We start from the raw sequence: 285,724 nt of genomic DNA, 5'->3' as shown, positions 1-285,724 counted from the left end.
GCTTCTGTCAGGCAGAGCTGCACCCCCAGTACCCCACCCACCAGTTATTGGGAGCTGCTGGGGGAGAGATGGAAAGGGGGGGGTAAACAGGAAAGTGGAGAGAACTTGCGGCGTAACACAGCACTGTGAGAGACGTGAACTGTGTGTGTGTGTGTGTGTGTGTGTGTGTACATGTCACACAGCCTGTCTGTGTGTGTGTGTGTGTGTGTGTGTGTGTGTGTGTACATGTCACACAGCCTGTGTGTGTGTGTGTGTGTGTGTGTGTGTGTGTGTGTGTGTGTGTGTGTGTGTGTGCGCGTGTATTGACAAGAAACCATATCCGGGCACTAAGTGCCTGGGGGGGGGCAGCACAACAATATGCAGACAGGAGCTGGGGTCCATAATTAAGCATGGCTGCCGCCGGTTTAAAGAGTCTGCATTTACAGCCCTTTATGCCCCAACCCCACGCCCAGTCTAGGATGAGCAATAGCTGTGGTCCGGCGGCAGCCAGGGACGATCTGCCCCAGAGCGACGGCACGTGTGATGCCTGCGAGCCGGACGAGGCGCAGCCAGCGGAACAACTCTGCCGTCTCTGCGGCTTCGCATTCTGCGGTGTCCATGCCAACCAGCACCAGCGCAGCATGCAGCATGTCCTCGAAGCCTATGCCCCACCCATGGTAGATGGTGCCAACGTGGAGGCGGGGGCCAGCGGCGGGTCCCCAGAGGATGGTCCCCCGGAAGGCGGAGGGAGGCACCGGGATCCGGTGACGGTGGAACGCCTGCGATGCAAGATGCATGGCCACGAAGGGTCGCTGTACTGCAAACCGGATGAGAAGATCATCTGCGTGGTGTGTGCCGTGCAGGGCGAGCACCAAGACCACGAGATCATCACACTGCGGGAGGCTTACGTGTGGCAGAGGGTGAGCACAAGCACCCCTGCACTTCCTGCTAACATTTGCTACTAACATTTACTGTTCCCTTAGGAGGCCAGCAGGGGGCATAGCAGTTAGAGACACATACTCATATCCTGAAATTTCCTTATTTAAGTCCTATAAAGGGCCTTTGCTGTACTGTATAACAGACACTTAACATAAATCAGACCATTAAAATCTCCAACTGTATAAATGTGTAAGATTAATGCATGAAGTTGGTCCAGATAAAAGCATCATTTAATCATTGAAATCTAGGAGGGCAGCCCCCTGTCTTAATTTACCACAGAATGTCACGCATCCGCTTAAGAACTTGGACACAAGAATAGATTTGTGTTTCCGAAGAGGATATATCTGCAGAGCTGAACAGTGGATGGTTCACTGCTCATTCCAGGCATCCCTGCTCACTTTTCTGATTACCAGTACTGCAAAGGGACAATAAAAGAGCTCTCTAAATGACTATAGGAATGTATTCATAATAGGGCATGTTCTATTGGTTAGCATTCAATAGCACTGCGGTACAATGATTTTTATTTAAACTGCAAGTGGGGAAAATGATGCTAGTTCATTGTCATCTTGATAAAGCTCTTATAAAACTGTGTAAATGTTGGGAAAATCTTATAATGGAGCTACATCAAAGATCTGCAGGCTGGGAAACATTAAAATACCCAAAATATCTCTGAAAGGCTCTGATGTTTCCCAGAAATAAAATGTTGCTGCACTGAGTATTTTTAGAATCAGATGGTAGCGTGTGTCCTGTGATGGACCAGCTTCCCATCTCAGGTCCCTCAGCAACCTGACATACGTTTTCCAGTTCATGATGCCCCCACAACAAAGGAACAGTTATGGAAGATGGATGGATGGATGATTGGTTGGTTGGTTGAGTAGATCTGAAGGGTATTCTCAGAATGCATTCTACTTTCTAGCGCATTAGTGGAATTATGGTTTCTATGAGTCAGTAACAAGAGGGGCTGGCCCATGTGACGAAAATTAGAGGGGTAGGGGGCGGAGCCGAGGTGTCAGGGGGTCAGACATTGAGGGCTGCTGAATTGATAATGTTCTCCCTCTCACTTCTTCTGCAGAGCAAGGCCGGAGTCGACCTGGTGGGCAGTACCCATGAGATGGCAGAGAAGATCAAGTCCAAATGGACCAGTCCAGAAGTAAGCGAGATCTATCTGGGTCACCTGGGGAGCGGTGGGGGGGGGGGGGTGGTTTCCTTGGAAACCGTCCTTCCCACCGCCTGGCGAAGGTCATAATGCAGGATATGTTACCTCATCAGTATGAAAATAACGAGCGTGTGATAGCAGCTAATTACACCCCAGAGCTTTTGTCTTCCTATGCTGTGACGGGCAGCTCTTCACGCAGGCTGGTGAAAATCAGGGCACGGGATAACGCGCCGAACTCCTGCATGCAGTATCCGCAGCGGCTGATGAACTCAGGCAGGCACATTTAAAGCAGCTGCCCTGTGGGGCACACAGACTGCCCGCCAAGCGTAAATGAGCTTCGGGGCTGCCCGCCGCGCCACTGAGGTGAATCGGGGCCACCGACGCCGGTCCCCGGCCCATCTGTCGGTCTGACGGCTTCCGGAGCACTTAGCATCGGCGCCGCTGAGCGCCATCATAAGGCCCTGCGCCCTTCCTGTGGCAGGGAGCGGGGAGGCACATGGTCAGACTGTCAGGGGCTGGGGAGCCCACTTGGCACCAGTCCCCGGAAGCTGACGGGCCTTTCAGGGCATAGCTAATGAAGATTCAAGGGGAATTGGGCTATTGGAAAGCACGGAGTGGCTCGCTTCTGGCTTTTACAGTCATGATGGTCACTATAAATCCATCATGGCTGATTTCTCGCATTATATACCCGTCATCTGCCCCGTGTGGGGAGCACAGCAGGGAAGGACAGTCACACGAGTGTGAGTAATGCGGATCAGCGTATAAGTGACTAATTGCAGCATCCGGTGAAGGTAGCATGTGCTCAGAGAATGTGGTAGCTATACTGACGCAGGATGGCTGCTTCAAAATTGAATACTTTAATCTCCCGGGGGTGGGGCGGGCGGGGGGGGGGGGGGGTCGGGATTTAAGCCCTTTCTATCACGATTGAATGTCACAGAATATTAACATGCATGGGGGTAGCTGGGTACCCACTGGCACAGGGAAGATCTCGTCACGTTGCTTTTGTTTGCTTTTCTGTATAGATTTTGTGCGGGGGGGGGGGGAGAAGGTCAGCCTATGCCCCATTTACTCATTAGGCTCCAAATGCTTAATTAGGCCCCAAACCTCAGGACTGAATGCTTAAACGAGGCCCCCTATCTGCACTGGGGGCCCCTCCTCTTCTCCCCCAGCAGATTTCTGCACGGTTGGACATTCAGGCAATTGGCCTCCATCAATATTTAATGCCTGACCGATGGGTTAAGAAACACAGAGTCTAAGTAATATTTCAAAGCCCCATCCCCCCCCTCCCCCCCCCCGGCTGCCCCAGTTTGTTTGCCAAGGCTTCCTTTAAATGTACATTTTTTTGAGCACTTGTGCGAGTAAAGCATTAAGCTGCATAGAGAGCTGATTGAAGACATTACAGTCAGCATACACAAAAGTGTGCAGGAGCCCCCCAGGAGTGTTCAGGGTTAGGGCCGTGAAAAATATGTAGAAATTTCCAAGTCTCTTTGGATTTTCTCCGTTACATTTTATATAGTTACCAATGACTTTTTTATTATTACTTACGAGTTTGCTGGGCACTCCCCAGCACCTAGGGGGATGGTCACTGCAACCTGTCTCTTTGCTGAATATATATTTTTCTGTTTTCTTCAGCAGTTTTGCAGTACAAAGAAAAAGTAATATTATGAATGTTCCATCTCAGTGCTTTGAAATCGAGCTAATCTGATTGGTAGTGTAAGTAAAATGGGTGGAAATAACATTTTCCAGTGTTTGAAGGGCATTTGCATTGAAGGAAGCTTTGGTTTTTATGGAGAGACATCAGCGATTGAAGCTGCTGTTTCACTCTTGGTTCCACTGATGTATTTTCATAAATAGATCAGTGGAACATGTCGCATGTTCTGCTTTATAGGTAAAGAACATGTTCTCCTCTCCTGTTTAATTTCTGTCTGCTAAAGTCATATGTCACTATGTCCTTTTTGTGTAATCCACCCCTGCAATTCAGTGATACGAAGCTTTATTTAGTATTTATTTACCATTTATTTACCTTTTTCACATATCCCACCCTTGGTTTCCTTCGACACACACACACACACACACACACACACACACACACACACACATGTAGGGTATACCTATTCTTATGGGGCCCGCTCATTCAGTTCTATGAGAAAAATGCTAACGCTAACTATGACAACCAACCTGCCCTAACCATAAGTAACCAAGCAAAATACAAGAGTTTTTGCATTTTTAGTTATTTCATAGCAGTCACTGATTTTTATAAAATAGAGTTTTCCCTTATGGGAAAAATTGATATTTATCATGTTATGGGGATATTTTGTCCCCATAAGGATAGGTATACCTGCTCACACACACACACACACACACACACTCACACACACACACACACACACACACACACACACACACACACACACACACACACACACACACACACACACACACACACACATATACAGAGTTGAAAGCAAAGCTTGGGCTCTGAGCACATTGCCAGGCCTTATATTCAGCCCCCCTGCAGCATTCTGGGTAAGGGTTAAAGGCCCTGCTCAAGGGACAGGTGGAGATGGAACTATTCTGCCTAACCTGCTAAGCCGCACCCCTCCCCCGGGGTAGAATCAGCCCCGCCTTCGTGCCGCACTTCCTCTGAAGCCCCTCCAGCGCATCACCCTTCATACGCTCCTGTTGCTTGGCACTGGCATTAAAAAAATGTAATTTGCTTCTCTGTTATTTTGTCGTTTATTTTGGGCTCGTGGGAAAGAGTATGTTTGAGTGTTTATACTCAGCCACGCTCCCGCTTCTGCCGACTGTGTGTGAGTGTGTGGGTGTTAATGTGTGGGTGTCGGTCTGTATCGCAGGGCCACTCATCCCCACCGCACCAGGCCCCTGCTCCTACTCTAGTCTTTGTTCCCCCTGACCCCGCCCACATCCAGCTTCCATGTAAATGAGGTCACTTCTCTCCTGTAACCCATCCCCCCCCGCCCCCATCTCCCAGGCCCGGATTTTACCCAGCTGCGTTAGATTCAGGGCATATGAAAATATTAATGTGAATGTGGCTTTGAGGTGTGGCAGGAATCGGAGGAGAGATGGAGGAAGGAGCAGCCAGCAGTGGGAGACTGGGCATAATGGGGGTGCTGGTGGGCCGGTCCAAACAGACTGGGGGTGGGCTGTCCAGCTGCCCTGTTGGAATATTGGTGCCAGTGGGGAGGCCAGACGATGTGTCTCTGCCAGTGGACGTCTCTCTCACCGTTGCTGCCAGCCCATAATTTATCACGCCCCATTCCTGGCCAAGCTGTTTAGACAATAGAAATGTTTCCTTTCTATTTATAAAGGAAGACAAAGAAGAATGACAGGTCTCTATTTTTTTTTTGCCAGATGACTGTATGGGAATTACACTATACGATCGCCCCCCCCCCCCCACCCCGTCTGGCAAGTGTGCCATCCAGCATTCCTCGATTTAGACGTGACAGCACACAGCGAAAGGGGAGAGGCAGAACCGTCAACGGGAAATGTTGCTCGCCCCAGTTGCCAAGAATATAACTTTTGCCTCATAGAGGTAACTCTCTTAGGTGTCACCTTTGAGTGGGTCAGAGCCAAACGAGGTACTCAAGGGAGCTCATAAATTGGATAAAAGGTGAATGTTACTGCTGGTTACATCGGCCTAAAACTTAAACAGATGGCTGCGCTCAACCAAAGACTCTGGTGTCTCAATTTACGAGCTCAATGGCACCTCAAAGAACTTAGGGACTCAAAAAAAAAATCCAATTAGACCACATTTCAGCGGCTCAGAAATATGTTGCAAAGAAGCCGCATCTGTTTTCTCCTTATTTCTGTCCATTTCTGCTTCCCTCCTCCTCCACTTTTCCACCAAGCTCCATCCCTTTCTTCCCATGATGTCTCCCTGTGTCTTTGATATCCTGCAACCTAAATATCATTTCAGCTTTATTAGCTAGTAATCACAATTTACCAGGCAGTTACACTCGACTGCTTGATCCTCTTTACCTCTGTGGTATATGTTAGAACATACATAAGAACAAAAGAAGTTTACAAATGAGAGGAGCCCATTCGGCCCATCAAGCTCATTCGGGCAGAACTCAACTAATAGCTCACAGTTGTTAAAATCTTATCTAGCTCTGATTTAAAGGAACCCAGGGTTTTAGCTTGCACTGCACTAACCGGAAAACTATTCCATACTCTAACTGCATGCAGTGTAAAGAAATGCTTCCTCAAATCCAGTTTAAAATGTTCTTCTGCTAATTTCCACCTATCTAGTATTTAAACTAATATTGAAGTGACTATTTAGTTAATCAGCATTCACAACTGTTAAAATCTTATATCCCTAGATCATGCCCCTCCTCATAACCTTCATACCTTATATAAACGGAAGGTTGTTGGTTTGAATCCCATGGCTGATAGCGTAATCATATCATTACTAAGCAAAGGCCTTCACCTTGACAGCTGCCCCAGGAGTTCCGGAAAAATGGCTAACACTGTACTCTAACCCCAGGCTTCTCTCTTGCCTGAGTGGGTGTGTGTCTCACGATATGCCAAAGGATTCCTATGTAGCTGTGCTCAGGATCATATTAACTTGTTGACACACCATGTTGAGAATTACAGTGAACATAAGATGGCAGAGCTCAAGGTGGTTGCATTTTCAGGAGTTTCACGCTCATTCATTTCTTCCTCGATTTCGAAACCCTGCTTTGAAGTGAATCCAGATATGCAGCCGTTTCTATGTACCACCAGTTGGGGGCTTGGATCCCACTTATGCTTCGTGTGTGGGGGGAGGTTTGCATGTTTTCACCGTATTGTGTGACATTTCTGTTCACTGGTTTCCTCCAGCAGTCCAAAGACATGCAGTTAGGCTAATTATCATTTCTAAATTGTTCGTAGCCCTTGAGTTTGCATCTCTCCTGAGATGAACTGGCATCCCGTCATGGGTACACCCTCCTTATGCCCTATGCTGTCTGTGATAAACTCCAGCCCCCCTGTCACCCTGAATTGCAATGTTTCCCAGCCCAGTCCTCAGTGACGCACAAAAAGTCCACACTTTTGATCCCTCCGAGCCTATTAGGAGCTGGACGGGAGCAAAAACGTGGGCCGTCTGCAGGTCCCCGAGGACCAGATTGAGAAACATTTGATAACAGGTAAGAAGGTGCATGAATGTCTAAAAGGGACATAAACTTCTATGTAAGATATACCGGCACCTTCTGATGACTACTGAAAATTCTGTTTCCACATGTTATGGAAGGGACAATTTACGCAAATTACAGACTGTGCCAACCTAATTGGTCTCCCATTAGTATTCATTTTAATCGCCATGTGTCCTTCCTGGATGTGCAATTTACATATATATTAACTACAAACCATATCGCTGCAAAGTTTTGTTTCTGTCTTTTGTTCTGAATGGATTTTTTTTTTAAAAGCTAATGGTGCGTGCGATTGCCTTCCTCCGTTTTGATTTGTTATCTGAAACGAAAGACGGCACCATCATTTGAAAGAGACCTGATCTGGATTGTTTAAAGAAGGTTTCCTTATGCAAACAGATAGTGTATGTGTGCGTGTGTCTGTATATATACAGTATATGCATATATGTGTATAAAATGAAAACTCAACCAGAACCCTTTGTTCTGGGCTTCTGCTGCAGATCCGTGGCATTGAATAATTGAGGACATCCTGCAGCAAATTCCTCGAACATGTTCCCGTCACCTCCTATGAGAGCACCTACAAAATAAATAACAGACTTACTTCACTATCGGTCAAAATCGGGGAAGCTTTGCCATTAGAATTCTTGCTTTCAGAGAAGGATTAGAATTCATTTTGATGGATAAAGGAATTAATTCAAAGGCTGATTCTTCTAATCTTTCCAGGGGATTATTCCATGGAGCATTTTATTTCAAACAGTTTGTCTCTGTGTAGTTTTCTCTCTGTTTTTCTCTTTCTCATTTCTGACACATTCAGGAATTAGTTCTGGTTTAGCGACCGCTTTATGCTAAGTTTTGTCGGCGTTTTGTTTTCTGTGGATAAACTCTTACACTCTCCTTTTCCTTAAAAATGTACACGAATGTGGTGTGAGCGATTGTCGGTGGGGTGACAGCGAAAATCTGCAAATAAAAAAGGCAACTGACGACACAGCGGGAAGCTGTAGAACTTCAAGTGCTGTGCTGATGGCTCGTTTTGGAGGAGACGTGGCAGTAACGCATTTTGGGTGACTTCCCACAGATGAGCACGGAGCAGCTGGAGGAGTATGTGAACCAGCAGTTTGACGAGCTACACAGGCTGGTCCGACTGGAGGAGAAGCGGACGCTGCACCTGGTGGACCTGAAGGAGGCCTTCCTGACAGCGCAGGCCGCCGAGAAGATCGCGGAGATCACGGTGCACACGGAGCGGCTGCAGGAAGAGATGGCCTCCATCACTCAGCAGCTCGGGGCTCTGGATCAGGCGGAGGGCGCCCAGGGAGCCGTGGTGAGGCCCGTCGACTCATCTCTACTCAGGAACGACGGCCCAATAATTTTTGAAAGATCTCGTGATCTTTCATGTCCACGTCACTTGTGTCTAAACCGAAGGGATCCATTCATGGATGTTGGTTCTGGTAGAATCTGGTAGAACCACCAGACAAGCAGCAAGTAAAGTTAAAACGGGCAGAAAATAGAGTAGAACTGGGAGTAACTGATATTCCTCATTAGCTTAGCAGTTTTCGCAAACATGCAGGCTGCCCCGATTGGTGCACCATTCGTTTACTCACACAACCGGATAAAAAAAGACCCCCACAGCTCATTTTTCACTGTCAAGAAACCGGGTGGCATCTTTGGTCTTTGCTGAGGGAAGCCGGTTGTGTCGACATTGACTGAGAAATAGCAATAGTTTATCAGGCCAAGACATGAGTTCCCCGCTCAGTGGGAAAAGAAGCTCTTAATTGAATGCCTGGGGTGTTCTTCGTTCTAGATGGGCAGACGATGTTTAGCCTGAGGTGGGCCGGTTTTCACATACTGCTTCCTGTCAGGACTAAACCTGAGGGGCAAAGTTAGGACACAGGGACATTCGCCGCCTTCTTTAGTGCTGACACCATGCGCGTCTTTAATGTGAGTTCGGGGAATTTTGAGCCTCGTTTTACTAAATAAATTATTAGTCAACCGAAAGTGTTGCGAGCCACCGGGACCGTTTGTAATTCTCATGGGCTTTTATGTGCTGAAGCATCAGATGTATAATTACAGCCATTATGCAATCGAATGCCCCGTTTGCTAATTAAACTCTGAGGCTTATTTAGTCATGGGAATGTCTTAGATTGGTTTGTTTTTAGGCAAGCTGTAAAAAAAATGAAGTTTCTGTTTTTAATAGGGGAGTATTATATCACAGGGTGATGATGCTGCACGATATGGTGAGAAAATGTTTATGACGCCAACCCCCAAAGGAGACTTAAAGGCAATGGCCCAGCTGCGAGCATGACCCCATCACGCATTTATTACTGGAATTCATAGTCCTCCATTTGTCCTAGTTAATCTGCACACCCGTCATTAAATCGATGGAGGGTGCGGATAGGAGGTATGCAGTGTCTGTGTTACCATGCGTGGTCTCTGTCCGGATAGCCCGTAATTAGAGCACAAATCTGTCCCTGAGATTTCGTTCCTCTAATTAAGATGCACCGCTGACCCCCCCCCACCCCCACAGGATGGCAAACCTGGCCCACCTTTACCCTCAAATTAAATTCAGAGAGAGTCCACCGGTCAGAGGGCCTCTTGCTCGTGTCTCAGCTCTGAGAACGTGCATCTCTTGTGACGGTTGGCCATAAAACTGCCCGCCCAAAAATGATGACACCGGGGGCCTTTGAAGACATTTCTGTCAGTACTTTATTGCACGGTTTAAAAGGTTGTGACAGCATGAATCTATTTAGCGTGGCTCGTGTTTCGTTTCAGCTCCGTTTAGTATGACTGTCACCGTGTTTTGATCGTTGGCGTGAAGCTGAAATGTTTTTCTTTTTTTGTTTCTCTCTCGCTTTCAGGCAGATCCCCAGCCAAGGCCGAGGTAAGTCTGCTCAGGGTCACATGGTCACATGGTCACATGGTGCACCAGGCACCACACGCTTCCTCTGGGATAGTAGAGCTACTTGCCCCACTGTCAGAGGGACTCTGACACGTCCTTAAATTAGGGGGCAGCTCAGCTTCTCCTTGTCTGTGTGGTGATTACTAAGGACAGACTCAGCCTCCAGCGGGTTGTGGTTTGTTTATCTCCAGCTTTAGCAAATCTGCTAATTTCTATTAGATCTCTTCCTAAGTTCGGATATGCTTCGCCACTGAATGTGTGATTGTCTGTGTGTGTGTCCGCATCTACGTGCTGCCGTGACCGTTTGTGACCTGGCTTTTTTGTACAGATGATCTTAGTTGGTCATGATGATGACCTCAGCGGCCATATTGCAACGACTTTTTGACAGGGACCAAAGACCGGCCGGCACTTTCCATGATTTGTGCCAGTGCCGATGTCCCCGGTCAGGTTGTGCAAAAGCCGTAGATGTCCCCATTTTCCTTGTGGCACTCAGCTTTTCCGCGAGGGTCCTTCTGGGAGGTTCACTACTGCTGCTACCTCCTGCTATTTTGTGCGGCAATGGAGGATGGTGGCCTAGTTCATTGTCATTGTTCTACATTGTGCGACCTCGCATTCCCTACATGCATCAGTAGAATTTAAAGGTGCTCCATTGTGGGTATTAGATAAACTAGACTGAGAGAGAAAATGTTTCACAAAGGAAAATGTTGTGATTGGAAAATGTTATGATGTAAATATTTTGAAAGAGGTACATGATAAATAAATGCTTTATTTGCTATTTGCATAAGTTTGAGTACATGTACATTCAGGGATTCTTTGCCAATCCCATCTTGCTCATCATAGCATGGGGGTCACAGGACAGATTTAACCAATGTGTAACACCCCTGGAGCTGGGGGTTATGTGCATTTCTCAAGACCCCATGGTCTTGTGACTGTTCTGCTGCGGCTGGGACTCGAACTGGCAATCTTCTGATGACAGGAACAGAAACATAGCAGACTGAGCCACTCGCCACCCCCTACTGGTGAATGCTCAGATGACACTGCTGGTATTAGAGGTTGACCCTACCTGATGTCCCATCCCCCTTTAGAAAATGCAGACATACTGTACGTAAATCAAGAGAGATTTTTGTGCATGTGGCTCCGCAGAGGGATTCATGGCCATCTGAGTGCTGGGGATGTGGGCAGCACAGGCTGAGGATGAGAGGCCTGGCCAGCCGTTGATGTCCAGTCTGTAAAGTGATTACAAAGCGGGATGGATAATCACCCCCTTGGTGTAGGATAAGCAGGACTCCTGTCCACCCCCCCCAGCACCCCGGATGGCCCGTAAGCTGTAGCTGTGCAGGCAGGTTGGCATGATAGAGAGAGAGGATATACCACGCTTATCCTCTGGCGTCGTCTTAGGCTTTAACCCCCTCCCTGGTGGTCCTGGAAAGATGAGCAGGTGACTTTTGCAAACAGATTCTCCTCCGAAAATGAAAATCCCCCCCCCCCCCAGGCACATCGATACCACTTCCAGCCTGTTTCTGCCCGCAGGGCCCTGCTCTGGAGACATCGATTTGGAAAATCATACCCCCCCCCCTCCCTTCCGTACTGAGTGACTGGTCAGCTCCTTTAATTTGGAGGGTACTGAAGCAGATCGATGGGTGGGGGGCGGGGTGGGTGTCTATTTCGCAAAGGGCATCTTTGTGAAAAGAGCTTCTTGGTAAGAGGTGGGGGTGCATTAACATGGAGACAAAGCTTGTGTTTCACACAGATGAATCTGATATGCTACCAGGAGACCAGGCAAGAATAGGACTCTTACAGGAAATGACTGGATCTCATGCTGGTTTCTTTTACCAGCGCCTGAGCCAGAGAAGATAACAGATCTGTGTCTGGGATTCTTCTCGCCACAATGCATGCGTGTTCGGCCGGTAGCCGTGAGCAGAGATCGACGTGCCTGCGGGGCCGCATTGTACACGTCGGTTGCCACTCCACTCCACTGTCGCCTCTGTTTCCTGCCTGGAACCAGACTGGTTCCCGGCAAGGAGAGCGAAAACCAGCCAGAGCAGAGCTTATCGGTCAAGCCAGAGCTCAGGTCCAAGGAATTTGTGCAGCGAAAATAAAGCAATAAATGTTTTGAACCAAAGCAAATGATTTATATTATGGAAACATTTTGAAATGACACAGGTGGAGTTAGTTATTGATTATCTGTCTGCGTGCGCTTTCTAATCTGTTACATAGGCTGGGTGAATCGATGCCAGTCTTGCATTCTCCCCCGGTAATGGTGATAGCTAAGGAGTCTCTTACCCCAGCCCCCAAACCGAGGGGGAGGGAAAATCAGAGGTTACTACCCTGCGGAGGATCCAGGATCCTTGAGGCGAGGAGAGGGCCTCGTTTCACGCCCGGCTCCCTCTTACCTCACTCCCGGCTGCTCATCGAGCTCCTTGTTAGCATACCTCGCCCCACCAGGCTGGCGTCGCGCTCTGGCCGCACTGCACAAAACAAGCCTGGTGGGGGCGCCACTCTGGCGGGCGGCGACTCGCGAGGAAATCCCTCAGATGTGACCGCTCCGGTGATGACTGCGGCCCAAGCGGGGTGTAAGGTGCAGGTGACTGAGCGGAGTAAATCTGCTAAGCAAGCAAATTATGGGATGTAATGGCTGTAATGTGATAACGCACATCCAATTAAAATGCTGGTCTGGTTTATCGCTGCTGTCAGAGTAGAGAGCGCGGATTCATTCACTGCTTCTTTTTACTCAGCCACACTTAAATGCCATGATTTTAGGGCTGCAGACTAGAGGCTGAGGGTGTCACAGTGCATCGCTGTGTACAGCATGGGGGCCTGTATTTATTCCTGGCTGTATTTTTCAGGCTGTATCCGTGGATACCCCACCGGCCTGCCCCCTCTCGGTGACACTAAAGCCAGAATACACCCCCCCCCCCCCCCCCCCCAGCAACCCCTACCACAGCCTGCTTCCAGCATCCATTTGTCCTTGAGAGGGTTGCACAGATGGCCTGAATGGAGGCAAGGGTGTGGGAGGGTATATGGGGTAAACGAGTGTGTGTGAGTGCATGTGAGTGTGAGTGTGTGTGTGTGTGTGTGTGTGTGTGTGTGTGTGTGTATAGTCAGGCAGAGCCCAAGAATCGGCAGGAGGTTGGATTTCCTCTAATGAAAAATTTACTCTCCCCCAGGAGAGGATCGTTGTTCTTATCTGTCCCCCCCCATTTCTCTGTGTGCCGGTCTGTGAGTGTGGTGGGGGGGCTATAAATGCAGGCCTTGGCATAATCAGCACGCTTGTTTAATAATTTAGCAGCCCCTGCGTGAGTGGAAGCATGAGTAGGTCTCCTATGTGTTTCAGGCCTGGGGGGTCAGCTTCAGCTCACCATTCGATTTGGCGAAACTCCGGACCTGCAGGTGTCAGATTCTGCAGCGCACACACACACACACACACACACATGCACACACAAACACGCAAGCAGACATGCGCACACACACAGATATGGATAGATGACATGCATGCATGCAGACATGCACACAAATGCACACCACAGACACGCATGACACACAGACCTCCTGCTGTGGCCTGAAGCAGGGACGTCAGTCTTCTGTAATCACAGCAAATTGCAAAGTAACAGTCTACCTGCAAAAGGATGAAGAGGCCTATTTTAATGCCAATATCCCCGCATTCTGCATCCGCCGTCATACTGACCTCCATTATCATCCCCTAAAAAGCCCTTTCATCACCACCATGCCACTGTGTGAATTTGTGACTTTATTTAAATTTGATGGCTCTTCATCGCTGTATTATGTAGATATTTCATCCTTTAAAGATGTTCAGTGGAATAAGAAAAAAGTCATTTTACTGCAAGAAAGCTTTTGATAGTTAATTTAGGAGTTGTCATAGCAACTGAAGTAATGCACATTTAGTGTTTTGCCCGCTTGATGATGATTCCACTGGATTTCAACAACAGAAGATTCATACACAGGCTTACTGTTGAATGTGCACCTGGGTGACAATCAAGGGATTTACCCTCTACAGTACATAAATGCTGTCTGTGACCTAAAACCCCAACCCTAACTGTAGTCTCAACTTTAACCCCAACCTTAGTCTTAGTTCCAGTCCTAAACCTATTCCCAATCCTAACCCTAACTCCAGTGACGGATCCTGGTAAAAGCAAGATGGGCAATTGGGCGGGGTGTCATCTTAGAGTACCGACCTTAAACCTCAGGGCCGGTCAATCCTATAGGCGACATAAGCGCCACTTAGGGCACAATACCTCTGCGGGGGCGCTGACTTGCAGACATTTTCACTTTGTCTTGGACTGGGGGCGCCCCCCCCCCCATTTCCAGTGAAGTAGTTGGCTCAGGTTCCAAATGCAAGATACAACAAGTAACCATAAATTGCACGATAATTTCCCTAGTTTTATGCTAGGGGATCGATAAATATCTATTTAATTTTCCAATAGCCCTTTTAACCCCCAACTCTAGTCTAATTGTAATCGCCCACTTCTATGTCAGAGGGAAGTCTAACATTACTGTCAAAGGCACCATGTGTGTTGAGGGCCATTGGAACTGAGGCCAGGTTGCTTGTGGGCGAGAGCTAGAGAGAGAGAGAGATGTGATCATGTCCTTAGATGGAGACCAGCAGGTCTGACGCCACACTTACCGCGTATCCTATAAGCTCTTAAACACCACAAGATGGAGGATGCAGAGACCTCGGCAGTGCTATTAGCGGGAATTAGCGACATAAATAAACTGCTTTTCTATGCAGTCAATAGAGGCGGTACAATTCAGCAATAGACTTCCAAGACTGTTGGGGGGTTGGGTACTTAAAACATTAGAATTCATTTGCTCGATCCTTTTTTTTTTGTGCGCTATACCTTAAATGGTGCGTCAGGATGGGTACATGCAAAGAAAAAAAATGGGCTTCAAGGTGTGCCTGGGCTGGAGAGAAGCTGGACCGCAGGCGGAGGGAGGAAAGGGATGATTTGCATTCAGCACGTGTGATAGAAGGCAGAGGACTGTAAAATAGCATGATAGTGTCTGGGACCATGCATCACACAGCCATACATTGTGCCAGGCGGCTGTGATAAGTCAGGCCCTGTCAGCAGGCTCTGCTGGGCCCCACGGTCTGAATATCGCAGTCTTGCAGTGTGCTGCACCGCTGTGATGACCTCGCATTTCCCTGCGTGTCTGTCACAACATAATATAATATCAGCTGCTATAACGGCAGGGCCACGGTTCTGCCGGTTTCTGTGGGTTTTCCTCGGGTTCTCTGGAGCAGTGCCGACGTTTTGAAAAGAGAAGCAGAGGTGCATCGCCATCTCGAAATCCCCCATAGCGTGTTCCCGCTCTGCTAGCACCCCGTCCTGGGACACACTCCAGGCTTACTGCGACCTTGCATTCACTAATGCTAATGGAAAATGGATGGATATTATAACTATTTTATCATTCGCCATTGGATATTCTTTAAAAGTCAGAACACAGGGTAGCATGGTCTGCCTTAAAGAGTGTGAGGGAAATCAGGCAGGGCAGATCTCTGCAGTCCTGACCACAGCTTGGTACAACAATGCTTCTTCATCTTTCTGCCTCTCAGCTCCTCAATTTCCATGCTTCTCCACCTCACTGTCTTTCTCCCTCCCTGTCCCTCCACCTTAACACCTCTCTCTCTTGCTGTTTCTCCTCCTTGCCTCCTCCCCGTCTCTCTGCCTTTCACATCCCCCTCAACTATTTCTCCTCCTTGCCTCCTCCCTGTTTCTCTACCTTAACACATACCCCTCAACTGTTTCTCCTCCTCGCCTCCTCCCCGTCTCTCTGCCTTTCACATCTCCCCCTCAACTGTTTCTCCTCCTCGCCTCCTCCCCGTCTCTCTGCCTTTCACGTCTCCCCCTCATTACCCCTCCTCCTTGCCTCCTTCCTCCCTGTCTCTCTGCCTTAACACGTCTCCCCCACCATTTCTCCGCCTCATCTCCTCCCTGTTTCTCTGCCTTAACACGTCTCCCCCTCATTGCTTCTCCTCCTTGCCTCCTCCCTATCTCTCTGCCTTGACACGTCCCCCCAACTCTTTGTCCTCATTGCCTCCTTCCTCCCTGTCTCTCTCCCTTTCACATGTCTCCCCCCAATGCTTCTCCACCTCATCTCCTCCCTGTCTCTCCGCCTTAACACCTCTCCCCCTTGCTGTTTCCTTTCCCGGCGAAGTTACGGTTGTGCCATTTTGCCAGCGGCAATTCCTGCAGTGCTTCTGTCTCTGATTTATTCTGAGCCACTTTGTCTCAAAGAATAATTCCATGGCTAAAAAAAGAAATAACCGGAATGGGGAGGCGAATGGATCGCATTTTCCTCAAAGAACACTGGAAGGGGGCAGCAGGCAGAGCTGTGTGAGTGAGAGCAGTCTCCATGCTTTTGGAGAAGCAGAAGATTCGGTAAACTAAGCTTTTTCACCTCCCACAGGAAGTGGATTTTTTAGAGCCTGTGAAGCCAGCAAAGCGAATCTGACTTCCCAGCTCTGTACTGATGTAAACGCTGAGCATATCAGACAGGCCTGTCTAGGTCCTAATTGATTTGAGGCTGGCCGGCCACGTTTGTAGAGGCCCGAGTGCATGCTTTAAAGGCAATGTGAGCAGAGGCAGTCGGTTAGCTCGATGTGGGCGTCACTGCAATGGACTGTCGTGTCTGGCTGGTCATGGTGTGTGGGAAAGAGGGGATTGCTTAATAGCAGGTGACAGGTTTGGTAGCGGAAAGAGAGCAAGCAGGAACAGGGGGATAAGAAAGAGAGTGAAATGATTGTTACACACACACATGTTGGTGTACCTATCTAAATGGGGACCGTCTATTATTTCTATGGGGAAAACCCTAATCCCAATCACAACACCCTTAACCTCTACCCATCCCTAACCTTAACCATTAGTAACCGACCCAAATACAAGACTTTTGGCTTTTTTACTTTTTTGATTGCATTCACTGATTTTTATAAAACTGAGGTTATCCAAATGGGGACCTCAAAAGATTTCCCCGAAAGTAGGGAAATTTCAGGTTTTACTACACTTTGGGGATAATGTAGTTTTCAAATGTGATCTATGTAACCCCCCCCCCACACACACACACACACACACCAGGGCTGTTCTATTATGTCTCTGGATTTTCCCAGAATGCCCTGTTCACCTTTGGGTGCTGGTCAGCTAATCACCCCAGTGTGAAGTAACCACGCCAAGCTGCTGCTCGCTGGGTGGTGTCCCCAATACCCGCCCTCCATCCATCGCACGAGTGACAGCGAGCGACATCAGCCCCCCCCCCCCACTGCTGTACATCACAGTCAGGTGTGACCCGAGACTGCATATAAATTCATGCACTCCCCGCGTTACATGACAGTTAGCGCTCAGAAGGCCTGCTTGGCTAAGTGTCCGTGTGATGTTGAGCATCGACTGCAGTTCTGCTGTTGCCGCACGTGCCGAGGAGCGCCGTATAGAGGTCTGTAAGGATTCGAGGGGGTGATGTTGGGGAGGGGGGGTGCTGGGGAGTGGTAAATGCCAAGATTCATTGCGGGTGATGAATCTGATGGCCTGCCAAAAAAAAAGAAAAAAGAAGATTAAAAATCACATCAGCAGTGTGAAATCGCACCCATACATCTCATTTCCTGGTTTGCGCTGTGTGGCTGGAAACCGTTGCCGTGGTTACGCAACGGCCAGGACCGGCGAGAGCCGCCTGGTGCCAGCGGTACCGCACAGATGTCCGCTTGCGGGAAAATGTTGCGGCGGCCATGTTTAATTCAGTAGAGCCGCGACAGGCTCCCCGCATCCCCCGGCATCCGTGTGCCCCCTCGGCCTCTGCCGCCTCCCAGCTTTCCGTCAGGGTTCCCAATCCTCTGGAAACAACCTTGGGAGGAAGCTAGATAGAGAGTGGAGGTCGCATCTCATTACGGCTGCTGTCAAACTGGAGTCAGAGTGGTTGGCGAGCACAGAGGCACCCCGGGATCCGGGTGCTTTATTGTTTCAATCTGGTTTTCATATTGTTTCTCGGGGGGGAGGGGTGGGCTGGGTGGCATCGAGGGGTCGTTTCATTACTAGCTATGGCTCGGGGGGACCCCCGTTATATATCATAAAACAGCGAATCTCCCTTCCAACTTATGATGAAATCTAAGAGGTGGGAGTATCACCCGCAGGACTGGGGAGACTGGGGATGACTGGTGTTTTAACAGATGCATTGCTGAGCATAAAGCTTCAATAGGCAGCCAGCCCTCAGGACCCACCCAGTTTCTTGTTCCACTTCTCCCGGATCATTGGACACCTGAGGTCACCCGAGAGTCGGATTCGGAATGGTGTTATCGTGGCAGTGTATTCTGCATAGGGAATGCGCTCACCAGCGTGGGCCGGTCCTGGATGAGAACAAGAAGGCTCAGAAACATGGTCCACACCAGCCTGTTTCGTTGAAGGTTGTAGGAACAGAGTTAGGTAATTCAGGTCTAGAGACTAAAAGTCCAGATCGGGATTTTGTTTCAGCCAACCAGTTGATTACTCTATGACTCTTTATGCTCAACTAGTTGGTTGCAACAAAATCCGGGTCTGGATTTTTACTCTCTGGACCTGAATTACCCAACTCTGGGTAGGAATAACATGATGCATATCAGTTTCTTATGGCCTTTTTCTCCCTGAGGTGTCACAGGTAACCATTAGACAGACCCGCTGGTACCTGGGCATGGAAAGGACCTCGTCTCCCGGGAAAAGTAGCCACAGTCAAGGCATGGCTGTGCATAATCTGTCACTGAGGGAAGTGGAGCCAGCTGATTTTGCAAAAGTTCAGTGTGTCCCTGGATCAGCAAGGGAGGGGCTTGCATTCCACGTCTTTAACCAATCACAGACTTCATTATTTCATTACATGACATCATCTTATTAGTCCATGTTTTTCTCATTTTTAAACTTAACACATCCAGCCATCAAACGGTGGGGGGGGGGGCTGTGGCTCAGTGGACTAAGCCTCAGTGTCTGTGATCAGAACATTCAGTTCAAGCCTTGTTGTTGTTATTCATATTATTATATTACAAATCTTCATAAAACAGAAAACACTGGTTTTAATTAATGTGGTGATGTCATACAACGAAGGCTGTGATTGGTTAAAGAAATGCAGTGCAAGCCCCTCCCTTTTTGACCCAGGGATGCGTCAAACTGAGGAAAATCAGGAGGTGCAGAGGTGGTAGGAGATGTTTGATTCCACAGCTAAGAACTGATGTCCTGGTGCCAGTTTAGACTTTGAGACGCCCACTGGGACATTGTCTTCTTTTATTATCAGTGTCACTCAGTAGAGCAGTGACACTTCACGCAGAATGAAATGAAGCTTTATCTTTAGGCACAACCTGTTCTAACCTTTCTGGAGGGGAAGGTTTCTGAGGTGCTGTTCTAGCAGTGAGAGAGTTGGAACACACTGTTCAAAATGTTCAAAATATCTCTTATCCCATATGCTACAGTCCTGCACCTTTGGGTTAGACGATCAAGGTCTATGAGATTTTGATTTGGTAGCACGTAAGGATGTGATTTCTGGATTCTGAATGAATGCCGGAATCATTTTTAATGTTTTTTTATTATTATTATAATTATTATTATTTCCCAGTGGGGAACAATTCACATTATCGTTCTTGCCAGGTCAAATGTCACAGGATGCAAGACATTTTGCTCTAGTCTAAAGACAACTGGCTTCCAGCTAGTGCCGCAATCTGTTCATATGTGACAAATAATCAGGCTGAGTCAGATGTGATTTAAATCTCTTCAAATAACGCTCATTCTGATTGGCTGGCTCTTATTATCTCTGTGTGTGGCTTGTCAGTCATGTTTTCCTATATTAATTAGCATTTAGCATAATCTGAATTCTGCATGCAAATTAATTCGGCGGTAATGGCAAGTATAATTAGGCGAAGCTGGTTTTCCTCAATCAGCCTTTAGTGTATTTCTTTTTTGAATCCACTTTAAGGATTTGGTCATTAATTGCTGACTAACGACTCTGGAGAAAATAGGTAGCTGGCCTAGCCGCTGTGGGGTGATTTATCATGACGTGCGTGTGTCTGCAGGCGGGACCTATCCAGCTGCACACTCATGCTTTCCAGTCAAACACCACGGCTCACGTGCTGCCTGGCATGCACAAGATTTTAATTTCACACCCAAATTAATAAGCGATTTATTATTAATTCCTGTCTGAGCAGCACCGTTCCTCAATTACCCACCGGCGACAGCGATTGTGTAATCAGTAAACGCAGTCGTGTTCAAATGACTTGGTTGGGTGACACTGGTATCCGAATCAGCTAATTCTACAAACGCGTGACACACTGCGGGTCCTTTGGATGGGGGGGGGGGGGGGGGGGGGGGGCATGGGCTTGAGGGAAATGGGAATAGCAGCCGGAGACAGAGGTCCTGGCCCAGCTCTCAGCCAGCGCTAAGCGTGACCACAAACGCTACACTCCGGAGCGCTGATTAAATGTACAAAATCCTGCCACGTGGAAATGCTCTTGTGGCATTTCACACACAGCACAGACCCCGTCACTCTCGCTTCTTAGATAGAGCCCCGTGATACATACAGTACCAGTTAAAAGTTTGGTTACGCTAAGCCACATACAAAGGAGAATGATAGTGTCGCATCACGTGACCTGGTCACCTGACCTAAACACAGTAGAAAATGTTTTGGAGGAATTTTACCAGAGAGTGAAGGAAAAGCGGTCAATGAGAGCTCAGCATATATGTGGGACCTCCTTCAGGACAGCTGAAAAAGCCCAGGAGGCCACCTCATGAACTGGTGTTGAGGAGAGAGTAGGATCAGCCAGTCCCAGGAATAATTGGGGTTAAGGGCCTTGCTCAAGGGCCTAATGGTGGGATCACTCTGCTGACCCAGGGATTTGAACTGGCAACCTTCTGAATCCAAACCCAGAGAGCTGCCCCCTCTTGGTCACCGATCTGTTTTTATGGCATCCTGGATGGCGGATAATCTCTCCACCCCAAATTATTTACCCCGGTTTCATCAGTCGCGTCTGCATCTTTAACACAAACGAATGCAGTAAGGGATTGGTGTGATATGAACGTTTGGCAGAGACTGGTTTGGCTTTGCAATAAGGTCACGCATGAATTCAGGCAGGCTGGCATCTGGGAGCTGATAAAACAGACTCGGGTGCCAAATTAAAGTGATAGAGTGTAAAAAAAGGTGCACTGGTGGATAATGAAGAGTGACTGCAGTTGCTTTCTGTACCTGCTGGTTGGACGGATGCCTGACAGCAGGGCCAGTTGCGAAAATTTCACCTTATCAGTTATTAACACAGGAATACATTCCCTCCTGATACAGCCCTGATTCAGACTCCTATCCGCCTGAGCTGCTCCCCAACTATACCTTTTTGCACTGCATTTTTGCTGTTTCAGCTCGTGGGAGTTTTACTTACACAAAAATGCTCCGAGGACAGAATGAAAACTGATTGGATCAGAGAAATAACCAATCAGATTGCAGAAGAGGTGAGCCCAAGCAACTAGAGGATGCAGGACCAAGATGTCTAATTGGTTGGCCTCCTTTAGTTGCTTGGATCCACCTGCTCTACAATGTCATCGGTTATCTCTCTGGACTAATGATTTTTCGTTCTGCTCTCAGAACATTTTCGTGGAAGTAGAACTCCTGTGAGCTCCCATTTTCAGCCATGGTGTGATCGGGGCCGAGGTGCAGCGGGGAGGCAGGTGTCTCTGAATATATCTGTCTGCCATTGAGGTATCGCCACGCTGGAAAGTCATTCTGAGAACTGCTATTTTTGCTTGAAGTCAGAAGCTTCTGAGGGAATCTTAGAAAGGGAACTGATCTATAAATGACACAGAACTTCAAAGAATTTCCATATCTCTTGTGTGCCCTGATCAATCTTGGCCCCCCTGCCCCCAATAACATCCACCCCTTATATTCACATTTGTTACACATCGTTCCCTCTCTGAGGATTCGAGTGGTGCAGTAATCCCCCCCCTCCCATCCCTATTTTTTTCTTCTTCCCCAATTCCGTCCGCAGCAAATTCATAATGGGTGCATTTCTCGGACTACAAAGAGTTCTGGGAATGGCTGGGGGGCCTGGGGCGAGCCGGCAGAGGAAGGGGCTGTTTCCGAGCTGCTCCGTTGCTGCCGGCGTTTGCTAGATGAAAGCATAGCAGCTGCGTCTGCCAGCTTGGGTCCCGTGGGTCTGCACGCAATTTGTGCCACTCAGATGTGTAGACGTGTGCCCGTCGGGCCCCTGGAGGCCACAGGCCTGCCTGCACGGCGCCCCCCCACTGCCACAGCAGAGGCACCGCACCCCCAGACCAAACTGTCCAGCAGAAGGAAGCCACAGGTCTACGCTCATTAGTTGGTAAAAATTATGTAAATAAGCATGACACCAATGAGGGGGATAACAGGCAGCCTATGGGGACGCTTCAGTAGCCATTAGCGATATTTTCTCCCTGCAGCTCAGTCACAGGAAACGGGCCTGAGTGATTGTGACGGAATAAGGTGATGGAGCCCCGAAATCCCCCAATTACCCATAATGGCTGATTGCCTTGCAACTCGGCAAATGAGCTTTTTTGTATTCAACCTTTCCACAAGGTGGTCGCCCCCCTCCCCCTTCCACATGTGTGCGTGGGATGGCCCCCACAGGGGCAGACTGCCACGCCTCTGTCAGCAAAAGCGATGATTGGCTTTGCGGCCACAGCAAGGAAAATGCAATGTGCCCACCTACTTCAAACATGTCAGTCCCCCCCCCCATCTCTGCACCTGACCAGGCCTAATAGGCGATCCCAGAGCCCTAGTTCAGTTGCCTTGTCACTCACTGGGTGCAGTCAGAGCCTCCCAGAACAGGAAATAATTGGCCTTCTTAAATAAGAGATAAAGTGCATTAAAGGTGATTAATAAGTAATAGCAGTGGAGAATGCGGGCCTGCAGCAGCTCCCCAGCCCACTTAGCAAACAGCGGCTCCCTGAGATGCTCAGGTGCGGGGGGGGGGGGGGGGGGCTTCCTCCTGCGCATCGCCATCTCTGAGGTTCTGTTTTAGCTTCGGAGCTGCTCCGCTTCTCCATCGCCCGGCTTCCTGCTGAAGTTGCCTGGGTATCACCTGCCCTACAGCTTCATCCACAACTGCAAACCACAAAGAAGGGCTTTTTTTAAAGTAACGCCTTTTTTTAAAAAGAAAAAGGTGTGATACTTTGAGAAATTAGCACAGAGGGCTCATGCTTTAAAAAGATTTAAATTGGTGCTGTGAAAATGAGGCTCCGCCCAGCATCGATTGAGCTGTGAAGTACTTTCATATTAGAGATTTTTTTGGGGGGGGCTGAAGTGGTTTAAAAAAAGCCATTTTTTCCTCTTACAGTCGATTGTGCCTCTCTACAGAAAATAGCACTTAAATATAAGCTCCTTAGAAAAAAAATCACAAAATATTCACAGACATCGTCTTTTTTTTTCCTTCTCTTTTGTGTTTTGTGCCAGAGGGAAAAAAAGCAGGTCTGCAGGCGCGTCCTGATTACTGTTCTGCCCCCCCTCCCCCCCAAGTCGCTGAAGTGCGTCGCAGAGGGTTCCGTGAGCACAGCAGTGTGCTAATGCACTGTGTTGCCATTACAGCAACGTCACATTGCATATGGCTACAACCCAATTCCCGGGTGTCACTGATGCTTAACTCTCTGTACTGTCTGTCCACCCGGATGTCCACAAAACTGCAATGTCCTTCATTCTTTAACAGTGTGGAAAATAGCGGCAGTTTTTCATATGTGTTTATCACTCAAGGGAAATTCTGCGATAGAACAAGAAGTTCATAGTAAGAAAGAATAGGTGTGGACACGGGGGAGGGGGGGTTGGGTGCAATCAGGTGACTGGGACATCAAATCCCTTGAGCAGAACCTTGTTATGTCTCACAGAGGGAAACAAGAAGTTAGGTTGCCTTCTGGCAGAGGTGAGAGATGGACTGATTTCACAAGTGGGGGATTGTTTTTGTCATCCGGTTACTATGCAAATTCACAGTCAGAAAGATGACAGACAAGAAGACAGTAGGCTGGTGCTGGAAAGTTATTATGAAGCCTCAACAGGAAAGAGAAAGAAAAAGAAAGGAAGTAAATATAGAATCGATTCTCCCTGACTAATTCTGTGTGTCTGTGTGCGTCTGTGAGAGAGATGGAATTACTTCATTGCATAACTAAACATTTTTTCCCCTCTTCATTCAGACCGGAAGTCAGACAACAACCACCAGGGAACTTCGACGACGACAGGCCGGGTTCCTTCATGGGACATGCCCCGTGACCGCGAGCTGGGCCCCCTTTTCCCTACCTCGCCCTTAGCCGAGGACTCAGACCCGAGACCCTCCTGGATGTCATTGGGCTTGCTGGGATTCTTTGTTCTTTTACTGGTGAAACTGAACTGCGTACATGCAAATATCAGCAGGCTTAGTTTTTGGGTGGGGCAGGGTGTTCATATACATACCACTGAAGGAGAAAGAATATAGAGTCTTCAGTATTTTGTGAGACGTCTTTGTCTTATAAGGTGTAAATGTGTAATATTAAAAGCAATCGTCTCCAAATGAAATCAAGCTGCACTAGAAAATATTTGTGACCTAAAGAAGGCCACAGAGCACCCCCCCCCATTCAATTTCTAACAGAAAACATGGGGGATTAGCCTTAAATGTGTGTGACTTAGTTCAGTCCACATCCCACCTGCTATGGCTGTAATTATTTCCCAAGAACACAGCATGGGATCCCAGAATCCTGCTGTCTCTTCTGATATATCTGCCCTTCCATCAGCCCTGGATGTGTTACAGATGACTGGATACGGGGTCCAAATCAGCCAATTTATCTGCTGTGGGGCTCAAGCCTAGCTTTACATCCCAGCCGTAGTCTTGGGACGTTCCTCATCGCTAACATCCTTCCAGGTGGGCAGAATTCACATGCTTGCATTCATACTTCCACATGAAGCTTGCACTTGGCAGGGGGGTGAATTTTACTGTGGTTATGATGGTGTTAATTACTGGGGTTTCCTCATTCAGAACGACGTGATTTTCTTGATATTTTATTGAGCTATAACTGGAGGCCAGTCTCCCCGAGGATTATTGGAGTTTTGCTTTTTTCCCAACATGTCTGGTCACCGTGACTCCACTGTGTCACTGTGCCACTGATTGTGTCCTCGGGGTGCGATGCTGAGGTGTGTGTCTGCAGTTTGTTTTATTGTTTTAATGTTTATCACTGTTGAATCAATGCCTTACCTTTTATTTTGGTTCTTTTCGTGATTTTCTATTTTGAAATGGCCGTAGAGGTGGTTATTTTTAACACGGTTAAATCTGATCCCTGCGAAATCTAATAACTGTTTGACCTATTTTGAATGCAGCTCAGAAGCACAGCATTAATATGTGACTTGAATATTAACGTTATGATTTGAATAGCAGGCATGAAATCTTCTGTCATTTCGGGGGGGGGGGGGGGGTTTGACAGCAACACTGTGTGTTGCCCGTATTTTTGTGTTTATGTCTTTGGAGAGTGTAACAAAAACGAATCTCTGTACATGTTTTCTATGCAGCCATAACTCAGTGTTTCCCAACCCGGTCCCTGGGGACCCCCAGACGGTTCGTGTTTTTGCTCCCTCCCAGTTCCCTGCCAGAGAGTCCACATTTTTTCTCATCGTTCCATCACTGAGCAAAAACGTGGACTGTTTAGGGGTCCCAGGACCAGATTGACAAACACTGGGCCAAGAATGAATGTAAAAAGTAAATAAAGTTAAGGTAAACACAGTCCCTAACAGCTGGCTGAATTTTGTCCAGAAGCCAGATCCACAGGATACAGACAAACTCACTTACAGAGCCTTAACTCTTGGAATGACTGGGTTATTTATTCCTGCTTTTCACCGTTTCATCCCTGAGGTTTTGGCCGGCCATTTTCCACTCCAGAATGGGACAGCCAAAAGGATCATGGGATACAGGGACGAATGGGACAGCCAAAGAATCATGGGATACAGGGAGGAATGGGACAGCCAAACAGTCATGGGATTCAGGGACGAATGGGACAGCCAAAAGGATCTTGGGATACAAGGACGAATGGGACAGCCAAAAGGATCATGGGATACAAGGACGAATGGGACAGCCAAAAGGATCATGGGATACAAGGACGAATGGGACAGCCAAAAGGATCATGGGATACAAGGACGAATGGGACAGCCAAAAGGATCATGGGATACAGAAGAGAATGGGACAGCCAAAAGGATCATGGGATACAGAAGAGAATGGGACAGCCAAAAGGATCATGGAATACAGGGGCGAATGGGACAGCCAAAAGGATCATGGGATATAAGGACGAATGGGACAGCCAAAAGGATCATGGGATACAGGGACGAATGGGACAGCCAAAGGGATCATGGGATACAGAAGACAATGGGACAGCCAAAAGGATCATGGAATACAGGGATGAATGGGACAGTCAAAAGGATCATGGAATACAGGGACGACTGGGACAGCCAAAAGGATCATGGGATACAGAAGAGAATGGGACAGCCAAAAGGATCATGGGATACAAGGATGAATGGGACAGTCAAAAGGATCATGGGATACAGGGACGAATGGGACAGCCAAAAGGATCATGGGATACAAGGACGACTGGGACAGCCAAAAGGATCATGGGATACAGAAGAGAATGGGACAGCCAAAAGGATCATGGGATACAGGGACGAATGGGACAGTCAAAAGGATCATGAGATACAGGGACGAATGGGACAGCCAAAAGGATCATGGCATACAGGAACGAAATAAAGTACATGGAAATTTGTTTGGGACAGCCGATGATAGTGGCTTAACCAAATACTGGAGAGATGCCAAATGGGGTACTGGATCATACTGTACATGGGCAACAGGGACACTCATCGTCCCCATCGCGTCAGTTTGGAATTACTGGGGCGCCAGAGAAAAACGCATTTGATCCTTTATATGGAACAGAAGTAAGGGAATGGTGAACTCATCACCTGATCTCTCCCCATTCAAAGCCCCCCACCCCCCCCCGCCCACTTCAGATACATTACATGTGAGAGATCACAGAAGCAGATTTCAGTCATGTTCATTGGGTCCCGGCAGACGGCTGCTGGAAAGCCTGAGAGATCACCAAAGAAGCATCTTTGTTCTGCTCCAGCCTGCTTCCTGTCCACCAGGACTCCGTTCAGACGACAGATCACGAGAACTGTCATGCTCACAAGACACTTTTTAAGCACTGGGGGATTCTCAGCACTATTCCCACACTTTAATGAATGTCTAATCCGGCAGTGTTTCTCCGGGTTCGATCGCCTCCCGCCCTGTAGTAGCGGCGGCTATGGGCCCCTGGGCTGCTGGTCTCGCAGACTGGTTCTGTCTGCAGAAGAAACCCCCAGACACGCCACCATCCCCAACCCGTCGTCTTCATCCATCGATCTACTCCCATCAAAAGGGCAATAATGAGCCTTCAGGAAATGAACGGACCAAACGACTTGGGAGGAAATGAGGAGGACGACTGATGGTCTGATGTTCTTTAATAGAGCTGCACCCCCCTCCCCAAACACACACACCCTGCAGTTAGTTACCCCAGATCACAGTACCAATGCACACCTTCTGTCTCTACACCTTGATACTCGGACATAGCCCCGGGCAATCACAAGGCGCAATTTGTGTATCTGCGTTGACAGAAACTAATTGTTCTGTGGGCCCTAAGATTAAATTAAGTACGTGACGGGGGTGTGAGTGGCTTAATGGCTTTGATTACCATAGTCAATGTCTCCTCTGCCTGTACTGAAGGATTTTATTAGTCGCTCATCTGACAGTGAGAAGCTCATTGAACTTCATGATGGGCTACGGTCAGGTCAAGGCCGAGAGGAACAGCTGAGAGTTTCACAGAACTATTTTTACTCTATCACGTACTCTGTTACTCCACCACACTATCACAACTGTATTGTGTATGCTTGTGTACTGTGTATGTATGTGAAACTGTCGCTATCATACACAGCAAAGATTTACATGCCTGTTCATTGTGAAGTAAACGTGAAGCCACACAATAAATGCCCTCCTTATAACCCCCCACACACACACACACGCACACACACCCAAAGGCCATCTCGCATTCGCTCCCTCGTTTTCCTCTCTCGCCCTCATATCTCTGTCCGCATGCCTCAGCCGGCAGACCTCCACTCAGATCAATTCTCCCACGGCCCTATCCCCATTTAGGTTCTACCCGAGTCATTGATTTTTCCCCTCTTCTTGTCCTCTATCTTTCCATACACCTCTCTGTCAGTCCAACCTTTTTCATTTCTGTTTGGTACCTCAGCCCCCCTCACAAGGAGCGTGACGATTAATCAGCGAGGATGGCGATGGCTCCGGGCATGGTTCAGGCTGAATGTAGATGCCGTCGGAGTGCACTCTCACATGCTGCCGTTAAAGTCCTTGGCGTTACACTCCATAGGGCATTTGGCCCTGGGTCTGAAATGTAGATAAAGCGCATTTTTCATCCACAGATCGTAAGCAAGGTCACAAGCGCCGTGCAGAAAAGCTGGTTCTTGAAATTATTACGTATAGAAATGATTAACCATCTGCTTTCTGGGCCCACATGGTGACATGGTGAGCAACCCTGGTACCTCACGCCTCTGGGACTGGAAGCCCCCCACCTCTGCTCTGGGAGTGCCGGGTTTGCATGTTATCCCTTGTGAGATTCCTCTAAGTAGTGAAAGGAGTGAGGTTCCCTCCTGCTGCTCAAAGACATGCAGCTAGGCTAAGTGGAACCTCTGAGTTGCCCTTAAAGTATAATTCTGTGTGTGTGTGTGTGTGTGTGTGTGTGTGTGGGTGTGGGGTGTGGCGGGGGGTGGGGTACAGTTTCCACATTGTGAGAAACAAATGTACCCATAAATTGGTAAAACCTGTTCCTTTTTAGCGTTTGGGGACATTTCTCAAATATTTTTCAAGTCCCTACAATAAACATCAATTTTATTAGTTAAGGTTAGGGCTGGATTAGGATTAATGGAGAGTCCCACAGTGACTGAGGAATATACGAACTCTGTGTGTGTATGTGCCCAGCAATGGACCGGTATCCCATCCAGGGTGTCCCCTAGCCTTGTGCCCCCTGATGCCAGCAATAGGTTACAGTTGTGACCTTGACCAGGACAATAGGATGGATGGACCTGCTATCTGGTTGTGCAGATGCTTCCCTGCCAGACAATGTAGCAGCAGAAGTTTTACTAAAAGTAAAATCCATCCATCTCACCCAGCACAGGGTCAGGGGGGGCTGGAACCTGTACCCAGACGCATAAGGCGCAAAGTAGGGGGCACCCTGTATGGGAATTCATTGGGGGGGGCATACAATGAGCTATTTGGAGACATCTGTCCACCTAACTGGATGTTTCTGGGCTACATATGGAAACTGAAAAAGCAGGAAGAAACCCAGTTGGGATTCAGACCCACTATCCTAGCGGTGCGAGGCTGAAGTGCTGCTCACTATGCTACATTAACTCTCTGTCAAGCACAGAGCAGAGTATAAAATACCACATCATGTCTTAAAAGCTTTAGACGGACTCACTGTGATGCATCATGGAAATATTCTTTCCACTTATACTTCACCCCAATTAATTTCTACACAAGATGCTGGCTGTTTCACTGCCAAGTTTCTGTTTTATGGAATAACTCAAGTGCCCATGTCTGGGATTCAATCAAGCCTACAGTCAAATCCGACCTATTTAGTTTCTCCTAAAGGTGGCAGTTGGAGTCTAGATACTGCCTACAGGGCAAATAGTGATTCAGGCTGTCGGTGTGGTCATCCCGACGTTAAATGCATTCACATCTAATAGCCATTCCCTGCTGTTCTGACCGCCTCTGGTCTCCCTCACGGTTGAGTCTATCCTCTAACTTATATCTTTTTTTATTATATATTACTTTTCTCAGCCTATTCCGTGGCATACTTAGTCAGCTTATTACTTGAGGGTAACCTGAACTACTTACCAGAAAAACACTTTTCTGCTTTTCATTTTCCCTCCTGCTTGGGGCCATCTATCCATGACCTAATATATCATTGGCCGAGGCTGCTGTCCCTCATCCCAGAGCTAGATCACCGCACCATGGCTGGTCACCCAATCGTGATTGCCCGTGTCATTTTCATTCATTTTTTGGTACGTCATCTATTACTGTGTTACTGCTTTTATACACACATTTCCCAGACGTTTTTGGTTTTAGATTCCACCCAGATAAAAATGTAGCTGATCTGCTAAAACTTGCTTACATAAATGCAATATACTAAATAAAGTTTTACCTGACAAGTGAGAGTAACATTACAGACTCCAGATAAGACGCAAGGCCAAGGTCTCCTAAGGTTCCCTCTATTCCTCTAGACCTGATGGAGCTCAGACTTGCTATAGCATAAAGTATCTATGATTTAATAACGCTCTCTGTGAAAGGGTGGGGTGTAGGTGGAGAAGTGGGAGGCTTCTTTAGATGTGGTAGAGCAGTTCATGTGGGAATGGATGAGTAGGTTCCTGTAGGCATTGAGTAGGTGATGGTAGCATGAACCTATAGATTTCCTTAGGCATGTAGGAGAAGAAGCTGCGAATGATGATGGGCAGGCCCTGTCAGTGCACTGACAGGGGACACGGACATGACACCAGACTAGTGAGCGCACATGAGATGACTGTCATTCTGTGTGTAAGAGTGGGCAAGGCATGACAGTCGATGCAAGGAAACGGCGCAGTACTGACAAGCTGGGAATGCTGCGGATCCATCTCCCGATCTCCATGTTTTGTCAGCTTGACTGTGCGTGGTGCTGGCTTCTCCGTAACCAGGTCTGCTCCATATCCGGGTGGAAATCATGGATTATTTAAGACGTTTATGCACATTTAATAGGGCAGCAGGTAGCATAATGGGGACGAACAAGGACTCGTAACCTCGAGGTTGCCGGTTGAAGGCGTCTGCTTCCTGAACTTAATCTGCATCACCAGTGAAATCCCTCGGTTAGTCCAAATTTTGGGGTGCATGAGATACAAAGCTAAGTAACTAACTTTTAATTTATCAAGAGAAAAACTCCACTAGCATCCTCCGCAATGCTTTGCATCCCCTGCTTCCAAGCTTACCCTGTGATGGATGTGTGGCGTGGAAGATGAATGGATGGATGGATTAAGGACCCTGTAGAAAACACTGCGCTAAACTGCTTCTGCAAGGTTAAATCTCCGCTAATCTTCCATTTTCCAGGAGGACGCACAAAGCGAGGGCAGTCGTTTGCTGCCTGGCTGACTGCCCCGATGGCAGATGTCCCGCCATGTGAGTCCCTCCTGCATGAGTATCCGTCAGGCTAGGTAGCCCCACCCTCCGCCATCAGCCCTTAGCCAATCACGTGGCTTGCTGTGTCGATCGCCCGCCTCCTGCTTCTTTGTGAACTGCCGTGTCCATGGCAATAGACTCCCAGTGTAGGCCATTAATACTACCTCCCTTGCCGAAAACAACTCTTTAGGGTTCTGCTCCAGCGCACTGTAGATTAAGTTTTGCTTTGTCCGTCTCTCATCCCTCCCTATTTCTGTTAGAATAGATATCACAGACTTGAGTAACCATCTCACTGAAATCCCACCTTCATTAACCTTTCTGTTAATTGCCTCCCTGCGATAAAAAAGACACAAGCTGCCGAAAAGGGCAAAGCAATAATTTTGGAAGCGATTCAGGCGCGATTATAGCATAGCCTTGTATGATTTAAGTTTCTATGTTCTCTATGAGGTAATATAATTTTCTGGTTTGCTAATTTCCATATCATGCACCCAACTCTCCGAGTGGTTTGTAACATCCCCATGGAAACAGGCATCACCAAAATCACATGTTGGGAAGGGGGGCATCCTTGATTGAACATATTCTCAGCTGTTGTTCCTGCACAGTGCATATCTGCAGTATTGATCGCAGCCAAAGAGAGTTTTGGAAAGCATCTGATCGATGAATCTGCAGACCAACAGGCAATATTTTTATGGGTATGTAAACCAACATGCATCCATCCTTCGTTTTGTTTCTACAGCAGGTGCGTAGTGGCTCATTCTTATCTTAGTTCTGCTGCCAGGATCACAACGAGCAAGCCGTAATTAACAGCGTAATTATGGAGTCACCACCTCTCGACGCTGGTCCCATCTGGACGCAAGGCATGGTGATTTCCCAGGAATAAAGGATGGGGGACCGATCCACAGCAGTCTGCCTTTTTGAGGCAGCAGGCTGTCAAGCAAATGGAGAAATGCCGTAAGACCTTAAATAGTCACACTAACATCGCAGGCTCACGTCCGTGTTGAACAAGACACAACTCTACTGAATAGCGTGAGCGTCAATAGTGCCAAGCTAACCCTGACATTCAGTGGCCATGGTGGACAGCAGGAAGAGGATCAGCCAAAGTCTTTGCCACTAAATGGCTAATTGTTCTGCTAATTATCTGTTTAACTCTGAGATAAAACCTTAGCCTGCCTGTAAAGCTGACTGAACACAAATAGCCTATTATCCCTAGCTGGGCTTGGGCCCATATAACTGCCGCCACAGCTACATCTACAAAGGATCCCCTCAGAAACTTGCTTGTTCCTCTGCGCTCCTGTATGACATATAAAAAGTACATATCGGTATCATTAGTGATATAGAGCAGGCTGTTATTGTACAACAGCAAATCAGAGAACTCATCGAAATGCACAGCATACCTTGTGGAATCGTGTGTATTAGCTGATCATTCTGACAACCAGCTGTATCAGATCTATCTAATTTAATTTTATCTTCATTAAAATAATTATTGCAGCCAGCTGTACCGCAATAACAACTGAAGAAATTTGTGAATTTATTCCAGGTTACCCCATCCTTGTTCCCTATTGAAACAAGCTCCACCCACATAATTCTACAATTGTATTTCTAAGTTTTATTATAATTCTATAATTCTAACTCCTACTTCCCCTAGTAGATATGGTCTACCAGGTACTCCAAGGAACCTGGCAGGCACCAGGACTAACAAAGCGAGGGATCGGGCAGGAATGTTCCTGCTATTTGAGACTTTACTGCCTCTAGCCATTCTCTTCCTGCTGCTCAACGGCGGCGCGTCCGACAGAAACCTGCCGAGCGGCATACATGGTGACTCAGCACGGTTTCTCTTAACTCCAAGAACCTTTCTTCTGATTCCCCGTGGCGCTGGGGAGAAAGGATCTTCTCGATGACCCCTTGATACAGGTCTGGCGTGAGTGGGCAGCATCCAGCCTGCATACCGCCCACACACTTCCCCACCAAGGACCCCCACCCGAAAGGCTCTCTCTTGCGGGGTGACCTCGCAGGATCACTCCGCCTGCTCCAATCCCACGCTCACCGTACGCTAAAAGGCTTCTAGGCAGGCAGATGGCAACCATGCAGCAGTCTGGCTGATCCAGCCAACCTCCGAGAAAAAGAGGCGCGTATCACCGGGGCCTCGTCTAGCAAACAACCACTCGGTCCTATATCTGAATGATTCATCTAGAGCAGATCCAGGCCCCAAGCCTGATTATCCTGGAAGTATTTCAGAATATGTTTTAATCAGCGCTTAATTGACACCTAGAACACCCGGTGAGGCGATTCACTTTCCAATTTATCACATCAGCAACACGGCAGAATGGAACGCAAATCAATATTCCTGGCGTTCTGCTTGGAGAACGTCGGAAAAAAAGGGGTCCTCTTTGCTTTGAAAGCATTCGGAATGGCAGTGCTTTTTTTGGGGGGGGGGGTCGGCTCCAGGCTGAAACAAAAAAAAAAACCCAGAAAACTCAATCTCCTTTAATTGCCACATTCATTTTTCACAGGTCGCTTCAAGCCTGGCTTTCGGAGAGCTGAGCGGTTTCCAGACAACTGGAAGAATAGGGTGACGAGATCGCTTAACGTCACGGCACTGCTGAAGAGGGCAGCGTCTCCCCCCTCGTTTACTTTTAAGACGGTAGCGATAAAAACGCTCAGTCTATTAAGGCGGCTATTCTGTATGATGGGTCAGGCAGGAGGCGTGTAGTCATGCTAATTGGTCTTGTGATATAAGGTCATTCCCATCAGGGGTTCATGTATTACGGACATGACTCAACAAGAAGGGCCCCCACTTTCGATCCAGTCATACTAATAGGATTAAAGGGGCTTCTGTGCCAATCTAAGGTCTAGTTTAGGGGTTAGTGGTAACACTGCAGTCCTCATTATTGTCAGGACGAGAGTAACATCAGAGCAAAGTGTTCATTTTCGCTTGTTTTCAGTATTTCTCTGTTCCAACCAAAGGATGTTTCCATCGGAGCACCAGGGGCGATGAAAGCTCCACTGTTTTTGTACTACCCATCCGGTGGGGGGTGGGGGAGGGGGCAGGAAACCATAAGAGGCCATTGGTCAACCCCCCCCTCCCTCGTGGATGGAAAAACAAATAAAGTAAATAACCAGTATATGTATGAAAAAAACAAATGTGGTCCAGATAGCTGAGGCAGTTAGGACAGGTATCTTTATTGATTCGAGCAGGTTCTTCTTGTCTGGCATGTTCTGTTGACCCCCATGTGCATAGGGTGGAGGTGTACAACCCCCCCTGCAACTTCCCTGCTGTGCAATCCTAAGACCGTGGCCTTTACTGAAGGTCTCTGCAGGTCGGTGGCTTCAGTAGAGCCTGTTGGGGTGGATCACAAGGAGCTTGGGCTGACTGGGCTTTGAGGAGCAGTAATCTTGCTAAGCTAGTGAACATTCAAGCCCAGGGTGAACGGAAGACTGTAGCTTAGTGAACACTAGGCTAATTCCTCTCCGTATGATCAAACCCCCACCCCCTATATATAATGGCCCCTTCTCTTTTCTGCTGACACGGACCTCGGGGCAGCGTGTGTCCGTCTGCTCTCTGGTCAGCTCTCCAGGTTTCTCTCAGCTTGCAGTCATGGAATGGTGAAGGGGCGGTGATCCACTAGAGACTGGGGAACACCTAAATGATCAAAGAAACCCAGTTTAGCCCCCCCAAAATTCCCAAAGGCACAATACTCCAGTAGGACACTAGGGGCACTGTGTGGGATAAGCTCATATTGACAAATAGGAAACGTCGCTCTGCTGGTCTTGCTGCCCATCTGTACTTCTTCCATATCCGTCAGACTAGAAGCCATCTGTGAGCACAATGACACCTGCTCGCCGCAATCCTCAGCTGTTTAAGGCAGCCTTTGTTAAAATGCAACAAATCAGCGCTTAACTGGGAAACGTTTTTGCAGGAGCTGACAGCCAAACATTTTTACAGAGTTCGCTGCAGAGGCATTAGCGTCTATCTCCTGCCTGTATCTATTTTGGAAGAGCGGCAATGACTGGGAGAGCAAGAAAAAGAAGAAAATTGATTTATCTATTAAATAATCGCTCTGTGAGGCACAAAGGGTGGAAAGATGTGCTGGAAGGCGGCCAGTGGGGGCGCTACCTCTGCTGAACAATGGTATGGAGCGGGACATGATGCTTTTGATTCAGAAGTAATTGTCTTTCCACCTACTGACATTTACTTGCTTAAAGAGGCTTATCTTTCCCGGTATGCAGTATACTTGTAGCAAAGGAAAGTAGCAGCACTTTCAAGGGTCTTTTGTTAATTCTGTGTTTTATGTTTTCCCAGGATGCATTGCAACCAGGGCCTGTCAATCCTATAGGTGACAGAGGCAGCTCCAAAATGTTGACTTGCCAGTCAGTTTCACTTTGCCTCAGATAGGGGGCGCCGGTGGTAATTCTGACATAGGCTAGGATCGAAAGTGACTGTAAGACTGTCAGTGCTGGGTCATTTGTGGAGAACCCACGTTTCACAAACTTCCGAGGGACCCAGCGCTGGTGCCAGAGGGCTGCAGCCTGGGCAAGTTCTGTAGCTGTTGTTAATCAAATAAGACCCTCAAAGCTGAAAGGCCCAATTCGTTCAAAGAAATAATTATTTCAGTCAGGTACTTTATACTCGGGCAGAATGAACCAAAAGAAATCTAAATGTACACTGATTGACCGGGACTGAGGATTTGTGTCTTTTGCCTTTTGATGAACAGATAACGATTTCGCAAAAATCTCTCCTGTTAAAATGAATAATAGCATTCATCTAATTTAGCCAGTACATTTTTGATAAGTCAAAGAATTCGTCATTTTAATCGTTCCTCAGTCCCAGCCAAACCAGGTAGGCTGACAGCTGTAGCAATATGTTTTATGTTGGACTTGGCACAAGTCAACCACCTAGCTTATCTGAGGTAGCCGAACACGTAGGTAGAGACTATGTATCATACAAAACGAAGAACATATAAAAAGTACATATCGGTATCATTAGTGCTATAGAGCAGGCTGTCATTGTACAACGGCAAATCAGCAAACTCATCTAAATGCACAGCATACCTTGTGGAAACGTATATATTAGCTGGTCATTCTGACAAGGAGCTGTATCAGATCTGTCTAATTTAATTTTATCTTCATAATATTCATAATTGCAACCAGCTATATTGCAATAACAACTGAAGAATTCTGCCAATTTATTCCAGGTTACCCAGGAATCCTTGTCGCCTATTGAAACAAACTCCATCCACAGAATTCTACAAACTAAGGCCATTATTTGGTTTCCCCACCCATTCAGTTGACCGTCATGGGCATATTAGAGTTTAATGGGGTTTAATGAGACCGTGTGTTGGCCAACAGTTGCATAGAATGCATTTGTCACTCATGAAAAGGCTAATTAGGTCCTTAATTCTCTCTCTTTATAGATGGCACAGGCTAATTGATGGGTATAATAGCAGATAGCTCTTCTCATTTCCCACTTTGAACTGGACTGTTTATTTTTTCAGTGTACAAAAATAGCTTTACCAGTCCGTGAGAAACCATTGACTGAGATAATTTGCACAACTGTCTGCACTCATATATGATAAGGCTTCCCCATGTCAAAATGTCTGGTAGGGCATTTTGGGTGGTTTGTTTTACTTTGTGTGACTTCAAAGGAGTACATCCATCCATCCATTCATCCATCCATCCATCCATCCATCCATCCATCCATCCATTCATTCATTCATCCATCCATCCATCCATCCATCTTCTAACTGCTAATCCTGGTCACTGTCACAGGGAGCCTGGACTCTATTCCCACCAGCACAGGGGCACAAGGCTGGGGAGACCATGAACCGGATGTCAGTTCATCACGCCCAGAAACATAGATTAACATGCTATTGTTTATAGATGCCTGGCAATCGAACTCCTTGTCTTTGGTATTCCATCCATCCATAACCTGCACCTGCTTGTCCTATTCAAAAAGCTACAGGCACAAAGCTGGTATTAAACCAGGATGGGCAACCAACCCATTGCAGGGCACACTCACACACCTATGGGCAACTCTAGCACACTTCAGTAATGTTTCTGACTGTGGGGGGAAACCACAGTACCCAGAGGGAACCCCCCCCCCCCAACAACACCTGGAAAACATGCAAACCCCACAGACATGGAAACATGTCAGAGATCCGAACCCTGAGATGTGAGGTAAACGTGCCAACCACCAGCCCCCACACTGCTCCTGTCTTTATGCTTATTAAGATCAATTAGCAGAGAGATACAGAATCATCGACAGCATTTTTACTTTCTATTCTGTTTTTAATATGAAAATAATATTTTTCCTCCTTTGGTGAGTCTTTGCGGTGGTGGCAGCAAAGTCCACCCCCACTGGTCAGAGTTGGAGCTAGAAATCGATTTTCTGGTTTGTGAAGAAGACCGACATCAAATTCATGCGGAAATTCAGGGCCTGAGATCTCTGCTCATCCTCCACGACTGTCTGCCTTGTAAAGGGTTTGGTAGGAATATCAGATTTTCAGGCTGAAGCATCTGCCACCACAAACTGCACACTGCAGGGGAACGCTGTGATTATGGGATGGTGGCCATTGCGGGGAGTTACTTAATTTACAAAGTACTTGCTAGGCAACAAGAACATCTCCAAAAGTGGAGCAATAGACTTCTTCCCTCTACTGTAGGAAGGGCAATAGTTTTTGAGCCAAGTGCCTGCAGCTGTTTCTGTAAATACTTATGAACACCTTTGAATATATCATCCAGAAATAAATGATTTAACACCAAAGACTGGAGAACACATTGGGGAAATGAGAGCGTTCAATTAATTCACACTCTGCGGACAATGGTTGCAGAACATAACGGAAGGCGAGAGCTTGAACAGTGGTTGAGCTTTTAATTACTATGTTAAAAAGAAACACCGCGAGCACTGCACGACACACCGCGCGACTGTGCACTTTGATCCCATCGGCAGCACTCGGGATCCGGATGAGGCGCGGCGCTGACCGAATATGACAAAGGTTTTTCTCCGCCGACTGGGGGCTGCAGCGGCCGCTGCCACAAGCCTCCGCCTCTTGGTGCGCGAACACGATCCCTGTCCCTTCCCCCCTCCGCCATCCCCAGCCTCTTCTCCACGCCTCCCCCCATGCATGACCCTGGCTCCGTACGCCTGTCCCAGTGAAGCTCCGCTCCTTCATGCAAGTAACTTCAAAACTTTGCCTAAAGGAAGAGGGAGAAAAAAAACAAAAAGCGATCAAAAAGGGGGATCTGAGGGCTTTATTTCTTCGTCCAACCCTCACTGTAGGCCTGCGGTGGGGTGGACCCGGAGCAGGCCGAAACTTAAGGATGTGGATCTGCTATCTCCTGCTGAGTTCGGGATCGTTATCCAGCTTTGTCGGTAGGTCTGGAAACCTGGCTTCTCCTTCGCCGCTTTTCCAAGGGACGCGCTTACAAAGCAGCTGCTTCAGTTGTTGCCGATTGAACATATAAACGTGTTATTTATTTACACTAATGACTGAAAACACCGGCAGCGACTCTTTGTCCGGATTATGGAACATCTGAGATGTATATCATTCGTGTTGTGACTCCTGCTTGCTTTCTGTTTTTCTTTGATCTAAAGTTTAATAGACACTTTTTTAGATATAGATCGATGTGTAACTGTTGGTGTTTAGTGTGCAAAAGTCTCGTGATGATGTGCAACAGACAATTGGCAAACATAAACCAGGCATTAGTTCCCGTGTTTGAAATGTGCTTTGCGAGGGGACGTGGAAAGGAGCGGAGATGATCGGTGGGTGTGTGTTTGTGTGTGTGGGGAGGGGGGGGATCGTTGACAGGGCAGGGGTGGTGACAAGTCAATCTGTCCCGTAGCCTTGCCTGTAAGTCGGGGGCCTTGGATAGGTTGAAGACATATTTTTTAGCGCTGACGCGAAGAGTGAGAAGGACAGACTTGGGTTGCCTGTATTTATTTATTGAATAAGATTTTATGTCAGCTCTTACATTTGCGCAATTTACAAGTTTAGATGCACGCTATGTTTAAACAGAGTAAGTTGACACGTCTGTGAATGCATTTTACATTTTTGTTTTGCATTGCATTTATTAACACTAATTTGTAGAGAAACTATGATGTAGGGTTGTTGAACTGGTGAATAATTAAGGCGGATTTCTGGGCGAAAATGGCAACTGAGAGGTTGTGTGGGGGTGTCATATATATGTATATATTATTTTTTATTTTATTTAACTTTTTTTTGGTTACGTATGGTTAAGGTTAAGACTGGGTAGGGGTTAAGGGTTTACGTTTGTTTTGGATATTGAGGGGGATGAGGTATCCACCCATTTAGCGGGAGATGTGATTATGGGGGGGGGGGGCGTGTTGTATTGGACAGTTTTGATTATTGGGGGGTTACAACCCATGGGTGGTATTAGAGTTTTTAACCTAGAAATGAATGAAGATTCCCCATATAGATATGAATACAAACGTGTGTGTTTGTGCCTGCAATGGAATGAGTGTGTTGCTTTTCCTGGCATCCAAACGGTGATCGTAACACGCCCCCCCATACACACACACACCCAGCCATTGCTTTGAGGTATGGTTGAGTATTTAGATGACAGGTTGATAGTTTTACGTTAACATTGACTAAGTGTGCATCGACTCTCACGTGCTATAGTCACGCGACTGTCACACATCGTTCGCAAATTCAGCAACCGACAGCCTGTATTTATTAAAACGGGCGTGCGCGTTTCTCTTTCCGCACAGGCAAATTTATGTGTTGTCCGTCATCATTGTACCACATTCGGCAAATCCTTCCCTTATCTGTAATAATCAGAACTGTAATGAAGCTCCCGTTAAACATGTAGTATTCCGTAATCCAGATAAGTCTGTCGTTTATCAGCGTGGGAATCAGTGATGGGATTTGATGGCTGGGGGGAATGTTGTCCGGTGCCAGTTACGTGACACATACACACTTTTAATAGTTGTTGCGCATCAATAATATTCGTTTCTGAGCCTGATTGAAGATAAGGAGACTAAGTAGTCCGAATAATTTCACACTGACGACAGGTAGCCGTGATGTGCAGGGCCTCTGTTTGTCTGGCTCTGCTGTTTCCGAGAGTGTGACCAAAATATTAAGCGATTTAAAGTGCAAAATTCAAATTATAGAAGTTTTGCATTAACAACGTTCCCGGCATACACTGAGCTGAATGAAACAGACTGAGGGTGCATTTCTTAGTACAACAGCACGTGCTTGATACTGATAATAACTGCATGTCTGTTATTTTAAATCAGATGAGTATGACAGAGACTCAGATTTGGCTGTGTGTTTTTATTCACTGTGCACAGGGGCAGCTGGTAGCGGGGGCCTTGCTAGGGCTTTTATACAAAATGTTTTTACCCCCCCTCCCCAGTTAAATGAATATTAGTTAGTTAAGTACTGTAAAGTATAGGCCCCCTTTACACACCTATCATGTACATCAGCGGTGCTTGGATCAGTGGTTGGTGTTCCTAGGTACAAAAGAGGGATAGGAGGTGCCAAGCTCTCATCATCATTTGGTCAGGCCAAGGGGGGGGGGGGGGGGGAGTGCCAGGGTATTTTTGTCTGTGGGTGCCGGGAGTTTATCACTCAAAACAGCACGGCAAAGTCAGATTTGCACTGCGCTCTCATTTCCAAAGTTATGGCTGTGCAATTATTATGCTTTTTGTAGCCAGTTATAAATCTTTATGGATCCTTTTCCCGCTCAATAAGATATCTGTAATCCTCTCTCCTGAGGAGTTATCTCTCTGCACAGGTATGCTGGCCGCCAGGCAGCCGTGAGTCTCCATTCTGGTATCTGAATTATCACCGCTGGTCTCTTAGGTCAGGGTTTCCCAACCCGGTCCTTGGGGACCCACAGACGGCTCAGGTTTTTGCTTCCCCCAGCTCCCTGCCAGAAAGTCAAAATTTTTTCCCTACCAGGAAATACGAAAGAGCATAAACGTGGGGTGTCTGTGGATCCCTGAGGACTAGATTGGAAATACCTTAGCTAGGCACATGCCACATTTCCATGGGAAATGCTCAAACTGGTGCCCGTCCTCCCAAAAAGGCCAGCCTGAGATGGTATTAGACATCAGCTGACAGATGAAACAAATGCATTGATCAGATTATAAAGGATGGGAGGAGGACTGTGGCAAGCTGTTCACGTCATGCAGAGGCGGTCTGATCCAGTGCGGTCCGGTCAAGCCAAGCCCATTTAATCCAAACAAGGTGTGGTTTCCGGGAGGCAAAACATATGTAACAGCACACTGCCCACCAGGGATTCTCAGCATCCTTACTGGAGTAATACGACTGCATTTTTAACTAGAACGTTTCAGCAGCCCTCTATTTCAGAAATAAGAGTGGCCTTCAAAGTGATTAAATATTGACTGATTGAAGGCAGCTGTCCTCCCGGCGCAACCCGCTGGACGCCCATGACTTTATTGAACTGCTCTAAGCTTCTCTGTAATTACAGTCATGGTGCTGCCCAGCATGCAAGCTGTAGTCTGCACTGGACCTGCTCTGTCTTTGAGGGTCTGCACCTGGACTGCCTTGTCCTTGGGAGTCTGCACCTGGACTGCCCTGTCCTTGGGGGTCTGCACCTGGACTGCCCTGTCCTTGGGAGTCTGCACCTGGACTGCCTTGTCCTTGGGGGTCTGCACCTGGACTGCCCTGTCCTTGGGGGTCTGCACCTGGACTGCCCTGTCCTTGGGAGTCTGCACCTGGACTGCCCTGTCCTTGGGAGTCTGTACTGGGATGTTCCTGTCCTCTGGGGTCTGCAATGGAACTGTCCTGGACCTGGTAGCCTGCACTGGTACTGTCCTGTGTTCCATGGTCTGTGCTGCCTTGTTGGTCTGCACTGAGGACTATTCCAGGCCTGGTGACTTGCACTGGGACTCTTCAGGGCCTGGTGGTCTGCACTGGGATTGTCTCCATCCTGGTGGTCTGCACCGGGACAGCCCTGTACCTATTGGTCTGCACCGGGACAACCCTGTACCTATTGGTCTGCACCGGGACAGCCCTGTACCTATTGGTATGTACTAGGGCTGTCACTTTTTAATCAATATTCCAACATTTGTTCAAACATAGTGTGAAAAATTCACATTCAAACTATAATTAACCCATGCGAAATATAGTGTCACCATAGCTTATAAGCGCATTAGAACCTATCATTTAGGTTTATGCTTATTAGTTCATTAATTCTGTCAATACAGTCACTATTAGTAACGTAAAACTGTTGCAGGCTGGTAATAAAATACTGAAAACAATGATTATGTGTTGTGTTTATTTGAGGGGGCGTCTTAGATATTCAAATATATTTGAATGATTAGTGTGACATTTAGTTTGCTCTGGGACAGCCCTGTGCCTATTGGTCTGCTCTGGGACAGCCCTGTGCCTATTGGTCTGCTCTGGGACAGCCCTGTGCCTATTGGTCTGCTCTGGGACAGCCCTGTGCCTATTGGTCTGCTCTGGGACAGCCCTGTGCCTATTTGTCTGCTCTGGGGCAGTTCTCTGCCTATTGGTCTGTTCTGGGACAATGCTGTGCCAGTTGGTCTGTTCTGGGACAATGCTGTGCCTATTGGTCTGCTCTGGGGCAGCCCTCTGCCTATTGGTCTGCTCTGGGGCAGCCCTCTGCCTATTGGTCTGCTCTGGGGCAGTCCTCTGCCTATTGGTCTGCTCTGGGACAGCGCTGTGCCTATTGGTCTGCTCTGGGGCAGTCCTCTGCCTGTTGGTCTGTTCTGGGGCAGTCCTCTGCCTATTTGTCTGCTCTGGGGCAGTTCTCTGCCTATTGGTCTGTTCTGGGACAATGCTGTGCCAGTTGGTCTGTTCTGGGACAATGCTGTGCCTATTGGTCTGCTCTGGGGCAGTCCTCTGCCTATTGGTCTGCTCTGGGGCAGCCCTCTGCCTATTGGTCTGCTCTGGGGCAGTCCTCTGCCTATTGGTCTGCTCTGGGGCAGTCCTCTGCCTATTGGTCTGCTCTGGGACAGCGCTGTGCCTATTGGTCTGCTCTGGGGCAGTCCTCTGCCTGTTGGTCTGTTCTGGGGCAGTCCTCTGCCTGTTGGTCTGTTCTGGGGCAGTCCTCTGCCTTTTGGTCTGTTCTGGGACAATGCTGTGCCAGTTGGTCTGTTCTGGGACAATGCTGTGCCTATTGGTCTGCTCTGGGGCAGTCCTCTGCCTATTGGTCTGCTCTGGGACAGCGCTGTGCCTATTGGTCTGCTTTGGGGCAGTCCTCTGCCTATTGGTCTGCTCTGGGACAGTGCTGTGCCTATTGGTCTGCTTTGGGGCAGTCCTCTGCCTATTGGTCTGTTCTGGGACAGTGCTGTGCCTATTGGTCTGCTTTGGGGCAGTCCTCTGCTTATTGGTCTGCTCTGGGACAGTGCTGTGCCTATTGGTCTGCTTTGGGGCAGTCCTCTGCTTATTGGTCTGCTCTGGGACAGTGCTGTGCCTATTGGTCTGTTCTGGGGCAGTCCTCTACCCTTTGGTCTGTTCTGGGACAGCGCTGTGCCTATTGGTCTGCTCTGGGGCAGTCCTCTGCCTATTGGTCTGCTCTGGGACAGTGCTGTGCCTATTGGTCTGCTTTGGGGCAGTCCTCTGCCTATTGGTCTGCTCTGGGACAGCGCTGTGCCTATTGGTCTGTTCTGGGGCAGTCCTCTACCCTTTGGTCTGTTCTGGGACAGCGCTGTGCCTGTTGGTCTACACCAGCACCGTCCTGGGAATGGTAGCTTAATAATCTTCTTCACTAGTGGGCATCTTTCATAAAATAGTTTTTGTTGACATTAGCGGAGGCATGTGTCCAGAGGGCCATCTTTGTTCAACCCCCCCCCCCCCCCTTCCTCTCATCCTTGATTCCTGGTTTTGCGAATGTAAATGAACCCCTCCTACCCCCCCCCCCCCCTTCCTCTGAGGGGTGATGGCCAGGACAGCCAGGTTCCTGGTGACTGCAGTAATGCTAAAACCATTTTCAGAATCACATGTTCGACGGGGGGTTGGAGAGGGGGCAGCGTTGCTGGAACTCACAATGCAGAGGTGTTTCTCAGAACCTGCGCTCCTGCCCACCAGACCAGAGATTGGTCACGTCGTCCACGCAAGCAGCCCTGTGCACTGTGGGACACATCAGGGCTTTCCAAGCGAGAATTTAGTTTGTTAAAAGAACGTTAAATATTTTATTATTTGAGCACTTTAGTTTTATGTTTATTTTAAGTTCTCTGAGTGCTGTGGGGGAAACACTGGAAGGCCATCTCTCTGCCCACTGAGGATGCGTGTCCTCCGCTTTCGTGAGCTAAATATACAGCCCCCTCCCCAGTAAGAGTATATATACAAATCACTGTAGCACTGCTGCTAGTTCCCTTGGGGGGGGGGCAATGTGAAAAAGAAACAATTAGAAATTACATTAGATATAAATGACACTTTATTTGACTCTAAGTAGATTTGGGATTTTGCCCCATTCTTTAGTAATGAATTAATGATAGGATGTTGCTTCAATAATGTCTGTAGGGATGTTACTTTCACAAAGATCCACTGTCTTCAGCAGCTGATTACCGCCCACTGTAGATGCAGATTTATATGTAGATATAGATCTTCCAGAAGATCCAGGTCTGGAAGCAGTGGCTCTTTGTGTACGATCTAGCTGCGTTCACAAAATGACAGGCCCAAACAGCAGTACGGATTATGCAGTTGCTTGCTGAAAGGCAGTTTATTAACAGCTCGGCTAATTACTTGCGCTTCAGATAATAACCCGGCAGTAATGCTTGTAAAAATAAAATGAAAGGAAAAAAGACATGCGGATGCAAGCAGATCTTCTAGTCTTGCTTGGAGACAGACACGACTTGCACCCTTGGGATTCTGCTGAACTCGCAGGTCAGAAACGACCCCAGTGACCTAAAATGCCCTGGGGGTGTTTATAAAATATACAGTGCATTTTGCTTTGTGCTTGTTTTGTTTGATTCGCTTAGAGGAACATTAGGAAGGTTTATGGAAATTAAAGCAGTATAGCGACAGGGATTTCTCAGAAAAGATTTTATATTTGTATTTTTAATTATGGTTTTCTCTCCTAGTCTCTTATTCTCTTCAGGCCTCACATTGATCTTCTGTTATCCCTCGATTTGTTTATTGAAATGGAAAAACCTAAATGTATATATGCCTCAAAAGCAGCACCCGAATCTTAATCATCCCATCATCCAATTATGCGTCAATGGAAAATTGTTGTTGCCACACAGTTGATAGATGACAATAATTTGCTGGCAGCAGTGCCCCCGGTAAAGCCGGCCTTGCCGAAGATCTTATGTCTGAGATTTACCCGGTATCCCAGTGTGGAGCGGATCCCCGGCATCACACCTCTCCCGGGGAGGCAGGTCCATTGGCCTCCGGCACCAGAATTCCCTGTGAAATTACACCTTTAGCAGAGGAGATAAAGCAGCAGTTCAGAGGCTTGGACAGACCTGCCCCCCCCCACCTATCTGTTTTCAGTGAGAGTTTGCAGTATGTTTAACTCTGAGTTTTATTGCAGCTACAGTTCTAGCTGTATTCCTGTATTGTTTGTTGAGGTGAGAGCTGTAGTCTCATGTTTGAGCAGAACTTTAAAGATAGTAGCTACCAAGAGTAAATCTCTGTTGTCTTGAGTAGTATTTTGTTTATGTCTGGAGTTTGGAAAGGCATGACCATCACTCATCAATCAGCCGGTTCTCGTTCGTCCAGAGGGGTGATTTCCTGAGAGATGCTGGTCACTTTCTGTTTTTTTTCCTCTCTCTTCTTGTGGCTCAGGGGACAGGAATAAGCCACGCCCATCCTGAGCTCACAGACCCAAGGCTCTGTGATGCTGGGAGAGAGGTGACTGAATCAGACCTACATCCCATGCTTGGGTGGTGATGCTCGAGGCAGGACCTGGCTCTCTCTGCCCACTCCTCTCTCCCTTGTCCTGTTCAGTCATCCTCTTCGCGAGCCTGGTCTCTCTGGCTCCTGTCCCTGCCCACACCTCGCTCTTCAAAGAGCACTTTGCTGTCCTCCATGATATTCAAATTGCACCATAATTCCTTTAATGAGTCCTGTCGACTGAGGATCCAAGAGTCCCGCTCGTTAAGATTCATCTCCCTGGCATTTCGGCACCTGAGTGCTAGGTAACAGAGTCTCTCCTGGTAGGCCAGATGGAAATTGGGGAGGATGGATGGCTGGTCTCATTAATTAGACGGGCTGTACTGGGCTCTGTTATCCGGTTCTCGTACTGGCAGCACTGTCAGGCATTGTAATTGGGTTAGCCTCTGTGCCCTGCTAATGAGAATCTGCAAACTGGAGTCTTAGGAAAAGTTATGGACCAGGCTGCTCATGCTAATGGCTCAGAACTTCCAGTGCAGTCGTGGTTGGGAGCGTGACTCAGGCGCAGTGCACGTCCCCAGTGTTCCGGCGTCCATTCCACGGGTTCCACGGGCTTCATAGTAAATAAGCTCAGACGTTCCGGCTTTGTGACCCTGTGTCGCATGGCCGCATGCAGGATCGATGGCTAGACGGCCAGGTGGTTGCAGGGGCGTATTCCTGGCACCTGCAAAGCATGTGTGCAGTATGAGCTGCGCGCACGCTCCTGCTCCGAGAGAAATGCCCAAGCCGGCAGGTTTAATTAATCACACTCGCTGATGAGTTGCGGGAGTTTCACTGCAGTTTATATACGTTTCCCCCGTGCTGAAGGAGATGAATGGATGCAGCGTGAGCTTAGATTTTCTGCGCTGCCTCCCTCTTGTAATGCTTGGCCCTTTGTGTTGCGCGGGATTGAGGCCAGGCTCATCATGACTCCCCGTCACTCTCGCAGACACTCTGGCATCAAAAGGAAATCACAGCCACCCTCAGCGGCGCCAGTGCGGCCCGTCTAAAGCTTTAGGGTTAATGAAAATGCACCAGTCTCGCAGCCAGCAGAACCCTGGTTTTGCAGGGCAGCAGTAACTAAGGCGCACTGGTGAGCATTCAGCCGCCAGAACTGGTTGATAGGAGTGGTGTTTTGGATCTGTGATGTCCCTTTAGGGTTGCACGGTGCCCCTGTGGATAGTCGCTTCAGTGCTGGTCTGTTTAAGGCATCACGTATTATTTTAAACTTTAAATTTGACAGGCAGCCAGACTTGTGAGACAGATTTTAATTTTAGGATCCTATGATTGCGCGGTGGGTAGCAACGTAGACTCTCACACTTCCTTGCTTATGGTTTTGATTTCTTCCCGGTTCTGCGTAATTGGAGTTCGTTCTGTCTGTGTTTCCTTGTAGCATGTTGTCATAGTGACAGGCAGAGCTGGGGGGGGGGGGGTGCCTGAGCTTTTAAGTCCGTGACATCTGATCATCACCCAGGTTCCCTCAGGAAGGGCTTGGGCGGGGCAGTAGGCTGTGTTAGAGGGATCCACGGTAACAGAAAATGTTGCGTGCGTCGATCGCTAGGGAGGCCCGTGTCTCCTGACAGCAGTGAGGAAGTGTGAGGCTCCTTAACTAACCAGGGGGTAAGACTGACCCCCCTGTTGGCCTCGCTCTGCTCTCACAAGGTCCTCTATAAATCCTCATTAGGATTTGAAGACTACCCCCCCCCCATACTTTCTGGCCCCCTCCCTGTCGGTTCTCTCATCTGGACCAGTATTATTCAGTATTTTTATCCTAAAAAAGGTGTAATTCTTCATGTCGACTTATTTCGGGCTGCGCTGCGTGTATGATGGTTGTAGTCGGGAGGCTGTGGTTTGTCGTTGCGATAATTTAGGATGTAGCCGGGTCGTTCGCCGGTGACAATGACAGAGGAAGATAGCCTCTGGATGGACGCATATACCCAGTGGTTGCGAGGACAGTATTAAGCTGATTATCTAACTAATCAGCTTAATGCGGGGGTGGGGGAGGGGTGGCAGTACTGGATGGGGGCAGTTAGGAGAAACTGTAAATCACGTCCCAGAGCGAAAGGAGCGCGAGAAAGAGAGGCAGGGAATGAAACGTGCAGCTCAGCCCCGTGTGGCTTTGAAGCTGTGCCGTCCATCTAGAATTAAAGAGTGTTATTCTGCTGAAAAGCACAGGAAACCTGCTGGCCCCCACAGTAAATAAAAGCAGGCCGCTTTGGTGCTTTGCCAGGGGCAGCTCATTTGCAGAAAGGCCCAATCCAGTAATGCCACCGATGTTTCGCCACTCATTATCTCAGAAAGGTCAGCCGCTCGCTAAGCGGGGGAGAGTCACAACAGACGCCCGCTGCTTCGGACGGACTGGTTCCCCCTTTCCGCCTTTCAGCGGGCATTACAAAGCAAGCGCTTTTCACTCTTTCTGCTTTTTCTGTGATTTTTTTTTCCCTACCATCTGTGAAGGGAGTCGGCCGCGAGTCCCTCCTCTGAAGTGAAAATCCCGAAATAAAACTGGGAAATCGATCTAAATCCCACATGTTTCCGGTTCTTAAATGAAGCACGACAGAGTAAACAAAATAAGCTCCTCTGATTGGCCGTGATACCCACATGTAATTTAAATAATGATCCCAGGTGCGGACACTGGTCATCAGCCAGTGCGCACAAGCAGTTCAACAATTAACAATAAAATATTTAACCGAAAGCAGCATAATTGGTATGCATTTTGTACTGCTGAATGAATTATGAGGCTCCATATGCAAATGAATTCATTAAAACTTAACAAGTCAGCGCTTGTTAAGTTAGTTGTTCATGTGAAAAGTCCACCAATTATTCCGGCTTTGTGGCCCCCAGCCCCTTGAGGCCCCATTTTATCTGCCAAATCTTTTGTGACTTGCTCTCAAGGTCGGGGGGGGGGGGGGGGGGGGGGATGGTGTGTGTGCGGTTTGCTGTGACCCCCACCTATGTCCGTTTCTCTCTGGCAGCCCTGTGGGACCACCCGGCACACTGACACACTGACAGGTCCCCCCCCCCCCCCCCCCCCCAACAGCCTCCTCAGTTCAAAACTACATTTATAACAATCTGCTGCAGAACCATGAAAAGACCAGAAGGTGGAGCAGCAGTTGAGGCACCAGAAATCCCAGAGAAGCTGCTGTATTCAAGTACTTCATGTGAATTATATCAGTGCAGGTGTGACTCTCCACCCCCACCGAACAGTTGTGTAATTGTGTAATTAAAGTGCCACCCCTTTGTCATTTGTCCTTGGTGGAGGTGGAGGTCACTCCGTCTTTCGCAGAAGGGTGTTGCGCTTTTACGGGAAGCCAGGGTTCGCTCCCTCATCCACAGAAGGACTTCCTGTTTCTAAGAGGAGGTGGAGGTTGATCCCTGTACTGCTGAAGGGCATTGTTTCTAAGGGAAGGTGGAGGTCCAAGGGTGTAGATCTATTAAAAACATTACAAGGGAACAAATCATCTCCAATCACTTCCCCTCCCTATACACACAGGGTTCTTTCAAAATCATGGTAAAGACTTGTCTCTACCCCCCATACCCAGTCCATGCCCTTGTGGAGGTTGCTCCTTCCTCTACTCAAAAGGCATCCCATTTCTAAGAGAAGGCTGTTCCCTCCACCACCGAAGGGAGTTGTGTTTCTACAGGCAAGTCTAGGTTGCTCCTGTATTCCACGCCCCGCCAAGGTCAACAACTCCGCTCTTCATCACTATGATTTATTTGATTTGCTTATTAAAATCTTTTCTGCCTGGGGATCTGCAGATTTAATTGTTTTCCTTGGATCCTCAGAAGAGCTTGTTAGAGCAGATCTTTTTGTGCACGGAGCAAAAACACCTGCCAAGCTGTTAGTATGTAAATTTAAGGCAATCGTAATGTAAATCTGAACTGCAAGCAGTGTAACTGTGTCCGGGGTGTCATATCACACACACACCCGGCGATAGGTTCCACTGTAAACGATTTGTCATCTGTTAGTCATTCCTTGCACATGGCCCAAAAAAACATCTGCGATCTTAACTCTGGAATTTTGGTTATAAAGCACTTTTTCACTTTTTTTTGTGTTAAAAGGTCCTGCTTCAAACAAAGTAACCCCTCCCTCCATAACCCTGTGTTCTGTAGCAGCCTTTGCAGCGTCAGGCTGTTAAGTGAACTAATTAACCCAGCCTATTAAAATTAGAGAACTGAAACGTTGGACGTTACTTGGTTGACACCATGGCTTGATTAACAGTGGGTTTTTATTTATTTTTTGTCACGCAGAGTTACCTCACCGTGCGCCATGCAGTTACCAGCCACTTGTCTCTGTGTCTTTAATGGGATATGTGATGTTGGGGGGGGGGGGGGGGGGGGGCGTGGGAGGCTGTTCCCTTTAGCTCTGATCACCTTAGAAATGTCAGCCTTTGAGGCAGGGGTGTGACACATACTGTGTGGTGACATTTCTGCAAAGTCGCATTTCCTGCTCTTCATTCCAGCACATAATTTAATGAATTACGGGTAAAATGTTCCGCAGAAAGCCGAAGTGAAATGAACGCTCGCGGGAAAGGGGTGGTGTTCGTGACGATGGTTGATATTTTTTTTTGGCCTGTGTGCAGCTGAGTGGGTTTTGGGTCTCTCTGTCCATCTGGGTCGAATCCTGTTGCTGGCAGAGTAATCAAATCACCGTTAGACTTTTAACCTTAACAGCTCCTGGCGTGATGGATGCTATTACCTGCAGTAGTGATCAGGATTGGAGAACAAGTAGCATTTTTGTAATTTATAAAGTCATTGCATATTTGAATTTTTCTAACATGAATAGAAGTGATGTATTCTAACATGAATAGAAGTGATGTATTTTACTACTTAGTATATTTAATCAGTGAAAATTATCCCACATTGCAAAATAATAGGTTTTAAGCAAAAAATTTTAAAACTGTCTAAAATCCGAATTGGAGATATGGTTTGTTATACTTGACAGTTTTTACTTAGATATTTTAAGATTTTTAAGTATTTGGCAATCCTTGTCAATTTGGCAACATCGGTGGGCATTTTGCAAGAGAGACGGCACGCGTGGCCGGGATGCTCGAGGGCCCACATCACCGGGAGGGCCGGCGTCGCCCAGAGGGCCCGCATGGTCGGGATGACCGAGGGCCCACATCACCGGGAGGGCCGGCGTCACCCAGAGGGCCCGCATGGTCGGGATGACCGAGGGCCCACATCACCGGGAGGACCCGCTTTGCCGGGAGGGCCCACGTTGCCGGGATGACCGATTGTATCTGTATTGTATCTATATCCTTGTATCTGAGTCTGTGTCTCTGGTAGCCACACCCACTGACTTGGCCATTATCTATTATTCATCCTCCAAAGGCAAAAAGCCTTTAAAAGCTTTTACGGGGGGTTTGGGGCGAGTATTCATAGAAGGGTGTAAATAGTGTATTGATCATCGCTTATTATGCAGTCTATTTATGTCTGTCTGCAGGGTCACCTTGATGTGTCTATGGGGAGATATTTGTTGTTGCTGGTGTGACTGGGAGTGGTGGGGATGGAGGGGTGGCTTATGAAGAAACAGAAGTTACTGGTATTAGGGGGGGGGGTGCAGAGAGCACTCTTAAAAACCTGAGTCCTTAGGGAAGGAATGACTGACATCCGCTGCTGGGGTTCAGCAGATGGAGGGGGGGTGGGCTGTTTGTTATTCTAGGAGAGTAAAGAATAACAAGCCAAAGGACCAGGCTGGTTCTGTAAGGGGGCCTGCAGGCTGTCAGTGACGGACCTTCTTTAAACATGTGAATAAAACGAGCAGAGATGAGCGGCCAGGCTCGGTGGGGGGGGGGGGGGGGGGTGAGTAAGGGAGAGGGAGGTCACCTGTCTGCGTGACCCGTCGTTCGCCAGCATCAGCAGCAGGAGAGCATCGCCAAGGCATTCGTCTCTCGCTCTGCTGCGGATCCCTGCCGCAAGCCCCTTCTGTCTTTTCTGCTTCGCTTTGAGGCCCCAGACGCTGGAAAATCGCTTTCCTGCGTCATGTGTAGAAAATTATGCTCCTCGATGCAGGGGCTCTTAACAGGAGATAAAGTAACAGAACACAGATGCCGGGCTGCTTGCTTCACAGGGAAGACCAAAAAGAAAAAGAAAAAATCTAATTGTCGCGCGTTTCCAGGCAGACGAATGTGGAGCTCAGTTTAGACTGAGGATGTGCATTGGTGCATTATGTGTGTGAGGTGCATTGACAGAGCATGCTAGAACATGGCTAACCCCAAGGCCTATGCTAGGGCATCGCTAACCCCACGGCCTATGCTAGGGCATCGCTAACGCCACGGCCTATGCTAGGACATTGGTAAACCCCACGGCCTATGCTAGGGCATCGCTAACCCCACGGCCTATGCTAGGGCATCGCTAACCCCACGGCCTATGCTAGGGCATTGGTAAACCCCACGGCCTATGCTAGGGCATCGCTAACCCCACGGCCTATGGTAGGGCATCGCTAAACCCCGCGGCCTATGCTAGGGCATCGCTAACCCCAAGGCCTATGCTAGGGCATCGCTAACCCCACTGCCTATGCTAGGGCATCGCTAAACCCCACGGCCTATGTTAGGGCATCGCTAAACCCCACGGCCTATGTTAGGGCATCGCTAAACCCCACGGCCTATGCTAGGGCATCGCTAAACCCCACGGCCTATGCTAGGGCATCGCTAAACCCCACGGCCTATGCTAGGCTCTAATTCGCTAAAATGCTACAGGCTACAACGCATGCACACATGGACAAGCACACAGACCGCATTGTCCGTTTGCGACTGCAGCGGCCCGAATACGACTCACCTTCGGGGGCTCTGATGGAATTAAGCTGTCAAGTGAAACCACAAGAAGGATTTGCCATGGCCCCACGCCCAGCGTACTGGGGACAAAAAGGTCATATTAAGGGTACTTGGACACGGGTGGTTCCCCTTCTCAACGGTTGTTTCTGACTTGGAGATTGTCATCATCGGGGTGGGGGGGGTTGCATGTCATTCTCCCATGCTGTCCCTTCTTTGGTTTTGGTGGGCCCGCCTTAGGTGTATAAGCCCACCCCTTCTAGCTTATGGCATTTTTGGGAAGACAGATTGAATGCCGCCCCCCCTAGCATACAGGGACAGTCAGTACGAGCAAGTTCTACTTGGACCACCTGCTGTCCTCGAACTATACGGGCAGATCGACAGATTGGCAGATGGACAGAATGTCCCGGAAACCTGCCTCTCAGCTCGCCGTGTTCAAGCAGATCACGCAACAGCGGGAACGAGGCGAGCCGTCACTGTGGGCCGTGCTGAATGCGCACGGTACACAGAAACTGTTGGTGCCCTTGGCTCCAGGAATGGCTCTGGAAAGAGGTCGGCTGTCAGGGGAGGTATTGAATAAGCGTGTAAGCGGGTCTTGCTGCAGCTGGTCGCTCACAGGGGGAAGCTAATTCTGAATTCTAACACGACGCAAGCTCTCCTCGAACCTTCCAGCACAACATATCGAATCCAGTGCCGTCAGACACCATCTTCTGCTGTGCGGGAGCGTTCGGCCCACAGTAACTACGAGGTAGTCATGTAATTCGATTTAATCTGCTGTGATCTCCGTCCCGCAGTGTAACAAAAGCAGAGATACGACCCTCATGCCGCTCGGCCCACGCTCACACGTAAATGGGGATGCTTATTCACCAGAAGATCTCTCCTGACTCCTATCAAGTGGCCTCCTCGCTCAGTGAAGGACCCTCCTGGGGAACCTTCAGCCAGCGTCGTCACTGTAACGCTTTCATAATGTCCACAGAAACGCCCCCGGGAACAGCAGAGGCGAGATGGGAAAGACTGAGAGTGACTCCAGCCACTCATAAGATGCCCTGACAGTTATCATAAACTGCCCAGAGCTGTTATGACTTGTTTCATCTGAAATGTTATGGGCAGATCAGTGGGCGCTGGCGGAGGTGGGCTGTAGCTTCCTGTCCTCAGGAGATGGCCGTTGGGAGTCCCTGAAGTCAAACTCCAGTGAACTGCAGGTCCACTTAGCGTGAGAGAGATGGCACCGGTTTATATTTGCGTCCCTGTTTATCTTGTAGGTCTTCAATGACAGCTGCTCCTTTAATCGTAATTCTGATGCCATGAATCTTCTGACTTCTGGCATCCTAACAGGTATGTGTTGAGGGTGAGAGCACTGTGAAAGCACGGCTGTAGCCATGGCAGCTGAATGGCACGCTGGCATGCGTGGCTGCCATTCTGCCTCTTAGAGAGCTACAGCTTAGGGAATAAGCTTCAGAAAGGGCTGGTTTTCACTGGACCCATTCCTGAAGCACAGAGCATATTACTGCCATTTTGTACTGATCGCCTAGCATCCATCCACAATTTTCCATACCTGCTTGTCCCGAAAGCTACGGGCACAAACTAGGGAGTAACCCAGGATGGGGCACCAACCCATTACAGGGAACTCTCACACACACCTCCAGTTCTCCCATCTCTTGTCTTTCCTTCCCATTGATGGACAGAAGCTGAGCATTTGTAGTCGATCAGTTTTTTTAGCCCTATAAAAAAAATTAATTATCCAGATGTGAATTATCTCGTTTTTTTCTTTTGTTTAGATCAAATAACGTATTTGTTTAGCCTCTCGGGATTTTCTGTAAAAGATATTTGTGTGCAAGGCGACTGGGAGATTAAATGGGGGCTGAAATGCATGCTGGGTAACCCAAGCCTGTTTTCGTAATAAATTATGGAGACGATATTCTGCTCACGGAGATGATTTCAGACTCCAGCATTACTGCTCACCTTAGACCTCTTGACGTTGTAACCAGACGACTAAATTGATTTTTTTTTGTCCGTTTTCATCACAGATGGGGGGGGGGGGGGGGATAGAGGATCCAGTGAGTAACTCAATGAGTTATAGTGCGGAACTTTCTGTGCAGATAAGCAGTGACAGCAGCAGATAAGGCATTAAAGTGATGCCAGCCGTGGGACGCCCCCTGCTGTCTTCTTTGAGCTATTGCAAAAGCAGCCACCCCGAACCTCACCCCTCGGCATGTAGGAGGCGCTGTGCCGAAAGGCACCTTCTTAGAATAATTACCTCACCTTGTAAGGATGAATAAATTATCTAGTGAAACAGAATCGCCTTGTGAGCGGTGGAGCAGAACTGGCGCCGAGATCTATCTCAGTGTCGTGCTCGCACGTCCTGCCGTGCTAATATAGGAACCTAAGAAATCTATTTAATTTATTCTCAGATTCAGTTTTACTTTATTACAAATTCTTTTTTTCAGATTTATTTTTGATCCATTTTGCATTTAAATTTTTTACAAGCTGAAGAACCGGACAAAATGAGCCTTTAAGGAGACACAGGTCTTGTAGTCTTTAGAATATGATGCATTGTGCTCTGTCTGTTTTGCCTATAACCCTAACCCTTATAAGCAGATAAGATAAGATCTCAGGTAAATACCAGGAACAGGTGTTACTCATCAGATGCCAGGTACTGGATAGTAGCTCTCCAGGACCGGAGTTGGAGACCCCTGATTTAAGCATATAAAGTGGGTCAGGCAGCATTCTGTGTATTCATATTAGAGGTTTGAGTCACAGTCAGGTTGAATAAAAGCACCGGACGAGTTCAGGTCGCCTGTGGATGGACGTGCACATCACTGGTTCTTACACCGCAATGGAGACATGATTAGAGGGGCATTCTTGTAAATGTTTGGACCACCTGGGATGTGCCCTGAGTTCCTGAGGTGCAAATGAGCCTTATGGAAGCTACATCCTTGCACTTGGCCAGATTTGGCTGTGGCAGATTCCGTCCTACTAAAAAAAGTCTCCAGTCATGCCTGCTGCAAGGACCTTTTACACCATCTTGAGAATCACAAAATGTAGAAAAAAAGTCATGGGTTTAGAATGTCAGCCCAATATCCGCAAATTTCAGTGTTTATAAGTAAACACCATTTTCATGCCTTGAATCCGCAATTCTGTCCGCATTTTCCACATCCCAGAAATCATTGGGCCCTAATAGTGCCAGTTTCCTCACACAGCCCAAAAACTCCATGAATTGCCCATCGTGTGTGTGACTGTCAAAGGAGTCCCTCCTACTTGTGCCCTGTATTTTCTGGGATTGGCTCCCTTGTCTTTCTGTCCCTGTACTAGATTAGCCCTTAATTGTCACCGTATGTTTGAAATCACCTTTGTGGACTTTAAGGACATCAGAGGCTTCAGCTTTTCACCAGCTGGAAAGTGACTGTCCCACTTTGAACAGACACTGTCCTGGAGTGACGCTGACTCCAAGGGATTTGGCCAGATTTCAGGGAACATTACGTGAAGCCTGATGTAGAAAGAGTGTAGATTAAAAATTAAAACAAAGGGCTTTCCTTGGAAGTAGTAGTTGCTCAGATCTTACTAGTGTACTCCTCCTCAGACTTGAGTATTCTTCTGCAAACTGGAGGATTTTATTCCAGAAGTGTTATCATCTCTGAGAAGAGTGCCAGGTGTGTGGAGTAATTGATCTCCCCAGGGATTAGAAAGCGGAGCGTGCTGGTGAAATCATTTCTCCAACCCAGGAAAGTGTCTGTGAGTGTTGTGTCTTGGGAAATGGGGGCATTAAACCAAAGATTGTCTGTTATGGTATTTGTGTTCTTCTGCGTACCGTTGTGTGTGTGTGTATGGAGGGGGGAAGGGCTGTGGGGCGTGGCTCCTTCAGTAAAAAAGTCATGGGCGAGATCCCAAGTACAAGGAGATTAAACCATGGGGAAGGACTTTGTGAAGAGCTCACCAATTAGATGCATCTTGTTTTAGTGCAAGGAAATGAGATCTTTATTATGTAGATAATTGTATGATAGCAGGGAGAATGCTAGCACTCGTGAATCGTTGTTTCAAGCTGCCATTTTGGACAAACACACAGGGTAGGTGTTTAAATGCAGGGAATTATGGCATCTCTGATGCTGGCTGAAGACTCACACCTGCTTTTCCCTGCTTCCTGTCAATCAGCTAGATGTAGGCAGGGGACTGGTCAGTGTTGAGGGGGCGGGTCCTGGCCGGGCATTACCATAGGCTGTTGGTGGACGAGCTGCTCCAGTGACTGTCCGTCCAGCCCACCTGCTAGGCGCTAACTTTACCTTGAGCTGCTGCTGTATCACCAAGCGATCAGGTTCAGCATTAATACCAGCATCTACCGGTATTTCACTGCCCGGCCCCTCCCCCATCTCAGTTTCAATAGGGTGGACTGAAAGAGATAGACAGAGAGGCTGATTGTAGCAGGCCACCAGGGCGGCGCTGTAACAGAGGGCAGCTGTGGTGTGTATGGTTGTGCTCACAAGAGCGTGGGTGTTTCCTGCAGCAGGATTGGAGGTGGTGGAGCCGTACTCTACGATAAATGCATGTGTGTGAGTCATGTTCTGGTGACTTGTGTCTCTATCCAGCACGGACTTGTGTCACACTTCTCTGTGCACCTGTGCGGGTGCCTGTGGGGGTTTTAATGCTTTTCTCTCCCCCACCCCACAGATAGCCAGCTGCTTCCCGGAAACAACTTCACCGCGGAGTGCAACATCCCGGGTAACTTCATGTGCGGTGATGGGAAGTGTGTCCCAGGGAGCTATCAGTGCAACGGTCAGCCCGACTGCTTGGACAGGAGCGACGAGAGGAGCTGCCGTGAGTGTCTCCCCCCTGCAGGAATTCTCTGGAAAGTCCTAAGTCTTACCCCCCCCCCCCCCCCCCCCCACTCCTCGGTTCTTCCGGTCTCATCCGTGCCCTGTCTCTGCCTGTCCACGCCCAGCTCTCAGAAACTCCCGGTTTGATATATGGTTCCAATTACAGTGCCTGTAGATGGTCCCTTGTTGGGTGGGGGAGGGGGGGGGCTTCCACTCTGTACTCACTGTGTCTTTTTAATGATCGTTTGAGGCCCTGCACACCTTGCCTGGGGGGTGTTGCATCTCACACACACGACACCCTACAATCTTGTTCTTTCTGCTGGGTCTGCCTCAAGCAGGAGGAGGGGCTTGCTTTCTTTGTGGGGCTCCTCAATGTTTAAAGTGGTGGGGGGGGGGGGCTTTATTGTGGTCTGGGTCCTACCAGTTCACCAGGGAAAGCAACATTTCCAGCCTCCCCTCCCAGGCGCCTACAGCCTTTTGGTCTTCATACACAGGTGTGATCTGTCCTGTTCGTAAGTCATGTGGTTGTACTGGAGACCTCTGTTGGTCTTTTGTGTGCATTTGATTGGACGGTTGACTGGGGGTAGAATGACGAGAGGCTGTTATGGGGAACCCACTCAGACAGCAGGAACGTTTTACCTCGAGGCCTTCTGCCTCCGTTCCCCCAGGGGGCTCCACTTTGCAGTTCGCCGTCATCCTGGCCTGCATTCCATCCCGATATCCCTGAGGGAAGACCGATATTCCCCTCAAATGTCCCATCTCCCAGATACAGACAGTTCTGTGTCCTTGACCACTGTCCAATATCCCTTATGGTGGTCTGAAATAATTGAAAGCAGTTCATTTTTTTCCAGTCTAAGATCCCGCTGTTCCATTAAAAGCCCTTGGATCGGATCCCACAGCAGTTACAGTGGCCAGCAAATGTGATACTGTTGCAAACACTGTGAGTTTAGTCTGTGACTGCCTCAATTAGCCAGTCAATCTGTGTGTGGTTCACTGTTTGCAAACCATTCACATAGGAAGAGAGCAAAAATGGAAAGGGCTGGGAGACATAAAAGGTGTCCTACTCAGGTCCAATGCGTGTACCCCCCCCCCGTGAGATCCACCCTTGGTTCGCTCCATGGCTTGGACAATAGTGCCGGCTCTGAGTGCTTTTAACGCTGCTTTAAGTGACTCGTATCACTGTTTGAATCCTGCACATACCTAATTAAGCAGGGAAAGCAGCATTTCCAGCCCCCCTCCCAGTTTGTCAGTCTTATTATTCTTTATTCTTCTTCCAATTATTCCCTTGCATTCTGGTCTTTTATATATGTACTGTAAGATACTGAATGCCATTGTGGTCTTTTATATGTGTAAGATACTGGATGCCTACATTTCCTGTGGGATCAATAAAGGTCCTATCTGTCTGTCAAGCTCTGTCTCTCTGTCTGCCTGTCTGTCTGTCTCTCAGCCAGTCACTCGGTAATCGCTGCACCCTCCGGAACATTCTGCTGTATTCAAAGGGATATCTGCACATTATTATGGAGGTAGATCAGAGGCCCCATAGCAGCGTTCGTGACTTACTGCCATTTTCATGGCTGAGCCCGTCCAGTTAAGGACGCCGGCTAGAAACCCGATCGCACGTTAGTTACTGGTTTACTGCCGTCGAGGAGACCACCCAACCCCAGCTTCATGAAATATCCAGGTGGATGAAGGAGCTCTGCATACAATCATTAGCTCAGCAGCAAAACAAAGAATGTTAATATTGTTTTTTGCTTACTGGACGCTTTTCTGTCTATAGGGATTGGCACTGTGCGCATTTTGCTCCAGGTGGGAAGGTGCACAGGTTCACATGATGAGGGTAGAAGGAAGTAAGGGGTCTGTATGAGGGTCTGTATGAAGGTCTGTATGAGGGTCTGTATGAATATAACAGATGAGGCAGAAATGCAGGTACAGGACAGAACAGGCGGCTCTAAATCACATTTAGGAGGCTCTAGCCACTATACTTTTATCTCAGCATCCCTGAAATAATATTTTTATAATCCATTTATCTGTTTGTCTTGTATTTTTGTATACACATTTCAAACCCAAAATGTGGCCAATTTTCGGGGTCCTCAGATGGGAGCGGGAGCTGTAGCTGTAAGGTCTGTTCTGTTGGGGGGGGGGAAACAAAGAGGTGTGTTGTATTATCAGGGCCTGGGTCACCTGACCCTGTCCCACCCCAGGACATCCTCTCCCTCCCAACCTGTGTGGTGTTTGGTGTAGGAGGTCATGCGTGTTTACCTGAGTCTCTGAGGTTGTATCTGGTTGCCTCGCGGTCAGCAATGGACATCATCAATGCCCCCCCCCCCCCCCCCCCCCCCCCCAGCGAGATGGAATGATTTCACGGCTTTGCTCATGTCATCTTCCTAAGAACTACATTATTTATGTTTTCTGCAGCCTGCATGCAGACGTGTTATGGTCTAATTAGTGCTGGTGTGGGTGGGGGGGGTGTGGGGGTCAGGTCAGAGAGCACTATGTTTACGGTGCCATCAGAACACACAGCGTTCGCAGGGCTAGTTGCCATGGCGGGGGGGGAGGGGGGGCTGGCCTGTCTCTCCTCTGCCCCGGGGGAGCCTCCCACCTGGCCCAGCTGTGCAGATAAACGAGCCTATTTCCCAACACCGGTCCCCCAGCCTGTTTCCAGGGAACGCTTTAGGGTGGCATGCCAACGAGGTGGTTAGAGGAGAGGAAAGGCAGCCATTTGCAATCTCTGTTTGCTCATCGAGGGCTTATGTGAGACGGGACATGCGAGGCAGAAAAGTGTGTTCAAGCCCAGCCGTGACTGAATAGTCACGTCTGTGGACCCTTGAGCAAGGCCTTTAACCCCCAGCTCTATGGGCACCACTGCCAGTGGCTGGCAAGTTTGCTCACACCTACATGTGTGTCACGGAGAGCAAGGTGGCTAGGCAGAAAGAGGATTTCCTCACCAAGATCTGTTAATATTGTTATTAAATATCAAGTGACTGCATCCTCAGTTTCTCCCTCTGTCCTGACGTGTGCTTCAGTGTCCTTAGGATTGAGGAGGATGGCGCTGTGGCTAAATAGTCAGGAGAGATTCTGTCCTATGGACAGGAATGAGGAGCCACATGATTGGATGAGGTTTTCCTCCCTCCGGCATTGATTGGACAGCTGCTTACACTGTAATTAATGGCAATAAGCAGCCATGACGCATCGAATGGGCCGTGTTTACTGCACAGCCGAAGACGGCAGGTAAGACCCGAGCAAAATGGGGAAGAACTTACTGAAGCATGACGATGCCTCACGTTTATAGTGGCCATGAAAACCATTCGCTCAAAGCAGGTCCATTACAAAGCACTTAATGATGTAGTTAACAGCCAGAGAGGCTCGCCGTGTGAGAGGCTAGCTGATCCCGTGGTATTTTAGCCAAGACTTTATTTTCCCTCTTTTCACTGTCAAAACTCGCTCATCGGATGAAAGTTACCTTTTCTGAAATATTTGTGCAAACGGAGCATTAATGGGTGGCCGAACGTTGCTGGCCAAAACCCAAAACCATGCGGAGTTGATTGGGGTGGGGTGCAGCATTGTGTCACACCTGCATTTCAAAGGTCGGGCCATCCTTTAAAATGGGGTGATTGATTGCTTTTGTCTTGCTGACTCTGCTCAGCCTGTCTCTGTGGCCACTGTCCTTACATCCGAGTGCCATTAGCTATTGATGGTATTTCAGAATACAGGATCAGAGGGTGCATTCAGCCCGGCGCCTTGCTTGCCTCTCCCTGGCTTCCTGCACAGCGCTGAGCTCCTGTATCACCTACTTGTCCAGGTCGATCCTTGATGGTGGTGCTGGTGAAAAATGACAGGGGGGGGTCAGTGCCAAGCTCCCCAGCAAATTCCCTTTTGACTTCTTATCCTCCAAACAGCGCCCCCTAGTGTTATGAGCTGGAAGCTTTTGTCGCACCCAGACTTGTCGGTCCCCCCCCCACCCCCCGCTCCGTCGGGTTCGGGAAGCCGCAGCAGGATGTGAGCCTGGAGGCATTCTGACAGTGACACAGAGAAGAGAAGAGAGAAGAGGGAAGAGGTGACATCTGTAAACAACATTCGACTGTAACGGAAAATGCCTGGAATGAAATTAAACATGGAGGAAATAACAAAACTATTGAGCGTCTATAAATTTGAATAAACTTATGTAGACGTGTGATTGTCAAGGTCAGCTGTGGTGGCTGGTACCCGGTAATCAGTCATACGCAGGGCTGTCCTTTGTCGAACATGGCTGAGCTCACTGGCTGGGGGCCTTTTTCCATGGCTCTCCTTGGTCCTGCGAGGCCACAGCGCTCGCGGGTGTTTTTTCCCCACTTTCCTCAGTGTCAGTACCAAGGGTGGGTGGGGGGGGGGAGCTGCATTGATTTAATTAGTCCAGCAGCGTCCTTAAGCGACCAGACAGAAAATCGACGCGCGCAGCGGCTGGCCTGCGGCCGCTGAATCGTTTCACGTGTGGGACCAAAAAGCGACAATCATGTCCGGTGACTTCCGTCCCGTCCAGCTGCCCGCCAGCTTTATGCAAGTGGGCAGCAGGTCCCCTGCGACCCTAACTAGGGGGGTCACACATGTTTTGGGTCTGGGAGTAGGAGGGGGGTGCGTCCCAGGGCGGGAGATCTGCCTATTCAGTGCTGCCACACAAAGGAAAAACAGCGTAACTGCATCCCTCCAGCACGGCCGGGCACAACCCAGGATGGGACACCGACCCACCGCAGCACATGTTCACACACCATTCATACATAGTCACACATGGACAATTTGGCCTGGCATGTTTTTGGGCTGTGGGGGGAAACCAGAGAACATGTAGGATGGTATAAGCAGGTCTGTGTATCCAGGTGAGATCAAGTGACCTTTGCGGAGGAATAACACGGTAATTAATATTTCCACACATATTCTTAAGGCTTGTCTGTCATTCCATTTTCACTAGAGGTTTTACAACATAACATTCCATTATTTATGATTAGTTTCGCTTGTGTCGTGTTTGTCTGGATGCGTACACAGTACCTGGCATTTCAGTAGCGTGGAAAGGGCCTCCACACATCCTCTGAAGTTTTCTGCGAGCCAGACCTGACACAGAAGTTGTGAGCTGGGCCCAAACGCTCGGCGGGAGAGTGAGGCTGGGTCTGTGGAGCTTGAGTTCACTGACACAGCTTTTTAAAATTCAGAGCCCCTTCCCGCTTCATGCTCAGTGGAAGGGAGTCGACGTTATGCTAAGCAGGCTAAAATGCTCTGCTGTTTTTATGCATGCGGGGGGGGGGGGGGGATTGACAGGGTGCACTTCAATCCCTTTTCGTTACGTCTGGCACGATTTGTCGTGCTTAACGCCTCCTTGAGAGAGGCTGTTTCATCTGCGCTTTTGGGCAGGTCTGGTGCCGGCGGGTATGCGCGCGTCGGCCCGAAAGTGGAGAACCTGCGGGAATTAGCGGTAACCGCCCCAACCGCAGACTCAGGGCTGTTTCCGCTCCCCCCCCACCTGCGACTTTCTCATGAAGCGTGACACGAGGAGCCATGCAGCCGTGTGTCTCTGCACCAAGCCTGTAGCCCATTGTCGTATCCTTTGCATGGTATCTGCTTTCTGGCGGTTCACTGACTTTTTAAAGCTCTTGCAGGCTCCTGCATTCCCCCCCCCCCCCCCCGACAGGGCAGTTTGTTGATGGCTTCGCGCTGGGGAACCCCCCAGCATGGAGCAACATGGGGTCTTAACACAAGCAGTACAAGGAAGGCAGACAAACTATAGCAGGCCTGCCTCCTGCCAGCCATACAGCCATTATCGGTCCTGTAATCACCTTCACCCCCCCCCGGACCCTCATAATTGTGTCTTGTCCCCTGGTCCCCCAGCCCCGCCTGCCTGAGGCAGAAGTCTCCCTTCTTGTATATCCACCTGACTGTATCCCCCAGTCTATAATCGCATCCCCCCACCCGGTCCGGTCCAGTCCGGCCTTAACCTGTCCCCGGTTCCCTAATTATGTCCTGCCTCCTCTCCGCAGCCAAGCTGAGATCCAAGTGCGCATCCACGTTCTTCGCCTGTGCCAACGGCGAGCACTGCATCATTGGCCGCTTCCGCTGCAACGGCTTCATCGACTGTCCGGACGGCAGCGATGAGGAGAACTGCAGTGAGTTGGCCGACAGTGCCCCCAGGTTGCGGGGGGCCACTATAAGGGCAGAGTGTGATTCTACTCGGGGCATGTGACAGGAAGCACAGGGATTGTAATGGGATTGTGGGTAACACAAGACTGTGAGCACAGACTGGCTCTGCTCCATTGTCCCTGGGAGCGTCAGTCCCTCCTTTCATCTAATTTGGAAGGTTCTGTGTCTGCCCCGTGGTCTCGCCGGGCAGCTTTATAGCTGCGATCTCATTTCCCCAAGTGAGCTTGGGAAGCGGATTCAGGTGGGGGGCTGTGACAGCGGCAGATACCCCCGCCCCCACCCTGACACCGCGTCCTCTCCCCATGCAGCGGCTAACCCTCTGGTGTGCTCCGCCACCCGCTTCCACTGCCACAACGGGCGCTGTGTCGATCGCAGTTTCCTATGCAACGGCCAGGACAACTGCCTGGACAACAGCGATGAGGAGGAATGCCACACCACACCCGGTGCGTAGATACGTGCACACACACACGCATACGCACACACACACTCCCTGCACCTGTGATCTACTGAGAGGAATGAATTCATTGTTACTGGAAAATGTAATGTCGCTTTGCCAAACTGAATGCCAAATTCAGGTGGTCTGAATGAAATGTTTTAAACTTTAAACGTGCTGTTCCCTCCGGCTGTCTTGCAGCTCCGTGTTTTATGGCTGCGTCATGCAGACGCTGGCTTTACGGTTACCTTGTTCCTGTCTGTCTGCGATAGTGTACAGTACTGTAAGTCTTAGGCAGTCAAAGGAAATGTTGAAAGCTATTTATCTTGGTAGTAAGGGTGTATTTGCTCAGAGGAAAAAAAACACAGTTTAACTTTAAAACATATGCAAAAAAAAAACAGTAACACAATTAAAAACTAACAGGTATTTCTTCTGTTGTCCAAAAAGTTCACTGATGTCTTGCTGGACGGCTAGATGGACACCGCTTCAGTTCCCAAACCTCCCCTCAGGGGGACCTCAGCCGTTCCATGTTTTTATTAAAGTTCACAAGCAGCTGACGTAATGAATAAACATAATATGTTAAATTACTCAATGAGATATTAATTAGTCATTCGAGGCATATTAGTGGTCGAGTCAGAAACTGCATGTGCATATCGGTTGCTCCATGAAGGTACTGTAGTAACTTTAGCAGATGTTTTGAAACGGCTTAGCTGACACACTTTGAGAGGCATAATATCGTTTTACACCAACAGGCAGATCATTCAAACGTCGTTTTTATTGACTGACTATTTGCGCCGCGCTGTAAATTGCCGAGTAGGCATGAACCCTGAGCATTAAGGCACTAGCATCCAGATGTAGATGCCTTATAACTAGTTCCTGTGCCACTGCAAACTTTCCGTGAAAATTTCAGTCCCTCCTTTGTCAGGGAGAGCTTGGATGCAGCACGCCGCGCGCCTACCTCCCTCTGCTCCATCCCGCTCTGGTCTGGCCCGGCCTGGCCCTGTGCTAATCGCAGGCATGCTGTCAGGGGCTGATAAGAGGCACGAGCTCTGATAAGCTACCTGAGCCGCGCCCCGTCTCCGTCGCTCCTCTCTGAAGGCCCCAAATCTCTGCTATCCTCCTGCAGCAGCCCAGTGCTGTTGGAGACCCTCTGGTAATTAAACCTCGCCACACCGTCAGCCCCTTAATGCTGAAGTTTGCGGTTTCTGTGGGGTGATTAATTCAGCCCGTAGCACCTTGGGATGGAATGGGGGGGGGGGGGCTGTTCTACTCCTCCTTTACTTTCCCCTCGCTTGAGTGACGCTGACTTGCCGTCTCCTGGAGGCTCCAGGCCAGTGAGTTCAGAGGACTTCGGTGGAGACGCTGATGTTTGATGGTGGAAAAGGGTCCACTTCCCTTGTGCATTGAAGATGTGTCATTTGTCCTCTGATTGGTGACATCTGATGCATTAGTTATGGATCAGAATCTAGGCTTTGTGTGTGTGTGTGTGTGGGGGGGGGGGGGGGTTAAAAATGGTCCCCACAAGGGGAAACTCAGTTTTAGAAAAATCTATGAATGCAATCAAAAAAATAAAAATGCCAAAAGTCTTGTATTTTGTTTGGTTACATATGGTTAATGTTTGGCCTGGGTAGGGGTTAGGGTCATCATATGGCGAGTCCCCATAAAGATATGAATACATGGACTGTGTGTGTGTGTGTGTGTGTGTGTGTGTGTGTGTGTGTGTGTGTGTGAGAGAGTGTGACCGTCTTTCACGCCTCGTCAGGGGCATGATGAGCATGCTGCGGCGAGGGACTCCAGTCACAGACGCCAACCTGCCATCAGTTACCCTCAGCGTCTCGGCATTGGTTTGGCAGCTAGAGCGGCGCCGGCGAGCACGTCACCGACGGGCAGTCCATCGGTTTTCACGTCTGTGGCTCGTTGAGGAGCAGCCGTGTTTCCTTCTGTGCCGTCGCACACTTTGCTGGTCCCGAGGAGCCGGAGATGCTCGCTGCGTATACTGCAGCATAAGGAGCCGCTGTGGAGCCTCATCCATCATTGGCGGCCAGCTGGCCTGCAAGCGCGAAAGCGGGCCTGTCCCCAAACCTAGGATGGGCCGGCCTCCCCAGCACATTCTAAATGGGCTCTGAAACGCCCTTGAAGTTCTGCTCCAGCTCTTCTACAGCCCAGAACACTTTTATGATGTATGCGTGTGTGTCTTTGCGCGTGCTTCTGCCTGCTGCGTGCGATTGTGAGTCTTTGCTCTCCCCACTGGCATAGACCCGCCCCCCCAGTCTTCATCAAAGGGTTAAATAGGGCCATCCGAGCGTGTGGGCGGATGGGGTGAACTGGCAGCCCTGCCCCCCCCCGGGGGGGAGGGATGCGTTGGCCCCTGTTCTTTAGCGTGTCACGCGCCCCCAAACCCTGAACTAGGCCAGGTTGTTCAGCTCCCACAATCACTCCCGCCTCCCTACTGGTGTGTAACCATGGCGATGGTGGCCAAGTGGCAACCTACTAGCCCAGCGACCCGTGGTGGAATTTCAGCCAGGACAAAAGAGCCAGTGTTCCCAGGCCGCCCCCCTGCCCCCTGGAGAGACCTTGGCTGGCGTTGGGGCTGAGATCACTGCGGAGGCACTGAACACCTCACCTCCTGACATCCCAGAGACTGCAGAGTGCGGCACTTTCCCGCTCCGAGGGCTCCGTCTCCTGCTAATTCCTCCTCCAGTGTATCCATGGATGCGTTTTCCGGAAATGTGCACGTAGGCGTGGCTTCATGTCAAGTGGGCGGAGATTGGCTCACATCACTCTCCCTCTCTCTTCCTGTCACTCTCTCTCACTCTGTTCCCATCTGTACATGGAGTTGTGTGGCACAGACGCAGAGGCCACAGGAGTGCGAATACCCTGGCAGATTCAAGGGGCCCAGCGCTATAGGGGCCCTTGAATACAGCAATTTATAACTTAGGGGGACATGGTAAATTTGATCATCAGGGGAAGGCATCCCGTGCTTCTTCATAAAGTGGCAACCCAAGGCCCAAGGTGACATTTTGCCTTGGGGGGGCCTGGAGTGTCTCGGTACGCCCCTGCACAGAGGTGGCGCCAGTGGTGATCGGGGCCCCCCCTGAACTTCTACAGAACAGAAGATCCTTTTTTTCTGTTCGCCTTTGGCTGTCAGGACATGCATCATTTATTGTAGCAGCGCAGGCAGACGGTGCAGAACATGGCTCAGCACTGCAGAGCAGAACATCTGCGGTACAGCAGCGTAGCCCCAAAAAACCTCTCCTGATGCCAGTCGGTCTGACGGAAAGACTGTCAGTCTGCTGACGCCGATGTCGAAAGCGCGAGCGAGCTGAGGGAGGCCCGTGCCGGGCTGCGGTGGAGGGCACAGGCTCTCTGGTGGTGACGAGTGGACACTGCAGGGTCCGGGCGTGAAATGGCATCCACTCATTTACGCAGCGATAAAGGCTGCGACGCTTTAAGTGCCGCTGCTCCTCACTCCGCGGCTGACATAAGTAGCGGAGCGTTTATCGGGTCTCCAGTGAGCCTGTTTATCTCACTCCGCCATGTTTCATTTCTTAAGCATTCCTACATGAAGTAAGGAGCAAGAATTTTATTTTAATACGGAACCAGCCGACCATACAGTGTTTATCCAGTATAGGTTGGGGGGGGGGGGGGGGGGGGGGGGATGTTGGAGCCAGTTTCAGGAAACTCATGGCAATTTTTAGGATGGGATGCCAGTCTATCATAGGGGAATTTAGAGGAATGTTTTTGGTATCTGGAAGGAAGGCCATGCAAACTCTACCCATCCAGTGGGGCCAGGAGTCAGACTTCAAGTCGCTGGAGATGCCCAGTGCTGCTGAGCCTAACTGTGGTCTTTGGACCCCAAGATGACCCTGGAGTCCCGAGAGGAACAGAACATACACACACTCCCCGAGCAGAGCAGAGGTGTGCTTTATTACAGTCAGCCTGCAATAATATTTCTGTCTTGCTTCATTTACATTGATCATTATACCATAGCAGGGGCGAGAGGAGAAGGTCAGCTGCAAACGTGTGTTGAACCATTAAATTTATTGTTGGTTTAGTGCTGACTGATAGCATGGGCAGCTCTGCGCCATAGTGAGGAATTTCATTTGGAGACCTGGGCTCTGGTGACTCGGAGAGCTTTGCAGACCCACCAGTCAGGGGGTAAACGAGCACGGGGGTGAGAGAAAGACGCACAGGGAGGCGTCATCGTTGTTGTGTTCCAGGGCGCAAAATGGAAAACGGGCAGGAGGGTGGGGCGTCCAATGAAAAGTGAAGGCCGGGGGAGGCTGGGGGGGGGGGGGGGTGACATCCAATGAAAAGTGAAAGCTGGGGGGAGGGAGGGGTGTGATGTCCAATGAAAAGTGATGGCTAGGGGGAGGTGTCCAATGAAAAGTGAAGGCTGGGGGGAGGGAGGGGTGTGGTGTCCAATGAAATATGTTGGCTGGAGGGAGGTGTCCAATGAAAAGTGAAGAATGGGGGGAGGTGAGGAGGAGCAAAGCTAATGAAGGAAGTGAAGAGCAGCCAAAAACCAACACCATCACTGACCCTATTTCTGGTGTCCTACTTCTAACATTTCCTCTGCTCAGTGCTCATTGGCTAACTGTGCCGCATCCCGGAATGCCCCACCTGGCTGGAGCTCAGCCATAGCGCCGTGCTGCCTGCCCGACAGTCGTGCCGCAGCGGCCTCTTACTGCCGTTTCCGCACGCCTTCCCCGAAGATCCCGCCTAGCGCTTTGCTCCGAGACATGACGCGTAAGCCGCTTGAAGTGGTAATTCCGGACGGCTCCCACAGAGACTTTATTTTTATCCGTCTCTCCCCTGTCTGCCTCCCTTTCCGCTCCTCCGATGCTCTGTCGGTTTTCCGTCTCCGGAAGCACGGCAGAGCCGCGTCTTCCATCTCCGCTCTTCTTCCCCGACCTTCCCGCTAGGCTCTGTCTCTTGGCCTCATTCCGGTTCTGTTTTCATCGAGCCCATCACCCTCCAGCTCCCATTGGCCAGACCGGGCTCCCCATGCGGAAAGCATGTTGGCTGCAGGTTTCACATGCAAGTGACACACCAAGAGGAGAAGAACGAGGTCGACCATCTGTAGCTGACACGACTTCGGTCCGCAGAGCTCATCCAGCTTCATGGAAAGCGCCGACAGGCAGCAGGGTAGTCGAATGGGCTGGCAGTCTGCAAACTGCTAACGTCCCTACAGGTCTGACCCTGGTGGACGTCAGCAAACCTCTAGCTGTGAATGAGGGACCCATAAAGCATCACGATAGCTGCTTGAATAAATCTGTCGGTTGTCCCTGTGCTAAATTAACTTCTAAAGTTTCAATGCATTGGACACTTATGCTGCAGCAGTGAACATGGATTGTGTTGGTTGCCGTAAATATTCCCGGACCAGCTTCTCACCCCCCACTACTGAGGCCGTGGCCAGCATGGCGTCCGCAACTCACTTAAAGGTAGGACTGTTTATCCAGATTGTTGTGGTGGCAGTTGTCTAGTTTTGGAGCTATCTGCTATAGAAATGTCAGGTACAACAGGAGTGAATGGTATTATTTCTGTGGTGATTAAGCACCAAATAATATATCAGGAAAAATTCAACAGCAATGCCTCTTATCAGAAATCTTGATCCGGTTACTCAAGATAATCCGTAGACTTTGTAGTGAGCAGTTTAATGTAGGAACTATTGACTTTCTGCTGAACTCCACACACCAACTGTATCCCTGCGCAGCACTTAGCACCGAGGCCTTTGTGCCCTGATGTTAACGTCAACGGAGTCCTGTTTTCCTGAGCGCTAACATTAGGTAGCTTAGTGGTGACGAGGTAGCCCTACAGCTACTAATGGTAGCAGGTCAAATCCAGCCGTTTGAGACATAAATACTGGGCCCCAATTTCGGAAGATCTGGCTGTTGCATTCTGATGAAGACTCAGTGAGAGCGGGAGGGTGGATGCTGGACTGGTTGATGTGATCTTTGGCTTCCAGATGTCAGGGCTGTAACAGTCCACAGTGAACACCCCCCTCCATGACCTCTCACACTCTTTAGGTGCCTTGGGTTGAGTTGGGACTATTCTAAATCCACCCTTATCTACGTGATTCCAAGCGGACATGTGTCCATTCTGGCCGGAGGCGGTGTGCCAATGTCTAGTGGTGTCTTCTTAATGTGCCTTTTAGTTACTCCGCTGCCCCCTAAACTGTCTCCTTACACCCCCTCCTATTGCTAAGCTTCCCCCACAAAACCACCATCAATGCAGTCAAGGAACTGGACTCTGAAACCCAAACATCTCCTCAAAGACCATGCTCGAGGCGCACCGAGTCTCTGTGGCATCTTCGAGACGACACTCCCGGGTCAATTAAACGGGCTATTTGTGTTGAGGCTCATTATGGGATGTTTCTGAGTATGCCACAGGGCCCCCTGACTCACAGAGGCTGCATTGTTCTGAGACGCAAGGCGGTTAAAGTGTCATCTCCTTTGTGGAGAGTTTGTGCTCCATGCCGGTGTGAGGAAAGCCGTTTTGAAAGGGGCCAGCGGAGGAGAGGAGGGTGGGATTTCGGGGTGTGACCCACTCTGCTAGGTAGGACCTCATTCACACCCGCTCTCATCCGCAGGATCTTTCAGGAGAAGCGACGGGGGGCTAAATTAAGGGCAGGAGACGAGGGAGATGTAATGGGCACATTGGACGCCCCCACCCCCCCCACGCTTCACTGTTCAACAGAGCAAGTCTGAGAAGGGGCTGATTATCTCTAAAGTTAAATACCATCCTCCTCCTTTTCAGGTTACAGAAAGTAATGATCTGGCTTTGCTGGGAAACGCCCCCGAACGCCAGTCACCAGTCACCAGTCGCCTTTGGTGTTTCCCTTGTGCTGAGCACATCTTTTAAAAAGGACTTATAGACAATTTATTACAAAGGAAACAAAGGGAAATTAAAATCACTGAAACTGTCAAACGGTTCTTCTGATGTGGCCGGGTGGGAGGCTTTCAGGCCTGCTAGTACTCCAAGGCTGCGGGTCGGGTGGGTGGGGGGGGGGCGGTGGGGGTAGGTTGGGAGGTAAGTTTCTTAATACTGTTTCATGAAAACAGCTTCTCTAATACTCTAATTATAACTGTTTGTGGCAGCCTTTGGTGGCGAGAATGTGACGTGTTTTGAAAAACGCTGAAAAATGCTCCTGGCGAATTGATGATAATTGTAATGGCGATTTAAGTTGAATTATTCACGTGAAAGCGGTTCAGCGAGGAGTGGGTGTTTGTTGTGCCGTACTTTAACCCACCGGTACGCTTCGCAGGCCTGGTAAGTAGCCTGGTCAAACCTTTTCAATCCTGGCTCAGAGTGGAAGCCTTGGTGTCCTTCAGGTTTACTCTTTTTTTTTTTGCTCTCAGCATGCACGCACATGTTAATCCCCTCGCCCCTCTTCTGTCACCCACGGACACCCACCTAAAGGCCAGAATATGTTGACCTACCCCCTCCACTCCCAGTTGCCACAGAAACCACTCACCCCCTTTTGCATGTCCCGTGATTATCTCATCTTCAAAGCTGCTCCACAGTCCTCCCTTGAACTATGACCCTGCGCTACCCACCCCCCCCCCCCCCCCCCAGAAAGAACTTTCAGCTGCCCTTGAAAGAATTTATAATTCCCAGTCAATGCCATACCATCTTTGGAAACCAACTGAATTATTTGGCAGTTTGATCACTCTGTGGTTAAAAAAAGTTTTTTATTTTTAATCACCTGCTACAAAATTTATTTAAACACAGCTGTAGTCTTGAAATTCCTGCACTGCAGACTGCTGCCAATGTTGACTGGCAACACCCCCCCAACAATGAGGCCACTTTGTCGACTTCTATGCACAAAAACCAAGGAGATAATGGCCCAGGCCAAGCCTGACAAGCTATTATAAGGGAGCCAAACATGTTGGATGGAGCGCGACAACCTCTCACGATCTCAGTACTGAGTGTGTGTACTCTATGGCGCCCCCTGGAGATAAAGTGTGGGATAACATGCATCTGGCAAGGAGTCGGAGTGCAGTAGGCCAGAAATGATATCGGACCATGGTACGAAATGGGTGGCAGATTTCCTGAGCTAGCGGCTGGGGGTCCGGGTTGTGTATATAAATCAAGACCTGGTTCGGAAGGCATATTATAAAGCCTAGCTTCACAGCCCACAGTCCCACTGACATCCTGAATGGGAGCCTGTGGGTAAGGGGTGGGGGAAGTTGGCCTCAGCCTTGTTTATCTGGGATGGTTTAACCAAAGGGGGTGAGGAAGGAGTAATTCAAGGGGAGGATTTCAGTAAAAAAAATAGCATGTCATACTGCCCCCTGCTGGGGTCATTCATATTTGCCTGTTTTTGTAATATGTTTTTTTCCCTTTGATTTGTCTGTCACTGCAGTGACACATGTGATTGCGTGTACGAGTTCACGCTTATCATCTGTGGCAGCAAAGCAGCAGATTAAAAGATTAAAGATTAAAAGTCATCCTTTCATCCGTCCTTATATCTATTCATCCGCGACCACTGACGTTGGTTACCGTCATGGGAAAAGAGAAGTCAGCTGTATTGATTTCTAGAAGATATATGCTAAAAATCTCGGCAAAATAATCCCCCGTATTCGAAATGGGTCCTTTGAACTGTCATGCTTTTGCACAAGTTTAAAAAAAATGTTTCAATATTTGTCAAATTCATTCTCAGTGGATAATTGAATCTCCACGGACAACAGAAAGGCACCTGGCAAAGCCTGCGGTTTCCCACAATTCACCTGAATGCGATCACGCCCTCGAAACAAGACAAACACCTTCCATCGTTTTGTCTGTCCAGCAGGGGTGGGAAGAAAGTCGCATGCCTGCCGTTCATGCACATTCTTGGCCCTGACGACCAGTGGGGAGTTTCACTCAAATGTTTGTATCTCAGCAACCAGGCACCATGGTGTGCTGCAATTAAAGTTCATCCCCAGTTGAACTGAAGCAGGGTCCCACAGCCGTCCTGTAAAGCGGATTCTTATTCCGTGCCTGGGTCACGGCAACACATTTCCATCTGGGACATTGTTTAGGCTTTCTCTGTCTTTGCAGGGGGGGCTTCATCGATTCATAAGTTTAGTTCCCTTCAGTACCACGTGTGTGGCCTCTCTGAGCTAGTTCTGTGCAGGGGAATACGGCGATAAAATGGGGGTGGGGGGTCATGGGCAGAGTGTTCACTGAGACACCCAGCTCTCCATCCTCTTGCCGCATGGAATCTGTTTGTTTATTTTTTAAGTAATTTATTCTTGTTTTTTAATTGTTATTTTCCTCCTCAAGGAACCTTAGTGTTTATTTCTTTGGGGGGAGATTTCCAAACAGCAGTGAATGGAAGTGAAGGAAATTTCCGAGAGCGTGTCCGTCAGGGCCGAGTCGGTTGCTGGCCGTCGCAGAGAACCTCATAGGTAAACAAAGGCTGAGCCACAGCAGGTGGGGGCTGGCCTTTGGTCTACTGGGAGGGGGGGGGACAGCGGAGATAGAGTAGGGCTGGCCTGACGCCTTCATCTCCCCACCCCCAAATGAAACCCCCCAGGAGGAGTGCTGCAGTGTATTTCAGATCTGGCAGGGTTTAGCAGAGTGGGGTGTGTGGGGCGCCTTTACGGGGCAGCAGGTCGACGTGGCACCCGCGTTCCAGCCCCCCCCACGGGCAGCCAATTTACAGGGTCGGAGACTGAAACTGCGGGCTCCAGGACTGTGATAAAATCCTATTCTTTTGACATGGTGGGGGGGGGGGGCATTTTTTGGGAAAATTAATTTTATAAAAATCTGTGAATGCAATCAAAAAACTAAAACTGCCAAGACTTGTTTGGTTACTTCTGTTTAAGGTTAGGACTTGGTGGGGGGTTACGGTCGTCATTGTTGGGATTAGGGTTTTTCATATAGAAATGAATGGAGAGTCCCCAGAAAGGTGTGAATACAAATGTGTGTGTATGTGTGTGTGTTGCTGGAGAGCCCTTATCTGTGTGTGCAGATGTGTGACAGAGCTACGCTGAGCAGGTAGAGCAGAATCACGCCGGATGGGATCGGAGCCACATGAAATCCTGCGGGGTTATAAAATATCCTGCTGTTTAAAGGAGCAGCACAGGCCTGTGATCTGCACCAGGGCAGTGATGTGACTTGGAATCAGAAACAGACAGAGAGAAACGGAGACAGAGCGCAGGGCCCAATCTGCGGGATTTCCGCCTGAGGGGATTCCGGCGCTCTGCTTATCAGCCCTGCGATGTTTTAAAGATCGCCATCCTCGGCACGTAACGTGGCAAAGCGATCGGCATGATCTGATTTCCCCAATGTCATTACGGCCTCCAACCTCTGCCAGCAGAGTTGCGTTCTGCTCACTGGGATAGATCCCAGGGCGGGACGGGATGGGGTGGGGCAGGGTGAGTGGGTGTGATACTTACCCTCCCTTTGTCCCATACCCAGCTGGAACCAGCTCATAATTAGGCCTTGTGGCCACGGGGCGACCACCACCATTCAGAGAGGCTCTTTCATTGGCTGGCCAGGCCAAGCGGGCAGGGGAAGGCGGGGCATGGCCTGCTGCTGGCCCTGGTCGTGGGGTCAGGTTCACAACAGGTTGCCATGGATACAGCGCTCCCTGTTGGGCTTCTGCATGCCCTGACACAAGGCACCATTTAGGGTTGCACCCTCCCCCCCACCAAGACAAAAGGATACACCGTATGGGCATAAAAAGGCGGTGCTCCCAACTGCCCCCACCCCTGGCTTCCGGGTGAGCGAAAGGACACAGCGCTCGCAAGCATCCTGGGCCCCCAGAGGATGGTGAAGCCATTCTTGTTAATTGTGTGCTTCCTGTGGGGGGGGGTATGTTTTTCACTGACCCGAGATTGTGGTGGGGGGGAGGTAACAAGGGCATTCCTCTGTCCCCACAGCGGCTGCACCTGGGTAGCCATGTCATTCTCACGGTCACACACTGTCCTTCTGTACTCGCAGGTGAGGAGCCAGTGCGGGTGACAGTGCGGGTGACAGTGCGGGTGACAGTGCCCCACTGTCGTCTGACAGGACGTAGCTCTTACCCCCCTCCCCCTCGTTCTTTTTGCAGAGGCTCCCAGGCAGGACTTTGTGACGCTGGACTACCGACTGCGCTACTACCCCAGCATCACGTACGCCGTCATCGGCAGCGCTGTCATCTTCGTCCTTGTGGTGGCGCTGTTGGCCCTGGTGCTGCACCACCAGCGGAAGCGCAGTATGCTGATCCCGCGCGCCGTTCGGCCCCGGGGGGCACCAGCAGCCGCTGCTCCTGTCCCGCCTCGTCATTCTGGACCGGGCCCACGCCCCGGGCCTTTCGCCGACCTCCGGCATGTTCAGCAGCCGCCCCAGCCTCCACCTGCTCTCCAGCGCCCTCTACCCTGCGGGGCACCCCATGGACTCCCCGCCCTCCTACTCCCAGGCCGTGCTGGACGTCAGGTACAGCCCCCTGACTCACTTCATTATTACCCCCCCACCTCCCCTGGCTATACTGGACATTTAAAGCTTTTGCAAAAACGATAACCCAGTCGAGTTATTATCGGAGGAATTAAGTGCCTTTTTTGGGTGCAATTTCATACTCGTTCCCAGAGTTTTACGGCTCCGTCTAATGAAAGGGATATAAGGAGCCCCCCTCACTTTTCTTAATCCTATCAGGACATTTTCCATTAGCTGCGTTTTTTTTTTCTAGAACATTCTAAACCCCCCAATCTACCTCTTCTCGCTACCTGCAGCCGCCCCCCCTGGTTCGACCTCCCGCCTCCACCCTATCACCCTGACGAGGATTCTCCACCCCAGAGGGGTCTTCCCCAGTACGAGGCCCGCTCAGCCCCACCCGCCGAGTCCATCCATCCAGAGAGGACCCCGGCCAGCCCCAGGGAGCAGTCGGATCAGCTGTAATCCGCTCTGCTGTTGCCTGTGCATGAACATCAGGTCCAACTGGGCCAGTCAACATGGAGCTCCGTTTGGAGCTCCTGCTTCTTCTTCTGGGGGATTCTATGGAGAACAGCATCACCCCTGCTTCTCTGCATGTATCGAAATGCTCTTCCCCCAGCGGAGGATGGGTGAAGCCGCCACACCTCACTGACGTTGGAGTACACCCACATGCTGCTCCGTACGAACCCCGGCAACATGTACTCCCGAGGTACGCTTGGTAGGGTGATGCGCCACTAACACCCTTCTCCAGCAGAGGGCACTCTAGCGCACTTTCAGTGTATAAGCTCAACATGTAGCTCTTTATCGACTGGAATGTGTGTTTTCAGTATGATTTCAGATATTTTTACTAGTTTTTCACTAGTATTTTTACCAATGTTTTCACTGCTTACAATATGACCATCGGGGAAGATGGTGGTGCAGGAGGTAGTGCTATGTCCGGCAACCATCGGGTCGCAGGTTCGAGCCCTGATTCCTCCTGTCCCCATCAAAGTGTCTTTGAGCAAGACACTGAACCCCAAATTGCTCCCGGTGAGCAGGTTGGCACCTTGCATGGCAGCCTCTGCCACCGGTGTATGGATGGGTGTATGAATGGGTGAATGTGAGGCATGAATTGTAAAGTGCTTTGAGTACTCGTAGGAGTAGAAAAGCGCTATATAAATGCAGTCCATTTACCATTTATGACAATATGATGTGTAAAAAATGTAATGTTTGTGTAAGTATGTACATATATGTATATTCTTATGTATATATGGTGATTCCACAGATAAAGTAATATTGATGTAAGTAATACGGAATCTGAAGGTATTTAAAGAAGGGTTTATGACTCCATATGAGTGCATGTGGTAAAATACTCAGGAGTTTGGTCTGGTCCCAGAAACTTGCCTGTTAATTTTCACTCCCATTGGCCTGCAAGGCAACAGTGCCTCCTAGTGGCACTGGATGGAAATAGTGCCACAAGGAGACAGGTCATGTTGTCCATGATGCCTCCTGACACTTTCTGCTTCTGCGTTTGCTGTTCTCATGATCCTTGTGTCGGAGCCCTGCCTTGAGCTGCGGGGAGTTCTACCGACTTTTAAACTGGAGTACAAGCTTAGAGGAGCTGCTTGCCAAGGATTGTATGGGGGGGAGGGCCAATCGTAGGGCCCAATTGCATTGATCCTCAGTAAGGCTAAAAAATATTAGATGGTACATTAGGGCGGAGCTTAATGCTCCCCCCCTTCTATGATGTCATAAGCGGGAGGAGGCGTATCCCTTATTCTGACTGGTCGAGAGGTTATCTCCACATAACATACATGCTTAAACCATGTGTTGTCGATAGGGGCCATATGGTTTGGGGAGATAAGGGTTGCCGTTAAACTTTAATAGAATAAAATGCATTACATGTATTTATTTATATGTTATTTTTAATTACGTTTTTAAGGAATAATAAAACATATGGCAGGATGAATACAAGCTAGCGCATACACGTCCAGCGGGGGTCCGTCCGGCCGTAGCCACGGGTTGTTAGGAGTAGGCACAAGCGCTACGGCGTATTTTAAAAGAAGAAAGCACCAAAATGTTTTAAAGAAGAAAAACTTTAGCGTTATTTTTTTAAAAAAAGAAAGAAAAGCAGGCGGAATTTAAACAAGTACAAACATGCCGAACGAAACACTGTCAGAGGAGCAAATGCTGAGTTTAAACAAGCACAAGCGAAACCAAATTAACATACAACATGTCGTTTTAAAAGAAGAAAGCATTCTTTCTTCCAACATGTTAAAAGAAGAAAACCTTTAGCGGTATTTACCAGTGTTTTATTTCGTTGTTAGGTTGAAGAAAGCATTTTAACCAGGAAGCTTTTAGGAGGAATAACCTTTAAGTCCGACGGTAGCTAAAAGGCAAAATGAGCGAGTCCCGCAGCTCTGGTACGTGTGACCTGATTGAACAATGCGGCTGAAATGATTGTCCGAGACTGCCCCGATCTTGCGCATGCGCACTCATGCAGACACCCCATTTCAAAATGGCGGCACCAATGGGGCCACTTGTTGCCCTTTTATTTCAAATAAGAACCTTTAACCATAACGTTTTTTAAGTAATGAAACGGCCAATGTGTTATTTAAAATAAAACATCCTAAGCAATTCGACAACAAGAATCAAGGAATAGCGTGGGCAATCCTTCTTAAAATGACCCGCTCTCTCTCCATGTCACGCTTGTGCGTAAACGATCCCCACACAACACTATCTTTTATTGAAAACAGCTGAGGCAAGTAGTTTTCTGAATTTTAAAGTGTGTATAAAATAAGTATAAAATGTTTTATAAAGCATATAGCCAACGATAATTAATAAAGAATTTAAGCATAATATCCCACACGTACCCCAGCCTATAGCTGGTAGAAATGGCTCCATCCTGGGGCCTACAAGATAAAAGCATATGGCACCAAATTGGAATAAATAGTCTTTAAAAGAAGAAAATACATTACATAAATTTATTAATGCGATTTTTGAAGTATGTTTTAAGGCATAATAAAATTTTAAACAATTTTAACAGGGTCACCGGACGCATCAAGCTTTTCTAGTTAGAAAAGAAAGAGGGTATGGCAGTTTTAAATGGTAAAGGTAGTAGTTATGGATCGTAGTTAAAGGGGTATTCTTTAAACAAAATGCACTATTTTATATCGCACAAGCGTACAACCAAGGGTTGGCCTTTAGAGTTTTATAATCAAACTCAGTCAAAAAACACCAGACATATATTGTTTACATTTTTACGGATTTTTAAGAGTCTTGACCGAATAAAGCCTTAGCTATTTTAATAAAAACATTTTTTTTCAGTAAATGGTTGTTCATGTTCATGTGCACAAACACACACACACCAGTGGTCTGGGCCTTTAGAGTTTAACTTTCGGTCGGTTAAAGTATAGGGCCATGATGTGTAGGCAGGAGGTCCCTGGGTCAAGCCTCACAGAGTAGTACCTTTTATTGCTGTGACGTCACCCGGCAGATCATCATAATGAAGCCTTAAGGGTTGGTGGGTCAGAGGATGGAGGGTGGCGTGACACTCAGAGTGACCATGCCCATGATGGAGGAGGTCCCCGGTTTGAGCCCCAGGCAGGGCAGTATCTGTTTTTGTGTCACATAACTCGGCAGATCATCATCATGAACCCTTAATGATCGGCGGTTGATGGATGGATGGTGGCGCGACACGCTGAGTGATTGTGCTTTCAATCAGAAGATCCCTGGTTCGAATCATGGGTAGGGCAGTATCTGTTTTTGCATCACATCACTCGGCAGATCATCATCATGAACCCTTCCAGTCCATCAGTCCATGGATGGATGGTGGCGTGATGCGCTGAGTGACCGTGTCTGTGTTCAAGGAGGGCCCTGATACAAGCCTCGGCAGAGTAGTATCTTTCATTTCCGTCGCGTCACCCGGCAGATCATTTTCTTGAAGCCTTAAGGGTTACGGCGTCAGAGGATTGACATTGGCACGTCACACTGAGCAACCGTTTCTGCAATCAGTTGGTCCCTGGTTCGAGCCTCGGCAGAGTCGTATCCTTTATTTCCGTCGCGTCACCCGGCAGATCATTACCTTGAACCTTTAAGGGTCAGTTGATCAGAAGATGGAGGGTGGCGCAACACACAGAGCGACCGTGTTTGCGACCCGGCGATTGCTGGTTCAAGTCTCGGCGAAGTAGTAGCTTTTATTTCCATCGCGTCACCCGGCAGGTCATTATAGTGAACCCTTTAGTGTTGGTGGGTCAGAGGATCGAGGGTGGCACGACACACAGAGCGACTGTGTTTGTGATCCGGAGGTCACTGGTTTGAGTCTCGGTGGAGTCGTAGCTTTTATTTCCATCGCGTCACCCGGCAGGTCATTATAGTGAACCCTTAAGTGCTGAAAAGTCACAGGATGGAGGGTGGTGCAACACACTGAGTGACGGTGCCTGCAGTCAAGAGGTCTCTGGTTCGAGCCTCGGCAGAGTAGTATCTTTTATTTCCGTCGCGTCAACTGGCAGATCATTTTCTTGAACCCTTTAGTGTTGGTGAGTTAGAGGATCGAGGGTGACGTGACACACAGAGCGACCGTGTTTGCGATCCGGAGGTTGCTGGTTCGAGTCTCGGCGGAGTAGTAGCTTTTATTTCCATCGCGTCACCCGGCAGGTCATTATAGTGAACCCTTAAGTGCTGAGGGGTCAGAGGATGGAGGGTGGCACGACACACTGAGCAACCGGGCTTATAATCAAGAGGTCCCAGGTTCGAGCCTCAGCAGAGTAGTAGCTTTTATTTCCATCGCATCACCCGGCAGGTCATTATAGTGAACCCTTAAGTGCAGATGGGTCCGAGGATGGAGGGTGGTGCAACGCACTGAGTGACCGTGTCTGCGATCGAGGAAGTCCGCGGTCTGAGTCTCGGCAGAGCCGTATCTTTTATTTCCGTCGCGTCAATCGGCAGATCATTTTCTTGAACCCTTAAGGGCTTGTTGGTCAGAGGTTGGATGGTGGCGCGACACACTGAGCGACCATGTCTGTGATCGAGGAGGTCCCCGGTTCAAACCACGGCAGAGTAGTATCCTTTATTTCCGTCACGTCACCCGACAGATCATTATCTTGAAGCCTTAAGGGTTACGGCGTCAGAGGATGGAGGGTGGCACGTCACACTGAGCAACCGTGCCTGCAATCAGTAGGTCCCTGGTTCAAGCCTTACAGAGTAGTCACTTTTATTGCCGTCACGTTACCAGGCAGATCATCATAATGAAGCCTTAAGGATTGGAGAATTGGAGGATTGGAGGGTTGGGGGATGGTGCAACACACAGAGATGACCATGCCGGCGATGGAAAAGGTCCCCGGTTTGAGCCCGAGGCTAAGCAGTATCTGCTTTTGCGTCACGTCACCCGGCAGATCATCATAATGAAGCCTTAAGAGTTGTTGGGTCACAGGGTGGAGGGTGGTGCAACACAATGAGTGACCGTGCCTGCAATCAGGAGATCGCTGGTTCATGCGCAGCCTTGGCAGAAGAGATAGGCGGTATGTGTGTGTATCCTTTATTTGGCAAGATAGGGAAAAAGAACATATATGCGAAAAACAGTGCATCAAAGCAGTGGTGGTGAGTGGCGCTGCAGGCTAAACCACTGTATCTGTGAGCAGCAGGTTGCTGGTTCAAGCCTATCCTTGACAGAAGAGATAGGTGGTACGTGTGTGATTCCCTTATTTGGCAAGAGAGGGAAAAAAAATACATATATACGAAAAACAGCGCACAAACATGGGTGGTGAGTGGCACTGCAGGCTAAACCACTGTATCTGTGACCAGCAGGTTGCTGGTTCAAGATCAGCCTTGGCAGAAGATATAGGTGGTGCGTGTGTGAATCCTTTATTTGGCAAGACAGGGAAAAAAAGACATATATACAAAAAACAGCATCCAAGTAGGAGTGTTGAGTGGTGCTGCAGGCTAAGCCTCTGCATCTGTGATCAGAAGGTTGCTGGTTCGAATCCAGCATCAGCAGAGTAGCCACAGCAATGGAGGAGGGGTCACTGAGATGGAGGAGGGACCACAGAGATGGAGGCAGGGCCACAGAGAGACAAGTGGGACATGAGAGCAAATCGCGCAAAAAAATTTTTTTTTTTCTCCAAAAAAGGGTGGTGAGTGGCTAATCTCTGCACTTGTGATCGGGTCAGTGTGCTCAAGCCTGCCCTCAGCGGAATAGTTACAGGGCAGGCCCTCGAGCACACTGACTGAGTCTGCTCTCTCTCTCCTTTCACTCCTCTCTTTTTCACACACACACTCCACACACTGCACTCTCCTCCACACACTCCACTCCTCCACACTGTAGGGTCAGCCAGCGCATCCAAGGACCCAACCTGTAACCATCCCGCTGAGGGCGGGCTTGAACCACCAACCTCAACTTTCCGATCACAAGCACAGCGACTTAGCCCACTGAGCCATTCACCAGTCCCATTCAGGGATCATCTTTTCGTAATTTTGACTCTCAAACACGTACAGGTCAGAGCAGATCCGGTTTACACATCTGTAGCGATTTCTGAACAACTTTTTACTCGGATCCAGTTCAGAGTCAACTTGCTATGCAGCCCCTCAGAATTGGGACACCTGCCTTTACACACACATGAACTTTAATGACATCCCATTGGTTGGACGAGAAGGCCTGGCTCGGGGTCTCCGCACTGATTCATCCCAAAGGTCTTCTGTCGGATTGAGGTCAGGGCTCTGTGCAGGCCAGTCTAGTTCCTCCACACCAGACTCACTCATCCATGTCCTTATGGACCTTGTTTTGTGCACTGGTGCGCAGTCAATGTTGGATTAGGAAGGGGCCATCCCCAAACAAATTTGGCTAATTTGAAGACCATATGAAGTTTGTAGGTCTGCAGCTACTGACTCTGCAGACAGTTGGTGACTTCTGCACACTGTGTGCCTCAGCATGTGTTGTCCCGCTCTGTGATTTTACATGGCCTATCAGTTTGTGGCTGAGTTGCTGTTATTCTTCCACTTTGTTATAATGCCACTATCAGTTCACCATGGAATATTTAGTAGCAAAATTTCACAAATGGACGTATTGCACTGGTGGTATCCTATCACGATACCATGCTTGAATTCACTGAGCTCCTGTTCGACATTCCGCCATCCGATACCATGTCCCCCCCCTTATTGGCTAGGCACCTCATCCTTGGATACACGCCAGCCCCTCCAACACATGATGGGTGTATACAAGAAGTTTTACGATCTATACATCTTGAAATGCTACGTATTTCATTGCAGGGGTGAACCCATCTAGTACTTAAACAGCATCGGTCTCCTCTAGTGTAAGAACCTGGTCTTTGATAAACCTCAGGACAGGGCCCCCAAGTCTTACGAAAGGTCTTTAAAGACCATCCAATGCTGGTGGCCGTTAGGGAAATGAGGAAACAACTTTTGCACAAAGTGTCTGCTTTTAAATAAATGAAACAGATGTTTCTTTGGCATGTTATGCTTGACTGATAGGATTGTGACTGTTGCAAACACCCCATCCTCATATAAACTATTAATAGTTTTGAGCCAGTTTTTTGGCCATTTAAGAAAGGCAGCTAAAGTTTTTTTATACCTTTAAACATTAACAAAAGCCATTAATGTCTTTTCTTTAAAATTTAAAAGTCGATTTCTGTCTGTTTTTTCGTGATACGTTAGTGAACGACTAAGTTAGGGTGCTTTGGGGTTTGGTCACACATCGCAATCGGCAACTTAAAGTTAAACTCTAAAGCACCCCGACCTCCGGGTTGTGTGTTTGTGCGCATGAGCATGAATAAACATTTACTGAAAAACCATATTTATTAAAATGCGTAAATCCCAGCCAAAGCACAGCAGAGTACCTGATCTGAAGCTGCTTGCTTAGCCAACAGACAACGGCCTGGCCTCCCTCTGTCAGCCTGACCTGCCTCCGTCAGCCTGGCCTCCCTCCGTCAGCCTGACCTCCCTCCGTCAGCCTGGCCTGCCTCCGTCAGCCTGACCTCCCTCCGTCAGCCTGGCCTCCCACTGCTCCTCCCACTGCTCCTCCCACTGCTTGGCATCTCCTTCTCATCTTTCTAACCCCTCTGGATCTCTGGGACTAAGTGACCACAGCGAAAGACTTTCAAAGATGACATTCCAGGCCTCTTGTTTACAAACCAAGCACAGCTGTGTAAAAAAAACTGAAAAATCAATCTCGTTTCTAAAGAGCTTCAAGAATCTTCTCTTTCATGACTGAGTTCCCTACGAAGGCCAGAAAAATGTCGCTTTATATATGAGGCAGATTCACGAGGGCTTGGCAAATCCCGCACAACAGCTCATTTTTTTCAGCTGTAGACACACGCAATGCTGTGGACAGGAAACTCCCCCCTCATCCCCAGCCCTGGAGGTGTGAGACAGTAGCACTGCTCACTGAGTCACTCTAATAGTACCAGTTAACATGCAAAGCTGAATTACACTGAGTCTGTTACAAGAGGATTTCCAGCCGTTAGCTAACAATAGACTGCTATCACGTTTCTACAGCTGAACTTTAAACCAGCCCTGGCCTGATATCAATTAAAAACACACCAGGCCTTTTTTTGTTGGGCCCGCGTCATTAGGTAAATGATCAGACTACATGGATATGTGATGTCAGGCCAGCGTTGCCTCTGTGAGGGCTTTTCCGATTGGCCGAGCTCAGGAGGGCAGTAACTGTGAGGGCTTTTCCGATTGGCTGAGCTCAGGAGGGCAGTAACCGTGAGGGCTTTTCCGATTGGCTGAGCTCAGCAGGCCAGTAGGTGAGTCCAGACCTTTGTCAGTAAGCAACCAGCTGGTTACAGTAAGGGGAATACATCTCTCAAAGAGCTGTATGCAATAGGGACACTACTCCACATAACATTCTGTTAGTTTGTGTGTCGATTTATCCAGCTGTCTACACGATCTACCGTTCTCCTTGGGTTGTGGAAAGCAAGATATTTGTGAATAATAACGGAATCTCCCTTCTCCTTCCTGTCTTGCTTTCTCACCACCTTGAGCGCCTGTAAGCAAGGGGACATAGACAGACTCGACGGCCCAAACACAATGGTTCCTCTCAAGTCAGTGACACCTCAAGTCAGTTACAGGTTGTCTCATGTCTTACAATTAGAATCAGAATCATAAATATCTTTATTGGGCAAGTATATTAAATGTATTGAGGGATTTGCCTTGTGAGTGCTCTGGTAGAACATTAGATAATTCTAACATTAATGTGGGCCCCCTGTCTTGCCTTACAAACACAGTTCACGCGACATCGTGGGTATTTTCGCAGTAACGTGCTTGGCTGACCTCCTCCTTCCCTTGAGCCTGTGCCCAAGGACAAACGTACCAAAGACAGGCTAATGTAAATGCCAGAGTTTCTTCTTTTTAAATTTTAATTATTCTTCTGTTTTGAAAAGGCCCCATTTCCTTGCAAGTTAATTATAGCCGAAATCCCAGTCCCACAAAGATGTGTTCTGAGCAGCAGAGTAAATATCACACACCATCTGTCATTTGCTGCGTTTGAAGAAATCCGTGAGTTTTTAAACTGGAATGTCCGTCTTTTCTAGAGTTGTGTTATAAACCGGACTGTTTTTCTATGCCTGAAAATTCAATGGCTGTCTGGTGTCCAGAGACCAATTTTATCTGAAATGTATGTTACTGTTTACACGTGTGCTGCATTGTAGGAGGTGAAAAGAAAAATATGCTTGCAAATCACAAAATAAAAACACAAAAAAACATGATTTTATCCGAGTTGGTGAGTAATGGTAGTCTGTTACAGAAGCTCGTAATATAAACAGCAGGCGTCACGTTAAGCACTAAAGAATCTGTTCGTTTGGCCGACAATTTTGTGAAGCCTTATCAGAAAGCACAGGTATGGAGAACACAGACAGCTTTGGAAAAAAATGAGACCACTCTATATTTAAAAATCTGCATTTTTAAATCCTGGCTTAATCCTTGTTCTGGTAGCAGAAGACTACACTGCAAGACAGGCTGCTTCCAGGCTCAAAGTTTCTAAGACAGCAGTGCACAAGAACAACGTGAAGCAGGAGACACTGGGAATGAGCAAAGACCAGCCAAGGAGAGGGCAGAAGCGACTTTCTAATGGCGGAGATGATCATCAAGTTATCCGACAGTGCCTCATGAATTGGAGGATGACCTCAAGTGACCTTCAAAGAGAATGAGAAACATTCAGGGTGTGAAATGCACTGCTAGTATCAGGCTGCTAGAAGCAGGACTGAAGTCCCATAAAATAAGGAAGAAGCCCTTCATTAATGAGAAGCACGGAAGAGCCGGGCTAGAGTTTGCAAAACAATGTATATTTTATAAAAGTACTCATAAATTGAGAAATTTTGCTGTGGTCTATTAATTTTTTCAGAGCTTTATACGTGCGTGTGACGATTATTTAAATCACGTTTACCGCCAATAATTGAAAGGTTGCGGACAACCTGGGCAATGCAGAGCACGAGTCTGCAATGCCGATAATGTCCACCAGTCGGCGCCTTTTTGAATAGAAGTTTAAGTCGCTGATATGAACAAAGCTGTCTGTAGATTGCATATAATATGCTGTCCTCTTTGCCTTATAATGTGCATTGGTTCGCTGTGCATTATTTGCTGTATTAACTGTGTATATATTTGCTGTATTAACTGTGTATATATTTGCTGTATTAACTGTGTGTATATTTGCTGTATTAACTGTGTGTTTGCTGTATATGTGAAATAAATAAAGTTGTATATTTACAGATTAGATTTTTTGTGTGCTTGGTAATTGGTGTTGTGCGATAGTATAGCATGTGTGTATTTTAAAGTTAAACGATCTCAGCAATATTCAATGAAAATCAATACATTTTTTTATTTAATGTTGTTGTTTGAGATCAAGTAACCAATCAGATACGTGCCTGTCCTTTTAACATTCAAATACAAGAATATTCCTCTGGGATCAATAAAATTTATCGTATTATATCTTATTTTACACCTTACTGACATATAGATTTTTATTCCCAGCCAGTCTGATGGTATTCACAATAGTACAAGACATTAATTATATAAAAAACAAATGAATGTTTGACGTTTTTACAGAAGTTAATAGATTTGAAAATGTGTCGTAGTCCAAGCAGGTTTGCTCATGGGCAGGATCAGCTACTGTGCAGTTCTCTGCATGGAGGCAAGGGCTTGAACCAGGAACCTTAGCACAGCCACTGAGCCCACCAAACCACTCACAACTCTGAACCCTGCAGATAAAGGCCAGGGGAGATCCAGTTTACTGATTTGTGCCAATTTCTGAACAACATTTGGCCCGGATCCGGTACAGACTCATCTTGCTAAATGGGGCGATCGCCCCTCAGATTCTCAGCACATCAGCTGCACATCTGGTAAGTGGCTGATCGTATGTATATATGGTCAGGCGAATGCGCGTTGGATCATTAGAGAGTATCCAGACCAACTGTAAGCATTTAGAACTCTGGACAGATTCTTCTGCCCGAATGTCACTGGCACCCAGATTTAAGGAGATACGAGCAGATCTGGCCCAGAATCAGTTGCTATATTTGGTGGTAAGAAAAACACTCGAGTATTAATTAACTTTAGGAGGAACAGGGGTCAAAGGGGGAGCTCAGGCTCCTAGGACCGGCAGAGGAAGTCCAAAATCTGCAACAATGTACAGAAATGGGTAGGAGAGAACAAAGCGAATCGCTACCTCAAATGTTGCAGTTCTGCCGACTGCACACTAGGTGTCAGTGTTTCCTAACTGCACAGAAATTCATCCTAAGTAACGGGGAATTTTCCTCCCCTCACTCACAACAATTAGTCATTCTGTGTTTATACACAGATTTGCCGCCACGTCATGCATACTGAATTAGAACATACTCATTGTATTTGGCAGCAGAGCAGGAGACCTCCCAGTTGATACTAAGCCAATTAGCGGTGTTTTGACTCACAAATCTTAGGACCAACAAAAACTGCCAAGTCTAGGCAGTCCTGCAGATGCATAGTTGCAGCTTAACCTGCGATGGGGTGGGTGTCTTAAAGCTGGGCTTTTCAAACTTTTTTGACCCATGGACCTTCCAACCCCCCTCAGCTCAGAACAAAAAAATAGCCTCCAAATATAAATGAAGAAACACCTTAGCACTGGTGATGTGGGGGCCTGTTGATCTGCAAACCTCCTATTTTTGGTGACTAGACTTAATCTCATTATTATCTGTTCTTTAGGTGGGTGACAATCATGGCCGTAAATTTCATTTAATAGTAGGGGGCGGGGGGGGGGGGACAATAAATATAAAATTTCTCATGAGCAATTTTTTAAGGGGACACAAACAATACAGTCAAATTGTACTTATGAAGATTTGTCCCCATAGTGAAAAACTTCTACATTATTATTGTAGCATGGAGACTGTGTCATTATGCTTATTTTCAGTTTTTCTCAGGTTCAATGACAAAGCAGATTTTTCTTCAAAACTATTTATTGCATTGTTTGTTATGTTGTTTACAGTCAAGCCATCGACATACAATACAATTTAAACATGACTTATTGTGAAGAAGATATATAAAATAAGTACTGTTTTGTAACAAAATCAATTATTAAATAATCAATTTACAGTAACTGCTCTATGTAAAAAAAAAACATCTGCAATTTAAAGCAAACACATTAATGAATGGACACTAAACAAAAGTACCAAATGTGTTTTTCCTGGTATCACTGGGCCCCATAAACTCTTGGCATATGTTGTTTATGCTAAAGTTGTCGAGCTCATCTTTCTGCATATTGCAGACTAACAGACTGTTAAGTCTGTCTTGGCCCATAGTAGCCCTTAGCCACGTCTTTAGTCTCCACAATGCACTGAAACTCCTCTCAGCTTCACATGAGGACATGGGAACCAACAGCAAAATTTTGACAAGGACCTCAACCTGGTCAAACAAGCCACGCACCTCCACTGGCTTTCCCCTTAGGACCTCTGCTGCCTCTCTACTGCTGCTACAAGAGAATTTCTGGTGAAAGAGAGGCAACTGTATTGCAAGAGTACCTCTGTGCAACTCAGGGTACATATCTACTGAATCAGTTAACAATCCAGTCAAAAGGACATTCTCTAAGCTTTGCAGAGACTTTAGACTGTCTTGGTTGAAACGCTCACCAAACTGAACCTCCACACAATCCAATACTCTGTCTCAATAGGGTCAACTAATTCGACGGAGTTTACCAGTGATGTAGCTTTCTCGTACAATTCAAGATAGCTCTTGTCATTTCTCTTTCCCTGAAGGAAGGATCGTACAAAATCTACCGCATCCTGCATACCAGAGACAGTCTGGGTCTTCTTCTGCAGTGAAATATTTAGGCACTCAAGTTCTCCAACAACAGCAGAAGCAAGTGTAAGGTCCAACACAGTCTTACCTTTACTGAAGTGCTTGAATAAGCCACTGGCAGTTGAAGCTTCTTAGATGCACTTTTTGCCATCTCTTCTATACTAACTAGGACCCGCTCATCCTGCCCTAGCACAGCTATTATAGCAGAATTACACACAGTCCACCTGGTTGGACATAGAGGTTTCAGTGTGGTGATGGGTTCAATTAAATTGGATTAAATTGAGACAATGTGCCCCACAATGCACATAGAGGGCTAATGGCTGCTGCTCCCTCACTACTGCCTGTGCACCACTGTACTTTCCTGCCATGTTGGAGGCACCATCGTAACTTTGCCCACGTAAGGCAGACATTGGCAGATTAAGCCTCAGCAACACATCAGTAACCATTTTGGCAAAGCCTAGGCCTATTGTCTCAGATAAACTGTACAACCCAATAAGCTCCTCATGTGGCATAAGGTCATGGTCCACATAGCGCAGACAGACACTTTCCTGCTCAATACCAGAAATATCCTGGGTGCCATCAACTATTACAGAAAACTGAACAAGGGCTGGAGACCTAATCTCACTTGCAATCCCTCGAATTATTGTATTGGATATAATGTCCAGGATTTCATTCTGCGATTTAGGACTTACATATGCAGTGGCACGATCTGTTAACCATATCAATAAAACTGGATCATCCTCTTCTGCCCAAAGTTTTATGAGCTGATACAAGATTCCCACTTTCTTCAGTATGGCCTCTTAAAGATTGTCCTTGCCTTGCCACATGCCGCATAGAGCTAACAAATTTCCTCAAGCAATGTCTTGCCACCTCCTGTGTTTACGCCATGCACTAGATAACTGGGCGCTGATTGGGTTTGGCTGACGTGCAGTGACAGTCACATAATGTTGGTGGGCTTGAGAGGTCTGGTGTGCTGTAAATTTTTCAATGGCTTTCTTCCAATTTCTAAACCCTGTACTAACGAAAGCAGCATCGGGTCTATGACCTAAAGAGGACTGGTTAGAAACACCGTTGCTGCAGTAAAAACATAAGACCCCTTTCACTGATGGACTGTAATTTAGCCATGGAAAGTCTCGATACCATTTCTCTTGAAATGTCAATGACTTATTTGAAAGTATTTGTTTCTCGATACACTGGGGAGGTAGTTGGTATGGCTTTGTGCAGGCACTGAGATGTAAACTAAAAACTGTGCTCCCTGTGCTGCTGCTGGCAATATCATCTCTTTGTTCTGCTGTCTCCGGCCCCCTCCCTGTTTCTGAATCTGCCCCTTCCTCTACTCTCACTGTCCCAGAACAGACTGGCTCCTGAAGCAGAAAAAATGCAGGAAAAAGATGTTTTCCATACTCATAATAACTAACTTGTAGTTGTTTACACTTGTTAAATTGACAGATCGTACTGTAAATTGCTGAGCCTGTGATGTTCATCTACTGAACAGCCACAACTCCGAAAACATTAAAGAAACTGTTCACCCAAAAAAGAAAATTGTGTCATTATCCCTTCAATAAAAGCACAACACACTTACCTGACACTGTACATCTGAATGACCCTGCTCTACCCGTCCCTCAATAATTTCTATCTCCTTTGCATGCGATTCATATTGTGAAATTAGTATTTTCATAAGATAAGATAAGATAAGATAAGATAAGATAAGATAGGACTTTATTGATCCCACAGTGGGGAAATTTGCGTGTTAAGCACCATTAATTGCCTTAATATGTGAACTTTTCGTACTTACTTGGCATTTAGGTGCACTGAAAAATGATCCTATGTCCATTTTCCTTTTCTCTGTCATATTATCTAGTCTATGACACTGCAAGGCAAGGCAAGTTTATTTATACGGTACCACATGTCAAACACAATGGTAATTCAAAGAGCTTTACATAAAGAAAGCAAAACTATCGTAAAAAATAATCACAACAATAAAAACAAGGAATTAAAAAAAGGTTTAAAATTATATTTAAAAAGACACTTAAGAACAGAATAGAAATTGATTATACAAAAAATACAGTGGGGTCAGTTCGGACGTAGCACAGTGCTCATTTAGTAAATGCACAGCTAAACAATATGCTAATCGTGGCCGTTAATGTTAAGTTAATATTATGCCAAGTCGTCACAAATAAAACAATGCATGGGAAACGGCTTTGGCGCGTTAGTTGCAGTGCACAATGCAACAAGTTATTGTAAACAAGCTAACGTTAACTATATGAGTAATATTTTAATCGCTAATATAGCAGATTCATGGAAAATTACATCGGTAATCAGTATTTTTGCCGCAACTAATTTATGAATGAGTCTGCATCAACTACACTAAGGAGAATCGCTTTATTTAAAGTGAATAAAATACCCTACTTACTGGAGTTCAACAGTAATTGGGCCGCAGCCACACACCTGACTCGTGTGTGTAGAGTAGGTGAGATGAACTGAGAAAGTAGGCAGTGGGCCAAACCACTGTGAGGAAGGGGGGGGGGACTCAACTGTTTCTATTTTTTGCATTTTTTGCGTTTGGTTTTTTTCTACTTACACTATTATTTTAGGTATACATACATATATTTTTCACAACAGAGAGTGCGATTTTTTTGGAATTTTTTTTGGGGGGACAACCCTCGGATGGGGGGGAACATGTCCCGTCCCCCCCGGGATTTACGCCCATGCACAGCGTAAACACACATTTAAAAGCACGTGAAGTCAACTATGGGATGTGTGATCGATATCCTGACCAAAACCAGACCAGGGACTGTGATCCAAACCTCTGCTTGTGAATGGTGTCAGTCGGCTGATCCTCTTAGGCTTGACCCCTCTGGCACTGAAAGGTACCAGAATTGATTTTTCATCAAAGTGCCAAGTACTCACAGTACTCAGGAGGTCTTCGGGGGGCAGAAGATCACACTTCTGTCAGCTCTGTCCCTGCACTCCTTCATTCTGCTCCCTCACTCCACTTTTTTACTGTAGTGCAACAAGCACAGCATTCTCTTAACAATGTATTGGTTGTAGGTTAAAATCCCAGGGAGCCCAACTAAACTTTAACCATTCCCTCTCACCCTGGATAAAAGTGCCAAGTAAGTGCCCCCACTGAGCAGAACACCTGGAGCTCATCGGCGTCCTTCCCCTGCACTGCTATGCTTAATGTGACAAATTCAGAAGCTCATATGTAAGACACGCCAGCGTCTGTCTCAAAACAAGCAGCAGGGTGACTGTAGTGTTGCTCAATCAAAAAGTTGCATACAGAAGATCACGTACCTCACGGGCCGCGAGTTAAAGAATGGGAAACGTCATGTTTACAGCTTGTCAAATAACTCTCCATGTACTACTGCAATCTAAATTCAGCTGCACAGGAAGGGCTGAGCTTAAATCAGAAAGACGAAAAGTGCATCCAATAACACTGGCTTGACCCCAACCTAGCATAAGATTTAGCATTTTTAGTTCCGATATGGAAACATTAGACAGGTGCTTACAGATATATGATCTTAATTATAGTTGTGTTATTCAAATAAAATGCTCTTTATTTAAATAAAATGCTTGTATTTGAATAATATTTAAATTGTTCTTATTTTTTAAGTTAATTAATCAAAATTAAAACAGCATATCTAACTCTAATGGCTGTTACATAACAGATTTATAAAGAAATGGATAAATTACACTCTTGGCATCATTTGGATTACATCAGTAATCTTTCACAGATCCCTGCAAATAAATTCATGGGCCCCAGGGTGCTGTGGGCCCCTGGTTGAAAAGCACTGTTTAAAAAGACTGAAATCTCATTTTCTCATCATGGGACTAATTTGCCCATGTAGTTTTTCTGGACTTCTAGCAAATATCAGGTAAATATCTGTCCAGCTTGTTCACGGGGTCTTACAGACGATTAGCTGCAGGCAGAGTGCTGACATCTACAAACACCAAAATGTGCCCAAAAAAAAACAAAACGATGAATCGACGACTCCAAACTGATCTGCGAACAGACTAATAGATAGCAGCAGATGTGGCTCCTTTTGTGCCTGTAGGTTTATTTATTAATCTTTGAGTGATGAGTCTGTAGATGGGATGTAGGGAGTCTCCACGTCAATCTCAGTGGTACCCAATATGGCAGCTGTACTGAAAGAAACAAAGAAATAAGACCCCTGAGATCCTCTCTATAGTCTAGGGCAGGGGTCTCAAACTCCGGTCCTGGACAGCTACCGTCCAGTAGGTTTTCTATCTTACCTGGCTTCTGATGAGCCACACCTGTTCTCAGGTAAATACCAGGAACAGGTGTGGCTCATCAGAAGCCAAGTGGGACAGAAAACCTACTGGATGGTAGCTCTCCAGGACCGGAGTTGGAGACCCCTGGTCTAGGGGTTAGCATACACCGTGGAAGAAGGTCCACCGTCCTACTGTGTTGCACCCGAAACAAGGCACGCGACGTCATCATCTCACTGTCATGAGGAGGGGGTTGGGGTTACCCCAGGCCACGTAGTCCCTGTCTCTTGAGACGCTTAATCTGTTGATCTAAGCAGTCTTTATGCACAACAGCTGTGAGAGTATAGCGCTTATTTACGGGGGTAGAGGCAGGTCCAAGGAGGGCATTCCTGTAGCCAGGCTCAGAGGTACGCCATCCTCCCGCGTTCCGGAAATGAAAAAAAGCTTCAAGCATTCCAAGGAGCCTAGGGGCTGCCCTGTGTCTCCCCTGGGGGCCCGTGGATGGAGATCACGCGCAGGACGAGTGATGGATAAGTGCCCGCCATCTTGGCCAAAGTGCCCCTCCTACCACGGAGAAGGTTCCCGTTCTTCGGGAGAGCAGTGGAGTTAAGGGGCCTCTTTCGACAGTTTCTATCCCTGGGTCCGTAATCCGTCACTGAAAGGGACTCTCGCTCGGAACGATAATCTGACAAGCAGGCTGACACACAAAGAGCGCAGGCACGCACACACACATACACACACAACACACACACACACGCGTGCATGTTCACCCGCGGACAGGCCCCCGGTCAGCCACAGATAAGACGCAGTGTGTTTTCACATGTAAATGGCGTGCGAAGGCGGAGCAGGGGCTGCATTGTGGGCCTCGGCGGAGCTCTGTGGTGACCCGCAAAGCACGGATGTTATCAGATGAAGCGTAGACCCCCGGAGGGGGTGGTTGGGGGTGGGGGGGGACTGGGAGAATGGACCAGCTGGTGGAGTCACGTGCAAAGGCCACTGAATAAACGACGCGGTGGGAAAGCCCACGATGGTGAGGAACCATTGGCCAGTGAGGGCACACTAACACACACAGGGAAACTGGCAGGGAAAAGGCACTGTGGCAGCCATGTTTATCAGACAATAAAAGAACAAACCACTGTGGATAAAATGCTTGTTTTGGTGTGTCCAGCATTTCCCAGTGATGCTCTGTGTGTGAGCTGATTTGTGATTGGTTGTTTTTTTTCCCCTTATTTGTTAAATTCTGTTGTGATGTCATTCAGTTTCTAAAACCCACTAAGGAGGATCTGGTGCCAAATGTCACCCAGTCTCTTTCTCACACCCTATTGTCTTATTCAAGTGTTCCAAGGCTCTCTCCATCTGGTGCCTGTCCTACCCACAGCCTGAGAAGTCACATGTGGAGGAATGCCCACACCCCCCCTATCAACATTCTCCAGTCTCCGGCCTGGGGCTTTGAGGAGAAACTCTCTGACCTGGGGCCATTGTGAACTGTGACTGGGGCCTTCTTAGCTGGGACCCAGATACTGTGAGCTCTGAAATGAGACCTTGATAGTGTGCACTCTGTTGTGTTGGGGCCCAGACACTGTGAGCTCTGAACTGGGACCTTGACACTGTGAGCTCAGTACTGAGACCCAGCCACTGTGATCTGAAGCCCTGATACTGTGAGCTCTGAACTGGGACCTTGACACGATGAGCTCTGTGCTGAGGCCCTGACACTGTGATCTGAAGCCCTGATACTGTGAGCTCTGCGCTGAGGCCCTGACACTGTGAGCTCAGAGCTGAGGCTCTGAGCTGAGACTTTGGCACTGTTTTTCTATGTAGGATGGGTCTGACTGGAGACTCTGTCTGTGCAGCCCATGCATAAGCCTCCCAACGCCACCCAGACAATAGCTCAGCAAATAGGAAATCTAATAAGCAAATGAATGGACTCCGCTGAATGATCGGATTGTATTCATATACATGGATCCATGTAGCTGCCATTTACAGATGAAAGAGTGCACCCCCACCCTCCTCCCCCCCAGTCTGTGTTTAAGGGACGAGTAGGAATCCGGCCGGTGGCAGTCAGTGTAAACACACGGGAATGCATATTAATGAGTAATCCTCGCTCCCCAGGGTCGGCCACCTTTGTTTGTGGCCCTGTGGATGTCTTTCTCTGGAAGCAGAGTGACAGAGAGCAGCTGATGTCCTTCCAGGGCCTGCTGGGGGGGGGGGGGGGGACACAGTCCCTAGACATCCCCATCTTGACGTAGATCTAATGGCTGCGGGATGCGGGATTGGAATCTCTTGGTTTTTTCATGCTCCCTGGTGGAGGAGCATGGCAGGCAGAAGCTGTCTCACCAGGGGGTGTCAGGGCTCCGAAAAAAAGTGCCCCACTGGCTCGATAGACTACACTGTGGTCATGTGACACCTGACGTTCGCTCATTATGAGGTATCGACTGCTGTTCTGCTTCCCTCGCCTGGAGACTGGAGAGGTGCATTCTGGGAGACAGGAAAACCCGTGGGCACCCCAAAGACGTTTCTCTTTTGACGGGTGGAGGTGCAGTGGTTGGTTCTGAACACAGGTTCTGAACTGAGGAAGACAGGGAGGGAACCGTGAGAATTGCATCTGCCATTTTGGAACATTCCAGATTACAAGGTGCGATCTCCAACAGTGTAGCACTTTTAACCATAGAGATGCAGAGGGGGGAAGGAGGGGGGTCAGCGAAGAGGAAGAGGGATGACTGGATGAAAAGCAAAAGAGGAGAAGCATGTGGGTGAATTATGGCCTGCTTCTCCGTCCGCGAGAGACCCCATCTGTCTCTGCACTCTGGGGGTGTAACCCCTCACTGCTGGGCCCAGCGTCCAGCCCAGCAGCCCCCCCCCAGGACCACGCTAAGAGAGCCGACCCATTCATCAGGGCTGGGCCCACTGTGAGCCCTGATTCTGCCTGTCCACCTGGGGGTCTGTCTGCTGGTCACTGCAGCAATCGAGGGAAGATTCGGGAAGGAACCCCAGAGAGCAGCTCTCTCTCTCTCGCACACACACACACACAGACACACACACACACACACACACACACACACACACACACACACACGCACACACACACGCACGCACACACACACACACACACACACACACACACACACACACACACACACAATCACACACACAGACACACACACACACCTCTCTTTCAGACTTCATTCCTTCCATCTCAGGGCTGCTTGATAATTGCTATGACCAGCTCCACTAGGATGGGGGGGGTCGCCTTTTTTATTGCAGATGCTGGGGTGTTTGTTTAACAGCCCAGGGAATCAGGAGGAGAATCGGACCCAGGCCGGGAGAGGTCAGGTCCATTGTGCTGGCAGGGCTTTCGCAAAGCGTGCTCCCCCCCCCTTCCTAATTCCCATTGCCTGCTCAGAGCCCCCCACCCGCCAGGGCACCACGTCCCGCATGGGGCAGGGAGCATGCCGCCACTGTCGCTGAGGCAGCACACAGCTGCCCCCCAGCAGCCGATTTATCATCCAACCCCCATTACACCACACCGACAGTGGAGGGGGGCGCGATAACTCAGAAGGCATCCGGGAAGCAACCTGCTGCCATCCACATTCCCCCACCACAGCACCGCCCACGATCTCAATGCAACAGGCTGACGGATGCCACAGATCCTGCCCCCCTTAGGCAGAAGTGTTCTCCCTTAATTCTGGCAGGCTGCTCACCAGCTTCTCCACCAGTGCCCAGCAATGCTCCCTTGACTCCGCCCTCTAACACAGCAACCAATCAAAGGCGCATATTGCATAATGGGTGGAGGCAAACCTTCGGCTGATTGTGGCCCTTTCTTTCATCATCATCATCATCATCATGCTCACCATTTTCCCCCCTCTTCTCCTAGTAGGGTTACAGTTATTTTGATACATCATGATCATAATATTGTTGCACATAAATTTCTTTTAAAGTTCTTTTGCATACTTCTTTGATTTCTTTTATAGTCAGAGTACGATGAGTTCATTACAGCTCACAGCTTTTCTTATCGTCTTATCAAACAATCAGTATTCATCCCTTTTTAGCAGTAGTTCTCAGCACGGCTCCCCCACCAGGAGACCGGGTGCGGTGCCGAGTGTTAGCCAGAATTGAGCCACCCTCTAGACCCGTGTCATGAGGCGGGGCCTAACCCCCGAACCCGTCCAAAGGGGGAGGCCCAGGCAGGGTGGCGATGGGGGGGGGGGGGGGGGTGAAAGAGAGAATGTATCCTCACACACATCAGTGGCCAACAATGGCTGGTCTTTTTGTGTGCACGCTGGCCGGAGGGTGTGTGGTTTTGAGGACAGGGTGAGGTTGGGTAAGGGGGGGGGCCCGGCTGGTGGGGAAATCCCATTTGGTCCCTTTCACAGGGCCAGTGATTGAGCGCTCTTCAGGATTTGCCATGGTTGTCTCAGGCCATGGCAGCTGTCCTCGGGGGGGGGGGGGGGGGGGGGGTAGTATACTGACCCGTTCCACATAAAAACGACCAGCCATTGAGGGCCGAAGGCAAGGTCCGGGAGGAGCGGGGGACATCATGAGCCCCCGTGTTATTCACTGGGAGGGACACTGCAGCACCACACTGTATCAGAGGCACCCCACTTTTCCTCTTTGTTTATCACTCTCCTCCACTCCCTGAGAGCATCACCCCCCCCATCCCCGCCCACTCTCCCTACTCCTTCACCCTCCTGGTACGTCTGGTCCAGTGCAGTACAGCCATAGATGGCTGGGGCTCCTTTCAGTCCAAACGGACAATGCCTACACAGGAAGCGACCGTGTAGCCCAGCCTAACACAAGCTGGCTAGATGGGTGCTATGAGGAGGGGGTAGGATTCCCTGTGCACAGATTGTGGTTTTCCCAGGTGAAATGAGCCACGCGGTGTATCTCAAACCCCCCCCCCAACCCAAAACAAAAACTTTGTTAGAAAGGCGGGCAGCTCTCAAACAGCTAATGAACCGAGGCTAAGAAGACAATTGCTGCCTTTCCATGCCCGACTCTGGCTTTTGGCACAGGGTCACTTACAACCGAAACAACACTCAGAAATGCTGAGCTCCTCAGGGGGAAATTCAGCAGAGCTGCACGTTAACCATTTATGACCAAGTACTGCATATCATGCTGTAGCATGGAGGTGAAGGCAGCGCAGGAGAAGACAGGCCCAATATAGAAGCCAAATATCCGTTCGAACTGGAGGAGTTTCAGCATTGGAAGACATGCTGCATAGAAAGGAAGTGATTTCTATAAAATTCACTCCTTATCTCAAACCACCTGTTGTGATGGTGGAAGCTGGACCTGATACACTTTGTGTCGTCATACTGTGTTTATCCAAAGGTTGCTGGTTCTCGGTCTAGCTGGCCTCTGTTATGTTAGTGGTTATTAAGCAAGGTGTGCTTGGGCAGTCCTCCAAGTCAAAAGCGTCGCTTAAGAGAGTCCTTCAGCATGTCCCGTTGGCCGGGCCTTGTGAACCCCCCTACTGCTTGAACTTCTGCTCACATTCTCACTTGAAGGGTTAAAATCAGGGTTTACTTCTGTCCTGCAGCTTTGCAGCAATACATTTTTATTAGCTTCTGCTACACGTGCAAAATACCAGGTGTGCTGTTTTACAGCTTAACCACTTCAGCAAAGGCTTGAACTGGGAAGGCCGGCCACCTCATGGATGTCAAGAGCAGGCTGCCGTCACTGATAAGTCACATCTTCATGTGTCACTGCTGGGCACGGGGGGAAAAAACAACCCGCAAATTCTGGATCATCAGTTTGTCAAGGCACCTGGTACGAGGGGTAGCGGTTCGCCTGGACTCGGGCTCGGCTGATGAGGTTTATAAACTGCATCCTCTGAGTAAATGAGTGAGTGTGGAAAAATGACAGGTGCGTCATGGCTCGGACGTCACTACAGGTGAGCTCAGTATTCATATGAGGAAAGAAGCTCCACCCCCTTTTAAAGATGGCAGAAGGACCACAGAGAGAGTATCAACCTTGGAAATCTACAGGTGTGTGTTAGCGCTCTCTTGTGGCACATTGATCCTGCTTCAGACATGCGGTATTAGTCTGGAATTGCATCAATTCCGTTTTGGCCCTGGAATCCTGTACAGCACTGTTTACCATCCCAGTCTGCAAGGACCCTGAAATGGTCCATATTTTAGCTCCCTCCCAATCAATAACACCGAATACCTGTTACGGGGGTGTTGGGAGCTGAGAGAAAGCCACTTGAGATGTTCCAAAGTGTCCCCACAATGTGGTAAAACCTTTTTAGCTTCTGACAGGTACCCAACAATATAAACCTAAATATAAATTTTCTAAAAATGTCTGTATTTTGTTTGGTTACTTATAGTTAAGGTTAGGGCTGGGTAGAGGTTAAGGTTGTCATTGTTGGGTTAGGGTTATGCCCATAGAAGTGAATGGAGAGTCCCTACAAAGATATAGATACTGTGTGTATGAGTGTGTGTGTATGTATGTAGCAGGTCACACACCAGCACCGCTGCTTGCTGAACCATAACGGCCCCACGTTGCTAGGCAGAAGGTGCCCCCCCCCCCCCCCCCGGTCAGAGGTGGGGGCCCCAGGAGCCCACCACGCCTCATGGTAATTAATATGAGGCCCTGATGCAGCCATCTGGGATATCTGCAGCTCCCAGGGTTCCGATGCCGCTCCCACGCATGCTTCACGCCGCATGCTTCACGCCGCATGCTTCACGCCGCATGCTTCACGCCGCATGTCTGCCGTCCCTGAGTTACGGCCCATGGCTGGGCATGCATGGGCTTAGTGGTGGAGGTTAGGTCCTGGGCCAATGACCCCTGTGCCCTCTTTCCCCTTTTCAGAAGCTCAGCAGAGTCCAGCCCTTCCTGCGTTTATGGATTTATTGCCCTTTTGTCAGGGTGCGGTGCTTCAGATGGGTCGTACCATGTTGGGGACGATCCAAAGCACAGGGGATTGGGGGATCAAGGTCCCTAGTGACACTGAGGAACCTCATATACTTTTATTCTAGTGGATTAATTGCAGTGAGGGAACATGTGACATGAGCCAAATCTCCCACTAATCACACACCTTGTTAAAATCAGGTCATATTTTCCCAAACAAGACAGGACAGCAGTATCTCGTGGACAATACAGAACAGCAGTGACAACAAATAGGAGTACAGGACCAACGAGACTGATCGTAACACCACCTGAAGTAACGTGCGTCTGTTTCATAACCCTCTGTGGGAAAATGGTTAGGGGCATTTGGAAATCCCTAGATCAAGGAGGAATCTGCGAGCTTCACAGAACAGATCAGCGTGGGATGAGGTGGGTTTGGTTAAGGTTAGGTTAGGTTTGTTATCCCTCAGAATGGCTTAGGTCATCGTTTCCTAAACTGCGGTATACATACCCCCAGGGGTACGTTAACTCGTGACTGGGGGTGTACCAAAAATTCTCAGATTCCAGTCAATCATTTCATCAACGAAAAATATGAAGGTCCACTTTCTCAATGTCATTTCCTTGTTTGTCCACTAGAGTGCGTAGACCAAAATGGTGAAACATTAAATGTCTCATATTGTGCTGTGTATGTAGCCTGTATTTGTGTATGCTTGTGTACATGCAGAGTTAGAGTCTAGTGTGCCGCTGTAGGTTGAATATCTGTGTGAGGGTACATGACTGTAAAAAGTTGAGGAATCACTGGTTTGGGTTTAGCAAAAGGACAGGGGGAGGGAGCGACAGGTGTATAACCCAGCGTGAGCGCTGCTACACGCGTATGCTACATTCCTGCTATATTTAGTGGTGACCAATCATATCCCTCACCTGCTGATTCAGAACTTCGGTAGACTGGAGAAATAAAATGGCAGACTTTATCTAGGTCAGCGCCAGTGCAAGATATATGCACTATTCTGGGCAGTTAATCCGTTATACTGCCACACTCTCCCCTAGGCAGAAGGGCTGAGGAGAGAGGCGAGGTTACAGAGGAATGGATCCAGGATATCGGTAGATTTATTGACTGCTCCATTCTACAGGCAAAATACAGAGCACTTTTGATAAGACTTCAGTAGCAGCAATAGTGAAAAATTGCCTTATAAATGTCACGAGTCACTTTGATATAAAGATGACTTGATTCGCACCTAAATTAAAACAATAACCTTCCTGTATTGCTTGTCAAGTCATAACTTATTGGAGATGACACGCATCACCCACCTTTATCAGATTATGAAGCTTCCTGTTTGCTTAAACGCCCTCCCCCATGGACGTCATAGTAACCGGCACAAACATCTTCTCTCTTGGATGTGCCGATGTCGCTTGGTACAGCTTATTTCTGGCACAACTGCGACCCCACACCTAGGGGGCTGTTACAGAGAATGTATGACCCAACACCGTAACTGGCCCGGAAACAAAGGGTGGGCAAAAACAGTGGGGCAATAAAAGAAAAGCACACAGCCTCTGTGCTGTGTGGGGGTCAGGAGCCAAACGTCTTCTGTGAAAAGTGAAGAACCAGAAAGGCCAGCTGATTAAACCCCTCTATGCAATTATGCTGCCGGGGTCAGGAGCTCGAGTTTGTGTCTGTGTCTGCAGAAAGGAAGTCAAATCCACCCCTCATTATATGTTCCTCTCTTCTCCAAAGACCCCTGGTTCTTCTCACAACAAGGGGTTTTCTTCCAGGACAAAAGGGAGACAAGGAAAGAAGGCAAAGGAGGAGAGTCAGCGGGACTCACGCCATTAATCTGGGAGGCGCAGTCCAGGCTGGCTGGAGAAGAAGCAAATCCTGCTCTGGTGAGATGGAGACATCGGCTGCTCAGGAGATTAGGGACGTTACGTTTGGTCATCTCAGCGGGACGAGGGACTGTGCAACTGATTCCCACATCAAGTCTCCCCCACCCCCTGCCTCCTCGGCAAGCAGGGCCCCACGGATATCCAGAGCAAAAATGGATTCCCAGGTCCGTCTCAAGGTACCGGGACCGTGCTACTGCATCGGCACACATCACACTCCCTCCATCCACGGCTCTGCGGCCTACTGTTCTCGGCCACCGCGACCCCATTGGATAATGTTTGGAAGTGTAAGAGTGGGGTCTTTATGCAGAACAGGCCCATGGACTCCAGTCTGAGCCTTCAGTGTGACAGTGTGGTTTCTGTGGCAGTGGGGGGGGGGATCTTCTTAGCTAGGCCTCAGCTTGAAGAACATGGTAGGTACAAAATGTTTAGTATGGGCGAGGAATTTGTGGGGAGCTGGGTGCAGTGAGCGTGTGTGTGTCTCCGAGCTGTGCAATGCGTGCTGCCCGCCGGCCTGCATTGTGCGTGTCTGCGTGTGCATGGCTGCGTGAGCATGTGCACACGCTGTGTGAGCGTCGGTCTCTAATGACTAGCGGACCACCACTCCAAGCCGCCCCCCCCCCTCCACCCCAAGCAGGCCCCTTTCTCATGCTGATCATCGGCTTTGTCTCAGGGGGGATAATCTGGACGCCGCTTTGTTTCGCCCCCCCGAACGGAGCCCCGCGAGGTCGACCCCGCCGCAGCAGCCAGACAAAGCGCCCCCCTCCACGCCCCCCACCCCTCACCCCCTCCTCTACCAAGGCCCAGCCGGACCGTTCGCTCAGCACGCGTTGGTCTGCACCCCACAAGGGGGAGGCACATTAAATGCGGCCCCCCTCAGCAATGCAAGCGACGCGCAAGAAGGGGTGTATGTATGGAACCATGTCTTTGTGTGTGTGTATGTTTGTGTGGTTTTATAAACAAGAATAAAGAATGCTGGTATGGATACAGGGAGCTATTTATACCAAGTTATATAAAGACCTGAGTAGCTTCTTGTCCAGAATGTACTCTAGCCTGCCCCCCCCCCCGAACCCGAACGGGGGTAAGAGGTTGAAAAATGGATGCATATCAGAAGAGTTTTTGGTATATGGGAGCCATGCTTATGTGTGTGTGTGAGGGTTGTGTATATATTACATTGTGGGTACCACCTGTGATAAAGACCTGTTATTTTGATCTGGTGGGGACCACCCTTTTCGGTCCCCGCGACAACTTAAAAATGTCAAAAGTCTTGTATTGTGTTTGATTACTTATGTCTAAGGTTAGGGATGGGTAGGGGTTAAGGTCGTCATGTTGGGATGATGAGTTTTCCCCATAGAAATGAATGGAGAGTCGCCACAAAGATATAATTACAAACCTGTGTGTGTGTGGTCCAGGTATACCTTACCTTGTGGGGACTAAATGTCCCTACAACGTGATGAATACCCATTTTTTGACCTTATGGGGACCAGTTTTTGACCTTATTGGGAAAACTCAATTTTATAATAATCTGTGACTGCAATGAAAAAACTAAAAATGTAAAAACTCTGAATGAGCGGTCCCCAAAAGAATACAATTACATGACTGTGTGTGTGTGTGTGTGTGTGTGTGTGTGTGAGTGAGTGTGTGTGTGTGTCTGCCAAGTAACATACTGGCATGCCTTTCAGGGTGACCCCAGCATTGTACCATATGCTGCCTGTGACATACTTCAAGTTTACTGTAACCCTGCACCAATTAAGAGGTGACAAGGTGGATGGATTGATGGATAGATAGATGGATGGACGGATGGATGGGTGAATAGATGGGTATATGGATGGATGTATGGATGGATAAAGTTTTTTATGCATGAAGTGTGTCTGCAAATGTCAGCCTGAGATTATGTCTGGTCCTGTACAGACTGCCAGTCAGCTATGACACACAGACCTGTGTGTGTGTCTGTCTTTAAAAGACCCTATGTGTTTACATCACACTCGTGCTTTTTGGCTATGGACTGTAACTACTGAATATTTGGCATGAAAGGCCAGACCTTCACCTCCCTTTACCCAAGAGTACAGGCCACTGCATGTCTCATCTCAACATCTCCAACAGACTCTCTAGTTCCAGAATAACCACTGAAATGTGAGGAGAAATGGATAGGAGAGGACGCCAGCACTTCCTGGTTGAAGATCCATCTAGATCTGAGCTGTTTGCTTTCTGCTAGGCATAGATACATGCCTGCTAGTGCAGCCCCAACTCTCCATTTGACTAGAGGAACACAACCACAGTCACAGTCCTAAACACCGGACCATTAGAGGAGCATCGTGGGATTCTGGTGGAGCAGAAAAGCATTCTTAGTGTAAACAAAAGAGAGTCATGGTGTGTTTAGCAAGGAATGACAGGAAATGCCATCCAGTACAGGGTCAAACGCACGTTCCTGATCGACAGAACCCCATGCGAGTGTTCAGTTGACTCAGGAACGTGTGTCTCAGTCCAAAAGCCTCTCCAACTCTAAGAATCTGGCTACCTCATTTTTTTTCTGTGCTCTAAATGGGGTCTGGTGGGGGTGTCAGTATGGGCACCAATTTGATGGATCAACAGTGAGCCAGGGAGGGAGGGGGGCAGAACGCGGGTGGGCAGAGGGGAAAGTAAAAATGAGACAAAGGGCGATCCCTTCTGCATCGTCTGCTGCTCCACAACTCGGTTCCAAACCCCTTTTCTCCTCCCGCTAATTGGCCACCCAAGAGTTGATTGGGCCGGCCCTCTCCCTCCCTGCCAGCACGCCGGACTCTTCCCATTGTGCGGGCGGCACATAGTCGTTCTCGCAGCCCGATGTGAGCAGCCTGACGCAAAGTATTGTTGCCGTGGTGAGCGATGGCGACCTGGAATCTGCAGCCTGTCAGACAGGGGCTCTGAAAACTTCCCATTGGCCAGGAGGATTTTTATAACATTTGCCCTCAGAAGATAACCTTAGTAAGGCAGCCCTGTAATCACATTTGGGGAGTGAATGGGGACTTATGTCAATAATGTAAACGAGAAGTCGTGTAGATAAATAGACCACCTACGGATCTCAGCAACTTATGCTTCCTTAATATGATAAATATGTTTGTATCTGTAAAACGTGTGGGCAACACTCCATTATCTCAGGTTTCCAACATGGCTGAGAAGGCATGTTTATATTTTGACAAAGTGGTGACACTATAATCACATGTGAGATGCCCTTAGATAATGAACGTTTGTCTGTCAAGACTCAAGACTCAGTTCTGTATTTTCAACAAATCTACACATACGTACACATTGTGTTGAAATACAATTTCTCTTGGGGACCCTTTTGCGTTACACATAAATTCAAATGCAACAAATAAATGTATGATATGAACAACACAATACAATGCAATGCAATATAAATATAAAAAGTGTACAAAACTCTATTTGATTTTCCGCACAAATGCTGTCCAGAGACCTGAAGGATGGACCCAGGACTTTAGCCCTTAAAAACAAACCAGTAGGCAGGGCTCCAGACACACAGCATCTCAGTACCATACCGAGATTTCACCAAAGGAATTTCTTCAGGCAGCCTTTGATAGATAAGCGAAAAAATATCCCATTGTGTCCCGTTCGTCAATTAGGAATTGGGAACAGGGGGGCGCTCCCAGCCGCTGATTTGGGTGGCCGCTGAAAAGGGCCAGTTTATTTTCTTTAGGAGGGGAAACAGTGGAAGTCAAAGGTAATTTGATTGTCATTCTGTCCCATATGGTGACAAGGCTATCCAGTAAATCCTGCCCGGCTATGAACAGGCCGGGACCCTTTCAGCCCCACAACTGAGGGATAGCAAACACACTGAATCTGGTTACGGAATAATAAGGGAGGCAAACAAGGCAGGGGCTGTGGGGGTGAATCTGGCAGTCCACAGCAAACACAGCCAATGCTCACCAGCACCTCTCTGGGCTGGCGAAGTCCATCTGGATCCTTTATATCCACCATCACTGATGAGGCAAGATAAGCACATTCCTCAATAGACAAAGACAGATGTCTCTGTTCCTACTAGCTCTTCATAAGTGACACATACACTTTGTTGGGATGAAGACTATCATCCCATCGCCCTTTTCATCAGTTACATTAATGAAATTCAGCTGGCCCTAAATTTACAGTTTCATTTGAAAAACAAAATCACCTTACCGGGCACCCGCTAAATGAAACCAAGGAGTTGGTGATTCCAGCTAGCTAAAGGCTTGCTTTTTACTACCGGGACACGACCAATGGGTGTTGACGATACAGGAAATGGAATTCTGAAACTTGATGGCCATGACCAATCAGATACAGGGTTTATTGTCAAAGGAGTTAGACCTCAGGCGGTTCTTCTGGTTTGTTCATGCACACATATGTCTGTGATGAATGATTTTCATGACGCCCCAGGGTTGGGGTAAGTGGGGGGGGAGGCAAGCAAACGATGAAGTTAAATATTTTGATTTGGGCAATTTCGGCAATTCTTCAAACTGCATTCAGTTAATTGCAAGAATATAAGCACCCTAATGCCCATAATTATCGCACTGGGCCGTGTTTCTCTCAACGCGGCAGCTCCGGCAAGTTTTAAGCTCAGGGGCCTCATATGTGCATCAAAATGTCATTTAAACATAAATCTCACTGCCACATGTCCCGTTTGAGGTGCACGTCAACGCGGGATAATTAATGAATACAAAGGTCTGGAACATTCCTTCCAGGGGCAAAAGACAGGTAACTGAGACAGAGGCATGCATTTAACTGTCTCGTGAACCAGGCCTCTGAGAGCGTGCTGGAGGGAGGTTGGGATTCAAGTTTGGGCTTAAGTTTGGGACCTGAAACCAAAGATCACTGGAGGGGAGAGCAGTGTGCCAACAAAGGATACACTCTCGGAACCTGAACTTCCCTGGCCCACAACCTGGCACGGTGCCACTGAACACACTAGTGGCATGCTAAGACCAGTGGAGGTGCAAGGCCTGAGCAAACCTGGAATTTTCCAGAGACGCCAGACCACTAGGGGGCGCACTGTTTTAGGAGCTGAGGATATGGTGATGGAGAGATAACACCTAGGCCAATGTAAAAATTAAGCATGTAAAATTAAAATGGGGTGCAGAAGAGGTGTCATGAGTGTCAAAAAGATTGAAAATCTACCAACAATGCCATCTCTTCTTAGTAGGAAACATAAAATATTGAGGAGGTTGAGCATGAGTTCAGCATGAGTTCTTTAGCTGTTTGTGAGGATCAAGAGAATATGGTTCTAAACTCTGGTGTAGCATCCTCACCACAGAGCCAGGCTGATGTACAAGAGCATCCTGCCAGCAATGACAGTAGAGAAACAGCTGAGATGATCAAAGTGATCAAAGGGCTGGCAGGACTCAAACTCCGGCAGTATCGAAGAGAGGGGGGGACTTACTGGTTTTTTGTTGGGGATGCTTGATTTGCAAACACCGGCCCTGGCTGTGACCCTCCCCGAATCTCACCTTGGTAAATCTTACAGGAATAAGGAGCATGAAGGAGTTCAGCAGGCTAAACCTCTGAGGCTGTGATGGGAAAGTAGCTGCATCCAGCCCAGCTTCAGTAGAATATTAACGTCTGGGGGCCTTTGGGCAAGACCCTTAACCCTTCGCTGATAAGTTTGTGCTCACCTTCATGTGCATCGTGGCATTCAAGGAGAGGTAGGTAAAAAGGGGACGTGTTATTATGTTGGATCTGCAATACATAGCAGCTTGCAGGTAGCCCTAGATGGCTTGTTGTAAAGCAGAAAGTCTGGTAACTACACAACCTCGAGAGGTGCTGTGGGGTTGAGGCTCGGGAAGACCTGTGCTGCATCAGGTCAGCCGCTCAAACATGACCTTTGACATGGTATATAGCTTTCCAGTTGCTGGGGAGTAAGCAAATAATACTGACTCATCCCTGATCTCCACTCTTCTTGGTACAGCGATTAACACCAAAGCAAACTTTCCTTGTCCTGATGTAATGGAGTAAACCTTTTCACAAAAGGCTTACATGTAGGAACAACTTCACTAGCACAGCCCCCCAGAGTTGTGGGTAACCTGATTAGTCAACACAAATGTCATTCAAACCCATAAACGTGGTTGGGGGGGGGGGGATAGTGGGTAGGTCACCTGTAGCCAGAGGTGAATAATTCAGGTCCAGAAAGTACAAATCCAGACCAAGTTTTCAACCAACCAGCTGAGTATAAAGAGTCACAGAGTATTCAACTGGTTGGTTGAAACAAAATCTTGGTCTGGATTTTTATTCTCTGGGAATGAACTACCCACCTCTGCCTGTAGCTTCTATATTGTACAACGTAGGTACTAACTTGTGAGCCATGTGTTGCATGAGTGGTTGTCACCATCATGAGGTCAGATTGGCCACCTCAACGTCACCAGACCTTGGGGACACGTCCTTCTGCTTCAGGTGGACTTGCCCTCGGAGTTGCAAAAAGGTCCAGGGTTCCCGCAAGAGACCTGGCAGAAATGAACAGCTTGTGGTTTTTGGTGATTCGAGACACGTTCTTCTTTTATAAACGCACAGCATGTTGTTTTGCAACCGCTGGGGGGAGAGAGAGATCGATGAAAACAAAGACAAAGAGAGATATCTGTGAATCGGTATGCCAGGGATGCCTGATGCGTGAATTATAGTCCGACAGCTCTGGAAGCCAAATTTCCAAGAAAAGTCACTGTTTGCAGACTGGGAAAGTACACTTTCACAAAAGGACAAAGTACCCCACAAAGATCCAAGATAAGTGTTGGGAGTGGATCGTAAGCTCTGATTTATTAGGGTGAGTGGGGGGTGTTTACCTGCCAGAGGTGCTGGATGAGGTTGTGAGAGCCTAGGAGGGCGTGGAAGTGAATTTCCCAGAGCATGAGAAAACCACAAGGCCTTTGGAACACATATAGCAAGGAATGTCTCATTTACTCTTTTAAAGTGGGTCTTCTCTGGACATTCAAAACATGAATGTGTTTTCATATTGCTTTGTGATTCAATGTTCCTTATAAAACACAGTTCTTTAGTCTATTTGATTACATGAACTTTAAATTAATTTCAAAGCTCTGTTCTAATGAATAATATGATTGTCTCGTAAATTAATTTGCTTTTTGAGTCTAAAAAAAAGTCCTATATATGTTCCAGAAACTCCGTCCAAATAAATTGTTCAGCATGGAGGGCATGTGATTCTCATTTACATTTAAAAATGTGTCCAATATTCAGGTAGGAAAACGAAATATAAACTTCATGTATTTTCAAAATGAGCCATTCGTATCCACACTGCTTTGCATGGCCTGAAGCAGCTCCCCCTGCTGGCCGGGGGCCTGAAACACACCAGGCGTTTCAGAAGCCCAGTTCAGCCCTTCAACGGACGTCCACAAACATAGAGCAAACTGCTGAAGGACAGCCTCTCGATCAGAGCCTGCGAAGCAACAGCCACAGTCTTCCACACAGCTGCCGCTTGAAAAAAAATGGCCGGAGTTCAAGATAAACAAGACGGCCATTAAGTTTCACAATCTACTAAATAAGCCGCTTGGGGTATTGTGGAAGGGTGGGGAGGGGGGACAAGGAGGAGAGAGCTGTGGCACTGTCCTGGGCATGTTTAATTAAATTCTGGAAGGGGCTCAAGGTACATCTGCACAAAATGACCCTCTGGTTGAAAAGAGGGATTAAGGGTGATGGTGTTAGCTGGGATGGGGGGGTCAACTGTGGGGTTTGGGGCGAGAGCAAGTTCATTAGACTGCAGCCAGGGGAAGTAGAGAAGGTGGGGAAGGGGGCGGTGGCTATTCTGGAGGGGGGCTTGTGGGCGTGATGTACAGGCCAGGCTGGAGATTTACAAACATTAATTAAAACCGATTCCATCAGGCCCACAAAGCACAACGACCGCAACCAACGACATGGAGGGGAACATGCCGTTTCAAATATCAGCCCTGGGAGCTGCCGAGTCCTGCAGTGCCTGCATTCTGGTCGCCCTGGGCTTTGTTACGGTTTGTGAATGCTGGATGTTCACTCTGTTCTTAGGATTGAGTCGAGTCCTGGCGTTCTGATGTTCTTGGAGGGAGCAAAGAATAGAGAGATTAGAAGAGTCTGAGATGAGGAGTCAGTGCAGCTCTCATAAGGACAGAGTCTTTATGGGTCCAACAGAAAGACAGTAGAAGAATCAGAGCAGGTGGAATAGAGAGAAACTGACTCGGTCCAACAGAGAAGGTCCAGCTAAGATACCAAAAAAGTCAGAGTAGCTCCAGTAGAGCCAAGCACAATGAGACATTTTTTTCCCTGTCTACCAAGTAGCCTGTCTACCTGCTGGCGGAGGAACATCAGGTCAGGTGTGACATCATCGCCTTTATAGGTTCATGCGCAAAGGTTACCCAGCCTCAGCACCAGTAGAGCCTTGGATCCTGGCAGGTCCCTGCCCAGGCCTCACAGCTATGGGACAGAAAGGCCAGACCATAAAGTGAGCCCCTGTGGCAGCCTCAACTACTGCATTAATGCAGAACACTATTGGAAAGAAGGTCCGTGATCTCCAAAACAAGGAGCTTCCTCACCCAGGTTTGCGACATCAGGCATAATCAGCAGCATCGAGCTGCAAGTTTAGAGTTATTCTACATTTAAAAGCCTCTAAGTTTAGGTTCAGGTGGCTAAGAATAGGAAAGCATCACAAACTCAGTTACATTTTGGAAGACTGACGCATTATGGATACGCATTGCCAGTGCATCTGTGTGTAGCAGTGAGCGGCCTATCTGCTGAAAGGAGGGGACAGTTATTTAGGTTTTTATCCCCTCAGCTAGTTAATTTTTTTCCAACAACAACTTCATGCAGACTTTACTGCAGATAACCACTCAATGTTTTGGCCGCGGCCCCCAAACGCCCTGACAAGCACTGGCCAATATGCAGATCCACCACTGTGGCTGACGTCTTCACTGTCAGAGTGGACACGCAGTGCATCATGGGAACGCAGGGTTTGGCGTGGCTGCCATCGGGCGTGGTAGCCCCCTCCCATCCTCCCTGCCCTCCTCCCTTACCCCACAAGGCTTCCAAGCTCCCGTCCCACACTAAAGGATGAACTTCTTCATTTGGAGTGTGAGACAATGGGGCATGTCGCCTTTGTCCTGCAGACATCCTGCTGCTCCACAATATGGCCAGTCAGGGATCAATGGAACAGCACAATGGCTGATTAGGCAGAGGGCCCTCGTGGCCTGTTGGAGCCCGGGCAGAGTGGACAGCTTCCAGACTGCGTGGTGTCTAGGCCACACTGGGAAAAGAAGAGGAAATGTAAAGCCGCATAGGGAGGGGTTGGGGGCTGTCTCTGGGGACGGAGTTTGTCTTAGAGCTGAACTTGGTTTCCCCATCGCAGGGAATGTGGCCGTGCAAACAGAGCTGCTTCTTCAGACATATTGCACTGATGCGGACTCCAAGCAGACAGGGCTACCCCAGAAGCCCCCCAAGATCTCTCTTTTCTTTCACGGGGCCCCAGCGCAGCTCTGGTGCCAGCGGTGGCGTTACCTCCGAGCGGGGCTGCGCTTAAAGGCCAAAGCAGGCCACTCGTCCACATCCATCTCCTGGCGACAAGTCAGCCATTATTGCGGCCCGATTAATCACTCAGTCACCCGTCACACGCGGGGGTCGGGGCCTCGGAACACAGCGGCACAAAAGCCACGGCCATGCGATAACTCTGGCGTTTCAATCAGAAGCTTTTAATTAAAAGCCGCACTGTTAAGGAACACGACTCTTCCCAACGTCACACTGCCGTGTGTCTTGTAAATAGCCTTCAACACGCGGCCCGCATCAGTCTCTTTGCTTAAGAAAATATTATGCTAATTGCATGGAAATTCAAGCAGCAAACGAGTAAGAGAGAAATCCATTTGAAACTGAAATCAAGCATTCTACCTTATCCAGACCTTCAATAAAAAACAGGTACAAACTTTCAGATCTACTGTATAAAGTAGCTGGCTAGAAGCTCTTACAATCCAGCATTTTTCATAATGACTGTTTTGAGCGTGATTGTGTCATTAGGGAGAATTATAATTTATTTGTAAAAGTAATTAAATTGCACCTCTGATGGAATCAGGAGGTAGTGTTTTGCAACTGATTTGGAATCATGCACTGGTATTTTAGAACGATATTCCAGTCATGACTTGGAATCCAGTAGTAGTATTCTAGAATCAGTTCCAAGCCTGATTTGGAGTCATTCATCACTGTTCTAGAATTATGGCCCGCACATACTGTAATATGGAGTCATGCAGTGGCATCCTAGAATGACAGTCCATGCATGATTTGGAGTCATGCATCAGTGTTCTACAACTATATTCTATGCAGAATTTGGAATTATGCAGTGATATTCTAGAACGACATTCCACGCATGAATTTGGAGCCATGCAGTGGTATTCTGGAACCGTATCCCATACATGATTTGGTTAACTGGGTTCCCGTGATTTCTGGACGGGTAGATGAATCTGCGGTGTCATTCTTGTGTCCTTCTTGTGGGGGTGTGGTGTGGGGGGGTGCCTGACAGGTGGCTCACATATCAGCGCTGCGATGCTTCTCCCCAGCCTTGTTGTGGCAGGATGTGATTCCCCAGCACAGTGAAAGGGCGCGAGTGGCTGAGGCCAGCCCTATTGTGTGGCTGATTAGGGCATGAATGGAGCGAGAGAAAGAGGGGCTGGCGAAGGGAGAGGCCCAGGGGCTGACCCAAGGAGAAGGAGGAGGGGAGAAGGGGCTAATGTGACACAGGTTGGGGCTGGGGCAGCATGGGTATGTGAGCGTTCCAGAGCGCTGGCCCAATGGAAAACCCCTCCCCCTTGAGCCGGCAGCCAGGAGCCATCTGTCAGGACCCCAAGAAAGCTGGAAGCCCCGAGCCAGAGCAGTGGCAGCACGGACATCAGCTCACGCCTGACATTTACGTGTAAGACCCAACACCGCACCTGAAACACGAGTACACATGAATAGACAAATATTCTCATACAATATTCATTTCATACATTCAAGGATGTTTACTTATTTTTTGGAAAACTCACAAATATATACACTATATGGACAAAGGTATTGGGACACCTGGCCATTACGCCTACAGGAACTATTATGACACCCCATTCTAAAGCCATAGGCATTAATATGTAGCTGGTCCCCCCCTTTTGCAGCTATAACTGCTGCCACTCGTCTGGGGAGGCTTTCCACAGGATTGTGGAGTGTGTCTGTAGGAATTTTTGCTCATTCATCCAGAAGAGCATTTCTGAGGTCAGGCACTGATGTTGGATGTGAAGGCTTGGCTCACAGTCTCAGTTCTAATTCATCCCAAGGGTTTGATGAGGTTGAGTTTTCTGCAGACCAGTAAAGTTCTCCCACACCATACTCACCCACTCATGTCTTTATGGACCTTGCTTTGTGCACTGGGGCGCCATCATACTAGGACAGAAAAGGACCTTCCCCAAACTGTTCCCACAAAGTTGGAAACATTGAATTGTCCAAAATGTCCTGGCATTTCACTGGAACTAAGGGGCTTGGCCCAGTCCCTGAGAAACAGCCCCATACCATTATCCCTCCTCCAGCAAACTTTACAGTTGGCACAATGCAGTCAGGTAGGTAACGTTCTCCTGGCATCTACCAAACCTTTACTGGTCCATTAAACTGCCAGACAAAGGAGCGTGATTCGTCACTCCACAGAACACGTTTACACTGCTCCAGAGTCCTCAGCACTCGGAGACCCTGCTCTGTTACTTTACGTGGTCTGACACTTCATGGCTGAGTCTGTTGTTCCTAAATACTTCCACTTTGCAATAATACCACTTACAGTTGAACGGGGAATATATAGCAGTGAATATATTGCAAGCTTACTTATTGCAAAGGCGGCATCCTATGACAGCACACTTGAATTCACTGAGCTCTTCAGAACGACACATTCTTTCACAAATGTTTGTAAACCTGACTGCATAGCAAGGTACTTGATTTTATACACCTGCGGCAGTGAGTCCGAACGAAACATCTGAATTCAATAATTAAGAGGTGTGTCCCAATACTTTTGTCCATATAGTGTATAAATGGCCCACTGGAATTCAAAACCATTATATTCAAAAACGGGATAAGAACAGCAGAAATGATATAATGGAAAAATCATGTGAAGATGTCCCTTTTGCAGAGTCAGGGCATTTGAGAAACTGCCACGTAAAAATTGTCGGCGAATCCCAAAGGCAGAGGACTTGATCTCCACCTGTTGGCCAGTTTATCAGTGGCAGGTCATCATCGGATGTTGTGATTCTGAGACAGTCACCGAATTGACGAATATGGAAAAAGAGGATTAACATCGCACTACACATCCCATAGTGTACGAAAGTCTTCTTTTCTTTACCGTACAGATAGCCGTGGCTCTCCTACCATCCTATTTCCATCTTCCTCATTCAGGAATCCGTTTCTAGGGAGTTTCCCTTTTATTCCCAGGAAAAATCAAACGGATGCTGGAAGCATTTCAAAGTGTGCACTTGGGGAATACCAAACGCCTTGAGGAACCTTTAAGAAAACAAGATAAAATAAACTGAGATAGGGTTGACCTGTGCTGTTTTGGTGACGTCTGACTGAAAGTGTGTTCTGGGGCAAGATACTTTACATAAATTGTTATCAGCCGCTAAAATATGGGCGTGGACATTGACAGCTAACTGTTTAAAGCTTTAATCGGTGCGGCATCTCTGTTGCCACGCCAACACCACCATCCCATCAGTTCATGTGGAAAGATGGGCAGAGAGACTGTAGATGAACCACCTGCCATCAACTTATATGTATTTTTGGCTCAGAGAGGCGGGGAAAGGCCAATCCGGCAGCATCCTGTTGAAGTCTGAAAGTGAAATCTGGAGTTCGCACCACTGCATTATGGGAAAGTTCAGTTTTGGTTTTACATTATATTGAGACGGGCTGTATTTCGCCATCTCCGTGATCCCCCATTTCTGCCGAAACTCCTGCTTCTGAGTGAACAGGCAGCACACAGGAACCAAGCACCAGAGAAAAGGAGTCTCTTTTTGCCTCAGAGTTCTCAGCAAATCTGTGTCAGGTGACAGCTACAGCCTGGAAGGTGAGAGGGAACCAAAGCACACAGTTTTTTTTTGCACAAAGCCGATCAGTCCTATTGGCGACAAAGGCAGCCTATGAATAGTATTGCATTTACATGATTGGTTATTTCATTTTCAGTGGGGGTGGGGTGGGACCAGTAGCTTTTGAATGATTGGTTATTTCATTTTAGTGTGTAATTTTATATTTAGATTTATCCCCCCTTGGATCATTGGCAATGCATCACACCGGCTTCAGTGATGGAGATGGACAGCTCTACTGTGCACTGAGGTTGAGCTTTTAAGTACAGCCCTGCTCCCTGTGCACCAAGGCCCCTGTGCTGAGCACAGCCCTGCTCCCTGTGCTTACAAAGCCCCACTTTTAAGCACAGCCCTACTCCCTCCCTGTTTTAAGCACAGCCTTGCTCCCTGTGCAAAGAGGCCCCTGTTTTAAGCACAGCCATGTTCCCTGTGCACCAAGGCTCTGTGCTGAGCACAGCCCTACTCCCTGTGCAGAGGCCCCTGTTTTATGCACAGCCCTGTTTCCTGTGCACCAAGGCCCTGCTCCCTGTGCACCATGGCCCCCATTTTAGGCCCAGCCCTGAACCCTGTGCACCGAGGCTCCTGTTTTAAGCACAGCCCTGCTCCCTGTGCACCGAGGCCCTGTGCTGAGCACAGCCCTGCTCCCTGTGCACCAAGGCCCGACAGCTCCCGGACTCTCTCTCTGGTATCAGGAAGATCCTCCCCACTGTCGGGAGGCCATCGGCAGTGCAAGCTCAGGCAGAGCGCTGGGATCGGCCGTTGTGTGAGCGATCCTTATCTGCAGCAGCAGTGCGGCAAACACAAACATATAGCACAGCAACCTGAGTACAAAACGGAACAGAAAGAAGGGTGAGGCTTTGTAGGGGGGTGGCACATGGGAGACTGCACTGACAGGACGGGGACTGGGGGGGCTGCTGATTCACCACGGCTGTACGAGGGGAAGCCTCAAAGCCACCTTATACGGAGGCAGCTGCATGCATCAGTGACTGACACACCCCCCTGTTCGCCTGCACGCTCTCCCAGCCCCTCCCTTGTCTTCCAGCTAACTCCCATTACTCCCTCCAGTTAAGCTAACTCCCTAACTTCCCTCCCCCTTATATTATATAATTTTATACTTTTATGGATTGCAGGGCCCCTGTAGAGTGCTGGGGGGCCCCTGAATCTGTTAGGGTATCCTTGCCCCTATTGTGGCCCCTGTAGAGTGCTGGGGGCCCCCCGAATCTGTCAGGGTATCCATGTCCCTCCAACGCCCATGCTACCACCTCCTTGGTCATCCTATCCTCCTTCATCACTGAAAAGTGGGGGTCACAGAGCCTTTGGGGGGAGCCTACCCACTATAAACACACCCGCTGGCCTGTCAGGAAGGGCTGCCTGCAATATTCCTTCCTTAATAGACTTCCATCTAGAGCAGCTTGTATTGTCAGGGCTGGCTTTAAAAGTGACGTCAGCCCCCCGCCTAAAACTCTGAAATTCATTATGCATCAAGCAGCGTATAATTACAGGACAAGAAGTAGGGGGTGCTCAAAATTTACACTCTATTATCTCACACTCATATTTCCCATGCGAGCGGCTAAACTGAGTTTAATTTGGCAGAACCACAGGGGTCCCGGTGCTGGCCGGGCCTGCTGTCCCTCCCACTGTGTGTCCAACGGGGGGGGACGTCCATCCATGCAGCACAGAATGGGCCCACTGCCACCTGCTTCCCCCTGAGCCTCAGGGAAGAGGACAGAGCAACATTGCACCCCCAATAAGCCATCACCTCCTGTTTCACAGCCACAAGTCCAAGGCCCCACCCGGCAGCCAGGGACGCTTCGCAAAATGTCAAACTTTACAGCAAGCCCAAAATTACAAGTCAGTATATGACAGCTGGGTCAATGAAGGTAATACAGCCAACCAGCATAGAGGGCAGTAGAGAGTATAATGGTGAAGGGGGTCAACACACATCCCAAGAGAGCAAGATACTCAGCCTCAATTACTTTAGTAAAACACACAGCTGTATAATTTAGGAAAAACCCATCCAGATTCCAGCCTTTATTATATCTAGTATAAGCTCATGGGGATGAGAAGCAGAAGGATCAAAGAAGGTGCACACACTGGACAGGACGCTAGGCCTAGGACACACGTATATACAGCCACATGTTATCGGTTAGTTTGGAAATTTCAGGTCCAGAGAGTAAAAATCCAGCCCAAGATTTTGTTTCAATTAACCAGTTGAGTTCTCTGTGACTGTGACTCATTATGCTCAACTGGTTGGTTGAGAGTAAATCGTGGTCTGGATTTTTACTTTCTGGATCTGAAATTGCCACCACTGGTTTGGAAATGGTGCAGTTCACCTCATTGCTGGTCTTGGGTCTGTGGGAGGAAAGAGGAGGGGAGAGAGGGGGGCAGGACTCGAACCGGGGGCCGCGATGCACCAGCGCTACCCACTGAGCCCCCATACTGATAAAGAAGTTACCTAAACAAACAATCTTAAATGCTACACTGTGTGTGTGAATCTGCATCTCAGGGCTCCCCGCCTGCTGCCTGCTCTCGGACCTGCTCTCTGCCTGCACAAGCCGCCGATTTGCATCTTTCCTCTACATTATTGACAGTTCCATGACTTGCATTTTTCCCCTCACTTGCAAATGGTTGTGTGTTTATATAAAAACTGCTTTAGGTTACCAAGGCTAAAGCTTTGCATTTGGTAATTCGTGATAAACTTTTTTTTTGTCTCTGCCTGCAGCTCCTCTCCTCAGATCAGCATGTCCCAGGATCCCACAAAGCTCATCTTCAGATAATGAAAATTGCCTTCAACCCCCCCCTCCCCAATTAATGGTATGTATTTTGAATGTCTCTCACTGTCCCGGTTGGATGTGTATATTCATTCTGCCAGCCCCATCGGCGTCAGTGGGGGGGGGGAGGGGTGATGCTGCCTCTGCCCACCCCCCTCCCCCCGCCTCCCTGCTACAGGCCATTGCGAGCGGCTCCTCTATTGCGTAAACTGCACAATTAGTCGGCAGGCAGTTAACCGTCAGTTTGATTCTTGTGTCAAATGCAAACAAACTCAGAGACAGGTGCCCCCCCCAGCGACGTGTGTCTGCTGGATGGGGGGGGGGGGGGGAGACGGCTGTGTGTCCCTCTGTTATTCACTTTTCGCCACCTGATGTGCTGCAGTTCAGGCCTTTCTCAGGACAGCCAGTCGGGGCCTTGCAGCCGACCGTGTCGCTCTGCAGCCCCCAGCGAGAGCCCACCCCCCGCCACCCCCGTAGCCCTGATCCTACCGCTATGGCTGTACATATATCTATGGGTTGCCAAGTTGTCAATATGTTTACTTTGGGGATTTATGGCTCAAGGTTTGCTCTGTCCTAGAACCCAAATGCTTGCTGTGCTCTGTAACACAGAAATAAGCCTTTTTATTGGCTATACTACCCTAAGGAACGGCATGCTTAATACAGTTAGGAATGTGCTCTGTATCTGTTTATACTCACTCACATTTTTCGCACATTTTGTCCTTAATCAAAAAAATATATTTATAGATTGTTTTTTCTGTTAGCAGCAACTAACCTTGCAAAATATTTGAGTTCAGGTAGGTTAAATAGTTTTTTTTTTAAAATACTTGTTAAATTAAGTGATTTTCAAATTACATAACTAGCACAGAGCTCTGCTGAAGGGTACAGCGGTTGAAGAAGATGGATGGATAGACGGGTGATAAAGTAGAACAGGAGCAAGAAGTAAGCGAGAAATTCCATCACTAGAAGGGAACTGGAATCGTAATGTATGCTGTCAAACTTCTGCTCGACAGAATTCCTCTCTACCCACCCTCCACTTAATACTCGCGCCTCTGGGCTAATTTGCAGGTCGGACGACTTACTTGCAGTCGCTGGAAGCCTTCCAGGGACAGCCACAGGCTCAGCGAGTGACGGATGCAAGCAGACAGATGCTTTGGGCGCAGGGCGGCTGCCGGCGCTCAGGTTCACGCAGAGGTGAGCCTGTCCATTGGACATGTCTTCTCTCTTATCTCTGCCGGACAAAACCAGTTGCGCAGAAAGTGCTCCCGGCTTTGCAGGCTGTTTAATCAGGTGTGTGACAGATCTAGTAAACAGTAGCCCTGTTTTCAGGTAGCTACTGCCATACAGGTCAGTCGCCCTGACCAGGCCCCTGACGGGAGTCGACATCCCATGATTCAAGCTGGGCCTTTGGTCTCAGTTACATTTCTGTCCACTCATCTGGCTGTATTGTACATCTAACCAATCTGAGGCTACCACCGGCTCGTCACTGGTGGCGTTTTTGGTACTATATTCCCGTCCCGTCTCAACCCGCAGTGGGACTGTCACCTCTGTGCCCTGAATACATTCTCACAAGCTGGAATGTACTATGCAAGCCATCAGTCACCAGAAGCCCTTTACCAACGTTCTCTGGGCTGTCATGCCCATCGACCATTGTCACATCACCAGCAGCAAAAGACACATCTGATTCAGACCCTAATGACTGTGAACTTTGGTCCTGATGGGCCGGGACACAGGCGTCCCATCTCTCGCTCGTCATGTTCTTTCGGCACAGTGGTGGAGGTGGCAGGAGAGCACATCCACCTCATGGCAAATAGGGAAGCATGTCGACTGGACCGGCAGGAGGTACCCTGCAGGTGCCCGTGAGGAACTGGTCCGAATCAGTTGGGAGAACAGGTTCTTATTTCCCCATCTGTTCGTTCCTGGAATCACGCACATTAAATCTGTGAGTGACAAAGAAGTCTTTTAGACCAGAAGGGTCTGGAAATATCCCCTCCTACGTTTGAGGGTGAGCTTGATTTATGATTGAATTCTCTGGAATCTAGGGGGGGTGAGACCTTAAAGTTCATTCTTTTTCATGCCACCCTTGACCCCCCTTGACCTTATTCAGTGGTCCAACCGCTGTCCCGAGCGTGGGATTGAAAGGCACCGCTTCCCGGGCCATGCCTCAGCCCCTGCGAGCGTGACAGGCCATGTCGTCCTCTCGGGCCTGCAGCAGCGCGTCAGTGCAGCCTACTCAACTGTGCAGCTCAGCTTTAAGGAAGGGGAAGCAGGACAAATCAAGGCATACGCAGCCATGCAGGACTGAAAACAGCAAAAAAAAAAAAAACTACGGTAATCCCCTTGGGCACTGTTTTTATTCCCAGCTAGGGGGGTGCGTGCGGTTGCCCTCCACGGCATTTCTGAACTGATACTACAACTGTGCCCTAGGGAGTGTGCAGAACTCCCTCCGCAGCTCCATGTGACCCCAGCCTGATCTTTTTCTGTGTCAAAGCAGTGCCAGTTTGGTATCCCCCCCACCCCTGCTGAATAAGGACACAGTCTATCTTGGCGTTTTGTCTGATTCCCAGTGCATGAGCACCAGGCCATCCTGTAACCTGTGCGGAGGGCTTCCTTTGGAGTGGCTGCCATGTTCGTTCTGATTCTTTTTGCTCATTCTTACACAGCTGCCTTTAATCTTCAAAGGACACAGGTACCCTTGGCTCTTCAGAGCCAATCAAAAGCAGGCAGGCGGAGGCCAAAGTCAGGTTGACACGTACATTAGTCACGCATCTATCCATCCTTCCACCTACCATGCAGGACAGGGGGCCAGGAAACCGTGTCTGACAGCACAAGGCAGAGTTACACCCTGGATGAGGTGCCAGTCCATCACAGCTAGCATTAGTCAATACATGCAAATGATAAGTCAGTAAATAAAACAGGTTGAAACACAGTTTCCCCAAATAAATAATAATAGGTCATAAACCACTCAGGATTACTCAGGTTTTGCGTGTATTTGGGAACCGTCACCCCTGACAACAGGCGTGTAGCTCAGCTATATCCATAACCTGCACAGATCTGCCCTGCCTCCCCAGCCTTAGCCCTGCCGTCTGCGAAGAAGAGTCAAAATCTGCTGCTTAGCTTGTATTTAACAGAGCTGTCAGGACACATGGTGGTGGGATTTAAAATCGTAGTTGATGGCCACGTGGTTCCCCTGCAGGCCACGGTATCCATCCCGCCCAGGTTGAGCGACCAATCATGTCTAGGGTTCCAGCCCAAATCTTACAACTGACAAGGGATTGACTTGAGTGTGTAGCATGAAGGTAGCCCTACTCTGTATCCTCTGTCAGACATGATTCAGTCCTCAGTCCTCTAACTGGAACCAGCTGTACACCCACTGAAACACACGTACACCATATCAAGCAGGGGCACCCAGTAATGCCGGGCACTCCTCCCCAACGCGTTACCCGCAGCTCCACTGCATGCCAAGGAATGCAGCAAACGGACCTCCAAGCCACTCAGCACTGCCCCCCCAACACAAACCAGTGAGGGGGGGGGGGGGGGAGGCAACACAGATACCACAAACCGCGGCCCTGCTCATCACCACCCGGGGAACACGACTCAACGTGCCCACCTGCCATGGCTCTTGCCATGCTGAAGCCGTTAACTCCCGTGTGATAGAGGGGCGTGGCCTCGGCAAGTCGCTGCTTACATGCGTGACCTGCTCTGACGTGCTGTGTCTTTGCTGGGATGCCGCCACTTGGCGCTTCCTGGTGGCTGAGACGCCGCATCTCTCCGGAAGCAGCGTTCCCCAGTCACAGAGTCAGATCCTGAAATCATAAATGCTCCTTTGAAACAGGGCCACCATAAAATAAAATAGGCTAAATAAGACACAAGCAAAAGTCAGTAGGCTGTCACTGAACTCTTTATACTGAGAGATATAACGGCATAAAAAATGTATCCCACGCGGGTGACATTTTCAGTTACTATCTGCTCTGCCTCATAACTTGAAAATGTAGCTGAATTTTTGCTGCATTTTCCATGAGGAAAGATGTGTCTTTTCTGTCAGTCCATCTGACATAGATATGTTTCTCACAAACCTCTCTGCAACTAGGGCAGCTGTTCACCATCATGCAAGGTCTGCTGATGGAGGATCGTCAGTGGAATCAGTTTAATGTCCCATTACCAGGATGGACATGTTCTGCAGACACATGTAGCCACTTGTGAACCAGAAAAACTCTCTGGCCATTAATGGTGCAATAAAAATTTTGATACATCACCACCTCAACAGACAGGTTCTACAAGGAAACCGCAAATTATCATTAACCGCAGGGAATTTCCACAAGGTTAAATACAGCATGATTTCCATTAAGATTAGAAGCTTGTTTACGTTAATATGCACCAATATGCCTCTCCTGAGGATGCTGTTGGAGTCCTACCAGGCTAAAGTGACTGGATTTTACTGCCTGTTCAAGATCTATCAACAACAACAATCGTGTGAATATCCGCACCTAAGAAGAAGACCTCACTTTGAAGACTTCCACTTATTCTTTGCACCCACACTCTCAGCAAACAGCTTGTTCGCTGCTTAGTACAACCATGTAATACATATTCAAAACACCCTGCTCTGTCTTCCCTGTTCAGACAAGTTGGACAGTATGGTTTTTATTAGGTTTGTATGCCAATACTTTAGCCAGATGTACTCTGCTGTTTCCCAGGAATTCCCACAGCGGCTCAACAGGGAAAGTAGAAAACAAAAAGTCACAATCAGCTGCATCCAGAGTAACTTAAACACACTGGGAGCACCTTTCATGACTGAAAGACTCAAGAGCATCGCTGGAATAAAGATGGTTGGAATAGGGTGACAAGGTCTGCCAAAACGCTCACGGCCATGTTCCAGTTGTCTGTTCACTTTATGTGTGATTCGATGCCAGGAGAACAAGGTAAACCATCCTAAGATTCACTTGGAAGATGAGTTCTTTCATTCTTTCCATTCATTCTCCGTCTGGCGAGTGGGGAAGCCAAGCATGACATCAGGGAGGCAATGACCAGGAGCTGAATCCGCTCAATAAATCACGGTAAATATGGAGCGAAAGCTTATATCGACCACATATTAATTTATTCTCACAATCTCGATCAGCATGTAATCCACGTGTGTCGGGTTTTGCCATGTTTGAGAGCTAATCACTCATTGGTTAAAGGCGAAAAGTATGAATTCCACCAGACTTCAGTGAAGTTTTTAAGTTTCTGGATTTGCACTGGTGGAGTAGAGATGGACGAAGATAAGGTGGGGGCTGTCCAGGTGTGGTCCAGACCTCATGCAGTAAAGGATCTGCAACATTTTCTCAGCCTTTCTAACTTCTACTTTGGGTTTATTAAGGTTTTTAGCTGTGTATTCTTTCCTTTGAGAGACCTACTCCAGACTTGGGGGTCAAAGCTGTCCTGAATGCCAGAGGCAGAATCACCTCAAGGACCTGTTCTGCTCTGCCCTGGTTCTGCGCCAGCCTGACTCACCACTGCCTCTCCTTGTAGAGGTCTTGTCCTTGAGAGACCCCCTATCAGGTAAGACCCACCAGTGTGCGTTTCACTCCCAGAAACTGTCCTCTGCACAACTGAATTACAATACAATACACGTTGTGGGGGGGGGACAGACACCTCCAATTAGCACTACGACGTACTGATATAAGTGACGTACTGAACATACTAGCACCTGTCTCTTGTCTAGCTCTGCTCCACCATGCTCGGTCTGCCAGACCTTCCTGCTTCTCCAGCTCAAGCCCCTTCCTGTCCTCCCTCTCCTCCATCAATCCACTAGTAACCTCCCCCTGTTTCCTGTCGGTGTTGTCGGACCGATCTCCCCATCGCCTGGACTTTCGGACCCTGTTCCCACGGCGACAACTCTGCCTACTCCCGAAAGATCTGTTCATTCTTAGCCCCCATAATGACTAACGATATCAATCATAATAATCATGGTAATATCGGCTGCACCAGCATTCAGTGATTATCGATCCATTATGGCGTGAGCTTTTGTTCACTATTTTCTTAATAGTCAATCAAACAACGCAAAAAATGTACAGGGCTCCCAGTGTGGCTAAATCTCTTTAGACAACCATCCTGCGTCACGTCTAGCCAGTGCCCTGGAGCAGAGATAGCAGGCGTCCTCTGTCCCACCTCCACACAACAGTCCTGGAGCTCCAAAAACCACAAAATCAAACCCGTCCTGCAGGAAAGTCAAAAAAAGAGCACAAAATCTGTGGTTAAAAAGAACATTTTAGGCCGTCTTTCACAGAATAGAGGAATTAAAACTCTGGCACAAAGGCCTATTAGTGTTGGACATGAGCATTAACATAACAGTAGACTTACCCCTGAGCTTCCACAACGGCGCGGCCCTGAATCACAAAAAATGCTCCTTTAAACATAAGAGCTTTAACAGGCAGCATGGGATGGCTGAGATCCATGAGAGAAGTATGCAAACCAAGGTCTTTCACCCTGAGTGAGCCAGCATCGCGTGGAAGAGAAGGGCCACATGACAGGCGGACAGCCCGTAGGCTCCCGAAAAAGAGGGGGGGGGACACATTTACAACCCATTTATCCCGCCGCCTCCCGCGTTAAAGACTGTTGCCGTGTTACTTTGACATTTGGCACGTATGGGGGCCCGACTCCATAGCCGCAGGCTGGCTTTGCCCAGAAACGCAGCTCCCGATGAATCCGGGAACTATGAGATGCCATTACAAAGGGGGGGGGGTCAGCATTCAGCTCTTGCAGCCCCCCAAAGATGGACCTGTACCTATCCACAGTCTCCAGCACTGCTCTACACCACTTTAAAATGCTCTTCCCAAAACAGAAATAAAGATCGTGAGCAAACTGCTTTCCCGCCGCCCTTCTCCTTCAATCGCAGCCTCTCAAGGGATATTCAGCCCATAAAGACTAATAATCACTTTCTTAATAATCTGCTTTATTCCTTTTGTTAATCCGTGTTAACAATTTGATTTAAACAAAAGGTTCATCACTGCGGTATCAGTATTGAGCATATAATAAAACTGCAGAAGTAATACAGTCTGTGGACAGCCTTCATTTGAATATCAATAGTTTAGGGGGTCAGAGGTTATAAAATGGCTTGGAAGTGAAAATACTGTACAGTAATAATTTTTTTTCTGGGGATCCTTACAGTTGAATTTCTCCCCAGGAGGCTTGTTTGCAGCGACACTCAATTCAGAGGGACTTTTGTCACCCGTAGATTATGCAGAAACTTTTACGGTATTTGATAAAGCCCAAACAGGGGTTTTCAGGTTGTTGTCTGCTTGACATTTCTTAAAAACAATGGGCAACCATTTACATAAAGCAGTTGTGGTGACCCAGGGTGTAGGACCCCCACCGCCTAATAATTATTTTTGTACTGAGTCTTTAGTTACTCCCCTTGACTCCTTCACACAGCAAAATGCTACCAACACACCCCTTAGGATCACAAACCAGCCGACCCACGGCGGTGAGCTTAGACCTGCAGGGGAAACAAAGGCAAACAACCCCAGAACAACACCATCCTTGCCGTAACCCAACAGCTAGCGTCATACGCCCCGCCGGTTAGGACCTTCCCCTTACTTCCGGGTCCTAAGCGTAATATCCCGTGCTGCTCCTCCTCCCCCCCCCCAGCCGCCGTCTTCGTTGCCTTCCCACTGTCCTAAGACGCTATGGCTGCGTGCTCGCCGTCCCTCTATCGATGCCGCGGACCCGTGACTTGTAGCCTGGTACCTCAGCTCACTCACGTCCGCCCCGCTACCTCCGCTCCACTTGGGAAAGTACCGCATCGCCCCAAGGACACGTCTTTAAATACAACCGCCATAATCACCTTCCGTCCCCGGGCCGCTCCCTCAACCCTGGACGTGGCCATCTTTAAACCGGGTAAAGTCTCTGCCTCCCACCCCCCAATCTAGCAAATCCCGCCCCTCAATTGCCACTGGGGGACAGTGCAAGCTCCCCATAGCTTCCGTGGTGCTGCCAAAAGGGAAAAAAAATAAACATAACCAAACCATAAACCCATAAATCATAATACCCCCCCCCCCATCACAAGGGACACGACACAGTCATCATAAAGCATTATGCATTATAATGCATTCATAGAGTATTATAAACATGGCTATAACTATCCACAGGCAAAAAAAAGGCATAAGACATTATAGCCATGTTTATTATGCATTATGAATGCTCTATGACGCTCTCGTCTATAATTCACTATTGATACCTTCAAAATGCATTTTGATGGCCAGTATAAGCCATTACAATGCATTATGAAGATATTTATAGTGCATTATAGATGAGGGCCTCATAGACCATTCATAATTCATAATAAACATGGTTATAATGTTATACCCTTTCATGAATAGTTATAACTGTGATTATAATACTTTATGAATTTATTATAATACATTATGAAGGTATCTATAATGTATTATATGTGAGTATACTGTACAAGTAAACTGTTACCAAACAATGTAACACAACTTTTATTTGCAACCAAGAGTGTTGAATTTAAATGAATGAGGGTGCAATCTTATCGCACCGATCTTGTACTGACCGAGTACTGGTTTTGAGAGTAGGCCTCCCAGTGGCCATTCGCAGGGGCTCAACTGATAATCTAGTGGTGGGCATAGCAACCACCCCCAAAGCAAAACAGGAGTATGGAGAACTCCCGAACAAGCCCTCTCCAAACAGTCAGATCTGCCAATGCTTGCAGAATGCTCACGGCAACATCAAACAGGTGGTTTTTTTCCCTGTCGTGATCATTGCTCGAATATGCCAGACGCCTCATTTCACAAGTGCATTCTGCATACGTGAATTAATTATTTTAAAGAGTCCTTACCTGTAGATTTCAATGAACTGACACCCCGAGGTTATTTAGAAGCCACAGTCAAAATGGATTCAAAACAAAGCGTTAAAGAAGCCCATGGAAACAGTCTAAAGAGAAACATTTGCAGGGACCCCCCAGCCAACTGCTCCTCTCTGGACTGCCCTGTGCCCCCCCCCCCCAAAAAAAAAAGGCCCCATGGCAGAGATCAGTTCAAATGGAAGGGAGGATCCTCATGTGTAAAACAAGCTGAAGAACACTTCACGGTGAGTTTAGGTCTCAATGAGGAGCGCTTGGCCGAGCAGCAGCTAGAGACACGGAGCGCAGGCACACACACACACACACACACACACGCACGCACACACACACACACACACACACACACACACACGCACGCACACACACACACACACACACACACACACACACACACACACACATGCACACACACACACACAAACACACACACAGACGTATACACACACACACACACGCACACACACACACACACGCACGCACACACACACACACACACACAGACATATACATACACACACACACACACACACACACACACAGACATATACACACACACAGACATACACACACACACACGCGCACACACACACACACACAGACATACACACACACACACAGACATACACACACACACACACGCGCACACACACTCACATACACATAGTCACCCACACACACAGAGGCATACACACAGACATACACACACACACACACACACAGACATAGAGACATACACACACGCGCACGCACACACATACACACAGTCACACACACAGACATACACACACAGACACAGACATACACACACATATATACACACACGCGCACACACACACGTACATACACACACATACACACACATATACACACATACACACACACACGCGCACACACACACACACGCACGCAGACACAAACATGCACACACAGACACATACACACACACACACACTGACACACATACACACATGCACATGTAGGGTATACCTATCCTTATTGGGCCCGCTCATTCACTTCTATGGGAAAAATGCTAACGCTAATTATGACAACCCTAACCCCCACCCTGCCCTAACCATAAGTAACCAAGCAAAATGCAAGAGTTTTTGCATTTTTAGCTTTTTCATAGTAGTCACCGATTTTTACAAAATAGCGTTTTCCCTTTTGGGGCCTGGGAAACCGGTCCCCATAAGGGAAAAAAATGGATATTTATCACGTTATGGGGACATTGTGTCTCCATAAGGATAGGTATACCCGCTCACGTACACACACACACACAGTCACACACACACACAGACATACACACACACGCACGTGCACTCGTATACGCACACAGGCTCTAACGCAGAGCCCGCAGGATGCACGGACGCCTCAAAAGCGCAATGCGTGCCGAGTGCCTGGCGAGCCGGGGGTGCCCCATACAGTGAGGGGGGGCACGCAAATTCACCGGAGAACGTGGGACTGCTCAATGAGAAAGAATTCCTTTGTGTGCTCTGGATGGTTGGGTGGGGGGGGGGGTTGCAGACAAACAGCCCAGCTGGTGAGGGAGTTTTGGGGGTGGTAGTTGGGGGGGGGGGGGGGGGGCACCCCCAGCTACCACTGTGAGAAGTGGAGGGAAGGAGAAGGGGTGGAGAACTAAACACCGAGCAAAAAACTGATCCCGGGGAGAAAAGAAACTTCCATTAACTCTGAACGGCCCAAAATCTGCAGAATAAATGAATGCATAATGTGTCAATATTAATATTGTCAAGCAAAGGAAATAAATTAAGAGAGTCAACAAAGCCTGGGAAGTCAATATTGGTTCGGGTATATATGAGGAAGACGCAGGCGTGATAAATGGGGTAAAACGCAAAACAAAACAGCCAACTGTTGTGACTTGGCGGTGCGCACATGGGCCGACAAGCGCCCTCAGCGGCCCCGTGCAAATGTTTGAACAGAGATTTAATTAACGCTGTGGAGTGGGGGACCTGTCGTCATTTAGAAATGACAAATAGTAATATCAAGCAAATAACTGCTGCGTTATCGCCCCCTAAAACGGGCAAATACAACTCCCGAAACGAGCGAATTTACAGTCCCCCATGCGTCGGTGTGTGTGTCACAGCCAGGCGGACTGGGGACGGGGAGCAGTAACATTGCAGCTTCTCAGAACACAATGCGAGGCTTCCTCTTTTATACGGGGACCTGCAGATCACAAAGTTCAGCAGTCGTTATCCTGAAATTTATGAGGTATGGTCGATGCCTCAGGTCATAATTGCAAGCTGCCGCTATTTTCTACTCATGGCAAGCGGCGATTCACAATTGGGGGAGCAGATGGATGGATTCTCAACTTGCATCTCAAAAGTCATTCAGCACTAAAACTCTCAGCTCAAAGAACATGTCAGAGTGATCCAGTTTGATTGTTACTTTGTCATGGCCGTCTACAGTACAATATCTCTTTCCGTTTTGCTCTGCTGGGCAGCCTGAAAGGTTTGCAGCATCCCTCGGATTTCGCCGCCTCCCAGAGATGCCGATGCTTGCGAAAGATTCACGGCTGCCTGAAAAATTTTAAGCGTCCGAGGGATTCCTGGGTGCCCGAAATCTGTGCACCAAGCCTGAGAGACGCACAGGGGTTCGGTAACTTTCAGACAGTGTGGGAGCTCTTTGGATTACCGGAGACTTGCCGGCTTCAGACAGTCAGACAGCCTACGAGCTTCATCTAGGCCTGAGACAGGCCTCATGCCAGAACTCGCCCATGTGAAGGTATCCCGAATGAGGCTATATGATGATGCGTGCCCTCCCAGCCCCCCTGCCCCCCAGGGTTCCTGAACGAAAGCCCCACAATCCCCTTCACTCCATTACTGTCACACGGAACAGATGGTGCCTTTCATGGCCGCTGTCCCACACCGTGATCCCACCACGGTCGTCGTAATGTATTCTGCACCACGAGCCCCTCTCTCTCTGCCCCGACGCACATTTGCATAATTTGTTTATCAGAATTTTTCTTTCTTTAAGTCTCGGCTTGAATACTGCAAAGGGTAATGCTATGCTGGAAGTCGAACCGTTTGGTGAATCGATCAACAGACACACCTCTATCTTCCACCGGATTGACTTTCTTTGGTGTTAAACTTTTCTTGTTGTTGCCGGTGGGGGTGTCAGGCGGTGACCCTCCGCAATGCCGACTCCCACGCTCACTCAGATTTACAAAACAAGCTTCAGTTTAACTCTTATAATTCAACCTCTCTGTATACAAGATGCCAAGGGCTGGGAAATTCTGTCAGTAACCCCCATGTGTGAATTGTAAAAGACCCTTCTCCTTGTGCTAAGTGTTTACAACCCTTCTTGGATCCATAATGCTAACACTGATGCTGATTGGCTCAGAGGACCCGCGGCCCCGGTCTGCTTTAGATGAACAGGACTCCCCCCACCCCCCATCCCGTCCCCCCGGGCCATACTGACTCTGCAGAATGGTACGATCTAATTCATTCAGATTTTCTGGCTTTAAATTTCTCCTTCTTGGCGCAGAGACAGCTACTCGAAAATGCTAATACAAAATGCTAATAGAGAAACGTGTATAAAGGGAGGCGGGTCCTCCAACTTAAGTCACATGACACACTAATCACATGACACACTAATCACATGACACACTCGTCACTACATTGCAGGCCATAGTGTCCTGAAAACCCTCAGATAGACACCCCCACCTTACCCTCCCCCCTACCGAAATGTTTTCATCGGGATGCACTTATGAATACATTTTCATGCTCCATCTATTTGTTGGACAGGAAACTTTATAGCTTTCCGAAGGTTCAGCAGCAGCAGGTGCTGGCCATTCCTTCGAAGTTCGATGCAAAATGTGACACTGAAATCCCCTTTGCGTGTGACTGTGCAGATTCTGCTGCATCACTGGGGAAGTCTGAGTCTGACTTGGCTAACTGAACAGACTCCTGGAAATCACCCTGTGGCTTTAAAATCCTACACAAACGTCCCCCAACCATTTTTCTCCGATTGCTAATTATATGAACAACCAAAAGGCCAAGAGCTACTGCCTCCAACATTGTTGTGTCATACCAGCTTAAATTGTTTTACATGCAGATTTACGTTTAGAGTGATGGTAACGCTAACTTAGCTAAATTGTACTTATACACGTGACATGGGTCAAACGTTTGACACTCACGGGCGGGACTTGGCCCAGGAACAGCCTATTGAGAAATCCTGTCCTACGGCAAGTAACTCCCTCAACATGGCTGTAAATTTCGCCACTGGCTGGCCTTAAACGCCAACGCTGAGTTCCACTGAAACATGCCCGGCAGAGATGCTCCGCAAAGAAGTTCTTAAACGCTTCCCGGCGAAGCGTGAGCTTGTGGCGACAGGCAAAAATCAGAAAATAAAATATGCCTCCGGACACCAAAACTCAAAGGCTGAAAGAATTCCTCACCTTGTGTCTCCTCTGCTAAAAATAACAGAGCAGGTGTGGGCGGGAACCCCCCCCCATGGCTACAGAGGGGTAGGCCTTACGCTGCGACAGCGTTCGTTAAATTCCAGCTACGTCTTCCTCGTATTTTCTGCTCGACAGTTGGCTAATGGCAGAACCAAAGCCGCTTCACAGTCGTGCGATTGCGACCCCGTGCGAGCCTCAAAGCGGCAGATCCAGAACCAAATTTTCATTTGTTACTGAAACCCAAACCCACGACACACACACACACACGATACTCTCACAATAATGGTAGGAACATGCTACCATCCATACCCAAACCTACGCCCCTTGACTGAAACACAACAAACGTGCGATGAGACCATGCAGACCTCACCTGTTATAGGTGGGAGGGAGTTAATAGGTACACGACAAAGAAATGTTTTTCATGCCAGGTCTGTAGTGACCATCAGAATCCAGTTGTAGAGATGCTCACCTGCCCACAGAAGCCCGTCTGGATGTCAGAAGACAAACACTTTTTCCCAGCAGCAACAGCAGGGTCAGAGTTGAAAAGGTCATGAGCCACTGGGAAAAGTGCTGTCCTACTACCGGCTACCTCTACACCGCAGACAGCCGGCAGCCCCGCCCCCCACAGGGTGCTCTCTGGAGATTTATCTAACTGAAGATCTGTGGCGATAACGTGGCGGCCAGTACACTGCACGGCCTGAGCAATCACAGCCGTATCTCGTATTTGCCGAGCTGTGAATAAATTGCATCGATACGCAGACCTGCAGGCGACTGGTTCTGCTTTCGTTTTATCTGTTTGCCTCCGATCCTGCTATTGCCGGGGGGGGGGGAGGCAATTAAGAGTAAGTGGATCTACTTTAGCAGTTAAAAGGAGCAGAGTGTGTGGGTGGGATTCCAGGGCTAAAATTACAAGCGGGAAGCACCTGCAGGACCCCCACAGGTAAACGGGCATCTTCAAGTAGGCAGTGTTCTCAGTCGCATGGCCTATTGTGTACATGTATAACGACACTACAGCAATTGAGGTGTGTGCTTTAGCAGGCTAAAATCCCTGTGAGGAACCTGCAGGACAAAGGTTCATCAGAAATGACCGGACAGAATGATCCAACAGCATTCCCCTTATTCTAGGTTTGCCGGGCCGTGATGTGTGACTCAGATGATTAAACTTCTGTGCCTGTGATTGGCAGGTTGCCACTTTGAATCTTGTGCTTTGCGAAGTAGTAACATCTCCGTTGGGCCCTTGAGCAAGTTCCTTAACCCCCAAGGTTTGTTCTCACCTCTATATGTGTGTGTGTCTCTTTAAAAAGGAGAACGAGATGGGATATTAAAAAAAAAAAAAAAAAACATTGCAATCTGCCTAATCTCATATTTGTATAAATAAAGGTTTACTTCAAAATGTCACAGTGTTGATAACATAACATCCAAGCGGATTATATAGTGACTTGCATTAGCAGTGCACTTCCCTTCAAGCTATCCTCCCCCAGCGCTGGATCAGATAGGTCTGTTTCCAGCTAACATGGCATGTCCTCCATCCTGGGCACTGAGCTGCACCTTCTGGCTCCTGACAGAGAAATGTCAGACATACCTCAGTACTGCCATGGAGTGGCAAACATGGGGTGGCAAACCGGCACCCAACTGAGATCAGATTAGGGGAAGCGCTGAGCTGGTCTGACTGGGTGCTCCTCTCCCATCTCTGCTCGAACCTGGAGCCACGCCAGGCCCTAAAACTGACAAGATAGGGCTGCTGTTGTTGTCTCTCCAGAAGGAGGCCCTGTCAGGCCCAAGGCTGCGGGCTCGGAGCTGGGCCCGCTGTCTTTTTGTTCCCCAGGTCGGCTTGTGTTTATTTTAGTAACTTTTAATCTGATAGGAGAAACCATAAACACACAACAGGTACTCAGCCTTGCGTATTTTGACGCACAGTCATGGGAAAGATTTTTGTCGATTGAAGTCTTCATTTTGCCTAACCACGGGCTGGAGGGGGAGTAGGGTTTAGTGCTGGGCAGCGGTGGAAGCCAAAGGAGCACGTTTGATCAAATGGTGTTATTAAAACAAAAAAAACATGCTCTCTTTAATGGCCGCCATGCACACAATTCAGCGTTCCCAAATCCATTAAGACACACGAAGCAGCCACATTTTTAAACCCATAAAACGGTGCCCCCTGCAGAGGGAGCTACTGTACTACTCTGGCTCATGCTGAGTGTGGCCTTGCGCACATGACATTACCCAGCATGCATCTGGGGGGGGTAGGCCTGGAAATTTGAAGGGAAGACATTTTCTACCTTTATTACTCATCAGGCTGAGGGGTGAGGGGCATCACAGAGATTTCTATGGCAGTAAAAGCAGCTCACACCTGCCTCACTGTTGACTCAAATCCTTTCACCAATATCTAATCACCCTGCTGCAGAACGTTGATAAATAGGCACATGTCTCATACAGGAATGAAGCGCCATGTTAAACACACAGATCGTTATCCCTGGTTGCGGGGGGGTAGCTGATGGGCAGGTTAATGGTTAAGAGAGGGGCTGAGGTACATATCGCGCCAAAAGGAACCTGGCAGCCTGGGTCCAGGTCAACCACCCAATATATAGTCTGGGTTCAGACCAACTACCAGGCACAAAGCCCAGGTTCAAACCACCCAACTGACAGAGCCTGGGTCCAGACCAGTCACCAAACACACATCCAGAGTCCAGATCACCCATTTGACACATGTAGCATGGGTCCAGACCAACAACTCAACACATAGCCTGGGTCCAGACCAATCACCAGGCACATAGTCTGGATCCAGACCAACCACCCGACACACAGCCCAGGTCCAGACCAACCACATGACATAACATAGGTCTAGACCATCCACCCCACACAAAGCCTGGATGCAGACCATCCATCCAACACAGCCTGGGTCCGGACCTTCTATCCGACTCAGCACTTATAAACCTTCTCAGCTTTATTTTAATAATAAATCCACATATTTTGTGATTTAAATATTTCAACTGCAGCATCAATGGCTCAGTTACACCACTGATAACCATGTTTACTCAGAGACACACTAATCAGAAAGAACGTTAACGCCGCATCTTGGTCCTCATATCGGGTGTTCGAATCCATGAGTTATGGTGCCAATTTAGCAGTATTATCAGGGAATCTCACCAATGTGCAGAGCCTTCACTATTTATCCAAAGAGGCAGGATTCCACCCGTACTATCAGCTCGATGTCGGGGAGGACGAATGATGTGCCCTGATGTCAATCACAATTCTGACCACTGTGTTGCATCACTGCATTCGTGCAGGAAACCGAGGTCCAAACACTTCAGATATGCCTCCCAACCAATCATTTATGTAGCATATTTCTTCTCCTTTTTGACACTTGAAAGGCGTTTGGCTCATTAGAGGAGAATGCTTGCATCTATTGTTGGGCATTCAAGTTGGAGCAACAGGAAACCCACAAAACCTCAAAGTGCCAGATGTTACCCAAGAGGAACTAAACAGATTCACGAAAGATTTATGAATGAAAATATCAGAGAATCGTAGGGCATGAACAGCCCTGCTGACAGATATATTCTCTAAGTATAAGAATTACTCCAGGCAGGTTGGGAAACAGAGACACACGTGATACATCCACGGGATACGGGATTCCGAAATAGGCAACGGACCGGGGACTAGAGCACAAAACGAAGCGGAATTAAGTCAAGGAAGGGAAGGATGGACTGTGGGAGAAAAACATCAGAATCTGTGTGTGTGGTCTGGTATCTTCCATCAGGTCTTTATCTACCTGAATATCACAGTACGCTCTGTTTGTTCGCTGATACCATTTTCATCCATTTAACTTTGCACTAAAAACACACAGAATTTATCCCAATGCACTTTACTTGACTCGCTTAGTGCACTTGCAAGTGGTTCCGTATATTTGCTGCCCTTGTAGACAAATGCTGACGGTTAATGCGCTGAACAATGACTCTACCAGTCACTGTTTTTTAATGACCATGGTACATATCCTGAATTTTTTTTAACAGTAAAACATCCTGCTGCAGAAAAAGATAAGTCACTAGCTGTGGAGAGTAACAAACACTGATTATGAAATTCAGTAGAATCAAAGGTGTTACATGACAGTGACGGCTATTTATGACAAGGGACCCAGCAGCCAAATTTCTGTCCTTGGTGCAGGGAGATATAGAGCTCATATACTATCAGAAAAACGGGTACAGTACAGGCACAGTTATATACCCCAAGGTACAAACAACATTAATACCCTAAAAATGTTCCTCAGAGTCAATTTCTGTACCTTAAAAGGTACATTTACCTACAGCGAGGGTACAATAGGCAGACCCTTGAGGGTACAGCCCCAGAAGTAATTGTACCTTCAGAGGTACAAACTGCTCCTTTTTTTATCTGACAGTATACCTGTCTGATCACACCATGGCCGAGTCAAGCATTTGATGGGAATCCGTAGCTCTCCATCTGATCCGACCCCAAACAATGTGCACAGGGCTTCTGGAACTTTCTTACTGGATAGGCCAGAAAAAACGGTCTATTTTCTGAGGCCTGTCGGTCAGTTTTCCCCAGGACCTGACTGGCTCAGTAAGAGAAGAAAACATGGGCCGAGGTTGGTGGGGGGAGCAACTTGGATGGAGAGAAGACAGTGCTGCGGGAGACTGACAACCCCTACTCCCCCCCACACCATCCCTGCAGCTCTCTCTCTCTCTATCTCTCTCTCTCTCTTTCTCTCTGGGAAAAGCACACACTCGCACATGGCGGATCCACACTGAGAGGCTGTCTCCGAGGGGCCTGGCCGCAATTAGGGGAGGAGGTAGTTGACAAATTAAATCAGCATGCCACCTGCATGGAGGGGTTCAGTGACAGCAGCTTTTCAAACACGCTGGGACCTATCAAGATGTGTGTCACTGCACGACAATGGAGAGCGAAGGCAGGCCGGAGATAGTGCAGACGTGCAAACACACATGGGCACAGATAAAGGCAGAGAGAAGCCAGAGGCTGCTGCACAATCCACAGGTGTGATATGCAGAGCCCAGCGGGAACCTGACGAGAGAACCCTCGTTATGACATAACTGCATCATTAGGATTAACAATTACGCGTATTGTACTGCTAAATGAAACTAATTGGTAGTCACTGCGCGGGGCTCTCCGCTGTCGTTAAAAGCTTTCCAATCAAGAGGACATTCTTTGGAACAACCATAATGGCATGTTGACATTGCCCCGAACGTGTAAGATCGATGTGCGTTTTTTATTTTTTTTCTGAAGGCACACAGCCGTGGCCGTGTGACAAGGTCGTGGGACGAGGCGGGGTGCCGGCCGGCTGGCACCGGAGAAAAGGGACGGCAAGGCAGGCATGCGGGGGCCGCTGATTCGCCCTGGAACCGGCAGAGACTGCTCATTCCCCATGCATTTCCTGTTTTCCTTATGACCGTTTCCCGGAGTCACCAGTGGCAGGGGCATTCCCGCCACTGACTTCCACTCCGAGCCGCCTTCCAGGTGGGGGTGCTGCTCAGCCTCCGGCTCCCATGTTCCCACTCACAGAGTCACAGAGCCAGAAAGCCTGCTTAGAATACCCAGCAGCGGCCGTTTATTATCTGGCTTTGGAGGAGGTAGGCGGAAAAAAAAAAACACAAAACAAACTAAATAAATCCCAAGAACCCTCAGCATCAGATTTAAGAGAGAGAAAGAACGCAATAATTAAATCACTCTAATTACAAGCCCTGCCCTTTTCAGGAAGGCTCTCTCAGTGGGCTGGTGGGAGGGGGGAGAGTGACTAAAGCCCCTTCAAAATGGCACTAATCAATCAGGGCTTCCCCAGTCATCCCTCCATCTCAATCTGGCCCTGAAAGACTGACTGACACCCCTCAGACCCGGCATTGTGGTTCCGGACCGATTAGGGCTTTGCCCGGCCATTAGAGGCGCGGCCCGAAGAATTGCAGGGTTAAAGGTTCTTTTTTTTTTTTAATCAACATGCTCAAAGTTCTGGACACCTGCTTTTCAAATTGATGCTTGCCCCCCCCCTCCATTTCATTCTTTCCTTTTTTATTGCAGTTTGGGTGGAGAGGGGGAGGGGTGTCTCGATTGCGTGCAGTGGGTAAGTAAGGCCGGCGGTGGTGGTGGGGGGGCAGTGATAAAGTTTGAAGGGGAGGCTTGGCCCCACGCCTGAGGCTGCAGCCATTGTGCGGACAAAAGGGGGACGCGGGGCAATTTAAGTTGGCTCTTTACATGCACAGCCAGACGGCGCAAGCGGGACATCCTGCCAGCAAACACGAGGCAGAGAAAGGAACGGGGGGGGTGGCTAAAAGAGATAAGCCCGTCAGATTCGGCATTTTGGGGAGGAGGGGTTCGAAAAAAATACAAACACCGCGTAGGACGAGCTGCCGGGATTCACCATGTTTGTGTTGCGTGAGGGGGGCACACCATCTATCCTAAAACACAGCCAGAAAAATCCAACTTACAGTAGCGGGGGGTCTCAGGTAGGGATGGGGGACATGGAGAGGAATAAGGTTTCGGGGGGGGGGGGGCAATCCGTGCTGAGGGGAGGCATTTCCCTGGGGATGGGGATACTCATATGGTTTATTCAGTACTCTTAATTTCTGAAGGTACTCTGCAAATTATACTAACACAGATGCTAGGTCCAAATGGACGAAACCTAAATGCTTGGCCCAGGAACCAGTTCTCTTTCAGTGCTTAACAGCATAAACGGTTCCTGCTCCATCCTTTACATCTGATGGACATCACATGCTTACAATATTTGATGCATCATATCCCATCGTTTAAATGTTGTCTGCCTTAGAAACAAACTCTGCAGACGCTTATTAACAATAGGAAAACAACCAAATTAAGCATTCAGTCTAAACTCCGCCTTAAATCAAATGGAGAAAAGCACTTTTTAATGAGCTTAATTTCATACAAAATGGGACAGTCTTTTCTGAAAATCCCTCTTCTAGCCACTTACCCTGGTTAGGGTCGCGGGGACAGTGAAAAATGCTGAAAATAAGAAGTGCCTGCAGCTTGGAGGCTCTCCCAGCGCCGCTCCACTTGCCCACGCTCCTTTTCGGGGTCACGCCACACTACCTGTGCTCCCCGCATTTTTTCTGTCCCTAACATCCCCATCTAAGCCCCTTGAAATTAATTTTACTTCCCGACCGGGCAGAGGGCGACAAAGGAATCGACGTATTTGCAAAGTGCGCCATTAAACTCAGACATTTTATTTCGCCTCCCCTGGAAAGGTGTCGCTGTGCGTTTTTCTGATTTTGCAGCTGTGGCTTTAAGCCCTGTGATGACATTCACGCTTTCAGGAAAAGCCCACTCCATCAATGCAGAACAATGCCATATTCTGACAAAAGTCTAAAGACATTTTTGTCGCCCCCCCCCCCCCCCCCCAACTTCTCGTCCCCAACAGCAGCTTCCTCTCCATGTAAGCCCAAGTGCCTGCTTGGGGTGGGTTAAAGCCACTTTTACTCTCCATCCTTTCTCTCCCCTTTCTTTCATTTCTCCTCTGGCTGCTTCGATGGGTGTGTTAACCATTGTGTGCCCATTTGGGCCCGACGAGTCACTCAGGATCATTAAAAGCGGCTCTGACCTGCGGCCAGATCAAAATAATCAACTGGAGGGGTCACAGGCTAATGAGGTGAAAAGGGCAATGAAAAGGCCCCCCTCGATGATGCGCCTCTAAAGGCAGGAGACAATAGGCAGGGCAGGAGAAGCACCCATCACAAAGAGCTTATGTGGGTAAGCCCACGTGCGTGTTTACATGTGTGCACCTGTTGGGGTTTCTGTTTGTCCCTGTGAACATTAATGTGTATAAGAAGCAGTCCCTGTCGGGCATGCATGACGACAAAGATCCTGACGTTTCTTAACACAATTCAACAATGGTAGCCTTGGTGGCTGGGGCTTGGAGGGCTCCTCCAATCACGGGCGACGACACTGTCACGCTCTAAAGTCACACCCTTATAAAGGCACACATTCGCGTTAATGATACGATGACACATGGTCGGCAGACTCATGAAGGATTTCTGTCTCTCAGGGCAGGATGGGGTCATCATGGGGAAACAGGATCTGAGCGTTACCCCTCACGTAGCTAGACGCAGCACGAATGGTGCTCTTTCAAACTCAGGGACTTTATTGTTTTCTTCTCCTGCAGAGGTGTTTCTTTGATTGTGCAGCCCTGGCTTTTTTGACCTCATGTCTGGAATGAAATAAGCCATGGTTCTGTACATTTGGGGAATTCATATGATTTCGGAATTCAAACCCATAACCTACCGGTCACAGTCTCCTAACCCACTGAGACACGAACTGCACCATTAGACGGGAACAAATGCATAACAAGAAAAAGTAATATACAGTTTTTCATCCATCCATCCATCCTTTTTCTAATGACTTATCATGGTCAGTATCACTGTGATTATACATTTTTAACAATAAGATTTTCGTACAACAGTCATATTGGCCTGGATATAATTTCCCAGCATCCTACTGGTGGGACACAAATTACAAAATTCCGTTTACAGTAAATGGCATGACATCAGATTGAAAGCCACCCTTAAGCTGAATTAAGATATTTGAATGACAATCTTTATTGTGAGTAGTTACAGTGACAATGGGCAAAGCAGAACTGCTAACAGTGTCTATTGTCAGTAAACACTTCAAACGGTGGACCAGCTCTGGATAAAAAGCAGGGAGGGGTGGCGGCAGCGGTGAGGCGCGTGCTGCAGGAATCGGGCCGATGTGGGTGCATGTCCCGGCCCGCCCGGGCTGGCAGGGAGACTGCAGGGGGCTCTAACTGATGCTGTCCCATGGGGGAGACGGAGGAACATGGTGCAGGAAGACGGGACGGATGCACGTGCACATGCTGAAGCAGTGCATGCTGGGTAGAGGGGGGTAGTTATGGCTGGCGGGGCAGCATCACCAACACACAAGCTGTGGGATCGCTCCATACACTAAGCAGGCCAGAGCACGTCTCCAAAGACAGGGAGAGAGAGGCTGCTTAGGTAATAACCTGTTCTAATGGCTCATAGGGTAAAGGTTTCTGGGATATCTTAGTATCTCTTGGCATTTTACAGTGAGAAGCAGTAGGTGTGGCTCCTCAGGTACCCAGAGCCCCGGGGAGGGGGTGACACCCCCGGCAAATGCAGACAAGCACAGGGCACAAGGCTGGGGATAATTCTGGACAGGATGCCAGTCCATCGGAGGGCACTTGCAATTCGTTATTTAGAGACACCTATTCAGTTAACACGCAGGTCTTTAGGCCAAAGAAATGAGAAGATAATCCATGGAAGCACAGGAAGGACATGCACACGCTGGTCATAGGCGTTCTTGGCCAAACCCGAGTTGGTGACGCGACCCTGGAGATGCGAGAAGCCCCCATTCTCTTGCTGTGTTGTTCTACCCAAACAGGGACTTGGGGGGGCCAGGGTGCGCTCGTCTCTCAGCGTGCCATTTAGGTCCAACCCAGTGGGCATGAATGCAGTGGCACGGATGTATATAAGCTTAGGGGGGAACCGAGCGTGGGGTCATGCACTGCTGTTTACTGTACACACTGGTGAAGCTCATCTCATTGATTTTCACCACAACACGCTCCCGACAGCAAAACACCAGGCTGAGGAATAATTCCCTTACGCAGCATAATATTATAACCAAGGCGATGAACGTTATGATGACGAACGTTCACTCCACATGCTGCAGTTACAGGACAGACTGTAAATAAACACTAACGTATTAACGGCTCATGCACTCCATATCTATGAGTAACACAGGTATCAGGTAATTATTTTAGCCGGAGAATAATGAAATTGTTTTATCCCCTAATTTTTTATCACGGTGGGGTTGCAGTGGGCCTGGAGCCTATCCCAGGAGAGACAGGTATGTGGTGGAGGAACACTCTGGACACTCATAGATTTTAGATATTTTAGACACATTAATTCCCTTCAAAGACATCTTTGGACCGGAAAAGGCAAACAGAACATCATAAAAGGCTAAATAAATAGCTATTGTGTGTCACATACAGAAAAGCTATTAAAATTCCTCATATTTCACAAATCAAGCTTCAATAAGGTAACATTCAAACATTCACCACCTACAGCTGCTTTTCTTTGTACCCTGCCACAGGTTTTGGCACTTTAGTGTAAACAATCGCACTCGTCATCTGACACCATTCAGGAGCGTAATTCAGTGTTTGCCTGGCCCTCGACGCAGCGCATTAATGAAGTGCGTCTGTAGTGCAGTTTCCATGCGCCCGTACCCCTATCCCGTGCACGTGAAAAGCACAGGGGCTGCGGGAGCGTTGATCCCCAGGTGACAGCCAGGGATGAGGATGGGCAGGTAGGGGGATCCACTTCAGAGGCAAGACCGCCCCTCTGTAACGGGGAGCACACGAAAGGGGAACCTTGTAGAAATTGTCTCAAAATAAAGGGGGCAAAAACCCCCACTACAACAATAGAGCATCCTCAGTACCGGCCTCCGGTCTCACCTCTTCAGACTGCGCCCCCCTTCAACCAAATTAAGCCTCGGAACAATTATTCTGATCATTAGGCTGATATAAGCTCAGTGTCACAGAAGCGCAGTGGCCTGCAGTTTAGCAGAGGACAATTAGCTGTTCGCCTGGCATAGAATTACCCTGTAAATTGAGAACGCGCTGTCTAAAGGTCTGGGAGAATAGGGGGTGAAAGGAAAGTGAGAGAGGGAGAGAGAGGGAGACAGACACTCAGAGGAGAAGGAGGGTAAAGGGGGAGATTAAAATTGTTTGAATTAAGTCCACGATCTGCTTATCCATCCATTATTCGGCACAAATCAGGCCTTTGTTTGGCCTGCTGTAAAGGAGTGTCAATCATCTCGACCTGTTTTTTTTTCTTCTGCTTCTTCTTCTTCTTTTTGTACAACGGGAGAATTTATTATGAATTTGCTCCGTCACATAATGAGAAGCCTGCGCACAGAATGGCCGACGGGGACCGGAGTTAGCCATCACCGGGCCACTTGCGCTCTGGACTGACATCAAAGTGCCAGGGACGTCCAATCAGATTTGTCTTACAGGCATTACATGATGAATACGGTGTGGCCGGCCCACAAAAGCGTCTTTGTGAGGCCCTGAGCAGGGGCCTATTCACGGCGCGCAACAGCCAGCCAGAGTGGAAGTAAATGGCGAAAGGGTCCCGCGAAGCGTCCAAGTTGGGCGTCCACAATAGCTCATGCAAATGACCATGCCCCAGAGGAGTGCAGCGAGGAGCCCTGCTCGAGCGTCTGAAGTTCAGGGCCCATTCAGCGGGGAACTGAAGTGGCAGTCAGAACTGTCGGGCTCAGAGCATTCAGCTTCTTCAAGCAGAGAGGGATTACTCTCCGCCCCCCTCCCTGGGCCTCAAAGACAGAAAAAAACAGGGGTCTAAAGACTAACTTTTTTTGTATGAGAGCATGCCAGACACAAATCCTGAAGGCCTGGTGCAGTGGGGACTTCCAGGACACGGTGGCGACGAGGTGCTCTAATTTGCTAGAGCGGCCTCCTGAAATTAACTTGCACGAGGGGGAAAGACCAAACGAATCCCAGGCCTGAGGCGGAGGAGAATGGCGTCATAAGAGGTTCCTCAGAAGTGGTCCTGAGGCAGGATCCAGGAGCCATGTCTCCTCAGCCGGACCTGAGCGGCCGCCAAGCCTGCATGTCGATTCCGGTCCAGTGGGATGGTGTCGGCCCTGAGCGAGCTTCCACCAGCCGCTCATCTGGGGACCAGTTCAAACTGAGCCTTGACTGCGAGGGATTGGGGGTCAATCAACAGGGAGAGGGAGGGGGACCCGCTAGGCAGAGCACTCTGATTGGACCCCACATCTTCGGATGTCCTTCCCTGGGCCTCACTTCATCATCATCGCTATGCAGCCGCCCTGCACTGCTCCACCACCCTGTGTTTGTTGACATCCCTGGGAGCATCGGCACATTATAAATTTGTCTGTCGGCCAAAGTGTTTCCCTCGATTTTTTTTTAGCGGCTGTTTAAAAATTAACAGCCCTGTCGCAGACTCCCAAGGCCGCCCGCAGTTGCCTCCTCTGTCAGCTTGCACCCGTAATAAATCGAACCGGCTCATTTGCCACGCCGTGACACGTCCGGGGCCCACTTGTTCTAGGAGGGCATGAGATGGATGGCGCCAGCGGATGTAGCGGAGCGGGTCAGTTTCTGCTGGGGCTGGTGTGGGCCACACTCGAAACTTGCTGTACTAGAGTCTCATCACTTCAGTCAAAATCGCACATACCCTAATCGCCCACAATGCAGTTTGTTCTCCAGCGGTGGTCCCTACTATCGGATTAGAGTTTTATTGCCTTTCTCTGCTGAGGACAGGCCCTTAACTCAGTACACTGGTGCTTCAGTCTGATAAGTAATACTCTGGAGTGGTAGCTGACAGATATTCATCACCCAGTGTCCTTGGAAAACACTGTATTCCATAAAGCACAGCTCAGAAATACATAAAGAGTGAAACAATACAGGTTCCATTTCTTACTTATAAATATCATTATATTATACTTAGAAATATGTATTGGCTTTGGCAGGTGCTTCTATACAAACTGATGCACATTTTGAGAAACCAGTGCCAGACAATTGAAAGGGCCTTGCTGACTCATCCAAGGGTGGTATTACTTGGCCAACTTCGGGTTTTGAGCTAGTGACCTTCAGATCACAGGCACAGCAAAGGAACTATTTGAGCCACAATCCACCCCTCTGTGTGGCGACTCTCATTAGGAGAAATCGAATGAAGACGGATGGATGGATCTCCTGATTTAGAAAAAAAAGCTTCAGCTTTTGAGCTCTGCAAGGTTATTTAAATGGTGTACGCTTACCACATGCACCGGTGGGTGTCACAGTTAAAGAAATGCATTACAGACTGAGGGAAGACTGTCCTCATTTTGCATACAGTCACAGCGGCAGAGGACTTGCAAACTGGCTGGGCGGGGCCTCCATACCAAACAGGCATTTAACAGGACTCACCAGACCAGCACAGGTGTGGGCCCACGATTGCAGCTCCATACACATCCAGTTCCTCCCGTCCAGCCGTGCCATTGGGTTCCAATGGTATCATACCCTGGACACCCCAAATATAGGTTTAATTTCCATGGATTACAGAGCATCAACATTGTCTGACTTTCATCGGCTGACACTTAATGACAAAGAATAGCTCACACAGATTGTTACATTATTAAATGTACAGCCCCTAATATATTAAAGTGGACTCCTGATATGAACCCTACTTTAAGTGGATAAAAGATAAAGTTCATACATCTTTGGATCAGTCATAATCATGGACACATAACAGGTAACATGCTAGAGTTAGTACTCTATAACTTGAACAGAAAACAACTTTATCAGCCTCCAACACTATGTAATGGTGTTTAAGTGTCATTTAATAGCATTTAAGAGTTCCAATGACTGACCATGCAGGTTGGGTGACTTGGTGGATGGATGGATGGATGGATGGATAGAAGGAATTATTTGAGCGTTTTAGTAAAAACCTTGTGTAGATTCCAAATTATAGACTTTATACAAACAGAAATTTATGTTGCTTAACTTCAGGAAATCGGTTTATGTTAAATGTTGTTTTCGTCTCCAGACTGCATTTTGGACTGCCTATTTGCATACTGAATCACTCTCTCGTGCCGTCGCACCATCTTACACTACACCGTACCTATTTTCACCGAGGAATCGCAGAGCGCATCAGACTAACTTCTCAGCGGCCATTAGCTTTATCCACTTTGCATTTAGTTTTCATTTAATCATCTGGCAGATACCTTTATCCAAAGCGACACAGGGGATACGAGCACGCTGGTACAGTAAGAAAATCTGGCGAACAAGTTAAAAACGGTGATAAACAGGCAAGCTGAAATAGGACCCGCAATCGCGTTTTTAGATCATTTTAAAGTAGATGGTAGGTTCAATATCTGCATATTCCTCTCGTTTATAGAAATAAATGCGGTACTAAGCCCAGCGCCCGTTTATTTAAGATACTACTGGAAATTTTACACACAAGGATATATCCATGGTGTGCGGCGCACGGCTATCAATAGACTGCAATTGAAACATCACATCTTTTAACACCAGCGTTTTTTCTCGACGTGAAGAGAAAGGGTATTAAAATACATATCATCAGACGTAACATAAAGGGGTAGCCCTCCTTTTTCCTGCCTCTGTTATGCGCGGACTCCCGGGGATATTGGAGACTATATAAAGGAATGAGTAATTTCCCCCATTAATCACTTGTTGGAATGACTGCGCGTTTAGGGCCCACGCGCTGGCTGGACGCGAGCCATCAGCCAATGGGCGCGAGCGCGGATCCGCCGCTGAGTGCGGGCGCGTGGCTCACACCTGCAAGGAAAAGCATTAAGGCGAAGGGAAGGGAGTGCAGGCAATAAAGTAGCCCGGCTCCGCATGCTTTATCTCCGGAATGATAAAAACGACTTCGGGACACAGGGACAATAGAGCGTATAATGACTAACCTTACAATGGAAAGGCTCAGCCGCGTGTTAATGCATAGGGAAGTATAATATTGTGTCGCGAATGATGCAGCATAAGTAATGCGTAAAGAAAATGTTGAAATTACTCAATGTATGCGCATAATATATAATATGGCATATAATTGAAATTTAAAAATACAGTTACAGCATGCAATATATAGTTTCAAATATGAGGATATACTGTATTTAGTAGGCCTACCAGTAATAAAGTCCGCAACTTGTAAACAGAAATTGAGTGTAACGTCTGTTAATCTGCAAGTTTGTTTAGTGGAGATCTAAACTTTCATTTTATACAAAAAGTTAGTATCATATTTAGAATAAGAATCTTATTAATGTATTCATACATTGGAAGTGAGCACAAGCGATCTGCGTCTATTGTGGGCATCCCATAAGTCGCTGAATCGGTCACCTAAAATTACGAGATTGACATTGTGCTTATGTATGTATCCACACATTATTTTTGTGAGGTCTCCCCTTTTGAAGCCACTTTCATTTTGTTTGCAAAGCTAAAGCCGCAGGTGAAATCCAATTCGTTATTTTTTGTCTGCTTCACTGGCTTTGACAGCGATGTTTATTTACAATAAAAGGCACGCATAATACGTATAATGAGGCGCAAAGTCGCCAATAATAGCGCGCACAATAGGGTGTTGTGATCCCCATTTCGGGGGAGATGGGCTGTTTGATTGGGTTATGAATGCATGCTGAAAAACGCAGTTGGGGATACAAGTTGGTCTGCAACACAGGTTTTATTTAGATTGATCTTAATCGGGCAACAACAATTTTGACCCGGAGCATTATCCCACTGATTCGTCTGAACGGTATTTTAACGTAGGTTCACTTTTTGAAAAAACTGAATAACGCCTCCCCCACCTTTGATTTATTGGTTGTTAAAGGGAGAGGATAAAGAGGAACAATGGCTTGCATGAAACATAATATTAATCTTTCCGTTCACAATGCAAACAAAGCGCAGTGCATGTCGCACGTCTTTTAATAGATGGCTTGGGCCGTTTTTGCACAGCTGCGCGGGCCATGTTTTCTTGGATGCATTAAAACATGAGCAGTTCTCGTCTTTTTAAAACGTTTCCAGCACATATGCCACAACGAACATCGTGAGGCCACAGTCGTATTTGCCATGGTACTTTCAAGATCGCTGGACTGGCCACGCATGAGCTATATATAGGCTACTGGGTCGAAGTGAGCAGTGACTGGTAGACGTTACACCTGATCCCTAAATTGACGGGAAAAACGTGTCCAAGTCCTGTCAGGTCCTGCAGGGATCCCTGCACCCGCCACTGCACCAGCATCAGGCTGTTTTAAGCCTGTTGGTGGATGTGTTGTTTGGGTGGGGATGTATTCCAAATAACACACTATATAATATTTAGTATAAATAGAGTATTCTTTATTTATAAAGCTTGTTTACATAAAATATGATAATTCTGTTAAAAATTGCATATATACATTTAGTATGAAAAACGGGGAACAAGTGCATACATCTGAAGTCCTCCATACAGCGTAAAAGCCTTCAATCAGTCTAACAAGCGTCAGTATTACTGCCATAGCAATTCAGTTCAAACATACTATACAAAAATAATAATAATAAAAATCCAGCGATTTGAACAGTGTTTTTAGATCTATCTATGAAGAAAAACGTTTCTCTTCAGCATTTCCCGAAATCTCAAACGCACTCACACTTAAAGGTGGCAGTGTTACGTTTCTGATACGACATTTGTTTACAAAAATAAGTCTTCATGTAATTCAAACTGCTCAATAATACAAAAAAAACCTAAATGTACATAAAATGACAAACAGAAAGTTGAAAATCAAATGGATCGTTGAATCCCCAGAACAGCTGACTACTTATCTAAAGTTGATCTTATAAGTCTTTAGTGTTTCACAGCAGGGCAGTCTTTTACGGGTATCGAGTACAGCGCTCTTCCAACAGCCTACCGCATTTTCATCATTGTGAAGACTGACTCATCCACACGGTTCCAACTAAATAAAATTAATTGCACTTAGTTTGACAATAATATTATCTCCATGGGTTTTGCTGTGACATCCTCCTTGTCTCTCTGCGCTGCGCCCTTAGGCCGGACGACCTGGCAGTCGCCTCTGATGTTCAGAGTGGGACAGAGAGACAGTTGTAATGCCTTCTCCCGTAGCGTGGCAACGGCGACTGCAGATCCATCAGTGGGATCCTTTAAGGTACCGATTGCACCTGCAATAGCTGGAGAAAAGAGCAGAGATTTAGGACCTTTGCCAAGATGTTTAGCATATCTAATGAATCAAATGCATGCTCGGGTGCATGCTTTAAATGCAGAATGACAATAAACAAAACTGTAAAAAAAAAAATATCGGACGTATTGCAAGATTGGAAAGGTAGTGGGATATAGCGTATAGAACTAACACCACACCTCATCAATATCGGTCGAACCAGGTGGTGAAATCCAGTAGCTCTTGCTCCTCCGAGCTCAGATGCTCATAGCTCCCTTCGTCTGAAGAGTAGGTGGAGTGCGGCGACTCAGGGTCCGCAGAGTAGCTGTTGGAAAGGGTAGGGGATGGCACCCCGCACTGGAAGGCTGCGGACACCGCGTCGTGCTCGTCCAGCAACTGCTGCAGAGCGCGAATGTACTCGACAGCGGAGCGCAACGTTTCCACCTTGCTCATTTTCTTGTTTGCTGCCCCGTTGGGAACATGCTGGCGCAGCGTCTGGAAGCCCATGTTGACCTGTTTGACCCGGTTCCTCTCCCGTTCGTTTCGTCTGGCCACGGCCACCGGCTGCTGCTGTGGAATAGTGTAGCCCAGCCCGTTGAAACTGAGTCTCCTCTTGCACCTCAGGAGCTCCGGGGAACTCGAGCGCTGTCTTTTCAGCACTTTGCTCTTGCTTTGGTTGTTGGCTACGTTAGGGTTACCGCACTCCTGTGTCGAACTTTGCAGGGCGAATGAAAATGCACCTTGCGTAATTTGCGCCGCTGTTATTGTGCCGCTTTCCATCTCTGTCTGGAGCGCGATGGGGTGACTTGTAGACAAGGGCTGCGCGACCCTCACACACAGTGAAAACAAACGGGAGAGCTGGCAGTGCACTGCCTCTCGTGTCCTTCGCGTGGGGCGTGTGGCTAGAGCGCACTGAGGACTTGGATCCAAACCTTAACAGCACCTACTCCACTAGCTGATCTGCTGCAAACTTTGGCAGTACTCCTCTTTTTCAACACGCGTCCTACACCCCACCCCTTCGGAGATGCACGCTTCCCTGGAAGGCCCCGCCCCGCTGTGTGATTCTTCTGCGCGCCGGCTTCGCGAGCCAGGCGCGTGGCTCGGGGAGCTCAATAAACAATCCAGCGCTTTCACGGCACCAGGAGCACGCGCGCTACTCATTTACATTCCAATATACCTAACTTGAAAGCCCATTGGCTGATTCAAATGGTCTGCAACCGGGCGAAAGAAAGGGAGAAAGAAAGAAAGAAAATGGGGAGAGAAGAAAAAAGTGAATGGTTTGGTTCTTTGAAATGTCTTTTGAGTTTGACAATGTACCCCTGGCAAGACTTCAAATTATCTATGTCTCTCACTCCCCCCCCTCCACCCCACACCCCTTCTCTTCTGAGCTTTTAAAATCTAAAATACCAAAGACTTTCTCTCTGGTATCCAGGTTACTGCCGGGGTGAAGAAAATAACTGGCAAGCGTGTCTCTATAGAATAACTGCTCCTTATAGACCTCGCTTGGAAACACGATTAATTTAAAGGTAAACATCTTTTCAAGATGTGGCATAAATCACAGCAAGCCTCCGCATCATTGCTCGTAAGCTCGAGTTTATTAGCTGTACGTGTATATAGTGCATACGTGTAAACGTATTGCTTTGACAGATTGAGCTGTGCGATACACGATCCGGTACTCAGCACGCACCAAGGTGATTTGTAAGTTTTAACAGGCGAGCGACGACAATCGGGACGTCCAAATTGCTTTTTATAGCATAAAACTGCATATGTCAAAGGCAACAGATCATAAAGGAAATTCATATGCTGTTGCATGTACATTCATTCTGATAACTACTAAAATAAAATGGCGAACAAATATTGTGTTACCATAACTAAAATATGTATATACATCCAACACGTACACATAAATATTTACATGATGCCTTAAAAACAGAATAAGCGTCACGAGCCTCACGCTCTTTTGATCAGTTATGCTTTCTAGTAACTAGCATCCGGGTCAGTAATGCCGCATTTCTCTTGCAAGATAAAACTTTCTGAAATAACATATGCATGGACCATGACAACATTCCTTTGAGGCACATTATATACTCAGAAACAGAAATTTCTACATATGTTGACCTATATTGAAACTGTAATGATATCTCTTGTGTGAACTTCACGTAGGGTTCAGTCTATAACTGAATCGGTTAAATAACATCATAATACAAATTTTGCCGTCATTATGAATGCATTTTGGGGTTGAGCGTTAGGGTCCGAACTTAAGCACTGCTATCAGTTAAGTAAAGGAATTGTGCTTTCGTGACGCACCTTCAGTGTCAATTGAACTGCCGGGAGCATCTCAAGAGGTTAGTCGATCACGAAATTATCCAGATAAAATCCCAAAGTATCCAATTACCATATTATTATTCATACGCATGTGATATACCGAATTTTCATATTGACATAACACGTAATGATTAGTTTAAACATAACCAGCGACATCTGAACAGGAAGACATTCCAAAAATTAGACATATTATGCCATCTAGTGGCCATTGTAACGCTTCAAGAATAGGCCTACATGCGTTCAGGTACGTAGAGAGGGGATGAATTTAAGACACTTCAAAAATGATCATTGCGTGTCAACATTAGTTAGTTAGTAGATGTTTTATTTACACTTATCCATTGGCACTTGTAAAAGTCTTGGAATACTTTAAGACGCTTAATTATGGTGACTTAGAATTAAGTTAGTGTTAAAGGGACGGTTAACTGGTTGATTTAAGTGTCGCCAGTAGATGGCAGTTGTACACAACACAATTCGTCTGAAACACAAGAATGAGGCTAGTACGCAATATTCTGGTAATGAGGTAAAGTAACTCCAGGGAATAAAATGACGTTTTGTCAAGAAATATGACATTTACAAATAAACTCCAAAAATGACAGCAATGATGGTCAATTGTAAGGCTACCATCTGTAGAGGCGGCATGCTAGCATTTAGTGCCGTAATCCCTTATATCACCAGCAGGCTCCTAGACCTGGAACAACCTCTTCAAATGGATACTGAATTGGCAGACCCCAAAACGTCCAGACAGGCAGCAACCTCAATTATGTTGTGTGCCAGCCTAAGGTCTGGCTCATTCCCAGTAATTTCTTAGCAGTAAGAACAACTTTAGAAGCTGACCATGCCAAAATAAACAAAGACACCTCTAACTATAAATAAAGTGCAAGTAGTCCTTCACCTACCCTAAACAAAATGAAAATAAAGACACACACAACTGACATCTCCCTAACTAGTCAAAACAGTGAGAAAACCAATCAAAACAAAATGGCGTTGCACTCCATACTTCCCCAGCTACTCACGGTGGACTCAATATTTGCAAATATTTACAGGCTAGTTACAAAGTAGAATTAAAAGCCATAAAATCCAAAAACACAAGCACCAAATAGCAACAAGGGTCAAGTACAACAAATTCAAAATAATGGGCTTACAATGGGGCGTGTGGCTAAAGCGCATGAATTAGTATGAATACCACAGAAACATTAGCCCTGTAGGTAGAGCAAATGACTACTGGGGTCATAACAGTGTCTTCCAATATAATTAACACCCCGTAGGACAGTCTGCTGAGGTCATGTATTTAGCATATGCTGTTTTCCAAAGCAACAAAGATGATAAAAACTTGAGGTCAGAAAGCAGAATCAGGATCTGAAGCAGGTTTGCAGTCATGTTCAAGGACCCAAGATTGGTATGGTGGACCTGCTGGGCCCAAAATTTGATCCCATGGCCTTTTGGACACTAATACAGTGACCTACCACACTCAAGTAATGCAGTGACCTACCACACTCAAGTAATGCAGTGAAATACCACACTCAGGTAATGCAGTGACATACCACATTTAGGTAATGCAGTGACCTACCACACTCAAGTAATACAGTGACCTACCACACTCAGGTAATGCAGTGACCTACCACACTCAGGTAATACAGTGACCTACCACACTCAAGTAATGCAGTGACCTACCACACTCAGGTAATGCAGTGACCTACCACACTCAGGTAATGCAGTGACCTACCACACTCAGGTAATGCAGTGACCTACCACACTCAGGTAACGCAGTGACCTACCACACTCAGGTAATACAGTGACCTACCACACTCAGGTAATGCAGTAACCTACCACACTCAAGTAATGACCTACCATACACATTATTCATAAGGAAATACAGTAATTATGTCATATTTATTATCATGTATTAATTTGGTAGTATAGCCTGCAAGGTACCCAAGCAGGACTTCCACTGTACTTTAACACATATTACAAGAAATTGATAAAACTGAAAATTACATGGATTTTTTTTTCTTGAACCAAGAGTTCATTTTACTCACCTATTTCAATTTCATCTATTAAACTTAATACGATTTCTTAGCAGCACTTTGATGGGTAATTGCAGCATAATTTGCAGTTACTAAGGAGATTCTGATGAATGCAAGTGGGACACAATAATGAAAAGATGCTTTCCGTAATGACTGTTTCTCTATCCACACCAATCATTAAACCTAGTGTTTATTACTGTGACTGACAGACACAAAAGTCCTTACATAACAGAAGAGATATTCTTCTCCCAACAAACTTCTCAGGTCAGTCAGGAATGGGACTTTCCCTTGTGCTTATCCATCATTATGCATTTAGTCAGCTTCCCAAGTAATTTAAATAACTATACACTATCACAGTTTCCACTCTGCTTTAATTTCATGCTTTTCAGTGACTACTTATAAATCCATTAATGGTTTGTACCTACACAAGAATATAGATGTTTGCTGTTGATTCACCTTTTTTTAAAAAAGTAATTTGCTCTTTTTTCCTCTAAGGTATATCTGCTGTGGCGAATATGGCAGTTCCCTTTAATAATTCTTTTCATCGATGTCACTGCTGTGCTACTGTTGTGTCTTTGCGGAAAATTTCGCAATCTCGATAGTTACAATAGCACAATTGTGCCCCTGTGAGGTAAAGTGGGCTATCCCACAAAAGCAAAGTTTTGGAAAATGAGCTCCAAAGTTGACATTTTTTCAAAAAATCTATGTGTCTATACCGTACAATTGATATATATCATAGGTAGCACAAAGGTATGACTTAGATAACAACAATTTATCCAATTGAAAATATTCAATAAAAAGGGGGTAGGGGTCAAAAATGTGGGATAGCCCACTTTACCTCTCAAGGGCACAATTGTAGCATGTTAATTTTCCTTCGTTCTGCATAAACAGCATTTAGGAAACAGACACTCATCCCATCTAACTGTTTGACCTTATTCTGTGGATTAAATTAGGAAGTGAAAAGAAGGGCATTTTAGACTAACTGATCCTTCCTGTTTGTAAGGCATAAATCTTGCACTTAAAAATATTACTTACGAAAGACGTTCAAGATATCTCATATGTAGGAATACAGAAGTACCCATCAGAAATATGGAACAGTTCCTCATTCTTGAGCTTTCACATGGGATTCCCTGCTGAAAGTGACCCCGTCAACTAAGGTTCTATGCATTTTTACGTAAGCATTCTCTATTGATGTATACCGATAAAGGGTGCAGTCCTGGTACAGGTTTGTTCTCCAAGGTAAAAACAACATTAATGTACCTCCAATGGTACAAAAAATGTTCCTCAGTGTCCATTTCTCTGCCTTAAAAGGTACATTAACCTACAGCTAGGGCACAACTGCCAGACCCTTGAGGGTACAGTCCCAGTAAAAATTGTACCCTCAAAGGTACAAATCGGCACTGACAGTGCAGGACATCCCCTCTTTCTGTCCATCAAACAACTCCCTAAAAATTCCACAAGAAAAATTGCCCTCTGAAATATTACTTCATGGTAACTTTATTGCGAAAATACTAAGTTTCTGTATCTGCATGTATTAATGAATTGTATTGTGGAAGGGTGACATTGTGCATGTGACATCCGAACTGCAACATCGTGGGTGCAGCTTTCAGTCTGGGTTGCTTCCTCTCCTCCATTGTCTTCTTTCTTTCTTTCTTTCTTTCTTTCTTTCTTTCTTTCATTTCTTTGTATTTCTTTCCCTGTTTTTGTATTATTCTGTCTGAATGATGCTGTAATGTATCACTACACACCCATGTAATGTGCCTTGGGGCGACTCTGCTGTGAGAGGCGCTATATAAAAAATAAACTCAATTGAATTGGTTAAGTTATGCTTTCCTCAGCACCTGCACTTGACATCATCAGACCTTTTCAGTTCCCCAGGACATCATTTATGATAGGTCCGCGTGTTGAAACTCATATAAAACGTGAACAGTTTGGTGGAATTGGGGGCTGCAATCAACATTTTATGCATGGGTCAGTGAGGGACTATCCAGTGACATAGAGGTGTCCCATATTAAACAACATTCAGTCCACTCCTACTAAAGACCTCAATGTACTGGAATTATCACATCTGCATAACCCACGTGATATTAGTCACCATTTAGCTGTATAATACACCCCTAGTAACCTTGAGTCGCAACAACTTAACCGTTGAATAAGTTTCCTTAGAATGAATAGAAAAGTCCTCAGAATTTTCACGGCACCAAATAGGAACTGAAAACCACGGAGGACACATTCTTCCCTAAAAGCATAAGCACACCTGGCCTAGTAATTTACTGGTGGAAATCAGAGTTCATCCTATTTAAATTTATCGGTAGTCTGAGAAATCGCTAATACAGACTTCTAGTAAGTACGACTGCACCTGCAAAAACTACTGTTTAACGAAACCAGATTGGGACGACTCTTTGTGGATGGGTAACTTGTTGGATTTAAGGTAGTCTGGGAAGAATGTAAGTTGAACGATTATGAAGTCCATTTAAACTTTGGTACCTTAAATCTGACAAGTTACCTCGATAAGTCAGTAACCCCGCTTGGTAGTACAGGCCACTGGTGTCCGTTCCGCTTATCCTGGGGCACAAAGCCGAGGCACCTTGGTTGGGATGCCAGTCTTAGCAGCACAATCTGAAACTACTACAGGAACTGGACTGTGCTTGGGCTGGTGTTGCTTATCCGTAATGACAATTTCCACACTCTTGGTATGCCACATAAATACACTCACCCATAATCAATTTTATGAAATCGCTTCTCCTATTCCAAGTTTCGGGACCGACGCCTATCCCGAAAGCGTTCATACACCTACGGGAAATTTAGTAACTCCAATTCACCCCCAGCATGTTTTGGTCTGTGAAGGAAACCCCACGACGACACGAGCAGAACATGCAAACTCCACACACAAACGGAGCAATGATGGAGAGCCATAATATATGCCTAATACTTACACTTGGTGTCGAGTTGTATTAAAAACGGCTGAACTTCAGCCTCGAAAGAAACATCGGGGAGCCTAATATAAAATAGTTACTGCACTTCCGCAAAATTATATTTCACTTTGCTAGCGATCAAAACATTGCAAACATATTTTATTCTAGCTAAACTTTAGGCATTAATAGTCTAACGTGTGAAACAAGAATGAACAACAATGCTTGGATTAAATCTGATGTAATGTCAGAGTACACATGGGCCTATATATCTTATGTATGCTATTTCATCACCGATGGAAAAACTCTGGCTGACGCAATTTCCTCGTAAACCTGCTTGACTTTCGGTTTCATATTTTTTTTTTTCAAACAACATGCGCGTAGGCGTCATAGTATAAAACTGCATGGTTGTCAGAAACACTCCGAAATAAAACATTAGCACCATAAGCAAATACGCGAGCTTCTGTTAACGAACATGCAGTGGTAAGTTTATGTCCGCTGTATTCTGACTAGTGTTCAATTAAATCTGTATTAGGAAACGTACTACATAAATTAGGCTACGTTGCTTAACTGTACTATTTCATTACTTCGTTCAATAAAATTGTTAAAAAGTTTAATCGAAGGAGAAGCGTTTAAAGTTAAATGATTAAAGTGCTCACGTCTTTTGCTAGGCTGGATTTACTTCTTATTTATTACGCAACGACTTAGCTCTGTGATGTAGGTGCCGAGTACATAATTCGATGATTAGCTTCTAGTAGTCTTGCATCCTGGCGTTTTTTAGATGATCTGTTAATGCCAATATTTGAAGAATTTCAGACATTCTTATTAATCGATAAGAATTTACACAATACGGTAGGGTCCGGTTAAAGTACGTATTCAGAAACAGACTCGTATTTGCTCGATTAAAGATGGCTACAATCTTGCCCACTACAAATGTGAACTATTATACATCTGTCATGTGCCTTTCTCTAAAACAGCAATAAACCGCAGTTTGGCGAGTGGCTGATCGATCAGGTGCGAAGCGGACGGTACGAAGGGCTGAGATGGGTAGATAACAACAGGATCAGAATCCCCTGGAAGCACAACTCCAGGAAGGACTGCAGCGATGAAGACAACAAGATATTCAAGGTAAGCACTGATTCGTGGGAAGGTAATGGTGACAGTTCTTCTAATTTATAGCTGTAATCGATACTATAACTATAGCAACCCTTTTTTGTTTGTTTCGTAAATTAACCAACCGGAATAGAAACGTTCATTAATCTCGGGCAAACTATTGCAATACTAGATCAACATTTAGCTGTTTCCGAAAACAAACAATCAGCATTAGTGAGATATTACTTTAATGTGCGATGCCACATCAATAAATGTGTAGAAGCAGTTAGGGTTGGGTATCGTATGGTATTTGATTTTCAAATAACGTTTAAAACGTTTAAAATGGTGCTGGTGCCAAAACGGTGCAGGAACCGGTAAAAATCCTTTTGAGTGAAATACAGCTACACTGTAGACCACTTAGATTTAGGTATTTTAACCGTGTTTAAGGTAGTTAACAATGGCACTGAGCTCCACTGATGCTTCTGTTTGCTTGAGCACCAGAGGGAAAATATTTCTACAGCTCAGGTGTTTAAGTGACACCAAAATGAGACACCAAAATTTGCATTGCAGTACGGTCTGGTACATACTGTTGGTATTGGTATTTAGGCAGTGGGATTTAGTACTCAACCCTAGTAGCGATACATTTTCAGTAAACTGGTAATCACAGTAATCACTCCCTTCCCAACCATCTCATTGTAGGCATGGGCCGAGGCCAGTGGAAAAATAAACGAAAATCCTAGCGACAAAGCAAAATGGAAAACGAATTTTCGCTGCGCTCTGAACACTCTAAAGCAATTCAGAAAGGTAGAGGACCACTCGAAGGAGTCCGACGACCCGCACAAGGTCTACGAGATCGTCACGAATGGACGTAAGAGATACCAAAAAGCAGAGTCACTTCAGGAAGCTCACTACCGGGTTCAGGACATACTTGTCAAACTGTAAAGGTGTTGTCAAGGATTGATTCAGGTGCCACATAAATGTCTGTCATGACTGCTGTTTAGCGTTCACTCTTGAGATGCTCTAGGGGGCGCCATTTCTAGTGCAGTTACACACAAAATATGCTATTTAATGTCAGACACCAGTGTCCACAGTCCATCCCACTACTGGACTTTGCTTGAATGGCAGTTAATTGAAAGTCGAATCAATATTATCCTTATATTTATAATAGTTTTCTCTGGTCACTTACCAGAATGCTTTTTCACTAAACTTTCCTCTCTACAGATAAAGACCAGAACAGCCAGGATTTCTCCATGAATGTCGAAGAGCCTTTTATCCAAGACATTTACAACACAGATCCCTCAATATCTCAAGATGAAATGCAGGTAATGCTTCATGGTCTCATTTAATCATAATTTTATTAACATCTTTGTCTGAATGGAGTTTTACTGGCAATAATCTTCTAACTGTAAAATCTGGTCTTATGAATGTCCTGCATGCATTTCAGCTATACTGTATGTAACTGAAAGGGGAACGTTGGAGTTCTTCAGGCCAAACTTTTATATCTCTGTTCTGTTCCTATCTGGCAGGAGGCTTTGTCGAATGACATGTTTACCCTGAATCTCAACAACCAACCAAGAGGTATTGGTAGTCTATAACTCCCACCCTATTTATTAAAGGTGTAATTTAATCTGAAAGTTGTTGACATTCTCAACCCTCAAAAGAACCCTCAAAATAACACAAAACTGGTCTTCGTTTCCCCCCTGAAATACAACTAATGATTGAAGTTTTAATTGATGTGATCAGGGAAGCGAGTTGGGAGGGAGAAAAAATGTGGACCGTCTGTGGGTCCCCAAGGACCAGGTTCGGAAACATTGGTGTAAACATTGAGTGGGTGGTGACAGAGATGTTCTTGTTTCCCAGCAGATAACTCTCAGTGGCATGTGCCCTATCCCATCACCAGTGATGTTGAGCAGGGTGGCTACTCCGGCCAACCCATGACCATGGAAATCCAGCAGATTACCCAGAGCCAGATGCCGGTGGTGGTACAAGAGCCCTACTGCCCAGGTATGGTGCTGCCAGGAGATCTACAGAACTTGAGAGCTGTGGGTGCTGTTTCATGATGTTTCATGACTCCAGACACACCTCTGCACCCCCCACCCCCTCCACTCTGGTGCCTCTTGCAGTGAATCAGCCTGAAGTGTATGACGTACCACCCGTACCTCCTTATTACAAACTGGAGATCAGCATCTGCTACAGGAAGAAGCTCCTGGAGAGCATCACGACCATCAGCCCCCGGGTGCAGCTCCACTTCCGATGTGAGGACCAGACGCTGAGGGCTCAGTCCATCTGTCTCCCCAGCACCGAGCGCATCCTGGACCGGCATCAGGCCCACTATACTGACCGCATCCTCAACAGCATCGAGAGAGGCCTCCTACTGGAGGTGCGCTCTACAGGCATCTATGGGCTGCGTCAAGATAGGTGCCATGTGTTTGCCTGCACCGGAAACCCCGCAGAGATACCAAACCCCCAGCCCAACAAGCTGCCCCAGAACAGTGAGGTGGAACTGCTCAGCTTTGAAAAGTTTATCAGGGGTAAGGTACTTCATCACTCAAGATGGCGCATAGTACTGTGGAATTGCACCTACAGGGTATCGGCTCCAATTCCTGGCTCTGTGATGAGTTATTTTTTTCATTCTACTTGTGTTCATAAGTTTGTAAGACAATGTAAAAGATACACACATTTGTATACACTGAAATATTATTAACAATCGGCTGGCTAATGGTTACTTTAGCCAATAGGATTCATGTGGTTATTCTGAAGTCATATCACACTGCAACCCTTTCCATGGCATTGATACGGATGGGTCCCTACTTCTCTGGCCAGATATTTCGCATTACCTTCCCAGCATGAAAGCCTGCCCTTTTTTTCAGACCTGACAGAGTTCCAAGAGAATAAACGAGGCTCCCCAGAGTATGCAATCTACTTATGCTTCGGAGAGAAATTTCCGGACGGAAAGGCCGTGGATAAGAAGTTAATAACTGTCAAGGTAGCGTAAAGTTCTTGTGCTTTTATGTCAGTCAGTAATGGAGCCCTCAAATGTCTCCATTAGGAAGTAATCTTAACTGTTTAGAGAAGCATGCAGTCGGTCTCTTTTGGGCACCACTCATGATGTTCAGGCTGACATTTAGAGGAGTTCCCTCCTCTTGATTTATGTGGCTCCAATACCTGTTCCTCTCCATCAGGTGGTGCCTCTGGCTTGCCAGGACCTCCATGAGAAAGCACATATGGATGGAGCTTCCTCCTTGCAAGGCGATGCTGTCAGCTTACAGATCTCACACAACAGCCTCTTTGATCTCATAAACTCCACCTTCGACCTTCCAGTCGCCTTTCCCTGAAGACCATCCCACTCCCAAACGCCTCATCTGCTCTCGGATGCCATCTGGGCACTTTAGTTTCTCTGCCCAATTAGTCTATCCGGTGCTTCCCAATCCGGTCCTCGGGGACCCAAAGACAGTCCACGTTTTTGGAAAAATGTGGACCGTCTGGCAGGGAGCTCGGGGGGAGCAAAAATGTGGACTGTCTGGCAGGGAGCTCGGAGGGAGCAAAAATGTGGACCGTCTGAGGGTCACCGAGGACCAGGTTGGGAAATACTAGTCTATAGACCCAGCAGTCAATGTGTAATTCTTCCTGTCATACATTCCAAGGTCTGAAAGATAAAATTGCATGCTGCATTTGTTTAATAGAATCTACAGAAGCACATATAAACTGAGGCGCAACCCTTTTTTTGTGTGGTTAGAAATTCATGCTGAAACACACTCCTTTCAGAAGCACACAGTGGAAATGTTTACAGCAGTGGTAGGTGGTCCTCATTTGCAACAGTTTTTGGGGGAAAGAATTAACACCTACTCTGAATGGAAAATATCAGCACTTGAATACTCCTGCGTATCGAATCTTTATGTAAATGAAATGTAACATATTTGTATGTGACATAACTTCTTGTGAAATAAATGTGACAGCTAATTTCTCTGTCTTTAAAGTCTCTGTCCTCTCACTGAATGTCTTTTAAGATTTAGTTTGCAAACTACATTCCTTGTGTGTAAATTTACCTGCAGTGAAAATAATAAAAGACCAAAACTTGATTCTGCTTAAGAAGAATCCTTTTATTTTTCTCTGGCAATACAAGGTATATTTAGCCAGTACAAGTTAAGAGATTTATTTGTCAATGGTTTTCCTTTCAAGTATCATGTAAAAAACAGTGATAAACCCAACCCTGAATATACACATATGACCATGACGTTTGACAGCTGGAAAGCGACCTTGTCGTTTTGCTGCCATTATTTTTTTTCACTTTGCATTCCAGCCATTAATTGGAATTTGTCTGTAAAATAAACAAAGAAACATCACTTTACAAAAAAAATCATTCCTAGTAAATCAGTTTTTTCAGCCAGCACAGTAAATCCTGAACATACGATTCAGTCGTCATCAATTACCTGATTATTTCATGGGTCCCATTGAGATGTTAGCATATAAGTAGTCAGGATTTTCATGGTTAGAGGTGGGAAAAATTGGATCTATATTAGACAAAGCAAAAACCACGGCATGAACTACAATTTATGAACTAAATACATTGGCATTAAATACTTGGTACATATAAACTATATCCATATAATACCTGAATTATGTATGAACTACGCACCTTTTGGGAAGAGCAAGTACGTCTTGCATGTATGTCCATTCAGGCAGGTCATTTTTTCTTCCTGAACCCTGTGGATGAGAAAACCACAATGATGAGGTTAATAAAGTTTGATGATGTTCATAACCAAATGTTTGATCTCCGTTATAAATGATTATATTGCTAGGATTCAGAAATGTAAATCCCGATTATAATTAAACGTTTAACAATATAGGGCGCACAGGAATGACAGTAGTTTTGACCCTTCCAAATATACCAGTTGTAGAGAGAAGTTAGAAGTGTTTAAATTGGCTCTGGAATATTGACAATGCTGTTTGAGTGGATTACTTTTCGCGTTGAGGGAGACTGTGCCAGTCTTTCCATTTGAACTCGTCGGTGCATCCTGGCTCCCTGCATGGGCTGTATGTGTACTGATACAAGCCAGGCCACTGGCTAGAGAGCTTATTCAACTCAGACAACACGGCCAGGATCAAGTTCCACAGCTGTTTGAAAGCCAATACTAAAGAATAATTCATTATTTATTATTATTATCATTATTTGATAAAATCCTAAAATCCACAATACATTATGCATTACCAAATCTATGTCATTAGTTAGTCAAATGTTTCTTCCTTTGTTTAAATTGTACTATGCCAAGTGTGCTAATATCACTTACAATAATATTTGTCACATCCCACCTTAGCCCTGAAAGCATTCAGATTTACTGCATGAAATGTAAGAGTACTTACAATTGTGTTCTGGTCTCTTGCATCGTATTTCAATGTACTGATCATCAATGTCGGTGCTTTTTTTCACCAAAACAAGTACAGCCTCGTAGCCAGCCAATAAGCAGCTATTTCCCACCCAGTGTGTGCTATACATGGAGCACAGTCTTACAATAAGCCTGGAAAAAAATCATCATACCAACATTTAAGGTACCACGCAACTGCATCTCACAACCAAAAGAAGGTAGACGGTACTGTACCGGTGGAAGACACCATGAGGGATCTCCGGCATGAAGTAGACCAGAACCTTGATGTCCTCTGGATCATCCTGCCCCCACATCTTCATGACCTTGTCATTGTCTTTCAGATAACCTGGGAACATACAGGCAGGTTCGGGCTCAGAGAATGAGTGCCTCTGCGTTAAGGATGAACCCCACTTCTTGTTTGGCTCAAACTCAGAGGCCTGAGGGTTAAGGACACGTGCGAAATTAGTTGGCAGGCAGATCTCAAAATATCTGAGAAGGCTAAGGATTTTCCCTTCCTTATTCCTGGTGCCCGTCATCTCTTTCACGAAGTGCTCATCCCTGGCCATGTCCGCCTGCATTAAGGCCCTTCTGACCAGCACGCGAACAGCATCGTAGGACAGAGTGGCTTGACTTTTGAGCCGGTCGATCCATTTGTTCCTGTGACGGTTGGGACAGTTTTCTTTCTTCAGGATAGAGCTTGGAACCTCCATCAGCTGCTTCACCAGGTCGTGTCTCACTAGAGTCTTTCAACAGCAGAGAGGATTACTTACACATGCTTACATACACCGATGTTTTCACCTCCTTGGATCTCTCACTAGCTACCATTAGTACCCTATAAGCCTTGCCATTTCAGAGATGCTCTAGCCTAATCTAATCTGACTTTAATAATTTGGCTCTTGTCAATGTCGCACAGATCTTCATTACTGCCCATTTCTTCTGCATTCAACAAGTTGACTACGAGTTCCAAATTTTACCCTACAGTTAAATATATTCGAGACCTAGACACTCACCATCTATAATATCTGTCATTATTTATAAGCTGAGAACATGATGGGTCAAACACACGTCCAGACAATAATATATTTTACTCCAGTTGCAGAAACACAGCAACAGTGCCTGCAAAACACTGGTAAAAGACTGACAATTAGTTTCCCTGTTTAGTTTCAGTGTCAGCAGCTACCTTGAAGAGTGTAATAAGAAAGGATGGCTTGACAAAGACTGTTTCTTTCAGATCCTCAATCTCTTCAAACCACAAAATGGTCCCAGTTCGATGAAGGTAACGGAGTATAGAATGTAAGTCCTCCTTGCTCAGATTTCCAGAATTGAGGGCACTGTTTGCCACAAGATTGTGAAGATCCACAATGCCTGTATATGACAAAATAATTGGTGTAAGAGGTTACTGCTTCAACTTGCCTTGATATATGTGACGTGAATATGATGAATACTTAGAATGGATATGTGGTTCTTTTTTCAGTCATATTAATTTTCCCTAATTACAAAATTACAAGTGAGTGTGAGATGTAAACAGCAAAAATATAATGATTTATTTATTCGCAAAAATGTGTTCACCGTGCTTGGGGAAATCCGGCTTCTTAATCAGGCACCGCATGGAAGATTCAACCTCTTTATAAGAGTGTGGCAATGTCCTGACAATGTTTGGAAACAATCGTTTATTCTGAACATGTTGCAGAATGTGTTTTTGAATCTCCTCGATATCCGCGCACTTTGTGCAATCAATGGTAATGAGGCTAGAAACCTTGAACAAGGAATGGATTCAAAATTAGCAAATATATACATTACAAGAAAATTTGATCATTGTCAATTTTGAGACCCCTGACTACTACAAGCAATTGGATGATGCATGATTGAATGGATGTTTAAAAAAAGAAAGAGAGGATCATGTGCCCAAGTTATCGCTCCTCAATCTGCTCACAGTGATCGAGCAAAGTTCTGTCAATGATCAGTAGTCAATGCAGAAGACATATGACATCATACCTTCAGGGTGTAACCTTTAAGCTGATGCAGTTGTGTCAGGTGCTCAGAGAATTCGTCATGTTGGCTTTTGTCTATAATATGGCTTATCTGTTGATCCAGGTTGGACGTCCTCTCCTCAAGTAGATCATGTGTCTTCTTTTCTATGTCCTCCTTCTTCTTCCTTCTCTGCTCTGCATCTTCGCACTGGTCAGCATGGGTCCCCACGAGCAGAAGCACAGAGTCTGGGACCCTCATCAGAACATTTTTGATCCAGAAGCTGACTTTGTCTTCAAAGGACTGTGCGTCCTCAATATCGTAGCTTAGACCAGACGTTAGAAAACAAAATGGAGATAAATATTCAATTCAGTTTGTATATTTTTATATAGCGAATGATGTAGTCGACCTATATGGCCTATATAAATACATCGACCCCTTCACATTTGTGGATTTGATATTCACCGTTTTGGTCAATCGTAACCTTAAACAGGAAGGGAATATTTTTAGAGCTTGCTGAAAGATTGCAAAAACTCACAGACAATGCGAAGACCTAAGCCAAAGACAGTACTGAAAATGATTTGGATCAGAAAAAATTCTATAATACATAAATATTAGTGATAATATATTTTAGTATAGGTGCACACTATGTCTTTAATATGAAAAGTCTTGGCACTTGGGTACTGCACACATTTTTGTGATCCTGGAATCTCCCGAAACTTCTCAGTGCCAGTAATTTTGCATTTTTTAATGAAGGGTCTAAAATATAGTGCTCCTAGTGCGTGCAATAGTAATTTTGATAGTTTATATGTTACAGAATGTCCATGGAATCCATCCATTTGAGTGCTGCCAGATTAGAAAAGTGCTCTATGAGCTTATGAATATTATATGAATGAATTAAAAAATTGTAGATAATATATGTGTTTCATATAATGCGTAATATATGATTAGCGAGTAAAGATACTAATGTTTCGGGGGGGGGGGGGGGAGATACATACATTTAATTTATATTTCCATTAGATTGTTTATTCTTCCCCTCATCTTTTTTTATTAGTTTATTTTATTTTTAAGTATATTTTATTTTCATTCTTGTTTAAAATTTGCTTAAAATTCGAAGCGGTCTTGCACAGTGTGATTTGTTTAAAATCAATAGAAATATTTGGAAAATAAATAGAATGCACTCATTTGTCACGATCGCGCTGGTAAAAGCGGGCGATCGCTGGGGAAGCGAGCGAGCAGGAAGCAGGGAGCAAGCAGGCAGACGGATTTCGGGGAAAAACGGGGATTTATTGGGGAAAGTACGGGCAGGACGGAACACAGGCATTGACAACATCAATGACGGACAGGGTAAACAGGTAAGACCAGAACTTAAATAGGACAAGACTAAGCAAAGTAATCAGACAAAGCTGGAAACAATCAGGGAAGCACACGTGGGTAATCAGGGGGCGTGGCACACACGAGGAGGCGACGAGCCGGGTATGACACATTTGTCATCCATCCACAAGTGAGAAATGCAGCTCATTGGGAAAGTGCGTGCTTTGTGTGTTTCAGGTCCTGGGTTCAGTTCTGAGCATCTCCACTCCATCATCTCAACAAGCTGCAGGTGGCTATGACTAGGATTGAAAGGTTGTCTGCTCAAATGTTAATTAAATATGTAAATTTTCCCACAGTTCACATTTCTGCTCCTTCCCAGCTCCCTGCCAGACAGTACACATTTTTGCTTCCTTGGGGAAGAGCAAAAACGTGGATTGTCTAGGGGTCCCTGAAGACCAGGTTGGGGAACACTGATATATTGTATGACCTGCATGTAATATATGAACAGTATTTAGCTCAGAAGAAAACAGTTTACATTTGCCAGTGGGTATTTGGAGTAGATGTTTGGAGAATATAGTAGCAACGCAAATACCTTGAAAGATCAATAGCCAGAATGACGAGAGCATGAGGTGTGATGAAGATGTGGTGAGTTAGATAATACTCCTCATGTCCAGCAAAGTCCCAGAAGAGAAACTGGACGCCATCCTTTTCTACTTCGCTGATGTCAATACCAACTGTCCGATCACTGGCTTCCACTGTCACTGCTCTTCCTTCTCGCAGACTGCGGCATAAGGTGGATTTCCCAGCCATGCTGGAACCCAGGAACAAAGTCTTGACCCTAGCCACAGTGTCCCCACCTAGGTCAGCTTCCAGTTGGCGGAAATAGCTCTGAATGTCCTTTACCCCTCCAGCACACACTTCTTCTGGGGGTGTCTTGAGCTGATTACCATTGACTCTGAAAACTTTGAGGTCAGTTCTTAAGAAGAGCTCGGCCGGCAGCTCAGTCAGACGGTTGTTCTCCACATGCAGCTCGTTCAGTAGAGGGAGCCCCACAACTGCCCACAGATTTTTCAAATAATTGTTAGACAGGTTTACATACTTCAGGCTCTTACAGTCCACCAAATCAGCAGGGAGTTCTTCCAGGTGGTTATTGCTCAGATTGAGATACTGCAGATTTACAAGGAAGGAGAACACCTTTGTGGGTATCTTCTGAATCTTGTTCTGATTCAGATAGAGCCTCTGCAGGTTCTTCAGCTCCCTAATGGCAGCAGGAAACTCAGAAATATTGTTCCAAGACAAAATCAGCTCCTTTAGGTTGATCAGCTGTGAAATATGACCTATATGCTGTAGTTCATTGATTTGGAGGTTCAAGCTCTCGATATACTCTGCTTGACCAAAGATCTCCTGAGGTAGAGCATTGAGCCTTTGTTTGGAGAAATCCAAACCTCGTCGGTCGTGAACATCTAACAAGTTGGAAAACAATGTTATTAAATGAATATATGCACAGCAAAACTAGAGCCTCATGTTGTGAAAAGATACCGCTGTGTTTGCACAGCTGAGTAATACCATACCAATCAAGGACTCGCTTTGTCCTTACCTTTAACTCTTGTTACAATATTATCATCATGAAAACCTGCTTTTTTCCCCGCAAAGTTTGACAAACATTGTTACAGGGGGAAACTTTCTGAGCAATATGTCGTTTTGAGTTTTCCTCATTGTGTGACATTAGAATGTACTTTCACAAACCTACCTAGGCTATGTGTTATAGCCTAAATAACTTTAAAAGTACAGTATAGTTAATACATAAACCAGTAACATATTTGTTTATTATTATCAAGTATTATGTACTGTACATAATTGTATGTGCTATACTTTTATACAACTGTCAGAGCAATAGGTTTGTTTACAAAAGCATCACCACAAACAGGTGAGCAGTGCATTACAATGTCACTAGGCGATAGGAATTAATCAGCTCAATTATAAGCCTACGGGACCTTGTCGTATATGCAGTCTGTCGTTGGCCGAAACCTCGTTATGCTGCCCATGACTGAAATTTTATCTGCTTAGTATGGCAGCCTATAATGCTAACCTAATTCAACATATTTGACATTCAGTACCGTTACTCCCCAGTCCTGTCACTGACGTCATTGTTCTCGTGGTTGGCGCCCTTCTTTCTGCTAGGCTTCCCGTTTTGACCCCTCATGGTCCCGTTCGGTTTCTCTGTTCCTGGTTATGAATCTCTGTAAAGTCCCCTTTGGTTTTTCTTACACCTGCTCCCGAGTCACTCCTTTCCGAAGCATGGCAAGGAATAAAGTAACTAAAACTAAGTTGATTTATTATTATTACTAGCTATGAATGTTTGGTGAATACAGGAATGTTTGACGAATACTATGGAATGCCGTATTACTCTTAATGAAATTAAGAAATACAGACGCTCCTCTACTTACGAACAAGGTACGTTCCGGACGGCCGTTCGTAATTTGAAATATTTGTAAATCGTTATTCGACATCATTTTAAGGGTATACGCAAGCACAACGAACTAGGATGCTGGGAGTACGCACGCTACGCTGCTGCGTGGCGGGAGTAGCGGCCAGAAGTCGTACCAGGCGGAATTGGAGCGCGGAAAAAAAATGATGCTGCGGATAGGGAACGGGAGCCCGAAGAATATATTTTGGACTTACTGTCCTCTTCGTTCGTATGTCTAAAGTTTGTAAGTAGAGGAGTGTCTGTATATCGATCAATCAATGGACAAAGTGATGGACAAAGCACACCACTGTTATGATAAAGTGGCATTATGAAATAAAAAGTTGGTTCGGAAAACCGTCATTCAGAATCATATAAAAAAGTTTTATCTAACAATAAAAGGAAACATTTAATTAGTTATTGAAATATTTATTTATTCAGTCATTTATTTCTAAATATATTTATTTCATTTTGAGCAATATGGTGTCCCATAGAATACAGGAGACGATTTAGAACGGGCATAATTTCGTAATAATTATATAAGCCAACGTCGATTTGTGTGATTGTCTGTTTTTTCCACCCCAGCATGTATTTTAGTGATAATTATTACAGAAAAATCCTACCATACTGCACACTACGCAATGAAGGGAAAAAACTGTGTATATATTAAAGCGTTAGATCATCAGTTACTTGTTAACCACTACATATGCACAAAAAGAACAGCAAGCTTATAAGTGAGGCTATACGTCTTGTAGGTAATTTAAAAGAACGTTCTTCCTTACCATTTGACCGTGCCATCTTGGGCTCCTGCCAATGAACCGACTAACTGAAAATGACTTACTGGAAACCTGTCCAACAATAACATAATACATGAGTGGCGGGTGGGGCAATAATAACAACAACAACAACAGCGTATCCAGACACTAATGAAGAATCAGAAACCAAAAGTCATTTGGCAACTTCATATCATGTACACGGTACACCTAACACACCACCAAAATCTTCAACTTAAATTCGCCGATGGTGAAAAGTCAGACAATCCTGCTTGGACTTGGATGCAACAGTAACACTTGACTTGAGGGGACAGAAATACGTACCAGCCAGGTAGTTACTAGAGCTGCCCGGGTCAACCACAATTGAAGAGATAGTGGAAACATCTGGGATAGAGTTCAGCTGTGAGGTGGTGGCTACACAAGCTCACAGACAGGGACCCGATCACCCAGCATCGATACCCAACCTCAATGGCAGCAGATTCAATCAATGGTGTTCCAGCATCTAATGGAAAGCCTTCCCTGAAGAGTACAGACTATTACAGCAACTAAGGGTCAGCCAGCTTCATATTATCGCCCTTTGATTGAGAGTGAGATCTTGGACAGACTGGTGTCCCAATACTTTTATCCAGATGTAGTTAATAGCATAATGCTACAATATTTGTGGCCCCTCGAGTAACTTTTAAATATCAAATTTGATATGTGATAAATAGATCAAAAGTAAATATGTTATAAAAAAAAAAAATCGAAAGTAAAAGACGCACTTTCTCAGCAATTTTATTTTATTAAAGACATCCTCTAAGAAACGTATTTACAAACAATTTAGTGGAAACCTTGAGTTCCTGACAGTACAGTTAAATAAGGACACTGACTCCGAGCAGCCCAGGGACAGTTCAGGGAGAATTTTCTCTAACCAACCCATTTCTTACAGCCACGACCTGCCTAAACAATTAACGTGACTTGCATTTTAAACATTTCAAATCCGATAAATGAATACCCTAAATGAAAGAAATGAAACTTAAGTTAACTCTTCCTGAAGACACCTATCCACATTCCTTAAGAGAGATCAGAGCTCACCGACATCAGTACACCTCCCATCACAAAATCACCGTTGGTGAGGTCTACAGTACTCAACACACATTTAGCTAGCAATGCGCATAAGGTGACATGTGACCCGCAACATAAATCTGATCTAATTCTCAGCAGGACAGACCCTTTAAATGACAAGAGCCTCATATATAGCACACTCGCCCCCAAGCAGTCGACTCGCTGGAACGCAACCCACATGATGCGGTCTGAGTTCGGCCTACATAAAGCCCCAGGGGGCGCTATGTTGTCATAGTAATCACCAGACTAACTTCCTTAATATCTTGGGATAGCATCAACAACTGAGCCCCAGATCATATGAAATACTGTACAATATTCATTTAATAAAAGTGCAATGTTGACAATTAAAATTTCCCCCAAGACTTTAAAAATTAGAATAAAAGGGGAAAAAAAAAGTCCAGTTTCTCATAACTAAGAGGTTGCCATGGAAACGAGCAATGTGGTGGGGACCTATCGGCTTGTCGGGTATGCATGGCAATATTTGATTCACCGCCTCTTGAGGGTTGATCTCTGCATCCTAGGATGAATCACTCTATTTATGAAGCTTTTCACCAAAGAGATGTAATTTTACTTGTAGGAAACAGCCAGACGTCGCCTTCGATCCTGCTCCACATTACTGTTAATGTAGCGTATAGCTACAGGGGTATCTGGTGGTATGAGCTTTGTTAGTTTAGCTGTGTTTCGGAGGCCGTGAAATCCAGAGAGATGTATCTGCGGATGACAGAATAGGAGCTCATTACAAACGCAGAAGGAGGAAGAGGCTATTCGGCAGTGGTGCTTTAAGATGCTATCTCAGAAGCCTCCATGAACAGCATTTCCATTCAGCGAAACCCAGACCAGCGAGTCTTACCGCTGCCCCTTCCCCCAGGCAGGCAGAGCAAACACAGCAGATCTCCGCTGCTGCCCTCATTCCTGCAGGAACAAGCAGATTGCTGACTCAGGATTCCTAAGCCCTTTAGTTTATACCATCACTATACAGTAAAGAAAAGATAAAATGAAAATGGAAAAAAAGACAGTGGCGCTAGCTGCAGAGAAGGGATCAGGTTGTCTTTGGAAGACGGGGGTTGGGTTTGGATCCTCCTTGGAAGATGGGACGGGGTTTCGGTCTTCCCTGGCAGAGAGGGGCGGAGTTTCAGGCATCCCCGGGACCAGCTCCTCATGAGTTGCCAGTAGCCTTGCCGGTCACGCCCTCCTGGGCCTTCCCCTCTTCCCCATTCTTCTTGTGCTTCCTTGCATGCTTGTATTTGTCCACGTAGGCCTTCACAAGGTTGGCCACCTTGACTGGGTTAATCTCGCCACTCTTGCTGTGGCACACCTGTAAGCCAAAGACAGACTTAACACAGAATCGTTTATACGGGCCATCACAAACACACAAAGATGTACATGTACAGCTCCCCCCCCCCACAACACACACATGTTCATCGGTTTAGTAGGTTCCCTACGACAGCAGTTACTAATACCTTAGAAATCTAACTGGAGGAATCAACATTACTAACATGAGTATGTTCTATTTTTAACTAAACTCTAAAAGACCCCGGACAAAAAGCACCAGATTACAAAGGCTCCTCAGAGCGGGTGTGGGCACCTTCTGAACGGCCTTCCGGAGAATCTCCTTGTATTCCTCCTTGGTGATGTCCCTCTTCTGGTAGAAAGGCTTTATGGCCAATTTCACTTCCTCCACGGCCCGTTCCTGCATATGAAGCTTCTTCATGTACTATAAGGGCAAGAGTGTCGAACATGCAGTCGATAAGCCCAAGGTTTGACACCAGTCAGTCTTTATTGAAGAAGCCCACTCATTGATGGGGTTCCCGCCATTGTGGGGACTCGCCTTATCTTTTCTGGATGTATCCTGGGCGCCACCTTCTTTCCTGGATGCCGACTCTCCCTGGCTGGGCTGAGACTGGCCTGGCTGGGCCTCCAAGCAACAGGGGGGGCTGTGTGACACTGAACTGAGAGTCACTTTTTTAGGGAAGTGGGGAGCCAATTCCCCAACCGGGGCAGCAGATACAGCAGACTGACTGGAGTCCTGGGTGGGGGTCAAGGATTCAAATAAAGAACAACATTAAAAAGTGGCCAGCAAACCCAAACTCCAATCAATTCAGTGGCTCTACACCTGCTTCTAACCTTAGACAAGAGGCAATTTAAATGTAGTTAAACAGAATAGAAAAGTTGCATAAAGGCACAGGTCCCTTTAGAATAAGAGGCTCAGTTTATAGTCAGCTATTAACAGAGATCCCTGATTGTCACATAGCATCAAGGCTGGGATATCTTTTGAAAAAACCCACACGCAGGCTGTATGGGAGAAGGGCAGGAAACCACAGATTATGAGAAATGGAAATCAAAGGGCAATTACAGACGTCAAGCAAAACCAGTAGAGCAGAATGTAAATAACACTCGCTGTCACATGGATGCGTTCCTCAAATTGGTCAATCGTTGCACCACAGATGACAAGGTGCCTCGATTTCAGCGTCCATCTTTGAGGTACCGATGTATCACCTCATAGTCCACCACAAGACTACAAGCACACGGAGCCAAACCTTCCGAACTCACAACCCTCCCACTGCAGAACAAAACTCAGCAGACGTGAAATAAAATCCTTACATTTACGATTCTACTTACTGACATAGGAACCCGGTTCCTTTACGTCAGCATCCTGTAAAACCTGAATTTCTGCATACTACACCACAGAGAACACGGCTCCATTTTTATACGTCTAACGTTAATGTCCTATTTTTAGTCAACTTGTCCTCATCAGTTTGACACTTTGACCGAACCAGTTCAGGAAATGTGTTAGAGGAATAACCTAATCAATCAAAATATGAAACAAACCCTCAATAAGCATGTAGCTAAAGAAACTATACTGGTTTCCCTGAGAAGTTCTCTCTTGACAAGGCATCTTGGAGAATGCCCTAAAATTCCATGGTGCCATTCTAAGCCAACTGAGGTTTTAACTTTCATTTACGAAGAAAATACTCCGATATCACTTTCAGTTTCAGTCACATGGTTCCTGCTGGCCTGAGATGCCCCCACCTGCTCATGCTTTCTGTGGGAGAACTAAAAGCAACATTTGCAATTGAACAGGAAACATCAGCATAAATAAATGAATAAATAAATAAATAAATGAATGAATGGATGAAAAACTGCTACCACCTTCTGCTTTGGTGATGTAATTACAGTTAAAAAGCAATCTGGGGAAAAAAGGCAATGGTTGAGGACAAGGGTCCCCAAGAATTATTCCCCAAGGACCAAATTCCACCAGTGACACTTGGGGGAGGTTCCCGACGATGAAATTTAATACTTTAGTTTGCCTTGATTTGTGGTTGGGTGTGGGGCTAACTAGACAAAGCAGACAGAAGTAATCAGGTCAATGCATGCCAGTTTGAAGCAGCTCGTGGGAGGTCATGTGACTACACCATACCTGGGTCACAGCTTGGTTGGGTCCGGGGGACTTCCTGGATGCTTCTCGGCTGCTTTGCAGCAGTCTAAATTGAGAAAGTTCTACAAAGATGAAATACGGGGCTGATGTCAGAAAATCCCATTGTGTAGATTTTCCTATAGGAATTCCTGTCGTGCTCAAATTATTTCATGAAACCAAGAATGAACTAGCAAGCAAAAGCAGCCAAATTCAGTGATGTAACTACCGCCCAAAAGGATGAGCGTCGAACGATTACTATTTGTCTTTATGTCTCTCCTGGCTTGATAAAGTAGCATTTCCTCATATCATGATTGGCATCCTCACGCCTTTTATCCAGCTTAGAGTAAACGGCAATGCTGATAACTCTGGGCAGGCTTTAAATCCCAAGTATAAACTGCCTTTTACATAAACCATCAGTGTTCTCCTGCATCAGTGGTCTCTAATTCTGACTTACACTTTTGGTTTTTTTCCCCAGATATACTTTGCCAGTTCCCAGGATACTTTAAAATGGACAGAATATGCAAAAGCTCCCAGAATTTGCATCTCGATACCTTCATTTGATTGTGACTACGTGAAGAAAGTCTAATGATACCCAGGCTTCAACATAGGACTTAAAACAAACTGCCCCACCTTCATTTCTCCATCTGGGTCAAAGGTCCAAAAATTTCAGAAAATACAAATACTGGAATAGCTGGTACCATGTTCCTGAATTAGGACAGGCCCTTGGTCACCCAAGACTGGAATGCAGCTGTTTAAATATTGACACTTCTTCAATGAGTGTTTAATGGGCGTTTCATATCTTTCGCCAACACTGGTGGGTTGGCACCAACACGATCCCTACTCACTTCCAGATTTCTCAGCGATGGGCTTATCAGCCTCCTTGAGGTTCCATGTCACCCTCTTCACTGATGGTTTGGACCTGGTGCCAACCACCATGGAAGGGATGTCCGTGGCGACTTTGACAGTAGGCGTGTCCTCCTCCTTGCCCTGACAGACGGACACCAGTCCTTCCTTCTTCACTGCAGTACACTCCGTCCATTTAAATAAGGACTCATCTTCCTGCTTGACTGGAGGAAGCTGTCCCAGGTTGACCATAAACGTCTCTTCAGTCTTGGTTGCAGATAGGTCCTCCTGCTGAACCAAAGACTGTCTTCCTGGTTCAACCTCAGACAATTCTTGTTTGGCCACAGACGGGCCATAAAACACGGTGCCCCTCTCGTAACCCCCAGTCTCTGGGTCCGCTGCTCGCTCACGCTTCATAGAAGTCAAACTATTCAGGATACGACCTACATTGGCAATGTCATCTGCTGACAATGCCTCTAGTTTGACTGAACCCAATGTGTGCTGTAGATCTAGGCCTGTTTTAGAGCCATTTTCAGCTAAAGTGCTATCTGCTGCCCCCATGTGACAGCCTCCTGTCACTGCAGGCTGACTAGGGCCAGAGAGGAGAACTTGAGTTGCGTTGTGGGATGACAAATGTGCAAACTCCTCTGCCCAGATAGATTCAATTTTGATCTGCTTTTGCAGATCCACACCTGCCATGGACGCGATGGCAGCATCTTGATTCAACTCGCAGGCCACCCCATAATGAGAGGGAGATGACTCCTGTTTGATTTCTACAGGCTTCTCCACTTCTGCTTCTTTAGGCTGGTTTGCACCCTCAGTCAAGCAGGGGGTGGCAGGTTTCTCTGAGCTTTTAGGACATCTTGAGTCTTCAACAATCTCTAGAGAAATGGGTGTTTCCTCTTTAATTTCACATGGGTCTTTCAATCCACCCAACAGGTCAGGAGAGAGACTAACTCTTTTGATCTCTTTGTGCTCTTGTGGTTCTTCTAGCATGTTAAAAGAAGCAATATTTTCCTCTTTGACCATACTGGGATGACCACCATCTTCATCTGCCACTTCTTCCTTCATAATGTCCGTAGATGCTTTAATTTCCCTGCTCATAGAAGCAGATGATTCCACCTTGATCTCCTTGGCTTCCTTCTCCTCATGCACTGCTACTGAAGGTACCGGAGTTCCCTGAAAGATCTTCTGTGTTGACTGAGACCTGCTGGATGAACAGACATCAGCTTTCTTCTCTCTGGACCATGACCTGGATCTTGGACGCTTGCCGTCCTTTGACCGTGATCCGACCCCGTCTTTTGACTTGGTGGTAGGATGAGCCATCATCCGGTCTTTCCTTCGCTCTCTGGACCGAGACCGGGATCTGGACCTTGACTGCGACCGGGAATGACCTCGCCGCTTTTCCTTCGATCCTTTCTGCCTGTCGTCTTTTTGCTCACGGCTGTCTCGTCTGTGATTCCTTCTCCTGGATCGGTCCCCACTACCAGAGCGAGACCGCCTCCGATCTCTTGACCGTGACCGCCTCCATTTTCTCCTGGACCTCTCCTCATCCTCTGACATGCTGTCAGAAGAGAATGTGCCCCCCCTCCTGCCCCATGAATGTGAGGACTGTGGTCTGCTCTCCCCGCTGCTCCTCCTAGTTGTTTTCCTCCAGCTGGTGTCAGGGCTGTTAGAGGCAGAGCCGTTGTCCCTAGCCGTTCTCCTCCGCTTCAAGTCACGATTTTGCTCTGCACTTACTCTCAATGGTGACCTGGACCTAGTCCGAGAACGCCGGCCATCTGGCCCAGATGGTTCTGGTTTAACATTCAACTCGCTGTGGTGACTGGAAGATGAGATTGAGTGTGTGGATGTCTGAGGCAGCTTCATTGCAGCCTGGTCTAATACTCCCTCACTGCCCATCCGACACTCTGGATCGCTGCCTGTGTCCCTCTTCTTCCGTTGAGTTAAACTCAGAGGACCAGTGTTCACCTCCTCAGGCTTACAAACCTCTGGCGAACTGTCCCTCTGGGTGCAATCCAGATTCTCCTCATCCTCCTCCCCATCTCCCAGGCACTCATCTGCCCCTGCCATGCCAGGCTCGGTTTTAACCTCGGGATCTGAGCTGGAAGACGGCGGCTGCAAGCCATCCGATCTCCCCAGCGGGGAGGCCTCATTCTCAGATGTATTGCCAGGGGAGTCCGAATCGGAGCCCGTGGGCTCAAAGGGGTCATAAATCTCGTTCTTGCCCTGCTTTTCATCCCCCTTCTCCCGCGATGATAGCAGCGTTCTCTTGCTCTCGCAGAGTTTCTTCCACGGCTCGCTGGCTGCCTGCCCACCCGGGGAGCCCTGTGCCGTGGTGAGGCCTAGTCGCCTGGCGTGCCATGGGTTTCCACTGCTGCTGATGCGGAAACTCACAGTAGAAGGGCCTGGGTTGGTGGGCAGCGGACCAGACACTGCCGACGCAGCTCCTGGTCCACTAGGCCTCTGTCTAGTACTGCCACTACTGCTAGCCTTGTCCTGCTCACTCCCAGACGTGCCCTGGCCTGTGGTCTGCTGCCGGACCCTGTGGCTGGTCAGGTTGTTAGTGTCGGAGTCTGGGATTCCCACTAGGCCAGCACCACTGATTGCACCTGTGGTACCACTAGAGGTCTCCCTTTTTATCTTTGGTATCCGTGGCAGGCCAGAAATATCCACCCACACAGGTTTAGGTGGGGGCTTACTGACCAGCGGTGATGCAGAGTCCTTAGTCATAGAGGGAGAAACGCAGGGGGCGAGGCCGCTCAAGTCCTGGCTTCTGGGGCTGGGTTCGGAACATCTTCGGAGGTCTGAGTGACCTCCTAGGGGAACGCGAGACCCTCCGGGCAGGGCGGGAAGCCTCTGGGGAGTGAAACTCGACGACTGGGGGGACGTCGGTGTTGAGGGGCTGGGGAAGCTGAATGGTGGTGATGGTCTGGCAGGAAAACCAGAGGAGAGCCCCCCCTCCCAACTTGAGTTAAAGGCACTTGATCCCGAGCTTGCCGATGCCCCGATGCGGATCTCGGCTCCAGACTCGCACGCCGCTCCGCTGGGAATTCTGGTCTTTGGTGACGAAATCGTGACTGTGGGGAGAGAGAGAAAAAAAACATTTGGCAAGGGCTTGATAGTGAGGGTGTGATAGCGTAGCGAGGGCCGCACCGGAGTGCCATGAGGAAGCCTACCCGGCTTGATGGCCTTCAGTGAGCCGTCCCGGTTGATGACGATTTCGGAGCTGTCCATCATCAGGATGCTTTGACCAGTCAAGATGCTGCTCAGCAGGTCAGGTACTGGGGCGGCCTCCGCCACCACCTCCGTCTCGGGAACCCCAAGCCCTTGCCTGCAAAATACAAAGCACACTGTAATGCATCCTTGACTTACACTCACAATCACTATCACCGTCAATATCCCTGAATGTGACAGAGCAGACTGAAGTACAGGGATGGCATGAGGCTCACCGGTGAAGGCCGGTGGGTACAGGCCGCGCCACAGGCTGGTGGGAGCGGAGAGCAGAGCGGGACAGCCCGGGCCTCTTGGCATCTGGTCGCTGAGATGGTCCTGGCTCGTCCCTTTGCAATGACACAAATGTCATGATGCTGAGCATGACCACGCATGCCAAGCAAGCCCTGCTCCAATGGCACACCACTTACCCTTCGTCAAAGGGGTCCAAGTCAAACGGGTCTCCGTATACAGACAGGGAGGCGGCGCCGATGTCGGCGCGCATGCTGCCCAAGCTCTGCTCGGCGGGTCGGTAAACATCCGGGATGGAGGAGCTGCGCCCCTGCCGGGTGATTCCTAGGTTCCGGGCCAGGCGAGAGCGGCTTGTCACCGCCTTCCTCACCACCTTGGGGACACAGGACCAAAGAGGTTGCTATAATACCATGCTTCCAGGAAAAAGGACAGTAGTAAGGGCCTGAGACAGGCACCCACCTGTTTCCTCCTTGATTTAGGCCTCCTGACGCGACGCTTCCTCTTCTTGCCGCTCTTCTCTGACAGCCCCTTTGTCTTCTTTTTCGCAGCTCGCCGTCGCTTCGCTGGCCAAAAACAAAACAAGCCCATGTGATCTCTCACGGCTGCTCTGATTGGCTCACTACCCCAGCGACCAATTTCTCTTCGGCTGGTCTACCTGCCCTGCGTCTCCTGGTCCCCGCACGTGGTGTCAGGTCTCTCACGTATTCAGCAGTGTTCAGCCCTGCTACCACCGCCTCGATGGCCACATCCAGCCATGTGGACCGGGCCAGGTATCCAGGCACCTGCTGTAGGCCCAACAAAACCCCCATCCTATTAAAAAATGTCCTCTTCAGCCCTTTGACCAAACTAAAAACATGCATTCACAAGCCTCGGAAGATCATGGGAGATGATATTTACGAAATATGCGTAACAGGGTGCTGTAATTAAAAATGGCTACGTGGCCTGACTCCGGCACTCAAAAGTATACAACAGAGAACACGCAATGTTTTTCCTCTGAACACCATTCCTGACACTTCAGAGAGTGGCCAGAGACGGCTCTAATTAAAGCTCAGTGCTGAGTGTGTCAGACCTGTCCCGCAGTTAGTGCTCACTCCAGTATATTACTACTTAGCCAATCTCAATTGTGAATAGCGTTTGGTGCTTAGGACCAATCAGGACCGAGCATGCCTCAAACACACCTGGACGCCGCGTGCCTGCGAGATGCGGTTCCTGTTGACGGTGGCGCGGACCCTCTCGCTCTGCCATGTACGGGCGATGGCACGCATGGGGCGGCCACTGGAAGAGCGGCTGCTGTCCACAACCAGGGCCATCACCGCACCCTGTCTCACCTCGTCACCAGAGCCACCTGGAACACGAACACAGACCTCAAAACTCCTGTCCAACATGACTCCTTCCAGACAGCTAGATAGATAGTAGGTACCCGGCCCTGTTGAACAGTACCGCGTCTGCCCTCTTGCTTTCGGTACTATCCATCTTATTTACCTGTGCGGGAGTTGCTGGCTGCACATGCCGGGCAGAACCACTCCTCCACGGGGACTGCGCTGAGTGGGGGGGTGAGGCACTCCATGTGATACCTGAAAAGTATGCATAAATATTAAGCTATGCTAGTTTGTGCCTCTCCAAGCGGCACACAGCATGCTGGCCCATTGAACCAACTCACCCCATATCACACCCGTCGCACAGAAGCAGACGGTCCTCTCGGTCACTTTGCCCGCAAACCTCGCAGTTGGTCTGGTCCAGGTCAGGATTCAGCTCGGGCTCTTCCACAGCTGCACTCGCAGGCTTCGGCACGGAGATCTGACCGCGGAGATCGGCACTTAACCTAACTGGTACAAAGACCTCCAAAATCCTGCTTCCCTCCCATTTAATGACTCAAGCTCATTAGCACCCTTATTTCACACAAATCCCAAGAAGGTTCCAACCATCATATCTCTAGAATGGACAGAATGGACAGAAGAGAAGAGCAGAGAAGAGCTGCAAACACTTCTTACCGTCTTCTGAACTTTCCCCCCGTAACACTTCCGCAGGTAGATGCTCTTGAAAATGATCCTATCCACTGGACAGGAGCTCGCATTCTAGTTGATAAACACAGCACAGAAGCACAAATTACAACCTAAAGTCCCAGGTGTGTGTCTGTGAACAGGTTTAGCCATTCTGTATGGACAATTTTGGTTCCCACAAGACAGCAGAATGAAATGGGGAAAAACAAACCACAAGGACATCCCAATAACGTAATACAATTCAAAAACTAAAGTGCAAGAACATTTTCTCTATCATCTGTTACTGAGTTCCGGTAGTTAGTGTTTATTCTCTTAAAAGCCGTAAAACAGGTGGCAAAAGGGAATTTCTCACTACTGTGGCCACTGTTACTACATGCATGAAGGGTTTCTTCATAAACATCCCCAGTAATTTCCCTTTAAGAACTGGTTTCTTGGGAATCCTGGGAAAATTTTCAGGTGCAGGAGGAAAAGTTACCTTGGCCCACTCCAGGATGCAGTCTAGGCAGAAGTAATGCTCGCAGGTATCAGGCGTGGCCACCGGCTGCTGGTGGAACGAGTTCAGACAGATGGGGCATTTCTCCGTGTCCTCATCTGAACTGAGGTCCGGCCCACCAACTGCTCCGCCGGCACCCTCAGGTGCCTTCCCAGAATCCTCCTCACCATCTTCACAAAGAGGCACAAGTTAAATACCCTAACAACAAGAGCAATACACCCAAGCAGACTGCAAAGAACAATATTATAGTTTATATGTAAACAGACACCATGCCAGTTTAAATTGTAGAATGGCAATTTAACTTACTTTATTTAATTTCCTGCATATCATTATTTGTATCTGCGTGCTTTGTGTCCCTTTGCAGCTGTATACAAAAGAATTTCTCCCTGGGATGAATTAAGTACACCTTATTTCACATGAACTACAGCACTGCAAATACTCTAATGTTTATCGTCATTATTGTATAACTACAGCAGAAGCTATCAAAGCAGAATGATGGCAACTGGTACTAAAACACAGAGTCTTTGGCCTAAAGGCTTCCAGGTAGTCACATCCACAAACAATAAGCAAAAGGTGTTCTCTTACCACCGCTGTCGTTTGAGTAGTCTTCCTCATCACCTGACTCTTCATCCATGTCTCCATCCTCACTGCCGTTCTCACTCTCCTCCGAGTTGTCCCCCCCCTCGTCAGTGGCATCCTCTGGGGGTGGAAGCACAAGAACAAGAATATTGACAATTATATTTACTTTTGGAAACAATGGTTCCTAAAGGATAAAACATATTAGGAGAAAAAAATAATAATAATGGGGGCTAGAGATCTTCTCACCTTCATCAGTCATGATGGCAGAACCAAGCCTTTTGCCTTTGCCGTGAGATGCATTCCTGTTGATCAGCTCATCCTGGCTGTCCTCCTCATCCATCGTTAACCATCAGAAAGCCACAAAAACTGAATGGGGGGGGGCAGACAGAACAGCTGAGAGAAGGACACTTCACCCATCAGCTAGGAGACTGCAGACAGTGGAACTGAGAAAGCACATTTCACCACGATAAGACCCTTTGCACGTGCTGCAATGTTCACCGATTCATGGTCTGTCAGTCTCTTTCTTTTACCGTAAACATAAAATAACCAACACAACATCAACTGAAATCATTTCTATTACAAAAACAAAACAAGACAGCACTATTAAAATGCAGACCATAATTTAAAAAACCCATTTCAGCATATGTAAATAATTAACATTTTTGTAGCAGTTTTAATGGTTTTTGCCCGAGTCTTTATTCTATTGTTAAGTTTTATGGCTGATTTAAATATACACTAGGAATAAACGTTATTTTCTATTCCTCATTAGTACGACAGAGTTTGAAAAGAATCTCCTACCGGTACTAGAGCTGGACAATATTTCAGCGCAACAACAGCAACTGCTATCACATATAAACCAATGCCTTTATATAACTATGTAAGAAAAAATAAAAAATCAATTGCAAAAATCACTTACACAATACATGAAAATCATACTGTCACGGTTGACAGTTAGCAAAGCATGTCTTTAAACCCAAATGCAAGTCGAAAAGAAGAGCCCTTTCTGCAGCGATTCTCCTGCATGACTGTCTCTGCGGGGCAGCTGTCCGAGCTCGACCCCCGACCGCAATCAAGAGGTTGTGGGTCCGGGTTAGTAAGTACTCGGCCCAATGACAGTCGATGTATCGCTCCAGCATGCACGGCTTTTTATCATTGCTTGTTATGTTTTTGATTAGTTTTAGTGTAGTTTCGCTATCTGTGTGCAGCCCTCGCATGCAGCTATGAGACGCCGCCTTGCAGACCGGTCTTCTCTATATCTCGTTATTAAAGTCACTGCCTACCGCGCTACCACTCATGAAAAAGGACAGTAAATGTATTCGTGTACATGCTTCATTTCTGGCGCATACTCGGATCCCATATATGATTTTTATATATAAACATATAACTGGTCGAATCGGGCCTCTTTCAGACAAGCCAGAAAAGCTGGCTAGCTTATTGCTAAAGACGGATATATGTTTTAACAAACACGAGCAGATATATACGCCTTTTCTGCGATGTTACCAAATGCTCCAGCATTCTTTGCAGCTGGCTGATAATTTGTAAGCCCAGATCGTGTCGATCACCTACCCTAAACGGCTCCGTGAAGCTTAATTTAGTCAATTTCTGGCGTCCGCGATTAGCGCATTTGAGTGACAGTACCGGCTGGACCCACGGGCGGAAGTGACTGACGGGCTGAATTCGCTGTAACACATTTAAAGTGACAGTACCCGCACGCCCAGAAGACACTGTGAACCCCCCCACCCCCCCGTGTTGACCAAAATACAACATCCCTATGAATTTGATATGTATCAGATGCGGCTGCTGTGTGGACAGAGGAGATTCTTGGGACACTGGGGGCCACAAGCAAGAAACTCTGAGGCCCTCCAACAGACCCCACCTGACATGGTAATATATGTAACCATTATTTTAGATATTATTTTTAATAATATCAACAAATAGAATTTAATAAAAACGATGCCTTTATTTTCACTTTACTGTGAAAAACAGAACACACAAACAAACTAGATTCGTCGGTGCAATGTACAATGTAATCGGCCAAGCTCGGGGTCCCCAGGCAATTGCCTGACTTACCTGTCCTGTCCCTACGCCTCTGTCTGCAATGATTTAATTATGAAACAAATGTTTTTGAAATAACTAATTGGTAAAAATGTATTACCATATAAAACACACTTGCTTCTTTAAAAAATCATTATTGTAAAATGTTTTATTACTATTAGCCACCACTGATGTCTTTTAAAAGCTGTCAGTAATCACTAAATTATCTATACATTGCAATATCAACAAAGATAAAAAGTACATCTTTTAACTACAGTCCTGAATTTGCTCTCTACTCCAGAGACATATGGGTCCCAAAGAAGGGTTGCATAGCAAAAACCCAGCAAAGTTTATGAGTGATAAAGCTGTGGTCCAAATCATATTTTTCAACTGCATTTTAGCACCTGGTACGGATTTTGCAACCAAGACGTCAATCACGACCTGCAAATGTTTGTTAAATATAAATTAAAGTAGTGATCTTTTCCACAAACTATATACGTGCGATTTAACACATACAGTAAATGTCACGTTAATGACGATTATTGTGTCTCATCTCTTAGGTCCTGCCCCCCAAGAGGAAAAAAATGCAGAATGGAGAAGGCGAGGTGTTAGTTATTTCACTTATGAAACAGAACAAACAACGAATGAAAAATTTTAATACAATCAATAAGACGATAAGGGAAGTAAAAGTGTGTATTAACTTACCATTAATGGGTCTTTGATACATTTCAAATATGTATTTATATTATTATATAATAACTGATAATAGCGATGAGTGGTGTGTTGCCAATGTATTTGTCTAACGAATTCAAATAGATATATGCAACTTAAGTAGTTTAAACTTCGCTAAAGCGCTCATTTGTGTACTTTCTTTTTCGCTTTAATGTTGCCATGACGACAGGGTAGTTTAGGACGTATCGTGGAACGTTCATACTGTATAATAGTACCAAAGATCCCCCCACCCCAACCCCCTGTGCTGTCATGCAGCATCCTCCGTACGTGCACATCGACACTAGCCTCATGGCAACACCGTACACAAGTGTACAAGAGTTAAACCACTTTGCGCATCGCGGGTAGAGCTTTCGTTTTTCAGAATCTATATCATGACATTATCTAGAGACTGTGATCAATAATATTGTATTAGAATGCTATTTTTAAATAAAATAAATCAAATGCAACCGCAACATGGATAACAAAATACGAAACGCATAAAATGGATTCCATGAAATGGTTCCGTCCTAAAGTAAGACGTGCAAAAATGAACGCGCCGCACCCCAACTATAACTCAAGAAAATCCACCGAACACATTGGCGGTATATAATACGCCCCTCGAAGATTGTAACACAATAGGAGTCCTTATTAGGCGGGTGTTGGGAGGCATATTTGGCTGCCCATTGGCTCGATTAAACGCCAGTCACGGTTTAATTTGCATATCCAGGTCAGGTTGCAGATGCAGAGGCGTGGGCTGGGTTGGATTAGTGTAACTGAGCTGAACTTCTGCGATAGCGAGTATAGCTAAAATTCAACTTTGTACAAAATATCCTTTTGCTTTTCGTGGATAATTAATGTATAATTAAATTCCACTGAAATCTTCAGGTTTCTTTTCCACAGAAACAGACCAATGAATTGCAAGTTATGAGACCGGTAAGTATCAATCGCTAGAAATTCATATATTAATGAGATTTATAGATATTTTAAAATACTCATAAGTAATTCAGTGATGTGTATCAGTTTAATCGATAGAGTAAGAGCAAAATAAATAACTCGTTTTAAAATCATTTTGTTGAAATGTGTTTATTGTGACAGTACTGTTCAGCTGAGACCTTAAAGTCTAATATCACATTTTAAATATACTTTGAACTACATGTACCGTGTTTAAGTTTGCGTATGAGTTTTTATATCGATGTATCATCTACGTTTTGGAAGAAAGTGTTGAGTGACACATTTTATCAATTTAAAGACGCAAAAAGATTCGCCATTTATCTTTTTGCACAATGTAATACGATAATAATAATTATTGTAAATATAGTATTATTATTATTGTTATTATTGATGTGATAGTACCTAGATATTGGTGATAGTACATTTTTGCTATTATTGGTGTCCTTGTTGTTGATCTCCTTTTATTTTTATATGGGTCTCGTACAGTAAGGTACATTGAATTTCCAAAAGCAGGTAAGCCACTGACTAACGCACATTGCGCCCGTTCTTAATTCCACTGTGCGTGTGACAGCGGCTAACCAGTTTTTTGGGGTATCGCTCAGTCCGGCAGCGTGCGGCCCCTGATGCGCTCGTCCACGCGTAAGGCGGAGCTGCTACCCTGCCCGACACCTTGCATGCCTTCTTCGACGAGCAAAAAAAAAAAAAACGTTTCATTCTTGGGGGAAAAGATCAGTCTTTACTGACTCCGGTGATATTTTATACCCTGAGACTATTTCACTAGGGCCATTTAAAACAGCAGTGGATTTTTGTAATGTGTTGCTGTTAAGCATTCCCCAACATTTCTTTATTTATTGACCAGATATTTCAAATATATCTCTGTATTATTTAAATACATGTTGACTTCTGTTGCCATTTTGGCTGTTGTATGTCTAGTGTTTCAGTGCTTGAAATAAAGTGGCATTATTTGGTTTCATTTTGACGTGACTGTTTTACAGGTTTCTGGCTACATTTGTCGCTGAATGCGGTTATGCTAAGTGGAAGATGCCTGGTAGCGTTTTTTTCGTTATAGCGTTTCAGTTTCTTGGCAATCGGAGGGTTAAAGCCCGCGGAGGCGCGGCTCGTAGCTCCGCCTGGCCGCCCGTCCGCCAGCTCTGTGTCAGGCAGCGTCCGCTTTCATTTCCATTCATAAATGTCCATCATTATAATAGCACGCATGTTAAATTTATCGATTATAAAAGCGGGATTATATTTTCAGGCAATTATATATATATGGTGCCCATGTTTTATTGAAAAGGAGCTGTTTAATAAATTTAAATTTGAAATTCAGAAACTGAATTCGTTTTTTGCACTGGCCTGGGCATGGATTATCCTGGTAGCACTAGTATCAACTTTACTTCAGTTTTTGCATCCTCTTAATCTTCTAGAATAATAAAACCAGGTTTATTGCAACATTTAAAAATATACCGTCCTTTGAATAATAATTGCGACACCTGACGGTCGACAGTCAGTTCATTTTAAATGAACCATAAATTGAGAGCTTGGAATAACGTAACATGCACAGACGTGTAGAGAAACATTAAAATCATGTGCATATATGTTTCTCTCCCTCTTTAAGCAAGTTTTGGTGTAATGTATGCAGTTGTATAATTTTACGGGGTAAAGGTCTTGCTGCCTCAGTAGTAGAACTATTATGTGAGAGTTGCTTAACAGGTGCTTTTTTATCAGAAGAATCGATTTGAAGCTTTACATAATACACATCTCTGCACAGCTGGTTATAATGAAACAAAAATTAATCACGTCTCGGTTTATTCATATTTCGCAACTTTAGTGTCGTAAGGTAACTCGCGGGACATGAACCCATGACTTTGAAATAACACTCGCGGCATGAAACACCGTTTCCCCTTTTGTTGTGTCTTGATTTAGCAAATTAAAAGACCCGCATATCAGCTTTCCTGCTGGTCTCACTCCTCCATCCGAACCGCCCTCCCCCCTTCCTCCCCAGGACAGTCTAGTCGTTAAGCCTTTTGTCCTGTTTTCCACCTTAAATATCTGTCGCCCACATGCGTGTAAATGAACAACTTATGCAAGTCAATGCACCAGTCACTGTACTTTAGCGATATTATTCAATTTAAGTCTATCTGAAGTACGGTTTTTTTCTCTGTATACTGCCGTTCGGTTATGACGTCAGTCTTGTTTTTTGCAGAAGTCCTGGAAAAACCAAGCTGATCTGGCATTCCTAAACCTCTTCCTGTGTCCTGTGCATGCTCTAGACACTCTTCTGAGCAGGACAGATGTCTGTGTAGGGTTGTTATTATCCATTAGGGGATTTTACAAAGATTACACTCTGTGATTGCTTTTCAAGGATGCATCCATCTTGGGTTGTTTTTGTCAGATACGTGCATGCACATGTAAAAGCATTTTAATAGGGGTTAAAATATTTTGTGGCTACACCTCTCTGTGGTAGTTAAGAATACTTTAGGGTCTTATACTTGAATGAACCCGAATTTTGGCCACAGGCCCACGAATTGAAGATGCCTTCAGTCCAACTGAGATTTTGGGATTATCTCATCCAGTAGAGCCAGACTCTCCCCAGTCTTCTTAGCCATAATCCCATTACAGATCATCAATCGCAGCGTCAGACCTCTGTGACCTGAGCCCTTAGGGTTACTTGAGCGAAGGTGTGCATTGCAAACCTCTATCATATGATTTAGCATGAAAAAGACAATTTATGTAAATGGATTAGCAATATCATTCGATGCACAGTGATCCTCTGGTATGAGCTGCAGGCTTCCTGTGACGCTTTACTGAAGAAGTAGTTGGAAGATGAATCGATTAGTGTTGTGATGGGGGATTATCAGGTGACAACATGGATTTGCTCAGATGCTTTAGCATTGTTTCCGCAGGTTGTATGTTTGCGTTGAGATGTGTGTCTCCCTCATCCCCTCTAATCCTGGACCCAGTCTGCTGATTGAATCTGTCATTTTTTTACATGATTAATTTTCCCCTTTTTTATGTAGCCATCTAACCCCCACCCCCATGATGAACACAATGGTCCTGTCCTGAACCTGAGCCAGCTTAAGTGTGTTAATATCTGCTAATATCTGCTTTAACTGTATGCGCAGAGATTTTACGGGAGATTTACTTCCTAAATAAATATTTGCTGTTTGTGTGCCTGTCAGCTGGCATGCTTCCTAGTTGGTTTGCACGTTGATCTTTTCATTTATCAAGTTAATTTATTCCTATAAACAGGGAAAAAACATAGCTTCATGTTAACGTTTAACTTCCCTGAATCATGCTGGAAGGGTAACACGGGCTTCCTGGAGCAGGTTAAACGGCCAAGGGGCTGCGTGCCCCGCTCACCTGCTACTTCTCCAAGTCCCTCCACTCTACCCCCACCTCTGGTCAACAGGGTGTGACGTTCAGGGATGAAGTGGTGATCTTACCAGCAAGCAATTCGCACAACACAGCTAAGTCTATTTATAGAGCTGGTATCCCCATGAGTTTTAACAAACAACCAACACTAACTAAACTAACTAACTAACTAACTCCACGGTAGTATGAATACATGGCAGAGTTTGAATGCATTTTGTAACAAAACATGGATAAAAATTTGTAACACCTGTTAGTAATGTTTGAAGCGTAGGAATGTGAGTACTGTGAGTAGAAATGATTAATATTCTTTGTTGAGATGTAATCTGTACTGTTTTTTTATCATTACTACATGAACATGGCTTCAGTAGTCAATCCATTAATAATTGACTATGAAACCCTCAGCACAGTAAACAATAATTGACTGATGCCTCACTGGATTAATCTCTGCCTTTACCGTGTGTGTTTATGCAGCAGAAAATATTCAGCTGAACCCCGTTCACATCGTAAACCAGATACCAACTGAAGAGCCCGGACCTCGGCTGTAAATTTGACTGCATGGCTAGCACTATATTTAATCTTTTGATTTTCCTCACAGCTGTTGCCCCCCCCCCCCCCCCCAACCCCTCATGCTCGTATCTCTCAGGATGAGAATGAGCGTGCATTTCCTCTGCCGATATCCCTTCGGAAAACCAAAGACTCTGGCTCTCGGCTCCCTGGGAAAATGTTGTTTGGCGTTGTGACATTGAACTGCTAATGATCCGTGCACCGGCTGTCCTTCTGCTAAGAGGGCAGGACCAGGAGTGTGTGCCCACGCAGCTACAAAGCAAGTGTAAGATCTGAGAGAGAAGGAGCATGCAACTGGTCTGAAACTCAATCATTCAACTTTATTATATACACTGAAGGTATATCATAAAAATCATAAAGTATTTTACAGTAAATATATACTCCAAAATGTAACAAAATTCTGCAAATATATATATATATATATATATATAGAATTAATAACGTTTGTTATAATTAGAACAACAATTAGAACAAGCTGAACATTTAGGAAGGAATAAAATTTACAGTGACCAACTTCCCAGGGCTGTGGTCTGTGTTCTATCTCCATGACGACTCCCTGGATGTCAGGACTGCAAGACACACAAAAATACCCAGTGACGCTCCCTGTGTTTGGTATCATGGCACATTTTCTTGCTAAAACATCAGCACGTCCTGGATTAGGGGGAAAAAAGGGGCACAGGCAAGGAGATTTGAGGATAGTGTTCCGTTATATCCCGACATGCCAGAGAGAGGGAGAGCAGGAAGGGAGGAGAGGAGAGAGATGGGGGATAGACAAAGAAGACAGGAGAGAGGCCTTTGTGGTGCCGGGCAGAGAGAGCAAATTGAGTCTGGTTTGGTGCATTGGGAAACATATAAGATATTTGCTCCAGGATGCGAGAGCCAGCAATCTGTGCCAGCTAAAGCCCTTTTCACAGAAGTGGACAGATCTGGAAACTCTCTCCTGTTCTGTGAGAATCCCTCATCTGTCATGTCACAGAGTGCGTGGACCCAGGCAGGAGGTAGAGAGGCGATCCAGTCGGTGATTTCAGACTACCGGAGTAGCGGGGGCACACCAATGGAGTGCGGCAGTCTCTGTAGTGAGCAGGACATAGCTGACCGTACATATCGGAGATACAGAATCCATTGTATCCTAGTAACTAAAAGGCACTGAAAAAGGCACTTAGACATCTCATGCCCTAATTAAACTGAAGCCAGTAGGAGTCAGTGTGGTGCTTTCATCAAAGTCTATTCCTTCTGTACAAGCAACTGTAGTTCAGGCTAAAGACAGCAGCTGCTGATCCAAAGCGTTCAACCCACATGGTGGTGTTGAAGGGATCGAGTAAAAGCCATGGCTGTGGGAATTCGACACTACCGTTAGTCCACGAGGTTCCAGAAGTGACCGTGAGACGGAGAACCAGAAACCAAACCAAGGTGAGTGGAACAGGGACGAGTCTCCATAGCCAGTCAGGGAAAGAGGTAGCCCAGCCGGTGGGGGGAAGAAAAAAGGAAGCAGAGGAGGAAATAAGTAGGGAAAAAAGCTGGATGGCGATGTGGAGGACGGGCAAAAGAGCCTCCCAGCAGGTGCTCAGTCCCAGGAGACCAGGTACAAGCACACCCTCATGCAGCTGTAAAATACCAGGGCGGGGAGGGCGGAGAGGCACAGGGAGGTTTGGCTCTGCGTTGGGCCAGTTCAAGCTGAAAGCTGGAGGCTGAGCAGGTGGACAGGCAGGCTGGGAGCATCAGGCTCTCAAACATACACACCCTCGGGGTTCAAGCTGGACACCGCAGGGTTCTGCAGGTTTCGCGGGTGTCCCAGGAAGTGCTTGGCAGTGGGGCGAGACAGTGACTCTGCAGGGCACAGGGCAGAGTGTGAGTGGCCAAGGCTTACATTCATAACCTACTGCCAGGGGAAAACTGATGATGCTATTTAATAGCACACAAGCATGTTAGATACACTAATGAGCGGCAAGCTTTACATTTCACTCAGATCTCTCAATCCTTTTTTCCTTAATTAGTTTACAAAAGGGAAGCATCATCCTTTTTCCTATGAGAAATGAATGGCAGGAACGTAATAACGGAAATGACTGGTTCCACTTTTCTCATTGTGCTAGTTCTACAGGGCAGCCAGAAACTCCTGTCTTCCTGATAGACAAAGAATGTTGTACAATAAGGTCAGGATTGCAGAGGACGACAGTTCAGGTTTAGAATATACAAATCCAGACCAAGATTTTGTTTCAATCAACCAGTTTAGTATAAAGAGTCACAGTCACAGAGTACTCAACTGGTTGGCTGAAACAAAACTCTGAATTTGTACTGTCTGAACCTTCACTTTCAATCTCTGCAGGACTGAGTGTGTCAGTGCATGTCAACATACCACCATTGCTGTATCCATCCTGCTGCAGCTTGGCCTGCTCCATCAGTTCCAGGGGGTCCGCGCACGAATTCGGCGGGGTGGGGGGAACTCCGGTCTGCTGGATGAACTGCTGCAGGTTGCATTGGCGGAGCTCCTTGTTCAGCTCGTCTATCTCCTCCTTTTTGGCCTGACATGGCAGAGAGGGGGAAGAGACCATTCAGACCCCAGGAGTCGATGGCATTTGGCTCTATATAAAACACTGATGGCGGAAGCCAAATACTCTGAACAAGCACAATAAGAACTTAATTACATTAGTTACATTCTTAGAGGGAAAGATGACCTCATCACCCAGTAGAGCCATATAAACATCTGTCCCCCACATCACCCCCCTCTGGGACTGGGACACTAACAGCAAGCCATACAGAACAGTCAAAGAATACCACATAGCCCAGATAAACTCTTAAAAATCCATTAGATCTCTTAAAATATGTTGCAACATGTATTCATAAATGTTTAGCGATGTACTTCCTGTGTTAACCAAGCATTGCTGAGGGCAATGGGAGGACATGAAACTCACCTTACACACTATCTACACGAATATAAATTCCACAGAAAGTGGGACAATGGCCAAAGCAATAAACCTTCAAAACCTATAATGTGTTTGTCTGCTGCTCAAGTTACAAACTTACACTTTCACTTAAACTACAGTATCAGGCCCACTTCCTTGTTAAAAAATGACATTAACAGGAAAAACTGTGATAAAAGGTTATTATAAGCTAATCCTTCTCTCGCAGCAATGACGTCTTCTACTGTGTTAGCAAACTTCCCCCAGTAAGTTACCTCCTGACTGCACACTCACACCCAGTTTATCGCTATGCTTGGAATTGCAGATACATTGAACAAACTGCCCGTATAAGGGCTCTGAAACCAGGAGTGGGAAATTCTTTTTCATACAGTATCGCCGACGTCATTCTATCTCTGACCTTGTACACCAGACTGGGTGCAGGTCAGTTTTGGCCACAGGGTGGCAGCAGCGCCTACAATTCTGATGCATAGACTACGACGAACTTCAAAGAGCAAAGACTTATTCTGCACTTTTTAAGCATATTACTAGAGCATCTCCCTAGCGAGATAATTCAAAATGTCATTTTAGTGCAACATTTCTAGTTGAATAATATAAACGAGAAATAGAGGACTTCATCACACATGGAAAATAACTAACAAAAATGTGTTACTTATCACCTAGAATTCTTATTTTTAGTGAAATTTTAAAAAAATGAACTACCACGGAAACCACACAGTACTGCTTTACAACAATGCACTGCTCCAAACAATTCAGTTGAAGTATAACCCAGATTCAACAGTACATGCGATACTTTGGACCCAGTGTGTGTTCCATATTCCATGCTCTATGTTCCAAACCCCACGTTCCAGGTTCCGTTTTCCATGTTCCACGTGCTAAACGTGAGCCCGAGAAAAAAAAACGCAGTTCAGATTTCCATAAACAAGGACAAGTATTTATCCGGCAACTGAGCCTGTGAACAGAGGCGATACTGGATATGTGTCTGTTACACAGAGGACACGTAAAACGTGCTGCACATCAGACCATGAACACCTGAGCCCCTGAACCAAGAAGGCGCCGTTCTCTTAGAGCAGATTCATACCCCCTGTACTTGTTCTGATCACACTCATATGAATCAACGGGAAAGCCATGCAATCAGGTTATCAGGACGACCCAGCCAGTTGAGCAAGGCATTTGAAGAGATAAAGATTTAAGACACCAAAGCATTATAAGCTGCTTTGAAAAACACAAACTGACTTTGAAAGATCTGTAATGTTACTATTCACCCATATAAACAGTTCTGCAGTTTGCTGAATTTGGGTAAATACGCTGCACACACTTCACATGCATAACACGCAACCTTCTGCACTATCCCTTCCCCGCTCACCTGCAGCAGAGTCTCTACCCGCCCCAGTGTTTTCTCTGCCTCCGTCAGCGAGGCCTCCAGCTCCACCCCCTGATGCTGCTGGCTCTGTAGCTCCGCCCTCACGGTGTCCAGCGACGACTCCTCCCAGTGCGCCTCCTGCTGAATCTCACGCTCCAGCTGCGCAGAGTGGGTGGTGCAGTTGTTCAGCCTGCGGCCGCAGTCGTCTAGCGAGGCGTGCAGCTCAGCCAGACGGCGCCGCAGCCCTTGCTCCCGCTCCGCCTCCGCACGCAGTTCCTCCTCCCAGGCGGCCTCTTGGGCCAGCTCCGCCTGGTTGCGCCGCGCCTGCTCCTCCAGCTGCTCCAACTTGTCCTGCTGGGGCCCTGGCCCCGGGGCCCTATCCCATTCTCGCACCCTCTCCTCTACAGTCTCCAGCTGCACATCCAGAGCTTGCAGCTTTTCCTTCTGTTGCAATATCAACCGAAACACCTCCTCTTTGGACGTGCCAATGGAAGGGACAGGGCCAGGGTTGGGGGCTGGCCCAGGCAGGGGGGGAGAAGCCCTAGCCTCCGGGAAGTCTCTGGGCGTCTTCTTAATCTGTTTCAGTCTGCTCTGGGGTGAATTTGCAGGACCCAGATTGAAGGTCAGCGACTTCTTGGGTTCCCGCTTCCGTAGAGTCTCTGGCTCGGGTGGCTTGGGCAGTGTGGGACCTCGGTCCGGGCCGGGCACCTCGCTGCTGCTGGGACCTGTGCGACGCAGGAAGAACTGCACCTCCTTGCTGTGCTGCCCCAGTTTGGCCAGTACCTCCAGTGGGCGCTCATCGGCCAGCAACTGCCGCTCCGTTTCCCGCAGCTTCTGGATCAGAACGTAGCGGCCCGTCTGACCTGCAATTTTTGGTGGGGACACACATTGGGTTCAGAGACAAACAAACAGATCTGTCTTGCCTTCTCTGCCTATCTCTCTTTCACTCTTTAGCTTTTCCCATGCCAGCATATGTGCAAAGCTTTCATTAAGACTACTAATAAAGCCCAACATAAATACAAATAGCAGGATCGGCAGATGTTGCTCTGTGGAAGGTGTGACTGCTTCCTGAGCAAACTGAATGAATCAAATTGAGCCGGACTGAGTTAATGGGATAGGAGGAGCCACCTGGGACAAAGGCACGGCGGTTAAGGAGCCTTACCAATGGCCTGGGCCAGAGCGATGACCACATCCTGGCAGGACGTCTCCTGCGACAGGCCGCACACCACCCGCACCACGCCGTCCACCCACACCTTGAGCTCCATGTGCGACACGGTGCTCCGATCGCGCTCACCTCCACATGGCACCGGGCACAACCTGCAGGGATGGAGCAGGACGCGGTCACTGAGGTGCAGTGGCGTGGCAGAAAGGTGGGCAAACCGCAATGGTGACAGCAGTTCAAACTGACTTTTCACATGACAGATTTGCGGTGACTGACGCGGCTCTCTGGTTGCCTCTCCTCAGCATCCAGCGGTGACGCGTTTTCAGAGGTCCCGTTTTGGAGATTCTCTAAATTACCATAATGGAACTAACGTCTGCTTCCAAACAAAACACACAGACACATAACATTAATGTAGTGCGGCTGCCAGCTGGACCCGGCCTCGTTCAGCGCAGTATGTGGAAGACCTCAGCTGAGTTTGGTAAAATTGATCACCTTTCAGCACAAACCTTCTGCCTCTATAAAATTACAGTTTGAATCCACCAAATTATGGACTTACTGAAAGTAAGGTTTTATTTAAACTGTACTCACATTAACTCCATAATTGCTGTTCTTTAACCAAGTCCCCGATTATTAACACTATTCATCTTCATACTATTGCTTTTCATTTTAAATATATAGTTTAATATATAGTTTATCACTTTTCCACTTTTATAACAAATGATTCTTTTAAAAAATGCTATACAAAATGAAAGTTGACTGATTACAAACAGAACAGAGTAATAATGGCTCAGAATTCTCTGATCAAAGAAATTTATAGATTATAGATTTATAGATTATACATTCCATTTGGACATGAAAGTGGGCCCAAACGCTTTTCTCTTCTTAGTTTTGAAATGCAGCCAACTTGAATCCACAACACAGGAACAAGGAGAACTCTAACCCTAACCCTAATTTACAAAGCTTCGCTCCCCAAAGGTTTTTCAGCATCACCTTTCATAAATTCTTATGTCTCGAATGCACCACACCACTCAAACACAGCAAAACCACGTCACCGGACAGCAGGTCATTTTAAAGGTCACTTAACCAAAAGTAATGTTTTGCTTTGAGTGACGACCAAGTGTCCAGGCTCACACACACCACAGGCTAAAAGCACCGATTACTGTGGCAGTGCCTGAAGGTTTGACGAAGTGAAAGAAGATAAACACAAGAAGCTTTGGACAATGTGATGGAGATTCCGTTTCTGTCTTGTGACTTGTCTTGGTATCAGTCAGCGTAGAGGAGAAGGAATGCTACCTTACTGGACTGAGAAAGGAGCCAGAGACAAACCACCTTTTGTCTCTGACGGAAATGTACACACACACACACACACACACACACACAGACGAGAGATAGACGGAGACGCCTTGGCACAGCAGCCACAATGGTTTGTCTCGCTAAGCCAGGTGCACGTAACATGGTTGGAATGTCAACACTGCTCCATCACCTGACAAAATGAGAGACGTGAACCTGTTTACTATGCAAACCTTGACATCCTGACTGTCCACGACTCGTAATCTGTGAAATCAACATATTCCTCCAAAATCAAAACTCCTAAAAAGTAAAACAACCTGTACAGTGCTAGTCAACAATATCTTCTTATGGGTTCTGTAAACGTGCCACATCACACACAGGTGCTGACACTTTCGTACCCCGGGGCCTGTGATCTGTGGGGTATCAGACTAAGGTGTAGTACTGTGTGAGATGAGTACAGTGTGATCCTGTGTGAGCTGATAATGATACGATCTTGTGTGATCCTCTGTGAGCTGATTACTGCATGATTCTGTGTTATCTTGTGTGAGCTGGTTACTGTCTGCCTAGTGATGCTGTGTGAACTGATTACTGTCTGTCCTGTGATCTTGTGTGAGCTGATCACTGTGTGCCCTGAGATCCTGTGTGAGCCAATTACTGTCTGCCCTGTGATGCTGTGTGAGCTGATCACTGTGTGCACTGTGATGCTGTGTGAGCTGATCACTGTGTGCACTGTGATGCTGTGTGAGCTGATCACTGTGTGCCCTGTGATGCTGTGTGAGCTGATCACTGTGTGCCCTGTGATGCTGTGTGAGTTGATCACTGTCTGCCCTGTGATCCTGAGTGAGCTGATCATTATCTGCCCTGTGATCCTGTGTGACCTGATCACTGTCTGCCCTGTGATCCTGTGTAACTTGATCACTGTGCGCCCTGTGATGCTGTGTGAGTTGATTACTATCTGCCTATTGATGCTGTGTGAGCTGCTTATATTCTCCTCTGTGATCCTGTGTGAGACAAATACTGTGTGCCCTGTGATCCTGAGTGAGCTGATCATTATCTGCCCTGTGATCCTGTGTGAGCTGATCACTGTGTAGTATGAGATGTGCAATTCCGTTTATCCACTCCTGTATATTGGGTGGTGTGTATTGTACACTATGCCCTCTGTAGACTGTTTGCATTGTGTACTGTATACTGTGTTGAGCATATGTTCAGTATCTGTCTGCTCCCCCGCAGCCCTTGCAATGACAATGATTAACTGCATGGCATTCCTGTAGCCTCTCACAGGCACACGCACACGCAAAAGCACACAGAATTCCTGCCCTTTGCCTTCAGGACAATCTCTCAGCAGCATATTAATCATTTAAATGCTAGGACCAGGAAATGGCTCTGGATCACCAGGCTAAATATTAACCATGATGGCAGCTTTAGCTGTGGGTGAAAAACAAATTGATTAACATCCAGAATGGAACAAAGCAGCAAGCAGGAAAACACCCCATTCAGCATTAATGTTAGTATTAATACGGCATCATCAATCAGAGCAGACTGCACTTGTACTAGTCCTGAGTTTGAAATGACCTAATGGAGTGACACAGGAAGGCGGCCCTGACAGGCAGAAACCAGCAGGGGCGGAAAAAGAAGGGTGAGGTGGAGTCCGGGGGTGTGGGGGAGGGGTGTTCAGCGGGGTTTACATGTGGAACATGCTCTTCACTTTAGTCACGCCTTGGACGTAGCCCAACTTTTGCCTACACACTGTAGGGGGTGATTTATCCTACAGTCATGTGGTACAGAGGTCAGAAGAGACTGGGTGATTGACCCTACTGCTGAAATACCAGCGTTAACACCCGTTTTACCCTCATTTACAGCAAAGGACGTGCGGGGCCTAAGGTGGGGGGGGGGGGCGGGGGACCTTATACAGTACTCCTGTCACAAGGCATTATGGAGTTACAGCACTCTGGTAGTCAACTTGTTCAAAGGTATAGCAGCAGCCCCCTGATAAGATCTTTTGAAGTGCTGATATTTCAGTACCCAACATGGTTTTGTGGTTTTTGTAAAGGATGGCCCACATCCTGGGTGGTACAAAGATCCATTCAATAACGATGGGCCACAGGTAGCAATAACAGAACTGGACACTTGATTTCCCTACGTTTTGTTTACAGCACTAATTAAACTGTTGGATAATGCAGGAGGTCACCTTGCTTCCACATTACGTCTATACACTGCCCCCTGGTGCTGTGGCTGATTTATCACAAGCAGCAGTTGCACTTCCTATAATGTACAGTACCACTGTGCAACACTAAAACACTCAGGAAAGGAGAAAAATAACAAAAGGTGATCACCTGGAAGTTTTTCAATGCACATCAGTAAAAAAAAAATCTACATGGATTACATCTATAGCCATGTCATCTTTAGTGGACTTTTTCTTCATGAGACAAAAGCACATCTGACCAGCAGAGGATCTCTCACTACATAGCATGTCCCAGTCCTCAGTAGCAGAGTGAGGGGGCACCTTAGGGCAGTGGGTACAAACAAATTCACCGGTACCAGCATCATTGCGACCGCATCTACCATTCCTGAAGTGTTCTTGTTCAGTACAAACTATTTGATGTAGGAACTTGCCAAACAAAGACACGGTTTTCAAAGGAGAATTTAAAACACAGAAGCACATAAAAATGGAGGAAGCAGCCCGCTGGCCAGGAACAACTTCAGAGGGAGGTTGGACAAGGTATGGGGGTCCAGAGGAAATAGGATCAGAGAACTGTGCATAGATGCAGAAAGACTCTTAAATGCCAGACTTCTCTGCCATAAAACATGCTGCTCATAAAGCCAATGTTCATTCTTGGCTGGAAGCTGTTCTCCTTCAGGTTGTTAGACTAGGTCTGCGTGCTACGGGCTGCCACGCAAGCCATGTGCAAGGCCACCTGCCAGGACATTATGATCACCGTGGGCACCCCCACCCTGAGTCCCCCCTACCTGTACTCTTTTTCCACAGAAGAGCCCAAGGCCTCAGCTGGGTTTTATTAATGCTCCAACATTTGGAAACATTTGTTCCTGGGACACACGCAGATTGCCAAATAGGCTGTTTGGTGTTTCACTAAAGAGCCTCACTTCATGAATAATACATTTTCCTGCATGTCCGGCTGGGACACGATACCAGGACCCCAAGGAATTTTGCTCCTTGGAATCCTGTGCTCCTTGGAATCCCGCCCCAGAAGATCCTTTTTGTGTTTGATACAAGCAGAAATAACTCTCCTGTGTGTTAGTCTCTTTCAGTTTTCTGGATGTTTAGTTCTTTGGGAGTAAAGTAGGCATGAAATTAAACAGCTTCAAACTTTTCAGGAATTAATTGATTAAGAAAGGAATACCTCACTGAAGGGGACTAGTGAAGACCTGTATGTAACAATGAGGTCAGCCGTAGTGCTGTGACAGTCTAGGTCATGCTCAGTCACTCACGCGTAACCATTGTCCCAGTATCCTCAACCTGACTCTTACCTGTACAATGACTAAGAAATATGAACATTTGATGTTTACGCCCACACGGCCTCCTGGGACCGTGGATCATTTGGCATGGCAAGGACAGGACACGTCCGGGTCACAGGTGTGGTTAGCGGTACAGGGTGCTCTGGCCCAGCCCCAAAATGCTTCACCATCAGAACTCCACTACTAATGAGCCTGAGTAGACAGGAGGCCCATTTACATTTATTTATTAAGCAGACACTTTCACCCAAAGCTAGATTCAAGTAAGGCAGATAGCATAGAGACAAGGACTTAGGGGTGGTGCCTAAAGTTAGGGATACCTGTGATAGCAGGTATACGAGAGCATCACCCAGCAGGCCATGAAAGTCACCTGGCTGCAATGTGAGCCCCTCCCAGTCCTAGTGAGAAGTCATCTTCCTGGAAAGTGGATTTAACACTGGCGAGGTAATTAATGTGACACTGGCAACGAACTCAGCGAATGCTGCCTGCCTTCCGCTGCCCTGCTCCCAGTAAGGTCCTAGGTTCTCCCTTAGTCTTTACAAAAACAAATCTTCCTGACAATAATTCAACGAAATTGGTCATTTGAATGTAATCGGGCAACAATTTTTAACCACACTGAATAAAACCAGCATAGCTATTAAGACAAACATAAGTATGCTATTATCACTTTGTCAAAGCCGGCGCACTAACATGATGACAGGATAGTGAATTGAGCAATATGATTTTCCTGGAACATACTTAACCATGTGAGCAGCATGGTGGAGAGTTAAATGGGCCCCCTACATACAGACTGCAGCACGCCCTCGGGGCCTGTTGCTACCGCTCATTAGCTCCGGCCTGTAATCGTACCCTGCCGGTGTGACTCAGCATCCATCGCCCTATCCAGTGAGCACACGCCTGGGGTGAGCACCGACACTCCCCAGACTTGCACAATGGCGCCGCTCGTCTAAAGGAAATTAGCTTGTCAAAGCCTGATGATGGGGTGGCTGACATAGGCAGCCAACATTTACAGTGAAATACTCTCCCGAACCCCCACGAGGTTTCTGCCGTGCTGGAGTAACGTGACGGGTCCGATGGCCGATGATACCCCGCCGAGACCTGCCAGCTGCTCTGAGATCCAAATGAGGCACATGTTCCAAAAATCAGACCCAAATCAGAGGCTCGGCCCCAGACCGAGATGCAGTCCTACTAAGCAGGAGGCCCTCGATCCTGATTGGGGTGAATGCTGTACATGAGCCTGGCCTCATTAGTAATTTAGCGGTTCCTCTTAGTCGCCTGCTGTCATGAAGTATTCATGGGCATGTTCTGTGTGGCATGGCAGTCATCTGGGCTGACTGCCACAGGAAATGAGATAGATAGATAGATAGATAGATAGATAGATAGATAGATAGATAGATAGATAGATAGATAGATAGATAGATAGATAGATAGATAGATAGATAGATAGATAGATAGATAGATAGATAGATAGATAGATAGATAGATAGATAGATAGATAGATAGATAGATAGATAGATAGATAGATAGATCCTGCTTCCCTAAGTTGCCTGAAGAAGGTGCCACCTGTGATGTCGCTCAGCCACATACTTTCAGGTTTTTATTGGGATTCTGTTAACTAGACCTGCACTAAGCTGCTCAGCTGGACATCCTCACAATGGCTTCCATTACAACCCCACTTCCAAGTGTGGACAGTGTTTTGGGTCACTGCACGCATGATGAAAGAGAGACAGGACTGATAACCCAGCAGGGATCTGGCTGCTGTTCTCTCCGGTAAGGGGTTTGGCTGATTCATTGAGACAAGTGGACAGACAGTTTTCTTTCAGTGCAATGTGCGGCTATGTCCAGCTTCTCCAGGACATGAGGGGGGTGCTGCAAACACTGAGTTTCCATGCAGTTATTCAGGGGTGGGGCTTAGGGGCACTCCGACACCACGGCAACACAAGCTTGCAGGTCCTGTCAGTGAATAATTACACCCCTGTCACGCCTTCATCCTCCTTAAAGCGGAAATTTACAACTTCAGTCGTTCCAGTAAAGTTCAAGCTGCTTTAGAATGTTGATAAGTGCACCAGATGCGGGGGTGGGCCGGGCGATCTGAATTACTGAACATGAGAAATCAGCAGGTGGGACAGCTTCTAATCTACATTCCGGTGTGTGTGCATGTATGTGTGTGTGTGTGTGTGAGACATGTTTTGACCATTTTTTCTGTCCCCATAAGGGAAAAATATATATTTTTTAAATCTGTATCTTCAATCAAACAAGTAAAAAAGCCAAAAGTCTTGTATTTTGTTTGTTTACTTATGATTAAGGTTAGGGCTGGGTAGGGGGTTAGGTTGTAATTGTTGGGATTAGGGTTTTTCCCAAATGGAATTTAATGGAGAGTCCCCAGAAAAATATGAATATAAATGCATGTGTGTGCGCGCAGGATTCTCCAGAGCAAGTCCTCCCCTCTCAGCGGGAGATGGCCTTATGACACTGATTTCCACGTTCTACTCATCACTCACACCTGGCAGTAGTTTCTTAGCTACATATGCAGCCTGCAAGGGTCTCTCAGCTTCCACTGATTTAAGGGACTTGGTCGGCTTTAATATTACCATTTTTTTATACGTTCTCGCAGGTCAGTATCTAGCAGACCAGTTCAGGTTAAGCACCTTTCTCAAGTTCCACATTTGGTATTCGAATGAGCAGCCTGACCCCGAGTGCAGTTCCGTAATCGTGAGCCACACCGCTCCCAACCACAGAAGGAGTCCAGAGACAGGCCCGCCTTTCATAAACAGGCACCAGAAGGACAGAAGAGCAGCATGTTAGTGTGTGACAGGCAGCGCTGGGGATGTTTCAGTGCTATAAACCTGAGGCGGATGAAAAAAAGCAGGTGATTCAAGACACAAACATCTGGAGGAATTTCCATTGCAAAACTGCTGGTTAGCCAAGGAAGATTCCTACAGGACACAAAAATGCTCTTCACAAAATGGAAGTTTGTTGAATGAGAAGAATAGGTATAGTGCATGTAGTACAGGCTGCATCTCATGGTGTTTTTGGCAATGGGGAGGTGACAATCCTCACCCTCTGTCATTACAGGCAGCTTGTCAGGGATTCCACCCACCCCTCCTCCAATCAAAGTGGCGAAGGCACCCCTCTCAAAATTTATGAGTCTGTTCTAGAGACTGGGTGTGTATGTACAGGCCTCGGAGCCAGCAACGGGGGCTGGGTCTCGGCCGTTTCATCTCCCCCATGGGGTGTGGAGGGGTGGGGTGAGCAGGCGCCGCAGGAGACGCGACTCCTGGAGCATAACATACTTTGCACCATTGTTTAAGTGCGACCAAGAAAAATAACTCCCAGCCAAGTCTCGTTTCACACGCTTGTGGCGTGTGTGATTTATCTCCAGATGTGAATTTTCAGATTTAAGCTAAAATGAAAATGTAATGGAAGATCCTGGGATAACAGTTGTACTTAATTTCAATTCAGTTCAACTCACTTCACTTATATAAAGCGCCCTTACCAACACACGTACACAGCACACTCTGCAAGCAGAAAAAGCCAGAAGACAGCCGAGGAGAGGAACAAAATTCCCTTTGACTGGTCAAGCACAGGGCTATTCAACTCTGGACCTCGATTCCAAATCCAGGCCGTGTTTTTAGTTCTCCCAGGTTAGATGGTTTAATAATTACGGATTACGATTTGTCACAGAGGCTTCACACCTAGTTCACAGGTAACAGAAGGCTAGAAAATCAGTAGGGCTTGGACCTCGAGGATCGGGAGTTGCATAACCCTGGTCTAGCAGGAGGAAAAAAACAGATTCCCTGGTCACTCATCCCTCAAGTGCATCCTAACCATACCAACAGTGCAACTGGATTTCCAAAGCCGAGAGGAAACATAGACACAGATGTTTCTCAAAACTCATTGTCAGGTACCAACATCTTCAGAGTGTTTGACAGCCTGTTGAAAAAATGACTCATCGCGGTGTAGCAGCACCAAGAAGCTTCACCAGTAAGTCAACACAGGCTTTCAGAGTGGCTAACGTGCCACTGCTAATCTTCAGGGGTGAGCTGATCATGTAACTATGTGTATGAGTTCTCCAGAGCATTTTACCTGCCCCAGACCTGCTGATACTGCCAGTTCTAACAAGAGTGTAAAACAGGTAAGCCTACCTTTAGATAATGTCCTTTATGGGTGGAGGTTTGACCAGTTGTAAAAACGTAAAAATGACAACAGAACTGGTTGACCGTGGCAATAAAAACCTGCACCAGAGTCATATTTTCTAAACAGATGACAATATTGAAAAAAACTGGAATATACATGTGTGCCAGTAGGAGAACCGCAGCTGCATCCAGTTTTGGAAGAAAATGAGAAGGGACTCCTTTCATAATGTGGGCTTGGTTCTCAGTCTGATAAGCTCTCTTACTTTTTAATTTAACCCTTTAAGAGATGCTCTGTTCACAGCACAATGTGTGACCAGCATGACATGTACAAATATGTACAAATGATCCAACTTTTCCTGAGTGTTTGCAGGTGAAATATCAAACAAAGTGTAGCCCAAGAGCAGCGGATGTGTCAGGAGGCGCAGGAAGCGAGAACTTCTTTATCTGGACCACAATCAAACAAAATAGAGCATCATTGTATGATGTGGCGAACCCTGACACAGAGGGAAAACCCAGCAACCTGAAGGCATGTTTTCACACCCAATAACTTCCCCTTAACTGAAAATACATGGGGAAACATCCTTTTTCAGGTCATCTATGGGGAAACACATGTGCTTTGCGAACTACAAACTTCGTCACAGAGGTTGTCATCCCAAAGTTTACAGTGGACTAAGAAGCAGAAGAGGAGAGCAATGGAGACTTGCTTATGAGGACAGGATGAGCCTTGGGAGATCACACCTACCCACCGGCCCACAATGCCGTCCCACTCTGGGGGTCAGCGAGCCTGACATCACCAGTCCACACCAAGAACGAATCAGAACCAGGTCACTCAAAAGCAGGGTTCCAAGTTGTGGCATTCACCTTTAACCGTGAATAGACAAATTTATTTGCTTTTCACCTTCTCCAGAACACTAACGTAAAATAAACAGGCCTTAAAGGCAGGAAAACAATTGTCCAGGTTGATGCATGATGACAAACATGCTGTGTTAGGCCATGCAACAAGAAAAAAAAATGACTAACCAAATATCTGATCTCTGAGTGAGCAAGCTGCACACAAACTTAGTGCTGCAGGCTGTACTCTCCATGCTAAATGATGCTTTGGGATAAATGAAATCGCCTGAACATCGCCTCATCTTTCCCAGGCTAGCAGTTGGAAGTGTGACCATTTAAAAACAAGCTAGACTTGCTTAAGAAAGTTCTCACATCATCACCTCGCCTAGATTTCCTCAGAATTTAAAATGACACACCTGCCTCTTTAGTTTAAGGAGTTTAGTCATTTGAACATGGCGTGTCGTATAGCTGAGAGCAGTGAACCACAGCACACAAAGCCTCTATCACCGGTACCGGCACTGCCGCGGGAATATAACACTGCACGGCGAGTCCCTGTGAGCTCTCCATTGAGTGCTCTGTTTGGAATGCGCTTCGCCCTCGACGGCTCCAAGCCCCAAGCCACAAGCTGCACACTAACAGGTTGATTTAAAGCTACAACGACGCAAAAAAGACCGCCAAACTAGTCGCGAAAAGTGGCGAGGCTTACCTGCCACGGAAATGTCCCCTCGTTTGTACGCTGGGCTCCTCTGCCCCCCACTGCCCAAGCCGGGTCTGGAGAGCTGCCTTTGAGGGCTTCCTTGATGGGACAAGAGGGATACCCTTGGGGGGAGGGTAACCTCAGCCAGCCACGGAGGTGGGGGGCGGTAGCCGTGAGCGGGCTGGGGCAGGGGAGGGGGGGAGTGGCCCGCCACGACTCTGGAATGCAGCCCTCCTGAGATCCTTTAAAGCAGCTGAGAGCGACCTGTGGCCATATCGCCGAGAGGCCAGGAATCCGTGTGTGCTTCTCTCTCTCACGCACTCTGCTGATCAACCCACCCAGGCTCACTCTACTCCCAAGCCTTGCGCCACCTCCTTTCCAGGTAGGAGTGTCTTGCTTTCTCTCTCTCTCTCTCTCTCTCTCTCTCCTGTTTTTCTCCTCCCTCGCCTGCATATGTCAGCAGTTACCCTGCCCCATCCCCTGGCCGCCTGCGTCCTTGCCCATGCTAGTGGAGTGTGGCGGCGGACGGCAGTTTACGTAACCCTGTAACCTGAGTGAGGGCGGTCCACCGAGACGGGAGCTGCCGGCCTCCTGTCACAGGTGCACCCAGCTATGTAAACAGCGCCTGGTTGGGTCTAGGAAAATGCTTCGTGGATGAGGTCATCGTCTCTGTCGTCAACTGTATGTGGATACACCAAAACTGGGAGGAGCCGTGCGCGTGGACCTAAGCCTCTCCTGTTATCGTGGCCCTGCTGTGCATTAAAGGGACTTAGAGCAGGTCACACACATGAACAGGCAGGAATCGGGTCCTTCCCCCTTCTCAACACTCAGTCCCAAAACAGGTGTGACCACCTCCATTGTGCTATTTATATATCTGGACAGTTATTCTGAGTTAAACTGCATCTGCAGGGGTCTAAAAAGTGGAAATTAAGCATAAATATACACTTTTTATCAAGCCAAAATTAAAATATATACATCTGCTTCTCAGAATCAATAAGCCCACTGTTACGTCTCCCAGCCGGGTTACTGGATCACCACTGCTTCATGGGAGACATTTCCATAAACTGAGGATCTGACACTGGCATTCAGTGCTTAGATATGCCAGTGACCCAGGACCCGAAACAAAGAGGAACAGGTATGGCAGAGGAAAGTCCCTGGTTCTAAGTGAGCCGAGACTGCTGCAGGCGACGACACAGGAAGTAAAGAGATATGCTCGGGGCACAGCCAGACCGCCTGGAGGTGATTTTGCCGGAAACAAGGAGGAACCGCGTAGACCTGATGGCTCACAGGGCACTGAGTTATTACCAGGCACAATAATGTTGTCATGGCAGCACTGGGGAAGCAAGACTCCACTGACCATCCATGACTCGTTTCGTCTATTTCCAAATGTTTGGCATCACCTTCCAGGCATTCTTGAAATCTTTTTCTGCCCCCACCCCTCCACCCATGAAGCCCACACCTCCACATTTTCCCTCATAACCCAAGCATTGTGAAGATTAAACAAAAAAAATGGTACAACCACTTCACAGCAACACATTGGGCCCATGAATGGAAAAATACATAAATCCCTTCTTTAAACTAGCTGGTGGGTGTGCTCCTGGGCTGCTAAATAAACGTGAACTATAAAAAAAACACACTCAAGGTGACAGTAATTCTCCTTTGATTTACACAGGAAGAGGTATATGACAGCAGAACGGAGGATTGGAGCACGTTTCCGTGGCAATATCTCGGGGGATTACATTACTGATGTTTCCTTTGTACCTGGTCTTATTGCACATCATCATGTCAATGGCTTGAATAGAATATATTCCCCCCTCTTTAAAAGTCTCCAGACCCCCCCACACAGTCATTCAAATAACGAACATCGTCTAACAGGTTAAAGCAAGACAGAAAGGGAAAATTTTCTTTGCCATACTAGCCATAAACCAAAACCCCCTCCAGCAAGATGCAGGGTAGTTTTGCTCTTTTCGTTCCAAAGACGTTTGAAAACAGCCCTTCTGTGTCATTACAGTCCCTAGATTACAGCTGCCTCACATTCTAGCTGTGATTCATGTATTGAGAAACACTGCAGTTTTTAATTGGATAATTACAACCATTTTATTTAAATATAGGTTGGCTAACAAAAAAAGGGATTCTTTGTTTTTTTCACTCCAAGAAACAGCCGAATGAGAAATCTCTGCTATACCACATTTATAATTTAACATTCATGTTTCGCCACAAATGTAAAAGGTAGAATTTTCCTTTCTTTTTGTGCTCTTAACAGGGTTGACCTTTACTTCAGTGATAATGAACATTTTATTCCCAAAAAAGAGAGAAAACCTCACAGTCTAATTTGTGTTGAGTGTACATTAGCCTACCAACACATAATGCAGCTATGTCCACATGTCAGTACCTGACGCTAACCCCATCAGGTAAGAGCATAAGAACATAAGAAATTTACAAAGGAGAGGAGGCCATTCGGCCCATCAAGCTCGTTTGGGGAGAACTTAACTAATAGCTCAGAGTTGTTAAAATCTTATCCAGCTCTGATTTAAAGGAACCCAGGGTTTTAGCTTGCACTACACTAGCAAGAAGACTATTCCATACTCCAACTACACGCTGTGTGAAGAAGTGCTTCCTCAAATTCATTTTAAAATGTTCTCCCACTAATTTCCACTTATGGGCACGAGTTCTACTATTTAAACTAATATTGAAATAGCCATTTTGGCTGAACAGCATCCCGACCTGTTAGAATCTTTCATTTCTGGATCATTTCCCCCCTTAGTGTCCTTTGCTCGAGGGCTGCTGATGAGGACGAGTAGGAGGTCCGGAGGTCCCTGTAGGTAAACCTCATTCCCAGTACGTCCCCCACCACCATGTGGGGTCAACACGCGCTAGCTGTCACCCCACAGCTCCAAAACGCACAGCTGGAAGATTGCTTTTTTTCTCTAAGAGGATTCAGGCTGAATTTCAGGGTGACTAAGCCTGAATCTCGACTGGCTTTCAGAGAAAAATCCATCTCACCTTTCAAAGGCCCACAGAGAGGGCCGCACTGAAGAGCCCACGTTATGTGTGAACCCCCCCGCCCACCCCACCTCATGGCAGCAGGAGAGCAAACATTGGGCTCAATGGGCAGGCTCACAATAGCACAGGAAGGCCACAGGCATGACGGGGGTTTTCAGAGTCCGGCAGATGAAACTGCTCTCTCCTGTAACTTTGCCATGTTTGTGGAAGTGATTTAATGTGAGTAATGGGAGGGGAGGGTTTCAGGCTTTTTGAGACAAAAGCTCTGGGGTAGGGAGAAAAAAATATATAGGCCGCAACAGGTGAATAGCATGGGAAAGTCGGGAAACCTGGGAGAACAAAGGGAGAGAAACCAAGCCCTCTCAGCTGGGAGCTCCTCCATACTCCTGTTGCCTGCCCCCTCCGCTCCCCCCCCCCCTCTGAAACCCTCCTTCTTTCCTTGGCCGTAAACTTACCCAAACCCTGGCAATAAAGCTAACCTCAAACTTCCCAGTGCCGCTCCTGCTGTACGCCTCAAAGGCACCGACGCACCCCACTGCGAGCCAATGAGGGCAGGCCGCACCCGGAGCAGGCCGTCAGTACGAAATAAGTTTGAGAGCTCCATACTTCTTCTCAGGCCAAATATCATCAATCCTCCTACAGCTGCTGCGAACCCAGAAGGTGTTACATTACAATGTCAAGCCTGAATACCAGCCCAGCAGCCAAAAAATGATTTTGTCACTTCAGAAAGCAAATAAGGTAACCTTTATAAAGCATGCCTCTTTAGAAATCTGAACCTAAGTGGCCAATAGGCCAAGATTCCCACACTAGCAAAGCCATAAGCTTAACATGCAAGACATCTGAAAATAGGCCCATTGTGTGAGCTCATTTGGGTGTGTGTGTGGGGGAGGGAAATAAGAACTGGATGTTGAATGAATAGCTGTTGATGTGAGGCAGGCACCGATAACCTTGCCATTCAGGGAATTTTTGACTCACTTCAGCTGGAGCCACCATCCTGTGCATATTATCCAAATCAGGAATTTCAGGATTTTCCTGTACCTAAACGCTGACATTGCAGGTGGCAGGCGTCCCACTGTTGCCCGACAATTACATCATCATGAGGACGCAGAATGAACAAGTGGCTCGGCCTGGCATGACATCATTCCTACTGACCGCAGTGTACACCTTACATTTTATAAAAGCACCATCATTTTCTTTGCATTGAATAATGTTAGCATGACCAGGGGCCTGGGCAGCCAGTCAGCCTTGGACCTCCAGAGGGTTCTTTCATCTCCAAACCATGGAGTTTCTGGTTCCTCTCCTCCATAAATGTCTGGCATTTTCCCTATTCCTTATCTCCCTGTATCATGAAGTACTTCTGCTTCTATGAACTAATACTATATTGCTGCACACTCTTGTTAAGGTATCTGGAACAACTGTGTTGTGAAAGGCACTATATGAAACAGAGTGAACTGAATGAATCCTGAGATACACAAGAAGAATTAAGTAGCTCTTAATGTTGCATAGTATCAGTCCAGTCCAAATCTCAGAGGGAACAAAACTTACAGACTGCTTGATACCAGTTGTACCTAACACTCGATGCACATTTAACATCCATACTATCTTAAACAACATTCATTGGGTTTAGGGGAACACGGGGAATGGACAAAGACACACTATCCATAATCACCAATGCTAATAGTGCTGGCTGCAATGCCACTGTTTCCTTCTCGCGAATGGATGTAGGCGGGCCGACCCCGACACCTCCCTTTCATGCGCTCTGTGATCATAGACAGCACCAGACACAGCAAATCACCAGGCAAGCTTTGTTTCCCTGTGAACACTATCAGCAGCCCGAAAGGGGAACCTTACAGTGGGAGTGTGGGCCTGCAGATAAGGTGCCACTCTAGCTGAGCATGTTTTAAACCTGAGAGGCCATTGCGAAAAAAAAAACAATGTGCTGAAGCCGATTTCTAAATGCGACGCTTCTTCTGTCTACAAAAGGGAAAATCAAAATCCACTCTGTCATGAAAGTCAAAAGTAAAAGAAATATTGTTTGGATCAAAGAGGGAGAGAGAGGGAGCGCGACCCTGTCAAGGAGAGAGCTGGGAGCCAGGGAGTAATGTACCATTCAGACATCGTGGCTTTACAAATGCATCTGATCCAGCTTTGAAAACAAACCATAAAATGCACAGACAAAACTCCTTGCCAGGTGCTTTTTCACAGAAAGCTTTACACACCACTCCTGAGGGCATGTCCATCACAAAAGTTTTTCTTCAATAAATTCAGAGAGGCCAAGTAACACCTGTCTCTCTAATGCGCTTTTTACTCAACACTGCATTCAATTAATTGGCAGATGAGCGACTTCCTGGGGCAATGTGACGCCATACAGTTCATGCAGAAAATAAATATGAGAATCAGAGGTAAAGAGACCTTTTTGCTTTCAGGTTTATTAATATAAATCCATGAGCATCTCCGCCTGAGGTAATATTCAGTATGACAGTGACCCAAAAAACAAACAGAGCTGACAGAAGCACATGTACCATCAAGAAGTAATTCAGCATGGAAATTTATGCAAAGACGTCCTACAGCAAGTTTATCTGGGCTTGTCTGGCAAAGGCCTGGCTGCGCGAAGCGTCGACCCTAAGTGATAACATCTGACCTCACACAGTACCAGTGAATGGCTTACTCACAGCAAATCCACTGTGTTCCCATGGCTACCAGCACAGGTCATGTGGCCTATAGCATCACTGAAGAGGTCATCCGACAGGGCTAGCAGAACTCAAAGAGTGGGTCTGCTGGCAAGGGGCACGTGGCCAAGAATGTGTTGGGGGGGGGGGGGTTACAACAGGAGATCCTTGGTGAGAGGATAAAGAAGAAGCAGGACGTGGTCACCACCAGGGGCAAGAGGGTCTGCTAATAGGCAGGTCAGAGTGAACATGCTGTCTAACCCAGTGTTTCCCAGTCCGGTCCTTGTAGACCCATAGCCGGCCCACGTTTTTGCTCCCTCCAAGCTCCCTGCCAGACAGTCCACATCCAAAGATGTGCAGTGTCTGTGGGTCTCCGAGGACCCGACTGGGAAACACTGGATTAGCCACTTGAGCTCCCTCCTGAGCAGCCTCACCCTGCATCCCTTATCTCCTCCCCAGCTCAGCCCACAGAGCGGTCGCCAGCAGCACCACTGAGGCCCACAGAGGATTCAACAGCAGGTTGTCATGTGGCTCCTTTCGCTGGCTGTAATTCTGGAGCCTTTTGATTCTTAAACAGTCACGAATTCCAAAGCACACCAGTCGCCTGCAGCCATGATATCTCTGCCTTTGGCTCCCCCTCCTACGCAGTTCTGCTTCAGGCAAACTTTGGAGCAGATCGCAGGTCACATAGAAAGTCTCTCATGTAGCAATTGCTATACCTTACACACTGATAATTAAGATTTAACTTTAAGCTGTAGTGGGAACCTCATCTTCCCTGTATCGCAATCATTACTTTAAGATTTATACAACTATGGAAGCTTAAGGCATAAAAACAACTTGTTGCAGAGCAGAGTAAAAAAACCAAAAACTGGTCCACATACTCACCTTCTGAACGGCTGGGTCCTGACTGAGTGAAAAAGAAGAAAGAAAGCAGTGGCAAGCGTCCCGCTATGCGCACGGCAGTATACACATGAGCCTGCGCGCGACAGCACAAGAGTGGAGAGAAAGAAGTGAAGCGGGGCCGCCGATCTCTGTCACCTTGGAGACGGATGCTTTTTCAAAGGGAGCGGCCAATGAGAACCACCGGCGATTGTGTTCAGACAAAAGGCCACGTGACGGTCGGGCTGCTTTTGTGTGGATCAAAAAAAAAAAAAAAAAGAAGGAGTGAAGGGAAATATGGAAGACTTTCGAGAAAAGTGGGACCGAAAGCCAGCAAACTAACACCCCGGTTTGTGTCTTTTTGGGCTGAGCGAGATTCCGCTTCACTCTGGTTCTGTACAGCTGGTTTGACCCCTGCTGTTACTGCCTTTCCCACCAGCCCTATTCACAGAACACCACCATGTTACACCTATAAACATGGATCTTGGTACCCTCCCACAGCCAGCCTGGTAATCAGTGTACCTTTCTCATTCTTATCAGCAGGTGCTGACATACATCAAAACTGTTTTCCTGCAGCACAGGGCACAGAAAAGTCAGTCCACCAGCGTTCCCACTCTTTAGAGTTCACAGCCTCGCAGACCATAAAAACTGCAGAGTGAGATCTGTTGATCAGTGAAATTAAACACCAAAAAAATTAAAATTCCACAGTTTGAAGTTACCTCAAATGGAAGAAAAAAATACAGGGAGATAAGTCTGGCTGAGGTCCCAGAAAAGTCAGGTATCTGACATACAAGGAAGACAATGAGAACAACTCATTTATGTATCGACACGGCTGAAACACTATATCAGGAAAAACGGCTTGTATTTTACTGGAATGTTCAGATAACACACAGATGAAAAGACAAAGTTAGAGCGGAAGACAGCTGCCCTTCTTTCTGGGACTGTCATCAAAAGCAGAGAGATGAGTCACTGCTGATGGGTTGATAAAGCAGCTGTATGGTACAATGTTCACTAATAAATGACACACACTGAAGAACCATACAAAGGACAAAGCAAATCCAAATCCAGAGTGCAGATGCACTGGAATGCCAAGCCACTTGGGAAAAGGGCAGGAGTAAAGCTCTTGGTATTTAAACCAATCTGTCACATGAAATCTCAAATTCACCCTCCTTATATGCTGTGCTCTAGAATACAACATATATCAAAGCAAGATCGTGTTGAGGGTCGGTGCCAGCCTGCACCTGACTGTGTACACACGGACGCATGTGTGTGGGAGACAGCCCGTGCTGTCTCCCACTGGTACATAAGACTTTTCTTGTTTTTGTTCCAGAGGTCAGCTGGACAGATGACTCACTCTGTAAGGATTTTGAGGCAGAGACCAGCACAATTCAATACACAAGTTTCACAGCATTCCATTCAGTGTGTAAATAGAAACCCGTAAAAAAAATCTTTTAAACAATGGATGGGTATTCACGTTCAAGGATGACAAAGATTAAATTGCCTTGCTTATTGCAGGGAGCATAGCATGTATGCTTTACCTAAACTTTAAATGCCAGTGCCAACCCCTCCCTCTTCATTTCAGCTTTCCACCATCCTTTCTATTTTAAATCTGGAGCCATAATGCTGGTAAAGGACTTTCATTGGAAACCATGCCCAGTGATACTGTAGATGAACAGGAAATTATGCTAGTTTTAAAGGATGGATTATCCATTACTGATCATAAAATCTAAACCCAAGTCAGCTGTCCTGAGCCCTAAAACCACAATGAGCCTATCATATGCTTCCATTTTTACCAATGAATTTAAAAAGTTTGTTTTTTTCTCACACCAGACAGGCAACCTAATTTTCTTCCTTGTGTTTTAAGTGTTGTTACTGTCCTATCTCTTCCCTGACCCTGTCTGTCTCTGTAAAGGGGAAATTCCAAACATCCTCTGCTTCCGTATCATATGTTCTGTTTTAGTTCCCACCTACGACCTTCTCACAATATTTTAGTAACTTTAATACACGTTATGTCACTTGGTATTATGTTTCCGAACTGATGTAAAATATCTAGATGTCTAGGTAAATTATATTTAAAAGACAATTAACATGGATATTCAAACTATCTTTTCCCAGTTCACTTCCCAGTACAATTAAGAAATCGTCTACCAACAACGTGAAAGTCGCACATAAGTACGATGCCGCAAAACTTAAACGGTGTCAGCAGAGCGGTGCGAGCCGTGTGCGCCCCACCCCCCAGTCCCGGCTGCAATGTGTCTTGCATCAACCCGAGATGCACCAGGAGGAGAGCGATTGTGATATCAGCACGACCACTGCGAAATCTCTGCTTGCAAACACAGCAGTGTATGAATCTGTTGTTGTTATATTTACTGTATGACAAAAAGGGCTGTTAAGATCATACACTCACCGAACACCAACGCTGTCCGCCACACAGTGTAAAAGGACAGTCCGTGACCTACAATGGTGAGTTGTGTTAGTTTTTTTTAATACCGTGCATAACAAACATATGACATAGTATATATAAACACGTCCAGTCATACAGTGTGTATATATAAATATATGGAACTATTTTCGCAAAGTTAGGCTGTCTATTAATCGTAAAGTATGGGGAAATGGCAAATACATTTGTCTGCCGCTCTGTTACACCACTTGACATGACCATTTATCACTACATAGTGCATGAAATCTTGATTTTCAATGCGTAATCATATTTACATTCTATTCAGTTATGCTCATGTCTTAAAACTTTTCACACCTATAACAACGTGTAAAACTTCTCATACTCCAGAAGATGACAAATCACCTTCAGTTCTCTGAAAATCTGTAAAATAGTCGCAGGGTTGTCAACTTTGGTCAGCTTTTTTTGGTTTATAATGAAATAATACAGATTTGCCATAAGTTTTCTAACGTGAAAATACACATAAATTCGAACCCTTCCCGTGAAACGCTTAGTTTAAAAACGTGAGAGTAAAACGAGGCAAAATTAACAGAGCCGTGTAGGTAACGCGGGACGGCACGTGCAAGACAGTAGTGTTCGTGCTGCGCATGCGCACAGGTGGATGCGTAGATTGACAGCAGGCTAACAGACGTCACGCAGCGTATATTTTACAAAATTAATCACCTTCCCAGGTAACTACAATACTACCCATCCTAACCATCACACTGTATAATTATATAACCCAGCAAAGTTTCAAATATTGTTAAGCAGTGATGACGCTACCGCCCACAAACAGATGTCAAGTTATGTCGCAGTTATTTACAATCCCTATTTGCAAATACTTCAAATAGACGACAGTAGGTCGTAAAATAGAGATGAGTAAAGTGAGCTATGTCGGTATCGTCTCTTGTGGCTATAGCGAAATATTTTATTTTATACTTTATTTATTAAACAACTACGCTTCCGATAAATCGTTCGTTTTTCTTACTGGCTGCACTGCCATAACATAACTTTAGAGCTCACAGCTGAGTATGCGCTGACAGTCTACACTCTAGACTGTACAGTACTTTAATGTTTAAAAAGTCTTTACAAACTGATACAAAATATTCGCATGAATCTCAAATATCAAAAATGATGATGTACCGACCGAATAACGACGAAACGTCTGTCTGTCAACCTCTTTCAGCACCAGAGACGGTCTTCAATAAAATAAAACTGAAAATAGTTCCCTCAAAGTTGTAGTTTCACTTAAACCATTTATTGAATAAAATAAAATCTTGCACTTTACCTTGTTTTTCCTGCCTACAGAAAGGACTGTGGTTGTACTTCTATATGATACGCCTGAGTGGCTGTAGTGTCCGAGCGCCTCTTAATGCCTCTTCTCGACCGTTTACTTCCGGACAGGTTCTCCTAGCAACAGGTTTCGTGCTGCCATGGCAACCAAAAACAACCGCAAGAGCTCTCTGCCCGCGCGAAAACGCATATGTGACTGCATAAACCCAGTGGTGAGGGATGCAAATGAGACTGTCACATTAAAATTAAGTCAAGTTGTAATTAAATGTTTGAATAAAGAATATAACACACTTCCAATATTACTGGTGTAGATGGAGAAAAACTGGTATGGACAACAATGCGTGCGCTTCCTTAAATATAGTTTATTTTGCCACCTTTTAAAATTGTTTGTCAGCAAATGGGGCGTGCTTTTTAACATCTTTTGTTGAAAGCAGTTTTCTCCCTTAATGCTCCGGTAACATTTAAAAAGCCCGCATGAGATAACGCTGAGGTGTGCCCAAAGAGACGAGCTAGACACAACCTAGCTGCTCTTCCCCGCGTTTCATGAGCTGCGTAGCCGTAGTCCAGGGCTTCCAGCGCACGCTGTGCATCCTTGGGACTGGGCTTATTGCCAGCCTCAAACCCATAGGGAGGTGCTGTTAAGCTTGTGGATCTGCTGGCTGGTCCGCGATCGGCGTGGAAACTAAAGGACGCGATTACGTGGGCTGCACCTGTACTCCGTGTTTCGCAGGAGAGCAATCAGCCAGGGAGAAGTCTGTTAAAGGGCTTGACAGGAATGTCCCCTCGGCACAAAGCTGCTATCCGAAAAAAACAATTCTGTCCTAGACTTGTCTCAACCCAACACTTCTACCGCGTCTGGAATTTGTTTATTCTTACTTTTTAACCAGAATCCCATTGAATAGAGAAATATATATTTTTTTCAAAACAAGGTGTGCATACAAATCGTGATTATTTTGCATAATATTCAGAGGTGCATTAACACGCTCAGAGGCCCCTAGGTTGTTTGCGCTGCCAGACGCTCCCCTACTGTTTTCTAAGATGGTGACGATAAAATTTGCCTAATGGGGGGTCCCCGATGATAGTCCAGATAGTCCAGGCATTAAAGAGCCCCTGAGCCAAACCTCTACTGGTTAATTCCTGCTTGGCAAGATAGTAAACTGACATTGTTGTGTACAAACAAGTGAGAATAAATTCGTATTTGAATATAAAAATTCAAATTATTTATCTTATGGAATGTGAAAAGACGGGACATGCAAAAAATGTTGGCTAACTTTATATTGTGAAATCACAGCAATTCAGCCTCTGGTTGCGAGTTTGGTTGGCATTTTACTGTATGTCTTGCTTTTTTCTCTCCCCCCTTTGACTATTTTTCAGTAGTCATGATATTGTGAGTGCTTTCTGCAGCCCTGGAGCCAAGGGGGAGTAAGGGCTGCTTTTTGTTTTAATGGCACGGCATCATTGTGGTTTATCACTGCTCTGACATTATGGGGAAGGTCCAAAGCTCAAACCTGTAATCATAGTAAAAAAACAGAGGATTTGGGAGGAGATGGAGCTATTGAAGGTCAACCGTTTGCTACCTCTCTGGTGAAGTCAAAGTACTCGGTTGCATTTCCTTCCACCTGCAATACCTGTGTGTGCAAGTATATGGACAAGTACATATTTCACACGAAAAAAAGAGAAAGTTCCTCTACAGGATCTTTCTTTGTGTAAAGACCGAGGGATATTGTGCTATGGGTTGTGTTTACCTGGGTTTCTGTGGCAGTCAGGTTAGTGTGGTAACACATAGAAGACACCTGTCAGGGAGAGGGTGGGGTGGCATGATCCAGGGGCCACTTCTGGGAGCAGATGGCTCCAGTCCAAATCTCACGAATCTGACTTTCAGCAGATCTTTTTTAGTCTTTATTAGTCAGAATTGCCCAGTTAGATATATCTCAGCATGACAGAGAGAGGAGCATAGTTTTAATGCAGTATGTGTAAGCTGCTCTGGATAACAAGGCATTCTGGATTTTAGGAAATAATTAATGGTAAGCAAATAAATTGTAATCTGGATTGGGCCAAGCACAGGTCATTTTTGGGAGCGGGAGATAATGTGGCACAAAATGAATGAATTGCCTTAGGTTATGTGACTGCAGGACGATGAACAAAAGGGACGGGCTTTGTAATTCTGCTTTATCAAATCCTGTTTTACGTACAAATTGTTTTTTAATTTACTAATTTCTGTAAAACTTTTCTATTTTGTTATTTTTTTCAGCATTTCCCTCGCCACTGCAGCGGAAAAGCATGGAATCCGTGCATTTTTGTGGCTATTCTGTCAACCCCCCCCCCCCCCCCCCAAAAAAAAAAAATAAATAATAATAAAGACACGGGCCACAGGACTGAACGCGCCTAAGAATTTAAGAACGTGCAAGACGTTCACCTGCGTCAAGTGGAGTGCGAGAGCGAGAACACGGAGCTCCAGTCAAAACAGTGAGCACCTCAGAATGGTACTTAATGGATCGGATGTCAGTGCGGTCTGGCCCGGTGGCTCCACCATTTGGCAGAAAGCTCGGCAGCTTTGCCGATAACGTGCAGCGGGTGAGGCGTAGGAGAATGTGGAGTGAAATCAGAGACAATAACAGGCTAACATGTCAGACAGAAACGGAAACTGAACGAAAAGTTCTGAAGGGGGATTATTTCGAATAACAATTAATTTGGGCAGCTGAATGATTCCTGTAACCTCAAATAGAACAATACACGTGAGATGTGTGGAAGTTCTGAGAGGCTGAAATATGATACAAAGACTGCAGTACTATAGCGCTTTACTGTATAGATTTTCTCCCTGATCGAACTAATTTTGTGCTCTCTCTGTTCCGAGGTTTTTACCCATGTGAACTAGAAAACTGACGCAACCAGGGTTAGTACCCATGTGTTAGGATTCTGACATTTTCAACTGAATATGAACACACAGAATGTTTACCTTCGTATTTTTTTGCCTTTATATGTTGTATTTGTATTTCTAAATTAGTTTGTCATTCTTCCTATAATGCCAGAGATTACATGAATATTTTTCTTGAAATGACCTTAACCTGAAGCGGTTTGGAAAATGGATGGATGGACCTTAACCTGAACGCCAGGAGCAACGGTGAGCATGTAGACAGCACCCCCTGGTGGACAGCGTGTATTACCTCTAATCATACCTAGCGCGTTAGAGAAGCGTAGCTAAGTTTATGTTATATTTTTTCTTACGGGCGTTATTGAGACGTTACATAATACGTATTAAAGTCTGAAATATGATTTGTTGGTTATAATTTCATATGTAAGTTCAAGTGTTTTTTTATTCTGAGTTTCCTTCCTTTACAAAACGCAGCATTGTGGTCAATAAGAAATCGGTTACATTGTATCAGTATAAATACTGAACTTAATATTTTCTCCCTCTTGTTATGTTATACAGTTTTGCTCACACCAATTAACGAGCATCTTACACATTTCTTCATTCTAAGTTACAGGACATTTCTCATTTCTCACTTTGCTTTTAGATAAACGGTATACATGTCAGAACTAGAAAGGTTTTTAATCAAAGCCTGTTGCTGCATCAGTGGTGCCACGAGTGTGGTTTCTGCTTGAAGCAAAATCAACCAGCTGTTTCCATACTCATGCATTTGAAGAAAATGTACTCACCCAACATTCGTTTAATGAACATGTCATCCAGAAAAATATATTTTATGTTACAGTATTAGTATTTGCTACTGTAAAGCTAAGAAATTCATTTGAGTGTGCAAAAAAATGCTTGTTTATATAGTAGGTTGATAGCCTGTAGATCCTGGAAGATAAAGCCTTATACACTTAATAACCCAAGGACTTAATTTGGTTATTGTAGTGGAACAGCAGTGAGAGCCATCCAGCAGAGCAGAAGCTCACACCCCCATCACCCTCCGGATAAGCCCCCACAGCTGTCAGCTGCAATGGGGACCGTCCTGGGTGGGGAGCCCCTGGAGGGAGGGCCGAGCGGAGCGATGTCTTCTGGGTGTCAGAGGTACGGGGGACACCTGGGGCATTGTGGGAAAATGGATGAGGACCGGCTGGGTCTGGTAGCTCCTCGCTGTCCTGTCGCTTGAAAAAAAAGGAATTGTAAACATGAAATGGGGACATATAGACAAAGATAGTATTCGCTTAGATAGGTGAATACCGTAGACTTGCGGGTCCCAGAACATCAAGCCCTGAGCTGGATCTGTGTGGCGGAATGCTACAAGGCGTCAGAGCGGAAGGACTCTCAGGACACGTGATCAGCACCTCCTCCCCTGGCAATGGCCCTGCTCTCCCTTCTCCATCTCCTCCTCCTCCGCCCAATGGCACCTTCCTGACCATCCGCAGCCGGCGCGTGCGCGTCTCAAACGGCCCCCTGCGGGCACCGGCTGGCGCCCTGGGCATCAGGGGCGGAGATGGACACACGGTGGCGTCCAGTGGCGTGGAGATCCGTGAGACACCAGCGGGCATGGCGTTGCCCTCTGACATGAAATCTGATCACATCAAACAGAGCATTCATAGTCGAATCAGCTGTTTCTGTGCAGGCATTTGATCCACCCCATACTGGAGTTGTTGGGGGGGGGGGGATATTCACCCGGGGTCAGCGACTGGAAGGAAGAGTCTGGGGAGTCTGTGCTGTTCCAGGGACTGCTGCCTGCTCTCTGGCCCTCGCCTTCCTCGTCTCCCTCTTCGTCACTCATGGAGTCGATGCTGCTGCCTTTGCCTTCCTCCTCATCATCCTCCATGCTGTGGGACACCTTCATCACCTGTGGCAGGTGCTCCTTTTCTATGGCGATCAGCCGCCTATCACAGAAGGGAAACGAGGCACACAGTCGCAGGCAAGAGCCGAGGATCGCAGCAGAGATCGGACAGGGGCCGGATACCTGCTGTGCCCCTGCCTCCAGGCTTGCAGCTCCGCGAACACGTCACCACATTCGGCATCTTCTGCTCCCCCAGGGTCACAGCGGCTTTCCCTGAGGTTGTTCGCCTGGCCCTGGGGGGTGTAGCTCGAGGAGAGGGAGGGAGAACAGGAGATGGGGCACTGCAGAGATGGGAGAAGCAGGCGTTTGTGGGAGAGACTTGGGGGTGGCTGAGGGACAGGCCACTAGGAGCCGACAAACAGGCAGGCCTTTACGCTCACGCGCTCAGACAGCTACCCCCCCCTACTGGGGAGCACAGCCTAGGCTTGACTTCAGTACAGCTCAGGGTTCTGTGTCTTAAAGTGAACGTCTGTCACACTCATCATTTTGGAGGCATATTTGTGCCAGTTCAGCTCTTACGGTTCCCTCGCTGTTACTGATCATTTATCATTACTGATGTGGGCATCAGCCTTATGTTTACCAATATCATTGCTCTGGAATACAAACAGCTCCAAAACAAATCATTATTTGGAGGAAACATTAAAAAAAAAACAAAGAATTGTGACAAGAAAGTTTCAGATCCTGCAAGTTGTTCTGTCTCTGAACTGGGCACCTAAACAGCCTCAAGAAAAATTATATCTATGTAAATAAATGGGCAAAATAGTGACTAGTATATAAACATCTACTAGGTCACAATGTGTCATCCTGGCTATAACTATTAGTAGGAACTGTAACAATGTTTTAACGGCATTTCAAAGAGAGAGACTGTGATAGACTGAAAGGTTGCAGGAGGACCAGCTTACGCTGAGCTTCTGTCGCCGCTGCTTGAGGGCCTGCACAGGGTTCCCACACATCACCCGGCCTATCCCTGGTGACAGAAGCGACCGTGTGGAGCTTCAGAGCACAAGACAGCACAGCCAACACACTTGTCAGAATCCAATCTGCAAAAACTCTCTATGACCTGCAGGGGGCAGTGTGCATAAACTGTACTGGCCACACTATCTTCCAGACATTCCTACTACTTTTCATGGCTCACAGTGGAAAAATGATCACTTAGCCTTGACAGAAATAGGAGCAGATCTGTTTATAAGTCCCACAGTTGACCCTTGTGTGGATTTCATGAAGAAAACTAAGTAACACAGTGCAGAACACAGTGTGTTTTGTGGTTTATTGTACTTCAAGGGTCGTGACCACCATGAATCCTTTTTTGGAATATTTAATAAAGCATCCTGACTGCCTGTAGGCTGCACTAAGGCCTGCCTGCTCTGGATCCCCAGCACGTCTGTCACTGTAGGACTAGCTCTGTCTTGCAGCAGAGGAGGTCGTCTCGCGAAGTCACCATGTGTCAGGTCACTGGCATCCGGGTCCACAAAAGCGTGATCGGCATCTGCTGAGCCAGGCCTGGACCTGGGGCAGGAGGCAGGTTGGGCGGTGCCAGGTCGGGCGGTGCCAGGTTGGGCGGTGCCGGCTCGGGCACTGCTGGGTCTGCCGCTTCCAGGCCGGCTGGCTGATCGGTTGAGGGGGAGAGGTGCCGAAGATGGTCGAGAGGAGGGAACTCCCCCGGCTGTGTTCTCCTCTGGTGGTTCAGTGCAAATGGGATTTTACTCACACATCATTTTACTCACACATCATCCCGCACCCCCCATCCCCAAGACATTTTCCCTACCTGAAGACCCCAGGCTGTCTGAGAGCCTCTCCTTAATGGACTCCTTGATCACATTCCAGTCCTCCAGGGAGGCCGTGCCGTAGCAAGGTTCTGTATCCTCCGCAGGGATGTCGTCCAGGTAATGCAGCTGCGGAATCAGATCTCTTACAGCTAGCCTGTAGCAGTATGGCCCTGCCTGTCCAGACAAACAGCCAGCAGCAAAGCACAGACGCTGTTAATACCACTCCTGAACACTAGGTGGGAGTATTTCACATTACATTTTAAGTGGCCTTTTTAACACATTTTTTCATTGGCCCCATGATTATGGGGAGAGTGGCGCTGAGCCCAGAGGTGTCTACTAAACTCCCACTGGGAGAGTCCAGCTCATATTTATGCCGACTTCAGACTTCGTGAAAGCTCACATGCAGACCAATGAAAACTCCGGACTGTCTCCCCCAATGTGCCCATGTTCATTTTACCCAAACCACACGACTCGACCCATTAGAGCCTGAAACATTTGCAGCTCAAAACAGAAAACGAAATAGCAGAGACACAAAAACAAGCACCTGAGTCATAGGCCACCTGCCCCTCCCCCCCACCACCACCCACGGCCCCCGCCTCCACTGGAATCAGCACATCAAAAAGCCCTTTTATTCAGCCGAATGCACTGACTGCATTTCAATGCCACGGAGGACCGCATGGAGGGGACAACAGCAAGAAGACACTCTTGTGCTGTCATTCATCTACAAGGTCCTTCAGTCCTATTGGTCAGCTTCCCCTCCTGCTATACCCATGGCACCCCCCACAAGTCTGAATCAATTGTATGGAACTGTCACTTCCTCATGTCATGTGACAGCACACTGGCCCATTGCGTACACATGACAGAAGCTGGCTTGCATGTTCTATGTGTCCCTTGCAAGCATCACAATCTCCTGTGGAGCGTTGAGGCTCAGATACAGCACAGATCTCAGGTTGGGGAGTTCACCAGTGAACGCTTTACCACCAGAGGTCTCGCTGAGCTACACCACATCTCCATTCACGCTCCAAAAACAACAGGTGCTGATCTAATATAGCGTCCCAACTGGTGAGATAAAATAGGACAATAACATCACCGATCAAGATGAAACACTGATCTCATCATCTACTGGAAGGGGGTTTCCATGGCAGCAGTAAAATGGGTGGGGTCAAGTACCTGCTGGGCTCCTGGGTGGGGGTGCATGCAGATGGGGTTTCCCTCCAGGGTCAGGGCACGGAGGTGGCTGCAGAGGCCCAGGTACTGCACCTGGACGAGATCATCCACGTTGTTGCCCTCCAAGTCCAAAAGTTCCAGGTGCTCCAGCATGCTGAGCTGGCTGAGGTCCGAGATGTCATTGTAGGCTGCATACAGCTCCTGAGTGGGCGATGGGGTCAAAGGTCAATCACAGAAACTATGGTAACACAGAGCATCATCTGACACTGAGATAATGGTCATAAATCTTAATGGATAAATTAATGTTAATTAATGACTGCTTGGGGTGAGCTCGCTCTCCAACCTTGAGGGAGCAGAACGATGGGATCCCGTCCAGGTCAACGAGGCCACAGCGAGCTACGCACAGGACCCGCAAGTGGGACAATGATGTCCCCAGGTCCCTGTGGAGGCAGCGACAGCTGTCAGCGGCCCACTCTCCTGCCCCCAGTGGCCACACCATCCGTGCAGTAATGAAGCGCCACTGAAACCATTTATTATGTGTCTGTGATCAGAAAGTTGCTAGTTTGAATCCTGGGGCCAGCAGAGCAAGATTGGGTAAGCAAAAAAAGAATTTACCCTCAGGGATCGATGAAGTATCACTGTTCTATAAGTGATTGTTTTGTTGTGGAGACACGTTTCCTTAGATGTTTCCCTGACTGTCACTGTGACACCAATATTGTTTTCTTCCCATGTCCAGCAAGGTCCAAAATAAGCCAGCCGAAGCCATGTGAGTCTGTCTTAATATTTTTTAACAAACAAATGTACGTTTTCATGGTAACGCTATATTTTAACGCGACTGAATACATTGCACCCCGGAATTTGGGGTATCTGTACTTCACGGATTACCCTGACCTGCTAGGTGCGATCTGGTAAAAATGAGTAGGACCACTTGGTAATGAATGAGTTGACATTCATCTGCTGCAGTGTCATCAGGGAGAACACAAGGTTGTACATTATTAAACTCTGAACAGAAGTCTGTAAACTACAGTCTAGCACAGGCCTGCGAGTCTCATGGCTACCAGCCCACCCCAAACCCGACCACAGACACCTGCCCCTTCTGTGCACGACACTGCAGAGGGGTCTTTGAGACCCCACAGATTAGCCTGAAAAATCACAGAAACCTGGCAAACAGATAAAAATCTTACCTTATGGACATGATCAAACTGTTCTTCATCTTCAGCTGCACAAGACTTGGCAAGAAGATACCTGTGGGTGTACGAGACCCAGAGACAATCCCCCCGCATCAGAAACTGCGGCGGCTGCGCTCAGCCGGTTCCCCATCCCCCCTCGTCCGCATCGCATTCAATGCATCGACATCTAGGGGCGTTGGGAGTTTACGTGTGGCTCCCTCACCGAAATTGCCAAGGGTGTTCTCCCGCGTGTCGACAGACATTTCCAGGACGGTTACCTCCCGCAGGTCCTCGCAGCCCCCCAGCACCCGCTGCAGAGATACACATTTAAACAAAGCATCCAGTCAGCTTAGATCATCATGATATTCAGGGGAAAACAAAACATTCACACACCTCAAATAAAGCTGAATGATCACACTGACTCACATGGCAGCCAGAATGAAGTCATATAAGAAAGGAACAGAACTGAATCTATTTTCTGACACCTCCTTGATTTGGGCTTTACGTCCCACCCCCATATCCCTCTGTGTGTGTGGGGTTTCCTCTGGGTATTACAGTTTCCTCCTGCAGTCCAAAGACATGCAGTTCAGCCGGCTGGTTTCTCAAAATTGCCCAGACTGTGTGTTTGTGTTTGTTCCCTCCAGCGATGTGCAGAGACTTTTCAAGGGCCAGGTGCTTTTTTCCTGGGGGTGGGAGGGGGGGGGGGGGTAGTGGCTCTCTCTCATGATGGGAGAATATGTGTAAAAAGGAGCAAAGAGGAACTTTAATGGTGGCCCATTTTCATTCATTTATTACGGTGTCCACGCACCAGCAGTCCCCCCCCCCCCCCCCCCCCCATCCCCTCCCCAGCATTCTGTCCAGGGTGTCCTGTCCCTTGTCTTCCCTGCTGCATGGAATGGTGTGCAGACCCCTCTGTGCCCATGTACTGAATAAGCAGATGGATAATGGATACACTCAAATCTCCATTTAGTGAATTACATTTAGTCTACTATTTTAATTGAAAATAGGTCCAATACACTCCTTGCCATCTGCTTTTGAAAAAAAAATGAAAATAGGCAGTGGCTCCCCTACCTTGCATAAAGACAGCCAACCAGCTCGGATTGTTGACAGCATTACAGGAGCCCTTTCTGCTGACTGCAATCAGCTAGATGCCCGCGATAAATCACGTTTTCCGGCAGTTAAATGGGGTTCCTCCTAGCATGCCCAGCTGTTTGCCTTGCCCAGAAAGCAATATTACTAAAGAAGCTAATTGCTCGGCCGCCAGGAAACCACACTAGGATGAATCAAAGCCAGAAAGACGTAAGCGACGAGAAGAAAATCGAACGTTTACCAAAAACACCAAGCAAATAAAACGTTAGTTCTGCTTTCAAAAAAAAAAAAAGATTAAGAGATGCGATTACTAAAAGTCAGCTATGTGTTACATAAGAATTATTAGTCATTATATTTCCTGTTTTACTGAACTCCGTATTTTTGTACAAATAAAACAAGGATGATAGGCCTATTTACTCAATCGTAATGCTTGAATTGATGCTTTGCCTAAGACCTTTACCTATTCTATTCTAATATCACAACCGGCATATTTACTATGTAAATGGCAAGAGAGAGCAAGATGTATCTCTTTGTCCAGATGTGGCAGGAGCCCTACCAGCTTCTCCGGGGAGAGGTAAAGCTCCAGCAGGGGCTCTGGATCCTCGGCCAGCGGCGGGGTGGGATTGATGTCAGCGGAGCAGCCGAGCTCCTGCACCACGACGGCGACCGCGCCCGCATTTTTCGGTGAGCGATGCATCTCTGCTCATTGCCTGAATATTAAGGGATTATCTCCATAATTTAGCATAATCGTAAACTTCTTTATTCTAGGCTATTGACAGACAATCGCATGGATGTAATCCTACTATGCATTGAAATTCTCTCTAAACATTTCAGTAGAACAGGTATAGAAATTTGATCTTTATAATTATGGCTAAGAGGAGAGTGGAAATGTGACATAAAAATGTTGCTTTATATATTGTATAATTCCTTAAATGTTAAATTACACATTGCCTCAAATGCCATATAATCCTGCAGTGCACATACCATAGTCACCATCACGTCGCACTTTTTATTCCCATTTAGTCCTTAAGAGAATGCACTTCTCTTTGCCTGTGTGCTATGCTAGAATCATAACTAACAAGTCCATATAAATTAGGAAGCATATTTAATTCGGTGATTTCAGATGGACAGCAAAATTACGTATATCAAAGCTGACGCCGTTGTTATTGTTTCTGATGACTAGATAGATTAATTCCTTACCTTGAAAATTAGGACACAACCTGACACATTTCACTAATTTCATAAAGTACCCACCGCCTGGACTACGCATTAGTTTGGTTAACAACGGAAGACAACTTCCTGGATACAATGAATTCATAGTGCCTCATGGGATATGTAGTTTGAAAACGTTTTAAGTTTAACAAACCAATTAAACTCGTCTAATGCGAGAACAAAGTACATCATTGTCATAAAATATAGTCAGACAGGAAAAAAGACAAATAGGTAAAATATCCATACAACACATTAAGTATTTTTTTTACTCAAAGCGTTATTAATAGTCATTTATAGACCTATATTATATTGCTTCCTGACCTCATAGTAACATCTTATATATATTGTAAGTAGGCGCTAAAAGTTATCATTGAAGTAAGTTTAAAAAAATATATATATATTTTTTTTTTTTATTGTGAGATAATATGGACAGGTTAAAGTGCTTCATATTTTTCTACACAAAAGAGCTAAAGATTTTTTTTTATTGCATTTTCAATTAAAACCAAGCTGTCGCCATGTTTTAAGAACGAGATGACTGCATTGTCAATTTGAATTAATGGTAAAAAAAAAAGAATAAATAAATCTCCGGCTTATTGTGGTGGAGGGGTTGTGCTTCACTGTGATCCTAGGAGCTATGCTGTCACACCTCCTCACTGAGTCCCAAGGGGCCATGTTCTGTGCCTTCTTTGTTGATGTGGAGCTGTGGCAGGAAGGATGTTGGTGCCTGTCACAGCCGTAAGCCCCAGACCCAGCGGCGGACACCAGCGGTAAAGCGAGCTGTCAGGATGAAGAGGGAGGCCTTCTAAGCTCAGGCAATTCCTGAAGCAGCTGACAGGTAGAATAAAGTGATACTTTATTCATCCCCATGGGGAAATTCTCTTTTCACTTACGCCATCCTGCTCTCCCTGAGACACACACAGATCACAGCAAAAGGTTGGTGGTTCGGGCATCTATCAAACATGCCTCCTGGGCATCTCCCTGGGGAGGTGCTTCTGGCAGACTCTACCTGGAGGAGACCGCAGGACAGACCTAGGACACGCTGGAGGGATGTCTAAGCTGGTCTAGGAACACCTTGGTATCACCCTGGAAGAGCTGGAGGAGGTGGCTGGGGAGAGGGAAGTCTGGGTATTCCGTTTTAGGCTACTGCACCGCAGCCTTCACATGAAGAAAATGGATGGATGGATGGATGGATGGGTTGATTAATTGAAAATTTAATTATAATCTCATACTGTAATAGTATCCAGTTTAGGGTGGCAGAGTGATTAGCACTGTTGAAACATGCTGAGGTTAATTGGAGTTACCAAGCTGCCCATAGGTGTGTGAGTGTGCCCTGCGATGGCCTGGCACCCCATCCTGGGTTATTCCCTGCCTTTGCACCCGTATCCTCTGGGATGGTCTTCAGACCCCCAGTGACCCAGAATAAGACAAGTGGTTACAGAAAATGGGTGGATGAATGAAGGCTTTCAGTTTATAATTGCAAAAAGCTCAGTATGCTACAGCATCCAATTTAAATTTCATTAGGATGTTATTATCGACATAAACCCTGGGTAACACCTTAATGTGGGTGTCCTTGTCGATATCAGACCCAGCTTTGTTCACAGAGAGCTGAACAGATTTTAACTTCCATTTGAAAATCAACTCTGAGCTTTACATTTTGTAATAAGAGATTAATGACATATCTAGTCAAGAAAATTTACTCCGTGCCTTTACAATGCAAGGCAGTTTTGGAGAGGTACTTTTCACAATGTTTGCAAATGACCTCCGCGATATCTCTACATCTGAAGCATCTATGACAATCTCACCATTAGCATTTTAGAACTTTATAAACAAGACCTTTATTGAACTCTTTTTTAATCCTTAACAATGATCTTGTCATTATCAATAACACATGCAACAACACAAATTATCTAAAATCCACACGTATCACGTATTTCTTAAATAAGATAAATTAAAAACCGGTATAATATATAAACATATGAGCATCAAAAAGGTGACTACTGTCACCAAAATCACTAAAAACTGTAGTGAACCTATATGGGCACCGGTCTATATACAGATCAGGCGTCTCAATAAAACAGCCTTCGTCAGACTGCATGAAGTGGTATTCAAACTAGCATTACAAGGACACTATTTTTATATTAGGCATAATAAATAACAGATCCCCCGCCCGTATGATAGCCCCTATCGATCTGCCCTCAGAAGCGGATTGAGGGCCAGTAATACTACGGCTAAAGTTACGATGAACCCAATAAACTGGAAGCTGACGAACACCGGCGGGGCGGGTCTTCCAAGGGGCGGATCGGCTGAGCGGGGCTGGGCGTGGGCTGCGGCGCTCTCGGCTCCCCTCTCCCGCTCCGGAGCACATTGTTCGCTGCGTCCCCACTTCGCCGTCGGCGGTCAAATGCTCCCTGGCCGGGGAGGAAATTCCCAGTTAGAGTGATTCCAGCTAGCAGGGATCTGGGCGGCTTCAAAAGCGAGGCGATAGTGGAAAAGGGGCGAGGGGCGACACGCTTGGTTTTGCAGCTTAGGGCTGTTTCAATTGCATTGCTTTCGCTCGTCTTTCTCCGGAGGACCACATCGCATCTGCTGACCAGGAGGACGATATTTATTGTAAGTAGGCTAAATGTTGAGTCCTGCGTTATCTGTATAATGTCTTCTTTTCCACATTTCGTCTGGCTGGGCACCTTCGATGGTTTCTATGGGTTTTTTTGTCTTGTCCACAGGGAATCTGGCGAATCCACCGAAAATATAAATACATTAACAAAAATCAAATCACACTCCCTGACACCAACAGCATAAATGCGGCGCACGGAGGGTTTCTTGCTTTTAACACTCATCTCCTCGACTTACACAAGGACGCTTTAACGCCAAATATTTATGTGTTAAGATCGGATTTACTGCGAGCGTTTAAAAGCGCCGGCTCTCCGATTACCAGGCACCACTAGTACTAGTCAGCAACTGTGTACTAGTAATTGTCGGTCAATGATTTAAACTTCACGGAGGGAGATCACTGCCGAGACGCGGGGGCAGACAAAGACGGACAGGCTGGCAGGAGCAGGACGCCTTCGGTTTGTCCTCAACAGTTGTGGGTTAGTTACTCAACTGTGACGGTGGCGAAACATCGTTACTAGTTGTTGCCAGTTTAAGTGTTGGGCCCCATTGCGTCCGTGTCTGCGAGGGAGACGCCCATTGAAAGGCTGCAGGCGCTGCGGAAGCCCATCCCCAGAACCGGCGTCTGGGACGGAGCTCATTTAAACTCCTGGTTTTTCGTTTGCGTCGGTCCTGAGACTGATTGCTTCTTGTTTGTTTACTCGCAGAAGTTTGCGTCATCTGAGCCGTGCATTACAAATAAAGCCTAACCCCCCTCCAAGAAACGCAGTGGTTAAATAAGCAGCAGTTGCTTCAGAATTGCACCGAAAACATAACCGGGTCGCATCAGGAGTCGGTGAGGTGGCGGACATGCCGACATCACACAGACCGATCGATGTTTCCTTCCCCCCATATTTAATCTTATTGTTGTATTTTACCGTTGGTAAGGTATGGGGACCTGTGATCTGAAGCGGAGCATATTTTAGTATCACAATTGGCAATCTAGTTGGACAAAAGACAGTTCACCCTTTTGATATGCACTGATGACAATGTTTAGTCCCTTAAGTGGATTCTGTAGTTGCGCTCATGTAGCGTCATTTTGAATTAAACCATATGAACTTCTTAGTTGGTTACCTTTTTATGTTGCTTGCATCCATCTGATTTTTGCCTGCGTTTTGTCTTTCATAAATTTGTTGATTATCCCTGCTTTGCAGAACGATATACAACATTGGCTCCTCCGCTTTAATCAAGCACGTAGATTTATCTCTTGGCTGTACCTCGCAAATCTACTTTTGATCTTTAACATTACTGTTTATGGTTACATGCTATATATAGTAGAGTCTTTTGCTTTACTGCTGCGTTTGTCAGGAGCATGATGCATTGTGGGGTGTTTTCGGGGTGGGGGCTGTTTTGTCTGTCTGATTTCCCATAACAATGAGGTCTTGTGTGGTGGGGGAGAGGTGCTATTGACAGGATTTGGGCTGGGGGATTCTTTCTGGCGTAGCGCCAGAGAGGATCAACTCCCTTGGATTTTCCCAGTCTAATCTGGTTGGGAACAGGAAAACCAGTCAGTTCCTCGGAAGGCAACCAAGGAACTTCAGTTTGGATATGTGTTTAAGATGCTGTGCTCTTCTGTATGGCCTGTTATCCCTCTGCTCCATCCAGCCCTGACTGGCGTAATGGATATTATTGATCAATTAATTGAACTGCTTCTGGGAGAGGGAGGGGGCTGCGATGGTTGAGAACTGATTTTATTTTTGTCTTATATTCAGGATTGTTGTTTGACTTTTCTGCACCGGTCCTTTTAGGAACACATGGGTTTTTTCACACGCGTTTTGCATGAATGTTGTGTGTGTGTGTGTGTGTGTGTGCAAACTTGTGCATGTAGTGGGTCTTCTCCAGCTTATGGAGTGGATGTAAACTAGGTATGTGTGCCTTAGGTTCTAGGTTAATGTGCCCGACCTCCCTTTTCCCATCTGCCTCTAGTGCTGGTCATGTGACACTTCTGTAGCTCCTGACTTGCCAGTTTCGCCTGTTCTCGTTGATCTGTGCTACACCCAAAGAGTAACCTCTGGTGGTGGGGAGGGGATAGTTTTCCGTACATTCCCACCCTGCCACCATGTAGCATGGCGATTTTTTTTTTTTTGGGGGGGGGGGGTACACATATGACTGCTCATGCCCGCCCCACCCAGGCAGACTGTGTTTGTCATCCTACCCCCACCCAAGGGATCCAGGGGCACATTTCAGCTTCTAAAAGAGTCTAGAATCATGTAAACGGGCACCCCAGGAGAGCAGCTACTGGGAACCAATGAGCCGATTGAGCATTAAAATCTGTTTCCATTATGTACCCCAGGTGTAGCTTTGTTTTAGAAAGGGGGGGGTTTCAACTTTTTCCAAATTGTGAACCTCCCACTTCAAAAAGAAAAGAAAACAGACCAGTTAGGGATTCCCTGCCATTCAAGCGTGAAGGCATAAGTGACTGTCGTAAGGTCAGGCTTGGGCTCTAGCAGTATTTCGAGCCAGATAATATTTCCCGAGTTTGACAATTTTACTAAATGTTTCAAGGTTTGTCGCCCCCTGTTTAGGATGTTCGTTTTCAGTCTTGCTCCTGTGTTTCAGGCTTGCAGCTTCCCAATTCATTTGCTGCAGGCATGCTGAGAGAACCCAACACCCCTCCTTTCATTTTAGCGGCTGCTAAGCTAGCAGACATATTAAACGATGACCTTGCCCTTCTGTTGCCCAGCGTTGAAGTGGCACAAGATCTCCTCCTGGGATTTACACAGGCCGATGAAGCCACTGGGAAATTATGTCAGAGGCTGCTGAGGGGGGAGGGGGGGTCAGGGTGACTGGGAGGGGGGGGGGCAGGTGGGGTTGTGTGAGCTGGACTGGGCTTTCAAGGCCTGTGTCTTGTGCTTCCCTGGAGAGATTCCTTTTAGTGTCATCATCCATCTATCGTCTAATTGCTTATGCTGGATGGAGGGGGGAGGGGTATCTCTGGCTGCAAAGGCCATGGGGGGGGGGGTATCCCAGGCTGTAATGGGCACAGGGCAGGGGTACAGCCTGGCTGGGACACCAGGCACATAATCAGACGGACGATTCAGAGATGCCTAACTGTAGGACGTGCAGTCTCCACACACAAAGCGGGGGCGGGATTCCAACCCCCCCAGCCCTAGAGGTGTGAAGCAACAGTGCCACTTAATGAGGCACCCTGCCGCCCCAAATCATCGTTCCATTAAAAATCAATTACCCCTGTAGGGGGGCATGTATCTCTGCTCATATGGGTTTGCTCATATACGAGTCTTTTAAGGTCATTTTAAAATACCGTAATGGCACAGCCAAGGGGGGGGCATGTGTTGTTTTAGGGGGGAGCATGGGGAATCCATTCCCTCCACTGGTTTGTGGGCTAGGTATCCCAGGTCCCTGGTCCCGTTCGGCTGCCTTCTGATAAATGTGCTGTTTGACCGGTCAGGAGAGCGTTGGTCTCACATTCCTGTCGACCTGATGAATTTCTATGAAGCACTTTTCTTTGAGGAAGGAAAGACAAGGTCGCATTTAAAACACACCTGCGCAGTAAGTATGTGGCCAGCAGGGCGACTCGGTGGGGATCGGTGATGCTTCACACCTCCCTTTGTGTGTGGGGTTCGCATGTTCGGATGTTTTGACATGAGCAAAGATATCGGCCAGATTTGCTGGAGTAAAATATTCTGGCAATGGCAGTAATGTTTGTGCGCATCTCTCCCGCCCCCCCCCCGAGTTGGATGACCACAATCCCATAGTTGCGTGTGCAACACAACCACTTGTGACACAACATTAAACAGGCCACTAAAAGCTAATTGACGTAAGAAGGCTGTCTTTACTATGGTATAATGGTAAACAAAACACACCTCAGTTATCGGTTCACAGATTGGTGCGGTATTATTTTTTACATTTGTTTTGAAATAGTTTATTAAAAATGCAAACAGTTAGGGGCTGTTGTAAAGCAAACACAATGTGTGTGTCGATGGGTCTGAATGACAAAATGTAAAAGATGCTCATTTGAAAACTAATATGTAAAATTAACTAAAAAATAAAACTGCATCATAAAGTTATAATGAACTAAATGGCGTGTTTGCTGCTATGGCTGTAGTTAGCGCCTTAGATGCCGAGGACAGACTAACTTGGAGAGGCTATTTCTGCCGTCCTCCAGCCATAGACTGTCGGTAAATAAGTACCAGTTTGTACTTACGAGGGGACCATTACTTATCACTGGGGCTGTACCCTCAAGGGCCTGTATGTTGTGCCCCAGCTGTAGGTAAATGAACCATTCTGTACCATTGTAGGTACATGAATGTCGTTTGTACCTTTACCAGTGCTGTGCCTTTTTTCTGACGGTGGTCACACACTTGGACGAGTTAGCATGTTGGATGTACTTCTATGAGCACATCTGAATTCAGCATTATGGAGCTTACAGACAGTCTTGGTCTGACTGCTTTGTTTTCGGTGTTGGAGGAAGCGAAAATGTTCTTAAACTACTGATTTAAGTAACGTGAGATGGACCAACTCGCGGCCACAATTAGCATAATGTTTTCTGCGTTGAATATCTACTTGTGAATTTAGGTGTCGGCTGTGTCGATGCACTTGTTTCACTGTGCATTCCAAGCCAAAACATATGTAACTGAACGACACACGACGGATGTGTGTGACGTTGGAGCCTTGGTCTTTACTTTTAAATGTTGACCTGAAATGCTTTTCAGCAAAAAATCATGATACAGATTGAATCTGCAAACAAATTTAAGCTTTAAGTGATATTTTTAAAGGTTTTTCTTCTGTTGTGTGTAAGAACGGGCCTTCAGATGTACAGTTATGGCAGATTTGCCAGTACAGGCTGCTTTCTACCATGCGGCAGATTCGCGTCGCCGTTACTCGGTATCTAGCGGCTGCATTTGGCCGCCAGATTGGTGACGCCAGGAGATGAACAATCAAAGCCGTGTCATTTCTGCGGGTCTCATTAAACGAACACGCAAAATCATTCTAAAACCGTTCACTTAAAGGGGAAGTCCGTCGTCTTCGTCTCACAGAAAGGGCACCAGATTTCCCCTGTGAAACTGCGCCTTCTATATCTGTGTGGGTGTGTGGGGGCGCATATGAGAGAGTCCTGTACCTGGAATGATTTTAGGCTACTGGCATTTCTGTTTAGGTCATACAGCTCAATTTCTACGTGTAACACTTGTTTCGGATGTTTTAAAAATGCTACGAATATTCTTCCCAGCTGAACGTTTTTTGTTTTCGGTGTTCTCCTGTAACTTGGTGGGGAAGCCCCTGACTTTGGCATTTGCATGACAGTATTATGTACAAATCATGTTTCTGACTATGACCAAAGGCTAAGGAATGTGACTAGAGCTGAGATTGCCATGGTTTAGCAATCTGTACGAGTGAGCTCCGCTACCCTCGGCTTCCGGTAGAAGCCTGTGCACTTGGTTGTCCTTCCTTTTGCGATATGCCAGTTGACTAATTGGAAAAAATAAGCTGGAGGTTCCTCATTCTCCTGAGAGAGCCCATGACATCACCTTTGAGTGGAAAACCTCGGGTGTGGGGATGGATAATCAAAGTCAGAGGAAGGCTGGGAGATCTTAGGCAATGCAACAGTCTGCCGGAATACACAGGTAGAAAAACGAAACGTGTGTGAGAGTTAGCATTTCTTCAGAAGCCTGATGCTAATGGTGTTTCCAGCTAGTATTGCTGCCTCACGGGGGAGGGACAGTGTCACGGGGAGTGGGGCATCTCAAAGCTTGGCCCCCCATGTTATTTTAAGTATATTTTTAAGAGAGATGAACTGAGACGCATTTCTAGGACTCTACTCAAGGTCTCTTTAAATCTCCCCTGTAATGATATCCTCAGGGTCCAGGCAGCGAGATAGGGTTTCAGAGTGACCTGTTAATCCCCCCCCCATCAAAGGTGGACGGTTATATTTACTGATCTTTTTCAGAGTAGGGGTGTAGCAGCGCAGCGGCCGTGCGGAGAAGGCTGTTTGACCTTTAATCATTTGTTTGGCTCCAACCTGGACCTGATGAACCTTGGAAAAGGCATTAAATTGTGACATGCTTCTGGCCCATATTTCATGCATTGTACATCAAGATCTTGACCCGCTAACTAAGAGGACACATACGAAATCTCTGTGATTGGGGAGGGGGTATCCCTGAGAATGTTCAATCACATCTAAATGAGAAAAAATATATATGGTGAGCCTTCTATTCTAGTTTGAAGGCGTTGGTAGCTTTCAGGCTGTTTATTTGTCTTGTGCCTGAGCCATTGTAGATGTAGGCAGCAGGGATGATGGACCAATTACGGTCCTCCTGGAGTCCCAGCTTGCTTTGGCATGGAGCATTAATCTTCGGATCAGACTCACTGTTGTTTGTCACTCTTGTGTGTGGTTGGCTCTCACTTGGACCCACACAGAGTTGGGAAGAGAGCAAGCAACTAAAAGTCATCAAAGTCCCGGCGAGTGGCTTACTCTTGGGTCCTTAATCCTCCTGAATTTCTGAGAAAGAAGCGATTTCTGTTTTTAATTTACAAGCTGGCATCGGTTGAGCTTTTTCGCTTATTGTCTTTGAGCCGATGGGTTTAAGAGCGACGGGGACGAGAATCCGGGAGTGACGGTTCCTGTTTCCTCTTGGAGCAGGTCCTTCACGGTCAGGGAGGCGAAGCAGAAATATGGCTCCCAAAACGTACGGGCAGATCCCCGCTCGCATTACGGGGGGGCCTCGGCCAACGGCGTTTCCCTTGGCTCCTCAAGGGACGGGGATGGGGGAATCCATTGACGGTAGACTGACTTTTATGCAGTAGACCCATGAGATTCATCTGCTCATCCATTTGCTTGACAAACGTGTGCTGGGTTTACTGTGGACTGGGGCCGGATCACTGGTTAGATACAACAATAATGGGAGGGGCGCTTGTGGGATTTGGGTTGCTGCAGAGCCATGTGATATCTGGGTCTGTGCCAGCGCCTCTCCTTCACTATCACTGACCCCCCCCCCCCCCCCCCCCCCAGCCCCATCCGTCAACCCACTCCTTCCGTGTGGGACCTCGACCCACCCTGCTGTGTAAATTAGGCATAAACATGTCAGGCCGGACCATAAAACTGAACTCATCCCTTGCAGTAAATCTTCTATGGTCTTTTTTTTTAAAACAGATGGCTGACTAAGCTTGTGTTCTGTAAAGCAGATAGTTGTTATCTGTCCTGGTGTCGCACATTGATCATGGCCTCTTACTGACACATCATAGGGCATCAATGCCCTCCTCCGCATTTCAGACGGACGCAGAAGCAGGATATGTGGTTGTTTCGCGTCACGTATAAGACTTTATGGGTGATGACTGATTTATTAATGTCTCTTGACTGTGGATGAGGGGTGCTTCCATAACGTTGAATTCTGTACAGTTGTTTACCTAGCGTGTCCAGGGCTCAGACACAGTCTAAATCCAGCAGTCGCCATGGAGCTTGGTGTGCATGGGCGGGGCAACTAGGTTCGGCGGACCAATCAGGTTTAGCTTCTGACCACGCCTCTTTTTGCAGTCAGCTGACGTCAGGTGCTTTCTCCAGAAGTGCCTGCTACTGTAATGATGCCATGCTGACTACCAAGGTTTGCCACATCCTGGCGAGCTTGGTCCTGCGGTATTGATGACGGAGCCGTTTCTGTGCCCTGCAAATCTCATTTTTGTGCTCGCTGTGCAGCGTGAGAGGCGTGTAGCGCCAAAGAGATTGGCAAAGCGATGCGACGCATGGCCGCTGGCCGAGGTTCTGCTTGATGTGTCATCTGATTTGTGCTGTCAGGAGGTATCGTTTCCTGTGACTCTCCAAGAAATGCAGATGCAAGTTCAAGTAGAGGGCTTCTGGTTTGGTGGTTTGCAGTGTCCTCATAGTGAGTCTGTCTGTCTAATGTAAAACTGTTTGTAAGAAGGAACTCATCCTAATATAAAGCTTGCTGCTGTGTCCATTGTAAGGATTTACCAGAAGGAAGCAGACAAGTTAGCCACTGTTATGCTTGAAGTGTCCTGGACAGTGCAGTGATGGACTGGCTTCCCATCCAGTGTGTCGCCTTCCTCATGTTTAAACAGCTGCAGTGACACATTACACAGGGATGGTTCCTTGCACTGGTTTAATTCACGCCTTTTCTGCCTTTTTCAATATACATCCATCCTGCGGACACATTTGTTCCCTCTGCCTTGTCATTCACTTCCCTGACATCAGTGTCACCTATTTTGTTTTGGGTTCGATGGCTTTTCACCTGAGAGAGAAGCAGATGTCCAGCCGAGGTCAGATACCTGTGTGGTGTGTGTGTGTGTGTGGGGGGGGCTGGGTTCTTAGGCGAGATGTAGAAATGCTAATAAGGCAATAAGTGAATATGGATCTGTGATCAAAGGACACTTGTGTTGTATAAGCCTGGCTTGGAATAGGCAGGGTAGCTGTCAGAGGGAGACTGCACCCAAGGCTGGACCTAAAGTAACTAGTGTCTGGCTAGTTTTGAGGGGATTAGCGCTAACCTTTCACGTTGGCCTGTGTGATGGATAGTGGTTAGCGTTAGCCTTTGTCTTATTTAGCATCTAGCATTAGCCTTCATGATGGTTGTCAGTGCAAGTTGGTGCTGTATGTTCCAGTGTCTTGTTCCTTGTTTGCGGCTGATTTTACCGAGGCGTGGTAGGCCTTGGTCCCCCTGGGGACTGAAGCTGGGGCGGGCAGAGATGCACAACAAACCCACCAGGCCGCTCTTTTATTTGCCTTCTGGATCCAGAGGCTCCGTATGAGCTAAGACTCCCACCTCCCACGGCTCTCGCTTTATATTTGATGTATGGGCTGTTATGAAAACAAATGTCAGCCATTTTTGTGTGTTTGTCTGGTTGGATTCAGCCCAGTGGGCAAGAAGGTATAGCGGAGGATGTCAGTGGAAATGTATAGGGTCAGAGATGTTTGGCTCTCTCTCTCTCTCTCTCTCTCTCTCTCTCTCTCTCTCGCTCAGGTAGATGATGTCGTTTCCATAGTAATTCTCATATCATACCATCTCATTGTTCCTGCTGATGTTTTTTGCCATTGTATCATGTTACCGGCTGCTTTCGTAAATGGATATAGCCACCAGCCGCCCGTATCCTTGCTGCCGGTCGGGGCATATTCCCTTCCAAGGGACTTTAATAAAAACCGTCTGATTTATGGGTCCCGCTGTTCTCATTTTAATAGCTCCTCCTTGTAACTGGGCAGAAGGGTTCCGCTCGGGGAGGGGGGCGGCATCTCAAGCCAGCACCTGGTTGTTATTGAAACGGATGAGGCCGCTCTCCAGGCGCGTCACTCTCCACGCTCGGCTGATACGCCTGGCTCCCATTTTTGGCGCGTCTGGCATAAAAAAAAAAATCTGTACCTGGAATTCAGACACCCATAGAGAAGGGATGTGGGGGGAGCTCCGCTCTCATACCGTCACCCCCACCAATTTGCGGAAGACCCCTTATTCCCCGACGCCACGGAAACGTTCCGGTGGCTTCTCCTGCATCCCCGTGGAAGTATTAATAGTCTGGTAACCTAGTCGGCCCTGACAGATGGGGAATCATTTTTGTTTTATTTTGTAATTTAAGGGTTTTGACTTGTGGCCCCATTGTTCCCCTTATTGGGATCTTATTACCATATACATCAGGGCGGCCTAATTAGTTCCGAGTAGGAGCCAGATTATGAAAATGATAGCAAATGAGAAGCCATAGATTTTTATTTTCCCCCTCGAAGGAAGCTGCCCTGGAGACGAGAGAGCGGGGAAGCTTGTGGCACCTGCCGTCAGCTTCAAAATGTCATTGCATTGTGGGTGGCCAATTATGATTGGCTGTTAACATGAATAGGGTGGGACAGATGGACAAATGATGTACCAGCCCAATGAGAGCCTGGAAATATCATCCAAAATGATTTCTCTTTTAACTGGGACAGTTAAATGACTAGCCTTGATATAGACCATTTCTAGGTAATGTTGCTCGTTAAGTGTCCAAGATGGTCGCTGTAGTTCAGTCTTGTACTTTTGCTCAAGAGTAAATGCTTGGCAGGCCTGCACAGTATCGTATTTGAATTACCTCCCCCCCCCCATTCATGTAGGATGCCCACTGTTCATCACTACAATTACGGAGTCACAACCCGAGAAACAAAGTTCCAGGGGGCTGTGATTCCGTTTACTCTCATTCAGACATTTATTTATTATTTCTTCAGCAGGTTCACGTTCTTACCCTTGGGTAGGTCACGCCGGTACGAGCCGTGTCCTCTTCCACAGATGGACGTTTCTGCGGCGTTTAATTTCCTCACTCCGGGGGTCAGCAGGAGGGTCCACTCATTATCGCCCCACTGGCGGCTTCCTCAGCCGCTCTGACGGTTTTCTCGGCTGCCCCGTCTGTCTGCGAATAGTCCGTCTCTCCGAGTCCTCGCTGCGATCGCAAGCATCAGCACCTACAGTATGGGCCCTTAGGGGGACAGCGACTCTGCGTCATGTAGGGAGTCTGTTCAGTGACGAACACATGTCTACAATTCCTAATGTCCACGCCCTCTAAAATTTCAAAAGGGCATTCATTTTGATGAAGAGAAACGTTGGCAAAATAGCGGGTGTTGTGAAGCAGTGTTGACTGCTCACCATGAGGCTGTTGTCACAAATACTGCGCCCGCCCCTGCCGGTACTGAGGCGGCCGACTGCTGGGGCTCGCGCATGGCTGCACGCAGGTTTTCTTAACCTCACAACCAGCGAGGCAGTGGAGTCGTAAGCATGCAGGTTTCACAGTTATGGCATAAGCATCTGTTCATAGTCACTCCAGGCATAGTGTCACTTCAGTCAGGTGTTTTGCTTTTTAAAGGTGAGAATCCAGGATTCTGCTTGAGGCGTAGCTGATGAGATGTGGGAGAAATAAAGAGGTATTCCTTTGACGCGTGGGCGCTGGTGGGAGTTCCATTGAGCGTTAATGCCTCTGTTGCTGGACTCATGTCTGTACGATGTGACGTCTCATCGGCGGCTAAAATGTTGTGTCCTGTATGATAAACCAGGACGGTGCTCGAAGTTCCCTCAGTCTTGTTCCAAACGTGAGGGAGCAGGCAGTGGTTAGAGTGAGAGTGTAGCGGGCCTAAACCAATAATAAACCTTTCTGGGTTCATTCCTGGGGTCTGTTTCGCGAAGCAGGATTTCTTGTTTAGTGAAATAAGATTTAAGGTAGTCTGGGCTAAATGGACTTAATCTTTGTTCACTTACATTTATTCCAGACTACCTAACATCCAAGTTATCCAGCTAAGAAAATCTTGCGTTTTTCTGCTTGTTTATGAACTAATGAAAGACTGAAGTGTAATGTGGCTCCTGCGGGCAGGACGGCCAGCCCCATCCTGCATGGGGCTTGGAGAGTGTCTGTAGGCTGGGGGAGGGTGAGTCTCACTGAGCGCTCAGTGATACGACCGTTAACCCCGGCTGTGTCAGAAATGTGGCCAGGAAGGGGGGGAAGGGAGAGAGAAAGGGGGCTGTTATTCCCCCCCGACCAACCGCTGTGCCTGGGGGTGTTGGTGGCGCGAGCCTTCCGTGAGCTACTAGAGCCCAACCCCCCTTCCTGGGAACAGCTGGGCTCTCAGCAGGAAGTGAGGCACGCTAGCGTATGGAAGGGTGGGGTAGCAGATGCACAGGGGCTTCCTGGACCCCGGGAACTAGGGCGGAACGGCGAGGAAATGTAGAGCTACCGAGGGATTCCTCGGTCAGCCCGTCTCGTGCGTGGCAGCGGTGATGGTAGTCACGACGAGTGATATTTCTGATGGTCTGGGACCGTGTGAATGATTTGTCGTGCCGTTAGCTTTGGGAAAGTGAACAAAATGTTGTACCGATATACGGTCACCATCTGTACCTCACTCTGCATAAGGGGACATGTGTAATGAGCATGAATCGACTGTGACCCTCCAATACCCATCCTAATCAGATCTGGGAGTCTTCAACTCCAGCCAGTGGAGTGAAATGGTGTCAAATGGGGTATTTAATCTCCCTGGAGGACATTTCCGATCAGAGGCAGACTGATTATGAGGGGGTCTGTATGCAGTTTGACTTTTTTTTCCCCTTTCGGTTCCTTTTTCCTATTTTATTTCACCCCTCTCTCTCATTTTCTTGCTCGTTCCCAGGGTGCGGGCAGCAGCCGGAGAGATGACGGAGTACAAGCTGGTGGTGGTGGGCGCTGGGGGCGTGGGCAAAAGTGCCCTCACCATTCAGCTCATCCAGAACCACTTCGTGGACGAGTATGACCCCACCATCGAGGTGAGAGAGTGAGCGCTTCCCCACCCCCAGGGCAGAATTCCGATGTTGGAACAGTAAGGGATCCCAGCATTTCCACACCGGAAAATGTCCCCGTTTTCTCCCTCAGGACTCGTACAGGAAGCAGGTGGTGATTGATGGGGAGACGTGTCTTCTGGACATCTTGGACACTGCTGGACAGGAAGAGTACAGCGCCATGCGGGACCAGTATATGAGGACCGGGGAGGGTTTCCTCTGCGTCTTCGCCATCAACAACACCAAGTCCTTTGAAGACATTCACCAGTACAGGTGTGTGTTGCGTGTCCGTAACGATGTAAACACAGATGTTGTAGGAACAACCCCACCACATAATGAACGCCACACCCTATGTCACATGTGCAACAAGAAAGCAAGGTCTAAATCTGGGCTTCGGCCTTCTGAAGCCATGATCATCTGATGATTTTATAATATGACACATTGTGTTCAGCATATTACTTGACATTGGAATTTGGGGGGGGGGGGGGTGGACTGTGGCCGAAAAAAGGAACTTGAATTCTCATGCCCCATGATGTCATATCGTACCATTCATCATGGCTAAAGTGAGCTGAGCACTCAGCACGAGGGAGTATGAGGCGCGGCCAATGAAATCGATCCTGATAGTGGGGAGGCTGGGGGGCGAGGAGGAACATTAAAGGACACAGTAAGCATACAGGGCGGGGGGCAGGGGTAGTTTAAAATGGAGAAAGATGGATTTTAGGATTTAGATAATCTTGTTCTTGAAATCTTGAAATATTCTCAACACTATTGACAACATAACTTATCATATGCACCGGAATATCAGATGGATAGCAGATTTTTCCTTTTCTCTGTACTCCATGGATGCATATAAAGTTTTAAAATAAGGTTATTTGCGTGGAAATGGCCCACTGATGCACAGCAAATGGCTGGTGACTGAGTGAAGCGGTAAGCAGACTGTTCTAAAACGACATTCAGTGGGTATGCCAGACCCCGCTGGCTTAGTCCACCAATGGCACGGAAGATTAGACTTACGGCAGACTTGCGTTGGGTGTCACCTGGCAACCACACCGTTTAGTGTGGCACTGACTGCTGTCCGGCCTGTCACATGCCCAGGTGCACCTGGTGATGCCACGTTTAGGAAGGGATGAGGTTTAGCTTATGAAGAGTGAGGGTCCTGTCTGTTAACATCTCCTGGGTGCTTTATTATACAGAGAATATTTTGAGGCAATGATGTCATTATTGAATAATGGCTATCACAAACGAGTCGTTACAGTGTCTGTTACGGCTGATTTTATAGAGCGTTAAATGGAATTTAACGGGCTATAAAAATTGTCCATAAAAATATAGTGGGGGGGGGAGTGTCATTCATTTTGATTAATGTCATAACAAATATACTCAAAGATATTTGTGTGTGTGTGTGTTTGTCCCCGTATGTGTCCATCCCCCTGTATGTGTGTGTCCTCGTGCGCTTGCGTTCACATGTGTGTTCGACCCAGGGAGCAGATCAAGCGGGTAAAGGACTCGGACGATGTGCCCATGGTGTTGGTGGGGAACAAATGCGACCTGCCAGCCCGCACGGTGGACACGCGCCAGGCGCAGGAGCTGGCACGCAGCTACGGCATCCCCTACATCGAGACCTCAGCCAAGACGAGACAGGTACCGCGGCACGTCCAGGCCCGGCCATCGGGGGGCACTGCGCCCTCCGACTGCTTGGCATTCCTTGTGTCTGTTTCCTGCCCCGTCGTTACAGAGCCCCGTACATTAGTGACAAGGTGACAGTTATCAGGCCTGTCTGAGTTTCCAGGGGCTGTACGCTTTGATGTTCACCTCTGTCCTTGCCACCACAGTGTCTCGCCCCCCCACACACCCCCGCCCTGAGCAGCATGTGAATGGTGGTGACAGAGGAACAATCACCACTCCTGAGCTGGGGGGGGGACTCTGTTTTGCAAGCACTCACCCCACCCTTCCCATGGGGCAGCCAGCTTCTGTCACATCTGGCTGTACACAAGGACACCTTTGCCCCCCCCCCCCCCCCCAAATGATGTTGTTTAATGCACTTGCAAATAGACAGTTTGGAAGTCCCTCTGGTATAAAGGGGAGGGCTGGATTAGTCCTCGAACACGGCCGAGATTCAACAACCCAGCGTCAGGTGCCGGTTGCCATGGCAACATGCATTTTAGAATCGGGCGCCGATTTCGTTTTTTTTTTTTTTTTTTTTTTTTGTTCTTAAGAAGCTGGCTGAAAGAGATTAAATATGTTTGAAATTATGGCTTTGCAATCCATCTTAGAAATGTTCCTGCAGACTTTACTGAGTAAGTATGAGGGTGAAACCTTTAATCCTGGTAGTAGATGAAAGGGTACAAGTTGTTGGGGGAGAACATGGACTTCGGACTGGCTCAGGTAGTGAAATTGTGGCAATTTTATCCAAGACGTTGTCACGCATGTCTGGGGTGATGCTGCACTAACTGACCTGGCGCTCTGTCTGCAGGGGGTGGAGGATGCTTTCTACACCTTGGTGCGTGAGATCCGACAGCATAAGCTCCGGAAGCTGAACCCACCAGACGAGAGCGGCCAGGACTGTCTGAACTGCCGCTGTGTGGTGTCGTGACCCGGGTGAGCCGTCGGAACCGCCGGCAGCGCACGCACGATTAACATGACGGCTGTCAGTGACTCTGCCACTTGCCCAGTTCTTGTTACTGCAAATGTGTGATGGCGGATAGCGGCTAGTGTTGGGTGCTCTGGTACTCATGAGTGATGGAGGGACTGAGAGAATGAAATCTCAGCTCGTTTAGATATCACAGCTCGCCGTAATTCTGCCCTGGACAGAGAAATAAGTCGGATGTCTGTGAGCTTAGTGCTGGAAATGCAGCACTTTAATTCATGCCCAGTGCTCTTAGCATCGGTCTTTGGTTTAAAAAAAAAAATCCATTTACTCACAAAGTAGATGGTGGATTTAAAAATACTGTTTTGCATTTCTATAGGATGTGACAATAGGAATTGTTTCCTCCATACCTTGGGGTGGGCGGAGGGGCTGTCCAATCAAGATTAAAGACATTGCACTTAAGGTTTGAGAAGGCAGCAAGCCTGCCCCCATACATGTCTTCCAAGCTTGAGAATTTCACTTGCACTAAAATGTTCTGAGCACAGGACGAAAAAATGATTGGTTCAGAAAGATAACCAATCGGATTGTAGAGCAGGCGATTCCACCCAATCAGATGTTTTGGTTGCCCCTCCTAGTTGCTCCAATGAGCACTTACCAAACCATCCTAATTAGCTCATTACGGTCTGTTCCTCTCCACAGCTCGTCGACCGGGTGGGGGGGGCCGGGATCCAGCAAGCAAGGGCCGTGTGGCAAGATGGACGTGAAGGGACTGCTCAAAAAAAGGAAAATATACAAATACAAGTTATGGGAAAGCGAGGAGGAAGGATGAAGCTGTTTGACCTTAGGGCGGGGATCTGAGGGTGGCTTGCCCACCAGGACGTCTCCCCGCCCGATGCACACACGCACATCACCAAGGACTTATCTCCTGTGTGCTTCACTCAGGGCGAGTCTGTGAGTCCTTTAACTTATTGTTTTGCAGTCTCAACACTGGACTTTCGCTGGACGCTTCTGCCCATGCCTTCCTGACGGCATGCCCCACACTGGCCTTGCTAAGAGCCCTCTGGTGACATTGGACAAGCCTCAAAATGGCTGCAGGTGGAGGGAGCGGCAAATGAAATTACAGCATCATTTCCGTTTGTATTTAGCTAAAAGGAATGTTGTGAATTGATTCTTGGGTAGTCTGTTTAAAAAAGATCTTGCTTTATGTGCTGAGTGTTTCCTGTCGGCCATCCTGGGCGTCACGTTGGTGAGTGGGCGGGGCTCCAGGCAGGGTTCACATTACGTTACTTTGCGCTCTGACACCCGTGTCATATGATCCCCCCCCCCTGCTGGGGCCCACAGCAGTGGGTCTCCAAGGTCCTGTTTGCTGCATTTGCTCAGGCTTCTTTGTCAGGGGAGGGGCAGCCCAGTGGATTGGCATGTAAGTGGCACCTTCCTGCACATGACCTGCCCAGGATGGACACGTGATACACATTATTTAACTGGGATGTAGATCAGTGGAGTCTTTAAATCATCTGTTCTTTTTTGTTGTTTTAATTCTCCCTCTTGGCGATGTAAAGTCATTGCAGTACGACGCACTTGACTACCCACCCTTTCTGTTGCTTAGTTTAATTCATGAACCCATTTTCTGACTTGTTTTGTTAAAAAAAAAGCTTTATTTGAAGCTAGCTACAGTGATTTTTATGTTGTTGCCAGTGTATTTCTGTTAGAGATCAGGGATTGGGTACAGAGGGGTTCAGACCACGTAACCTGCTAATCACAGCTCTAACAGTTACTGTGATGTCATTAAGATGCCTCTTTCCTACCCAGTTCCCCGTCTTTGGTTTTGATTGACAGTCGTTCGTGGGAGCTGTCAGTCTCTCTGGAGGTCTTGATGTAGCTCAGGAATTGTGGTGGATGAAGTCCTTTCTGATTCTGCCGTCTAAGATGGGCATTCAGTTTAAGTGACAATATTTGTCTTCCTTATGGTACAAAATGCTTTTATCCTCCGTCTGTTCATTGGAAACTCGATCCAGATGCCTCAGTGTTTTATATCTTTGTTTTTTTTTTCACTCCTTAATGTGAAACGTCTGAACTAAGGGTGGGAAATGCAAAGGGAAGAGAGTGCTCTGTGTAATGATAACCTCTTCTGTTGTGTGTATTTTAGTGCTGCTTCATTTTTTTTGTCTCACCTCATCATCCTCAGTATAATTGGCGTGATATTTTCCTCTGGCATTGTATGGAAATTGATGCAAGATTGTCTTACATGACCTCACTCTGTTTTTAGTTCATGAACTGATAAACATCTCTGGATCAAGCAACTTTTCCAATCAGTGTCGTATGGAAAATCGAGACATTTTTAATCATTTTGAAATATAAATTTTCATATGCCAATAAGTAATGAAGGATTCAACTGTACGTGTCGTTTTTGTTTCAGCAGGTTGACCCTTGGTTGCCTCATAAGTATAGAAGCATCCTTGGGTTTGGACTGTCTGGGGTGCTCCTTAGTGTTTGAATGTAGGTTTAGTCCATAAAATGTGTTTAATTTCTAATCTAACTATTCATAAACTGTGGTAGGGTTACAGTGTAGAGTAACCAGAGAAAGTATACAGGTTAAAATACCAAGTTAATGTTTTTTATTATTATTTTTTACCCAGAGCGTTTCTTTCTCCAAATGCTCATTGTATAAGCTTGTAACTATTTTAAAAAGGAGTCGAACCTAACTTAATGGCCACTTGGTTAAAATGCTTCATTTTGTCCCTTTTTTATTGACTGTATACTAAAAGGAACTGCGGCATTCTGCAGCTGAATATGGACTTTTCGCGGGTTTGATTGACAGATCGCCGGAAAAGAAAAAAAACGAAAAGCCCACATTCGTTTGCTTTAAATGTATGCAAACATTGCATCTGAATAGTGTGCTAGGACACGCTCGGAGCGCATTTTTGGCAGAGGAAAATAGTACCCACACCCAGAAGCCCTACTGGGCAAAATGCTACAGAAAAAGACGGGGCAAATAGTGTGTGTGTGTGGGCGGGGGAGGGAAGGCAGGTCAGCTAGGGACTGTCCTCGAAAATGATAGCATGCGTCAGGGACACCGGTGAAATGAACACCTTACCAGCATTGGCCTGTTTGTATATCTCAGCAGTCTGATTTTTAGTGACCGCTCTTGGCTGGCTCTTCTCAGTGCGCGTCCGGGCTATTCAACCACCAGGGGTCGCTGTTTTTTTTTTTTTTTTTAAACCTTCCACAGCTCCCGATCCAGAAGATAAGGGACTCATCAGGATGACGTTGCAGCCTTCAAAAACAAACCAGAACTCTAGTCCAAAGCTGTGACTTATTCGTTATATGTGCATTTGTGTTTTGTAGATAACTTGATCCAGTGCAAAACTTTTATTTTGCATTTTTAACTGTACTCGTGTTTTTTTTCTGGAACCGCTGTTATGTTATATTACAAAGTGATGTGACTTACAACGGCGAAACTGTGGTATTGTAAATTTTTATTTGTATTGCATATAGCACTACGCAAAATATGGAAAATAGAGAATGTGTTCCCAGAGGTGTCAAAAACGTCTTATTGATTATTTTTTTCCCGCTGTGGTGTGACGGTCCTGAATGGTTTTTGCTTTGAATTCGATATCGACAACTTTTACGGGGTTGTTGAGAATGGACGTAGTCATACAAAGCAAATTATAAGGAAAAATATATATTAGTGATTAATAAAGGATAGCCAGAAGTGGATGGTTTGTTTTAATAGGCTGCTAAGCTCGGAACTACACAATACAAGTAGGTTCTCAAAAAAATAATAAACACTAGGTTGTTCGCAAAAATTAGCAACAGGCGGTAATCGGCAAGCACATTTGAACGAAACACCATGTCAATGTATTAATGGTTTCATCAAGAGAATCCAAAGGTCGTATCAACCACCGATTATGCACATCCAACTGTAAACACGCGGTTGCAGGCCTACAGAGAAACGGATGGCGCTTCATTAATATCTTAGCTCGTGAAGGTTAACGGAACTGATAAATTACATATCTTCCATCCGTTCTAAAGACATTTTCTCTCGTATATAACGATACACTAGGCCTGCGCTGATCAATCCATCCGTCAATTTTCACTCTCCTTTTCCAGGGTAGGCCTATTTGAGTCATTGATTTAAATTATTTAAAATAGCCAAGCAGGCTACTTATAAACGGGTTCGCGTCACTTTTATTACAAATTATATATATGTAATTTCCCGGACTGGCATCCTGTGCAGGATGTACCCCACCCTTGTGGAAATGCGCTCCCGGGTGGTGGCTGTGCTCTACGTTTCGGAGGAAAAATTGCAATGAAATACTAACTGTTAAGAAGAGTACGTCCCGTTCTTTCGACTGGTCAAACGTGAAAGGTATCTTCGGAGGATTCGCAATGCTATGGAAACGCCTTGCAGTAGCGCATGAGGACGAAGCCCAGTTACCTCAGCGGCGCCTTATTACGCTGCGCAGTTTAGGAGACGTGGTGCGCTTTCGCTGATTTCTGTCACCCTGTCGAGAACATCGAAATATTTCACAGTCTGACATAACTGACTATAATCATGGAAACGCTGAGGCTGAATTCCCTCAAGAAAATGTTATCAAAGGTAAGAAATTGCATTGACTTATGCAACAGCTGTTTTCCTTAATAATGTAAGGCTACCTGGACACAATCAAATACTGCTTTGTGAATAACAGAAGGGGAGGGCATGCAGTTGTTGTTATATTTAAAATAGATCTAGAATGCAAATAGCAGCAAAATAACTAGTTTGGGAATATCTGATATAAGGTCCCCGAGGTCAGAATCCCAATCGTTACATTTTCAAATGAAATTTGATTTAGAAATATCGCGAAAGAGACCCTGACCGGAATGGTTGGAAGAAATGCATCCAGACGTCAATAAAATGTTTAATGTACTGCGTCTCTGCAGATGTGTAGCTCTTACTTGATCACAAATAAGCCATTATCGTTTTTTATCTCTGTAAGCTCCCGGTTATTCGTAATGGTGTGCTGTAGAAGTGGAGAAGACGACTTTAAGAAGGGATTTGATGCAGCACTCTCTGTTTTATGTATTTCTTTTAACCGGAATGCACTTGACCAAAGTGCGCCTTTAATTGGTTTATTATCGTGCTTCAGAACAGGATCATTGACTAGGGATGTCAGTCCAGTGGGAGGCGCCTTTGATTATGCGTCAGGTTGTTCAAATCGAAACGATTTTCATTATATTTCAAGAATGCAGTTCTCTACATATAGAAATACGTAATTGTTTTGTATAATTACTATCATTATCATCATTTGAAAAACAGAAATACAAGCACAGGCATTTGATTGCTAGTGAAATATGGAGCGTGATCTGCCAGTACACCAGTCTTAAACCAGTGGTGGACACCTATGGTAAGTGTCCGATCCAATGACTATTCATTACTTTTCGGATCGCTGTTTGATTCAAAACCACGTTCATCCATTGATGTTCATGGCTCAGTGTTCAACGACGGCTCCAGTAGTCACCTGATGTGTCTAACGGGGACAATCCCAGTGTGTCACAAAGGTAAACCACACCCAATCAGTTTCACTCTGACATCATTTCTCAGGTCACATGATTCCACCTGACCCACATAGCTACTATTCTTTTCGGTTCGCTGTAGGGATGGAGTGTACCATCCCAGTGTGCCTATGGCTGCTGCAAAGCTACCCCCTGCACCCACCAATTTGTTACATACAGCCAACCAAAAGCAGCAGGATTGTCAGGTCAGAAAATGTTGATGGTGACGGGAAGGTCGACTTACCTTACCTGCAAAACTGGAAGCCTGTGAGTCTATTTCTTTGTGGGTTATTCTGTAGCATTTAACAAGTACCACATTAAATAAGAACGACACTAGCTAAAAAAATGCCTATACCCTAAACAGCCACCAGGGGGCGATGTCCTTTTTCCTTAGTGCAGGGTCACTGTGAGAGCCTGGAGCCTGTCATAGGCAGAGCAAGGGGACACCTTGGACAGAATATCTGTACATCGCAAGGCACACAAATATTGTGGTCTCTATGGGTAGAGACACAAGTTTCTTTAATCACTTGTCTTTGGACCACAGGAAGAAGCCTATGCAAATAGGAGGACATGCAAATTCCCGACGTAGAACATGGTGGTGTGCCGTTTCCGGCCTACCCACTGAGCGAATAAGAGACAATGCCCATGTGTGCAATTCTGTCTTAGAAATAATCACTCATTTGTGTCCTGAAAATATTAATGTATTTATTTTTACTGCATTCCTTACCACACCATACTGGATAAATGGTTGGAAGATTGATCAATCGATGGATGGGTCTTTAATACATTGTGTTAAGCTGACCTTATGAATGCACTCAGAAAAATATTACATATGTGTGTCCAGCAGTAAAATATAATGAGATTAATAAGTTAACTCTGCAGATTTTATTGGGATAAAACACCAACGTTGTGAGTCCATCCCCACTGTTAGCACAGTCATTCCTCAAACCACGCATTGGGCTCCCCATTGACTGCCTCCGCTCTTCATCCTCAGCCTCTTACAGACCTGTACGGCCTGGTCCAGGTGATGAGAATTACGTTTGGAAAAGAGCTGCCCCTGTGCAAGTACAACGGCACGCCGGCAGGCCTGGAGACCATCAACAGTGAGGCGCCTTTTTCGGGTCACCATGCTGCACTATTTACACATCCTGCTATCTTTCAGTTGTGCAGACTTGCAGAGGTCAGCAGCAGGAAGCCAACCTGGGGGGGGGGGGCAGCATTTTACTGGAAGGTGTGAAATTAACGTCTTAACACTGACACTGGGAGGACAACAGCATCCATGTGTCTGACTCGGTTAAAAGCAATGTTTGTTTATTTACTCCAACTTAACACAACATTTTTATCATTTTCATAAACTTAATTTTGTGATTTGTTTTATTTACGCAGCAATCCCAAAAATCTGCTATTTATTCACTAACATTCAGGTGAATTTTAACAAGATATACTATAAGTATTTTTATGCCTGTTTGAGCCATTAGGACAATTTCAGTGTCATGGTAACATTATTCAATTACTTCTATATGTTTTGCAGATGGATTTTTGTCACTGCCTGTGTCACAGACCCAAGCTGAGGCACAGTGGTCTGCAAGTAAAGGGTCAAAGGTCACCCTGAGCAAAGAGGATGCCTATTCATCTAATGAATCAAAATGTTAGCTGTTCCTCAGCCGTATCCATAAAATCCACCATAGAACGGAATGAAACTTGTCAGATATAAAAGATTCTCAAATTAGAATGGTAGACATATAATGCCTGATTACAAAGATTTGAGCACATACGTTTACAGTAGAATATCTGCTTTTGTGTCTTATGTACATGGTGGAAACCGGCCCCTAATGTTTACATCTAAAATTTCATTATATTTCAATGAAACAAAGAATTTAATGTTGTATGATTATTGTGTGATTGTGGTTGCCATTATTTAAAATAAAACAAGACAAGTCAATGAGTCCAAGTGTCTGAGTGTTACTTCTAAAAACAATATTTTATTTACATTTGTGTTCTTATTCCTTCACCATAAGACCCCTATATTTACTGCATCACTTTTATCAGGGTTATATTTGTGAAATCTTTTACAGGGATAATGGCTTCCTCTTTACAATTTGCAATAAGCAGAAACTCAGCAGGATGACTTTACCGTATTTTGGACCTTTCTGTACCTGCATGTCACCTGTCTTTGTTGCCTAGCAATAAAACTGTAGCGATATATAGTGTACATATAATGTTCATGATACATGTTGTTTCACACCTCCAGCGTTCAGGTTTGGACTCTTGCCTCACTCTATGTTGTGTGTTATTCTGTGTTCTGACCATGATACTCCAATTTCCTCTTGCAGTTCTATGAATTGCCTACAGAGTTTGACTGTACGTATTTAAGACAAATTATAAACTAGTATGTAAAAAAGCATGCCATTAAAATTACATCTGCCAGCAGTCACTGCACAAAATACGTCTTTTTCTTTACACAATATCACACTTGGATGACATTGCTGCTTGTGTTATTTTAAACGTGATTTCAAACTGTGGTGAAGTTTAAAACCAGTATTACCTCTTCGAGCGACGATTCGTATGGCGTCAGAAACGTCTCGTGACCGGAAACACTCGCGCATCGATACAGGAAATGTTTCCATGTTGACGACGTTCCCGTCTTTATTAGTAAAAGTTCACAGCGTAAACAGACTACGGCTAAATTGTATGTTACTGTTTTGTAACGTATGTTGGTAATGTAAGGAAGTAACGCAGTCGACAACCAAGTCCAGGTGAAATACTGTCTGTAGCGCCGTCCCATTTCCGCTAACGTCGGGCTGGGAGAGGTTCGCTTGGGTTCCCTGACTAGGACCGTCCTGAAGGCGAAGCCGCGTTAGCTAGGAGCTAGCCAGCTAGCATCACCGGAGCAAGCCATGGCAGTTGTCAACGAAGGAGCGCTGAAGAAAATGCTGTCTAAGGTTTGTGGCCTTTGGCAGCTAAAGAAAAGCACATTTTCTGACGACTTCGGACAGCCTTTTACTTTCCGTTTCTAAATTAGCTAAGCTTTTGTGGCCGCGCTTTTGTGTTGTGATCCATATTAAGTGGGCCGACAGAGCTCTGCGTCTTTAGCATTCATTATAAAAGAAATCACATAGCAGTTTAGTGTCCCAGGTACTTAAAAGGCGGCCTCGAAATGAAATCCGATTAGACGTGTGTTCTACACTCTCGTGTTTTGCTAACCTAGATGGCTTGCGTACTGTGATCTTATTTAGTTCATTATTGTTATTTTACAGCAATACAAGTACAGAGATCTGACCGTCCGGGAAATCATAAACGTCATCTCTCACTACAAAGATCTGAAGCCCGTGATGGATGCTTACGGTAAGTGCCATCTCCATCATATTGGATCCGGCCGGCCGCCCCTTAGGACCCTGTGTAATCGGCAGGTGCGGTGCGCTGGCTTTACACTCACGCTGGGCAGAAAGCAGGCGATATGTAGTCAGTCGTAACGTGCAGCTGTGATTAATGTAAGACGTGTAAACGCGCGTAAACCAGGTTTATAGTTAAATTTGCCATTCCGATTTAGTCATGGTTTTGTGTGCTATAGCCGGAAAAACACATTGCAGATCCGCAATTGCGGGGGAAATTGATTTGAGAATGTTCTATTCACAGTGTTTAATGATGGGTCAAGCAGAGACTTGATGAGTCTAACAGGAACTGTCCCAGTCAGCTACAAAGGTTGGTATAGATCTTTGAAAGACAATTGAATGTATATGACATTATTATTAGTGTCGTTCTGTTTTGTTTGTTTATGAAAAGCAGCATTCATGTTTTGGTAAATATGCTGTAACACAGGGCTGCCCAATCCTGCTCCTGGAGAGCTACCACCCTGCAGAGCTTAGGTACAGCCCTAATTTAACACACCTGATACAGATAATCAGGCCCTTCAGTTATATCTCTGTATGAGAACCAACTTTAACATAGCCGACTCTAATACTGAGATGACACCGAAATGGCTGATTTATCTGTATAATCAGGTATCAGGTGTGTTAAATTACGGTTTTCTCTCTGGTTTAAATGACTTTGCTGTTTTTGCTCCCCACCCCACCCAACCATATTTCACTAGGAAATGTCTACAACATCCCCGTTTGTTTGTGGCTTCTGGACACCTACCCGTTCAACCCACCCATCTGTTTTGTGAAGCCCACCAGTACCATGATGATCAGAACAGGGAAACACATAGATGCCAATGGAAAGATTTACCTCCCCTATCTACATGAGTGGAAGCATGTAAGTCCCATATCGTCACTGCCCTCTGTGTAGTTTGAGGTTTTGGTGGGATGTCGTGTTCGTTTCCGGTATCTCTTGATGCTTGGTTCCGAGTTCTTGCTTTTGAACCCGCTTCGGTATCCTGTCCCGCAGCCTCAGTCGGATTTGTACAGCCTAATCCAGGTGATGATAGTGGTCTTTGGAGAGGAGCCTCCGGTGTTTTCCCGGCCCACCACTCAAGCACCCTACCAGGCTTTCCAGGCTGCCGGCCCTCCAAACTGTAAGTACAGCAGCTCCAGATGTGCACTGTATACTTAATTCCGGGAGTAAGTGACCAAGTGCAAAATTATAGCCTTTACATTGAATTGTTTAACAGTAGCCAAAGCACATTTGTTCCGTAGATGGCATAATAAAAATGTCTGGCAAGCTGCACGGTATGAAGTTTATGTTTTGCTTGTTAATCGCAGTCAGTGAGACGTAGCTTTGTGGCACGGTTAAAACATGGCTAAAAGATGGTTCTTAAGTATAATTATTTCCCAAGTCTCCCAGTAATCAGTCTCTGTATATAAATGAAAGCAGGACATGACAGAACAGGAAAGTAAATTTGTAATAATGCAGCAGAGACATGGATGCTCATAGATGGTATTCATTTTAAAGCACGATCATTCCTGTTCGCACCTATTTGGGGTGTCTATCCATGACACTGTGGCTGTTTTCCATCCCTCTGTTCTTCTCCAGCTTCCTACATGCCCGGAATGCCTACAGTGTCACCCTACGGATCCGGAATTGCTGCCAATACCAGGTAGGGCGTCTGCATGGCCAGCAGTCCTTTGCTGTCGGCTGATATCGTAAAAGCAAGATAGTTCACTTTGATGCAGCCTCACGTTTTGTGAACATGGTAGATTATAGAATAAAAACATTGTTATTCTGGGTAGCTGTATGGTTTTGTGTCAAGACACTGGTAATGTGGAGTGACAGTATTCTTCACATAGATGGAATTTAAGACAGACTTGTTCCTTCACATCTCTGTCAGTGATGATCTTTTCCTGATGTGGTGTCTCCCTCTAGTGGATACCCAGGGTATCCGTACCCCAGCGGAAACTCGTACCCTGGTGCTGCTGGTCCAGGCCACTATGGACCCCAGCCCCCTGTCACCACTGTCGGTAAGTTACCTGCTGGGAGCTGTAATTTTCACTTGGGGCCTACTGTTGAAAAAGTGAAGAATATGGAAAATACCAGGGTGAAAACATAAAGCAGAATAAACTTATTCACATTACTTCAAGAGGACTGTTCATGTATAAATGTATTCATTCTGTCAATCTGGTACTGCATTATTATTTGACATTTGGTATATTGTAGATCAAGCTCACAGCCACGAGAATCTTTAGTGTTCTGAAAAGAATGTGTCAATATAGAAGATGTGACAATCAGCAGTTTGATGTGAGTTTTCTCATAATAATAATAATAATTGATACTTAATTTCCCTACAGGGGATCAATAATCTTTACGCCTCCCTCAACTTGCTCTTTATGGAATAAGTTGACTGCGAAGGGCTGTCAGGGTCTTGGGGTTCAGGGTCTTGCTCAAGGGCCCGCAGATGCGCTGAGGCTAGGTTCGAACCTGCGACCTTCTGATTACAAGGACACAGGCTTAGCCCACTGAGCCACACGCTGCCCCATATATCATATATCATATGTCAGATGTGGCCGCTAATGGAGTTTCCAAATAAGCTAGATGTTAGCTGTTTAGTTGCTGGAACTTCAGTTACAAAAAAACTTCAGAATTATTAAATGTGTCAAATTTTAATAATATATGGCAAGTATGGAAAAACTGCATTGGCTCAGAACAGTGTTCAAAGCCCACTGAAAAGGGTAGATAAACACTATTTGTCAGTCAGTCATTATGTTCAGTGATTGCTCTGAGTTTTTGGCTAAATGCCAGTTTTAAAGAACCAGATGTTCCCTCATCATTGTCCTATACGCCACAAGGATAATGTCCCAACTGCATGTTCGTAAATAAAATAGAGCGGTCTCTTGAACACAAGGGAGTTAAACGTCATCCTCAGCCTCTCCATTCACCAGAACTAAAAATGGCTGAACCTCTTTAAGACATTTTGAAGCACTAATTTTAAAACAGATTTCCAGCTCCTTCATTCCTCGAGGATTTTTCTTGAAGAATGGTCCTGGGGGCTCCTACGTACTGTTCATGAAGTGGTTCTGAATCAGATGTGGTTCTGTTCTTAATTAAGCGATAGATATTGCTGTATTTATAGATGTTTTTGTTATATACACCGATAGAGGAGTGGACCAAACCACAAGTACGAGTAGAAAGGCTGTTGCTGTGAATATTTCTAAATATGGTCAAAGCATCAAGGATCCCAGGCAGTCTTGAATTATATTAAAAAAAGTTTCAGCATTTTTCTCTGTCCTGCCACTTTTCGTATGGTGGCTCACCAGTCTCTGTCTGGACTGTCGGCACAGGTCACCCCAGCTGCGCTTATGCCCAGTTGACTCCTTGACAACAAGTGGATTGTATTGTGCTATTTGCCTCACTTGTACACTGCTTTGGCAAAAACATCTGCTATATACTTGAATGTAACAGCGCCCATGTGGTGAGGTACACTGAGCACAGTGAATTCAAGTATGGAGATGGATTAGGCATCCATATACCTCAAACGGAGTCTGCAACGTACTTAAAAAGACACAGTCACCTTGTTTTGTCACACCACAACCCTGGAGTGCGCAGAGTGTTTTTGATGCAGCAGACCAACATATTGAGTATAAATATGCATATTGTGATGAGTGTGTGTGTCATTTTAATGGAGTTGACAGCTCTTTTGAAATGGAAGTTGCTTTCTTTAGTAACAACTGCTACTGGTCTAGAAGTGGCACACACAGGGAAGCCAACAATCCACATGACACCCATGGTTACACGCTAATGAAACACATATTCAAACAGACATTACACAGTTATGACAATTACTATTTACACCAATAATACACAAATACACGCATTAATTTAGACTATTTACAGATGTGTGCGATGCAATGCATGCAAGTAACTGCATAATTAGACCCGCTGACCAACACCGCAGTGTCGCTTTATGCCAGCCTATGGTGGACAGTGGGTGGGATCAAAACAAATGACAAAGTTCACCTTGCGGACCCTGCACTGGCAGTGTGCTGAAATGGTGATCACCGCGCTGATCACCACTCATACGATGTCACATTGCTAAAACAACATAGTTTCCGTTTGAAATAATGAAATGAATCGATCGCATTTGTTTGCTGTTTAAGTACTAGTACTGTATGTCGCCACCTTGAGGTTCCTCATAGAAAGGCATGCGGCTGGAATGAACTTACATGTGGTAGGGCAGCAGACCTCAGGGTGACCTCGGTGGTTGGGTTGTTTTTTGGGTGATAATATTCATGCTGAAGAAGGATGCAGTATTTTTAATGAGGGTTTGCTGACCTTTGATTTATTCCTAATTATGGATGTGTGCTGTACACACCAGTGAGGGGTTGGTTGCCTGTGGAAGAATTAAAAATGTTCTTCCTATCATTTTACGGAACCCTGAAAATGTAATGGAGACATTGCTGTATTAAAGCTTTTACATCCTCCTCAACCTACATATTTGCTCCTGACAGCTAATGGTGTTCGTGTTGGATCTCAGTGCCTCAAACTGAAAATCAGGTGATTGGTTGGGATGCCCCTACCAAGTTAGGACAGCTGTATGTGTATCAGCAGTTCTTTTTCACAAGTATACTGTTTCCCTTCCCCACACTGCTCACAGTTCAGTGTACATCTGGCAGCAAACGCACCTGTCCGCTGTCCTCGCCCATCGTTCTAAAGGGTGTCCGTAAGCTATTCAGCGCATGCCGGCTCGTCTCCGCGCGCGTGGACGCAGCGTGCTCTTCATGTGCATGCTCTCAAAAATACAGTAGACTTTAGACTGTGTTAGTTGTCATCATTAAAGTTGAGTGTTTATTGCAGCATGCTGTGTGTTTAATGGATGAAAGAATAAAGATGGAACAAAAGAGCCCATACATTAAGGGACCTTCACAAATAGGGGCAGCTAATGAACAGGGGTAAATGCTTAATACTTGTACCTATTTTTAAGTATAAGCTATTATAGACATTAAAGCATTATGTCTGGGGGTCTTATGTAAAGTAACTGTTTTTCTAAATGATTAATGTTTTTATGCCACTGTTTTTTGTGTCTGAAGCACAGTGACTGGGATCCTACTGTGCTGCTCTTTTGTAGTGTACACTGGGATCGTCTCTCACTTTGTTTAAATACTAAACAATGATTAATGTTTTTATGCCACTGTTTTTTGTGTCTGAAGCACAGTGACTGGGATCCTACTGTGCTGCTCTTTTGTAGTGTACACTGGGATCGTCTCTCACTTTGTTTAAATACTAAACAATGCAGGCGCAAACAGGTGCACATTTGAGAGGTATGGGGCCACCTTGTTTGAGTGAAGCTGCGCCGGAAATGAGGACTGAAATATAACGGCAAAATATCACCACGTTTGATGAAGCGAAACGGCGAATGTGCCCTTTAGCCCTTGAATACTTGAATGAGTTTGGTATGACATGATAGGATGCTTTGTAGCATGCTGATGTTCGTGAAGCATGGAGGCATGGTTCACGTGTGAGTCCCATCCCCCGCAGGCCCAAGCCGTGACGGCACTATTGGAGAGGATACCATCCGTGCTTCCCTCATCTCAGCGGTGAGCGACAAGCTTCGCTGGAGGATGAAGGAGGAGATGGACCGGGCCCAGGCAGAGCTGGATGCCCTTAAGAGGACAGAGGAAGACCTGAAGAAAGGCCACCAGAAGCTTGAGGACATGGTGTCTCGTTTGGACCAGGAAGTGGTGAGAAAATCCATTGGATTTCTTCAGGATTTCAGACCAGAAGTTTTTCTCATGCACTGGTCTCTAAGGCCCTTTACCAAACACTGGACTGTCTTTGTAAAATGGGTAGAGTCCATTTAATCTTTGCACCCGCCACGGCTGTTTGCAGCTTACTGCTCCATGTACATAGTCAGTGTGACACCTGTTTCATTACCCGTCTCCCACACCCACCCGTCAGACGGACGTGGACAGGAACATCGAGCTCCTGAAGCGTAAGGATGAGGAGCTGACCAGCGCCCTGGAGAAGATGGAGAGCCAGTCTGAGAACAATGACATTGACGACGTCATCGTGCCCACGGCGCCCCTCTACAAACAGATCCTTAACTTGTACGCCGAGGAGAATGCAATCGAGGACACCATCTTCTACCTGGGGGAGGCACTGCGGCGCGGGGTCATCGACCTTGAGGTTTTTCTCAAGGTGGGTTCTTTTCATCCCGGCTTATATTCTCTCCGTTCTTTTTCTCTCTTCATTTGTCTTTTGCATGCCGGATGTCCCAGCTGCAGTGTTAAATGCGAGCTAGATGAGTAAGCAGTGTTTCACTAATTATGAGCAATAGCAGCTCAAATTTACTCTGGGCAGCCAGTGAAATGGTGAGTGAGGTCCTGACTGACGAATACTGCATAGACAGTGACGGTAAGGTAAGGCTTCAGTAAACCTTACTGCTTTGGTTTTGCTTTAGTAAATGAAAGGACCCTGTTTAGGTTCTATGGTTCAGTCAAAGTCAGCTTTATTGACACTGTGCACGTGCGCAACAAAGTGAAGCAGTTGACTCTCTTTGCGCAATCATCATACATATCAACATGACACGTGTTGTAACAGATGTCAGCATCCCTCTCTCTGGGCTTTCCTAACCGCCCAGTGGGGTCACAAGTTGAGGAAGTGGGTTTGCTGATGATCCTTTTCCCCATGCAGCACGTGCGTCTCCTGTCCCGCAAACAGTTCCAGCTGCGAGCTCTGATGCAGAAGGCTCGCAAGACGGCCGGCCTCAGCGACCTCTACTGACCTCGGTGATCTCAGCATCACTGGGCACTTGACCCTTTTTCAGCCCTTTTTCAGACCGGGTACTCTCTCTTCACATAGTGGCACTTGTTCCCCACAGCTTTTGAACTCAAATATGCTGGGCCACAGCAAACAGAGTGCATGTTTGTGCACAAAAAAGATAATGGATTCTCAACAGGATGAAAACGGGAAACGTATCACTTGGGGGGCGATTAATAGAAAAATGCTTGGTTAAATGAGGGGTGGAGTATTTTAACCTTTTCTTTATAATTAAACATCAAATGTATACGTTTATTTTTGTTTGTATTAAGCATTAGTAACACATCCTGTACTGCACTATCTAAACAGTTCTGTCCCAGCTAAACAAGGACAAAGGCTTCAAAACAAGAACATTATATACACTACAGAGTTGAGTGGAAGGAGGGTCTTTAAAAAAGGTGGGGTGGAGTGGGGAATGGCGTGAGGTCACCACTGGTTCACAAACTTTTCCCAACATGAAGGGACAGATTGCATGGGAATGGAGTTTTGACCTACCTGATGTTCATTCATGCGTGAGGTCTTGCTCTGTAGATATTCTTGCTGGTGTACTTACTGATCCTCAAAAAAAACAGGAAACAGTACAGACTTTTCAGGTGGGGAATTGTGTGTCTATTTACTGTTTTAAAGTCTGTTCTCCCAGCTGTACTTGGAAATGTTAGAAGTTGACTTGGTTACTATAGATTTGTTCAGTCTCCTTTGCAGTCTTCACTGGAAGTCGGTGTACTGGAAATCGTCTTTATCCATATTACAACGGAATGATGGAGGTACATATCTATAGCATTCATGGATGGTTTTTTTTTTAATCTGAAATCTTACCATGCTTAATAGCTGGTTTTCCTGCCTTTCTGCGTAGTAAATTTCTAAATATATAGAGTTATCAAAGTAATGTTATTTGGGAATCAGTAATTTTATGGAAAGACTTCAGTGAATTCCTGGTGAAGATTGACAATATTTTTCACTAAAATCTAGTTTTGTTAAATGCACTTTGAAGGAAATTGTACAATATTTCATCTGGAGGAATAAACTTTACTTTTTTTTTCATCTAAACATTGTCACTATTGAATAGCACTTAGCAAAGGTAAATATTTTCACAAGATTAAAAATACCAACTTGAACAAGTTAAATTGTCAGGAGTTCTGTCTCTGCTGGCAGGAAGTATTTCAAGGGTTACGTAAAGTCTACCTTGCATCTGTACTGGAATGGAGGACTTTTGTCCCATTAAAGCCTTAGAACAGCAGGAGGCAGACATACAGGAAAGGAGGGAAGAACAACATTGCTGGGGTTTATTCTTGATGTTTAGTTTGGTCACAAATAACTTGAACAGAATCTACAGCTCTTCCTCTTGTACTTGTAGATGCACTGCTTCTCGTTATGAAGAAAGGCTCAGACATGACCAGGCTCAGAGACCAGAACAAGACATTGCTTTATTAGGAAAGTGCTATGGGACAGTCCAAAGACTGACACAATTAAGCTTTCAGTCTAGAGATTACAACTGTAAACAAAGGTAGCTGCCTAACAAGACAAGCTGATGGTAACATTAACCCTGCCCCATTTAGTAGTACTAATGGTCAGATAGAAGCCTCACAAGGCAGTGAATAGCTCTCAGAAATGCAGTTTTGTTTAACTTCTAACCAAAAAATAACAGCTTTGGTTGATGTATGGAATGGCTGATTTTTGGTTTAAGACCATAAAACCATACGTTTTCTTGCAGATCTGGCCCTTGTTTTATTTTTAAATACTCTATATAGACTGCACAACAAAGACAAGTACAGACAAAAATCACTGCTGACAAAGGAGAATTCCAACAAGCGCAGGTACAGTGAGGCAGTAAGGTGCTTAACTGTTTAGAGACTGTTTGGTTTAACTGTTTGGTTCAGGAGTGCTAAGGGGAGTGTTAGCTAAAGGAGGTAGCTTCAAAGCCACCGTGGTCATCTCTGTATGACCCTCAAAGGACGAGCTCCTTCTGGACACCCCATAGGGTCTCTGCGCTCTTCACCAGCTGCTTCTCCTCACTGGCCTTCAAAGTCATGTGCACCACATCGGTGAGCCCACTGTTGCCCAGGACGCAGGGCAGACTGAGGAAGACCTCATCCTTCACACCGTGCATGCCCTAGGAGAGGAGGACACGCTGTCAGTAAGGCAGGGGCCATCCTTCGATTGAACATGTGTACACCAGCTGACACTCAAGACTAGATTCAGGTTGTGCAAGGATAGATGAATCTATGTACTTAGATGTCTATGACAAGTTATCTTGGGTGTTATCAGCATTTAGTTTTCCTGGAAGCATCAGCAATCTGAGAGGCCAGGCCAGTGGACACAGATATGCTCTGATGCAGTCAATGACACACAAACACCAGAATTTGCTGCATCTACTACTACTGTGGGCACTATGTATAAAAGACACTCACCTGGACCAGGGTGGACACTGGGTGCACCTTTCTCAGGTTCTTCATGATACTCTCCACCAAGTCAGCTACAGACAGCCCGATAGCCCAGGATGTATACCCTTTCAGCTTGATGACCTCATAGGCACTGAGTGACAGGAAGGTTGAAAGGAATCAGTTTAACACTTACTGCACCCAATTAACAGATTAAAGTGTGACAAGAATGCACGTCCATTACTAGGACAACCTCCACGGCTCTTAGGTTGCTCATGCACAAATTAAACCTTCTGATTTTCTGACCACTCTTGCTTCACCCTATACATACTGAGATTGGAATATGTGACTTTGTCTTGGCTCATACTGATTTCTAGAAATGGCATAAAAAATTCAAAACTGAACCGTATTTAACAAGAAAATTCTGGAAGGGAGGTATGCCTCCCATTGTGTAGCGTTTACAGTGATAAGACTCACCTGTCAACTACCATCTTGTGGACACTCTTCCAGTTTTCTTCATCTGCATCTGAGCCCAGTTGTGGGTTGATGTTCTGGAGGGTGACCCCAGCCACATTCACACCACTCCACACAGGTACTGCAAAAGAGGTGGGAACATTACGACCCAGACTAGCAAGAAAAGGTCTGAAGCACTAGGGCAGATTTATTACCTTGCTAAAGACTTCCAATGATGGTTTGGCAGGTCAGACAGGTCAGACCACACTGAGCAGATGCACGGGACAGACTGAGAATACACTTACCACTGGAGTCTCCATGTTCCCCAATGACCCAGCCATGGCAGCTGGATGGATGGATGTTGAGTTTCTCGCCCATCAGGTGGCGGAAGCGAGCAGAGTCCAGGTTGGTACCACTGCCAATGACACGGTTCCTGGGGAAACCACTCAGCTTCCAGGCCACGTAAGTCAAGATGTCCACTGAGGGGGACAACAAATTAGAGAACAACTCAGTAATCAAAGCAGAATTACAGATTTACTGGGCCTCAGACATCTAATATCAGCAAGCATCTCAAGTTAAGTCAGCCATGCTGTGAATAATGAGGCTGTCATAATGGTGTTATATTTTTTCCATATAACATGGTTGGGAAGCGTTACCTGGGTTGGAGACAATGAGGAGAATGCAGTTGGGGCTGTACTTGACGATGTTGGGAATAATGAACTTGAAGATGTTGACGTTGCGCTGCACCAGGTTGAGGCGGCTCTCGCCCTCCTGCTGCCGGGCACCAGCTGTCACCACCACCACCTTGGAGTTTGCAGTCACACTGTAATCTGAAGAACAGTAGGGCATCAGCTTGGTTCCTCAAGCCAGGCGACACACTACTCGATTTCATAGGGGTCTTTGTTCCACTATTCAAAGGACCATACCAGTGCTTAAAACGTCCTCTCAGCACTGCTGCCTCACAGACTACATGCACCTTTGTTAGAGCAGCTGTCCGCATCCATTTTCATTGATCTTCCTTAATCTAGTTGTACACCTAGAAATCTCTTGCTGGGACATTCACACAACCCATCACAATCATCACCTTTGTCAGACACAATCTTCGGGGTCCTAAGGAAGAGACTTCCATGCTGCAGGTCCATGGCTTCGCCTTTCAGTTTATCCTCAATGACATCGACCAGAACCATCTCATCAGCTAGTTCCTGAAGGAGTACAGAAAGAGTACCATTGGCTATGGTAAATTAGCATCGACTGAACAGTAGGTCTTAAGCTGAGCAGTGGCTTAAAACCTCCTGTTTAAAGGCAACTTGCATTAGACTGCAGCTTAAGATGGTGGGTGGTATTCTCGGCCATTATTTCACCTGTCACCTTCATCATTGCCGTTGGTCATGGCTGAATTCGATTGTCATTCTCACCTTCATGAGGATACTGACGGAGCAGGCCATGCCCACCATGCCAACACCAACCACCGTCACCTTGTTCCTGGAGCCAACGGCATCTTCCCTCAACACGTTCTCGATCAGCTTCTCCTTTGTAGATGCCATTGCTGCAGGCAAGCAGAAGAGAACAACGTGAGAAAAGTGAGGTAGGACCGCTTTTACCAGCGCACTCCATAATAAGTGTTGCAGCCATGACCAATTCAGTTTTCTTGTTGAAAAGAATCGCCCTGTACTCTAGAAGGGCCTGTTGGACACGCACCATGGTAACAGATTTGCACCAAGGTTGTGGACATTAGCACCCCAGTTCAGTACAAGCTCCTGTATGTCACGTACTAAAAGCTGTGTCATTCTTGTACTATACAATACAGACATGACTCGCACTTTCCAAATCAGGCCACTCCTGCGCAAACACATATTTAGTCAGAGACCGACAAGTGCTAGGTTGCCTAGGCAACTCTTTTTCCACCCCGCCCCCCCTCCCCTTAAGTTCACCACTGGGAGTGGCCAGTGGATATGGAGAAAGGCAACTGGTTTTCATCACCATCGCAGCACAGAGGACAGACAGGGTGCCCATTTCCGCCCTGAACCACTGGCCACCCCAGTCTCCCCTGGACACTGGGCAGCTGGCTGGTGGAATTTCCACTGGATTACTGTAAGATGAGCTGGTCAATTAGACCTTAAGTAAGGCTAGCTAACGCTTTCATGACACTCAGGCTCAGCCAAACATGAAGAGCAGCTTAGTCTAATTTAAAGCTGCTTTAACCCCCCTATGAAAACATCCCTGAAGAGAAATATATGCTCAACTCAGAATCAGATTTTACTTACATTAGAATGGAGGCAATAGTCTTCATATGTATAAGAACTTGTCTTTGTTTTCATTTTCGCCATACATACATAATTTTACCAAGAAGGACATAATTATAACAACTTATATAAAAATGTGAAAGAAATATGCAATTATTCTCAGTTTATTTAAAAAAAATGCAGATCCGCGTACATTGTACTGGATAAACAGTTAACGAAGGTAGACAGACTTGAATACTTACTAGTATGCAATTTCAAAAAGCCCAATTATGTCAATTCTACACGTCAACCCAGCTCTTCTGAACACCAGCTATGAACTGTGCATGTCCAGACAGTATTTTCGGACTCTATTGGACTATAACGGAATAAAACGACGCAAGCGATACTGACGTACTATAGATACGTCCGCATTTCTAGATGGGTAAACTAATATTTCGGTCCATGGTTTTCACCGGATCTCCAAAATAGATGTTATCCAAAATACCTTTAATGCAAAGTATTTTTAAGGTTTTAAATGTAAGGAAAGGGTCGAGGTAACAGGACAATAAACACAGTAGTCCTCATAATTACGATGAAGGCGCAATTTACCTTTCGAGATTAAATTTAACGGTATCTTGTTCGCATATTTTTTAAACCTGAAACAGAACTACACATTTTCCGATCCCACGTTGAACGTTGTCTTATTATAAATGGCACGTGATCAGTCAGAGTTCCTGCGTGTAAGAACCTACACTACAGCTAAAATCCTCTTACAGTTCTGACACCTGCAGCCGAATAGTCGCTTTCAAAACTGCAGAGAGAAAGCGACGAGATTAATCAGTCTTGCGCAAGTGTTCTGAATGTGAGCAGAGAAAGTAAAATAAAAAAAAGAAACTAGGAAGCACGTACCACGTGTGAAATAACTGAAGACTTTTACAGGCAATATGCCAGAAGGGCAATCGCCTAGTTTACGTTCACATTAAATTAGGCCTAATAACATTTCGATGAGGCAGAACAGTATTAAAATGTGTCATTTCGGCATAGATTATTGGGAACAATATTTAAAGCACTCTTGTGAGAAGAATAATTGCAGTCGTCATGTGGCACAAACGCCACATTGTCCTCAACGAAAATAATGAAACCAAGCAACATTCCATTTGTTGCGTTAATATTCAAGCAGTAATCTGATGGCTCGGTTTTACTTGCAAAACTGTTATCTAGTTTTATAGATAATAAAAGCACGTAAATGTGCGCGACGGGTGACCTGATGGTGGAGCGATCGGACTGTGCCGACAGTGACTGGGCGGACCGCGACCTTCCTGCTGTCAGATGCGCTGTTTGGGGGCTCAGTCAGCGCTTAACTCGCTCAAATTACCTGAGCTGATAACATTAACGCCGCAAAAGATCAGATAAACCCAGAAAGGCAAAGTGCAGAGCTAGTCGCCCGTAATCAGCATGCTGTATATATATATAAATATATATATATAAAAAAAACTTAAGCACCGCGTTAATGCCTTTAAACCCTCATTTAAAGGTTCCTCACCTTTAGACTCCGGCGAAGGGTAAATGAAACAGTTTAGCTACAAGTGTAATATAGAGAGCGCCTGGTGCCCCCCCGATGCCTTGCTCTTCTGCAGTAGTGAAGAAGAAGGAGGAGCTTTTATTAGACAAGGCGGATGTGGGCTGAGCCGCCCGTGCTGGTTGTCACGTCGCGATGGCGCTCGGCGGAGGGGATGGCGAGTCCCGGCGCTGCGGCGCTGTGGCGCTGTGGATCCACAGACCGACTTTCCTGCACGGGCTGTATTGTAAATTGTAACAAAGCAATAATTACCTTGTATCTAATGTAAGATGCATCGTTAACGCTTAAAAACAATAACCACGCATTTAATATTATGTTTTCTGATTTTGTGTTGCAGTATCATTAAAGATAATTCTGATTTAGTTGCTTAGTACTGCTTTGACCTGTTGATGATGGGGTTAATCCACCCCCCCCCCCCCCCACTACCCGGCCTTACTGCTTTGAGTGGGGGATCCAGTGAACCTGCAACTTATCCTAGGAAGCCCAGGGCTGAAATGCAGGCGACACAGAGGCAGGGATGCCAGCTCATCAGAATCGAGACACACTACGTGCTTAAGCTACAAACTGCTTAAACAGCATGTGTTGGACAATGGGGGCAGTTACATTAACTGGAAGAGGACATGCACACTTCCTATGCGCGTAGCCGGGACAGGAATCGCAGGAGTGTGCGGTGTGAGGCCGTAGGGCCCCCGCTTCCTATATGTCAGGCATTCAGTGAACGCCGATGGCGTGTATCCATAGTGAAAAGTAGCAGATATCATTAAACTGTGATTTAGTTTTTCAAAAGCGTTTTTATATGTATATAAAATCCGGATCCCTTGCGAAAACATTGTAACATGCAGCATTCCGATTCACATGTAAGACGTCAAGGTGTGTTTGTTTAAATTGGTGTTATCAGTATCCAGTCGTGAGTGATTGCGATAAAGGTCAACTTTATCATTAAGCAAACCTTACTTGTAACAGATCGACAAAACCCTTGGTAGTGTTGTACAAGTATTTTGAAATAACTGAGCCGAATCATTTCATATCAGCGCTGAGTAAGTTTATCTTTTTTTCTTTTTTTTCTTTTCTTTTTTTAACAGATACTAGCAGGGACGGATGCGGTAGTTTTACATTCATCATTCACCAAAGATTGTGAAACTATACTTATTGACTTAAATTTTCCGCTGTTTTACACAACTGTACATTATCAATATGTGCTTTTACGCAACTCATAAAACAGATTTTTTTAAATCTAGGTTTCGAAATCGGGCCGTGCATATATACGAGATATGTCTTGCTGACAATATAATGTTCAGGTCTGCGGCATGTATTGCGGGTAGCTACAGTCCAGCGGTCCGTCAGATCTTGGTTACCGATCCAAACGTACGCGTTAATGAAACGTGGTTTTCAGTTTGAATGCGCTTGTACTTTTCCACTGGCCGCCGGCTCGTGTTCTCCAGGAAACGTGACTCACAGCTCACGTAACTCTATTTCCATGTCACAACTCGTTTAATGAATGTGTAAAAATGGGGAGTGAGAAGCTTTAGGGGCATTCCTATGCTATAAAACATGAAAGCCAGGGCTGCCAACTCTCACACATGTGGCGCGACACTCACGCTTCCTGATTCTCACCTAAGAAATCTTACGGCAATTCTGTATTATTCAGTTTTAAACCTAATATTAGCTAGATCAAAAAAGTTGTAGTTCGCATGTGTGTGCAGACTTAGCTCGAATAAAAAACCGCACTCCAGCCAGGTGACCAAAGTTTGCAACCCTGATCATAGTATATGTGCTCGTGTAAATTGTAGCTTCAGGGGTGCCAGTTTTTCTCAGCTGGCTGGCGTGAGATTTTTAGCTCCAGACAAGTCCACACACGCACGTACATGTATGTAACAGTTTTATTACCCTGTAAATAGTTTGTATGGGTTGCAAAATGCCGCAACGCTTTTACTGTAGCTAGTTTGGGGTTCATAATGGAACACTATGTATTTGCCGAAAGATTTATTGCGTGAGCGTGAGAGTTTAAACACTTGTGAAACGTGTAGTTTGGCGATTGTTTTTTTTTTACGTTTTTGCTTTTTGACGCATTGATTCACAGGGGGAAACAACAGGTAAATGTATAAGGGCATTCCATTCATAAGCAGACGCGTCTTCTCGAAACCTACCATTCTGAACACTACCATTACCCGTACCAACTACCATTGTTGGGACACATTGGCCCAACTGATAATCCAGTGTCGAATACAGTGTGCAGGGTCGTCAAGTCCTGGCAAAATTTCCAAAAAGTACTTGTCAAATACACACATAAAATGACTTAAAACCAGTGTTGGTGGTATGGGATATCTGACAATTAGACTTGTGTCGGTCCTGAACGATTCGATCAATTTCAATAAACCTATTAACTGAACGAGATGATCTCGTTCACTTAATTCAATAACCGAGCCTTCGTCCAATGAGTGATTGTTCCTTTCGTTCGTTCAAAAATGTATCTAAATATTATACCATGCCGTAAATGTCCGAGATACTCTCTTTCGCCACCCACTGTTGTAATGGTGTACAGCATGTCTGAAGGAGCCTGTAACACGTATATAAAACTATAAAATATAATGAAACATAATATATAATAATGAGTACATAAAACAACAATACTTCTGTTTTCTTAAATTACATAAATAACGATTTCAGGCAACATAAGGCACAAGTAAGGGCGTAGACTTGTGTACGGATGGTTGTGACGTGTCCATAACAATATTGTGAGAGTACCATGTGTGTTTTGGGAGGGGGGGGCGGGAGGTTCGGAGCTAATTTGGTCCCTACTGTTGTTAAAACCAAAATGTATGCCTTGGACACATGATTATCTTGCACCCTGGATGGGATGCCAGTCCACACACACACTCATGCTGGGTGGGTAAAATAGACGGCAGTTAACCTAAGTCTATGGGAGGAAACCAGGCACTGAATCCTGTCCCTGTTAAAAGCGGAAGCACAGAAGTCTCTCCCTGCGGCTCAAGCGCCATGCTGTCCGCTGGACTCTGTCCCGAGTTAGAGGCCCCGTGTCTTTCACTAACTGCCCCATATACCCATAATGCACTTTCCTACACGATACCTTAACATGTAGTTATTTAACCGGGCTCTGTCACAGTATAAGACCAAACAATATTTTTCATGAAATGTGGCATTTTTCATATTGTTTATATTTTACAATTCAAAGAAGAGAGCGGAAAAAGTGCACATTCAGCTTCTTAATAACACCTCGAGAGGATTAATTATTAACGTGGGCCACAAGTTGCTTTTGCAGAAGTAACTGTGATAAGTGAACAGACATGGAAAATAACACTGAAGTCTACTTTAAAAGCCATACATTTAAAATTGTACCTCAGGTAGGTTTTCCCGCTTGTGAAATCCATCACTGATGTCTTGGCAGTTGCTGTGATACACATGAACATCTCATGACAACGATGATTCATCACGGATGGGCATTCGGCTTCATGTGAGCTGCCGGGACACGCTGCTCTGATGCACCATGCTGCCTGGCCAGAACTCAGCTCCTGAAGAAGAGGTTGGTGGGACAGTGGGGCTGCTCAGTTTACCAATAGGGAAGAGGTACACTGAAGTAAAGCTTAAGTTACATGTGGGCTAATAGGTTGTAAATTTAATAACTCCGCCCATTTTTCTGGTGTGCCAGCCACATGTAGTCAGGTGACCTTATGACCTGCAGTCCACCAGACTTTGGAAGGGGCTTGGCCTACAGAACTGATATGATTTCTTGCAGAAAACGTTTTATGAATGCATTAACATTGTTTTTACATGTGGGATGGTGGTAGAAGTCAATTACGTGTGGCATTGTTTTAAATCTGCATTAAATCTGTTAGTTGTTATCGACATATTTACTCAGTTTTGCTGTGAGAGTGCAGCAGACACTTAGCAAAATTACCGATTTGAACAGCCCTTGAAATTTTCTTGCACCCCCAACCAATGGGACCCTACCCCCCCCCCCCCCCCCCCCCCCAAATAAATTTTTGGCTACGGGCCTGGAGTGCAGTGATGTGTGTCAGCAGTAATGATGCATGTAGGGTTGGCTGGAGGAAAGTTGAGGGGCACTTGGATTCCTGCCAACAGTAGTGTGGGATTAATAATTATTCATCAAAACTACAACAGGCTATAAAACATGGCATTTTGTCAAGTCTAATCCTTATAAGACAATTTTTGCTTCTTTAAATATAAACCACCAGTCTAGACTTTGTCCTCATTTATTACACAGTAGGCCTGGATAATCTACCCTGCCCAAAACACATTACAGTCTCTGCTTTATTCAAATGAAACACTAGACCTTAAATCAGGTCAGACACTTCTTACATATTAACGAGCAATTCATTCATACCTGTGCAAGAGTCCCATCTAGTGGTCATTATTAGTAAGTACAATAGGAAATCTACTAGCTTTTGCGTGCCTGCCGCTGTACTGTCAGCGACTCTGTACTGGATAAATTGTTGGAAGATGGGTGAAACTATGTAATTTTAAATGGATGTTATAAAGTAAATATGAAAAGTCATGCAAATGAAGGGACTAAAGAATCGCATAACTATAAAAAGTCCGACCCCTCCATGGCGTGATGCCACCGTATCAATCGGCGCTACGTTTGCGTAATGACCAGCTTTAATCCATAATTTTCGGCTTGGTCTGCTTCTTCTCTTCATGAGGAATTGGCACACTCAAAGAAATAAAGCGAATTGGAATTAACAACAGCTGGGGAAAGGAGAGAACTGCGCTTTCTTCTTCCGTGCATAGCAAATCCGCGAGCTGCTGCTTCGGCGAGTCCAAAGATACAGAATATGAAATTTATTTTGTTTAGCTCTCATTTGACACGCAGGCCCTTGTGGTTTCATTTATTTTACCGATACATTCTGAGCTCTTTATCGGCTAGACACGCCCACTGTGGATAGACCACGCCCCAATCGATGTACCACGCCCCCTATTCTGTGCTAAAGTGGGCCAGGGGGATGGTTGATATGAAGGGGTCGATAAATTGGCCCTCCAGGTGTCTGCTGGCAAAAATGCCCGGCCACCCTCTCGTTTTTATGGCATACTATTGTGTGTTTGCAGTTGTGGCTTTTTTGAGCAACAGCACTCTTGTAGAAAATGCCTTTTTCTCAACAGCTGTATGGTCTACAGGCTCCGTTTGCCCATTGCTGCACTTAATGGCTTCTCCTTGTGCTGTGGGAACCAGGGAGTTAGGTAATTACATCAGCCCTCTCACTTAACTTGTCCTGGCCTGCAGCAGTTTGCAGAGTTAACGTCCACTCTGACCCAGGGAAGGTGTTATTGCACTGGGCATTGGGACGCCTGTCCACACTGGACTGACTCGCCTCAGACTGGGTTACGAGCCAGTTGCAGCACTGTGCCAAAACAGGACAGGGTCAGAAATAGAACAGTGCCTAAGGGGGGCCGGAGTTAGCGGCATCAATCATTGGGGTGAACCAGGACCAGAACCTCAAGTTCCACCCGCCCCCCCCCCCCCCCCCACGCAGTCTATGAGCTTCTTTCCAAACCACGTTGGGCTCTGTTCAACCAAGACTGGTCTCCTGTACTGGGGGACAGTCTAATGCTGGCTTTCTGCGGTGACATCACTTAATTATACAGCAACCGTCTGGTTGAGACCAATTAAGTACCAGCGATTTGTAACTGACATGGGAGTGGCAGGACAGGAGGAGGATGAACCGGGGACCCAGGGGTTTGCAAACACCGCCCTGAAGGTCTGAAGACTGCTGGTCCTAAGGGGGACAGGAAAGGCTCATTTTTAATTTCCTCTCCTTCTGTTTGCCTCATCACACTTTGCATATTAATCAGCGGCAAAATCACATTTTACTTCCAGTCATCTGTCAGCTATGAGACAGCAGGAGCCCTGGTCCCTCCTGACCCAAGAACCCCCCCCCCCACACACACCCCCCCTGCCCATACACCATAATGACCTACGCTTCACTTTGATCTCTCTGGAAAGCACCCTTGTTTTGAACACAGTGTGTTTGTTCCTTAAAATTAGCCATTCCCTTTCAGATTAATGAGCCTCGCAGAGCGCAGGCCCCCTTCCCACGAGTTCCGCTCATCTGAAGTTCCTGTTACTCACAAGGATCCTCTCAACAAGGAAAGTTAGAAGAGTTCTATACTCAAGAGGGTTTGGGTGAAGCAGTTTGGGTGCTGGAGATATTACATGTGATAATGGTTTGGTGATGTCAGGAGTTTCTATGGACACGGGTGTAGGACTGACCCCAGATGCTTAGAATTTAGGGTGGAGGACAGACCCCAGATGCTTAGAATGTAGGGTGTAGGACAGACCCCAGATGGTTAGAATGTAGGGTGGAGGACAGACCCCAGATGCTTAGAATGTAGGGTGGAGGACAGACCCCAGATGGTTAGAATGTAGGGTGTAGGACAGACCCCAGATGGTTAGAATGTAGGGTGGAGGACAGACCTCAGATGCTTAGAATGTAGGGTGGAGGACAGACCCCAGATGCTTAGAATGTAGGGTGGAGGACAGACCCCAGATGCTTAGAATGTAGGGTGGAGGACAGACCCCGGATGCTTAGAATGTAGGGTGGAGGACTGACCCCAGATGCTTAGAATGTAGGGTGAAGGACAGACCCCAGATGCTTAGAATGTAGGGTGGAGGACAGACCCCAGATGGTTAGAATGTATGGTGGAGGACAGACCCCAGATGGTTAGAATGTAGGGTGGAGGACAGACCCTGGATGGTTAGAATGTAGGGTGGAGGACTGACCCCAGATGCTTAGAATGTAGGGTGGAGGACAGACCCCAGATGGTTAGAATGTAGGGTGGAGGACAGACCTCAGATGGTTAGAATGTAGGGTGTAGGACAGACCCCAGATGGTTAGAATGTAGGGTGTAGGACAGACCCCAGATGGTTAGAATGTAGGGTGGAGGACTGACCCCAGATGGTTAGAAGGTAGGGTGGAGGACAGACCTCAGATGGTGAGGATGTAGGTTCTCTGTGTGCTGCTGTATCTGAAAGGTGTTTAGGATGTATGGCTATAGGCTTTGCACAAGAGCAGGGTGCTTCCAAGGACTTTTATTGGTAACTCTTTACTTGAGGGGACACAAATAATGTAGTATTATGCCATTACTTATGTATTAATTAACCACAAACTAAGTGTTACTCACAAAGTGATCTCATGTTTGTTCATCGTTAATGAATTGTGACGCATCATTTATCCCAAGCAGTTACTATATTGTTACTGCATCTGTTAATTGTATAAATCTTAGTGAACAACCGAAGGGACTATTGAAGAAACAAATCATGAATAACAGAAGTCTAACATTAATCTCATGTTTATTCATCGTTAATGAATCATTACACATCCCTCATCTTAAGCAGCAACTATATTTGTTCATGGTTTGTTCATGATTTGTACTTCAGTAGTAACTGAGTTACTACTATTTGTGTCCCCTCAAGTTAAGTGCTACCCTTTTATCTTTGTTATCATGGTGGAGATGATTCCCAAAAGTCTCATCCCATCCCTCTGCAGTGTCCATAAAGTCCGGCAGGTTCTGTAGTGCCCTCTTGCTAGGAATGTGCCAACGGCCACGTTTATGTCTGGCAGAGGAGCTAATGGGGTGACCGTGTCGGTGATTCAGCGCCCCCTACAGGGCCCTCCTTGTGTTCCTCCCACAGACGTGATGTCAGACCCCAGCTGTCCAATGGCGGCCCTCCTCTTTTGCTGGGGCTCCTGTGAGCTGCATGTTGGGTGACAGTCGGCACGTACGTCAAATGGTGCCCGGTGACGTCTCCGTCTTTCTGCTTGTGCGTCACTCCGGTTTCCTTGGTGTTCGGCGAGGAGTGTTAGAGTCGGGATATTAATGAATTGTTTATAGCCAGTGTGAATTTTTCAGAGGAGCTCAGCAGTCTCTCCTCCCCATCTGCATTCCCCGCGAGGAGATCAAACAGCGGCGGGCAGCAGCCCGGTCTCCTTCCCCCTGAAAGCGGGCATATGGCCCCATGAAATATTCACCACTCTGATTTTGGCTTTCACTCTTCATATTTGGCATGGTGACTTTTTTTCCTCGCCGTTTTAGCCGTACATTTTAAAATGCCTCTGTTCTCAGAAGACGTGACACTCAGATGGGATGTCAGCTGATAAACGGGCATCTTCAGCTACTAACCGAAAAGGAACGTGGCTTAAGGAGGACATTCACGACAGTGCAGATTTCTGAAGAGATACTAGTGATGAGAAATTATTCAGTAATGCTTTACATTAACTGCACCTTCATAATGCATTCATAGAACATTCAGCGCACTTTCATAATGCATTTGTAATGCATTCATAACACATTCATAAGCAGCATATAAATATACCTTAACATCCTAACATACTTTAACAGCTTATGATTATACAGTTATAATTCGTATTATCATGTTTATCATTAATAATGTATATTGAAGCGTTGACGGTATGCTAGGAAGTTAAGGTATACTCACATGCTGTTCATGAATGTTCTACGAATGTATTATGAAAGTGCAGGTAATGTAAAATGTAACCAATTATTTTTGATGGAGATCAGTTTAGGGAGGAATTGGGAATCACGCCACACTGGCAAGATGCACAACATTTCTTAACCTCACATATTAGTTTAAAAAAGGCCTTTGTAAAAAGCCTGGCACAAAACTGATTTTTATTTTACTGCATTTATACAAGGATGACGGTTCCTTGAAGCCTTAGCACAGATTTAATCTGGCCACTGTCATGTGACACAGGGCCTGGGTGGAGGGCCTGACATCTGATTTACAAGGTCCCCCTGACGTGGCACAAGGGGGTAGTAACCACCCTCCCCCCAGCCCCTGCCAGCTTACCTCTCTGTCATCTTCAGCGTGCTTGAGAAACGCAGGTGCCCACGCTCCTATTTTTAGCCATGCGAGTGGCCGGCCTTCCTCTTGCTCTGGCTGCTGAACGTCAGCTATGGCTCCCAGGGGTCTCCTCTAGAGAATCATCTCTGTCGTGGCAGCCTAGCTGGTGCCCGAGCTGAAGCGGCATTACCGCTTCCTGTCGTTCAATGACCAACAACGTTTCACCCGTTGTCCTCTGTGCCATGTCGTGGTGTCATTAAGAGGGGGGGGGGGGGGGTTTATTAATCATTTAGTGGCAGGACTGTTGAAACGCAGAGGAAGGGCCCGAAACAGGGCCGTGAAAACAGAGATTAGGCTGACACTGGCCACGCTGATATCTTCTGACCTTATCCGCCAGATGACAGTTATCTATTTCTCTGTAGGAACAGGGATGGTGTTCGGTTCCGGGGATTAAGTGCAGGTTAATTGTGGTCAGGGGTATCAAAGGAGATGAGTCTGTTCCCCGCGGGCTTTGGTGTTGGGAGGGTAATGTCTCTTATTCGAGGCTCCCCACCATTCGCTGCAATCTGTGTCACTGAAATATGGAGGCTCCGGATTGAAATAATTCATTTAAAGGTCACCCGTGTTCATCCCACGCTCTGCCTGCCCCCCCCCCCTTTTTGAATCCTCCCTCCTGGACTTCATTTCACAGATGACAAGCTTCTGCCGGAGATCACTGAGGGATATGGGCTGACCAGTGGGTTTAACACTAATCAGTCTCTGTTGCATGCAGCAGAGAACAGGACCCTCACCCCCCTCTGGCTTGAGCTAGAATGTCCCTCAGATTTTAGGGGGGGGGGGGGTTGGTGTGGGGTGGCAGTGGAGTGGAATGTGGTAGTGATGGACAAATGAACTGCTTGCTGTATTTTCTGGCCCCATTAGATGCTCTTTGTTCTAGAAAGTACATAAAGCATGCCCCAGCGCAAGCCAAGAGCACCATCTAGTGGGGTCAAAAAATACAGCGAATGGTGCACAACGCTTCACGGGGCTCTGTGTGGCACCATGGTATCCCCCATAGTTGTATCCCCCACAAAGGTGTTCCGGCTATTGTGTTCACTGCAGGCACTCCAGCTCTGACAGCATAGCCGTCAGTTCCCCCACCCCTCCCACACTGCCGCCTCGGGAAGCCATGTCACTGACCTCTCCAGTTGCTCCTGCACTGTAAGGTCGAGGCTCCTGTGGCCAAAACCAGGCCGTACCGGACCTCTCTGCTTTCATCTCTCAAGATTCCCCTGAAATAAAACAGTGGTGAGTGGGGGCCTGTGAACTCATCTGAGCGCATGCTAATTAGGTAACCTAGCACTAGGCCCATTAACCCATTCCCGGCCTTTTAAGTGAATAAGGGTTACATCAATCAGCAGGGACACCCAATGGGCAGGCAGGGACCTGAGTGGGCGGGTGCCTGGAGGGGCAGGGGCCCCCAGCCAGGCAGGCAGTTGTGGAATTGCTGTGAATAATTATGCCACCCGCTTAACATAATTGCAGTGATTTTGTTGGGCCTTGTTTTCAGTGGTGCTTCTCACATTAGCCGCTCCATAATTATTCAGGCACCACAAACTTAATTAGCCTCGCCGGTGCCGGAAGCTCTGCCTGATCGCCATCCGTTCGCATCCTATACCACAATTACTTACATTATAACAGCCAGCTATTAATTGCAAAGAGAAGCACTTGTTTATTTGCTCCTGTGCATCTTCTTTGTAGTGTATGCATTCGTCATGTTCACTCCCTCACACTCACTTTTTAATTGTCATTAATGAAAAGCCCTTGAGCTTTGCGATGCTGAGCCGTGTTTATCTGCACCTTTGATGGGTCACATTCCTAGTTTATACGTCACCTTCCCTCTCCTGGGGATCCATTATGGATCATCACTACCCCTTCCGGGGATCATCTCAGCCCTTTCTGGATACATCCATTTCTGGGATCATCCTTGTCCAGCCCAGGGAATCATCCCAACCCAGCACACCTTCGGGACTTCAGTGAAATTCTCAGAAACAGGACGGACCGTGTGATGCTGTTTATGGATGCTGCCATAAAGTGGACCCGGAGGTTGCCAGACTTGTGTAATACCTCTTGCATGGTGGACAATCTAGAGAGGATCACAGGCACACGGGGGGCATCTTACGTGGCCAGAAGGACACTGTTTGCTCCCCGTGAGTCTGCAACTGTGTGGTTTCACCTGGGCACACAAACAACAGCCATTCTATTTTCTTTCGTTTTATTTTTTGTGCGGCCGTATGATTTTTGTTAAAAACCTCTCTCACCCTCCTGTTGCAGCAACACAAATTTTTCCCCCTTAATTTGGCATCTAGAGAAAAACTGTTCTGTTTCAGGCCAGTAGAGGGCGATAGAATAGCAGAAACGGGTCACGCTGTGCCCCATCCCCTGGTGGGTGCCTCACATCCTGGGGCTCACGGAAAGCCATCCTGTTTATGCAGAGCTGTACCATCAAGCCCTCTCCCTTGGAGCCCAGCACAGATAAACACCATGTGTGTTTGTCTTGAGTGGTGTGGCCTCCAGCTGAATGGCACCAGTCTGCCCAAATCTATCCCCTCACTCTCGGCCCACAGGGTGATGTCCAGCTCTTTGTCACAATCACAGATGTCACAATACGCACTCTGTCTGGTGTACATGTTGTGGCGCGTGTGTAGCGCAGCTGGCAGTGATTGGAGGGCCTCGGTGTGCATATGCATGCTCATAGGCTGGCTGTGCATTTCCTACTTAACGGCTGTGTCCAAATTCAGGGGCCGCACCCTTCTAAGGCTTCATTCAAAGACCTGCATTCGAAGACAAGGCTGTCCCATTTCGAAGGCTCCTTCAAATGCAGTCTAGAAAAGCGTCCTCCTCTTTCTGAGCTGCGAGCCCAAAGTATCCCAAGATTCATTGTGCTGGGGTAAAGTGGGTGCGACTCAGGGGTGAGGGCAGGAGCAGCCGGCGGCAGCCAGACCGTCCTGTTTCACATCGCTTTCAGTTCGACCTTCGAAGAACGCAGACTACAAAGGCCAGACCTTTGTGGAGCACGTCTTTCAAAGGGTGCAGCCCCTGAATTCGGACACAGCCATTGACTAGCAAATGCACAGACGGTCCATGAACATGCATATATACCCTGACATTGAAGTGCAGACTCTGTAGACTCCCAGGTTTCTGTTACAGGCGTGCTGGGTCGGCATCTCTGTGAGCTGGCATTCTGCGACCCTCCTCTCCGCCAAACCTGCCAGCTTTCATCAAGCTGGTCCTACTAATGTTCTCGTTTTGTTGCCATTTCACTAATGTCTTTCCGCCGCTGGGCTAGCCAAGCTTGCGGCGCCACCCCTTGGAGGCCTCTGGTATTTCTGCACTGCTTCCCGTACTGCCATCTTGATTCCCGTCCTGTCGGGGGCCACTGGGCCACTGTGCTGGTCTTTTATGAAGTCCCCTGCAGAAGATCACCTTCAAAAACGGTTCATATCCAACGGGGGTTAATATTAATTTTCAGTACTTGGTTTTTTTTCTACTCCTATACCCCTGAAGCCTTCAGATGGATCATTTTCTGTGTAGATTTCAGAGAACCACTTTTTGATTTCTTGGTGCTTGAGGGCCCAGGGATTCCAAGGGGTTCTGGACACTGGGGCAAAGTGACGGTTGGTCAAGAATGTGTTTCCTACCAACTGCCTATTGCCCCCTGGTGACGAAATAGTTGCACAGCACTTCTCCTTAAATGCCCTCAGTGTCAGTCCTGTCTGCCTGCACACACCTCTAAAATTAGTGTTCCTCGCCAGTTTTTGTCTGGCGTAGCGGTGACACGTAATTGCCCGCCTAGGGGAAAGTGATTCATTGGGGATGGAGGAGGGAAAGGAAATGTTTGGCTATGCCCTTTTCGAAGTCCCCGGGCCCTGTGCACCGCGGTGGACGACAGCGTCCTTGACCAGAGCTGATTCAAGGTTCTGAGCCATGCAAGGATGCCTGAGGGGCTCCTGATTCAGGACGGGTGTGTGATGGGGTGCTCAGTTTCAGAGAAGTACTTCAGATCTAAGATCCTGGTCCTACCAGATCTCAGATCCTGGATCTGCTTGTTGATAAACTAAGGTTCTTCCATAAAAACATGGTAATTAGAGCAAATTCATATATCCCATCTGTAGTAAAAAAGGTTGATAGTGTCTATATGCTCTGTGTGCACACCTGAAGAAGGCAGCACAGAAGTGAATGTGTTTGTGCACCAGTCCCTGATGCACTTTTTAAGCGGAATCCATTAAAGTGCAGGGCGTGCGATGGGGAGAGAGATCAGAATGCAAGGAGCCCGACAGTTAGCCAGGCTAAACTAAGCGAGCGTGAAAGGTAGAGTGCGGAAAGATCGCCCCCACCCTTCCTGCCACCTCAGTCAGCATTTGCTTAGGTCGACCAGAACCAGAAACAGCTCTGATCCAGCACTACAACCGCAATACCATGCAAAGCAACATAAAACGATACACTTCCATTCAATACAGTTCAAAGCAATGCAAAAAAATGGTAACACTTAGTAATAACTAAGGTACTACCGAAGTACAAATCATGAAGAAATCATGAATAATTACAGTCACTACTTGAGATAAAAGATCATCGTGATTTATTAATGATGAACAAACATGTCAGTATTTAACTTGTGTTGTGCATGACTTGTTCCTTCGGTGGTTTGCAGAGGTTTACAGAATTAGCAGATATAGTAACAAATATAGTAACCATTCGAGATAAAACATGCGTCACGATTCATAAATGATGATATAACATGAAATCATTATGTAACTAAGACTTAGTTTGTGGTTAATTAATACATAAGTAATGGCATAATATTATATTATTCGTGCCCCATCAAGTGAAGCGGAACCCAAGAAATCTTTTGTTAAGCAGTGATGTTTTTTTTTTTTTTGTCTGGAAATGCCTTATTTATTTTTTAAGCCTAAGAGTCAATTTGTCGTGGCTCTTCAGAAAACAAGTAGGGCCAGCTTTATGATTAAACATGCAAATTACTGCTGGAATTTGGCAAAGTCACAATGAGGACACTGGAATAACTTGTAAAAGTTTATTGCTTCCTTCATTGCACAGTTGGAAACCTTAGATTATAATTAATTATAATTTTTATTAAAACTGGCATCCATCCATTCCCCTTTTTAAAGTATTTTCTATTTGCCATTTCGGTGGGGGCTGCTTCTGACTGCCTTGTTGTGATTGGGCCGTGACCTTGCGCTGTCATCCTCTGCTGCAGGATGGTCCTCCCTCTCCGTCTCGTCGTGTCAGGTCCTTCTCGTGCCTGGATCAGAGCGCTTCCATAGACGTCTTCCTCACACTCCCATCATACCTCTGCGTCTTCCGCTAGCTCGTGGGAAGGAACATCAGAAAGACAACTGCACACTGTATCTAATCCAACCCCCTGCCCCCGAATCCCCTCCCCTCCAATCTCCATCTCCTGCTCGTTGATGGAATATTTCTCGTTCTGAGTTTCTGATTGATATTCTTCCGTAACACATCCATCAACTTGACATGCTGCCCGTCGCTGGAATGGGGACGCCGTGTAGTAAAGGGAAGACGGTTTTCCCCCCGCTGAACATCGCGGCAACATTACAGATGCGTTAGGCTCTGCAGCTTCGCCGCTGCACGCTCAGCAAGCAGGAGGCTTGCGTCGCGCTTGACGGGCCTTGCGTGTTAAGCTCTGCAAGACACGCCTCTGCCGGGGAGCTGTAAATCCCCACCTTCGCCACCACCTGAGTCCGTGAGGTACCGCTGATGGACACAGACTGAGGAGAATCTGTAAGCAGACTACGGGAAGGCAATCTGGCAGAAATGCACCCCAGTTAATATCCAGGCATATGTTCAGGGAGAATAACGTCTCACATGGGGATTTTGCAGTGAGGAAATAAAACAGTACAAGTCAGATTAAATACATTTACATCGGTAAATAGATTGAACAGGCCGAAAGTCCTTCTGTCGATAGTATATGGCAGTATTGATGTTTAAGTTTCATTCTAAAGGACTCCAATTGAAGAGGGGCCACATGTGACCTTTGACAATTTGATCTTTGGTCCTCACACTTTGACAGTTGGTGAAAGGTCAGGGTGTCACGTGTAGTCACAGCTTTGCCGTAAGTGTCGCTTCTTGTTACGGCCTTGTCAATGAAAGCTTTGCTGTTGTTGTTGTTATTGCCGTAGGACATGTCTTGGGTTCCCGTTGCCGCTTGTGGCCTTTTGAACTGCAGATCCGCCATGAATTGAGTTTGCGGGAATAGACAGTTCAGCAAGACTAATAAACTGCTCGGCCTCCTGATGTCGACATACCAGCCATCTGCAGTGGCCATTACACTACAGGAATGTTGTTATGGTCATTTCTACAATGGACTTGAACACTGGGATAAGTATGGTGGGAAGGGAGTTGTGTGTGGGGGGGGTCTATCTCATTGTGGTTTGGGTCTAATTAAAAGGCCTTGTCATCTAATTGGGCCAAGAGGTCTGTTCCCCTGGTGCCAGGAGGTGGGCCACATGGGCCGTGGGGGAGGGACGGTATAGTAGGAACTGTTGCCATTACGTGATTGCCAGACATTCTGCAACACGGGTCAACTAAGCAGTGGAGGGGTGGGTGTCCCTAAGGGCATGACCCGTGATGTAATTGATCCAAAGTGCACCAGTGTGAGGAGCTTGGAATACCTAATAGGGCTCATGTGACAGGGTAGTTAATATCTGTTTGAGTAAATGGGGGGGGGGGTCTTCCCTTTACACAACAATATAACCTGTGTAAGGAGGCTGGCCATCTGAGTGCTTGTCTAAGCAGTGATTCCCAGGGTGAAACCCAGGTCCAACGTTGACGTTCATGAAAATTCCACAGTCTGTTTTCAAAGATTGTATACCCATGGTTCGTGTTTGTGGGTTGGAAAGGGAGTGCAGGACAGCGTGTATTAGGCATGTAAGAAGGTTTTTGCACCACATGTGGATCTAAAAATGCATGCTTACACAGTCGAGAGAGATAGATGGGAAGCATGTGGCGGATGACCAAAGTAAATCCCTGTACTGGGATGTGCCCCAAAATCCAGTTCATTGCCCCCTGCTGTTCGGGGGAAGAGAGGTGTCAGGCGCCAATGCCTCAACATTTGTCTCAAACTTCTTGCCAATAAGAAGATGCTCTTTGACATAACTGCTACAGTCAGCCTCTCAGAACCAGAGTTCTGTAACCGGTGTTTCTGATGGGAGGCTGGCACTGGGATGAAAAAGGTGCTGATTCCAGACGCACATCTCAGATCAGGTCCACTTGCCTTTGCTTCTGCTCCATTTCCTGCGATATCGTAAAGATGTCCACACACTTCATCAGTGTCGCATGACAGTCACCAAGGTGTCTCCTAGCAGCAATGCTGACATTAAACTGGATATCCATCAATCTGTACACGCATCCATTCATCCATCTATCTCATCTCCATATAACTGCATATCCACTGTAGGAAGCAGTGGGCTGGCAGCCTTTCAGGAAGCACAAAACAGTGGCTTTAGACCATCAAACACTGGATGTCAGTAAATTAATTACTTTTACAGTATAGAGTACTTTTACAGGTGATTTTTTTTTTTGGAAAACAAAATTAATCGGTACTCCCATTGTGCCAACGTGGGAAAAAGAATGCAAGGCGTTGGCATTGCCCATGCATGCCAAGAGAACTGTTGGCAGCCAACATAATTAATGCACACCCTGTATTTTTCTGTCTGCTACCTGTAAGCTGCTGTTTACATCAACAGAGATGTTGTTGCCTTCCCAGCATGCCGAGCCCCATCACATGACATGCCTGATATCTCACGCTCATGACTAGGCTACATCTTCACATGAAATTTACATGCTTGCTTCGTCAATAACGATGAAATGCTGTGATCGCACTTAACGTTGTCAATTTTGCAAAGAAAAAGAAAAAAAGAGCTGGTAGGTTGGACATTTTCCAGTCCTGTGATTAATTCCACTGAATCTGGAACACGATGGGTGGGGGGGGGGGGGGGTGCGGGGGGGTATTGACTCGACCAGGCGGGCTGTTAGTCATTACAGGTACAGATGTTCGCAGCGACTTCAAAGTCTCCAATGTTACGTGACCTGATTACGTTGGTTGGTTGAATTGATGCTTACCACAAGCTGCACCCCCTAACCCTAGTCACGGGGTGTGTGCAGGACAAACCACAGCTGGACTTAGCTTGGCAGAGCCTCCCTGCTCTGCAAGTGCAAATGTATCATTTTCAGAGATCTCGTTTAGTTATGTGATTTTTCAGAGCATATGGAGAGTTTTTAGTTGTGGTGCTGACAAAAAGTGACAATGTTATTATATATAAATATCCGTCCATCATTCATCCAATTCCGAAGCCAATAAAACATAAGGGTAAACTTGGAGCCTATCCCAGGACGCTAAGGAGACGAGACAGAGGACACCTTGAATTGGACATCACTTTCCATCATTATCCATAGTCAGGTGCATTGCATCGGGAAAAAAAACATAACTCCAGGCTGTTAGTGTAAGAAATGTATCAAATCTGATGCTGTAAATGAGGGGTGGGGACATGAGGCAGGGGGGGCTTGTTAAGGAAAGCTGGTAATGGCTGCCGAGCTGATGTTACTGTACTCCTCCGCTGTGGGTGGGGAGGGCACATGCATGGATATATTAAACCAAAAAGAGCTGAGGGGACTGAGTCTCACACTGAGAGCAGATATGGCCTCATAAGAGGACAATACAGCAGCAGTACAAACCGTCAGTCGGACCCTTAAGTCTACTGAGATTGGATGTATTATATGCTAATCAAAGCTTCTTAAGTGACCTGTTATGATGCTTTCCTGTAAACCGAATTATAGCAGCAACAATTATAGCCTAATATGATCATTACAGATGCTTATCTTTGTGATGCACTGGTCAGAAATTTTGACATCAGTGCTAAGCATCTCATTGGCATATGCATCTGATGTGTTTGATTATATATATATATATATTTAGAAAGGTCTGCAACTACGCAATGACGGCGCCGATAGTTAATGATTCACCTCCCGCATTTTTCATTATTTAACAGGTGCCATAATTCAAAGCCGCCGGTCACTTTACACTTTTACAGTCATTCCAATAATCAACAAGTTTTGTGGGGGGGGGGGGGTAAATCACAAAATACAGCCAAGTGAATCTTTCGACTGATTACCTGTTAAGCCGTATTCCAGTTAGACTTCATACTGGTACTTCTACCTCCATGTAACCAGTGCTTCCAGTGCATCTGCTATGTTGCCTCGAGGCAAAACGCTACACGTCATTTAGAACTGTTTAATCAACAACAAATTACCCGAATAGCCTAACTGCAAAGTGAAGGAATCTCCTTCAACATTATGAAGAGCAAAGATGAACTTTTTTGTATTGTCCTGCCATGTATTAACGTCAACAGCGCTTTAGCCTCCTTTTGGTCACAAACTTAACATTTTCCAAAAATTACGGTAACATCTCTAATTGCAGTTCTAAAATTGCTTTGCACGGGAATATATAAATATATATATTTTTGGTTAAAATTAGTAAATGAACCTCTCTGGGGCACCAAACCTTAACCGAAAACCCGAAAGGAGATAAGCTGTGTTTAAAATGACCAACTTAAATATAGGTTATTCGTAACTAAGTTGAGTTTAGGTTACGCATCCATGGCAATGACGGCATATATTTCACGTGTGTTTGTGTTTATTTAACAACACGGACTAACGAAGCGTTACTTTTAGACGTGTTACTCCAGCCGTTGAGCATGCCACACAGGCGCCCATTGCGTAAAGATCAATTTTAAGCTTCGTTAAATCAGTGTTAATAACATACCGCATTGCGGCTGGACCCAAACTAGACAATTTTTAAGTTGAGAGTAATACCGTTTAAACCTTCCAAAGCGCACACACGCTCCGCAAACTGCAGTCCGGAGCACCGAGCGTCACTTAAAGCATCACCGGCCCCCGAACTGCGGCTTGCGGCAAGAGGGCTCGCGTTCGCCGATTGGTCGGGGCGCCCGTCAATCAGCGCAAAGGGGCGGCTGCCTTCCACGCCCACTCTTCTGTGCCCTGAGCTGCGAGCTGTGCACAGCGACGTAGGCGGAGGGGAGCTGCGCAGCTTTCGGCCCAACACAATGCTATTCGGGTCTTAGAGCACCCCTGTTCATCTGCAGCAAAGAGAGAAAGAGAGAGGGAGAAAACACTGCCTGCCCATACGTCAAGCGAGGGAGAGAGAGGGAGAGACCGATCGGAGTAGGCATTTGGACTGGGGAATAAAATTGTTGGACCGGAAAAAAAGAAACGGAGAATATTGCGTTATTCTCCGAATAACGGCAATTACATTATAAGCCGAGCTTTATTTTCTCGCAACAGAAATGTCATCGTCGGGTAAAGACAACACCGGGGCTCAACACGCCAATTACGTGGGACCTTACCGCTTGGAAAAGACGCTCGGGAAAGGACAGACAGGTTTGTTAAATTTTTTAAATTGCGTTTTTTTCCCCTCGCCCCTCTCCCCTCCTAGGCTTGTTCGCATAGAGACGCCGGCGTCGCACCTGTCTCCGGACGCGTTCAATTCGCCGGCTGCATTTGCGGACTGATGTCAATCAGGTTAAATGGGGAAATTTGGGGGGGATCGGGATTATTTCTTGCACTACTGCGTGCCGTGGACATGATTTTCCCAAGGCTCTCTGTGGGGTGAGCACAGCGATACGGTGCTCCACTATTTATCTTTCCTGTAAGTGCTGAGGTGGCTCTGTGCCGGAGGACTGGACTTACGGTACCAGCAAAAACAGTCATTCTGCCAAAAGTGATTAACTCGACTGATTAACTTATTTGCTGTGGCCCCGCAGCCTTCTCCGATAGGTGCCCAGATTTCCCAGCTTCCCTCACCGTATCGGTGCTTTAATCGCTTTTATTTGCCGCGGTCACCTATTCTGCTTCAGCGAACGGTTCACCGGCGCAGTGAATCGAGTCTATCGGTGCAGTGGACCCGGTGATAGAAGCCAATGTGAGGGGGAAATGCAATTTAAGGTGGACGTAGCAGGTGCAGTTAAGTTATCACTATTAATGATCGTCATTAGGAGATGTTAGCACACTTAACAGTGAGGAGCATACTGAAAGATATTCTGATTGTATATATCTATACGTCTATGCGCATGCAAGCTTATGTGCGTACGTGTGTGTGCGCAAAATAAGTACATTAGAATATAATCCTAATCTTTTAAAAGCCCCTGGCCTTGCATGGGGATGCCGTGATCAGACGTTAAGGAAGTGAACTGCAATCCTTCGATTTACTCGCAGTAAGTGGAACCGGCACTGCGGTTGTAAACGCCGGTTTTCGGAGCGGCATCAAGGCGAGATCCGCACAGATAGAGAAGCCGGCCGAAGTGACAGCGCTGAAAGAGGCTAGTCCTATCCGCAAAGTGAGCTCTCCTTTTCTACCTTCTGCTCATCTGCCATCCAAAACGATTACAATAGGCGTTACCTTCCCTACCATTCTCCAGCTGGCAGTGCCATCCCCGCTGTGTCCGAGGCACATCCTGCGACCCGCAGTTTTTATTTCGGGGTGGTGCTATCCATGTACGTGGCCTGACGTTAGCGCTGCCACACGCCCCTTTAACGCGATATGGGAAGTCATAAGCAGTTCCACACCGGCTAAGCTTGGCGTCGCTCCGTGCTGTGGCCGGACACGTTGGTGTGCAGTTGCGCACACTGACTCGGGTGATCCTGGAGACATTTCCGACCCCTTACTGGTATAGCCGTTATGCCCGTTTCTCTGGTTAGATCCCCAAAAACAGCTGATGCCTATTTAACGCTATGTGTGTGCCTGGTGTTGATGTATGGCTTTCTCTTGTCGGTGAGTGCATTTGTGTGTTTTTGTTTTGTTTTTTGGTACTGATCTGAGCGTCAGTACTTTGTCTGCCCTGCTGCCCCCTCCCAAACGGGTGTTCTTGTGAGAAACTCGGGATTTTAACTCATTCAGAGCCTCTATGGCACTAAAAATAGATCGAGCTGAGTAAGCTTGTATGCGGTGACTGAAATGCATTACTGTGTGAGAATAATGCAGAATGACATGCTTGTGTGCGTGCATGGGCATACATTATGGGGGGGTTGTAACCCCCTAATAATCCAAACCTGCCAATACAACCCCCTGGACCCCCTTTAAAGGGTGGAGACCTCAACCCCCCAAAGCTCAATCCAAAGTTATGCCCTTGTGCATGTGTCTCTCACCTGTCTGTTTAAACATTACCAAATCTGCAGTGGAACTAATCTTTCCTCTGTCCTTC

The 285,724-nt window shown here is 46.8% G+C and overlaps 12 protein-coding genes across 29 annotated transcripts in view; 6 read left to right on the top strand and 6 right to left on the bottom strand.

Annotated features, from left to right (window-relative positions):
* Positions 1-25,820, top strand: part of trim44 (tripartite motif containing 44) — a 26,168-nt gene extending 348 nt beyond the window's left edge. Inside the window, exons 2-6 of one of the 2 annotated variants that reach the window (XM_049005177.1) lie at positions 458-899; positions 1,991-2,068; positions 8,294-8,536; positions 10,071-10,093; positions 24,268-25,820. In XM_049005177.1, coding sequence (XP_048861134.1) covers positions 459-899; positions 1,991-2,068; positions 8,294-8,536; positions 10,071-10,093; positions 24,268-24,343 — 861 coding nt within the window. In that variant the 5' untranslated portion in view covers position 458 and the 3' untranslated portion in view covers positions 24,344-25,820. Of the gene's footprint in view, positions 1-452; positions 900-1,990; positions 2,069-8,293; positions 8,537-10,070; positions 10,094-24,267 lie in introns of both variants that reach the window. The other variant, XM_049005175.1, reaches the window with a different exon arrangement.
* Positions 25,821-38,328: 12,508 nt separating this feature from the next.
* On the top strand, positions 38,329-86,437 carry ldlrad3 (low density lipoprotein receptor class A domain containing 3). Its single transcript, XM_049005178.1, is given in 7 exon segments — positions 38,329-38,703; positions 57,595-57,741; positions 63,740-63,865; positions 64,208-64,342; positions 75,374-75,543; positions 75,545-75,738; positions 76,032-86,437. Coding segments are annotated over 7 exon segments (1,140 nt in total). The 5' UTR covers positions 38,329-38,501; the 3' UTR covers positions 76,198-86,437.
* Positions 86,438-146,894: 60,457 nt separating this feature from the next.
* LOC125728091 (achaete-scute homolog 1b-like) lies at positions 146,895-155,233 on the bottom strand. The gene is made up of 3 exons (XM_049005169.1): positions 155,000-155,233; positions 147,915-148,925; positions 146,895-147,727 (listed from the first exon to the last, which is right to left on the bottom strand). The coding sequence occupies exon 2, from the start codon at positions 148,492-148,494 to the stop codon at positions 147,919-147,921; it is 576 nt and encodes a 191-aa protein (XP_048861126.1). The 5' UTR covers positions 148,495-148,925; positions 155,000-155,233; the 3' UTR covers positions 146,895-147,727; positions 147,915-147,918.
* Positions 155,234-155,329: 96 nt separating this feature from the next.
* Positions 155,330-160,146, top strand: irf7 (interferon regulatory factor 7). Of its 2 annotated transcripts, none has more exons than XM_049005168.1 (9): positions 155,330-155,458; positions 155,953-156,103; positions 156,767-156,935; positions 157,289-157,389; positions 157,594-157,645; positions 157,931-158,071; positions 158,191-158,598; positions 158,938-159,053; positions 159,250-160,146. In XM_049005168.1, exons 1-9 carry the CDS (start codon positions 155,451-155,453, stop codon positions 159,400-159,402), a joined length of 1,299 nt encoding a protein of 432 aa, XP_048861125.1. In that variant the 5' UTR covers positions 155,330-155,450; the 3' UTR covers positions 159,403-160,146. The 2 variants fall into 2 exon arrangements, with proteins under 2 accessions (XP_048861125.1, XP_048861124.1); XM_049005167.1 differs by having other exon boundaries at positions 157,928-158,071.
* Positions 160,147-160,210: 64 nt separating this feature from the next.
* On the bottom strand, positions 160,211-168,579 carry si:ch211-210p4.6 (malignant fibrous histiocytoma-amplified sequence 1). 4 transcript variants are annotated; one of them, XM_049005162.1, is made up of 12 exons: positions 167,160-168,579; positions 166,830-166,999; positions 165,305-166,175; positions 163,426-163,723; positions 163,000-163,186; positions 162,611-162,795; positions 161,665-162,173; positions 161,429-161,583; positions 161,028-161,199; positions 160,704-160,771; positions 160,498-160,578; positions 160,211-160,385 (listed from the first exon to the last, which is right to left on the bottom strand). In XM_049005162.1, exons 2-11 carry the CDS (start codon positions 166,858-166,860, stop codon positions 160,502-160,504), a joined length of 2,553 nt encoding a protein of 850 aa, XP_048861119.1. In that variant the 5' UTR covers positions 166,861-166,999; positions 167,160-168,579; the 3' UTR covers positions 160,211-160,385; positions 160,498-160,501. The 4 variants fall into 4 exon arrangements, with proteins under 4 accessions (XP_048861119.1, XP_048861122.1, XP_048861121.1 ...); XM_049005165.1 differs by lacking the exon at positions 160,498-160,578; XM_049005164.1 differs by lacking the exon at positions 166,830-166,999 and having other exon boundaries at positions 167,959-168,579.
* A 131-nt stretch (positions 168,580-168,710) lies between these two features.
* On the bottom strand, positions 168,711-181,521 carry phrf1 (PHD and ring finger domains 1). 2 transcript variants are annotated; one of them, XM_049005161.1, is made up of 18 exons: positions 181,415-181,521; positions 180,095-180,214; positions 179,855-179,968; positions 179,252-179,439; positions 178,768-178,851; positions 178,437-178,573; positions 178,259-178,350; positions 177,955-178,121; positions 177,432-177,561; positions 177,236-177,339; positions 176,956-177,149; positions 176,764-176,874; positions 176,491-176,645; positions 173,314-176,391; positions 172,472-172,551; positions 170,882-171,079; positions 170,639-170,767; positions 168,711-170,368 (listed from the first exon to the last, which is right to left on the bottom strand). In XM_049005161.1, exons 2-18 carry the CDS (start codon positions 180,186-180,188, stop codon positions 170,210-170,212), a joined length of 5,214 nt encoding a protein of 1,737 aa, XP_048861118.1. In that variant the 5' UTR covers positions 180,189-180,214; positions 181,415-181,521; the 3' UTR covers positions 168,711-170,209. The 2 variants fall into 2 exon arrangements, with proteins under 2 accessions (XP_048861118.1, XP_048861117.1); XM_049005160.1 differs by lacking the exon at positions 181,415-181,521 and adding an exon at positions 180,765-181,408.
* Positions 181,522-187,780: 6,259 nt separating this feature from the next.
* rassf7a (Ras association domain family member 7a) lies at positions 187,781-213,746 on the bottom strand. Of its 5 annotated transcripts, XM_049005172.1 has the most exons (7): positions 213,622-213,736; positions 212,304-212,351; positions 192,921-193,075; positions 191,762-192,621; positions 189,834-189,999; positions 189,221-189,307; positions 187,781-188,049 (listed from the first exon to the last, which is right to left on the bottom strand). In XM_049005172.1, exons 3-7 carry the CDS (start codon positions 193,021-193,023, stop codon positions 188,018-188,020), a joined length of 1,248 nt encoding a protein of 415 aa, XP_048861129.1. In that variant the 5' UTR covers positions 193,024-193,075; positions 212,304-212,351; positions 213,622-213,736; the 3' UTR covers positions 187,781-188,017. The 5 variants fall into 5 exon arrangements, with proteins under 5 accessions (XP_048861129.1, XP_048861130.1, XP_048861131.1 ...); XM_049005173.1 differs by lacking the exon at positions 212,304-212,351 and having other exon boundaries at positions 213,622-213,746; XM_049005174.1 differs by lacking the exons at positions 212,304-212,351; positions 213,622-213,736 and adding an exon at positions 209,903-212,279.
* Positions 213,747-217,008: 3,262 nt separating this feature from the next.
* lrrc56 (leucine rich repeat containing 56) lies at positions 217,009-224,863 on the bottom strand. Of its 3 annotated transcripts, none has more exons than XM_049005180.1 (13): positions 224,781-224,863; positions 224,137-224,290; positions 222,715-222,802; positions 222,507-222,567; positions 221,666-221,762; positions 221,326-221,523; positions 220,155-220,329; positions 219,828-220,064; positions 219,292-219,356; positions 218,513-218,670; positions 218,224-218,432; positions 217,792-218,122; positions 217,009-217,715 (listed from the first exon to the last, which is right to left on the bottom strand). In XM_049005180.1, exons 2-13 carry the CDS (start codon positions 224,275-224,277, stop codon positions 217,559-217,561), a joined length of 1,917 nt encoding a protein of 638 aa, XP_048861137.1. In that variant the 5' UTR covers positions 224,278-224,290; positions 224,781-224,863; the 3' UTR covers positions 217,009-217,558. The 3 variants fall into 3 exon arrangements, with proteins under 3 accessions (XP_048861137.1, XP_048861138.1, XP_048861139.1); XM_049005181.1 differs by having other exon boundaries at positions 217,009-217,709; XM_049005182.1 differs by having other exon boundaries at positions 220,155-220,281.
* A 2,285-nt stretch (positions 224,864-227,148) lies between these two features.
* On the top strand, positions 227,149-245,456 carry LOC125728086 (GTPase HRas). 2 transcript variants are annotated; one of them, XM_049005158.1, is made up of 6 exons: positions 227,149-227,402; positions 239,512-239,644; positions 239,751-239,929; positions 241,135-241,294; positions 242,127-242,251; positions 242,940-245,456. In XM_049005158.1, the coding sequence occupies exons 2-5, from the start codon at positions 239,534-239,536 to the stop codon at positions 242,244-242,246; spliced, it is 570 nt and encodes a 189-aa protein (XP_048861115.1). In that variant the 5' UTR covers positions 227,149-227,402; positions 239,512-239,533; the 3' UTR covers positions 242,247-242,251; positions 242,940-245,456. The 2 variants fall into 2 exon arrangements, with proteins under 2 accessions (XP_048861115.1, XP_048861116.1); XM_049005159.1 differs by lacking the exon at positions 227,149-227,402 and adding an exon at positions 228,095-228,237.
* Positions 245,457-245,920: 464 nt separating this feature from the next.
* Positions 245,921-249,720, top strand: LOC125728085 (tumor susceptibility gene 101 protein-like). Of its 4 annotated transcripts, XM_049005157.1 has the most exons (7): positions 245,921-246,840; positions 247,540-247,627; positions 247,716-247,781; positions 247,879-248,042; positions 248,770-248,878; positions 249,162-249,199; positions 249,307-249,720. In XM_049005157.1, the coding sequence occupies exons 1-7, from the start codon at positions 246,796-246,798 to the stop codon at positions 249,385-249,387; spliced, it is 591 nt and encodes a 196-aa protein (XP_048861114.1). In that variant the 5' UTR covers positions 245,921-246,795; the 3' UTR covers positions 249,388-249,720. The 4 variants fall into 4 exon arrangements, with proteins under 4 accessions (XP_048861114.1, XP_048861113.1, XP_048861111.1 ...); XM_049005156.1 differs by lacking the exon at positions 249,162-249,199; XM_049005155.1 differs by lacking the exons at positions 249,162-249,199; positions 249,307-249,720 and adding an exon at positions 247,370-247,428 and having other exon boundaries at positions 246,796-246,840; positions 248,770-249,153.
* A 667-nt stretch (positions 249,721-250,387) lies between these two features.
* LOC125728083 (tumor susceptibility gene 101 protein-like) lies at positions 250,388-259,010 on the top strand. Its single transcript, XM_049005150.1, has 10 exons — positions 250,388-250,717; positions 251,033-251,120; positions 251,412-251,477; positions 251,866-252,029; positions 252,162-252,288; positions 252,747-252,810; positions 253,077-253,171; positions 256,683-256,885; positions 257,103-257,342; positions 257,838-259,010. Exons 1-10 carry the CDS (start codon positions 250,673-250,675, stop codon positions 257,925-257,927), a joined length of 1,182 nt encoding a protein of 393 aa, XP_048861107.1. The 5' UTR covers positions 250,388-250,672; the 3' UTR covers positions 257,928-259,010.
* Positions 259,011-259,362: 352 nt separating this feature from the next.
* On the bottom strand, positions 259,363-264,717 carry LOC125728084 (L-lactate dehydrogenase A chain). 2 transcript variants are annotated; one of them, XM_049005151.1, is made up of 8 exons: positions 264,560-264,717; positions 262,210-262,340; positions 261,879-261,996; positions 261,451-261,624; positions 261,100-261,273; positions 260,819-260,936; positions 260,372-260,495; positions 259,363-260,073 (listed from the first exon to the last, which is right to left on the bottom strand). In XM_049005151.1, exons 2-8 carry the CDS (start codon positions 262,336-262,338, stop codon positions 259,909-259,911), a joined length of 1,002 nt encoding a protein of 333 aa, XP_048861108.1. In that variant the 5' UTR covers positions 262,339-262,340; positions 264,560-264,717; the 3' UTR covers positions 259,363-259,908. The 2 variants fall into 2 exon arrangements, with proteins under 2 accessions (XP_048861108.1, XP_048861109.1); XM_049005152.1 differs by having other exon boundaries at positions 262,210-262,348; positions 264,561-264,665.
* Between the last annotated feature and the right edge of the window lie 21,007 nt (positions 264,718-285,724).

Source organism: Brienomyrus brachyistius, unplaced genomic scaffold (assembly GCF_023856365.1).
Source record: "Brienomyrus brachyistius isolate T26 unplaced genomic scaffold, BBRACH_0.4 scaffold154, whole genome shotgun sequence".
Taxonomy (NCBI): domain Eukaryota; kingdom Metazoa; phylum Chordata; class Actinopteri; order Osteoglossiformes; family Mormyridae; genus Brienomyrus; species Brienomyrus brachyistius.
The sequence above is the reverse complement of the archived record's forward strand: the minus strand, read 5'-3'. Positions and strand labels throughout refer to the sequence as shown.

Coding starts and splice junctions, on each gene's coding strand:
- LOC125728091 (XM_049005169.1), bottom strand. CDS start 148,494: ATGGAAAGCGGCACAATAACAGCGGCGCAAATTACGCAAGGTGCATTT.
- irf7 (XM_049005167.1), top strand. Junction 156,936..157,288: donor CGAGATCGTCACGAATGGAC/GTAAGAGATACC, acceptor TCCTCTCTACAG/ATAAAGACCAGAACAGCCAG. Junction 159,054..159,249: donor AGAAGTTAATAACTGTCAAG/GTAGCGTAAAGT, acceptor CCTCTCCATCAG/GTGGTGCCTCTGGCTTGCCA.
- si:ch211-210p4.6 (XM_049005162.1), bottom strand. CDS start 166,860: ATGACGTCAGTGACAGGACTGGGGAGTAACG. Junction 161,200..161,428: donor CAAGAGACCAGAACACAATT/GTAAGTACTCTT, acceptor ATTATTCTTTAG/TATTGGCTTTCAAACAGCTG. Junction 160,772..161,027: donor AGTCTCCCTCAACGCGAAAA/GTAATCCACTCA, acceptor TCTCATCCACAG/GGTTCAGGAAGAAAAAATGA.
- phrf1 (XM_049005161.1), bottom strand. CDS start 180,188: ATGGATGAGGAGGACAGCCAGGATGAGCTGATCAACAGGAATGCATCT. Junction 177,150..177,235: donor CTAAATCAAGGAGGAAACAG/GTGGGTGCCTGT, acceptor TGTGTCCCCAAG/GTGGTGAGGAAGGCGGTGAC. Junction 176,875..176,955: donor TTGGACCCCTTTGACGAAGG/GTAAGTGGTGTG, acceptor GTCATTGCAAAG/GGACGAGCCAGGACCATCTC.
- rassf7a (XM_049005170.1), bottom strand. CDS start 193,225: ATGCTGAGGAGAGGCAACCAGAGAGCCGCGTCAGTCACCGCAAATCTG. Junction 193,076..193,166: donor GCAAATCTGTCATGTGAAAA/GTCAGTTTGAAC, acceptor CCATCCCTGCAG/GTTGTGCCCGGTGCCATGTG. Junction 192,622..192,920: donor CGCTCTGGCCCAGGCCATTG/GTAAGGCTCCTT, acceptor CAAAAATTGCAG/GTCAGACGGGCCGCTACGTT.
- lrrc56 (XM_049005180.1), bottom strand. CDS start 224,277: ATGCATCGCTCACCGAAAAATGCGGGCGCGGTCGCCGTCGTGGTGCAG. Junction 222,568..222,714: donor GAACACCCTTGGCAATTTCG/GTGAGGGAGCCA, acceptor GTACACCCACAG/GTATCTTCTTGCCAAGTCTT. Junction 218,671..219,291: donor AGCGGCGACAGAAGCTCAGC/GTAAGCTGGTCC, acceptor CCATCTCTGCAG/TGCCCCATCTCCTGTTCTCC.
- LOC125728086 (XM_049005158.1), top strand. CDS start 239,534: ATGACGGAGTACAAGCTGGTGGTGGTGGGCGCTGGGGGCGTGGGCAAA. Junction 239,930..241,134: donor GAAGACATTCACCAGTACAG/GTGTGTGTTGCG, acceptor TGTTCGACCCAG/GGAGCAGATCAAGCGGGTAA. Junction 241,295..242,126: donor CCTCAGCCAAGACGAGACAG/GTACCGCGGCAC, acceptor CTCTGTCTGCAG/GGGGTGGAGGATGCTTTCTA.
- LOC125728085 (XM_049005154.1), top strand. CDS start 246,796: ATGGAAACGCTGAGGCTGAATTCCCTCAAGAAAATGTTATCAAAG. Junction 246,841..247,539: donor TCAAGAAAATGTTATCAAAG/GTAAGAAATTGC, acceptor TTTGAAAAACAG/AAATACAAGCACAGGCATTT. Junction 247,782..247,878: donor AATCCCAGTGTGTCACAAAG/GTAAACCACACC, acceptor GGTTCGCTGTAG/GGATGGAGTGTACCATCCCA.
- LOC125728083 (XM_049005150.1), top strand. CDS start 250,673: ATGGCAGTTGTCAACGAAGGAGCGCTGAAGAAAATGCTGTCTAAG. Junction 252,811..253,076: donor GGAATTGCTGCCAATACCAG/GTAGGGCGTCTG, acceptor GTCTCCCTCTAG/TGGATACCCAGGGTATCCGT. Junction 253,172..256,682: donor GCCCCCTGTCACCACTGTCG/GTAAGTTACCTG, acceptor CATCCCCCGCAG/GCCCAAGCCGTGACGGCACT.
- LOC125728084 (XM_049005151.1), bottom strand. CDS start 262,338: ATGGCATCTACAAAGGAGAAGCTGATCGAGAACGTGTTGAGGGAAGAT. Junction 261,274..261,450: donor CCTCATTGTCTCCAACCCAG/GTAACGCTTCCC, acceptor TGTCCCCCTCAG/TGGACATCTTGACTTACGTG. Junction 260,937..261,099: donor GGAACATGGAGACTCCAGTG/GTAAGTGTATTC, acceptor CCTCTTTTGCAG/TACCTGTGTGGAGTGGTGTG.